Raw genomic sequence first — 288358 nt, 5'->3', positions numbered from 1 at the left:
TAGTTATTGGCACCTTATCTTGAGGTTTTGGAAACGGTTGCCCAAACCATTACATGGTAATAAAATGTTAAGTCCAAATGCCTTATTTTTATTCGTAGCTCCTTCCTATTTGTGGAGATGAATTCCTACTCCACACCTGTACATTTTGCTTCTGAAGAGAAAAAGTAATCCATTTTGCATTTGCATCTAGTAAGATTTTAATGAGAGATTCTTTTCTTTCTGAAGGTGAGAGTGTGAAAAACCAAACTAATAGATCCAGGGATCAGATTTTGGCTTTTTGGCAACCACAGAGAGAGGGAGAAAGTATTTTCTAAGATTTATGTATTTATTTATTTATTTTGGTACAACCAACACTTTAGCACACATAGTATGTTAGGCACTGGGTTTTGGATGGTAATGCAAAGACTCATGGGCCTGGTGTCTATGCCCAAATAGCTCGTGCTTTAATGCAAAGACACATGTACTTGGCAACTGAAAGGTAGTATGATAGAGAAGTAGAGAGTGTTTGGGATGAAAGCTTTCCAGACATTTATTTAACCCCTACTAAAAACAGAATTGATTTCTTCCCCTTTGTACCCCCATAGCCTATGGTACTTCCTCTCTCTGGAGTCTCATTTTTCTCCTCTGCATGGAAGGATCAGGAAGAATTAGGCAAGAGAAATTAGTAGAAGAAGCAATATATTTGAAGTAAGTATCCTGCCTTGAGAGGCAAACTTCAGAGCAAAGGTGATGGTTCCTTTCTTTTGTGTCTAATGTGGAGGCTGGTGCTGCTTACCATTTTGCCTAGGTATACAGGGGTATAAGTTGACTCTCTTTGGCTAAGAACTTCAGTAAGGGGTCTGCCAGATATAGTCATATATTTCCAGGATCTAGAAGCACATGTCTATCCACTAAGAATTCTAATTGGAATGTGTTTAATTTCATTCCAAAGAGCTCACCCCAAAAAAGTCCTAAATCAAAGGCATAAACTAAAATATTTTTAATGACTTTCTAACAACTTATAATTTTCACTAGATATGTGCCCAGTGTATACTTTTTCTTTTAATTGTAACTATGGACTTCAGAGGAATACTATAAGCTCTGTAAAAGACTTTTCTCCCTTCTACCCAGTACCACAAGGCAGTGCGTGGATTTATAATAGCAACTTTCTGAGGAAGAGTAGACAATTGAATGTAGGATTTATGGTTGTCTAAGCCCCAAGAAAGAAGGGGAGATCCTCCCCATAGTTTACCCATAAAGTAGAAGTCAATAATGATTTTCCTTTTACCTCATAGAGTTGTGCAAAAATGGCTGACCATCTACCAGCTCATTCTTTCTCTATTAATGTGAAATGTTTACGCGTATGCTATGGTGTTAATATTTGTCCCCTCCAAAAGTCATTTTGAAATTTAATTGCCATTGTAATGATATTTTTTTTTTTTTTTTTTTTTGAGACGGAGTCTCCCTCTGTCGCCCAGGCTGGAGTGCAGTGGCCGGATCTCAGCTCACTGCAAGCTCCGCCTCCTGGGTTCACGCCATTCTCCTGCCTCAGCCTCTCGAGTAGCTGGGACTCCAGGCGCCCGCCACCTCGCCCGGCTAGTTTTTTGTATTTTTTTTTAGTAGAGACGGGGTTTCACCGTGTTAGCCAGGATGGTCTCGATCTCCTGACCTCGTGATCCGCCCGTCTCGGCCTCCCAAAGTGCTGGGATTACAGGCTTGAGCCACCGCGCCCGGCCTGTAATGATATTAAGAGGTAAGACCTTTAAGAGGTGATTAGGCTGCAAGGCTTCATCTTCATGGGTGGGATTGGTGTTGCTATAAAAGGATGAGTTCAGCCCCCTCTTGCTCTATCTCTCCATCTCATTTTTCACTATGTGAGGACACAGCAAGAAGGTCCTTGTCAGATGCCAGCACCTTGATATTGGATTTCCTAACCTCCAGAACTCTGAGCTAATAAATTTCTGTTTATTATAAATTACTCAGTCTCAAGTATTCTTTTAGAGCAGCACAAAATGAACTAAGACAGCTTACATGGTCCATTTCTAGACTTCAAACTTCAAACTGACTTCAGTAGATATTTTTGCTTATTTTTATGCCTGCTAAAACTGTTTTTGTGGCTTTAGAGTAAGATTTGCTCTTTGGTAGGACAACCCACCTTTTCCTTTCAGTCTTCTTGATTACTATACATTTATTTTTTTAAGATCAACTATAAATGTATTTAATGTTGAAATATATACTCTAAATATACTTTTAAAAAATAGTATTGAGCATATCATCCAGGGATACAGTGTGTACTATTTGAGTCTCTTATTGGGCTAAAAAGGTCACAGAAGAACTCTCATTTTTCTTATTATTGCACTGACATTTTATTTTAAAACAAATACTTGCTATTTTCCTTATGCTAGTAAGTTAGCACTGTTGAGTATGAAAATTTCATATTTTACTTTCTGAAGGCAAGAACAAACTATTACACTGTGAAAGATTTTAATCTCCTCGGCTTCTTGGTGGAAGAATAATACTTCTGAAATGGGAAGAGGGAGCTTTTAAAAGTAAAATTAGAAATGCCTCAGAGGATCTTGCTCTTTCAAAGGAAACACCGACTCTTTTTATAAAATAAAAAGCAAAAGATTTTTATTCTTGCTTGGAATACAATGACGGCTTCCTTATGGTTTTCCCCCCAGATCTAACCCTCTTTCAGTCTTTTGTCTACATTGTTCCCAAAGTAATCTTCCTAAAATGCAAATATGGACATGCCTCTGTACTACCCGACATTCTCACATGGTTCCCCTATTCAGGACAATATTCAGTTTTCTTAGCTTGCTGTGTAAACGCCAGGGACAGAGTCTGGCTTTGTGGGGCTTGAAGCTTATACAGTTGGTGGGGGTGGGGGTGGGGGAGGCAATATTTTTAATAAGAAGAAATACAAAATTTTGAATTTGAAATCAGCTACTGTACTTTGGAAGGGAGCATGCAAGTAAAGCTCCCTGGAACATAAACTGCACTACTCTCTTGGTACATCTGCCTCTACTGGGGAATTGTTTACCATCTGAAATTAGGTGAGGTTACCAGATCAATAAATAATGACCAGGATAGGCTGGGCATGGTACCTCACACCTGTAATCCCAGCATTTTGGGAGGCTGAGGCAGGAGGATTTCTTGAGCTAAGGAGTTCAAGACCAGCCTGGGTAACAACCAGTTAAGACCAACCAACTCTGTCTTAAATAAATACATAATAACCAAGATAAAGTAACTATCCAACAAGCTGACATTGATTATAGCCCAGAGATCTCTAACTAGAATTCAAGAGTTAAGGTGGCTGCGTATAGCCAGGATGGTGCTTCCTATCAAGAAACAGACTTGCTGACCCTTTATTATAGTCACCATTAAAAGGAGAATATTATGCTCATAGTTTTAAGACTAAATTGTTTTCATATAGGTTCAAGTTTGGCCCTTAAATCACCTAATTAAATAAAATTAGTTAAATTACTTTCATGTGATTTGAGATTGCAACCCTCTACCCAGGCAGCAACTAACTTCCTGTATTAATCCTTTATTATCTGGTTGAAACATTTATTTAGCAATCTTCCTGTCTGGCTGAGTCACAATTCTTAACGATATTTTAATGGTGGCTGATTAGATTCTGTATCTTTTACACCTTTGTCTGGCTCTGCAGTCAATACCACTAAAATCATGCTAATGGCACTATGATTAACTCCTCATGCCAGACAAGGGGTCTTCCCCAGTTGAAACTGGAGAAGATTTAATGATAGGAATGCTACACATATTCTGTTGTCATTTTGGCCTACCCCATATAATCATCCTCTCTTCATATTGTAAATTTTAGTCCTCCCTTTTTTTTCTTCTATAGCCTCTTTTTGGGATTCCTTTTCTTTTATCTTTTGTGACCTTTCTCAAAGTATTTATGTTAGGTTGGGTCCTCCAAGAAGCAGAGGCCAAAATGGGATTAGAGATGTAAAAATTGTATTAGGCTGTTTGCCTGGAATAGAACATGGGAAGGGACCACAGTCAGATCTTGATATGAGACTGTTCACAAGTGAAGAGTAAAGGGAAGCAAGGTTGGGTGAAAGTGCTCGCTCTGTGCTGCCATGCAGTCTAAGGGCCGCCTATATATGGGCTAGATCAATATTCTTAGATTTGGAATCTGTTACCTCCAGAAACCAAAAAGGCTTTCAAAATGCTGTGCTTCCTTCCTTGTGCAGGAGATGCAAGATACAAGTTTGTCTTTTATTTTGGAGAGGTTGTCTCAGCAGGCCCCCAATCGCTGAATCCCCAAAACTTAACTGAAGTGACTGCACCTGACTCTTTGTTGGGTTAATTTCTCATCCTCTAGAGTGCATGCATCTTACCAAGACCTCCAGCATACTAATCACCTCTTGCTCCCACTCAATCAGCATCATGTCACAGATATAAGGGGCCAGTGTCATGTTCTATGGAATGTCCTGGAGGTCCAAATCTCTTTGAACTCTGTTATGACAGAGGACAGGACAGGTAACATAGCTCTGAGGAAAACTTCAAATAGATATTGTTGTCTATTCCTGTGAATGCAAACTGTTTCTGATCCTTTTTCCTGATTGGGCTTAAATAGAATGCATTCACTAGATCAGCGCCTGCATAATGTGTATCTGAGGACATATTTGTTCTATCAAGGATACCACGCTGGGCACAATAGCTACAAACTAGGATACTTCGTGGTTGACTCTGTGATAGTCTACAGTCATTCTCTGGGAGCCATCTGGTTTTTGAAGGAGCCAAAGTAGCAAATTGAATAGAGATATGATAGGAACCACAATTCCTGCATCCTTCAGATCTTTAATGCTGTCACACATATTTGCCTTGCGTCTCCAGGTGATACTATATTGTTATTCGTTTACTGCTTTGGGATGGCAGTTTCAGACGTTTCCATTTGGCTGTTCTCACTGTAATAGCTCTTACTCCACAGGCTAGAAACCTAGTGTGGGGATTACTTTACTTGCCAAATGTATTGGTTTTATTCATGCATTCAAGGACTCTGTTGTCATGAAACATAGTTGCTGTGATGAGGGAGTGTTCTCCTAAGGCCCCAACCCCTTCTTTAGCCTATAGGTTATAGATGTGAACGTTTGTTGTGATCTGGGAACTGACCAAGCAAGCAATTGTGACATTGTTGGGCAGCCACCCAGCATCCTGCTCCTCCATTCTTGTCTTTATTTCATTGTAGTGTTAAGCAGCACCCTTGTAAACTGCCCATCTGTTTTGCCCCTAGAACTACGATGCTCTATTAACCATCTCCACAATTCCTTGTGGGTCAAGCAGCCTTGGCTGCCCCCTGTTCTTGCCAGTCATTGTGGTAATTACAGCCTCCTGCCTTCTGATGATAAGTGCTGCCATCTGGCCTCTATTACGTCAAGGTCCCATCATCTTAATGATATTAATCAGACCAGCTATGTGACTGCCTCTAGTATCATCATCCCTTGCCTCCAGAGGGAAACATCACAGAGTTCCTTAGTGGTGTTGGTGTTCCTATCACCAATATATTCCCGATGGCCTTGGGGAATGGTGTGTTCTCTAGGCCCTTCTGAGGAACATAATCTTCTGGTGGGTTTTCTGGCCTTATGGCGTATATCCATTCCACATGTCTGCTTTCCTCAGCCTCAACTCCTTCATCTACCTACTTCTAGGGCACCTTGAACATTCCCACTTTATTGAGAATTGGCTAGGCTTCGAGGAGCCACACCAGCTGTGAGTTTACCCATCCCTTGAGGTCCTTGCTAGGGTGTTAAATCCTGGATCTTGAGAAAGTGCTCCCAAGTCAATGAATTCTTTTTATGCAGTTGTACTTTCTGGCCTCTTTGATCAAGCACTTCCAAAATCCACTTTCGAGAGGAATTCACTGATTCCTGCTCATATATGCCAGCTCATTCACACAATTCTTCAGGTATAAAGTCTCGTTCCTTCTTTATAAGGCACAGCACAGCCCCAGGTAGGTAACACTGGGATTTAACCCTAGTTATTGGCCTGGAGCTAAGGAGAGGTAGTAGAGGTAGCCTTCCAGGGCATCATCTGTTGCCTTGTATGGGCAAGACTCCAGCTGTGCTGGGAGATGCTCCAGAAGTACTAGTTCTTACTAAGGAAGGGTGGGCTACCTCTGCACGCCTACAGGATCTGGAAGGTTGCAGAGTCACCCTCTTCAGAACATTCAGTCTCTTTTCTCAGAGTTCCAGGTTTTCTCCATCAGGGAACTGATGCTTACAAAATTGACTTGCCTTAGCTGAGTATTAAAATATCTCTGCCTGCTTCAGGGTAGTGAGACTTCTTAGGGCTTCAGGTTTAAGCATTACAGTGAGAAAGGAACATCATTTATGATAGCTTCTACTGTGTTGTATTGCTCATAAGCCTACTCAGCCTCAGGAGGAGGGAACAAAAATACCTTTTTTAAAAAACGTGAAGGTTTGTTACATAGGTAAACACACGTCATGGGAGTTTGATGTACATTTTATTTCATCACCCAAGTATTATTGTGATAACGCAATAGTTATCATTTATGCTTCTCTCCCTCCTCCCACCATCCACCCTCAAGTAGACCCCAGTGCCTGTTGTTTCCTTCTTTGTGTTCATAAGTTCTTATAATTTAGCTCCCACTTATAAGTGAGAGCATGCAGTATTTGGTTTTCTGTTCCTGTGTTAGTTTGCTAAAGATGATGGCCTCCAGCTCCATCCATATTCCCGCAAAAGACATGATCTTGTTCTTTTTTATGGCTGCATAGTTTTTCATGGTGTATATGTACCACATTTTCTCATCTAATTTGTCCTTGAAGGAGGACATTTAGGTTGATCCCATGTCTTCGCTATTGCAAATAGTGCTGCAATGAATATTTGTGTGCATGTGTTTTTATGGTAGATGTGTTCCCTTTGCTCCACTAACTCACCAGCATCTGTTACTTTTTGAGTTTTTAATAATAGCCATTCTGACTGGTGTGAGATGGTATCTCATTGCGGTTTTGATTTGCATTTCTGCTTCAGCCCCCTGTCGCCTTAGACACTTCAAAGCCTGAAGGCTGGAATGGCTAAGTTGTCCAAACAGCAAAGACGGTGGCCTGCTCCTCCCTCTGGGAGCTCCATCCCAGGGAGGTTACAAATCTCTTTCAGCCGGAGAACACCAACAGGGGTGGCTAGAGGCCCTGGTTGGGAGGGCCCACACAGTGAGGAGGAATGGGATTAGGGACTCGCTTAAAGAAGCAGTCTGGCCATGCTGGGGGATCCCTTCGGCCCCTGGTCTGCTCAGACACTGCAATGCCCAAAAGCGGAAACAGCTAAGTCTCCCAAACAGCAAAGACAGCAGCCCACCCTTCCCTTTGGGAGCACTGTCCCAAGGAGAATTCAACATTCTGTTGGCTGGAGAACACCAGTGGGGGTGGCTGGAGGCCCCAGTTGGGAGGTCCCACCCTGTGAGGAGGAACAGGATCAGACACCCACTTAAAGCAGTCATCTGGTCACATTTTGGTGGAGCAGCTGTGCTTTGCTGGGGGGTCACTTCCACCCCCAGTCGATTCAGGCTCTTCAAAGCCTGAAGGCTGGAATGGCTAAGGCACCCAAACAGCAGTGATGGAGGCCCACTTCTTCCCGGAGGAGCTCCTTCTCAGGGAGGTGCAATACAGCTACTGGTGGGTGGCTGAAATTCCAAGACAGTGGGTCTGATTTTCTGAGGTGTGATGGAAGTACAGCCTGCAGGCTGTTACTGCTCAGCCCTCTGGATTCAGCCTTTCCCCCTGTATGTACAGGGGTCTACCCTCCCATTTTGCCAGAGCTGGAGCTACTTTTGCCAGAAAGTCTGAGTATTTAAGGCTCCAGGGTCTCCACACATGCCTGAGCGACTGCTCCAAGATTACACATAGCTTTGTGTGTCAGACTGAAGGCCCTGGTGAGGTGGGCTCACAAAGAGATCTCCTAATCCAAGGGTTGCAAGGATCCATGGGAGAAGTGTGGTTTCCCGGGGTTGCACATTTACTCAACACCTCCCTGGGCAGAGGCGGTTCCCCTGGCTCCATGTTGCTCCCAGGTCCTGTCTTGCTTTTCTCTATTTTCCATAGGTCAGATTGTTTTCTTGATTAGAAAGTACCTGAATGTTTCAGTTGAAGGTGTTGTATTTTCTTGCCCCTTCCATTTCTCTCCGTGAGAGGCACACACATTAGCTGCTTCTAGCTGACCATCTTGGCCACTCCCTACTCCCCTTTCGATGGAAGGAATACCAAATAATTTCGTGACCGTTTTTTTCCTAAGCTAGCACAACCAGCCAACAGGCTTCCTGTAAGGAAGGTTTAGAAAACCTGCAGCTTGATTGGTTGCTTCTCAGCTCTCGTTCCATTGCTAGCTTCCTGGATTTATACTCATCATAACCATCTTCAACTTGTATTGAAGATACAATATTATTGTATTGTATTGCCTATTTACTTCTGTTTCAGTCTTCCTTCTTTCCCTGCGCCTGGTACACAGGTGCTTAATAAGCACTCAATTGACTGTTCTTCTCTTAAATCTACTTTGGACACAAAATTAACATATATAATAGTGTATAAGGTAGAAAAATAAAATCTAAAGTTCATGTGGCCCAAATCATATCAACAGAGCTAGGTTTTCTTGGATCTCTCATCTATTATAAATTAAATCCAGGTTAATGAAATCCAGGAATTATCGAAATAACAAATTATAGGGAGCTGTTTCAGGATTCTTTCTTTTTCTGAAGTGGTTGATAAACATTTTAACAACAATCTGACATATAATTCCAAAATAACAAAACCTAAACTTGCCTCCAGAAATGGCCTTTCTGAACTGGGAATTAGGGAACTGAATTCTCACCTAAAAGCGATTAAATAGCCTTGAATAGGTAAGTTATGACTTCGTAAGGGTGTTCTCAGTGCAATCAAGAGCCATGTGTTTAGCATGGTAAGAGAACTGTAGGAGAGTTGGGCAGAATGACAACACTTTGTCCTGAAGGATGTTCAGAAAAATTATTTCGCCTTTTACTAGTCATATCTCTCTCTAAAAATCTTACCAAAATGTAAATGAATATTGAATTATAAAATAGATTATTTAATTTCTGTCTGCACAATGGTTAAAATGCAAAGTAACAAAAGAAGCAAAGGGAAATGAATGAAACTAAAGCAAAATACATCTTATGGCTGTGTATCAAATTACCCTTGAGTTTGTTTAATCTCCATATGATTTATACATGAAGAGCTAGCTAATTTGTGATATTGTTTGGAGAACTCAGAGGTATCAGAATGAAACCAGTTTTTCCAAACTAAAATGAGTTGGGAAGATAAGAAAATCCACCATTTAAAATAAATTGGCTCAGGGACTAGTTAAAACTCAGGACAAAGCTATATCACAATGAAATCCTTATTGGAGACTTAGCTTTGACCTATCAGTAAATACAAAATTCTCATTTTAGTCCTTTGCAGCAATAGATATCATTTATTTATCAAGTTGATTTTGCTGTGACAGTTTGCATAATTCAATAATTTCAGAAATTTACACAATTTTAAAGACAAAACAAGGATGTATTAAAATTAGAAAAACAGATTTTCTACCAATCCATGCTTTTCATAATTGATTTAATAAAGCAATAGGTTGGCCTTCAATTGCGCAGAATCTAATTATTGGATTTAGTCCTGTAATTCTTGAAGATTGGTGGGATTACACCTTTATCTTCCTTGTGTTCCCCTTGTTTTTGTAGTCAGACTAGAACAGAGCCAAGTGGCTTGCTATCTCTATTATCTTCCTATCTCACTTCTGGCAGGCCTAATCAAAGAGAGAATATATATGTGGAGATGGGAGATAATAGCTTTTTTACGTTGCTTTAGCATAAATTCTAGTGGGTTGAAAGCTTAAAATAATATTGAAAAGTATTATGACTCCAGAAAGCATCTGGTTGGGTAGCTATATACCAACTAGGGGTCAATTCTAAGAATTATGGAGAGAGGGGAAGCAGGGCAACTATGTCTGACATCAATTAAGGCTGCAAAAATAAAGAGTTTCTTTTTGTTGTTTGAGAAACTTACTGAATTTGCCCGTCTTAGAGAACACAATAATTCAATGTATATTCAGAAATACATGTATTTTGTGATACCTATTTATCCTTGGTAGTTTCTAGCTGTGAAGCCCATGCCATTAATTGAGAATTAACCCTTTTAGGGACCAAATTTAACATTTGATGGAAGTCTTCTCAAACACATTGTGTAAGTGATCCCGGTCCATTGAAAACCGGTTCATCATATAGCAGTTGTGCTGCTACACAGATGTCCATCCTCCACCAACAATGGCCTTCTGACTTAGGTGTTTGGATGGAGGCTGTACGTTTGTATGTTTTAAATTTCCGCCATTGACTCTGAAATGCAGCTAGGAGTTATCCTCTAAGGAAAGTCACTGCTTGTAGCTTGCATCTTGTTGCTATGGATAAGAATTCAGAGCCACCTTATTTCTATTTCACAAGCTACTGCTTGTCAGATTAACTACACTTCCCTGTGACATTTTGCAATGTGAATTTTGCTCCCATAGTTTTCACTTCATTCCATTCATCCTGGGCTTCGACTTCCTATTCATACCGTTCTACCTTACGGTAAAGATTTTTCTCGTTTATGAAGAGAAAATAAAATCAAAATTAAGCAGTTCTACCTTCTTTCACTTGATGACTTTTTAAAAATATTTTTCAAGTAGTAAAGTCTATTCTGTCTTTATTGCTGTCTTTTTCTGCAAAGCTAGTTTCAACTTCCTGAGGCAAATCTTTATTGTTTTTTGTTATATCCTGCTCCCTGAAACTATAATCTGAAGAGTTGAATTTGTTTACATGTTTCTCTTTTTTCTTTCCTCTGTTACCTGCTAAGTGATTCAGGTGCCAGAGTTTAGTTTGAGCCTCCCATCAGGACAGAACTATCTTTCACAATAATAGACTATCTGGCATTTCAGTGTTCTGAATGTTTTGAAATAAACCTTTCTTATACCTGGCACATTTTTCATAATGTGCTTGACATTCTTTTCTTTGGTTATAATAGATTGTGAGGTGTTTTCACTTTCTCCCAAAGTTTCTATTACTTCTACTTCAAAAAGCATTAATTTATGTTGGTCAGAGTGGAATTAATTCAAGGGGAACAAATGCTTTCTCCCAAAAAAGCAGCTTCTTAAAAATCTTGCTTCGTCCTTTTCTAAAGGATTTGCCAGGCAAATCAAGAATTTTAGAGTATATTCTCTTTTTTCAATAGACCCTCTATACAAACATTTCTATATCAATAGTCAACTCAGACAAGGTTTTATGTAAATAGAATTTTTAATTAGTTTTTATAATAGAAAAAATATTGGAATCATCTAATGTGTCCAGTGGTCCATAGTCAATATTTAACAGTATATATGGGTGCTAATTTAGGCAACATTGAAAAAGGTGTTTTGAGATATGACATGGAAAAATACTTATGTAACACAAAAGTAGATCTGAAAATTGTGTAAACAACATGTTCTAAAAATACATGCATACAAAAATCAAACTTTTAAAAAGTTATTTTATTATGATTATTGCATTATGTTTTTCTTCTTTAATTTTCTGAAGTTTCTATTGTCATATACTATTGTAAAAATAAGGAAAATTTATTAGATCATTTTTATCACATACACATTCTGTCAATGAATATCTACCTGTAGTTGCACCAGACCAATCTGCTTCAACTTTTATGTAACAAAGTTGTAAATTGTTTTTCGGTTGCCATGAACTCTTAGGTCACATAACCTTAGGTTGTATGCCCAGATGAACCAAGTGTGCAACCACAGGGGAAACCTAAGTGCCTAAAGAGTGGGAACTGAATTAAGAAGCTGACATTGCATAACAAGATCTAGGATCCAATCAGATAGAGCTCTGGCATCATTCCATGGCAGGATCCAGTCAGATCATGACTCTTGGCATCACCTCATTGCAAGACCCAATCAGGTCACAGCTCATTATCCTATGCTTATAAAACTAGACCCAGCCCCCAGCTTGGGGGAACATTGCTTTGAAAATTATCACCAGTGTTCTCCTTACTTATTACAAGTCATAAAATCCCCTTGCTAAATCTTCCATCATTGTGGTCATTGGGTTGATACCTGCTAAGTGTCCAAACCCACCCACTATGTAGTTAACAAAATTCTGGTGACCCAGATGGAACTGGGACTCAGGTCCTGACCCCAAATTCCTCAAAGGCTCCTTACGAATGAAACAGTAGGCAGAGGCAGCTTGCCTGGACTAACCGACTTACGCTGCCTGAGAGGGGTTGGGTGCCATTCTCATGGGCCTCCAGCTTGGTGTCCTGCCCACTGGATTGTCACTAGGACCTACCCTGATGGATCGCTGGGACATTTTGTTTGACATTCCTTTGGGGAAGAAAGTGAACTTTGCCCTGTGGGCTGACTAGAAGGGTAATTCTCTGCATGTAGCAGCGAGATCTCTGGACCAAGCACAGCACACCTCTGATTGTGTTTCTGTCCCTGGCTGCTTTGTAATCTGGGGGATTGAGAGACATCCCTGTCCTGATAAGGGCAATCTGGAGCTAGATAGCTGACTGTGGGACTAGTTTTAGGAATTAGTTTTGTTGAGAGACAGGTTTTCATAGGAGGTGGAAGGGCTTGGTCTCCCTGAGCCCCCTATTTGCCATAATCTGGATCATCTACCAGAAGCTGGAGCTTTGGCATTTGATGCAAAAAAGAAAAAGAAAAAAAAAGAAAGGCCAGGTGTGGTGGCTCATGCCTGTAATCCTAGCACTTTGGGAGGCTGAGTTGGATGGATCACCTGAGGTCAGAAGTTCAAGACCAGCCTGGCCAACATGGCGAAACCCCGTCTCTACTTAAAATACAAAAATTCGCTGGGCGTGGTAGTGGGTGCCTGTAATCTCAGCTACTAGGGAGGCTGAGGCAGGAGAATTGCTTAAACCCGGGAGGTGGAGGTTACAGTGAGCCAAGATGGTGCCATTGCACTCCAGCCTAGGTGACAGAGCAAGACTCTGTTTAAAAAAAAAAAAAAAAAGTTGAACCCAGAGTGGACCAAGAGTTGTGGGATCTGTGTCACCACCAATCCTGCCTCTAAGCCTCTGGTGGCTTGCACTAGACCCTGAATAGGGATCCTAGGAAATGGGGAACATTGTAGCAGGACTCTAGCAGCACAAGTCATACAAGTAAACTACAAAAAGTAGAAGGGTGATTGGGAATGCTGGTATCTCAATTGGTCAAGATTGCTTTTAAGGCATTTAACAGCTGTGACCAAGTCCAAGAAGGGCAAGAACAACTTGAGATGAGACAACAAGCTATGCTACTTACCTCAGTTCTTAATTGCATCCAGCCAACACACAAGACAAAGAGCCATGTGTAAGAACCCCTAAGGTCCTCACTGCCTAGCCAAAAGGGCTACCCACCCTTGAGGCCACAACAATGTGCATATTGTAAACTAGAGGGCAATTAGAAACAGGAGTGTTCTAACAGTCTCTGGGGGATAGAAGAAGGAGAAATAATGAGACCCTAAGGGTAGGGGGCTCCTCTACAATCTAGGAACCCTGGGTAACAATTGCTATGGGAAAGAGACTCATGGGCTTTCTGACACTAGAGCTAAACTTCTCCCATTAGCCTCCCCTTCCTGCTGCTCTGCCTCTTTGCTACCCCGTTCTCTCTAAAATTTGATGAAGGGCTTCAGCCATGTGGGATAGATGAATTTCAGCTAAAATTGCTAGTCTGACAGAGGCACAGTTTGAATCTAACTGTCCTTTTAAGTAGTGAGTTGTACCTAACCCATGGTTAAAGTTTTAAAAAATTAATGCTACAAGATCATTATTTACATCTGGTGGTACATACAGGTCTAACTATATTTGTCTATGGTACCAAATTGGCATATAAAAAAATAAGTACTTCTAAACTAAGCAAATAAAAGTCAATGCTTTTCAAGTTCACGTGCCTGAGTAATCATTTAGAGAATAAAACCAGTCTTAAGTCTTAATAAAACTGTTGGTTTGATGGGGATGTTTGTCTTTTGAAATTTAACTTTAAGGTTCTTACTTTCATGACACTTACCTGATATGCAGTTATATAAAGTAATTAACAGATAATTTGCAATGATGACTAGCTTTGTCTAATGTGTCAGTTCTCATAAGTAATCTAGGTAAACTGCTAAAAACAAGTTAGGTAAAGGTAAATGGGATAAATATCTATAAATAAATTTTTTATGTAATTTGAAATCCTAAATTAAATAATGGATACTCATTGAATCTGTGGCTCAGTTTCAAATTAGACAAAAACTGGAAAAAATTGCTGATTGGCTTCTTATATTTGATAGAAAGACTGATGTGATTTGACTGTGTCCCCACCCAAATCTTATCTTAAGTAGTTCCAATAATCCCCACATGTCATGGAAGGACCCAGTGTGAGGTGATTGAATCATGGGGGCAGTTACCCTCATATTGTTCTTGTGTTAGTGAGTGAGTTCTTATGAGATCTGATGGTTTTATAAGGGGCTTTCCCTGCTTTTGTTTGGCACTTCTCCTTGCTGCTGCCGTGTGAAGAAGGATGTGTTTTCTTCCCATTCTGCCATGATTGTAAGTTTCCTGAGGCCTCCCTAGCCATGCTGAACTGTAAGTCAATTAAATCTCTTTCCTTTATAAATTATCCAGTCTCAGGTATGTCTTTATTAGCAGCATGAAAATAGACTAATACAGTAAATTGGTACTGGTAGAGTAGGGTGCTGCTGTAAAGATACCCGAAAATGTGGAAGTGATTTTGGAACTGGATAATAGGCAGAGATTAAAACAGTTTGGAGGGCTCAGAAGAATATAGGAAAATGTGGGAAAGTTTGAAACTTCCTATAGACTTGAAGAGCTCAAAAGACAGGAAGATGTGTAGAAGCTTGGAACTTCCTAGAGACTTGTTGAATAGCTTTGACCAAACAATGAAATCCAGCCTGAGGTGGTCTTAGATGGAGATGAGGAACTTGTTGGGAACTGGAATAAAGGTGACTCTTGCTATGTTTTAGCAAAGAGACTGGCGGCATTTTACCCCTGCCCTAGAGATTTTTGGAACTTTGAACTTGAGAGAGATGATTTAGAGTACCTGGTGGAAGAAATTTCTAAGCAGCAAAGCATTCAAGAGGAAGCAGAGCATAGAAGTTTGGAAAATTTGCAGCCTGATGATGCAATAGAAAAGAAAACCCCATTTTCAGGGGAGAAATTCAAGCCTGCTGTGGAAATTTGCATAACTAACAAGGAGCTGAATGTTAATCACCAAGGCAATGGGGAAAATGTCTCTAGGACATGTCAGAGGCCTTTGATGCAGTCCCTCCCACCACAGGCCCAGAAACCTAGTGGGAAAAAATGGTTTCCTGGGCCAGACCCAGGGCCCCCTGCTGCATGCAGCCCAGAGACTTGGTGCCCTGCATCCCAGCTGCTCCACCCATGGCTATAAGGGGCCAAGGTAGAGTTCAGGCTGTAGCTTCAAAGGGTGCAAGCCCCAAGCCTTGGCAGCTTCCATGTGGTGTTGAGCCTGCAAGTGCACAGAAGTCAAAAATTGAAGTTTGGGAACCTCTGCCTAGATTTCAGAGGATGTATGGAAATGCCTGGATGTCCTGGCAGAAGTTTGCTGCAGGGGCGGGGCCCTCACACAGACCCTTTTCTAGGGCAGTGCAGAAGGGAAAAGTGGGGTTGGAGCCCCCATACAGAGTCCTCAATGGGGTACTGCCTAGTGGAGTTATGAGAAGAGGGTGACTGTCCTCCAGACCCCGGAATGGTAGATCCACCGACAGCTTGCACTGTATGCCTGGAAAAGCTGCAGACGCTCAACACCAGCCTGTGAAAGCAGCTGGGAGTGGGGGCTACCCCATGCAAAGCTACAGGGTGGAACTGCCCAAGGCTGTGGGAGCCCACCTCTTATATCAGTGTACCCTGGATGTAATGCTATCAAAGGAGATCATTTTGGAACTTTAAGGTTTAATGACTGCCCAGCTGGATTGTGGACTTGCCTAGAGCCTGTAGCCTCTTTGTTTCAGCCAATTTCTCCCATTGGAATGGGTGTATTTACCCAATGCCTGTACCCCCATTGTATCTAGGAGGTAACTAACTTGCTTTTGATTTTACAGGCTCATAGGCAGAAGGGACTTGTGTTGTCTCAGATGAGACTTTGGACTTAGACTCTTGGGTTAATGGTAAAATGAATTAAGACTTTGGGGTACTGTTGGAAGGGCATGATCATGAGATTTGGGAGGGGGCAGGGGCAGAATGATATGGTTTGGCTGTGTCCTCACCCAAATCTCATATTGAATTGTAGTTCCCATAATCCTCATGTGTTGTGGGAGGGACCTGGTGGGAGGCAATTGAACCATGGGGTTGGTTACCTTCATGCTATTCTCTTAATAGTGAGTGAGTTCTCATGAGATCTGATGGTTTTATAAGAGGCTTCCCCAACTTTTGTGCAGCATTTCTCCTGCTGCCACCATGTGAATAGGATGCATTTGCTTCCCCTTCTGCCATGCTTGTAAGTTTCCTCAGGCCTTTCCAGACATGCTGAACTTGAGTCAATTAAACCTCTTTCCTTTATAAATTACCCAGTCTCAAGTATGTCTTTCTTAGCAGAATGAGAACAAACTAATACAAAGACTAAATATGTTTGGGTCTATAAATATGCATAAAAATTACATTAAAGGAAAACATGTTTTTCTAAAAATCATAAAATGTTTTTTGTGTGTGAAATACTAATATCTTAGAGACAATTGAAGTTTTTGTGCTTACTGTGTTTTTAATAAAATTTAGGAGTACTGAGAGTTTAAAAAAATTCTAACTAATTTATGATTCTATATATGAGGTATGCCAAAAGTAAGATGTGTTATTAATAAGAAAAAATATGAGAAAGACATAAAATGTGTTCTTTATTGAGAAAAAGAGTAATTTTGTCTTATTTGGAAGTTATTTAAAGGAAGGTCTAAAATATGGATTTAGGAAGAAATTAGAAACAAGATAGAAGGGAGCCAGCATATAGGAGAGAGAGAGAGATGTGAAGAAAGTTATAAATGTGAAGATGTATGGTTTGTATGAGGAAGAATCATGTGTAGTAAATCTTTGTCCTAGTGTGAAATGACTCATTATTGAAGAAAGATAAAGTATAAGGCAAGGCAGAAAGTCCAAGCATGTTGTTGACCATGTGAGTAAGTAGTGATAAGGTTTATAAAAAGGAAGTTTCTGAAAGAAATTTGAGGTTTGATTAAATTGACTGTAAGTAAAACAATTATTTATAACATTCTTTCTAAAGAATGAACTTTGATGTTAAAACACACTGATACATAACTTAAAATTTTGGTCCCCCTATATTAAAACAGGAGTTTCTTAAAATATTAGTTTGGGAGAGGTTTTGATTTTTAGTTCTGAAATTTGTTTCTTTAACAGCCTTTCTCTGAATTATGAATTAGTTTCTATTTCTGTCACATTCCTTCCTAAGAACTGTCTAGTTTCCCTGGTTTCAGATTTATCTTGAAGGTTTTAGAAAAGCAATGTTTTACTCCAGTATAACTTGATTTTGTATTAGTGTTTTCTTAATGTGTCTGAATTGTTTCCTGTAACAAGAACTTCTATGCTGTTGCTAAATGTATTCCCCTGCTCAAGGTTACTGCCTAACAAGCAAAGATTGTTTAGGAAAACTGAGCTTTAAAAGGGTTAAGGTTTTTACATCCATGTAATTACCTGTATTGCTATAGAAGTCTTTTGATTGTCACTCTGGTTCAATGAGTAACTATTATTTAGGAGCAACCTATGATTCTGTTGAAGGAAGTACTTTGATTTTTTTTTTTTTTTACATCTTTGGCAGATTTTACAGGATCCAAATCTGAATTCAAGCCTCTTAGCCTAAAATTAACTTTGAGATATTTCCGGGTGGGCCCCCTGGAGAGCCTCAAAGAGTATATTTCTCACCTTGTGGAGGTTTTAAATGATTAGACTTATTTGGTAAATAATATGAGAAGTGTTGTCAAATAAGGAATGATGCTTAACTTCAAGTTATATTTATGTATGTGTGTTATTAAGAGGTGTGAAATTGTATGAGATTCCTAAAATAGTGATATGCCAAGATACATGTCATAATTATGATTATGGTTTTGAATGGTTGCATGCCAAAGAAATACATAAATTTCCTTGTCAATTTTAAATTCTCATCAGATCTCTGAATATGTCTGTTCTAGGTTTTTGTTATGAACAGTTTATTATTTTAAATTCTTTTCTGGAAGCATTTGCAATTGGCTGTAGTTCAAAATTGCCAAATAAGATTGAGCAAAACAAAATTAATGACATGAAATTAAGTAATTGATAAGGATAATGTTTTATGACTTAAATGTTTTATTTTCCAGATTCAAGGAAATTTTTTGTCATAAGCTTTCTATAGTTTGCAATAATCGGATAAAGTATCCTTTGTGAATAATGGTGGAAGCATTTTTTTTCTCTATTTGATTTCTTGACTCCTGCAAAATTCAGAAACTTTTTGTGAGTATTCTTACTTTTATTTAGTAAGTCTAGTAAAAAAAAAATTCTCTCTTTGTAAGTAGGATACAATTGGAAACATTGGTTATATTACTAAAGTTTGGACTGAAATGTCACATTTTAAAATGTACATGAAATGCCTGGTTTCAAGAGTTCCCAGCTTTACAGTGAGTGAATGAAAACTGTCACTTCCTAGCAAGCCCAAGAACCTTAAGACAGTAAGTAAAATCTAAAGCTTACCTTGGTTTGGATTTCTAGTTGCAAGAGGTCCTAAATCTGAGATTTCCTATATGATCAATGTGGAGAGAAACAGTTATGTTTCTAAGGAAAGCAAAAGTACATTTGTTACTAGATTGTAACCTTGTGCATTGTGTTCAAGTCCTTGTTATCTGCCTGTAGACTGGACTAGATCCTGAATTCTCCTCAGTTCCCCTAATATTTGGTTTTAACTAATTCCTGATGAACTCCCCCAGCCCTCTTCCCTCAGTCCAGGCTAGGAATGCTCTAAGGACATTCAGGGGATTTCTCCTTCTTAAACCTGACCAACTAGAAGAATTAGATTTCAGAATTGGCGACAAGCTAGACTCAGGATACTAGGGTCTCCTTGTCTCAAAGCAGTTGATGCTGTCCCTTCTTTTGTAAAAGCCACAGAGAAGATATTTATGGGGCCACCCCTGACTGTCTACATTCCATGCTCTGTCGAGGCACTCCTCAATTTACATCACAAGCTGTCAAGCAAACTATGTGGATCTCTTTCTATCCTCACTTCGCCTTACCAGCATCCAATGTAACTTGCTTAATCTTACCACTTTATTTAACTTTCCTCATGCCCACTCTGCCCAACAAGCAGAACTGCATGCTCTTACCAGGGCATGTCTTTTAGCCAAAAGTTAAAGGCCAATATCAACAGGCCACATCCATGGCAGTAGCTAAGACCCTATTGGAAAAATTATACCAACCTGGTATAATTCTTGAGAGCTTCCTAGTGACTAATACACTTATTTTACAGGAAAAATTATTCAAATGTTTCAAATTTTGGCCTATTTATCAACATCTCCATTGTGCTTACCACCCCCAGTCCTCTGGACTAGAGAAATAGACCAATGGACCAATGGAATAATAAAGCCCTATTGGTGAATATCTGTGCAGCATTCAGCATGCCATGGCTAAAAGAAGGAGACCCTTTCTTTAGTTTTCCTTAACCCATGCAAACATTCTTGGAAACCCGCTAGGCCCACATTTTCTTCTCCCAAAAAGGGAGAAATAATACTTAAGTTATCCTCACCAGGAGATTTGGCCATAGAAATAGCTCTTACCCAAGTTCCTATCTATTCAGTTGACCTCACCAATGCTACCCACCCTGCTCTCCAAGAGCTACGTGAGAGTTTGGGGGCAAAATCCAACACCAATGATAACCCTGCACATTATAATTGGGGCCACTTTCAAGGATGCGATTTACCCAGAGGGGTTAACTCTAGTGAAGGGCTAGAATAGGAAGGCTTCTGGGGTCCTGGTTTGTACTGGGTTGTGTTTGCAATGGATATATGGTCAGAAAGCTTTCCTGCACTGTTAATAAGGTTGCCCACTTCACCACCCAAGCCCTCAGGACACAGCAGAGTTCGCTAGACAACCACATTGCTATCGACTATCACCTCACTGCACAGGGTGGTGTTTGTGCTGCTGCTAACACTTGCTGCTGTACCTGGGTAAATATTTCCAGTCAGGTTTAATTGGGAACATCTAAGGCCTACAGCGAGCCAAATCTCTGAAAGGGACACCTTTCAGGGAGCCTCCTAGTTGAACCTGGTGGGTACAATTTCCAGTGTTGAGATGTTTTCAGAGGATTTCTCCCAGTATAGGATTTCTTCTGTGTTTCACCCTACATGTCTTAATGATTCCCCTTATATTTGAGCTAAGCACTTAGCTCCTCTTTAAAATTATTCTAGCCTATTTCAACAGATGTCTGTAAGAGACCCCCACCAGGATCTTGCTCATGCAATCTTTGAGACTTTAAATTCACTCCAGCTGGAAATCAGAACAACTCAAGAGACTTTGGTTCAAATTTAATAGGTACCTTAGTGCCTCTCATAAGTAAGTGGGTCTAGTTGCTCAGTTGGCCACTGCCCTGCCTCTAGGATCCCTGACAGGGACCAGATGGACCTGAAACAAGTAGCCAACTACTTCTGCACTGTCATAGAATGCAATGTGGTCCACCAACAGGTTTAAGCCAATTCTTCAAGATGGATCTTGAGTGGCTAACTGGGCCTCCATTTAAAATAGAGCAAAGCAGCCATTTGCTGAGTAGGGGTGACATACATGCTCTGAGTTCCTGGAAAGCCTGCAGCATTTAACTTTGAGGCTTTCAGGATTCACACAAACCAGTCAATTAAAGCTCACCGAGTTAGCTAATCAGGGCTCAGCTGTATTGACCAATCAGAACTAAGTTAGTTTCAAGTTTCAACCCTACATTTGCATAGACAGTCTTGATTTGGAACCTGGGTGGAAACTTTTGCTGTAAGACTTAGGGTTCTCTTTGTTCTCTGGAACTGGTAATGTTGTTAGCCCTTTATGCCTTTACCTACAACCAGATCAAAACAACATCTGAAATGTAACTCTGATACCAGGGCACTAAACAATTACGTTCCTCTGACCGAGGTCTATACCCCTCATCAGCAGGAAGTGGCTAAAGTAGTCATAGCTCATGTTCCCTCAAGATTGAGGAATGGCTATAAAAAGGGGGGGATGGGTAGCTGCACCAAACCAGTCTGGTTCAACTTTTATGTAACAATGTTGTAAGTTGTTTTTCAGTTGCCATGGACCCTTAGGTCAATCAACCCGAACTTGCCCAGATGAACCAAGTATGTAACCACAGGAGGAACCTCTAAGTACTTGGACCAAGGAGTAGGAACTAAATTAATAAGCAGATCCAGGATCCAAACAGATGAAGCTTTTGCATCACCCCATGGCAGGATGCAGTCAGATCATACCTCCAGGAGGATCCAGTCAGATCATACCTCCTGGCATCACCTCATTACAGGATCCAGTCAGGTCACAGCTCATTACCTATGCTTATAAAACCTGATCTAGCCCCCAGCTTGGAGAAACACTGCTTTGGGAACTAATGCCCAGTGTTCTCCTTACTTGTTACAAGCAATAAAATCCCCTGATGCCCGCTAAGCGACCGAAACTCCTCATTGTGTGGGTACTATGCCTAGTTGAGTTTCTCATTTTTACACCTTGTCCTAGAATCTGTTTAATAATCACTTCTCAGGTATAACATAGAGAACACAGGAAACAGTTGCGCGCTAAGTAATTGTTTTGATTCTCTCTCCTTCATGACAACTAGCATTTAAGAACTTACTATGTGTGAGGCATAGTGCCAAGGTTCAAAATACAGTGTTTTATATATCTAATTTAGATATTGCCTTGCTTACGCCTTAACAGAAATCTTGTGCTTTGTAGATGAGGACACTGAAGCTCAGATTGCCCAAGGTCACACAGCTGATATGTGGTGGGATGTATTTGACACAAAGTCTCTAATGACAAAGCCATAATCTTTCTACTACAAAGTGAACATTACCGTACTTCTTCCATACCACAGTACTTGGCTAATATAGCAACCCCTAACAGAATTATTTATGTAATAATTATACAAATTAGACAAATAATTATACAAATAAATCTCCATTCCCCAGCCTTTCAGTGAAATTCTTTTATTGAATTAAACTGAAATGTGAGGCAATTTTAGATTCACATGCAGTTGTAAGAACAATACAAAGAGATCAGATATACCCTTTACCCAGTATACCCCAATGGTAACATCTTGCAAAACTATTGTAGTACAATATTGTCACTATGTTATTGACATTGATACAGTCAAACTACAAACATTTCCATCACCACAAGGATCCCCCATGCTGACCTTTTGTAGCCACATCCACCTTCCTGCCCATACCACTTAACCTCTGGCAACTACCAAGCTGTTCTCTATTTGTATAATCTATCATTTAAAAAATGTTAAGTGAATAGACTCACACAGTACGCAACCTTTGGGGATTGACTTTTTAAACTTAACCTAATTCTCTGGAGATTCATCCAGGTTGCTGTAGATAGCAATAGTTGATTCCTTTTTATTGCTGCGTAGTATTTTATGGCGTGGAAGTGCCGCAGTTTATGTAGCCATTCACCCATTGCAGGATATCTGGGTTATTTCCAATTTTTGGCTATTATACATAACATTGCTAGGAACACTACTGTATACATTTCTGTGTGACTATAAGTTATTATTTATCTGTGATAAATGCTCGGGGGCACAATTGCTGAGCTATTTGGTAGCTGCATGTTGTGTTTTCAATGAAACTGCCAAACTGTTTTCGAGAGTTGCTATATCACTTTACATATTCGTCAGCAGCGTATGAATGATCCAGTTTCTCTACATCCTGGTCAGTGTTTGCTGTTGTCATCATTTTTTATTTTAGCCATTCTGAAAGATGTGTAGTGATATAGTGGTTTTGATTTGTGTTTCCTTGATGTCCAATAATGTTAAACATCTTTTCATGGTCTTATTTGATATCTGTATATCCTCTTAGATGCAACGTCTTTTTATGTATTTTGCTTATTATCTCATTGTAGTCTTTGCTTTTTCACTATTATTGCATTTATTCAAGATGCTAGTCCTTTACCAGAAATGTGCTTTATAAATATTTTCTCTCAGCCTGTAGATTGGTTTTTTGTTCTTTCTCTTTTTTTAAAGACAGGCTGTCACTCTGTTGCCTAAGCTGGAGTGCAGTGGCATGATCATGGCTCAATTCAGCCTTGACCTTCTGGGCTCAAGGGATCCTCCTACCTCAGCCTCCTGAGTAGCTGGGACTACAGACATGAGCCACCATGGCCAGCTATTAATAATTTTAAAATTTTTGTAGAGATGGGATCTCACTATGTTACCCAGGCTAGTCTCAAACTCCTGGCCTCATGCGATCCTCCTGCTTTGGCCTCCCAAAGTGTTGGGATTACAGGAGTGAACCACCGTGCCTGGTCTCTCTTAATGGAGTTTTTCACAGCATGAAAGTTTTACATTTTGATGAAACCCAATTAGAAACTTTTTAATGGAATCTTGTGTTTAGTGTCAAGTCCAAGAACTTTTTGCCTGGCTTTAGCTCCTGAAAATTTTATCATATTTTTTTTTCCTAAGAAGTTTTACAGTTTTAAGTTTTACATTTAAGGCCAGGCTTATCTTGGACACTTCCTATCCTAGTGCTAGAATCAGCAATTTCTCCAGGGAGCCCCTGTTTCTTTTATTGGAGGATGGTATTAGAAACCAAGATCTGGGTGCTAGGCATGCTCATTGTTATTGAGCTGTCATTGCTTTTAGGTTCTATCAGTCCACAAAGGAAGAAAATACACTAACCCACATACTAAAGTTTTCATATATGTTTCTATAAATATTTTATATGTAAACATCTATATTTATATTAAGCTAAACATGAGTTTATACTGATACTGATGTCTTCCACTCTACTCTGTTGCCACATGGATTGTTCTATCTTCCTTTCTTTGCTTACTTGTAAATTCCCAATACTGAGAAAATTGACTCCTGTTATCTACCATCTATTTACTTAATTATTCATTCTAGTATCCATGTGTAGTAGTATCAGAATTGTTAGGCTGTACCTCAGTGGGAAATAACTTTACTAACTAGAGTACAGTGCACATGTACAGTAACTTTTGCTTTAATGTTGGAGACTCCACTCATTTCCAAAGTTACTTAGGTCAACACCTATTTCCTCACCCTCTTCAGTGAGATTGTTCCATACATTTGTAATACAATTGGATTGTTTTTTCACCATCTGCATTCTGTCCTGGGATTTCCTGACCTTCTAAATGCTTTTTTAAAATTTGGATACATTAAGGTTTACTCTTTGTGCTATAAAGTTCTATGGGTTTTGATAAATGTGCAATATCAGGTATTCACAATTACATTATCATAAAGAACATATGCCCTAAAAAATCTCCTGCACTTCACCTATTCAGCCTTCTCCTTTCTGCCTGGCAACCACTGTTCTCTTTATGGTCTGTATAGTTTTATCTCTTCCAGAGTGTCATGTAATTGGAATAATATAGTATGTAGCCTTTTCAGACTGGCTTCTTTCATGGTGTAATGTGTGTTTAGGATCCATCCATGTCTTTGTGTGGTTTAAGATCTCATTTCTTTTTTTAAATCACTGATTAATATTTATAAAATTAATATTCATATTATCCAATATGGTGCATATGGATGCACCATAGTTTGTCCAACACCAATTGAGGGACATCTTGGTTGCCTTCAGTTTTTTTGTGTGATGATGCATAAAGCTACTATAGACATTCCTGTGCAGATTTTTGTGTGGACATAAATGTTCAAATCAGCTGGGTAAATATCTATAAGCATTATTGCTAGATGTATGGTAAGACTATTAACTTTGTAAGAAACTGCCAAGCTGTATTCCAAGATGACTGTACCTTTTTGCATTTCCACCAGCAATGAGTGAGGGTTCCTATTGCTCCAGATCCTCACCAGCAATTGGTTGTGCGTGTGTGTGTGTGCATATGTGTGTGTGCGTGTGTGTGTGTTTTAAATTTTAGACATTTTAATTGATGTGTAGTAGTCAGTTATATTTTTATTCTTAAAAACTACCAAAGGACAGCATTTTTTTTGTTTATTTTTTGGCGATGCAGGAGAATTTTAGGCAAAGATACTGTTCAAACACTGAGAATCACTGACTTGGCCTCCATCTTACAAAATGAGGATTGGCCTCACTGCTAAGGAATTTGCTTTAAAGCCTGGGAGAGCTTATGTTTGTAACATTCCCTTAAATCTAACCCTATCAGACTCAATGTTCCCTTACAACAAATGTTTGTAATGCCCTGTTTGCTATGCCAAAATGAAAGTTATCACTAATATAAGCTAACTATATAGTTTTTAAAAAATCAATGTAATAAAAAGAGAAATTTTTAAAAATTAAGAAATTCTATGTCCCAATATGTAAATGTTTGGTCTTAATCACATTAAAAGGCAATGAAGTAGTGAGACATCAGTGCCTTCTTGAATAGGTAGGTAAGAAGAGCAAAAGTTATTCTATATAAGACAGAAATTGAAGCAGTGATAGCTTAGTCCATTTGGGCTGCTATAACAAAAATATCATAGTGGGTGGCTTAAACAAACATTTCTTTCTCATAGTTCTGGAGGCTGGGAGTCCCAGATCAGGGTGCCAGTGTGGTTGGGTTCTGGTAAGGATGTTCTTCCCCATTGCAGATTGCTGACTTTCCATTGTATCTTCACATGACTGAAAGAGAGCTAGAGAGATCCCTGGGGTCTCTTGCATAAGGGTACTAATCCCATTCATGATGGAGACACAGACATTTAGTCTGTTGCAAGTGGTATGGGCGGACACTGGAATAAAATCTAGTATTATTCTTGTGTATGAGAAAAAGAGGGCTTATTTGTATATAATGAGAGGGTGTTCCCCAGTCAAAGTATAAATATATTATAGACTTGAAGTGGAAACAATGAGGATATATGGTTATTGCAAACAAGTTCAGAATTACAAGTATGGGGTTAAAATTTCCTATATTATGATATAGGATATAATAGTGATGAAGTATCACACCTCCGCCTATTTTGAAATCCCATTACATATTAGAACATATGTTCAGTCTCGGCTAAAAAGGCATGGGAGGCTATATTCTTCAGTAGGCAATAGGGATTATAGAGTGGATTAGAAAGAAATAGTAAAGTAAGAGGCTATACAGAAATTGTGTGGTGAACCATCAGGGATAGCTGTGGAGTAAGAACTGAAAACAGACAACCCCAAAGTAATCTTAATGCTATTTTCACAACGTAAGTTTTTATCCTTGTACTACAAAAATAATGTTAAATGTAATCATGTGAAATTAAAAAAAAAATTTATAGTGAAATGTAGTGAGATCCCCATGTGTTCTGATAATTTAATAATATTTGGCATCAAGTCACTTAAAAGAAGTCCCACATCTATTATGTATTTGCAATCTGCCTTGTCATTTTTGCAGTAATTTCACTTCTGCACTAAAACCCTTTTTAACTAATATGCAATTGGAAAGTTATACTACATTGAGTAGATGGAAAGCAAAGAGTAAGTAAATTATTCAACTGTTTCAAAATAATGTCTTTATCCCATTTAAGCTTTTCTCTCTGTAACATTCTTCACTTTAATTACATTGACTTATTGCATAAACATGTAAATTTTTTCAGTATTTCATCTAGTAAAAAGTATCATTGATTTATACTTGTAGTGGGTTTGGCATCATGGGACATTAAAACATTGTGCAAGACAGTATTTCCTGCATTGGATTGTCCTGTGTGTTTTAGAATATCTAGCATCCTTGTTCCTACATACTAAATGCCTGAGCTTCCATGTCTCTGTCCCCAGTCATCAGACAACCAAAAATGCTCCTATGTTTCCAAGATGGCCTGTAACCTACAGTACCTGACTTGTTAAGAATCACTCAGCCTAAATCTATGGATTCTATACTTGCATGATGAGTATAATAAGTTTCAGCTGTTTGATTTTATAAAAAGAAGTTTGGACAAATGGGTTTTGTAATGATTTCCTTGTGTCAGAAGAAGACATAATATATATGTTTGATGAAATGGGAGTGTTACAGCTGAGGTTAAATAAGTGTCATATTTTTTAAAGGGGGGTACAGAAAATGTTCTTAAGGAGTAAACCAGCTATTAGCAAAGAAGATACTGGGAAAACTTAGATTAGAAACTAATTTGCTCTTATTTTGTTCTTGTTCTTATTGTTTTAGTTTACAAAGGTAGGTTAGGATGAGGAAACTAAAAAGAAAAAGAAACTTATGTAAGCATATACCATGTCCCAAGGCTCTACTGACACCTCCAAATCTAATTTCATAAAAGCTCTTTCAGGAAATTGTACTGTCGTCACTTAATAGTGGAGAAAAATAGTTTTCTGAGAAATTATACCTCTGTTGTAAAACATAATCTGCTAAAAAGAGGAACAAGGAGAAAACTGAATGTTGGAGCATATTGGAAATTACCCATTCTGTTGAACAGGCAAGCAGGCTCATCGGGTGAGCCACATCAATATGTTCTGAGGGAAATGGAAAGCATTTGTAAACTGGTAGGTCCAGACACTCTGTACTTTTTAACTTGATCTATGATCTTTTGTCCAAGTTGTAACAATATGCAACTGTTGTACTTTGTTCCTTGTGGGTGGTAGCAAAATAGACCACCCAATGTTTAGACTTTTTGATTCAGGTCTAGCTAGACCCTTGTTAAGCAATGGGGTCTAAGTTTGTACAATAAACATTTCAATCTGAACAATGAACAAGGTTTCCCTTAGCTCAGTTTAAAGAGTCAATGCAGGTGAAATGAATTACTTTCTGAGAGATTATGGACAGAAAACCTCTAAGTGTTTTATGTGCCACCCTTGGCAAGCTCTGCATTTAGATTACTGGATCTTATGCTTTATTTCTGGAGTTTCAAAGGCAGTGTGCTGGAGCATGCTCCTACCAGCTTGTGAAGGTCAATTGTTAAATTCTTAAGAATTTTGCCATGTGTTAGTTAAACTCAGCCCATGATGGGAATATTTACATCACAGAAATCAGCAAGCCCTACAAATCAAGTCTCTACTCTTCCTACCCAGAGCCGGTTGTTAAACATTTGTCTGTATACCACTGTTATAAAATCATTCTCCTATGGTTACTGGCCTTTGCTTACACTCAAAGGATCTTGGATTTCTCAGGGTTTCTTTATAGGGCTTAATGTCTTTCATCATATGACAATTACTGAAAAAAATATTTGCTTTCTGGCCATAACCAGTTGGAATGAGGAAAATAACAAAGTTACTTATTTGGGGGTAGATCTCTAGTGCAGATGGTAGTGCTAATCAACAAGGCTCATTATCATTAAGGCTTTTATCATTTCCATTTATCTTCATTCTTTACTCCCATTGCCCTCTGGTGTCATTGGTGAACATTCTAATCAATTTAATGTCAATCCTCTTTTATATATGTTCTTGTAAAATGTGTACTGTTCTGCATAAATCTATGAACTTATAGAAATAGTTTGTCTCATTCTATTTTATTCTATTTAATACCTTTTACACCCAGAACTAGTTTTAAGTATTCTTCACTTGACTATGTTAGTGACCAATTGCCCTGTTAAAAGACTGCACTAGTCCACTTCCCATCAGCCATTCTTGAGGACTTCCATATCTCGACATTCTTGCCAACAGTTAACAATTATCTAGCTTACTATTTCCAGGCTAATAGGTATAAAGTGATATCTTTTACAAATTTACCTTTCTGATTACTTAAGAGTTTGAGCATCTTGTTATATTCTTGCTAGCCTTTTGGGTTTTCTTTTCCATAAATAGCTGATAGATATATACTTTGCAGTTTTTTTTTTTTTTGCCATGGAATTTCTGTCTCTTATTATACATTTCATTTTAAATATTAATCTCTCATCAATTTCATATCTTGCAAATATATTTGGAAGAACAAATTTAAGTACCATTAATATCTAGTCCTTAAAATTAGAAGCCCATAATTTTATACTTTTTAGGGATTGTGTAAAAAAAGAAAATGGTCCCTATTACCTTTTCCTTCATCTTCCCCATTGGTTCTTTTATCAGTCAGGATTGATTAGATTATGTTGCACTAGCAAACATCCCCCAGATCTTTGTGGCTTAAAACAGGCTGCAAGCCTGAGTGAGAAATGAACTGTCAAGTACAGATCAACAGAGAGTTTTTTCTTGTCATAGTTGCTCAGGGACTGATGTATCAGCTATCATGTTAAGCATTGCCGGCTGCTAAGACAAAGGGAAGACAGAATTCTGGAGGGTCTAGCACCAACCACTAAATAATTTGCCTGGATGTGACACATATTGCCCACAAGCCACTGGCCAGGAGTAGTCATGAGGCCTTATGCATTTCCAAAAGAACAAGGAAATAAAATCCTGCCATTTTCTAAGAAAGCAGAGTGATACAAATAGTCAACAAAATACACTAATTTGCTTTTCTGGCCACCAAATAGGCAGGTCACTTCTTTTTTTCCCCCACTGCAGACAAAACATCCTTTCTTGAGAGAGACCGCCCCAAAGCCACCTTCAGTCAGCACATACAACTCAAATCCCAACATCTCAACTCAATGAGAGATAAATATATGTCTTTATAAGATGACAAGTTATTAGTTTCTCACACATTCAATGTATTTTGCCAGAATAACAAATGGATAACAACAATAAACAGTCTTATTCAGGTGGGAAAAAAATGGGACACTTGGGATCAATGGAATATAGCAATTCTGAAATCACCCTGAACATATGTGGAGGCCCAGGGCCCTTTATGCTGAGGCTGGGAGGTTTCTAGTTAGGGCTCAATTCTACTTCCTGGGAGAAACTTCCTACTTCCTTGTTCCCCAGTGCCTATGGCTTCACCCTTGGGGAGTTTCTTGCTTCTTCATTATCTTCCTAGGCCCTCTTTGAGGAGAGCATGAGAGAATGTATCCTTCTTAGTGGTTGAGAAGCTTTCTCAGTCTATGCTTTAGGGCCCAAGTGTGATTTTAAGTTTCAAATAGTCATCAAATTGTGGTCTAGTTTTATGCTTCTTTAGACTCAACTGTAAATGTAATTGGGTTCTTATCTGTTGGATTCCAAGCAGCAGCATGTGCCAATAGACAAGTTCACAATTATTTTCAAGACTGTGCTACTTTTAATTAAGTGCCCAGCTTGAGCTTAGAAGGTTGTAGTGGGAAAATCATAGCCATTGTCTCTTTTCACTCAGCCTTATTGTCCTCTTGAAAGGATGCTATAACCTTAACGGGGCCTGTGCTCTATGATAATTGATCATTCAGAAGTTTTAAGCTTTGGCCATGCCTTTGATGTGGTTCTTGCTGTAAAACTAATTTCTAATAAATCTTTGCTACTCAGAAGCCTTCTCATTTTTCTCTTTTGCCAGCTGGAGATGAGAGGCAGTGCCTTTCCCAATAGAGCAAGTTTCAAACCTTCCAGACCTTCTCTGTTCCTTTTTCTTCTTGCTTGTAAACCAGCCAATTATTTCCTGAGTTAATTAATTTCTTGTTTGTTGACAAATACAGCCAATGGTAACTAAACTTCTCTTTTCCAACCTCTTGTCTCACAAATACAAGTTTAGCAAGCATATACGTGATCTGCCTACCACTGTGTCACAAGTGACATTTTTATCAAATGTTTTACCACTCTTTAATATGGATTGTTAACCTTCCAGCCTCTAACCTTCTTGCCACCTAACCCCTAGGTCAGTGCCAAACAATTTGGGATTTTAGTTATAGTAACGCCCCATTTCTATATAGTTATTTGTAGCGTGATCCAGGTGTTCTTCCCTCCAACATGGATGACTAATGTAGCAGGTAACTGTGAGGTCATGCTGTTTACTGGACTATCTTCCCCTGTGTCACTGAGAAGAAGAAGACAATTAATTGTTTTATTTTCTTGGTATGGTTTGGCTGTATCCCCACCCAAATCTCATCTTGAATTCCCACATATTGTGGGACCCAGTAGGAGGTAACTGAATCATGGGGGCAGGTCTTTCCCATGCTGTTCTTGTGATAGTGAATAAGTCTTATGAGATCTGGTGGTTTTAAAAAGGGGAGTTTTAAAAAGGAGAGGTTTTAAAACGCTCTCTCCTTGCCTGCTGCCATCCATGTAAGATATGACTTGCTCCTCCTTGTCTTCCACCATGATTGTGAGGCCTCCCCAGCCACGTGGAATTGTGAGTCCAGTTAAACCTCTTTCTTTTGTAAATTGCCCAGTCTCGGGTATGTCTTTATCAGCAGCATCAAAACGGACTAATACATTTATCTTAAGGCCTAATATTTCTAAACTAGTTGCCCAAATATAACATTGAAACAATACTGAATGAATATCAAAATCTAAATCATCGGTATCTACAATTAATAGAGCTAATATCTCTTTTCCCCCTTGCTACAAATGTAGTGATGTTGAGAAAATTCCTCATATGATTTGCCTTCTTACCACACATTTTAATATTGGTATAAAGAATAAATGGATAACTTAGTAATACCTGTCTTTTGTCAAAATTTGTTTGTGTAATCAGAAATTTTCAGGGAATTACATTGAGGTTACTCTGGGTCCAGCTTCATGGATTTGTCCTTTTAATGGACCCTTGAGTAACTTTAGACATTAATGTATTGTAGTACATATTTTGAGAAATAACAGAAATGAATGATGCTCCTCTACCCTGGGGGTTGGGGTGGACAACAGACTCTTTCATAAGGCTTGAGTGGGGCTGGAACCAGCTTCATGTTTAGAGTAGAAATAGGACCAGACCCACACGACAATGCTAGGACACCAGAGGTGGTTGGAGAAAGTAAAGAAGTCTGAATAGGCTAGAGAAGGCCAAAGCAACCCCTAATTAACCACAGCTATGAGCTTAACATGAAGAAGACTCAAGCTCCTCACGAACCCAGGTGGTTAACACTTGATCATTGAGTATAAGAGCACAAACACCACAGAACTGGCAAATGGAGAGAAGTGACAACATTGAAGAGAAATGTGGGCCAGTTCAAGGGATCCATATGTAGAGCAGAGGTTGGCAATTTTTTCCTCTAATGGGCCAGATTGTAATACTTAAGGCTTTGCAAGCCATATATGGGCTCTTTCTCTCCTCCTTCTTCTTTACAGTCCTTTAAAAATGTAAATACCTTCATAGTTCCTAGGTCATACAAAATCAGGCTGTAGGCCACATTTGACCATGGGCATAGCTTGCCAGTCCCTGGTATAGTCCCTGGTATAGGTTATATATAATCTTCAAAGGATCATGTATATTTGGAAGCCACCAAGGAAGCAAGGAGCATCTACAGGAAAAACTCATGCCATATGATGGAGTCCTTATTGGCCAATGTCTGTGCTCTAAGACCAAATCTCTAGGCACCAGCAGCTATGCAAAAGAACCTAGAAATATATGGCTATCCCCTTTCTTCCCACAGCTTAGTGGACATCACTTCTCAGAAACCCAGAGAGTGGATGAAGAGAAAGCTTCAAAATGCACCTTTAAACATGAATGCAATTAAATATTTTGAACTTGGCTGGAAAGAAGTATTGTTTTAGACCACTTTTTCTAGTGCTGAATGGGAGTGAGGCTCCAGAGCTAAGAAGAAATTGATTATAGAAGAAGAGTTTCTGTTACATGCTTTCCAATTTGACTTTCATATCTATACTGTTTTTACAAAGATTTTTGAATAACCGTCAGTGAATATTAGGGGCAACCAACATACATCTCTCTGCCATGGTCACTTTGAGTGCCAAGCTTGCACACTGCCCATTCAATACCACTTTTACTCTGTGGATACAGCTTTTGTACTCATTTTGCCTTATGTACATTTAAACCTCTGATAAGAGATAAATGTATCTCAGAATCCACAATTATTTTTAATCACTTTGTACAAGTGAGGTAAGATCTATTTCATAAATCCTTTATTTTATTTAGGTAACTTTTTCTAGACTGTGAAAATTGGGTACTTTCAAACCAATCCTAAAACAATACCAAACCCAAGGAAAGATACTCTCAAAACTTACCTGATTAGGAAAAACATTAACACTATCTAGGCTATAAGAAAATATCAGAAAAATTAATTCTGATTACTGGAAACATTCAAGTTTTTAAAACATCAGAAGCTCAATTATAAAAACAAACTTCAAAATAACTGCTATACTTGTAGTTTGCTATTCTCAATACAAAGATCTGTAGATCAAAGATGTCCTCAAATCTTGAGCTAATATCTACGAAGGGTTTTTTGACTCCTTTAATGCCTTGTGGGTTTTTTAGCTTAAGAAGTAAGAACAATCATGCTCACTTTTGGGGCAGTTAAACTCTTTTAATTACAACTTTTGAACAGTAATACTGGGAAAATGTCTTTCATGATTTTGAGGAATCCTAGTCCATGTGCCTTCAATTTTCATTCCTCTTGTTTTGAAAGTCTTACTGGGGTTTTTCCCTGGTTTTTACCTTTGCATTCTACCTGCAGACACATGTCAGGGAAGAGTTGCACAGGGTTTGAGTTAGGTTGGTACATATGGTATAAACCAGATTGGGCCTTGTGGAATCCCCAGGGCCAAGGCAAACAGGAATTCCAATGCTGGAGTATGGCTGTCAAAAGTGTATACACACCAGCTTCATGATGGTCTTTGCTGTCTTTAATTCAGAGGCAGCCCAAGTCCCCCTGCCAATTTCTATCCTGACTTTTCAGTACTGTAAAATTTGGATTTAAAGAGCACTTGCCACTTTGGAAGGCTGAAATAGGAGGATCATGTGAGGTCAGGAGTTTAAGACCAGTCTGAGCAAAATAGTAAAACCCCATCTTTAAAAAAAAAAAAAAAAAAAAAAAAAGCAGCCAGGTGCAGTGGCTCACACCTGTAGTGCCAGCACTTTGGGAGGCTGAGGTGGGCAGATCATGAGGTCAGGAGGTCGAGACAATCCTGGCTAACACAGTGAAACCCTGTCTCTCCTAAAAATACAAAAAATTATCCAGGCGTGGTGACAGGCACCTGTAGTCCTACCTATTCGGGAGACTGAGGCAGGAGAATGGCATGAACCTGGGACACAGAGCTTGCAGTGAGCCGAGACAGCACCACTGCACTCTAGCCTGGGCGACATAGTGAGACTCTGTCTCAAAAAAAAAAAAAAAAAAAAAAAAAAAGCTGGGCATGGTAGTGCATTTTTGTAGTCCTAGCTACTCAGGAAGCTGAGGTAGGGGGGTCGCTTGAACCCAAGAGTTTGAGGTTGCAGTGAACTATAATTCTATGACTGCCCTCTAGCCTGGGAGACAGGGTAAGACCCTATCTCTAAAATTAAAAAAAAATAATAAAAATAACACTTGCATTTTATCTCTTGATCTTATATACAGTAAGATTATATACTCGAGATGACAGGCATCTTCAGAAAAATTTGAGCCAGCCATTTTTCAGAGACGAGTTACTGTTTTAACACAATCTCTATGAGATAAGCAGAAATTCTTGGAAGGGCATGCAGTGTGTGCCTCTGGGAACAATTCTGTCCTGGTGGGTCCCTAGTCTATCCAGTTACTCCTTGTCTGACCAATCCTTGAGCAATAGAGAGTATAACAATGCATGGTTCTGGACATGTTTAAATTTTGGGCATGAGTGAACTTCACGCCTTTAGTGATCTGCTTGAAGTTAGCATTTGACTTGTAGGTCAATTGACCTCAGCAGGATCTTGAGTCAGCAGTTGACCTGCAAATTCTCTGAAGAATGCTTCCAATGGTTGAAAGTTATAACCATTAAAGTCTCTAATGGTTGTAACTTTCCAAGTCTGTTAAGAATCTTTCTACTTTCCCAAAGGATTTGGGGTTAATAAAGACAGTGAAGTTTCTGAATAAAAGACAAAGTCTTTTCATAAATCATGAATAATTGCCCCTGTAAAATGTCTTTCCCTAGCAATGAAGAGGATAAATGTGTTAGGATGGCCTAGATAGAAACCACGAAGACTAAAGTCTCTCTTTCTCTTTTTAAAAATTATGCCACTCTAATTGCTGTGGCTTCAACCTATCCAGAAAGTAAACATGCTATTACTACTACATTTTCACTCATAGTGGACAATTTTATAAAATTTATTTGAAGATGCTCAACCAATTCTGTCGTTCATGGTTTCGGTCTCTATCACTTTTACAGTTTTTTTCAACATTATGTTAGTTACAGATGAGACACGAAAGGACATATCTTCTCTAATTCTAGAGAAGTTTCCACATCAATGTTGAGTATCAGAGCCAATTTGTCTCAGTGGTAATAAATTGTACCATGGAAGATTTTAGCAAAGTCCATTTGAAGTTATCTGCTGACACCAAGCATCCTTCCTGGATTTGACAGACCTTCTCTTCATGAATTTTGAAACCTGATGATTCCATTTCTTTTCTATCACTGATGAGTACTAGTTGGCAGTCCAGATCTCTTTGGACTATGAGAAAGGACCAGAGAACCGATATCCCCAAGGCAAAACTATAAAGACATTTTCTTTGTTCTATGTGAGTGCAAGAATTTCTGTTTCTCATTCTTGATGAGGCTAGAAAACATTTATTAAATTCATGGTTGCATACCATATACCTGAGGCCTTATTAATCTTCTCTAGCAATGCTATCACAACCAGCATAGTGGCTATGATAGGGGCTACTCTTTGGTTGAGCTTGTGTAACGCCTAAGGTTCTTGCCTAGCCACGCTGAAGAATTGGTGTGGTGGCTGACCGCAGCACATGATAGAGACACGGACTGAGAGAGAGAAAAAGCTGTAGGCTTTATTGAGCAGAGTGAAAGTACAAAGCTTCCACAGCATGGAAGGGGTCCCGGACAGGTAGCCAGAGTTAGATTGTGTGATTGCCTTTTAAACACTAATGTGGGAAATAGGTGCGGTGAGAAAATGTTACCAGAGTGAGAATCAAAAGGCAATTAACCATTTGTGACATGTCTTAGATCTTGAGGAAAACCGGAATTGCAACTTAGGTTTTGTCTACTTTATGACCTTGCAGCAGCATGGCAAAAGAAACAGGATCTTACAGGACTTTACAAAGTATGTTCACAAGGAATTGGAATTGGGAGGATAGATAAAGTCCACTGGTCACAGAAAAACAGGCAGTTAACATTCCTTTTAGGGGAAGAGAGAGGGAGAGAAGGACACAAGGAAACTTACAGCAAAATTTTCGCTGTTTGTAGCTGTCTTGGGGAAGAAAACACATGCACAAATCCTAGTATTAGGAATATTTTAAGCATATATCTTCAATATTACCCATCCAGGACCGCAGGAAGTCCTGATGCAGGAAATGAGTGAGTTTCGACCCAGGAAGCCCAGCTGGCCCCTCCTCTCACTTGCAGTAGTCTGCAGTTATTCTCCAGGATTCACTCCATTTCTTTACAGTCAGAGTAATAAACTAAGTGGTGATGTGATAGGGACCACCATGCTTGTATCCTTTAGATCTTTAGGGATAGTACTCTTCTCTGCCACTTTTTCTGAAATGTGGGGGTTTTGTTGTTGTGGTTGTTGTTGTTGTTTTGAGACAGTGTCTCGCTCTGTTACCCAGGCTGGAGTGCAGTGGTGTGATCTCAGGTTCAAGCAATTCTCCTGCCTCAGCCTCCCGAGTAGCTGGGACTACAGGCACACGCCACCATGCCGGGCTAATTTTTTGTATTTTGGTGGAGACGAGGTTTCACCATTTTGCCCAGGCTGGTCGCAAACTCCTGAGCTCAAGCAATCCACCCGCCTCGGCGTCCCGAAGTGCTGGAATTATAGGTGTAAGCCACTGTCCCTGGCCTCATTTTTTATTGTCTATTGAGTGTGGGGTATTTCGGAGACTTCCTTACTATAATTGTCTTCCCTACTATAATGGTTCCTACCAATAGAACCAAGACCCAATTTGAGAGTTATGCCAACTTCCAAGTTTGTCAGCCCTAGTTATACACTTGAAGACTAGTGAAATAACTGCTAGTCTCATTAACTAGCAATAATGAGAGTGATAACTGCACCCTCATTAACTGCTAATTTATTTTGTTTCTAGAGACACTGCAACTCCCTGCAGGCTAAGCCCCCTAGGCTGTGTCTCTGTCCCTGCTGGTTGATACGTAATTTTGACCCCCTAGTTTCTGGCATGTAAGTACCACAACATTGTCCCTCACTAGCTCCAATGCTATTAATGAGCCAACTTAGACCAAGTAGATATACTGTAAGCCAGAATCTATTATCTGGTATTTGTATGCCAACTCTAACAGCAGAGACTTGATTTTGTTCCTTGGGTATCAGTGTCAACTAAGAACCTATAACTAAAAGTCCTTGAAATGTCTGAGTATTCCCCTTTTCCTTATGTTCAAGTAAATGGCTATAGATCTTGTTGGGAAATGACTGGTGGAATCATTACAATGTATCATTGTATTAGTTCATTTTCATGCTGCTGTTAATGACATACCTGAGACTGGGTAATTTATAAAGAAAAAGAGGTTTAATGGACTCACAGTTCCACATGGGTGGGGAGGCCTCACAATCATGGCAGAAGGCAAAAGGCATGTCTTACATGGCGGCAGGCAAGAGAGAATGAGAACCAAGTGAAAGGGGTTTCCCCTTATAAAGCCATCAGATCTTGTGAGACTTATTCACTACCATGAGAACAGTATGGGGGAAACTACCCCCATGATTTAATTATCTCCCACTGGGTCCCTCCCACAACATGTGGGAATTATGGGAGCTAAAATTCAAGATGAGATTTGGGTGGGGACACAGCCAAACTGTATCATTGTGACCCTGGTCCCTCCCAAATCTCATGTCCCCACATTTCAAAACCAATCAAGCCTTCCCAATAGTCCCCAAAGTCTTATTTCAGCATTAACTCAAAAGTCCACAGTCCAAAGTTTCATACAAGACAAGGCAAGTCTCTTCTGCCTATGAACCTGTAAAATCAAAAGCAAGTTAGTTACTTCCTGGATACAATGGGGATACTAAGGTATTAAGTAAATACACCAATTCCAAATGGTAGAAATGGGCCAAAATGAAGGAGCTGAATGCCCCATGAAAGTCTGAAATCCCATGGGGCAATCAAATCTTAAAACTCCAAAATGATATCCTTTGACTCCATGTCTCACATCTAAAGTGTGCCGATGCAAGAAGTGGGTTCCCATGGTCTTGGGCAGCTCCACCCTATGGCTTTGCAGAGCACAGCTTCCCTCCTGGCTGCTTTCATGGGCTGGTGTTGAGTGTCTACAGCTTTTCCAGGCTCATGGTGCAAAGTCACAGCACACCCACTTCTGGGGTCTGGAGGACAGTGGCCCTCTTCTCACAGCTCCACTAGGCAGTGCCCAAGTAGGGACTCTGTGTGAGGGCTTCAACTCCACATTTCCCTCCCACACTTCCCTAGAAGAGGTTCTTTATGAGGGCCCTGCCCCTGCAACAAACTTCAGCCTGGACATCCAGAGGTTTTCATACATCCTCTGAAATCTAGGTGGAGACTCCCAAACCTCAATTCTTGACTTCTGTGCACCTGAAGGCTCAACACCATGTGGAGGCTACCAAGGCTTGGGGCTTTCACACTCTGAAGCCAAGGCCAGAACTGTACTTTGGCCTCTTTTAGCCATGGCTAGAATGGCTGGAATGCAGGGCATCAAGTCCCTAGGCTGCACATAGCAGGTGGGCCCTGGGTCTGGCCCATGAAACCATTTTTATTTTCCTAGGCCTCTGGGCCTGTGATGGGAAGGACTGCCTCAAAGGTCTCTGACATGCCCTGGAAACATTTTCCCCATTGTTTTGGTGATTAACACCTGAATCCCTGTTATTTATGCAGATTTCTGCAACCAGCTTGAATTTCTCCTCAGAAAATGGGTTTTTCTTTTCTATCACATTTTCAGGCTTCTATTTTTTATTTTATTTTATTTTTCAAATTGTATGCTCTGGTTTTTCTTTTAAAACTGAATGCATTTAACAGCACCTAACTCACCTCTTGAATGCTTTGCTGCTTAGAAATTTCTTCTGCCAGATACTCTAAATCATCTCTCTCAAGTTCAAATTTCCACAAATCTCTAGGGCAGGGGCAAAATACTGCCAGTCTCTTTGCTAAAACATAGCAACAGTCACCTTTACTCCAGTTCCCAACAAGTTTCTCATCTCCATCTGAGACCACCTCAGCCTGGATTTTATTTTCTATATCATCAGCATTTTGGTCAAAGCTATTCAACAAGTCTCTAGGAAGTTCCAAACTTTCCCACATTTTCCTGTCTTCTTCTGAGCCCTTCAAACTGTTCCAACATCTGCCTGTTACCCACTTCCTAAGTCACTTCCACATTTTCAGGTATCTTTACAGTAACACCCCACTCCTGGTACCAATTTACTGTATTTGTCTGTTCTCACACTGCTAAGAAAAACATACCTGAGACTGGGTAATTTATTTAAAAAATGAAGTTTAATGGACTCACGGTTCCACGTGGCTGGGGAGGCCTCACAATCATGGCAGAAGGCGAAAGTCATGTCTTACATGGTGGCAGGCAAGAGAGAATGAGAACCAGACAAAAGGTGTTTCCCTTTATAAAACCATCAGATCTCATAAGACTTATTCACTACCATAAGAACAGCAGGGAGGAAACTCCCACATGATTCAATTATCTCCCACTAGTTCTCTCCCACGTCATGTGGGAATTATGGGAGCTACAATTCAAGATGAGATTTGGGTGAGGACACAGCCAAACCATATCACTAAATGAATTCTTGCAGTTCATTTGGGACTTAATTTCTCTCCTCCCTTAAGAAAACTGGCACACCCTCAGCTGGCTTGTGCTGTGACTTAACCCTAGTTATCAGCCTAAGATCTAGGAGACAAAATGGGGGCATTTCCTGAAATGGGTGCCTGATGCCTTATGAGGAAGAACCCTTTGAGGAATCTTCCTGCATGAGGTCAAAGTTGGCCTTTAATAGGTAGGGCTGAGCCACTTTTATAGGTTCTGGTTCAGGGCGTCCACAGAGCCACAGTTCACAAGGACACCTATCCAGACACTTTTTACCATGTTCCCCCAAACAAAGCCTTGTCTTTAGTATAACGAACGTTAGCTGAGCATTATCTTGAAAGCAAGATAATGATAATTCTTGCTTTCAATTGTCTTTGAACCTTCTCAGTTTTAATTATGAAATTTGGAGTTTGTTCATCAGTTGGGTCTGCTCTCCTGTTCTGAAAAACATAAGGGCTTCTTTGTAAGTGACTAAACAGGCCCTCTAGTTCTCATACTTAGTTTTCAACTTTTTTACTGCCTTTAGTGTCTCATAACCCCTCTGTAGTTAGTTAATGCAACTTATTAATAACCAGCTAATTCTACTTTCCTTGTATATCTTGTTACTCTTATTATATTTTAAATGCCTGAGTTGTCCCACTAGCAAAGGTATACCTCCATCAGGATATTTATCTTGTCCTAACCACCAGTGAAATTTTTATCAACTGGGCCTCTACCTGTGGCAGGGAGTAGCCTTTCCCCATATATCACTTAATATGAGGTACTTCTTACTACCCAGTTGGTGAGTGACAAGTCCCCAAACTGTATCTTACTACCTGCTTTCTTAGACCATCCAGGTATACCAATTGTGTGAGATTTGTCTTCCAGGAAGCAGTCACAAAGACAGAGATAAGAATGCTTGAGTTTTATTGTTGGCAATGCCTATGAAACATAAGGGGAAAGTAAACAAGAATAGGGAAAGCCTTCAGACTGAGATGCAGGTCTGACACCTATGAAAGAAGGCAGGGAAGGAAAGGGGATTGGATAGAAGCAGCATGAGACCGAAGTACAGCTTTGAGAGTCTTGGCCAACTTGATAGAGAGTTCCAGAGCAGACTGCCTATCACAGGAGATTTGCATTGGCCATAAATAGCTGCACTTTGGGATCCCTGATGTTCTAAGTCATTGGCTGGGAGCTGTCTAGGAAAAGTTGTCCTTGGCTCAAACACAGCAATAGATCCCAAAGGTGCTGCAGCTAGAGGCTATCAATAGACTACACTCCTCATTACAGGTTCTCTCTTAAAAGGAGATATGAGCAATGCACTTTTGAACTATTATGCTGCCAAATTAGGTATTAGCTACAGGCTAGGCATTACTTTTTTTACATTTCATCCCCTTCATGTAGAATTATTTCCCATCTGTTTGAATAACATTCATCTGAATTTACTAGAGAAGTTCTGGGTTGTAAAAAGTAAAGTTTTTAACGTCTTGTTTTCTTGAGAATGTCTCTAGGTATAGAGTCCAAGTTTTCTCTTTTCCCTACTTTAAATAAATCAACTGTCTTCTGCCTTCCATGCTACTCTGATGGTTCAGTCACGATTCTAATTACCTTTATTTTGTAGATTATCTTTCATTTCTTTCTGACTACTTTCACAATCTATCTTTCTGCAACATTTATGATGTGTTAATGTGATTTTATTTTTATTTTTACTGCCTTGGACTTCTAAATCTTGGCTTATTAGTAATTGTAAAAAGTTACCAGCACTATCTATCTCTCCCTTAGGCTTTCACATCCTTTTGGAGCTCCAGTTAGAACTGTGTTACTTTTCATTCTATTCTCCATATTTCTTGCTTTCTCTTTTATATTTATATATCAATCCTTCTGGGTGTGTTTTGGAAGTCTCTTCACGTTAGACTTCCAGTTTAGACACAGCAAAAATAAAATGTATAGCTTAATTCATGCTCTAAATTTCACATTTTATGTGCTGTAGTCTTCTTTTTCTACATATTCTATTTGATTGTATTTAAAATCTCTTAGTCCTTGTTCTTTAAAACTCTCTTGTTCCAAGTTCATTTTTAAGGATCTCATTTCTTTACACATATATGCTTTTTATTCTGATTGATAATTCTGATATCTGAAACCTTTGTGGTTTACTTCTGCTGGTTCTTACTCATAGTATGTTTTCATTATTATTTTGTGATCTGTATTTTGATATGTGTGTGTAGATAAGCTTAATTTTCTGGAGATTTAACTGTGGAATTCCACAGGACCTGTTAAATTACTCAGCGAGGATTGATATTTTCTTTTCTCAGTAGCTTGCTGGTATGACAAATCCAGGAATTCAAATTAAATTCTATGCTTGAGATTTCCTTGAACCATACAGGTTATTTGAATTTAGACAGCAAACCTGAGAACTAATATATGATTATGTGTTCTCAGGGAAGAATTTATTTTCTTTTCCCTTTACCTACAACAAAGTTTGAGAAGGAAAGTTTCCTTGATTTTATCTTTTTGGCAACTTTTTTTTCCTTATATCCTGAAAAAGTCAAAATTTCATGCAGGATCTCCCCCTATGTTCCCCAACTAGATACACCACAGGATTTAGTTCTTCATATTAGCTCACAAAGAAGCAGCTCAAAAATCTCCAGAGTTCAGCAGAAACTGACAGGTCAACAGGCTGATTTGGTGGTACCTGAGTATCACCCAGCACTCCTAGTTTTAAATAATTTGAGGAATTTTTCATATTCTTTAATTTTTTATCAGCCTGTTGACACTTTCTAAAAGATTTTTTTATATTTCTATTCATTCTCTTAGATTCATTGGGTGGGGTTTTTCTTAGGATATCTAATCTACTATACTCGTGGAAATATAAATACTGATAATTCTTTATCTGTTGTATTTTTGATGGAGTCCCAATTTTTCCCCAAATGTTTCTTACTGGGAAATAAGATTGCATATTCTGGCAACTGAGTACTTTAAATAAAACCAACTTTCAGTAAAAATCTAACTTATCCAAAAATATTTCTGTGAGAAAAGCCCCCTGTTAAGAAGAAAAGAAAAAGAAGTTCATATAGTCCAAGACAGATGAAGAACCTGTTTGTCACCAAAGGATTTTTTTTCCCAAAGTAAACTTGATGTTTTCTATATTATCTAATACTATCTTGATATCAACAAAATTTCCATCTCTTTCTGGTTTACTCGTACTCAATTTCTAGAACCTCCATGTTTCTTTCTTTTGATGGCTCATCTGTTCCTTTCCATCCCCACTGGAGTCCAAATTTTCAGGCTCTGTTTTGAATGTTCTCAAGTTAAAGCAGCATTAAATCCATTGGAAAGTAGACACATACATTTTCAGTGACCCTTGAAAGACCCTATTCCCAACTGTTCCCCTCTTCTTCTCACTAAACCCGGTTGCCACACCATTGTCTGCTAAACTGTGGCCTCAATCTTGAGTGTCTTATTCCCTGCAGAACACTCAACTTGAACACTCAATATGTTGCAACACTTTAGATAAATGTTTGAGTGAACTCCTTTTGATTGTGTGTTTTTTTAAAAAAATCTTTTCACATTAATTTCATTCAACTAATGCTTACTAGTTTCTAGGCAATGAGCTAGGTGCTGGGGTGACAAGGAGAATAAATATGACCCCTGTCTTCAAGGAGACCTTTTAAATAAGTTACATAAAAAAGTAAATAGTTTCCATGTGACTTGAGACATTCTTCACATCCCTTGGTAACCAGAGAAATGTAATCCAAAATCTGGACAAACTTGGCTTCTACAGAGAACTAGGAGAAAAGAACAGATGAATGTGTATTTGACTATCTGAAGATTACAAGCCTATATTTTTGAGCATAAGAGTTCCTTCTACAACATGCACAAACAAAATATATTTCCACAGAGGAAGACACCTGATAGTCACATAAGATAGACTGGTCTTAAGGAATCTTATCTTTCAATTCCCTTCCAAAGTAGGGAAGGAGATTCTGGAAAATTTGCTTCTTCCAGAAAAATAAAGAAAAATGGGTATGTGAAAGTTAGATGGAATAATTTATTGTGTTTATGGTAAATAAAAAATTTTAAATAGACTATTGGTATGGCAATCTGATTACTATATCTGAGGTTCCTCAAAACACCTGAGAGAATCTTCACCTTAAAATTACCTTGACTTGACAGAATGCAGAAGCTGAACCTATTAACCTTGAGATTATGATTTTCATACCTTGCAATTTTCTCTAGCACTAAACCTAAACTAGTTAAGAATCATTAGTAACTAATAACTATTCAATAACTTAAAGAACATATCATTGTATACTCCATTGTTATAGAGGTATAAAATTAATTAACGTTTAGTATTCTTCACCCAATAAATGATACATTTTTTAAATGTTCAGTTTAGACTTGCTATGCAGAGCTCTCATTCAATAATTTGACATAGGAGAAACAAGGCTCTATCTATACATTACACTAGCAATGTACCTATAGTGCTGTTTTATAGTAAAGGAAAGCCTGATCTGTGATTACTAGAATGAAGTCCTGAGTTTTCCCTTGTGGTGGCTGTAACTCCTTTACAAGGTAGTCCTTGACTACTGGCAACTGTGTCTACCTTTGTCCTACTGGCTTCACTATAATCCTGCTGTGAAACACTGGGAAACTGGGAATAAGGATAGGGCAAGACACGTGAAATAGCAGGATGTTATTGTAGCTATGTGCTTTTTTTTGGTAAAAGGTGAAGATATTATTCAGAAGAGAGTGTTTATATGTGTAGCCACTTTGTTCCTATGAAATAGATGTCAGATGTCATTCCCATTTTGTTACTGAGGAAATAGCCCTGTTGCTGAGGATTGGCCTAAAGACTCGTTGTAAAATCATAATAGTATAGGAGGAACTTGCAAATGATTAGGCATTTGAGTGTCTACTATGTGCTAGGGCTTTGCTAGGGAAATCACATTTTCCTATACATAGCAAGATCACCAATCCCAAGTGGGAAAGTCAGGGGTAGTTCCAATAGTGTTGAGAAGTTATGAGGGTCTGGCAGATATTAAGTCTCCTTGGAACTAGAAAATTCAGAAGTCTTTTGTGATACATATTTGAAAGATCAGAAGAACGGTAGCATAGTTTCATTTCAAAGAGGAGCAATTCAGTATTTCAGTATAAGTCAAATACTTTATATAGATTCTTCTGACCACCCTGTGAGGTAGATGTTTTCCCCCCTTGCAGACTAAAAACCTGTGATATAAAGAGATTAAGTAACTCACCACAATCAGTAAAATAACAATGAAAGACTTCCAGGAAGATTGAGTTGAAGTACTTGTCCATTCTCCTTCCACTTAGTACAATAAAAAACCTGGACATTATATTAAAACACACACACACACGACCCTAAAACATAGAGAAAAGGCCCACAAGCTAGGAACCCTAAGATACAAGATCAACAGATGGGGTATTCCCAAGGCTTTCTTTTAGCCTCATATATCTCAGAGTTGGAACTGAAATGGCTAGCAAACTGGAAATGCCAGTGGGCATAGACCAAAAATATCCAAACAAAATCTTTCTTTCTGTACTAAAACAATCAGGAAAGGGGGAAATCTAGCAAGGCAGAAAACTTTTAGGTAACAACTTCTTTACTTCAGCCAAATATCACAGAAAAACTGGTGGAGAACTTAGGGTTTCACTTTCTGGAGGCTATAAGGTGGTATAAGGAGTGTGAGTTAGGAATGTGGACTTTCATCCTCTTAGGCAGTATCAAGGACCCTGCCCTCCCCAGGGTGTCAGTGAAGACTGTGTGGAATACCTGGACTTCCACCTCCACTCTGGAGTAATGAAATGGCACTCCCCTTTTCCCCTGCTGAAGCTGTGTCAGAAAAAAAAACAGCTAAAACACCATGTAAAAATAAGATATAAAGTCTCATAAATGAAAACTTTCACACTGCAAAAGTGTCTGTTAAGAGGATGAAAAAATAAGCTACAAACTGAGATAAATTATTTGCAAACCATCTATTTGACAAAGGACTGGTATCTGGAATATATCAAATACTCTCAAAATTCAATAGTCAAAAGAGAATCCAATTTGAAAATGGGTGAAGGATATGAAGAGACATTTCACCCAAGAATATATACAATTGGTAAATGACAGTCGTTAGGAAGAGTGTATACAATGTTGAAAAGATGTTCAACATTAGTAGACATCAAAGTGCAATTTAAAATTACAATGAAATATTACTTTACACCTATGAGAATGACTAGAATAAAAAATACTGAGAACACCAAATGCTGATAAGGATTGAGAAAACTTGGACCACTTATATTGCTAGTGGAAATATAAATAACATAGACCTTCTGGGAAACAGTTCGGCAGTTTCTTAAAAAATCTAAACATTCCAGCAATTGCACTCCTGGGTATTTCTCCCATAGAAATGAAAACTCGTGTTTACTGAAAATTCTGCACATGGATATTTATGGCAGCTTTGTTTGTAATAGCCAAAAACTGAAGACAATTCTGATATTCTTCAATGGATGAATGGTTAAACTGTAGTACAACCATACCATGGAATACTACTCAGCAATAAAAAGGAATGAACTGCACAACCATCTGGATGAACCTCCAGAGAATTATGCTGAGTTTAAAAAGCCAGTCTCAAAAATTATATACTGTATAATACCATTTATGAGACATTTTTGAAATGATAAAATTATAAAAATGGAGAGTAGTTTAGTGATTGCTAGGGTTTAAGTGGGCTGTGGCAATGAAAGGTCAATATGAGAGATCTTTGTGGTGGTAGAAATAGTCTGTTTCCTGACTGCATCAATATCAACATCCTGGTTTTTATGGGCCAAATTGTGTCCCCTCAAAATCTGTCCATTGAAGCCCTAACTCTCAGCACCTCAGAAAGTGACTATATTTGGAGATAGGGTCTTTAAAGAGGCAATTAAGTTATCTTGAAGTCATTAGGATGGGCCCTAATCCAATATTTCTGGTTTCCTTGTCAGAAGGGGTGATGAGGACACAGACACATAGAAAAGGAAGACCTTGCGAAGACACACGGAGAAGACAGCCATTTACAAGCCAAGGAGAGATGCCTCAGAGGAAACAACCCTGCTGACATGTTGGTCTTGTACTTACATCCTCCAGAATTGTGAGGAAATCAGTTTCCATTGTGTAAGCCACCCGGCTTGTGGTACTTCGTCATGGCAGCGCTAGCAAACTAATACACTAGTTATAATATCGTACTATCATTTTGCAAGACGTTATCTTCCAGGGAAACTGAGTAAAGCACACACGGTATCTCTTTATATTAGTTCTTAAAACTGAACATAAATCTACAATTATTTCAAAATAAGAAGTATTTTTGTGAAGTTATTCTGAGGTTCAAATGCAGGCCTGTCTGTTGCTAAAGTTTATGATCAAACTGGCCCAAACTTTTGACTTGGTCCTGTGTCAGAGCATCTAATTGTGAGGCTATCAGTAATCCAAACTATGAATTCAGACTCAAGAGTTTGACATAGAGTCTTAGTAGTGATGGGTCAAAATGTAACATTCTATGGGGTTTTCTGATTTTCTTTCTTGTGGTTGATTACTTCTGGACTGCCTTCTTCCACAGAGAAATGACCCTGTCTCACAGACCCAGAGCTTTGCGTAAGAAGTGACCTCAGTGCTGTTGCTTTCATCTGTAAGTGAAAAGGCCTCAGCAATCTTAAAGGTAATTGATGCCACATGGTGTTCTGTGACTTTCCAAAAGTCATACTACATAATTTGGAGCGCAACCATTTTGTAGTCATTAGGAACACATTGCCTTTTTTAAGATGTCATTGGCACCAAATTTCCCCTAAATGTAAGCCACCTACATTGGGTCTGCAATTGAAAAAGTAGTAATCAGAACTAAAGAAATAGTAATTGTTTCTATGCTTTAAAAATAAAATAAAAATCTCCTGTCAGACTCAAGAAGCTTCTTTCTGTTCCTTATGTGGTAAGGGATTTTCATAAGGCATTTTCAGGGATAATTTTGACTTTGTGAATGTTTTGTTTCATATGCTGACTTTAGAAATTAACCTCCTCATAAAATTCAATCCCACTTTGCTATTTTGACATTTCCTTTGTTTGAAAGTATTCATTAACATTTCACATAATTGCCCTGTTTCCAGAGCAAGTATGTAATTTCCTACAAAATGAAGACCTCATAATGCATGTCCAATAAAGTCCACCCTGTCTGCCACTAGTTGATACCTGAGCCTTATCATGGGATTGAAAGAATGTTTCTGCTGTTGGTCCTGTTGGATCTTGTTGAATCCTGTTGGTTGTCTCCACCACTAAAATGTGACCACCAGCCACGGCCATTTATAGCACCTACTATTTTCAGTCATTGTTGTTCTCTTTGTTATGAACTCCTGACTCTTTTCTTTTTCTTTTCCTTTTTTATTTATTTATTTATTTATTTTTATTTTTTATTTTTTATTTTTATTTTTTTGAGATGGAGTCTCGCTCTGTCACCCAAGCTGGAGTGCAGTGGCACGATCTTGGCTCACTGCAACCTTCGCCTCCTAGGTTCAAGTGATTATCCTGCCTCAGCCTCCCAAGTAGCTGGGACTACAGGTGCACGCCACCATGCCCAGCTACTTTTTGTATTTTTAGTAGAAATGGCGTTTCACCATGCTGGCCAGGCAGATCTCAAACTCCTGACCTCATGCTCCACCCTCTTTGGCCTTCCAAAGTGCTGGGATTACAGGCGTGAGCCACCATGCCCAGCACTCTTGGCTCTTTTCTGAATATGTATACTGCTAGTGATTATTGCCAAGTCAGCATATAGAATGTCAAGCAAATTGATTAGAGCACTTTCATAACATTAACTTTACCGAGATGGCTATGTAAACATCTATCAAATTTTCATACAGTTGGATACTAGGAAAAGCCATGATAATATACCTATGAGAACTTACATTCTAGTAAAATGTGAAGTCAGGGGATGGGCTTATAGAAACCAAGGTTTTCACTTTCTGACCAGAGTAAATTGCACAGAGCTTCAAGAGGAATTTTTAAAAATGAAATGTGTGTGTGCGTGTGTGTGTATGATTAAATATATTTAGTCAAGGGATGGGATTATAGAAACAAACATAAATATATTTAAATATATTTTTAAAAATATTTTAAAAATGTATTTATACATAATTATATATATATTTATATATATGCTTATTTAAATAAAAACATATTTTCCTAAAGGATTAAAAGCAATTATGTAAACAGCTTTCACTTTATAATTTTTTCAACTGAAGTAATCTGTTCCAACAAACTATAATTAAAATGTTATTTAATAATTTTATCAAGTTATTAATCATGTGGATAATTCTGGTGTTCAGATTATAGAATAGTAACTGACATAGGTATTTCTACGCTTTCAGGGAAATGGATTACTTGACTAATTTATGTTAATGTGTTCTTCAGGCAAGTCATGGAATAAACTCAATCAGTTGCTCCACAGTGTTAAATATTTTAGTTACTAAATCTAAGATCCAGAAACTGGGTCTTAGTTTCCTTTCTTCATATTTATAACTTAACACATTGCCTTTCAATCTTTAGTGACAAGCAAGCACAGCAATGTTTACCCAGGCTGCTGATTCCTGGTATCTGTCAAATATTATAAAGTGATACTTGTTGGCTCTTGTATTAGAAGCAGTGTTGCCAACTGATCTGATAGTCTGCATACACTGAATAGAATTGCTCCCTTTGGACTACTATTTAGGTCTAGATCTGTCCTTTCCAAATCAAGAATTGTTTGATATTCAGCAGTTGATTTTTCTTGATCTCGTGCTCGTATGCTGGTAGCTCCTAGTACTTCATCTAAGAGTCTTCATTTATTTTTTACTCAATATCCTTATTGTACCAGAAATAAATATAAATGGCCATGTTTCATTCTTACAAAATTGTTGAAGGACAAACCTCCCTTAATACATATATGCATATATAATTACACCTGACAAACACTGGTATTATTGCTATTTTAGAACTCAAAGCTATAAAGACATCATTCTGTTTTTTCTTCCTCAGTGAGGCTGTTTGAAATAAGCCATCAATATATCTAAAATAAGCCATGAGAATAAAATCTTACATCTTATTAGAAAACATAGTATGAAAAGAAGCCAGGCAGAAAGCTTTATAGACCGACCCTAGAAATGTCATTGAGTTAAGATAGTTATTTCCAGCTCTCTCAAACCATCTGTTGAATAGCAACTTACGTGTTTTTCTTTATATGTACACATGCATCCTTCTGCTTAAACAATTGCTACCTTAAAGATCATCACAATTCTTGTTATTAAACACCTAATGTATGCAAGTGAAACAGAGCATAAAGAGATGATTATACTTGGTTTTCAAATATTAAATCTTATAGCCTTTGTCTGTGATTGGAAATGAAAAAAAAATGAGTATTGAATTTTAGGTCTGGTGATTAACAGAGTAATGAGAAGAAGGAACCAGAAAAATCAAAAGAATGTGTATGCAGCCTGTTTTAACTGAGTTTTCCCAAGCAGAGCCTGAAATAAGTCTTTCATGCAAGTACTTTTTTTTAATTCAGAGAAAATGTCCTTTAATATAACGCTTTCAAATTGTTTCCTTCATTTTTAACTTTTATTTTAGATTCAGGAGTACATGTGCAGGATTGTTTTATTGGTAAACTCGTGTCATGGGGGTTTGTTGTACAGATTATCTCATCACCCAGGTATTAAGCCTAGCACCCCATAGTTGTTTTTTCTGTTCCTCTCCCTCCTCCACCCTCCACTCTCAAGTAGACCCCAGTGTCTGTTGTTCCCTTCTTTGTGTTCATGAGTTCTCATCATTTAGCTCTCACTTGTAAGTGAGAACATGTGGTATTTGGTTTTCTGTTCCTAAGTTAATTTGCTAAGGATAATAGCCTCCAACTCCATCCATGTTCCTATAAAAGACATTATCTCGTTCCTTTTCAATAGCTGCATAGTATTCCATGATGTATATGTACCACGTTTTCTTTATCTAAGCTGTCATTGATAGGCATTTGGGTTGATTCCAAGTCTTTGCTATTATGAATAGTACTGCAATGTATATTTGTGTGCCTGTGTCTTTATGGTAGAATGAGTTATATTCCTCTGTATGTATCCAGTAATGGGATTGCTGGGTCAAATGGTAGTTCTGTTTGTGGCTCTTTGAGGACTCCTCCCCAACTCATTCTATGAGGCCAGCATTATCCTGATACTAAAACCAGGCAGAGACACAACAACAACAAAAAGGAAACTTCAGGCGAATATCCTTGATGAACATTGATGCAAAAATCCTCCACAAAGTACTTACAAACCAAATCCAGCAGCACATCAAAAAGTTAATCCACCATGATCAAGGAGGTTTCATCCCCAGGATGCAAGGTTGGCTCAACATACAAAAATCAGTTAATGTGACTTATCACATAAACAGAACTAAAGAAAAAAAAAACACATGATTATCTCAACAGATGTATAAAAGGCTTTCCGTAAAATTAAACATCCCACATCCCTTCATGTTAAAAACTCACAGTAAACTAGGTGTTGAAGGAAAATATCTCAAAATAATAAGAGCCATTTATGACAAACCCACAGCCACATTATACTGCATGGGCAAAGGCTGGAAGCATTCCTCTTAAAAACTGGCACCAGACAAGTATGCCCTCTCTCACCGCCCCTATTCAACATAGTATTGGAAGTCCTAGCCAGAGCAATTAGGCAAGAGAGAGAAACAAAGGGCATCCAAATAGGAGAAGAGGAAGTCAAACTATCTGTTTGCAGATGACATTATTCTATATCTAGAAAGCCCCATTGTCTCAGTCCAAAACCTCCTTCAGCTGATAAACAACTTCAGCAAAGTTTCAAGATACAAAATCAATGTACAAAAGTCATTAGCATTCCTATACACCAACAACAGCCAAGCTGAGAGCCAAATCAGGAAGGCAATCCCATTCGCAATTGCCACAAAAAGAATAAAATATCCCAGAATACAGCCAATCAGGGAAGTGAAAGATCTCTACGATGAGACTTACAAAACACTGCTCAAAGACATCAAAGACACAAACGGAAAAACATCTCATGCTCATGGATAGAAAGAATCAATATCATTAAAATGGTCATACTTCCCAAAACAATTTACAGATTCAGTGCTACTTCTATCAAACTACCAGTGACATTCTTCAGAGAACTAGAAAAAACTATTTTAAAATTCATATGGAACCACAAAAGAGCCTGTATACCCAAGGCAATCCTATGCGTAAAGAACAAAGCTGAAGGCATCACATTACTGACTTCAAACTATACTACAAGGCTACAGTAACCAAAACAACATGGTACTGGTACAAAAACATAGACAGGTGGAGCAGAATAGAAAGCCCAGAAATAAGGCCACACATCTATGATCTTCAAAAAGCTGACAAAAAGAAGCAATGGGGAAAACACTCCCCATTCAATAAATTGTGCTAGGATAACTGGCTAGTCATATGCAGAAGCTTGAAACTGGGCCCCTTCCTTACACTATATACAAAAATCAACTCAAGATGGATTAAAGACTTAAATGTAAAACCCAAAACTATAAAAACCTTGGAAGACAACCTAGGCAATGCCATCCTGCCATAGGAGTGGGCAAGGTTTCATGACAAACACACCAGAAACAATTGCAACAAAAGCAAAAATTGACAAGCAGGATCTAATTAAACTTAAGAGCTTCTGTACAGCAAAAGAGATTATCAACAGAGTAAACAACCTGCAGAATAGGAGAAAACATTTTCTAACTATGAATCTCACAAAGGTGTAATATCCACCATCTATAATGAACTTAAATTTGCAAGAGAAAAGCAGGTACTTTTTTTTGGGAAGTGAATCCAGGGAACAGGGGAGGGGCACTTGAGAAGAGTAAAACAGGAAGGAGGGAGAGCTAATACAAGAGTGTGCTGTTCAGTTAGCTATGCCTATGGGTAACTGGAGCTTAGTCTTGGTGGGGATGCTTTAAGGAACCACATAGAAGACCCTTCAGGATTGTCAGCCAGAGAAAAACAGGGGAGCAGCCTGACCTCCACAGGCTAAAATTAACACTGGAGGGTTTGTATTTTCTCTGTTTTAGGAGTCTCACTAGAAAGCAGAGAATCCCTGGGATAACAAGCAAGACAGATGCATAGTACAGCTGGGATGAAGTGCTGGTAAAGGCACCTGTGTAAAGCCTGTTGCCTCAACAATGTCCAGGACAAAAAGGTGAGCTGAGGGATGTGAGAGGGGTATGGCAGGTGTTTAATGTAATGCCCAACTTTGACACTTATTCATTAGGTGTATCATTTGTTCACTCTTAGCACCTGTTTCCTCATCCTAAATGAGGCAGGAGGATCACTTACCCTGGCTGTTTCCCAGAATGATCATTAAGAGAGTTGTAAAAGCACTTTGAAGCAATTTAAAAGCTAACTCACTGCAAAACTGAGAGTGGTTGATGCTATTGTAGACCTGGGACATGAAGCAATACCAGGAAAACAGAGAACTAAGAACAGGTCACAGAGAGCATCTAGAAGGCCTCAGGAAGCCCCTGCACTGATATGGCAATTCTGTAGTTATATTAACTAGGAAAAAAAATCAACACAGATGCCAAAGAAAGTAGAGTTTATTTGCGAAAAAAAGAATTGCAATTCAGGTACACTGAATTAGGGCAACACTAAATAGTGTCCTTTAAGGTAAGCTCAGGTTTTTAATAGGAGATTTCTTCAAAAAGTTGTTTTGGGGGGCAATTTATTGGCTGGACAGAAATCCTACATTGCAGAGCTGTTCTGAATTGGTAGTTAATTAGGGTACTCCCAGCTGAGGGATGTTGAAGGCTAGTGGATTCTGACTTAAGGTCAGTTGGTACCTTCTGTGGCTTAACATTTAGCAGGTATGAGTGCAGTCCTCTCTTGATCTTCCAATTCTACTTTAATGCCTAGGCCTAAATTACTTTATTTCCTTTCACAACAACAATGGACCAGGAAGGCATGACATGCACAAATGATGACAGGCACCACACTTAGAATCTTGGAAAATGAATATGTGAGTTTAACGCCTGAAGTTTTTTAACAGCTGAAATATTAGACTTTTTTGCTGGAAATAAATATTGATTGAACTGATTCAGTAAATGCCTAATACATGAGGACCGTAATTCCTAATCTCCCTGTCAGACTAACTTAAGATCTACATTTTAGCCACGTCTGTCCACCTCTCAGCTTTAAAGTTTAAATTCACTTTCTTCCGCAGTATTTAGACAGTTGAAAGACTCCAGTTGGATTACTAATTTCAGCCCTATTTGATCTGAGGATGCAACCGGTAGCTACTCTCACATCCTCAAGTTACAAGACAGTTATACTTTTTATTTCCTCAGAACATTTGCCAATTTAATAAATGTTCAATCCCAATATTAAATTCTCCCCTGAGCCTTAGTGCAGGTACATGTGCATAGATATAATCAGCGTTAACAATATTCCATATGCCATTTCTTCTCCCAGTCACTTGAAGACATCATGGAAGCACTTTGCAGAGGAGAACCAAAAGTGGTCTTGAAATGGTAACACATCTCAAAGCCTAACAGCTGAGCTGAGAGCCCTGGGGCTTTCAACCCAGTTTCCAGTGGGCAGCAGAAGGCTCACTATGGATGACTCTGAGTAGAGAAGAAGGAAGTCAAGGAAGAGATGGGGAAGAGGAGGGGAAGAGTTCCCCAAATGTACCTTGCCCTCTCCCCTGAGTGTCCATGTGTGGCAGGAGGTTAACGTTGATGTGGTGAGTAATGCAAGCAGTGGCCCTACAGGTTCCCCTAATATAGGGTCCTAATGGTGAATCCTACTTCCTTTCAGGTACTCCTTCCTGAAATGACGAATATGTTGCAAGGGAAAGGCTTTGTAACCTAAAACTGTTGATCTAGTCTTCAACGATGGCATACACGTTATAGTCACTTTCTCTGTGACATAAATTGCAGAGAAGTTGTTCTTTCCTTTCTCAGCCATTGATATTATTTAAAACCATGATTCTATTTTTGCCTTCAATTTGAACAATCTCTGCATAACAAGCATCTTTGCAGGCACACGGCATTTCTTCCTAAAACTTCAAAAATCTTCAAAAAATATGTAATTCTTCTATTTTCAAATTCCAGGAGAGTCTGCTCTCCCTATGTGTACGCTTTAGGAGCTCTGCTATTTCCCTAAACTAATATTACAGTGGTGTGATGTACCATTAACTACATGACCGTGGAGATTCAGAGGTGAAAGCAGGGATTGCCTGCATCTTTTAAGTCCCAGTTTGATTTTGATTTCATTTCATAAGAGATCTTATTAATGATAAAAGTTGGCATGGGTGACTTTGGGAATTCTAGGAAGAGCCCTGGGGCTTTCAATCCAGTTTCCAGTGGGCAGCTGAAGGCTCACTATGGATGACTCTGAGTGGAGAAGGAAGAAGTCAAGGAAGAGATGGGGAAGATGAAGGAAACAGGAGGGAAAGAGTTCCCCAAATGTACCTTGCCCTCTCCCCTGAGTGTCCATGTGTGGCAGGAGGTTAACGTTGATGTGGTGAGTAATGCCCAAAGGCTCTAAAGCTAGACAGGGCTCTATGATTATATGATCAGGGGATTTGTGTGCTATGCCAAGGCTTGGATGGCATCCTTTGTTCCAGACAGAAGGGTCCTGTTCATTGTGCTCCTAAGGTACTTTTTTGTTCACTTTGTAACTTTTGCTGCCATGCACTCAACAGATACTGACCAGCTACTATGTGCTAGTAAGTAAGTGGTAGTTGTTTGGGATACAACAGTGAGTAAAACATGACTCCTAGCATCTGTTGTATGTGCATGCATGCCATGTGACATGCATGTGACACTGAGGGAGAGCAAGATTAAGTGATATGACAGCATAGAGGCTGGGCACCACCTAAGCTTCCATGTGGAATTCAGAGAGGTCTTTATTTCTCTGAAGCTGAGTTTAAGCTTGGGTGTTCCAGCAACCAGAACTGTAATGGGAATTGTAGGTGCAGATGAACTTTGTGTAGGGTTGTGGTTCTTTCTCACAGAACTATCGGCACCCACTGCAACCAGTTACACAACTTTCTTTACAACTCTGCAGCAAGCTAGACAGGTCACAGGCAGTCCCAACTCAGGAGGTTGCCTGCATCATGTTGATGGTGAAGCTGACACCATAGCATGGAAACCGGAGTCCACTGCTCCTACAGCTCGATGCTTAGCTGTTTCAATATAGTATCTGAAACTGCATCTTTTAATTCCTGGACTTTTCACATCTGTACTGACTCAGATCTGGGTGGGGCTTAGTTTGAAGGAGGGAGTCCTTGGTGATGACGTGATTTCCTTGGTCTGTTATAGGTAACTAATCAAACGTACCTTAGACTTTACTCTCTGAGAAATTCATAGTTGAATTCAATGTTTGTTCTTATGGACTACTTAGCATTTGACTAGACGGTGTGAATTTCTAAGTAAGGTAAGGATTTCTTTCTAAGTTGTTTTTACCTAGAACTTAAAAGTGGGCATGAATAAATCAAATATGGGTGGTTTTTATTTTCCTGTTAGGAAAAAATTAGTGACTGATCTTTTAAATTGACTTAGTGCATATACTATGTATTGTGCATATGAACAAACAAATACTTAGTAAAAGGTTGTCTTGAAGGGACATATTGATATATTTCAAATAAAAGAACTTAACAAAAATGAGGAAAATGCCTAACATTCTGGTAAGACAGTGAAGGAGGCATGAGCAATGTTTGTTTAGAAAATTATCTGAGAACTTTAAACAAATCTCTGAGGGTATATTCTTACTTGTAATTGTTCATCTAATTACACTACAGAGGCTTATTAGCTGCTCCAAGATGCACTGCTTTCCATTCTGTGGTGGAAACAAAAGGACCGTAGTAGTGGTTATCTAGCAGAAGAATTGTGATCTTTGAATTCTAATACAAGAAACTTAGAAGTCTCTTAGTTATTTCCACTGTCTCAAGGGAGAATCATTAAGTTTATGTCATTTTCAATGCCTAAAACAAGAGTCAAAAAGTTAAGATTCAATTCTCACTGGGTTGCTATTGTTTGGGACTTTGGACAATAGAAAAAAGTATGAACAGGTAATTTAGGGTTTTTTGCGTTACTGGTACCTGACAAAACAAACTTGAACTTCCCTATTTCCTAGAAACTTGGAGGAAATAATTTCTGTCCAGAATGGTAAAGTGGTGTCGTATCCCATTTATAAGCATATTTTAATCAAAAGATGTAATAACGTGTAGTGGTCAAGATCATAGTCTCTAGAGTCAAGTAATCCTTGGTGCGTTTACCTGCTTCATCATTTTAACCAGTTGTATATTTTTCTCAGAGCCAGTTTCCTAATCTGTAAAATGGGGGTAGACTAGGATTGCTGTGAAGATTAAATGAAATTTATCAAAGTCTTTAGCAAAGTGCCTGGTATGTAGAAAGTGTTTAATAAATATTATTTCAGAATATAGATGTAAAAGTCAAATAATTTCCTATATAATCATATTGAGTAGCCTGAAAGTTTGGTGGCTCTTAAATAAATCTGTGAATGAAGGCTTTGCCTACTTTTGGTGTGTGGCCCACCAGCATGTTCTATCAGTTGGCCTGAGCTGAGAAAGAAATCAATTCCTGTGTTGAGTTTTCCTCCAGGTGCTTAAGATAGACCATACCTGAATATTTTGATCATTAACCAGTGATCCTGGGTGGCTCCTTCTTGCTCTGGTCAGTAACCGGTGTAGGTCACGTAGTAAGGCACTAAACAAGGTGTTTTTCCTCCTGAGGTTGTCATGTCAACTCTAAATTCCCAGAGGCTTGCCTAGGAGTAGAGAGTTTGTTCTGAGTTACATAACCAGCATCCTCTTTGAGGCTTTGAATGTCTAACTGACTTCTGACTGCAGGCACGCAAACTTTTCCCCTGCCTAGTAGGAATGAATACCCCTTTTCCAAGCGTCTACATAGCAGCCACCCAGGAACTCTCTGAGAGCCAGTTGCTTCCTGACTTAATTTCTGGGAAGAGCAATTGCCTACTCAAGACAAATTCCTTCCTCCTTATTCTTCTGTCAGATGAGACTAGCTACTAGGTATTCCCTCCCTAGGACTCTGACCTGACTCTCATAGAAAAGAAAATGAGGATCCAAGTTCATTCCATTTAATTGGGGCTATAAACATATGCCACCAGAAAAATCCTGCTATTCTGGCTTACTATAACTTTAGGTTCTCCTTTCTAACACAATACTATCTTTATAAAATGTACACACCTTTCCTTGATATTCAGTTGTGGTGTTTATGTGTTCAAGATCCTTCTAATTTATCCCCAACTAAAGTTCCCAGTATGTATTTGCAGGCCTCTTTTACTGCATCATCTTCAGTAAAATGCATATTTCTCTTTCTTCAGCATAGGCTTCACCCTTAGAAGCTCGCTTTTCTCTGGATATTCATTTCCAGCAGGTCTCGGAGATAATGTACTGTATTGCATCTTTTTCTGTTGGAGACTAAAATGCAGTTAGCAGGTGCAGCTTCTTATAACTGCAGATTCAGAATTTTTTTCTCTCTGTAAAAACTGTTAAATGTCCCCTTAGAGGCTCATTTTAAAATTGAGTAAGGAATGGGGGCTTGTTTTTCCTTAGTCCTTGATCTTGGAATATTACACTCTGACATTGCACATTGCTCCTTACCATTTAGAGTTCAAACCACTAATTCCCAAGTGATAAGAGATTAAGATACAAATCAGAGACAGGCAAATGTACATTTGTAGCTTCCTTGCTTTAATACTTCTGTTTCAGGTGGGATGTCTTCTCCAGGGCTATCCAGGTCTGTCCTAGACACCACCTTTGAAAAATGAGATCCTTTCTATCTAATTTAACCTAGATTAGAGGCATCACTGAGAACACCTTCTGAAGGTAAAAAGCTTTTGCCTTTTCTTTCTGTCCCATACTCTATATTCCTTAACTGCAATCACTAGAATGTCCTGTCAGTTACACAAAATTAATGTTACTATGACTGACTTTGATAATATATCTATTTACAAATTGATAAATTATATTCCTAATCTAATTACATTCATGCAAAGCTAGTAGCTCTGTAGTTATATCAACTTGGCAACAAGGAAAATAAACTTAATTTTTTTAAAAAGGCTCAAAAAGTTAAGTCACTTTTGTAAAAGACCCAGAAAAAAATATATATATATAAAAAATCATATAACTATTATAATGCATAAATATATAAATATGTTATATAAATATACTACATATTTACTATAGATAATAAGTGAAAAGGGTGAAATTGGTGGAGTCAGAGCTTAGAAATCTTGTTAGTGTGGTGGGAGGAGAGAAAGGAGAGGAGTAGTCAGATTATGAAGAATTCCATCGGGATAGTATGTTCTGAGTTTGCAAGTTCAGCGGTGGAACAGAAAGTTCTGGGTGATAAGTGCAGGAATCCATGGAAATGCTAGACTGAGTGGAGTAGAAGTAACTAGTTTTGGAGTTCTTGACTTTTTCTTCCTAGAGTTTTAGATTTGCTGGTAAGAATTTAGTAGATAAGAGAGGAGGAAGGGGCATAGAAAAGCTCAGATGACCCAAGTGATAAGCATTTCTTAAATATTTCAGACCCATAAAGGTACAAATAATATTCTAACCCAACCATATATGCCCCATCCAGCTTAAATACCGTTGACACTCCCTAGGTACCCTTTCGTGTAGGAGCAAGGGTCACTTTAGAATAAACTTCGATTCTCACAGTGAGATACAGAATCCCTAAAGATACAGAAGCAATGGCTTGGAAAGAGCACAGTTGGATGAAGAGATTGCCAGCTTTATTTTCAGATTCCAGTGTGGCGAGAAGATGGTAAAATGAGCAACTCTTCTTAAGAAAAAGGAGATGGGGAAATGGTTCTTTGGGGGAATTGAATTCCCACTGCGGCGGGAAAGCAGCAGGAATCTGAGCAGGCTGTGGGTAACGGGCAGTTTATTGGGTAATGACGTTTTCAGAGTCCACAGGGAAGAGGTTTGAAAGGACCAATAGAAGGGGAAGGCTGGGTGGGTCGAGGGGAAGCATCACAGAACCTGGGAGAGACAGTGTGTGAGAAGATGAGTAAGCAAGCGTGAGAAGATGTGTAAGCAAGCGTCCTGTTAACAGCATGAAGTACCAGCTTTTGCAGAGACAGGAGGCAGGGTGGGAAGAAACAGCCCAGGGAATTCAAGGACAACCTGCCACGGTGTTTCACTGCATACCTTTGTTTCATAGAAAGGATTTCACCACAAGGAGTTGATGCGTCAAAGACTCAGGTGTAAGTGATTTATTAAAATAGTGCTCTTAGAAGAAACCAATTAGTGGTAGGGAAAGCCAGAGTGATGGGTAGGTTAGGAATATAAACCAGGTGAGTCAATAATAGGAAAAACATGGTTTGCTGGGGCTTCCAGGAAATAAGCTTCTCTCCTTAACGAGAAGTGCTGGTGAAGCTCCAGTTCTTTTCATCTGAGTTTAGTGGTGTGTGATGTCAGGCCTGAAACATCTACAGCCACTTCGTTACCACGAGGGAAGCGAGGTTGTGTATAAGGTAAACCCGCAGGAGGCAAAGCAGAGACGTGAGGCCTGGTGATGTATGTCCTGGGTAGACCTGGCCAGAGGCTCCCAGAAGCCTCAGTTATATTTCTCAGAAGATTTCCTTTGTTCCAGGATATTGCTCTTATTGCTTGTAACAGAAATCTAAATTCCCAAACACTTTATTTTAATAATGCTGTCATATTTATCTAAATGTGCTTTAATCTTGGAATTGAGAGTAATCAAAAATGACTAATGACATCAAATATTTACGTTTAGCTTCTAACACAGCTGAAATATTTCATAGCAGTACAATGAAATGAGAGAATTTCCTTTCACACTGGAAAGGAAGGAATTATACATGCACAAATATCTCTTCTAATTTATGTCTTCTGATCTTGGAGTTAGTCTCCTTAAAATTTGAGTGTGAGGAGACCGAGGCCCTCCAAACCAATTTTCCCCATTGAATTTAGCTTTTTATTTTATATGCAAAACAACATTATATCCTAAGTGTGCTTTGTAGATTACATTTCTAATTCTTGTTCATTCTTGTGCTTTTAGTGTTGCATGCTCTGACGTAGTTCTGCAAGCTGTCTTTGAAAAGCTTTTTACCTCTTCTTTTTACTGTTCTTTTGTCTTCCCTGTGAATTCCAGAGACATGACTGCAGAAACAGATGACTGAATACTAAGTATGTATAGGTTCTATTTTCCCGCTTTTATTTACTTTTCTGAGGATTCCAAACACATTTGTTGTTTTTGAGGCATTTGCTTTCTTCTAGAATTACCTTCTTGCAGTCTTTTTTGTTAAGGTAACTCCTATTCAATTCTTACCCCTTATTTTTTTCACCACCACAATTTTCCTCCCCTGCCCCGAATTATTTCAATTGTCCTTGTCTCTTATATTCCTGTTTTCTTCCCTAGGCTAATTTGAGAGACTACCTTGTTTCTCTTTCCCTTTTGGAATTTGAGGGTGGCCCACGGTAGTTTCAATCTGTTTGGCATATTCTTGTAATCTTTTCTCATAAGGATTCTACTCCTTTCTCCCTCAACTCAAGCAGCCTCAAGGTTATCTTGCCTCCTCCTTTCTTCTCGGAACCAAGCAGCACATTTTAGTTTTCACTTCTTCCTGCTCGCTACCTTGACTCTTCTATTGTTTCTCTCCTGCTTCTAAGTTGGTTTCATCTGAGTGACTTGCATTTACCAACTATTGCCTATGAGCTCAGTGGTTTGTGTGCTGCCTGTACAATATAAAAGGTAATCCACATAACTGAGCTGAGGTATTGGGTTGGTATTCTCATTTTATAAGAAAGTTGAGATGTGCTATAGTTTAGGAAATAAGACAAGTAACAATCTAGATTTGATTTCTGTGTTGCTATTTATATTCACCATCTAATTCATACAAGAAGTTACACTTGTGAGTTACATAGATCTGATTTTTGTAGTAGGGAAATAAATATTAACATGAAGATTAAACAGTCTGACTTTAACATGGTATATAAATGAGTTTGAAAGAGAAAATATCTGATTTCATTTTCTGTTTTGTTGTAGTAGGAGGGTTAGTCATTCGATAACAGGTCTGAAATAGCATAATACCTGGAAACCATAATTACTGGAACCTGTGAATATTTTACCATCCAGGGTTCAACCTCCTACCCCTTATTCTCCTGACAATATGCTGAGACAGATATTTTATTGACTAACATCTCTCTCAACATTTTCCCTTGCTAATTGCACTTTGATTGGTTCAAATTCCATGTGGGGATTCCTTGATTCTGACAATCCAAGACATTCAGCTGTCTTCAAGTCAAGTAATTGACTTTTTTGAATTAGTTTTCAGTTTCATTTTGTTTTCCCCAATTCAAGTTGGAAACACTTCCTTAGTATTTCCTTGCTACATGGGCTTTAGCAAACGCTACTTTACTCTCCTTCCAGCTACTCAGGAGGCTGAGGCAGGGGAATTGCTTGAACCCGGGAGGTGGAGGTTGCAGTGAGCCTTTTCCTAGTTTTATTGTTGGAGGCCTAACTCACGGGAGAGATTATGCAATACAGTTCTGAAGTCAAGGGGGAAGAGGTAGGAAGGGAGAGGAGAAAAGAAGTCCCTTGAGGGCATTTACTAGAAAAGCCTCCTGGTGCTGCCTTTTCTGTTCTGGGCTGGCTCTCTCCTTGAAAACAGCACACACTAACAGCAAATAAAAAAAATCCTGGAATCAGTATGCTCTGCTGTCTTTTGTGGGGAAGTCAAAGCATCTTCTTTTTCTTCTCCACCCATGTCCCACCTCTTTGTTGCTTGTTTAGGCAAAAAAGTAAAATATTTCTTCCCCTTATTTGGCATTCAACTGCTTAATTCAGTTATGTCTTGGTTCTGAGTTTTCTGTATCAACTTTTCCTAGACTATGGAAACTTTAGATCAACAGATTCAATCCTGTCTTCATTTTAGAAAAGTTTTCTTATATTTTATTTGTGTATCAACTCCTTGATTTGATAAGTTCTTGACTTCAGGGACCAATATCAATTATCCTAATACTGTGTCATTGATGTGCTATAATGTAACCTCATCTAATTGCATTCAATTTATGTTCTATAGCTCAACTTCATCTAGTGCATTCATCTCTTTAAGCTGAATTCATCAAGATATCACAAATCTTCCTCTACTTTGGCTTTCAGTGATATCACTTCTGTACTTTGCTAGCTCTACGTTCTTATTAGTTATCTCTAGAAATTTTAGTCCGTATTTTGTTTCCTCATGTCTACAATCCTCTTCTCATCCTATTATTTTGTTTAGCTTGTTTTTGAGTACTTGTTTTGTTGTGTACATATCCTGGGCATTAATTTCTAATATAAAACATATAATTATTGTGTATATGTTTTCTAGAGGGTATAGACCTAATATAAGTGAAGGTTTTCTTTCTGCTCTTTGAACTGTTTTATTCCAGGTTGGGCTTTATTTTATTTTTTGGTCATTTGCATGCCATTCCTGTACCCCACCTCTTTTGGACTATAGTGTATATTATGTAGCACGTCGTTTTTTTATTTTGCTCAGTCAGTAGCTAGGTAATCAAACCAGTTCTGACACAGTAGGTGTGCGATGGGCTCTTGATTTTTTTTTCTCATTTTGTGTGAGACCTATAATCCATTATTGCAACCACCATTGCCACCACCTCACAGCAGGTGACTCTGATGGCTGGGTATGTTTTGTTCTCTCATTTGCTTAGGCTGAGTTATTGGCAGAGGTGGAAATAAACTTTTTGTTAGATAATCGAACTGACTTTCATTTTTGGACCTACTGAATATCACATTCCAGTGTTTGCAGCATTTAGTTGGGGGTGTGTATACACGTGTGTAGTGTTCTAAAGGGGAATGCACTGGGGTTTTGAGTGACTTCTCCCTGTTCAATGTATCATTGTATAAGCTATGCTCCCATTGTCATGATCAATGCCATTGTTGATGTTCCCATTTGTTTCCTACTACTCCCCAATCAAGAAAGAAAGAAGAAAGATTTCTCTCCAAATTTAGGCATTGTATTAGTTTCCTCAGGCTCCTTTAACAAACTACCACAAATATGGTGGCTTAAATTAAGAAAAACACATCCTCCCATAGTTCTGAAGGCTAGAAGTCCAAAATCAAGGTGTTGGCAGACCCACACTTCTGAAGATTCTAGGGGAGAATCCTTCCTTGCCTCTGCCAGCTTCTGGCGACTCCTGGTGTTCCTTGCCTTGTATCAATATAATTTCAGTCTCTGCCGCCATCTATGTGTCTTTTCCTACCTCTCATAAGACTTAGAACACAGCCTAACCCAGTATGATTTCATCTCAGTCTTTACCTTAATTACATCTACAAAGAGCCTATTTTCAAATAATCTCCCATTCTGAGGTTCTAGGTGGATATGAAATTTTGAAGAACAACTAGTCAATCTGTTACAAATATATTAGAGCTTTCAGGGCTTCAGCAACACACCACAGATTTACTGTGTCTGAGAGTGGGCCTCACCTCCCTACTAACGGCCTGTTCTGCAGATCCCTGATCTCTCTAGATTTGGTAAATTGTTCCTTCAGCCCAGGATGATAGGGTACTTGTCCATGTTGCTAGTCTTGAGGGTACAGCATCATTCTTGTTAGTTTCACTTAACCCTGCCTACAGCTGTATAAATAGTCACATTAGTAAACTATTCATGATTGCTACAATATGTTGTCATATTTGCTGCCTGAGTAGGATTACTGGTTGATTTTGCATCCTTGCCTTATAATTGATTTTAAAGGGACTATTTCTAATGTTTCCCCAGTGAAGATTCTGTTTTTATAGCGTTTTCAGACATATTCTTTGTCACATTAAAGCCTTTTACTCATCAATGATGATGAGTAAATTTCCAAAATGAGGAATTTACAATAACTTTGTACATTATCTATTTTTTTCTGCATGTATTCAGAAGATTGGTTTTTCAACTCTAATCTGCTTTATATGCTTTTAGCGTGGGTTTTCTAGAAAACAGAGCCTGAAGCAAGGATTAAAATGCTTATGCTTTATTTGAGAGGTAAAAACTCAGGGCTGTGAGAGAGAAGGAAAACAGAAGTAAGGCAAGGGAAGATGGGCAGCTTTGTAAAGGGACAGATTACCATGCTGGCTACTGCTTCACGAGTAGTCAGACAGACACCCAGCAATTCTCTTGGTCATAGCTAGCATTCATCAGTGTGAAGGACTTTTCTGAATGAGAATATAGAAAACTGTGCCTCAAAGTCCTCCACGGGAGGAAAGAAGATGGGGGATTCATCTGCCCAGATCTAGTCCCTCCTGCTGGTTAAAATTTACCTCACAGGAAATAAACAGCTCCATATATCCCAATGTCATCATCTAGTCCCTTTAATAGCAGCTCAGGGTGCCAAGTCCCATGCCCTGCTGTATAGAGTTCCATTCCATTCCAGAAGTATCAGGAGGGACCAGACACTCCAGGTATGTGCCTGGTTGGCTCAGCTCTGGGTGGTGGCCAAGGAAGAAGGCTTGGTACTCTCAGGGCAAATGACTCAACAGAGCCTCACAGTGACAGTTAAGGTCAGTGACACATTTGAGCCAAGGGAATCTGAGGCACACAAGACTTCGGTCTGATACATGTGATAAATCACATTTATAAATCTTCTAATGCTAAATATTCTTTGGATTCCTGGAGAAAATCCAACTTGGTCACTGTGGCAGCCCTGAAAATGTGGGCTCACATCTCCTGCTGCGGGCAGTGTGGGCCATTGCAGCTCTAGGTGCTGCTCTCTGGTCATCGCCACCTTTGTGTCATGGCCATGACTGTCTCAGCCGATGCTCCACCAATTATTCCCTCAGTGATTGAGCACAGTGGCAAGGCTAACAAGGGACTTCTCTAACGGATGGCTTTGGTGCCAGGGCTCGCCAGTCATCTGACAAAACCTTCTTAGAACTGCGGCAAGCCTGATGTTCCTTTCACTCCATTTCCGCCCTTCCTCTCTCCTTTAACATCTCAGTTGGAAAGTTCTGCTTTCCCCCTTTATCCTTCACAGGAATTTTCCTCACTACTATCCCTTGAACATCGTGTCCCATCTTGGTGTCTGCTTCTTGGAGGACATGATTAGCAGTCATAATACATTATCTGTTTTAATATGGTTAGATGTAGTTTACGACATTTTGTCCAGATTTTCATATCTCTTTTCCTGAGTGAAATAGATTATCTTCTGTCCTCATACAGTCTTTGTCTGGGTTTAAATAATACTGTCCTTGAAGTTTGGTAGAATGTGTCTGGAAAACCATCTGGACCTGCTCGAGCTCTCCTTCTCTCCCCCTGTGTGTGTGTGTGTGAGGGTTTTAAACCGCTGTCCAATTTCTTTAATAATTATAGGACTCTTTAAGATTTCTATTTTGTGTTTATCTCAGTTAAGGAAAGATTCTTAGAAAACTGTTTTTAAATCCACTGGCAGAATGTTGCTGATAATATTATCTTTTCACATTTCTGCTTTATCTGTAGTTATGCCAACTTTTTTATCATACTACATTTTCTCACTTAATTTTACCAGAAGTTTGTCTATTGTCAATTTGTAGTCTTGTTAATCAATTTTTGACTTTAACGTTTTCCATTGTATATACATATATTTTTTCTATTTTATTTCCACTATTATATTTTCCTGCTACTTTTTTGAATTTTTTCTTTTTTTTTTTTTTTGACAGAGTCTTCCTCTGTCACCCCGGCGAGAGTGCAATGGCATGATCTCGGCTCACTATAACCTCCACCTCCCAGGTTCAAGCAATTCTCCTGCCTCAGCCTCCCAAGTATCTGGGATTATAGGCACCTACCACCATGCCTTGCTAACTTTTGTGTTTTTAGTAAAGACAGGGTTTCACCACATTGGCCAGGCTGGTCTTGAACTCCTGACCTCAGGTGATCTGCCCGACCCTTTTTAAAAAAATTTTTCTAACTTAGATTTTATACTTATTTAATATATGCTTACCTTTATTCCTTTTTAATACAAATGCTTGACTAAATTCTCCTTAAGACTGCTTTTATTGTATTCTACCTCTTTGCATACATTGTGCTTTTTCATTTGGTTCTGAGTAATAAACCATTTTTATTTTAGAATAATTTTAGAGTTACAGAAAAGTTGTGAAGGTATTATAAGAGTTCTTGTTGGCTGCGCGTGGTGGCTCCCACCTGTAATCCTAGTACTTTGGGAGGCCGAGGCAGGTGGATCATGAGGTCAGGAGTTCAAGACCAGCCTGACCAACATGGTGAAACCCCATCTCTACTAAAAATACAAAAATTAGCCAGGCATGGTGGCAGGCACCTGTAATCCCAGCTACTCAGGAGGCTGAGGCAGGAGAATCACTTGAAACCAGAAGGTGGAGGTTGCAGTCAGCCAAGATCGTGGCACTGCACTTCAGCCTGGGCAATACGAGCAAAACTGTCTCAAAAACAAAAAAAGAGTTCTTGTTAACTTTTGCCCAGCTTCCCCTATGTTAACATCTTATATACATGGTTCATTTGTCAAAACTTAAGAAATTAGCATGGTACAATACTACTAGCTAAACTACAGATTCTATTTGAAGGTCACCAGTTTTTCCAGTAACTTCCTTTTTCTATTTCAGGATCCAATCCAGAATACCACAATGCATTTAGTAGTTAGGTCTTTTATTTTTTTATTTTCAATTTTAATTTTTGTGGGTGCATAACAGGTATATATATATATATGTATGAGATACATGAAATGTTTTAATACATGCATGCAGTGTAAAATAAGCACATCACGGAGAATGGGGTATCCATCCTATTAAGCATTTGTCCTTTGAATTACAAATAATTCAATTACACTCTCTAAATAATTTTAAAATTTACAATTAATGTTATTGACTATAGTCACTCTGTTGTGCTATCACATAATAGGTCTTATTTATTCTTTCTAACTATTTTTTGTACCCATTAACCATCCCCACCTTCCCCACAACCACCACTACCCTTCCCAGCCTCTGATAACAACCCTTCTACTCTCTAGACCCATGAGTTTAATGGTTTTGATTTTTAGATCCCACAAATGAGTGAGAACATATGATGTTTGTCTTTCTGTGCCTGCCTTATTTCACTTAACATAAGAATCTCCAGCTCCATCCGTGTCGTTGCAACTAATTGGATCTCATTCTTTTTTATGGCTGAATAGTACTCCACTGTGTATATGTACCACATTTTCTTTTATCCATTTATCTGTTGATGGACACTTATGTTGCTTCCAAATCTTAGCTATTATAAACAGTGCTGTAACAAACATAGGAGTGCAAATATCTCTTTGATATACTGATTTCCTTTCTCTTGGGTATATACCCAGCAGTGGGATTGCTGGATCATACAGTAGTTCAATTTTTATTTTTTTTAGGAACCTCCAAACTTTTCTTCATAGTGGTGTACTAATTTAGATTCCCACCAACAAGGTATGAGAGTTCCCTTTTCTTCACAACCTTGCCAGCATTTGTTATTGCCTGTCTTTTGGATAGAAGCCATTTTAACGGGGGTGAGATGATATCTCATTATAGTTTTGATTTGCATTTCTCTGATCAGTGATGTTGAGCACCTTTTCATATGCCTGTTTGCCATTTGTACATCTTCTGAGATAGGTCTATTCAAATCTTTTGCCCATTTTTAAAAATTGGATTATTAGATTTTTTTCCTATAGAGTTGTTTGAGCTCCTTATATAGTCTGGTGATGAATCCCTTGTCAGAGTGGTAGTTTGTAAATATTTTCTCCCATTCTGTGGGTTGTCTCTTCACTTTGTTGATTGTTTCCTTTGCTATGCAGAAGCTTTTTAACTTGATGTGATCCCATTTGTCCATTTTTGCTTTGGTTGCCTGTGCTTGTGGGGTATTACTCAAGAAATTTTTCCCCAGACCAATGTCCTGGAGATTTTCCCCAGTGTTTCTTGTAGTCATTTCATGGTTTGAGGTCTTAGATTTAAGTCTTTAATCCACTTTTATTTGATTATTGTATATGGCAAGAGATAGGGTTCTACTTTCAGTCTTCTGCATATGGATATCCAGTTTTGCAAGCCCCATATATTGAAGAGACTATCTTTTCCCCAGTGACTGTTCTTGGTACCTTTGTTGAAAATGAATTTATTGTACATGTGTAGATTTGTTTCTGGGTTTTCTATTGTGTTACACTGGTCTATGTGTCTGTTTTTATGCAAGTACCACACTGTTTTGACTATTATAGCTCTGTAGCATAATTTCAAATCAGGTAATGTGATTCCACCAGTTTTGTTCTTTTTCCTTAAGATAGCTTTGGTACCAGTTAGGTCTTCTTAGTCTTCTCCAAACTGCAAGTTTCTCCTTTTTCGTTTTTTTTTTTTGTGACTTTAACAGTTTTGAGGTATAATGGTCAGGTAATTTGCAGACTGTCTTCAATTTGGCTTTGTCTTATCTTTTTCTCATTATTAGACTGCGGTTGTGGGTTTTGTGGCAGAGTACTACACAGGTGTAGTGCCATTATCATGTGTAGGGATACATAATAACAACATGACTTACTGATAATGTTAATATCAATCACATGGTTAAAGTAATGTCTGTCAGGGTTTTCCATTATAAAATTACTATTTTTTCCCCCATTCTCTGGTTGTTAGAACTAAATGACTAAATCCAGCCCACACTCAAGGGGAGGGGAATTAAGCTGCCCCACCTCTTGGAGGCAGGTAGTATGTGTATATATATTATTTGAAATTATTTGGTATGGAAAAAAAGGTATGCATTCAACCATTTATGCACATTAGTGGATTATTTATATTACATGGATTTTTTTATTCTTTGGGTTATAATCCAATATTATAATTTATTTTGCTGCTTAAAATTTCTAGCTTTGGTCATTACGGGCTGTTTGAAGTTGATGCCTGTGTCCTTTTGACATAGCCCTACTTTTTAAAAATTAGCACTTTCTTTCTTTCTCCTCCTCATGACTCCTCAAATTTGTATTCTTATACCGTTTATATTTATCTAGATCAGAGAAAAAATATTTTTCCAGAGAGAAATTTTAGGCTAAATTAATAAAAGATGTTATGTTAGTCCCAGTTTTGATATTTATAGGAAAAATAAGTCTTACATGAATAAAAAGCAATTATACATTTTACATATTACCTTCAGGGGAAAAATACCCAAAGAATTCAAAATTCATCAAAAATATCTGTTAATATGTTTGTGTTATTTTCATCCATCATATTCTGTAGAGGTTAATGACATATTGTTCCCCTCTTATTGGAAAAAGTCAGCTGGTTTAATTGTTAATTTTTTTGAAATTTCTTGGCAAGTCAGAGTAATTCATTTGGATTATCAAGAGAAATGTTCATAGTATAATGATCTGAATTCTGATTCTCACAAGTCATTAATCACTGAAACTGAACTGCATCCCACATCCACATTGGCAGTGAGAATAAATTTGCTTGTTTGTTATGATTATGGATTTGATTTCTCATCTCAGCACTTATAGAACTGGATGCCCTTCTGGTGCATCTCAAGGCTGATTTGAAAGCTTGAGAGACCATTGAGAATTGGATTTGGGGAAGATGTGAGTACTTGCTATACTATATTTTACTCTATGTGTATAAATTCCTTGAACAGAAAATTTTTAATGCAACATTTAAAAGACATATTCAGTCATCATCTTTAGCACAAATGAAGTTTTGGCAAATGTATGCAGATATTCCTACACAAAAATACTATTTTTTGCATAAGCTTTTACCCTTCACCAAAATGCACTATAAATCTAGTAGAGGGTTATAACTTATAGACCCTCCATGTTGTTTTAAAGAAATACAGAATTAAGAACATTTACAGAAATCTGTTGTTTCTCACTTTACCAAGTGTAAATAGGGGTATGTGTCTGTATGTAGCATAGGTACTTAGGTATTAGAAATTGTTCTACTCATAACAAACTTATGGTCTTTTTTCAGCAGTGTGATTTGCAAGTTGTAGAGAACAACGCCTGGGAAGCTTGTCTTTCTGTGTTTTCTAATAAGCCTGTAATCATTTTGTTAAGCCCCTTGGGATGGCCTTTGTCTAACCTGCCTCTTGAGTAATCCCAAGTACTGGCACAACTTGACAAATAATAATTAAAGACACATGTAAATATGCCAACTAAATTTGGACCTATGTTTAATGCTTACTTATTTAGTGCACAGTGAAATATTTAAAGTGATGGCTAACATTTTGAAAACATCGTGTAATATCAAGCATTAGGTATTATTTACCCAGATATAAGAAGGAGAACATAGAGATTCAAGTGAGAAGAGCATCCTGGTAAATCAGCCTGTGCCAAAATTACGGATGAAATGAGCTGGATTCTTGATACTACCTTCAAAAATCCTCCAACTTTTCTAGAGCGAAGCTCTAGAAAAAGCTTATCCCTTTTCCTAGATTTAAGGTTGGGTATTGGGCACGAGAAAGAGTGTAGCTTTCAAGATTGGTCTTTTCCATAGTTGAGAACTAGAAACTGAGCTGGAGAAACCACACATGGTATATACACATTTGATTGCAGTAACTAGGGCCTGACATAGATTTGATTACTTCTATTTTAATCTAAAGAGATGTCTATGTCCCCAAACTAGTCTACTCTACATAATAGCAGAGAAAATGGACAAAACACAGATGTTTTGGTAAGCATATCACTCACTTGGTATGAACGGAAGTGTGCAGATGTACTGTAGCGGTGTGTCAGTGCCTGCTTAACAGTTCTTGTTCTCTTTTCTGCCACATTATAAGAAACCACATTTCCCAGACTGCCTTTCCCTCTGGCTTCTGTGTATGTTCGGCCAATGGCAGGCACAGGCAGAAAACGGGAGGGCTGGAGGAGAGGGGAGGGAAGACGCCACGTTCCCCCTACTCACCATTCTCACTTCCTGAGGTGTCCTGGCAGAGGCTGCCTCTCTTCTGCATCCTCTTAGTGGCTCTAAATCCCCCCAGACAATCCTGACTGCCAACAATACCTTCTTCTGTTGTCCCTCCAGCCTTGTGGGTTGTAGCAGCTTCTTTGTTACTGCTAATTTCTGGATTGCTTCACTCACCGCTATTGCTTCCCAGCTATCACCCACATGGCCAAGTTTCTGTAAGATAATAAATTTCTTCTTTATCAAAAACCTGTGGTGTTTCTACTCCCTGGCTGGACCTTGTAGACTACTAGCTATGTCAAGGGACGGGGATCAGTATGAACAGTAGGTCCTGTTGATGTCCTGCCCAGATCCCCTTTTCTAGGCAGGTGCACTCAAACTCCAGCTGCTGTGAGTGCTGGCTGCTAATGACTTTTGTATGCACTCTTTTCCAGAGACTTACCTTTGCCCAGAGATGCCTGGGAAGCTATGATGTTTCCCCGGGGGCAGCCCATGCCCAACGACAGACTGATTTGAGGACAAGCTGGCCCCTTGCGGCAAGGGTGAGCAAGTCTGTGGTGTCACTCAGGTTCCAGTGCTCCTCATGCTATGAGATAGAGACCAGATCTCAGCCAAACTCGTTTTTTGCTTGGCATCTTCCCTTTCTCTGTCCTACTTCCTTGATTCCTTACAGTTTTCTCCTGAAAGCTCACCCTCAGTAATTCCACTGCATGATATTCACCATTTCTGGCTCTGCCTCAAGGGAACCTGAACTAAGCGTATATTTTACAGAGGGAATGGAGAAAATCTGTTTAATCTGGTAAGATGGGGAAATGGAGGTTGTGAACACAGCTTCAATATAGTGATGACGAAACTAAAAAAACGTAACAGCTGAACATTCTTGAGGAACGAACAGTTGTGGGAGGACTCAACGTTTTGAAATTAAGGCGAAAAGTGGTGCCTTACCCAAATTAAGGTCTGGAGAGGCTAGTTTTCCTGGCAAAAGGACAATGCTGTACTTCTGACCAGTGTAATGTGGCATTCCAAGAGTTTTCAAGAGTATCGATACCTGTGGGGTAGTTAGAAATGCAAGTCTGTTCTAAGACTAGAAATATACATTCTGTGAGATAATTATATAAAGACAGTTTTTCTCAGGCTTGAGTCATGCACAATGCTTTATTTTGGAAAAAGGCTGGTGTGGGCAGTCTTGTGATACCCATGGGCAGGACTACTGTGATTCAGGGGGAGTGAAACCAGCAATGAGGGAAGGTCAACACAGATGTGTTATTGATTGGATCCCGACCATTGGGAACTATGCTCAATCCTGGGGGGTTTTCTGGAGAACGTTAGGAAATATGTTTCAGAACCATTCAACAAGGGCAAGGAGTGGAAGCATTTATTCACCCTCTCCAGGGCCCCCACGGATGTTACCTCCTCTGTTTCTGGGTTGTGTGTGCATGTGTTGTGGGGGTGCTGAGAGGATTCCTGTGGTGCTCTCAATCTCCGCTTCAGAGCTCTTTGGGCAGTGGTGCAGCATCAAGGCAAAGTGCCACTGACTGCCCCTGTAGCTGCCTGGTTAAAACCTTCACAGAACTGACTGCTACCATGTGGCTGGAGTAAGAGGTGGACCAAGTAGGTTGAAGTCCTACTTCACAACGGGTGTCCCGTATGGACCCTACCTGTAGTTATACCCATGGGGTAGTGAAAAGTCTGGATCTGGAGTAAGGTCTGACTCTTTGCCACATAGACATTAACCTCTGTGACCTTGGGCAAGTCAGTCCTAACTTACTAGTGTGGAAATCGAAGCCAAGAGTGTTCAGGAATTGAACTCTGAGCATATGTCTTTCAGGGTTATGATGACTTCATCAGAGCCCCTCCTTTTTATCTCCAGACCCCAACTAAATCCTTCTTCATTTAAAATGCACAATTTAATTATCTTTGGGGACTACAGTCAATTCAGAGAGGAGGTATGACTTTCTCTTCTGAGTTCCATCATTCCTAGCATTAACTCTAGTACACACCGTGATGCTGCATAATTGTATATAGCTTTACTTCTGCTATGTGGAGTTCAGATTGATTTTTTTTTATCTTTGTGCACACGAACACTAGCAAACTGGCAATCTGCCGTACTAAGAGTTGTGCCTATGAATACTTGATACAGAGAAAGAGGTCAAAGGAGAAAGAGATGGAGGAGATTGGGGGAACAACTGTAGCACTGCATTCCATATTCTTGTGAGCACCTACTCTTGTCAGGAGGAGCAAGGCAAATCCATGATCCTATACTCTCTCTTAAAAAAAAAAAAACTTTTCCCACTCCTACATCCTTAGGCTGACCTTTTTTTCCATTTTGTGGATTCCTTCCCCTTTTGAATCTGTTCTTGAAGTTATCGAAATTAATTGCTTCCCAATTTTTAAATAGGATAAGAATATTGTTGGGCAGTGAGGAAGGTTGGCAGGGATGGGGAGGGGTTTTCCTGACCCCAGATGCCTCAGGGATGGGCCTGGCCACACCACGGCTCTTCTCTCCATGTCACCTGCAACCTCCCCAGTCAAAAGGACAGCTGAAAAGACAGGGGAGGGTGAGGAGACGGTGGTAAGATGTGAACAAATATTTGTGTACCTATTATAGAGCCAGACATTTTACTTCATCGGTTGATATGAGGATGAAATACATTATTTTTATCCACTGCCACCTTGAACCTCCATTTCGCCAGGGAGGAAACAGTTGAAAGATGATCGTATTATGAGTCATCTCATTTGTAAATTTTGGAGCCGTAAGTCAAAGCCAAGCCTGGCTCCAGAGCCCACGCTCTCGCTGCTTCCTGCTAAAACACCCACTGAGTTGACCCCGAGGCTCAGGTGTCACCACTGTGGAAGAAGCCTGCCACTCTGAATTGGGATTTTTTCCGCTACTTATCTGACTAGAAAGTTTGCTGTGCCTACTAAGCAAGATATCAAGCTCTGGGCCAAAACTTCTTTTCAGCTCTTCGGAAGAACAAACACCCTTATTTTCCCAGATGGGTGGCAAATGGTGCTTTTGTACCCACGTTAAACATTTTATCAGAGGTTCTCACCCTGTGAAATTAAATTCAAGGGGGCTCAGCAAGTGTGTGCCGGGGGTGCATCCTCTTGCCTCTCTGCCCTTAGAAGAGCCTTGAGTTCAGAGCTGAGCCCTGGGTGCTCCATAAAAGTGCTGTACCTGCTGATTGAGCCCTGCAGCTTTGCAGACAAGAACTTCAGCTACTGGAGAATCCTCAGATATGACCAAGATGGTTCCCATTCCATAGAATGGGGAATACAGTCTCTTATAGCCTAATGTGTGTCCAGGGTCCATGTCAGTGTACTTTCTCAGAGCAATTACCCTATCACTGCAGGTGATATATGTCTTAAAGGAGTCATTAAGCCAATTAGGATATATTGCCTTCTGTATATTTTGTGCTAAGTCCTCTTTATTAGAAAATAATCAGAATTTGAAGCTTGATTCATGCTTGGCCCAGTTTTAAGTATTATTTACCAAACTAGAGATAGCTACTCTAATCCATTTAGGATGTTAAGAGCAGACCTATAGAAGCCTCATGGGAGAATAGAGTCATGATGCTTGTTCAAAATCTTTGGAAAGCACCCCAGCTGGCAGCTGGCTTTTCTTGGTATTTTAAAAGGGCATATAATAAGCATAAATAGAAGTATATGTGGTGGTTTTCTTATGGTTGTTTGTTTTTAAGCTAGAATGCTATGCCTTGCATTTTCTTTTATCTTGATTTTTCAAACGTCTACCTCCTTCACAAGCCTGATCTATTTGTGTAGTTTATATGTGTTGGATGTTTATTTGGGTAATCTAAGGTAGCAGAAGAGGAATATATTTAGTCATCTAACCTTTACAATAAGGAACATTTGAAATGTCAGCATTTTATTTCAGGAACAGGTGAGCTATTGCATTATAAGGCTTTTATTTATTTATTTACACCCTACATCTTTCTGAAATTTGAAACAGCTTATGACAAACAGTAAAAAAAAAAAAAAAAATGAAGAAAAAAAAAGATGAAAGAGGAAAGAGTAAATATTCCAGCCAGAAAAGTCAACATAGTTGCTGTGATGAAGTATAATCCTGTGTCTAAGATTCTTGGAAACAGGGCAAGGTGAGAAACAAATTATAAAATCTTTAATATTCAGAAAGAAGGGAAAAAGTTCCTCTGGTTAAAAACAAGTACTAAGGTGGCCAGATACTGGGTCAGGTGCCAGAGGCAAAACTACATAGGCATGAATGCTGTTCCCATGAAGCTCACAGTCTAGTAGGCAAGATAAATATTAAATCTATTGATATATAACTAATTATGCTTTGCTTTTGTATCATTTATGGAAAAGTAACAGTTCCTAAATTTGCTTAAATGTCTCTGACTTAGAATCATTCCTTGACTCCCCAGTCAGAGACCTGAAAGATTAAAAGGCATCACCCAGGTTCAGAGACTAAGAGAAGTGATGGCGTCGGCTGGAGAACCTGCAGACAACTGGTGTACCTAGGAAGAGTGTGGCCCAGAGGATGCTAGAAAGGCAGAAAGTGACAGCTAGGTCAACCACATCCCAATGCACTGATTAAGCTTTACTTTATGAAAGGAAAAATATGGATTTAGGTAAACAGCTTTTATTTCTCCAGAAATATTGGCTTTTATTTTGATATTACTATGCTTATTAAACTGCACACTTTAGGCCCTATTTTTTTTTTTTTTTTCCAAATAAAACTTGGCAACCCTATGTCAGTTCCCGAAAACCATTTTCTTTAGGAATTTAACTGGTCCATGAAATCCAAAAAGCTGTGAACATTGGTCCACTAAGACCCTCAACAAATATGGCTGGAGAGATAGGAGGACAGAAAAAGTTTAGAGGTGAAGCATGACTTAGTGACAGGATTTCTTCAGGGGACTAAGTTAATGTCTTCTGAGCACAAAAATCATGGCTGTCATGGACAGTTATCAAGATTGAACAGTGTACTAGGCTCATGGGGTAAATAGAAATTGCAATCCAGTCCTGGTTCTTCTCACCAAATCATGTACCATGGTAGGAGGCAGGGTCTACATGGAAGAAGGGGAGCCTTTTGTCTTTATAGGAAGACACTGTGGCCAGTGACAGCACATATTCTTCCTGTGATCCAGCTTAATCCAAGGATAGAGCTTAACGAGTCTGTGGAAGTGGATATACGGTGTGCAACTAGGATCTCTGTGACATTTCCAACCAGGATTTTTAAAAGTATACACATATTCTTCATCATCCTCTAGCAGTGCGGTCTAAAGTCCCAGCTGTTGCTGATTAATGATGGATATACAGGCTTTATAAATTAGGCAGGCAAGTGGAGGAGTGAACAGCAGTGAGGGAAGAAGGGAACATCTAGATGTCCCAGCCCTTGAGGTTGGTGCTTTATTATTTTACATAGGCAGGATGTAAGTTTACTAATAGAATCCTGATTAATCAAATCTGTAAGAGGGTGAGGTGGCCTAGGATAGTAGGGAGATTACTTCTTTTTTTTTTTTTTTTTCTTTTTGAGATGAAGTCTCACTATGTCACCCAGGTTGGAGTGCAGTGGTGCAGTCTCAGCTCACCGCAACCTCCGCCTCCTAGGTTCAAGTGATTCTCCTGCCTTAGTCCCCTGAGTAGCTGGGATTACAGGTGCACGCCACCATGGCTGGCTAATTTTTGTATTTTTAGTAGTGACAAGGTTTCACCGTGTTGGTCAGGCTGACCTCGAACTCCTGACCTTGTGATCTGCCCACCTCAGCCTCCCAAAGTGCTGGAATTACAGGCGTGAGCCACTGTGCCTGGCCCGGGAGATTACTTATTAAAGAAAATACTGTCGGGCGTGGTGGCTCACACCTGTAATCCCAACACCTTGGGAGACTGAGGCGGGTGGATCACCTGAGGTCGGGAATTCGAGACCAGCCTGACCAACATGGAGAAACCCCATCTGTACTAAAAATACACAGTTAGTCGGGTGTGGTGGCATATGCCTGTAATCCCAGCTACTCGGGAGGCTGAGGCAGAGAATCACTTGAACCAAGGAGGCCGAGGTTGCAGTGAGCTGAGATCATGCCACTGCACTCCAGCCTGGGTGACAGAGCGAGACTCTGTCTCAAAAAAAAAAAAAGAAAAGAAAAAAAAATTAGTATTAGCTTTGACTATAGCCGATTTTGAATTTGGTCCTTATGGAACAATATTTTTCTTCAGACCTCATTACAAAGCAGAGTAGAATGGTTCTAGACGATAGCTTTTCATGGAGGGTATAGCCAGTCATCATCAATGGCCATGGATAAAATCCTAACTAAAAATTCTACTTTGACAAACATGGTCTCCTAAATATGTCTACCAGGACGCGTTAGCTGCAAAGTGCATCCATCCATCCATGGGTTACAGGGTAAACTGACCTTCTCCATGGAGTCCTCTTATAATTCACCAATTATGTTGGAAACTGTGCTGAAAACAATGGCTGCACTTAGCTAATGCTCAGTCTAATTCCTGGAAATACGCAGTCACCCAAATTATTTTCCTTTTCCCCCAACATCTTTTTCTTCATATTATACTAATTCATGTTCATTGAGGAAAAATTAGAAAATAGAGAAGAAAAAAAATCATCCACAACTCTATCGTGTAAAGAAACAACACTAACATCTTATTCATGCTGTCAAATATTTTCCTACCCACATGTATTTTGTCTGTGTCTGTCTTTAACTAAGATATAAGTTGTGTTGATCTTGCTTCTTACAACCTACTTTAGATCAGCTTTACTTCCATCCTACACCATATGGAAGTGCATTCTCCAAGATTCCTGGAATTCCTCAGAGATATATATTTATCTTTGTCTCTTTGTCAGCATTGGTTATGACATCTCATTTCTTTCATTTTGTAGCTATTTCCTTATCTCCACTTTGCAAATAGCTCCATTCTCCCAAACACATACAACATCACTCACAAGGCAGCCCTAAGTTCTTTGACCACTGACTACCTGGTTCCTATGCTCTTTCTCTGTTCCTTCTCTCTTCTCTTCTTACCTTCCCACATCCGAAATTCCTGTTTATTTCTTATTTATGGTACCTCAGGAACATGCCTTGATGAGGTAGTTCAGAATATGAGGGCCTGGATGGGAAAGAGGCAAAGACCCTAAAAGAAATTGTAGTGATAGCTACAGAGGATAATAGTCATGCCATATTCACACTGAAACCCTCACCTACCTTAGCTATATTGTTGAAAATAGATTTAAGCTAATTTGGCCATTTTACAGTCATCAGGTTCTTTTTGTTAGTTATGTTGTTTCCATTGATTAGATTATCTGTAAGGGCACTCATAGTCTCTACTAAGTGCTTCGGTTCAGTCTGAGTTCTGCCAGTCACTATAGCAATTGTGAAAATACTCAGCCTCCTGCTCTGGGAGCATAACTGACGGGCAGTGCAAGCTGTTGAACCGCTGAATCTACTGCTTCATTTACACTCAGGTCATGCTTCCCATGGCTGCTCCCAGCCAATCACTGAGCACACTTGGGGTTATTAATGCAGGTCCCTTATGGTAAGTATTGACTCCTTTCTTTTATGACCTTGGCATACAACTTCTCCACTGGTCAGGCTGAAGCTTTCTTGGAACCCCACTCTAATCTGAGACTCTTCCCACTTGCTCTTCCTTCCTCGACTCTTTTACAAGTGTTAGAACTTTATTATGGTCTTAAGCTTCTTCTTGCCTTCTTCAGCTCCCTCTCCTTGTCCTTCTTGGATATTCTACCAATAAATTTTCTGCAATAATTCTGTCTTGGCATCTGCTTCTCTGAAGAACCCAAAATAATACACACACATTTAGCAAGTGACCATAAAGAGTCATAAAATCCGTTCTTGCAAAACTTGGTGATGTACCAAGCTCGTTTCTTTTAGGTACTTGAAGGTCCTTTCATGACAAGTTTACTAGAGGCAGACACTAAAATATTCTTGCTAACTGCTCTTGTGATTTCTATCATACTCCTATTAATGCAAGAGCAGATGTGTCTGTACATTTTACCAACAATAAAATATTTTGAGTATCTCTTTTGCTAGTTAGCAAACCTGATACTAATGGAAATAGTTCTCCTTGAAGTACTTGTAGTAGCTGCTTCTAAAGCACAGATTTGTGGAGTGCTTGCTCTGAACAAGATTCTTCAAATATCAACTAACCATCCCTGGGGAGCAGATTCAACCCGTGCATGCATGTACATATCACATGGCCTATGCATATTTGAAGTAAATTTCAGTATAATGTCGACTTTACCCATGTCAGTAAACAGCAGCATGTCATGACTGCATAATGGTCAATTGCATGAATATCCCACTTATTTTAATAAATTCTGCAAGATAGGGTATTTTGGGCTCCTAAGTTTTCACTGTTTCTGATTTAGCAAATCTGTATACTTTGCACAGTGTCCAACTTTTCACAGACTATTTCCTAGAAGAATTATTGGCTTAAAAAGCATGGCCAATTTTAAGGTTTTTGATATTTGTTGCCAAGAAGTCAGCCAGGAAGTTTGTTCCAATTTACACTTCAACAATTTCTATATGAGTAGGCTTATTTCTTTTCCTTTTATTTTCTGCATGTGAAATTATCTGTAAAATGTAGAGTCCAAAGAACAACAGAAAAAAAACCTAACCCTTGAATCCTCCACCAAGGTTATGAAATAGAATTTACTAAGTTGGTGCAAAAGCAATTGCAGTTTTTTTCATGACTTTTAGTGGCAAAGACCATGATTACTTTTGCACCAACCTAATAGAATCCTCCTGCGTTTGCTGATTCTTGTCATACTTCTTCGTGGCTCCCCTCTTCAAAGGTAAATCATCTAGAATTTAGGGTTATGCATTCCCTTGGTTTTCTTCAGAGTTTTGATAGTTTAATGATAGAGTGTGTGTGTATATATAACTATATGTAGCCCTAAATATTACATAGATTTTTAAAATGTGGGCGGCAAATACAAAGCTAGTTGTGTGAGGAGAGCGTGATCACCACTGTTAGGTAAAGGTGTCTAGGAAAAGATGAATCTGACAGTCTTCTGCATCCTGGGACTTTATAAGGGGGCTTTCTGGTGTATTCAGAAGGAGAGACCATGAGGCTCACCACAGTCCATACATTTGCAAGGACTGTAATGCAAAGCAGGTACTAACCACGTGATCAGTGGGAGTGGCATGAATTACCCTGGGTTTCTTGCTGCTAAGCTTGTTCTAGCTCACAGAAGTCAGTGAAAACAGAACACTTTGGTAAAATGAATAAATGTCCACAGCTGATTTAGGCAGCAGGACCTGGAAGAAAGAATAAGGAATTTATTAGCAAATTGTTAAGATCACTAGATTTGTATCTGGACCAGTCTCTCCAGAACATTTCTCCAGGTGTTTAAAAAAAAAAAAAAAAGACTGTGCCAAAGCAGTGGGGATCATGGTCCTAACAGGGAGAGGCATGTCCTTTTAGATTCACTCTTCTCCAGTCTGGTCCAGATTCCAGCTAGCATTTTGGAATGTCTGTTCACCATCCTCCTAGGAATCCCTTTACTCCTCTTCTCTTTTGAACTAATTTCCTGTGTCACGTCATCATCTTTCTTGATTTGTACTTTTATTTTGGTGGAGCACATTTTCCCATAGCTTCTTGAAAAGAGAGGATGGGTAATACATTTATTTTGTTTTTGAGATAGTGCATGTCTGAAAATGTCATTCTGTCCTCCCAAGTTTGGGAGTTTGACCATACTAGCAGGTTACAAGTAATTTTTCTTTAGAATTCTGGATGTGGTTGCATTTTCTTTTTGCTTGCAAGTCATGCTGTTGCAAAGTCTGAAGCCAGTATGATTCCTGGCCCTTTCTATTAGCTTTTGTCTCCTGGAAGTTAATGGACTCTTCTTTTTCCCTAGTTTTCTGAAATTTCAAAATGGAGTATCTTTGTGGGAATGCTTTCATCCACCACTTTTATTCAGTAAGCTTTTTTTCAGTAATAGCAATTCATTTATTGTTCTGGAAAATTTTCTTAAATACTTTTGTTTTCTACCCTGTTTCCTGTTTTCTCTTTTTTTATAGATTTTTTCGAGTTGTCATCTGATTTTAAAAATATTTTTTGTTTATTTTCTGCCTCTGTGTCTATTTACTGTCTAGAAGACATTCTCTACTTTATTTTCTAACCCTGTTAATGACTTCTGCTCTTATGTTCTCAATTCCAAGATGTCTTTTGTGTTAATTTCTTATGCCATTCTGTTGCCTTTTTATGAATGTAACATTTTCTTATCTCTCTGAAGATGTTAGTTATAGTTTTATTTCATTTGGTTTTGTTGATTTTCACCCTCGCTTGCTTACATATTTTTATTTACTCCAGGATATCTTTTTGTAAGGGAGGTTGGTTTTGTTTATTTCTGTCTTCTGTGCAGCTTTCCTCAGGGTATCTGGTAATCCCTCAATGTCTGCTTAACATTAAGAATGAAGGAAGCTTGTTGGAGGCTCTCAGAGCTTGGACTGTGGGCCGTGCCTCTCAGGTGGAAGTCACTGTAGGGTGATGTAGGCTGGGGGATGGGCTGGGTCTCTGGATTCAGCATTAGATATCTGTTTGATAAACTAGTCTTAACCTCTACCTTAACTCTAATCTGTGCCTGGACCATCAATTCACACATTATTATGCTTTGTTTCTCCATGGAACAAACCTCCAGATTTCTCCAAAGAAAGGGACAATGTTCAGTAAAGTGGAGTGCAGGACAGAATCTCGGGGGTTTAACTTCTTAAATAGTTTAATAGAGTCTGACTCCATTTTTTATCTTTGACTGCTGAGAGCTTTCATGCCCACCTCTTCCTTCCTCTTCTGCCCCATATTTCAGCAAGCTGGTAAGAAAGCTGGTGCTGCACCCTGGACACAGCAGAAAGTACAACCTATGTGGGAGAGTGGATTTTCCCTCATCCCACCCCCTACCTATGATAAAAACCAAGCTGCTTATTCTCATTTTCACTTTCAAGACATTCTCAAGCCCATTCCAGACGAGCCTGGGTGTTGTCCTACTATGTTTAGAAAGTTCCATGATGTAATACAATGTGTTCTCACCTCTTGGTGTGTGCATGGCGTCATCAGCCAGGACATCTCACCTATTAATTGGGAGGGGGCCATCCCACCTGTGTTAGATGGCTATAAGAAATAGCTTTCCTATGAGGTTTTCTTATCTTGGTCTTTTTTTCTTTTTCACTACCAGTTCCAAAGCAGTTCCTATGTCTTTTGAGTACTACCTGGTACGAGTTGGTGGACTTTCACATTTTCCCATGAACTAGAGACTCGTTTTCTTGGGTCTACTAAGTCAGTTACCACTTGCCCATTTTTCTCTAGTTTCGAAAGTTTTGCTGATTTTTTTTTTTTTTTTGGCCTCTCCTCTTTTTCTGCTTTATCCATTTCTTTAAAAAAAAAAAAAAAATCCTTCCCATAGTGGGGGGTCTGTGGTTGGGGGACAGTGAGGTGGGGATGGTTAATGGAATAGAAAGAATGAATAAGACCCACTATTTGATAACCCAACAGGGTGGCTATAGTCAATAACTTAATTGTACGATTTTAAGTAACTAAAAGAGTATAATTGGATTGTTTGTAACTCAAAGGATAAATGCTCGAGGGGATGGATATACCATTCTTCATGATGTGATTATTTCACATTGCAGCCCTGTATCCAAACATCTTATGTACCCCATAAATATATACACCTACTGTGTACCCACAAAATTTTTTAAAAATTGAAAACAAAAATCCCTTCCCTAAATTTTTATTGAGTTAAGGAGATAAGAAACAAAATTAGAGGCATGTATTTAAGCTGCTGTCTTAACCCAGAAATCCTGAGTGGGCTCATTTCTTCACACCTTGTCAACAATGGGTGCTTTCCCATTTATTTAGTAAATGGATTTCCCTGAAATCCGTACTATGTTCTAATCGCTTTGACAACTCAGATTATCCATATTATTCGATTCTGGTCTAAACTACTTGTTCATATGACTAAAAGTCTAAAGGACAATTTCATGATTTGTGGCAGATTCTTAAATTTAGCCATTTGGTTTGCCCTAAATTTGCTTCCATTTTTTAGTAGTGCTCTATTGTAATGCAGATGGAAAACATCACAGTGTTCTAAAAGGGAGCTGAAATGAAAATGAATTATCTATACCTATCTCCACTCCACTTATGTGAGGGAAATTGAAAGATAATCACTTCATGGGTATCCATTTAAAATAAAAGCCACTTTTCTTTTCTTATTGGTTGTGAAAATTCAACCCATCTTTGGAACAAATTTAGCAGTGATTTACAATTTTTGGTTAAAAATGCCAGACTTAAGATTTCAAAATGCAATCCTTTGTTAGAAAACAATGATTTCATCAAATGGTAACTCTGCTTTGTCTTACTAGTTAATTCACAGGTTGGTGAATCTTTATATTATTAAATGTAATTCAAAGGTTATTTTCACAGTAAAAGCATACAGAGAAAAATTAGCCCCTGCCTCTCATAAATACCAGAGTCCTAGTCTCCCCTCTCAGAGGCAGTGGGCTAGATTAAATTTATTATTACATATGTTTTGAGAAATGATTTATGTGAGTACAAGCATGTATATGAGTATGTGAGCTTTTTTCATATAACAAGAGCATACCATTTTTTCTGTTCCGTGCTTTGTTTTATTAACTATACATTTCTGAAGATTTTACTATATCAGCACATTTAGATCTTCCTTATACTTTTAATATTTTTGTGAAAATAGAATAAATACAGAGAAGTGCACAAAATATAGCTAAATGAATCAACACAAAACAAAAGCCCATGAGATAACCACCTGGTTTGCCAGGCAATCAAGCACACCTAGGCTTTCACGAGGCTCCCTCATGTCCCCTCCAAGCCACTACCTTCTCTCTCTCTGTCAAAGGAAAACACTTTCTAGCTTCTATGGTAATCCTGTCCTTGCTTTTCTTTAGTATTATACCTCAGTATGCATCCTTAAACAGTTCAGTTAAGTTCTGCCTGTTTTCAGAATGTCAAGTAATTCAAATCATACAGTATGAGTTATTTTGTGTCTGACTTACTCAGTGCTTTCTATTCATCTCATCTATTCTAGGGCTTTTATATGCTCCAAAATTTTCCTTCCTTCTGGGCCTTGCTGCAAATTTGTAATTCTGTTTTTCCCCCTACCTCTTTAGAAATTATACATTCTATAATTCTTTTACTTATGAACCATAAAATTATGATATACCTCATTGGTTCTTAAAATCTTACATTAATTGGTACTTTATACTTTTCATGGGCAATGAAAAGATTCTATATTCCTTTTAGACAGCTCACTTTTTTTTAGCCCCTTCTAAAGCCTTAAGCCATTATTGGGTACTTTAATTCTGTCTTTAAAATATGAATGTCAGTGTGTTTTATTTATGTTTAAAATTCTTATATTTAAAACCTTATTGTCATTAATCTCATTTATTTTTTTAGAAAGACATTTATTCAGTGTCATGCTCAGACTATTAGATTTAGAAATATACAGCATGGGTGCAAAAAACAAAAAACTACATAAACCCTATGTTGGAATGCTTTCAACTTTCCACAAACAGAAACTAAAATAACCTCTTATGCAATTAGTCACAAATACAGTTCTTCAGTGTTTTGCTGATACACGTGAGTATTGTCTTAAATGTGTCTTCTTTGCAGCAGCTAGGCCCTGTCACCACTGTGCTTGGCTGAATTCACAAATCTATGGTAACCTGTACCTCACCTGTCACTTCTCTGGCTCTCCTCTCCTGTTAAGCTTTGCTTCCTGGCAATAATTAAAACCTTCTGCTACAATTGCTACTGGGACCATCATAGCCATCTTGGTTTTGTAGTTTGGCAAAGTATTGGCCTCCCCCACCATAGGAACCAGAGTTTCTGCCTGGTTCCCTACCTTCATAGGCCCAAAATTTGAAGATTGATTATTACAATTGCCAAAAACCATTATAGCTTTCTCTACCTTCAAAACTGTTTCTATCTACCGAATCTACAATAGCCATGCCCACAGCCGCCATATCTACCACCACCGTGGCTGCCACCAAAACCACCACAACCACTGAAGTTTCTGCTACTACCAAAGTTGGCATTCCTACCAAAACTACCTCCACGACCACCACTTATATCTCTAGAACTACTTTGACCTCTTTGGCCGGATGAAGCACTAGCCATATCTTGCTTCAATAAGGCTTTCCTTGTTTCACAATTGTGGCCATTCACAGGATGGTATTTCTGAATGACAATATTATTCAGGGAGTCACAGTCATCAAAAGTTATGAAAGCAAAGCCTCTCACCGCTGCCTCAGTCAGTCATGAGTTCAATCACTTTAATTTCCCATAGTGCTCAAAATAATTTCTTAGGTGATGGTCTTCAGTGTCTTTTTTTAATGCCACTACAATCTCTTTCACAGTTAAGTGGTTACCGGGTCTCTGAAGATCTTCATTTGAGACAGCTCTGTTTGGTTCCACAACTCTTCCATCCACCTTGTATGGTGTATTCATCCATTTTCATGCTGCTGATAAAGACATACTCAAGACTGGGTAATTTATAAAGAAAAAGAGGTTTAATGAACTTACAGTTCGACATGGCTGGGGAGGCCTCACAATCATGGCAGAAGATGAAAGGCACATCTTACATGGCAGCAAGCAAAGAACAAACGAGAACCAAGCAAAAGGAGTTTCCCTTTACAAACCATGAGATCTCGTGAGACTTATGCACTACCACGAGAACAGTATGGGGAAAACTGCCCCCATGAATCAGTTATCTCCCACTGAGTCCCTTCCATAACATGTGGGAATTATGGGAGCTACAATTCAAGATAAGATTTGGGTGGGGGTACAGCCAAATCATGTAAGATGACTTTGCATTCATGGCTATATCCAACTCCATGGTGACATATGGGACAACCCAAAACCCCTGGAGTGCTTGGTGTTTGAGTCTCTCATTGCTACACAGTCCGTGAGAGTTCCCATTGCTCAGAATGGCTCTAGAAATGCTCATCAGTTATTTCAAAGATCAACCGTGTGAGGAAAAGTTTCTGCAGCTGTTCAGGCTTTTTAGGAGACTCTGACTTAGACATGGCTGCTATGGAAAGAGAGACTTCAATGATGCTTCTGCAGCAACATCCCTGGGGAGAAAGCTAGTCTACTTATTTAAATTTGCCCTATATTCATAGCTCTTTATCCCTTCCTGAATTTGAGCTTCCCCTGCCCTATATTCATAGCTCTTCATCCCTTCCTGAATTTGAGCTTCCCCCGGTATCATTTTCCTTCTACCTGAAAAACACGCCTGTAGCATTTCACTTAGTGCAGTTCTGCTGGTTTCAAATTATGTTTTGTGTGTCTAAGAATTATTTCACTTTATTCTTGAAATCTTTTTGCTACAATTTTGGGTTGGAAGTTATAATTTGGGGGTTGCAATTTTGGGTTGGAAGTCATTTTCTTTGATCACTTTGAAGAAATTTTTCTCTCATCTTTGGCTTCTATTCCGTCTGTTTAAAAGGCAAGTATTTGCCTAATTGTTGCTCTGTTGATGGCAACCTGCCTTTTTTGTTGTGCCTTCTGACTGCTTTAAAAGTTTCTTTCTCTTTGGTTTTTAACATTTTCAGTGAGGTACCTGGTTGTTTATCTTGTTTGAGGTTTATAGGGCTTCTTGAATCTGTGAATAAATGTCTTTCAGTTTTGGAAAATTGTCCTTCATTATTTCTTCAAATAATTCCTACACATTCTCTTTTCTTTTTCTTAGGATTTCACTTATGCCTTCTCACTGTGTCCTCTGTTTCTCATCTTTCTTTCTAATGTTTCCATCCTTTTGTTTCTCTTTGCTTCATTCTGAATACTTTCTTACAGATCAATATCCAGGGTACTTGTTCTCTTTAACTGTCTAGTAGGCTGTTAAATCAATCTTCTGTTGCTAATTTCAGTTATTTCCCAGTTCTTGTAGTTTCTGTTTGGTTCTTTATCATGGTTTTCAGCTCTCCGCCAAAATTGTCTATCTTGTCTTGTCTCTTTGAACAAAAAAAGTATGGTTAAAGTCTATATCTAAAAACTAACATCTGAAGTGCATGTGAGTTTTATTTTCAGTTATCTGATTGTTTTCTTGTCTCCAAGTGCCTGGCTATTTTTTACTGTGTGTCAGACATTGTATTTGCAAAAATGTTGTAGAGGCTGGCACGGTGGCTCATGCTGTAATCTCAGCACTTTGGGAGGCTGAGGTAGGTGGATCACCTGAAGTCAGGGGTTCGAGACCAGCCTGGCCAACATGGTGAAACCCTGTCTCTACTAAAAATACAAAAATTGCAGGGCATTGGTGGCAGGTGCCTGTAGTCCCAGCTGCCTGGGAGACTGAGGCGGGAGAATCACTTGAACCCGAGAGGCAGAGGCTGCAGTGAGCTGAGATCATGCCACTACACTCTAGCCTGGGCAACAGAATGAGACTCTGTCTCAAAGAAAAAAAAAAAAAAGTTGTAGAAGTAATTTTCAGCTTGGTATAATATTTTCTTCCAAAGGGAATTTGTTTTTATTTTGCTAGTCATCTGGAGCATTGATACTCTGGGATTACCTTAATCTAATTTTATCCACACAGCATGTAGGAGAATACTAACCCTGCACAGATTGTGATGGTGATGTAGAATATACTAAAGCCTAGAAAGCACCTCTTCTGGTAAGTAGGGAGATACACAATGAGGTTTCAGTATTTTCTGTGCAGCTATTTATTTGAAAATTACTATATGACCAGGAAACATTTCAATTGCTTTGCAAATATTATTAACGTCATTCTTATAACAGTGATTTGGAGGTGAATATTATTATCCCTGTTACTAGATGTGAAACTGAGGCAAAAAGGAGTTAGGTAACTTGGACAACAGTACACAGCTTTAAATAGACCTGGGCTTTGAATCCAAGTAGTAAGACATGATGCTGTTGAGGTGAATTTAGACTTTGCACACTATATTATTCTGAGAAATGGTAAATTTTGGAATTATGGGGGAGGGCAGTTAGGAGTGGCATTTTTTATTTTGATAATTATAAATTTCGAACTGCATTATCTATGTGCCACTTTGATAGTGGTACTGGGGTGTTTAGGAGAAAATTGCAATAGTAGTTGTTATATAGGGAAGGGGACACACCAGGAAAGATCTCAATTTGTGTTCAGTCATTGCTGCAGTTCAGAATTGGGAGGAGGCGGAATTGTGGATTAAGTGTGGGGTCTCTAAAGACTCTTTTGCACTGAGAGCAGCAGTATGAAGAAATTACATCTTAGAATCAGAGTTTGTGCTGGATTCATGCGTGGGATTTGTTGATTGTGTTTCTTTCTACAATGACTGCTCAGGCTGCTTCAGCATGAACAGTTGGCTCAGTACCCAGAGAGTGTTTGATTAGCTAAGTTAGGATGCAAAAAGTCACACACTATAGAGGAAATTTACCCTGGAATAAATGTAGATCATTTAGTCAAATTGCTATATTCTCAGCATGTTAAGACATCCCTGGGAGAAAATGCCACAGGAGCTTTCATAGAAGTACAAGTAAACAGAACTTACTTTCCAGGAAACCTGAAAAGCATGACCTAACGTGATTCAGGATCAGCCAACATGACCTTGGAGGAAAAGAGGTCCTAAAAAAGGAAACATCCTGAGTGAGTCCTGAAACTGATCCTATAGAGGGTTTTATGAGTCAAAACCCTTGGTTGCAAGTGAACAGAAATCAGATTCAAGCCTAATCAGAGGCATAAAGTGGGGGAGGGGTGGCCAGCACAAATTACTGTCTTTGGCTTGACTACGTTGCATGTCGGTATAAATTTGTGCTTGCTGGAGTTGGAAAGAGAGACCCAAAATGTTTTCAGCAGGTCTACATATACTTTAAAGATTCTGAACTTAAAGGGGAGTGGAGGAATGTATTGGCTCATGATACTGGGAACAACAGGCATGGCACTAATTCACAACTGACTGGGTCCGGTCCAGAGGCTGAAAAATTACCACTGCTGCTCTTGCCTCATCACCCACTTTTGGTGTCTGCCCCTCTCTTTGTGGGTGTGTTAACTTCCGCTGCACCTGTGCTTCTCCCATATTGCTATGGAAGAGGGACACAGGCATCTTTCACTCTTCCTAGATTAGTCAGCCTGGGTCAGGTGTTGATGAACAATCTACTACTGCGTAACATATTACTCTAAAAATTAGCAGCTTAAGACAAACATTTATCATCTCAGTTTCTGAGGGACAGGAATCTGGGAGCAGCTTAGCTGGGTCATTCTGGCTCAGGGTTTTTAATGGGGTTGCAGTTAAGCTATTGGCCAGGGCTTCCATCATCTGAAGGAGCTGGAGGAAATGCTTCCAAATTCATTCACGTGGCTGTTGGTGGAGAGGATTCAGTTCCTTGCCATTTGGGCTCTCTGTGGGGCTATTCATACAGCATAGCAGCTGACCTCTTCAACAGTGAGTGATCAGAGAGTGAAAGAAACCGAAATGGAAGACCAAAAAGTGTCTCTCATAACCTCGTATCGGAAGTGACATATCATAAGTTTTGCGGTATTCTATTAGTTATATGGACCAGCCCTGGTACAGGATGGGAAAGGACTGTACAAGAGTCTGGACCAGGAAGTGATCATCAGGGGCTGTGGTAGGACCACTGCAGGTGCTGTGAAGGCAGAACTCTAAGGTGGCCCCCAAGATTCTCGCCCTCAGTGTACACACTGCGTAATTCTCTCCCTTTTAATGTGGGCTGCACCTGTGAATATGATTGAATAGTTACTGCTTTGATACGGTTACCTTTCATAACAAAGGTAAAGGAATTTTGCAGATATAATTAGCAATAGCAATAGATTTTTGAGTTAACCACAAAAGAGATTATTTGGGTAGCCCTGACCAATTCCAATGAGTCCTTTAGCAGAGACTCAAAGACTTAAAGCAGTGGCCCCCTGATGGCCTTGAAGAAGAAAACTGCGATGCTGTGAAATGGTGGGTATCTCTAGGGTCTGAGGGCCTCCGTGCTACCTCTGCAAGGAACAGAATTCTGCCAACAGCAAGTGAGCTTGGAAGGGGATCCCAAGCCTCAGATGAGATTGGAATCCTGGCTGACAGTTCGACGGCAGCCTGGTAAAAACCCTGAGTGGAGGACCAAGCTGAGCTGTGCCAAGATGCCTGACCCACAGAGATGGTAAGATAATAAGTGTATGTTATTTACCTGCTAAACTTAGGGCATTTCGTTATTCAGCACAGAAACATGTACAATGCCTGCTTGTGAAAGATAAGGGTTTAAGTGAAGGTCTTCTCTGTCCATCTTTCCTCAAATTGTGAATTGAGGTGAGGTCCCCAAGGAAAGAAAGTGCTGTTAGAGGGACAAGGGGGATGCAAAGGCTGCTAGGCAAACAGTCTACAGCTGCCACAGTTTATTAGGGTGTTTCAAACCTGGGCACTTCAGCCGGTTCGAGAATATGTCGTCAAGCCAACAGTGCTCTCCACTGCTGTCTAGAATATTGTTCTCAAAATATGGTCTGTGTTCAACCGGTGATGGAACTCTCTGGAGTGTTTGTTAAAATGTAGGCTCCTAGGTCTCACTCCAGATGTATTGACTCAGTCTCTATGGGGATTTGTATTTTATTTATCCTTTCATAGTTTTTATATTTTGAAGATTTTTCAAAATCAAAAAAAGTTGAAGGAAACAGAAGTGTGAGCATTTGTTTGCCTTTCACTGAGGTTCATCCATTGTTAATATTTTATCCCATTTTCTCCTCATATACATATTTATGTATATAATTTTGTTGCAGAACCATTTGAAAGTAAGTTACAGTAATCATGACATTTCACCCCTAAACACTTTAGTAATATAGCCTACAAATAAAAACTACCTCATATAATCACATGCCCTTCTCACACTGTAGAAATGAAACATTGAGGTATTAGATAAAATACAGTGAAATTTTTCCCATACGCCTTAAAATGCCCTTTGGAGTATTGTTTCTCAAATTTTGATCCTTGGACTAGTAGCGTTGCACCATCATATTTTAATAAGAACCCAGTGAGTGACAAGCGCACCCATTTGAGAAGCCCCGTAGCAAGTTTTTGATTGAATATCTAATCAAGGACTGTATTACATCTGGCTATCAAAGTTTTCTTTACTCTTTAGCATCTCTGAGCTAGAATCGTCCATTTTTTCCCTATTCTTTCTTCCTCTGCTGCCTGCCTCCCCCTCCCCATTCTACCTTGATGAAAACAATTGTGAAATTTTAAAACACTCCCATGCTTTTGAAACTAACCACATAAAGTTGTGTAAGTGCTTAATGACTGGTACAAGCAAGATGGAGAGGAATCTTGTGGCAAGCGAGATCACTAAAAGTTGACTGAGGTTTCATAAAAGACGTGGCATTTCTGTAGATCTTAAAATTGTAGACCAAGTTAGTTTCTCTTGACTAACTAGGAAACAAAGGACATTCACTTTAAAAGGTAAGCTGGAGTCAACTGAGGAATTTGGTTCAAAAACAATCAAAATTTTAATTTTTAAAATAATTTCTGGACTCAGAAAAAATGTTAAAAATAATTTCTGGACTCAGAAAAATGGAGGCTACTTAACTGAGCACAGTTACCTCCAGGCGGTGGAACTTGTGATTTCCAATATTTTAGTGTATTTTATGTAACTCTTTTGTAAAAAGACATTTTTGTAAAATTCTGACTTGCATTATAAATTTCATGTGAGACTTTTCCATAACAGTAAAAATCCAGCATTAAAAATCATTTCATTAATGTACATTTGCATATCATAGTTTTCTTTCTCCCCTGTCATTGGACATGTGAGTTGCTTCCAAATCTTCACTGCAATAAGAAGCCTTGTTCATACAATTATTACATCTCTGATTATTATAACAGAGTCCTAACAGTAGAGTTGCTGAGACAAAGCTTACAATAGACTCAAATTGGGATGTGTGCCCAACTCATGCAGATTCACTTGCAGGCTCTGATAGTGCCATCATTCTCAGTCTTAACCCTAACCATTCTGAGCCAGTAATAGAACATCTGGATTCAAGTTGGGTGAAAAGAAACCTGGAAACCTGACATACAAACAGGGTACTCTCAGGTGAGGACCTGGTGCAAAGATGCCAGGCTTCTAAGCTGGGTTTTGATGTTGCTTCTGCTGTTCCTGTCCTTCCTGAAGCTGGTTTCTGCAGCCCTTCCTTAGGTTGTGTGAGCAACCTTAGACTCCTTCCCTTAAAATCCATGGTTTCCTTGTTATTCTGGGTTCCTTTCTGTTGCCAACAAAAAAGAAACCCCAAATAATATTGATGGCAGATTTTATATGATAGACACCTATAGAAAAGTAATATTTGGAGTTAGCCATTGGACTTTATTGGGGCAAAAGGCAGTAAGGCTCCATTCTGTGTTCTAGTGCAGAAATTTAAGAGCTCATGGTAAGTGGTGGCCAAATAGCTAGTCCATTTGTCACCCTGAGGCAACTGGGCATCTCTTTGGAAGTGAAACTTTGGGTGTCTGGATAGCTGATGCCAAAATGAAGAGAATGGAGGCTGATGAAGCACCCCAACTTCATAAATTATGTGGCTAATTCTGGTCCAGAGTCACATAGTCATTAAGTAGAGGTGACGTGATTCAAACCCACACAATCTCATGTCATAACCTTAGTTTTCAACCACTTATTTTTATTCTCTTGCAAAAAGCAGCAAAGTCTCCTTTATATGAAAAGAAGTGAATGCCAATGGCTCCTACCCATAGAATTGTCAGATTTAGCAATTAAAAATACAAGATTCCCAGTTAAATTTGAATTTCAGTATAAGTATGTCTGAGGTATTGCCTGGGACATACTTGTACTAAAAAAATTATTAGTTTATCTGAATTCAAATTCAACTGGACATTCTGGACTTTATCTTGCAATCCTATGTGGTAAAACCCTATATGTCTTTTCAGTGCTGCTCTCTCAGTAACCAAAAAAAAAAAAATTAATTTAAATTCAGCACATACATGCCTCAGAGGATAGAGAGGAAAAAAAAATTTTAAGAGGAAATTTCAGAAATTCAGATCTCGCCGAAATCATTGCTATAGTACTCACCAGGTAGTCTGTATTCAATGAGCTAGCCTAGGCAGCCAGCTTTAATTTCAAGTTTGATGGCCTGGTGAATGCAAACCATTGTTGAATGCTGTCCTACGCCAGATGACATTGAATTCCTTCCCCTTCATTATGCCAGAGTCTTTTTGACTCAAAAGACTGTAAGAGCTAGTATTGGTTTGGATACATGTATGTGTGTGTCTCTGACCCACCTATCTCTCATTCTGTTCTGCTTCAGGGCCCAGAAGAATCTTTTCTTCCCATGGGAAGTAAATTGTGAAGGCAGGCCACAGAATCCTTTAAAATGCACATTACTGTTCTTCATAGGCCAAGACTGCAGCTGGGAGGGTGCAATGAAAATGGGATTTCTAAACGAGCAGAGTTAGGAGGAGTCATGCTGAAAACAGGCAACTGAAGACTCCAAGGGGGTGTAGTCACAGATTCAAAGGCAATGCAATAATCAGGGCCCAGGAAATGGTCAGAGAAGCAGAAGTCTCTGGCTTAGATTAAACATGAAATCTTTGGGAACCAAACTGATGAGCCAGCCTTTAAGGTCTGTGTTTTATTTTTACTTTTTGATATAAAACAAAACCCAAAACTTTCATTCCCCAAGTGTCATCAGTGTTGTATCAATGCTGAGAAACTAGATGGGAATAAGGTACAAGTATCTGCATATATATCGTTCAGTCTTTTGAAAATAGCCTAGGATGTGGTGTTGCTTCTGATCAACTATTTTAAATGTATGAGGCAAACAAATTACAGCCACTTGGCTCTCCTACTGAAATAGCCTTTTTGAAAAAGGATGGGGAGCTAATTTGTAGATTCAGGAAGTTGCCAAGGATAGACATCCCTATTATGGACTCAGAGACAAACGTTTTAATTATATTCCACAGGGCCTATTATTTGTAACTTTAACTGACCCACAGGTAGAGTCTATCCAGGAAAATAGCATCCACCAAGTATTTACAACAGAGGGGATTTAATTCAGGGAACTGGGAAATGAAATCAAATATGGTGAGGAGTGCAGGTAACAGTAGGGTGTCACTTTCATGCTGGAAGGATGCTATGGGATCCCAGGGGTGAACTCACTTTATGGAAGCTGGAATGGCAGATCTGCCCATCAGGAGCTTCAGTCATGGAAAAGGTGGTGCTGGTGCCAGAAAAGCTGTCCAGCATGTTATTACTTAATCAGGTGGTGATTCTCACTGCAACTGCTGTTCCACATGTTGTCTCCTCATTGGAGCAAATTAATGCAGTGACTAAGGCAGATCTGAATACTGAATGATTCCTGTGGCAAATCCTAATATAATTGCAATAAAAGTTTCTAGATCTTGGAGAAAGGCTTTGTTCCCTTTAGCAAGTAATTATTCTTTTCAGAAAATGTATCGGAGTGAATCAGATAGTACACAGTACATGAAGATGTTTGAGTTTTAGATTCTATGATTGGGGATCCAGGATCCACAACAAAGCCAGGGACAAAGTTGAATGTGCCTGGCCATATTCCATCAAACCCCTAAAGAACAAATGAGTTGCATGAGCGGATTGTTTACATGCCCACTGAGCCCACCATACCACTGTTTCATCTGCAACCTGTGCTTGTGGTCTCATGGGGAGTCCCTTTAACAAGCTATTGAGTACAAAGGATGACTTTTCAGGATAACAACTACCACTGACTATAAGTAGATTTTGCAGCTTTAGAGCCTTTGACAGGGCTAATCCTAAAAGACAATGGAGAAGGGAAAGCCTCCCATTAGGTAGAATATTGGGTAATACATCTCATTGTAACTTTATCTGAATGAAGATGAGGCCTAAAGTCAGGCTCTGTAACAAGTTCTTGGGCATGTTGGTCAAGAACATAGAGGAAGACTGACTATAGGATTCAGAAAAAGGATGTGATCATGGAACATTCGAATGGATCCAGAACATGAGACAGTTAAGGAGTACATTGAGCAAGCATGAAAAGGAGGCTGAACTGACCTGATGGTATGAATGCCTATTCATGCCATTGAGAGCTGCTGCTTCGGTCTTTCTGATGAGCATCCAGATAGAACATGACTGAGGCAGCCACAAAAGTAGCGATAGGGCCTTTGTACAGACTCCACAACACAGCCTTTCCCTCATCAAAGCAGACCATGCTAATACGATAGCTGAGTGATCCATTGTCAACCTTAGAGACCAGCCCACATCTCTGATATGACATCATAACTAGTAAACACAGTGAACTCCTTGTTGTATTATATCTCATTGCTCTCATTATGGAAGGGAACAGCATTTCTTTTCCTACTTCCTCCCTGTTGTGCCCCTGCCAGTACTACCAATTGCAAACTTTCCAAATGCTTCATACACTATCTTGTTATCCCACCCAAATTGGCTATGAAAGGAGTTATTTGATCAAAAACAAAGAATGAAGGCAATGGACTAATTAAAATGTAATTCACTGTTTTATGTTCCCTATTTATGAAGTAGTTAGCCTTATGAGATGGTGCAATGGTCACTACAGACAGTGCTGCAATCTCACAGGGGATCTTCTTCCATCTGATGACATAGCTACTTTGCAGAACACTGGTTAGGCTCTGAACTAGTGTTTGAAATAAGAAACACTTTCCCCACAATTAAAAGACATGGATCTAGGAACCAAGGAGAGAGGAGGGACTGATGTATCTAACAATGATAACTAATTAATCTATTCCCAAAATTTTTACTTGCTGTCCCTCTTAGGGTGACCCATCTCTTGTTAGTACTTAAGGAATGCTTTCATCATGTAATATATACTGTGATTGCTCTAAATTGGAAGCTAAAACTGGTAATTTGGGCTCTTCCTGCTAGGGGACAACAAATGGCAGAAAGTGGGATACTGTGTTAGCTAAGGTGACTGACCTTGCCTAGTAAGGGAAGATGAAATACTGCTGTACAAATAGATCTAGGAGGAATGTGAAAGGAACTCTGTGGATCCTTACTTTTCCTCATGTGCTCAGTGGGAAAGATGAATCAAAGATGATTGCCCTTCTATGCACAAGACCACTAGGAACTGGAACAACTCAAGAACCAAGGTTCAGGTTATTCCATTAAAAAAAAAAAGCTGAGGGGCTGGCCAAAGGTAAGGAGATTACATTATGGATAATAGCAAAGAGAATACCTAATACTGGTTCTGGCTTGGGGGTAAATGGCAGAAAGAAAGATCTGTTTCCTTGCTTGATGTGTCATGACTTAGCGCAAAATGTTTTCTCTCCATATTTTACAGTGTGCTGGTGACGGTAAAGTATGCCTTTTGGACCAGAGGTTGAAGCAGATTTGAGGGGAAATGGCATTACCAAGAGTAGTACTATTCAAAGTGAGGGGTCTGCAGACTGATGCTGGTGTGTGAACTGTTTATTACTGGTTCATGATAAGAGAAGTGCAGAACTAGAGTATTTAAAATTATGCTGTCAAGGTGGCATTAAAATTTCTATGCCTATTGTATGTAAATTGAGGCTTGCATTTGAAGTTCTTTAATTTCATTTTTCTAGCAATTCATTTTTATTTCATTTTCCCAATGAATTTGTCCATGACAGATTAGAAACAAAAGTTTACTGCTGCTTTGCTACAGATAGTTTGAGAAACACTGATCTTAATGAGCAGTGGCCTTGTGAAATATATTGTAACTCCCAAGATATAAGCTGCTCAGTTAACTCATTGGTATATTTCTATTCATTCAACTTTGACTGTACAAACATGCAGATTCCACATAGACAAAGATACCTCCACCTAACACCACCTAAATACTCTATGAACAATGGCAAGCTCGCTCGTCTTCACAGTGGCAAGTGACCAAAGTTACCCACAGCTTTCTTGGAATTGTCTGGGCCTTTGCTCTTTTTGGTGCTTGATTGTTCTTCCTTGAGTTCTGGAGTTACCAGTATCCTTCTAATTTCCTTCTTGCTTATGTCCTAAACCTGTTTGTTGCTTGTCACTAAACTCACCTGAAATGATACAAAAGGTGTTGCAATTTTAAAGGCATTTGAAAAATATCACCAAGTTGCTTTCCAGGGACTTAATTATCAGTGTGTGGCCTCACCAATAATATAAGCCACTGTCTCCAGGTATGTTTCTCAGAACTGAATATAAAATGTATATAAGTGTATGTACAAACACACACATACACATATGTATATATGTAGAGATATCTGTCTATATATAGACATATATATCCCTATATCATAGATATCTAGATTTGATATCTATATATCAAATATATATACGTATATGACATTCTGCCAGTTTGGACATTGGGACTTTAAAATATTTCATATATTTGAACATTATTGAAGGTGAAATTTTAGGGATATGAGGTGTCAGTACACTTGTATGTGCAAGTTATAGAAACAAATTTCCAATGCGCTTAAGCAGAGGGATTTTATTAGCATTACATAGAAGGGGAGGTTACTGGGGTAGTTTATAGAATTGAAGTAAGAGGCATGGGAACCAAGTCATGAGGACATGCTTGTTGGGGGCACTCATGTGTGCTCCGGTGCACTTGACTGCTCACCTTCAAGCACTCACCCTCAGCCTTCCTGTTCACTTCTCATCGATTGGTTTCTTTCTGTTGAAGTTCTCTTTGTGTGGCAGGAATTACTGCTGCCAGTAGTTCCAAATATATGCTTTCTGTCTACAAGCTTAGCAGAAAGAGCCCTTGTTTAATTTGCAGTAGTACTCTGGCCCTTCTTGGATCACATTTCCCCCTCCCACCTTGGACAGGTTGCCATGATTATTCACACCTGGATTATTTAGCCTATCCTTAGATGGAGTGGTAGAGCAGACCATTGTGATCAATGTGGTTAATAGTCCCTCCAGAATGAGATAAAACAGGGAGGGAGAGTTGTCCTGGAGGCAGGATTTCTGGGCATGCCTAAATGTCCTCTACACACTTAGCAAGAGCTCTTGCCTTTTGGGCAGATGGATCACATATTCAAATCAATGTTTTCAGGAGACTAAGATGGCAATGGTACATAAGTAGCTTGATCATATAATTTATCATTCATACGGGGACACTTTTGAAAGTAAAAGAGGCTACTATTCATAATTAATGGAATGCCTGCTTGCCACAGGAAAGCTGAGCAACTGAAAGCAGACAGACGATTTTGGAGTTGTTGCACTAACTTCTGATGTGATACAGATCTAACAGTAGTTATGACTATAAAACCATACATAGTTTTACAATCACTGTCAACCACTGACTGGGAGAAAATAACTTTTTGGAACCAGGGATAAGACTCACAAAAAGGTCAAGATTCACAAAAAGATTAAATCTACACTGAAATAAACTATCAGCTTCTCCATAGTTGGTTCTCAGCGGAATTGCCTTGGGGTGGTGAATCACTGATGTGATCTGTGAGATTTCACAGTAGAGTGGTTAATAGAAGGCCTCAAAGTCATAAGCCCAACTTAATTTAGTCTTGACTTTGCCATTTGTCAATTGTAAGCTTGAGTAAGTTCTTAACCTCTCTGAACCTCAATGTCTTCATCTATAAAATGGAAATTATAATACTTTATGTGATTGTGCCTAGAATTATGGTGTATTGCTATCTGCTATATTAGTATATAGTACATAATATATATGTAATGCTTATATTAGTATATGTTTAGTAATACTGAAAGGTTAGCATTAATACTACCAAAAGGGTTAATAAGATGCAGGAGAAAATTATTGATTTTCTTTTAGCAGGTAAAATCTCCTATTAAACACTGTTCATTGATTCTTTCTTCCATCTTTTTTTACTTACGTGATCTGCTTCTCTGATCTGACACTTACCACAAGTACAAAAGAACACCCCATTTGTTGGCCAGGGAGGAGTGGCCAGACCTCTCTCATTTGGGTTAAGGATGTCTTTGGTTTGTCAGTGGTGTCACTTGGTGCCCTTCAAAAATAGCTTTAGAATTGGTAAGAAAGAAAAATCTGGTTCAAAGGACTTTAAATAGTGAGCATAGAGTGAGCCGTGGCAACAGATGTGGCCCCAAATAAAACTTGGAAGGTAAAGGTAGATGGGAATTAGGATCATAACTAGAGGGGACATCAGGGTCAAGGAGTGTTACTCAGTGTGTGGGAGCCTGAGGAAAGAGCCCCTCTGTGAAGGGCCAGGCAGATTAGGAGGAGGGCTAAGGTTTAGGGAAAGATAGGAAGAGAGAAAATTGAGGCAAGGAGGAATTACCAGAGATGGGTTAAATAGGGAGGAGAGTAGATGACAGAATTTCTGTTTCTCAAAGAAGGTGGTAGCTGATCTTTGGACAGTAAGAGATTGGAAGCCAAAGGAGATTCGTTCTATAGTGACTCATGCTGGGCCTGGATCTCACTGCCTGAGCAGATGGGGGCATGGGTAAAGATGCCCCACTTAAAGAAATCTTCTTACCCTATAAATCGCTCAGCATTGGTTACACATGCCCCTCTCTTGCCTAAATTTGCCAGTCTTTACTAAACTCAGAAAACTTCCTTGGAGAATTTCTAGTTATAGAAACAAATAGAACTGAACAAAGGGTGACCTACATGGTATATCTGGGCAGCTTGATTTATATGAACAGACCAACATACTCATCTGTTCAAATGCATCAAACTCAAGTTCTCTGTATTTGAAAGTCTATATACCAAATTAAAGCTTTTATATTGTCCCTTCTTTAGTCTTACCTTTAGTGTTGAATTTATAAAGTTAAGGCATTGAAATACATATAGTTATGTCATAAGATGTCAAATTCACTTTTCCTACAAATATTGAAGTCCCAGCTATCTACTCTCAAGTTATTTTATTCCCTTATAGCCTTATTTTTAAAGGTCTCTTGAAAACAAGGATTTATTCTTTTTTTTTTTTTTCTTTGAAGGAAATAAAGAAACAGGGGTCCTGGAAAGTAAAATAGCTAGCCAAACTCTTTTCCAAACTCTTTTCTTTTTCCTTTCTTTCTCTCTTTCCTTCCTTTCTTTTTCTTTTTTCTTCTTTTTTTTTTTTTTTTTTTAGATGGAATCTTGTTCTGTTGCCCAGGCTGGAGTGCAGTGGTGCAATCTTGGCTCACTGCAACCTCCGCCTCCCAGGTTTAAGCAATTCTCATGCCTCAGACTCCTGAGTAGCTGGGATCACAGGTGCTCGCCACCACGCCTGGCTAATTTTTGTATTTTCAGTAGAGAAGGGGTTTCACCACATTGGCTAGGCTGGTCTCCAACTGCTGACCTCAGGTGATCCACCCGCCTCAGCCTCCCAAACTGCTGGGATTACAGGGATGAGCCACCATGCCCAGCCTCCAACTCTTTTCTTGTATAAAAGAAAATTCCCACATTTGCAAGATAATGCTTCAGTTAATAGTCAGTGTTTTCTTTTTAATGTTGACACTAAAAATAAATAGGAATTTTTAAGTTAACATGGTTTTTCTGTCAGAAAACTCCTATAAAAACCATAAGGCACATTAAACTTACTACAAACTTCCAATGGCTCACAACTAACGTTTGTTTTAGCTTCAAGATTAAAAGTGTTTTTGCTACCATTACTAAGTAAATGTGTGTCTCTTACATTTTACATTACTCTGTTAAAATATAACACATCTTCTTTCAACGTTTTGTTGTGAAAGGAGACATTTGGTGTTCATTGATGTATTTATTTAAACAAACAAAAAAACAGAGCCCAGTTCTTGTGTCAGTAGCTCTTCATCCCTTAGTTTTCTTAATTAATTATCTTCATTTTGTGTTACTTTGGAATGTCTGGAGACATTTGAAAATCCAACTCACAGTAGTTTAAATGTATTACTTAATTAACAGGAAGACTAGAGGTAGAGGCTCAGCACAGACAGGAGCAGACTGAACAGTGTCATCACAGACCCAGCTTCTTTCCATCCATCTGCTCTGTCATCCTTGTCACTGTGACTTCTTAATCCTCCTACTTGTTTCCTCACAACTGTAAGATGGCAGCTCTAGCTCCAGACATCAAATCAATGCTCTGAAAGTAGAGGGAAGGGGTTTGCCATCATGTTCTGCTCTTGCATCCAATTTAGAGGCTCTCACTTCCATCCCAAGTCAGACATGCTCATCTCATTTACATTTCTGGACACTTTGTCAGTTCTTTTCAATATAGGCAGTCGCGTCCTGAAACACAGCTTGACAGAGGAGTCGTTAGCAAGGAAGCAGAGAAATGGTACTGGTGTCTGTCACAGTGTCCTTCCAAATGTAATCATCTCCTACTAAAGTCTTCTTTTAATGGTATTCTATTACATTTAGCTAGTTGATGCTTCTCGGCTGGCTCCCTTTTTTTTTTATTTCCATGAGATGGATCTTTACTCTTGTCACCCAGGCTGGAGTGCAATGGCATGCTCTCAGCTTACTGCAACCTCCAACTCCCAGGTTCAAGTGATTCTCCTGCCTCAGCCTCCTGAGTAGCTGGGATTACAGGCACCCACCACAATGTTTGGCTTATTTTTTTGTATTTTTAGTAGAGATGGGGTTTCACCATGTTTGCCAGGCTGGCCTCGAGCTCCTAACCTGAGATGATCCACCCACCTCTGCCTCCCAAAGTGCTGGGATTACAGGCGTGAGCCACTGCACCCAGCCTGGCTCCTTTTACTCAACCACTGTAATCCCACTGGTGTGATCTTTCTAAAACACAACCTGACTTCATCATTAGCTTTCTAGTGTGGCTTAAAATAATGGTCATGATCTACTCCTGGTACATCTTTCCAGCATTTTCTCTTCCATGTGGCCTGCTGGGCATTATTATCATCATATAGGATTTAGGTTCTCTCTTGCTGCTGCATCTTTGTTCTATTGTCCGTCCGGAATAACCTTCTAGTCTTCCTTATAGGCCAGTGTCTCTTTGTCCCTCAAACCTAATGCTTTGAGAGGTCTTCCTTAACATCCTGCCCCTTCCAAGCTCAAGCGTCTTTCCTGTGTCCTTCCACAGCACCTGGTGAGAGTCCTTCTTTCTGCCTGCATCTCTGTATTATGATTTATTTGTTTATGTAATTCACCTATCTTTTGGTGCCAGATGGAGCTTTCTGAGATAAGGGACTGACTCATCCCTGTATAGTTTGTGACCCATAGGTGATGCTGAAATCATATATTTTTAATGGCAGAAAGGATGTTAAAACTTTCCGGATGACAGTGTGAGGTACCATACAAAGAATGACCTAGCCCTGTTTCCTAGGAGGTCAAGATAAGTTGGAGGGCATTTTATTTTCTCTTGTTTCTCAGAACTTGAACCTTTCCTGGCTCTAACTTAGGTATGGATTGTGAGTAGAAGACAAGGCTGCTGAAGCAATGAAGCTTTGCAAACCAAAGTTATTTGGAAGAATTGACTCTGAGTACCAAAACTCACTGGTACAAAGCCAACATGATAACCACTGTACTTAGGAAATGACTCACTGAATTGCATACACAGAACTAGGCCAGGAGATTTTCTTTTCTTGTATACCAGCTAGTCAGGGTAGCAACCACTTTAAATTCTGCAGACTGATAGCCACTAATTCAGATGTACATAGGCACAAATACTTGATAGAAAGCAGTCTATTATAAAGTATCACTTAATAAAAGCTCTAAGTAGTCTATGCAGGTAGGAGTAAGTCTTATAAAAATTAGGTTTGCCTATTCTCCACACCAATTCCTTGATTCCGATATTCAGTTACAGGTCGCCCGCCCCAGCACCTTCCTATGTAGATACAAGTAGGTGTTCTTTACTTCTAGATTTGAAACGATGACAAAGGGATTGAGTGGGAATGATTAATCTCATACTGGGGAATGATGATTGCTGGATGTATCACTTACCACACAATAGATGTATTTAAATGTAACAGCTATAACCAGCATAGGATGGAATTCTGATATCAGGCATAGGTGATAAACTTAAATCAACATTGGAAAAGTAGTTTCCAGCTTCTAATTCAGTGTAGTCCAGATGTTTTGACCCCACATACTGTTGATCCTCCTCAATGTTACAGAAATTTGGTCTCACATTATCTGTGTTGAGAGTTCACCGTATCATTGTAGAACTTTCATTATTTCACTGGAAGTCCTTACATCTGACATAATCAGATGTGTCTAATTAAAAAACTAGTTAGTCTAGCTAAGAAAAAGTTATTCAGATTATACATTTTGAAATTTTTAAACCTAAACATAAAAGTCCACTCATTTTCTAGTCTTTTGGGGAAAACAGAGTCAAAGCCTTCTCCTGAGTATGGTGCCACTGTTTGATTATTTTTTTCTGTATCCATAGAACAAGCTAAATCAATAATGCATTCAGTATTTCCAGTTTTTGTTTCTTAAAAATGGCCAGAAACCTTTGCATTCAAATATGTACAAAAAAGTCCAGTTCCTTACTCTTACAATTGACTTTGAATCTTTTGCCATTGTCTCTCCCACACCTAATACAATTTAACTGATTTTTTTTTTCATCTTTTTTGTGATTTGCTTTTATTTAGCTTTTCCAAAGCATTCATCTTATTCAATTAGTCATTGAAGATATATCACGTTTGGTCTTGTCCTCCCATTTAATCAATGAACATAACATTTTGTTAAAGTATTTGATGATAACCTATGGAACTGCAGGGGGTGGAGGTGCACAGAAAGAGCACACTGGCTTTCCAGAAGCACTTGGTGTGCCATGGGCATCTAGCAATATGTTTTACAGAGAAAAAGGTGACTATGTTCAAGAAGTCCTTGGCCTTACATGTGCACATGTTCAGCACCAACTTTATTTAATGGAGTTCTGTTCAATTGCTCACTACCTTGGTGTACTCGACAAAATGCCTGCTGTCTGCCATGTTAACCCTGGCAATTTCTTTTGTCTGTTTTCTTGGCTTTGCAGCATTCTTGCTAAACAACAACAACAACAACAAAACCCCACTCTGTCAAGCTATATTCTGATATAGAGAGCTATTAAGGAGGATTATATTATCTACCCTTTTGACAAGAAGAAACAATTCATGATTGAAGGCTGAGCTGGAAAATGGTCCCTGGAAGCACGAGTAGTTCCCTGGACCCCCTTGTGTAATGTGGATTCCTGTACAAGTGCATCATCTTGGGCTCTCCTTCCAGGGAACCAACCCCTCCTGAGATGGGGATTTGAGGGCAAGTAAAGAGAGGGAGTGTTCTCATTAACTGTATGAAACCTGTAAGGAAGAGTGAGAAGCAGGATGACACAGAGAAAGACACTAAGAAAGAATGTGGCTTCAGGTGAAGGCTCAGCCTGAATCCAAGGGAGCTCTGGGCTATAGGATGTTTCTTGCCTTGAAGCCACCACTGGGGCAGGGAGTTGCAAAGCAACGTCACCTGAGAACTGCAGCTTCCATCGTCCAAGTACAATCCTCCAAAGAAGGTTGAAGTTATGTGAGCAGGTAGCAGCAGCTAAGCAACACGTGCATGAAAACTAAATTGATAAAAGCAGTAAAAGGGGATCTGTGTAGGTGATTAACTGCAAATTCACAGAATATCACATAGTAAATGTGTGGTAGTTTTTAAATAGCTACTTTTATTGGACCCAATTTATGAGCCTCCCTAAATTTTCTGGGTTTCTCCTGTCTCTTGGGCCCTCAACTGGTTAGACAGAAAGAGACCAGGCCCAGTTTCCAAATGTCACCAGCTGACCCGTCTCCTCTGGGAAAGCCAGTTTCAACATGTCTTCCATTATGCCTTCCACCATGGGAAATGCAGCAGCTGCAGAGTCCAGACATGACCCAAGGAAACACACAGACTGCGGTTTCACCTTTCCTCTGTTTCCAGACTCAAACACGAAGCGTCATACAGTTAAAATGCCATACAGTAAGGCATGGCATTTGGCTTTTGTAGTGGTTGTCCCAAGGGGCCATAGCCACAACCAGGAAGAGGATAGGAGTTAATGCCCATGGGGGAAACTTTAACCAATGGGGGCAACTTATAGATAAATTCCTTTTTGCTCTCTTCCTCTGATGGATTGTTTTGAGCTGCTGTGCTTCCGTAGAGCATGTCTAGAGATTGTCCCTCGTGACTGAGCAAGTGGCTCTATTTTCCATTTTGAATCTGTGGCTGGCAAAGCAAGCACCACCTAGTATGTGCTTTTCATTGTTCCTTGTTTCACTTCCCCTTTTCTCTCACTCTTCCTGCCCTGCAATTGCACCTTCTCACCTCCCCCAAAACGTGTTAGCACATAATCTTAGCCTGATTTCTAAAATCAACAACAACAACAACAAAAAAACCCACCAAAACAGAACCACAGGCAAAGACAGCACCCCTAGAGATCAAAGTTTCAGTACATGTATAAATCCCCTAAATGGTGGGATTTCACTGTAAAACATCAGGAGAGATATTTTGAGTAAAGAGAGGGTAATCCTGAAATTGTTCTTTTGTTCTTTTTCTGTCTAAACAGTCACTCCTATTAAAATCTAAGTGGATGCTAAGGAGCATCCCCAGGATGCTACAAAGGTTTTCCTTTGTTAAGATGTCTTTTACAAACTAGCTCGGTGTCATGAGCACTGTGGTGAAGCACGGAAAGTAAAAACAAGGCAGAGGAGAATGTAGCATCCTAGAAGCTGCTTTTCCTCGAAGGAATGAAGAACATTCATGAACTGGCGTAATGATGAGAGTGATGCAAAACATTCTTCTTTTTCAGAAAAGACAATTGACTTGTTCTATGGCTCTGGTCAGATTGAGACCAGCAATTATGAGGCCAGGACTAGTCTTTTAAAACAATATTGGCAGATAACATTATATATTTTTATCGTGTACAACATGATGTTGTGAAGTACATATACATTGTGAAATGGTTTTGAGCGTTACTAATGTGCAGGCTAGAGAATCTGTCCCAACCGCAAGTGATGTTTGCATCATCATTGTCACAATTAGTACTGATGGCTGTGGTCAATTTAGTCTGGAGCTATTAAGATGGGTATGGGGGAGTTGTTCTGTTTTCGCTATTTTATGCTTGTAGAAATGGCCTCAATTTTCTCTTCTGTCTGATTAGTCTTAGCATATGGATTTCTTTTTTGCCATATTCTATTGCAGAGGCTGCCTCTCTCTGCTTTTCTCCCTCACATCTGGAATCCAGCCAAAAGCACCAGAACAAGATGCTTCTCACATTTGAGCCCTTTTGTAAGGGTGCTGATTGCAACTTGGGTAACTTCAGTATAATCTAAGGTGGAAGCTTTCTGCTGCTTTTGGGGAAAAAATAAATGTCTAAAAATAAAACCTAGGCATAAAAATAGGGCCAAATACTCATTAACTGCCTCACTTAGCTGAACGCTGAAATTATTTCAACAGCACTAAATCAAGCCTTTGTGTAGAAGAGGTTGGGTATTTTTTTTATCCATAGTACTTTATCTTAGATGTTAAATGGGTTACTGTAATTTCTAACTTTATTCAAAACATGAGTTAAATAGTCCTCAGAGACTCAATTTTTGGCTTATGCTCATGCTGACCCTTGACTTGGAGCACTTGTGTTCACAGGCCTCCAGGAATGTATTTTGTGGGCTGCTGTGGGAAAGGATGGGGGGACAGACAGGACCAGGAGCAGAGTATTCAAGGCTTGGGATGCTAGGGTTAAGAATTTGGATCTTACTCTCGGTGTGGTGGGAAGCCACTAGAGGGATTTAATTAGAAGAATATTACAGAATGACTTCTTTGTTAAAAATATGACTCCTGACTGCTGTATTGACAGTGGATTGGAAGGAGACAATAGTAGGAAAAGGGTAACCAGCCAAATGCCTATTTGTAGATATCCAGGTATGAAGGGATAGTGGCTTTCGAGCAGGATTGAAATATAGTTGGAGAGAAGTAGACAAATAATGGAGTTTATCTAATTCATTAACAACAAAAAGACTGGTTAATAGACTAGATATGGGGCATGAGAGAACGGAAGAGTCAAGACTGATTTCTAAGTTTCTGGCCCAAACAACTGGAAGAATTTGGTACTAGTTGAGATGAAGACTGGAGAAAGAACAGGATAGTTTTTGATGTTTTGTTGTGTTTGGGGTGGGTCATAGAGCAATGGAAAAGGGAATGAGGTTGAAATGGTTCATGTTAACTTTGGGAATCTAAATGAATAGTTCAGAAGAATAGTTGAACGTATGACCTTGACCCAGTAGATAAGTTTGAGAATCCTTGATGTACAGATTATATTCAGAGTCATGAGACCAACTCACCTAAGGAGAGAGTAGACAGAAAGGAGAAAACCTGGTAATATTCCATATTTCCACATAAATAGGGCAAGTAGAAGAGAACCAGTAAAGGACTAAGAAGGGACAGCAGTGAGGAAGGAAAAATAGGAGAGTATGATGTTCCAGAAACCAAGAGAAGACTCTTAACAAAGGAAGGTAACAGTCAATTACATTAAATGCTGCTGTGAGGTTGAGTTAGATGAGGACAAATAACATTACTGTTTTTGGTGTTCTTGGTAATATTGACAAGGGCAGTTTATGACATGTCATGCAGAAAAGAGCCGAGAGTTGATAGGAGATTGTAAAGTGGGAAATGAAGACAGCTACTTAGACAATTACTTCAAGAAATTAATGGAGCTGAGAAATAGATAATCAAGAGTAAGGGGAGAATTTTTGTTTTTTTCCTCATGTTTCTAAGATGGGTGATTGGAGCATTTATGCCTATAGAATTGATTCAGGAGAGAGAGAGATCGATCCTGATGATGTGGTAGAAAGGAAATATGATTGCAGGGACAAATTTTGTTTTTGTTTTGTTTTTTTAAATTATACTTTAAGTTCCGGGTTACATGTGCAGAACACACAGTTTTGTTCCATAGGTATAAAGGTGCCCTGGTGGTTTGCTGCACCCATCAACCCGTCACCTACATTAGGTATTTATCCTAATGTTATCCCTCCCCTAGCCCCCTACCCCCTGACAGGCCGCAGTGTATGATGTTCCCTTCCCTGTGTCCATGTATTCTCATTGTTCCACTCCCACTTATGAGTGAGAACATGCAGTGTTTGGCTTTCTGATCTTGTGATAGTTCGCTGAGAATGATGGTTTCCAGCTTCATCTGTGTCCCTGCAAAGGACATGAACTCATCCTTTTTTATGGCTGCATAGTATTCCATGTGTATATGTGCCACATTTTCTTTATCCAGTCTATGGTGGATAAATGATGGACATTTGGGTTGGTTCCAAGTCAAAATTAAAAAGAACTAGAGAAGCAACAGCAAACAAATTCAAAAGCTAGCAGAAGACATGAAATAACCAAGATCAGAGAAGAACTGAAGCAGATAGAGGAACGAAAAACCCTTCAAAAAATCAATGAATCCAGGAGCTGTTTTGTTTTTTTTTTAATCAACAAAATAGACCACTAGGCAGACTAATAAAGAAGAAAAGAGAGAAGAATCAAATAGATGCAATAAAAAATGATGTAGGGGATATCACCACTGATCCCACAGAAATAAAAACTACCATCAGAGAATACTATACACACCTCTACACAAATAAACTAGAAAATCTAGAAGAAATGGATAGATTCCTGGACACATATACCCTTCCAGGTCTAAGCCAGGAAGAAGTCAAATCCCTGAATAGACCAATAATAAGTTCTGAAATTGAGGCAGTAATTAATAGCCTACCAACCAAAAAAAGTCCAGGACCAGACAGATTCACAGCCAAATTCTACCAGAGGTGGAAAGAGGAGCTGGTACCATTCCTTCTGAAACTATTCCAAACAATAGAAAAAGAGGGAATCCTCCCTAACTCATTTTATGGGACAAATTTCTTGAATGCAGAAAGGCATGAGATGCAGAGTACAGGGAAAGGTTTGGCTTTGGATAAGAGCAGAAGGAGAGACAAAAAGAGTGCACCTAGATGTTAATGGGTTGGTTGAGTTACTGATAGGAGGATGAGGGAGTAGCCATAATCAGTCACAGCAATTAATGAAGTAAGAGCATCAGCTGGAAAGGAGGTGAGAAAAGGGAATGTCAGTTTCAAGAGAAGGTAGCAAATATTGGAGTCATTCTAGGCAGTGGGAAGATGAACCTCTAGTAGGACAATGGACATGGAACGTTTCAGGGTTACATTAAACAAGGTGAATTTGAGTTAATTTTTGCTTGGAAAGAGACTGTAATTAAATTTTAAGGGTTTTTTTTAATGGCATATAGAGGCAAAAGGTATTATTACATGTTTACATATTTTCATAGTAGAAAAATGAGTTTAACGATTACTTGTAATCTTACTATTCAGAGATAATCATTGTGATATCCTTTTATATATTATACATACAAATACTTTCATAGGAAGAAATATAAAGGTCTTAATCTTGATACCAATACTATTTTAGAACAGTTTTGACTTTACCAACTATCTTAGTTATTGCTCTAAGAGAAATAAAAACAAATGGAGTGATAAATTTGTCATATTGCAAAAGTATTTCTATATTTTGTTGCTTTTTCCATTTTTATAGAGATATATCTGTAGTAGAAAATGTACAGTTAATGTTACAAGGTCTTCTTCCTAAGGTTGTGTTTTCAATAACTTTCTTATGGTCTTTAAAATGTAAAAATGAAACTCTAAATTATTAACCTACCAGGTTTTATTTTGATAAGATGTGATTAAGGAATCTAATTTTACTTTTTTTTAAGAAAAAATTGTTATTTTAAATTCAGGAGATACATGTGCAGGCTTATTACATGGATATATTGCATGGTTAATTTCACTTCTTAAAATAGTTTTAAGTCATTCTTAAATCACATTATCTCACAACAAATATAGAACATATTCTTGTAATAGTAGAGCTCCTAAATGATATCTTTTTATTTATTTTATTATTATTTTTTTGAGACAGAGTCTCACTGTCTTGCCCAGGCTGGAGTGCGGTGGTGTAGTCTCGGCTCACTGCAACCTGCGCCTCCGTGGTTCAAGCAATTTGCCTGTGTCAGCCTCTTGAGTAGCTGGGACTACAGGCACATGCCACCACACCCGGCTAATTTTTGTATTTTTAGTAGAGACAAGGTTTTGCCATGTTGGCCAGGCTGGTCTTGAACTCCTGACCTCGAGCGATCCTCTTGCCTTGGCCTCCCAAAGTGCTGGGATTACAGGTGTGAACCACCATGCCTAGCCACCAAATGATACCTTTAAAATTTTCTTTTAGAGATTTTTAAAACCAACTGTATGCTATTCTTTAAACAAGCTATGTAAAGTGTAAAAATTATCTTTAATCCTATCCTCTGGGAAAATCAGTTATATTGTACTTGCTTGAAACTGTAATGTGTGTACATGTTTTGCCATCTGTATTTTCTCACTTTTTTGAGTTTTTGAAACATTCTTTGTAAACCATGAATTTAATGACTTGCACTAGTATCGGATATGTAAAAATATATTTTCAGGTTTTAGTTGTTCTTTATTTGTGATTATAAAAAACATCATAGTTAATACCACTGGCACTTAATATTGTATTTAAATTGATTTTAGCATTTTCTATCATAAAAGCAATATGTCCATGTAGAAAGACTTAAAAATAGCAAACTATTATCCAGAGAACCACTGCTGCATATATACCAAATCTTTATCCATTCAAGAGCCATGTTTCAACACCTGTTAATAGCAGTCACTGCTTCACATATGAAACCTGCTCTTCATAGTTAATATCCTCATATATTTAGTCATATATCTTGTCAGTATCCTATGAGCAGAAATGTGTATGCTTTTATAAAAGGAACCATGCTATTTAGAAATTGTATTGTAATCTAATTTTTCTCCGATAACCCATTAAGAAATTCCTTCCATGCCATTGAACCATCCTTTATAATATCATGTTTAATGGCTACAAAAGAATTATTCGTGTGAATATACCACTCTTTTCCAATTCCCTTTTGCATTTTAAATCCATAACATGTGCACTTTACTTCTCTTTGATAGCATGACTAATATGTCCTGCACGAGACATGAAGGCACAGACGTCTTTCTTCCTCATTCTCATATCATCTCTGAGTGGATCTCAAGGTAATTTCCTTTGTAATACAAGTGTTAGTTATTTGCATTATCAGATAGAAACATGAGCACACAATGCAAGGTGGCTATTTCTTCCATAGCCATAGCATTGTGAACTTTCCTAAATCATCAGTTAATCAGAAGCAAGGAACAGGCTAGAAGTCTGCATGAAGACTAAAAATTATATATATATTTTGTGTCCACTCTGATTAAGACTCTTTCTAATCTGTTATCTGCTACCAGAAATAAGTTCACTGGAAAAACAAGTTTGATTGATTGATTTTTTTTTTTTAAGTGTAAGCTTGGTACTTACCACTTGACAGAAGGCATTATCAGCTTTGCTAGGTCCTATGACAGGCATTCTTAATTATCCAGTGAAACATTAGAGGGGTTTAGCAGAGCAATTAGGGAGATCGACAATCACTCTTTTCCTTGCCCATCTTTCCGTGTCTTTCGGCATAATGCCACATCCCCCTAGCTCTCTGAAGAAAAACTAAGTCTCTCTGAGGAAGAGAGGCAGGACATGGTAGGGTAGAAAGAGCCCCAGAGGGAAAGGCGGAGGATAAAGACTGTGACAGAGCCACTTGGGCACCCAGTTCTTCCATCTTGGGTGGCCTGGGCCATGAGCCAAAGGAGTTACTCCATTGTCCAAAAAGTAAGGACCTTTCCAGTGCTAATATCTTAGAATCCACAGACAGGGCACAAGATCTACTTAAAATATTTTGTAAATCAAAGCAGTTAGATTACTGCCTTCAATGATAGGAAGTGTCTGCGTATATTTTCTTTGCAAAAATCTCTTATTCTGCTGATTTCATTTGCTTTTTGAAATCAACTTGTGAAGTTGACAATGAAAAGAAAACAAAACAAAATAAGTAAATCAAGATAATTGGGGATTAGGCTTCCACATTTATCTCCAGATATTCCTTACCTACATTTTGACCAACTCAGGATATCCTGAGAGCAGTCTTAAAGTCAAAGCAAATGAATGACTCCATTTTCCTTTTGGACTTCTCCTGCTCATGTCCTGCCCTATTTAGATCTAGTCTACAGATATTCCTATCAGATTCCTGAACCCAGCATTGTCTTCTACGTGCTCCAAATATTTTCTTACCCAATCAAGCTGAGTTTATTCCATTCTTTTACGGCCCGCTGGCTGTTGCTAGCTGGATAAACTAATTTATTATTGCTATAGTAGGAGTTAAATGTGAATATGTTCTGGGAATGAAATCAAAAGGAGTCTTTCAACATACATGATTTCCAGGCCAGGATTGGGAGATGAGATTATTGATCAAGTGGGCAGCAAACCAGTGTTTCTACGCCTTGGGCTGTTACCAGTTCTCCCAGTTACATTGAATAAAACGGATATTCAATTAAAATTAAAACTCAGACACAGAGCTTCATGGTTTGTTTCTAATAATCAGACAACAAGTGTTTTTGATGATGTGGTCTATTAATAATCAGGCTGCTAACCTAGGAAGGTTCTTCTGGGTAGTTCTGGTATAATCCTGACTAAGCACACATCATTAATTCTCTTTATAACTTCTCTGCTCTTGACTGTAGGCATATTCCTTTCAGCTTTCTTCACTTATGTTCCTATGAATGAACAAATCATCATTGGAAGACTTGGTGAAGATATAATTCTCCCTTCTTCATTTGAGAGGGGATCCGAAGTTGTAATACACTGGAAGTATCAAGATAGCTACAATAGCTACAATGTTCACAGTTACTACAAAGGCAGTGGCCGTTTGGAAAGCCAAGATACCAGATATGCAAACAGGACATCCCTTTTCTATAATGAGATTCAAAATGGGAATGCGTCTCTATTTTTCAGAAGATTAAGCCTTCTGGATGAAGGAATTTATACCTGCTATGTAGGAACAGCAATTCAAGCGATTACAAACAAAGTGGTGCTAAAGGTGGGAGGTAAGTGTGCATGTAAATTTTCATGAAACATAGCAATGACATCATTCTGTGTTATTAGTAAGCATATTTGTCCTAATATGCCATGAGCTTCCTTCCAAGTCAATACATGGAAATCTCCTTATTTTTAATGCACAGTATCTTGTAGTATACTAATGTTATAAATGGTACAACTGTTCCCCTGTTGGTGGGTATTCAGGCATTTCCAGTGGTCTACATTACCTGGTTGTGATGAACACCCTTATAGCTGTACTTAATACCAGGAAATAATCTGAAAGCAAAGTACCAGAAGTAAGATTTAAAAAGGTTACTGACACTAACAGCATAAGACTATCCACTTTCTCCTTAGTCTTATCAGTACCAAATAACTGCCAATATCATGACTGAAAAAATATTGAATTGTTGATTTAAATTGCATTTTTCTATATTATAAATGAGGTTAATTTTTATATTATATCCTTTCCTTCTCTGTATTAGCTATATATAACACTATACCTATATAACTATAAGTCATTAATATAGTTAATATATGCAGTTATGTACAGTTAATATCACTCAAACACAGCTTCATGGTTGTTATATATAACTATATATTAACTGTATTACTATATTAACTGTTGCTAATTCTCATAGTTATATTGAACCAAACAGGTATTAGATTAGATTAGAAGCTCTTTGAAGAAACTCAAAGAGCTTCATGGCTCCTTATTACTAGATTACCAAGAGTTCCTGATGATGTGCTCTGTTAATGATCAGGCTGCTGATCATTTATATGTAATATAGTTAGTATGTAGTATAATATATAGTACAATTTTACATATAGATATATACACATATATATGCAGTATTTTCTTATGGATTGTTTTTCCCAGCACTTGTTTCTTTTTCTTCTGTCCCTTTTAGCTGCTTCAGACCTTGATTCAGAAATCACAAAATTATGTGTAAACAGAGTCAAATAGGTGCTCTGAGTCAGTATTTGAGAAGTGTAGAGTGCCACATGAACTCTATTTTATAGACTTAGACACCCTCATTTTGGTTTCTCAATGAGGCCATTAGATTTCTTTTCCAGCTATGTTTCTAGAGAATTGAGATTGCTAGTTGCCACATACCCATGCCTGCTCTTTTTTTATTTCTTCTAGATAACTACACTATATCTTAAGGTTCTACAGAGGTGGTTTTTTTCCCCCCTTTCAGTAACTGCCAGATTTTTTTCATAAAACTTAGCTTTTCATTTCATGGGTATTAAACAGTATTCTGCACAGATGGCCTATAAAAAAAGCCAATGATGGCAGTTTTTCATGTGCCCTTTTTTCTCCTATGTAGTTTTTCTCACACCCATGATGAAGTATGAAAAGAGGAACACAAACAGCTTCTTAATATGCAACGTGTTAAGTGTTTATCCTCGTCCAATTATCACGTGGAAAATGGACAACACACCTATCTCTGAAAACAATATGCAAGAAACAGGGTCTTTGGGTCCTTTTTCGATTAACAGCACGCTGAATATTACAGGATCAAATTCATCTTATGAATGTACAATTGAAAATTCACTGCTGAAGCAAACATGGACAGGGCGCTGGACAATGAAAGGTAGGCTCCACAGGACTTTCTGTGTATGCTATTTCGAGGTTAGGGGGTAATGGGGACTGATTTTCAAGGAAAGAAAGGAAGATGAAAGAAAAGAAAGCAAATCCATCCGCAGCAGTTAGAAGACCAAGACCGGAGCCCTAGGGCTGGTTCTTCTGACTGTATTACATTAAGCAATCATTCTTACTTTTGAGCATTAGTACCATACCTCTTTGATAAAATAGAAGTAATTCTTACCTTGCTAGGTATTTATGAGTTGATTGAAAACATTTATGAAGTGGAAAGAAGCAAATCTATTCTTGAATATTAGTGTATTTCTCAGTGGCTCATCCTTCAAACAGGATTTTCTATCAGCATTGCTCTTTAAAAAATCAAAAGAGAAAGAATACGTGTCTTTCAGCAGATCACAACTTCGTCTTTCAATTAAACAAAATATTAATTAGTATAATTGCTTCTTTTTAGTTTCTTTACATAGTATTAGCCCATCGATCTTTATCCACTACCTCTATCACAACATGGTCAGTTTTTAGTACTCTTTCTTCTCATTTATTTCAACAGATCCAAACTCTGATCAATCTCTATATCCAAAACCTGTTTAATAAAAATTAATTTGCTATCTCCATATTCAATTCCAAGCAAATTTGTTTTCCTTTTGAGATGGAGTCTCGCTTTGTTGCCCAGGCTGGAGCGCAGTAGCGTGATCTCGGTTCACTGCCACCTCCGCCTCCCAGGTTCAAGTGATTCTCCTGCCTCAGCCTCCTGAGTAGCTGGGATTACAGGCATGTGCCACCACGTGTGGCTAATTTCTGTGTTTTTTAAGTAGAGATGGTGTTTCACCATGTTGGTCAGGCGAGTCTCGAACTCCTGACATTATGATTTGCCCACATCAGCCTCCCGAAGTGCTGGGATTACAGGCATGAGCCACTGTGCCCAGCCTGTTTTTCATTTTATTCTTAATAAAGCAAAAATTTTCTGTCAATCTCCCTTATATGGGGAAAATGGAGGGTAGCTGTTTTTTTCAGCCTTCTCTTTCCTAGCATCTCATATTCTCAAAATGCTCACCAAAAATATACTGAAATTGTGGGTGATTCACCACATTTACATGAGTCCAGTGTTAAAGGAATGAGTACCCAATGTTCATTCTCCATCAGTCAGGCAGCAATGGAAACATGGGAAAGGGTTGCAAATGTTAATATTATAAACATCGTCTTTGGAAAATCCTAATTTCTCATGTTCATTTAGAATTGAGTGTCTTGAAGCATGAACAGTTCTTTAGGCTCAGTACTGTTTGGTCTCATTGAAAAGCTATTACGTGCCAAGTTTTGTTGCTCACAGACTGTGAACTTAAGAACATGGTCTCTACTGATTTCTGGATCCACAGCATCTAGTACAGATGTAAAAATTAAACTAGGAACATAGCTTACAAAGGGAGTGATTAATTCTACTCTCTGTGGTGGGGCACAAATGGGGTTGTTACAGAATATGTGCTTAAGAAAGTTGCATAAGGGCAGAATTTTAGAAGAGTAGTAGGACATTCCAGGAGAACAAGAATATTCCAGAAAAAAGCACAGAAAAGTAAAATTGCCTGGATTTGTGGAATCTACAGATCAAGAGATGAACCTGGAGAGGGAGGCAAAAAAAAAAAAAAAAAAAAACCAGATGAAAGACCTTTTACACATTGCTAAGGAGCTTGTTGAGTGTTGGAGATAGGATGGATCAGAAGAGGGATTTGAAACATCAGAGAGCCCCTGGATTTGCCTTTTGGAAGGCTTGCTTTGGCATCACTCTCCTGCAGGTAGACTGGAAGCCAGCTGAGTCTAGAATCAGGGAGAACAGTCCATGGCAGTCCATAGAGGTCAGCCTACGGCACTACAGAACAGGAAGGACAAGACAGAGCTGGGTCTGGAGGGGCAAGGCAAGAAAATTCAGCAGAGTCTCTCCTAAAAGGGCTTAGTCCAGTGGGGGTTGCCTGCACTACAGCTGGAAATATTCTTACATGCAGAAAATGAGATTTTTGTCTAGATAAAGGGATTAAGAAGTAGTGAGGCCATAAAAGTTAGAGACCACTAGGGAGTAGGTAGGGTAACAAAAGGGGTGTTCTGGGGAACACCAGCATTAGAGAGGCCAAACATTGAGTTTAATAGGCTAGCAACTGGTAGCAACATTCCTGAGTGCTTACTGTCAGGTTCTAAGAGTTAAAACAAGTACATCACCCCTCTAGCTGGCCCTGGCTTTGCCCTCCTTGAAGGTTTAAACTAACCTTGGTGGGAAACTTTAAAATAGTGGTAGTAAAACTTGTCTTGTAAGAAACCACAGCACAAATATAATTACTTTCCAAAAAGTTATTTCTAAATATATCAATATTAGTGCCTTTGTTCTCTGCTTTCTAAGTGTAACTTAGAGAATTCTTTTGAAATGTTTATCTTCATTGATGTTTTCTTTTCTATTGTGTTGTTAGATGGCCTTCATAAAATGCAAAGTGAACATGTTTCACTCTCATGTGAACTTGTAAATGATTATTTTTCACCAAACCAAGACTTCAAAGTTACTTGGTCCAGAATGGAAAGTGGGATTTCCTCTATCCTGGCTTACTATCTGAGCTCCTCACAAAATACAACTTTCTATGAATCCCGATTCTCATGGAACAAAGAGCTGAAAAACCAGAGTGACTTCTCTATGAATTTGACGGATCTTAGTCTTTCAGACAGTGGGGAATATTTGTGCAATATTTCTTCGGATGAATATACTTTACTCACCATACACACGGTGCACGTAGGTAAGCTGCAAGTAGGTTTGGATAATGGGTTTTGGCTATAGCATTAGAGATTTGTGAATATCAGACAGAAAATTAGGTTGACTTTTCAAGAATACATTGATACCCTCTCAAAATATAATCTACAGGGGTATTTCTGGTCAGGATGTCGATTATCTTCCCTCCTTCAACCACATAAAAGTCCTGTTTTGAAAAAAAAAATTACTCCCACAGATTTCCTTTCAGGATTTTGGGGCTTCAGAAATGAGGAGTAAACATACATTTTGATGACTCCATGGGCTGAGCATCTTCCATTTCTGCTCACTGCTATGCCTAATATATACCTTAGCCCTAATGTTTGGGGAGTCAAGGCTAGGGACACATTAGGAAGTTACAATTGGGGTCCTGAAGAATGCTGGGAAAACATGGCAGTGTCTATGAACTTGGAAATAATCACCGCACAATATTTGAAGCACCAAGTATATATTCCTGGTTCAGTTCATTTTTACCTCTGTTGATAGTTCACTGCCAAAAACCATTATCTAAAATATTTCTAGTCAACTAACCATCGAGTCATGGAATATATACTCATGAAGCTGACCTTCTAGGTGAGCTAGATGGTCCCACCCTTAAACTATCAACTTCACATCATGGCAGACCATGGTAGCTCTTTCTGTCCTTCAATAAAGATATTTGAACCAGTGGAACTTATGTTTTAGAAGTGTTTCTATCATTTCAATTGTGAAAACTAGGAGGTATAACATTTGAAGTTTTGGTGATTCTGTGTGGTGAGATTTGGAGACAAGAGCAGAGGGTTGTCCTTTAGGTTATGTGATCTTCAAATACTTGGAAGCTTCTGGACATTGAGTAATAACACTCCCTTTGTAGAGCTGCCACTTTGAGAGTAGAGAATGAAAAACTGGGGCTACATTTGAAGCTCCTATTTTTCTCCAAAAATAAAAGTGTCAGTTTTATGTAAAATACAGTTAAGCCTGCAATCTATTTTTAAAAATGTTGCCTCATGTTGGATTCATTTTGGAGTGTAAAAAAAAATAGTCAAGAAGAAATGTCCTAAAGACCACATATGGCCCGTCTTCCCACCCAGAGATCTAATTTTCAGTTCACACAAAGTGAAACATCAGGACCATTCCATCTCTGACAAAAGAGTATTTTCGGAACCTCTCATTCTCAAATAAATGTTGGCAGGTGGGGCTGGGGGAGGGTGTGCTCACCCTTCCCCACCAGGAAGAGGACTTGGCAGGAGCCACCCTAGCAGGGCAGGAAACAGGGCAAACAGTCTTGGTACCTTAAATATCATCCTTTCAAGGAACTTGTTTCCTATTCTGAATTGTGACTTTTCCATTTGTTGTCTTTCCCAGGAGGTGCTACAACAAGATAGGGGTCTTATGATTCCTCGAATCTAGATCTGGTCAATTAAGGTTGCACCAAGCTGAATGGAATTAAATAACCCTTGCTAAGTTTTGCTGCTGAATCAATACGTGACCTTGGGCAAATATCTTTAGAGATGGGGGAACCTGAGGGTCACGAGTACAGTGAGAAGTAGACTTGTAGATTTCCTTGTAGGATTTCCTTTAGGAGGAAGAAAAATGCAAATGCAAATGCAAATGAAAACACTGTAGAAAGTCAACCTAATGTTCCTACTTAATATCTCCTTTATGTAGGTACATTAGTCCCCCCTTTCCATGGGGGATATGTTCCAAGACCCCCAGTGGATGCCTGAAACCATGGACAGTACCAAACCCTATATATGCATTCCCACATGGTACCAGGATTAATCTGTCCTTCCATGTTTATGCCCTGGTGCCTCATTCACACTTCTTATGATTACAGGTTCTACTGGGCATCTTCTTCCAGCAGAGCTTGTTTTCTTTGCAATTAAAGACTTGCTTTGGATGGAAATGTGGCTGTAGCTTCATCATCAGCAGACACAGCCTCTCCAGTAATCTTTATATTTTTCAATCCAAGCTGATTTCTAAATCTGTGTAGCCATCCTCTACTTGCAGTAAATGGCCTGTTTCAAGGGATCTCTTGCTGAAGTCTTCATAAAAGCCCAAAGCCTTCCAGTGTAACATATCATCAAGCAGAACACATTTCTGTTCATGTCTTCCACCCTCACATTTAACGCCATTTCCATCTTAGCATATACAACACAGTGTGGCCATAACTGTTGTAGGTTGAGACAACACAAATTTTCTTCTTTCTTTCTTCACAATTTTACAGATAGAAGATTCATTTTCACCATAGCTCTCAGCAACCTCAATATATGATTTTTCATATGTCAAGAGCTTTAATTGTTTTAGTTCAAGGAAGCACTTTATGGCTTCTTTTTGGTACATCCAAATTGCCAGCATCACTACTCTTGTGCTTTGGGGCCATTCTTAAAGAAAATAAGGGTTACTTGAACACAAGCATTGTTATACCATGACAGTCAATCTGATAACTGAGACGGCTAGTAAATGATTCATGGTGGTAGTGTGTACAACATGAATATGCTGGACAAAGGGTGCAGTCACATCCCAGGTGGGGTGTGACATCCTCAGAATGGCATGCAATTTAAAACTTAAGAATTGTTTATTCTTGGAATTTTCCATTTGGTTATGTTTGGACTACAGTTGACCATGGGTAACTAAAACCTCAGAAAGTTAAACCATGGATAAAGGGAACTCCTGTATGGAATTTCAGAATGACACAAATAGGTGAAGAGATTAATATTTTATTAGTTGTAAAACACTATCGTATGTTCATAGAAAATTACATTTGTTATGTAAACAGAGGTATTCATTCTAAAGGATAACCACAAATATTTTCCTCCTGAATTGACCTTTGTGCTCTATCGCTTGCTGCCCATATTTTACCAGAACATAGACCATAAGGTTAGCAGGGTTCTGACTTTGGTAACCCAGGGTCTCTGGAGTCCCCACTTCCATTAATACTACTTTCAACAATTCTAGTCCTGACCAAGATGTTGGAGAATGGAGAAAGTTTAGGCTCCTCCAGTTATTTCTGAGGAGCTCTAAACACTATCAGCAGGTCCTCCTTTTCTGCAGTTTGTTACCCAAAGTCAACCGCAGTCTGAAATTTTTAAAAGGAAAATTCCAGAAATAATGTTTTAAATTGTGTGCCATTCTGAGCAGCATGATGAAATTGCATGTCATCCCGCTCCATCCTGCCTTGAAGGTGAATCCTCCCTTTGTCTAGCATGTCACACTGTGGATGCTGCCCGCCTGTTAGTCATTTAGCCCTCCGGATAATCAGATCTACTGTCATGCTATTGCAGTGCTTGTGATCAAGTAAGCCTTATTTTATTTAAGAAAGGCCTCAAAGCACAAGAATAGTGATGCTGGCAATTCGGATACACCGAAGAGAAGTCATGAAGTGCTTCCTTTAAGGGAAAGCTCTCAACTGAAGGGAGAAAAAAGCATATGTTGAGATTGCTAAGATCTACAGTAAGAATGAATCTTCTATCTATAAAACTGTGAAGATGGAAAAAGAAATTAGTGCATACTATGCATAAGGTTTGGTACTAAGGTTTCAGGCATCCACTCAGGGGTCTTGGAATGTATCCCCCAGGGATAAGGGGGGACTACTGTGCCTATTATCTCTGTGGTCACCTGCCACCTCTAACTCAAGACCATGGCTTCTACTTAGCTCCTTTTATCACCTCTGAACTTACCACTGTTCCCTTAGGACCCTGTCTTCTCTAGGCCAATGGCAGACTGCACTCTTACTTCATCCTCCAAGGTGAACACTGGGCTGAGGCTAATTTATGGACATAATTATTCCTTTATAAAAATGTGTTATTTCTTATTACAGTATAAAGCAATAGAAACTGAAAAGGCATAATAGACATATTGCCTCTCCGGTTTTCAGACTTTTCTCCCAGCTCTCCCAACCCCCACCAATCTCTAATAATATTATGGTATCTGTAGGTTTCCCACAATAGATACACTGAGACTAGGAGATATTCATGCTCAAGACAAACTCTCCTGTCCAGTCTGGGTTCTTGGCTTTATCCTAAAGGACCTTTTTATTATGCAAAGTGTTTTCATATTAATTCAGCCTCCTACCTGTAATGCAGAAATAACTAGTTTTAAAAATAGTAAACATACTCCACCCTCACCCACCCACAAATTTCTTATTTGGTACCTTTTCTTCCAGTTCACAGACTTTGTTTCTCTGTTTTATTTAGAACCAAGCCAAGAAACAGCTTCCGATAACAAAGGCTTATGGATTTTGGTGGCCAGTCTGATTTTGGTGCTCTGTCTGATTTGGCTGATTTGGAAAGTAAAATGTTGCACAGGTAATATCTCAGGAAGAATTTGGGCTCTGCCCCACATGTTCCACATCATGTATATTAAAGATAACATGGAAATACATGCCCAAACAGCTACTGGGCATGTAAATTGATCTGAATTTTCTGGAATGTCATTCACAAAATTCACCCAAAATCTTTTAAAATGCTCCTACATTTCCACCTAACCGTTCCACTTCTAGGAATTTATCTCACATTAAATGAGCAGAGGTACACCAAACTATATACAAGCATATTCACTGCAGCACACTGCTATTGCTTTAGATTTCCTACTATTGTCAATAAATAATTGAGAAATTAATTAAATTAGATGATCATACTTTTTAAAATTTTAATCTAGTATTGAAATGATAACCAGGATGACTTAATCATCCTGCATTAAAAGGTAACTGGAAAGAAAAAAGCCAAAGCTTTAAGAAGTTGCCTTTGGAGTGATGGGACCATGAGTTCTTTCTTACCCTCACACCTCAGAAGGAAGCCAGATACCCCCTTAAGTCCCTGGGCTCTGCTTGTTCTCCCTTGCTCTGAGCTGAGTCAAGGTTGGTGCTCTGATTGAAACTGCATTGTTCTTTTCTTATGGGTCATTTCATTTTAATTGTTGTTCAATTAATTTTTTTCTAAATTTTAGGCAAAAAACCTTACTAGTAATTTAAACTATCTTAAGATGCCATGATCATGGGAAGTACTTTTAGGGAGTACTTTCTTAGAGTACTTTGCTTTTAGTAACAGAATTTTGAGCTAGAGAGCATCTGGGCAAAACTTAGATCTGGTTGATCTCCACATTTTACAGATCAGGAAACAGGAATCCGGGCAGTTAGCTCAAGTGCTAAGTAGGCATGTGAAACAGATTTACGTGGATCATTTAATAGCACCAAGCCAGCTAGTGGCAGAGGCAGGTTCAGGCCCCCAGAAGCCCTCCCTTTCTCCACTATCCCCCTGAGGAGGCTTTGGGTGTCCTGGGAACTTGAGCTAGATCCTGTGTCTTTTATCCGTCTTTCTGGTTGATATTTGGCTATTGCCCCGCTGAAGTTAGGAGATTTGGGTTATAGCAGAAACTATTATTGAAGATATAGTTTTAGGGGCAATGGAGAGCAAGCATCTCACCAATTCTAGCCCTGTGATCAGTCGTACTAATAGGTAGGCTAGTTCCTGTCCCTTGGCTGGCCAGAAGTAGTAAGAGACCACAGGCAGTCTAGCTTGTCTACCAAGATCAACCATTGACCTAATATACTGATATCTGTGATTGGATTAGGTTCAAATTATGGGAGAGGTGGTGCTACATCCTACTCAAGAATGATAGTTTAGTTTCTTTAGTGGAAGTCTGCATAAGTCAGTTCTCAACTGTAAACACATGGCACACTCAAAACTGGATAAAGAACTTACGAGACAGTATATTCACAGCTGGGAGCACCCAATTCACTAGCAAACTTAAACTTTAAGGGACAAGGACAGAGAGCAGTTCCCAAAACTTGAAAGGAGAGAGTCACATAAGATTAGTTGCCTTGTAAGGACAGTGACTTACTTCTTTTTTTCTTTCTTTCTTTTTATTTAAGTTCTGGGATATATGTGCTGAACATGCAGGTTTGTTACATAGGTATACATGTGCCATGGTGGTTTGCTGCACCTATCAACCTATCATCTAGGTTTTAAGCACCGCATGCATTAGCTATGTGTCCTAATGCCTCCCTCTCCTTTACCCTCATCCTCTGACAGTCCCTGGTGTGTGATGTTCCCCACCCTGTGTCCAAGTGTTCTCATTGTTCAATTCCCACCTATGAGTGAGAACATGCGGTGTTTGCTTTTCTGTCCTTGTGATAGTTTGCTGAGAATGATGGTTTCCAGCTTCATCCATGTCCCTGCAAAGCACATGAACTCATTCTTTTTTATGACTGCATAGTATTCCATGGTGTATCTGTGCCACATTTTCTTTATCCAGTCTATCATGGATGGACATTTGGGTTGATTCCAGGTCTTTGCTATTGTGCATAGTGCTGCAGTAAACATATATGTGCATGTGTCTTTATAGTAGAATGATTTATAATCCTTTGGGTATATACCCAGTAATGGGATTGCTGGGTCAAATGGCATTTCTGGTTCCAGATCCTTGAGGAATCGCCACACTGTCTTCCACAATGGTTGAACTAATTTACTCTCCCACCAAAAGTGTAAAAGTGTTCCTATTTCTCCACAGCCTCTCCGGCATCTGTTGTTTCCTGACGTTTTAATGATTGCCATTCTTACTGGTGTGAGATGGTATCTCATTGTGGTTTTGATTTGCATTTCTCTAATGACCAGTGATGAGGTGCTCTTTTTCATGTTTGTTGGCTGCATAAATGTCTTCTTTTGAGAAGTGTCTGTTCATACCCTTCACCCACTGTTGATGGGGCTGTTTGGTTTTTTCTTGTAAATTTGTTTAAGTTCCTTGTAGATTCTGGATATTAGACTTTTGTCAGATGGATAGACTGCAAAAATTCTCTCCCATTCTGTAGGTTGCCTGCTCACTCTGATGATCATTTCTTTGGCTGAGCAGAAGCTCTTTAGTTTAATTAGATCCCAGTTTGTAAGGTGTAAGGAAGGGGCCTAGCTTCTATTTTGTGCATATGGCTAGCCAGTTTGCCCAGTACCATTTATTAAACAGGGAATCCTTTCCTCATTGCTTGTTTTTGTCAGGTTTGTCAAAGATCAAATGGTTGTAGATGTGTGGTGCTATTTCTGAGGCCCCTGTTCTATTCCATGTATCTGTTTTGGTACCAGTGCCATGCTGTTTGGTTATTGTAACCTTGTAGTATAATCTGAAGTCAGGCAGCTTGATGCCTCCAGCTATGTTCTTTTGCTTAGGATTGTCTTGGCTATATGGGCTGTTTTTTGGTTACATATGAAATTTAAAGTAGTTTTTTCTAGTTCTGTGAAGAAAGTCAATGGTAGCTTGATGAGAAGAGCATTGAATCTATAAATTACTTTGGGCAGTATGGCCATTTTCACACTATTGATTCTTCCTATTCATAAGTATGAATTTTTTTTCCATTTGGTTGTGTCCTCTCTCATTTCCTTGAGCAGTGGTTTATAGTTCTCCTTGAAGATGTCCTTTACATCCCTTGTAAGTTGTATTCCTAGATATTTTATTTTCTTTGTAGCAATTGTGAATGGGAGTTCATTCATGATTTGGCTCTCTATTTGTCTGTTATTGGTGTATAGGAACGCTTGTGATTTTCGCACATTGATTTTATATCCTGAGACTTTGCTGAAGTTGCTTATCAGCTTAAGGAGATTTTGGGCTGAGACAATGGGGTTTTCTAAATATACAATCATGTCATCTGCAAACAGAGACAATTTGACTTCTTCTGTTCCTATTTGAATATTTTCATTTATTTCTCTTGCCTGATTGCCCTAGTCAAAACGTCCAATATGATGTTGAACTATGGTGATAAAGGTCATCCTTGTCTTGTGCTGGTTTTCAAGGGGAATGCTTCCAGCTTTTGCCCATTCAGTACGACATTGGCTAAAGGTTTGCCATAAATCGCTCTTATTATTTTGAGATATGTTCCATCAATGCCCAGTTTGTTGAGAGTTTTTAGCATGAAAGGGTGTTGAAGTTTATCGAAGGCCTTTTCTGCATCTATTGAAATAATTACGTGGTTTTTGTCATTGGTTCTGTTTACATGATAGATTACATTTATTGATTTGCATATGTTGAACCAGTCTTGCATCCCAAGGATGAAGCCAACGTGATCATGGTGCATAAGCTTTTTGATGGGCTGTGGAGTCGGTTTGCCAGTATTTTATTGAGGATTTTTGCATTGATGTTCATCAGGGATATTGGCCTGAAATTTTCATTTTTTGTTGTGTCTCTGCCAGGTTTTGGAATCAGGATGATGCTGGTCTTATAAATTGGTTAGGGAGGAGTCCCTCTTTATCTATTGTTTGGAATAGTATCAGAAGGAATGGTACCAGCTCCTCTTTGTACCTCTGGTAGAATTCGGCTGTGAATCTGTCTGGTCCTGGGCTTTTTTTGGCCGGTGGGCTATTAATTACTGCTTCAATTTCAGAACTTGTTATTGGTTTATTCAGGGATTCGACTTCTTCCTGGTTTAGTCTTAGGAGGGTGTCCAGGAATTTATCTATTTCTTCTAGATTTTCTAGTTTATTTGCTTAGAGGTATTTATAGTATTCTCTAATGGTAGCTTGTATTTCTGTGGGATCAGTGGTGATATCCCCTTTATCATTTTTTATTGTATCTATTTAATTCTTCTTTCTTTTCTTCTTTATTAGTCTCGCTAGCAGCCTATCTATGTTGTTAATCTTTTCAAAATACCAGCTCCAGGGTTGACAGACACCTCATACAGGAGATCTCCAGCTGGCATCAGGCTGTTGCCCCTCTGGGACAAAGCTTCCAGAGGAAGGAGCAGTCAGCAATCTTTGCTGTTCTGCAGCCTCTGCTGGTGATACCCAGGCAAATAGGATCTGGAGTGAACCTCCAGAAAACTGCAACAGACCTGCAGAAGGAGGGGCCTGACTGTTAGAAGAAAAACTACCAAACAGAAAGCAGTAACATCAACATCAACACAAAGGACCCCCATACAAAACCACATTCAAACATCATCAGACTCAAAGATCAAAGGTAGATAAATACATGAAGATGAGGAAAAACCAGCACAAAAATGCTGAAAATTTAAAAGACCAGAATGCTGCTTCTCCTCCAAATGATTGCAGCTCTTCTCCAGCAAGAGCACAAAACTGGACGGAGAAAGAGTTTGACAAATTAACAGAAGTAGGCTTCAGAAGGTGGGTAATAACAAACTCGTCTGAGCTAACAGAGCATATTCTAACCCAATGTAAGGAAAGTAAGAACCTTGATAAAAGGTTACAGGAACTACTAACTAGAATAATCAGTTCAGAGAGAATATAAATGATCTGATGGAGCTGAAAAACACAGCACGAGAACTTCATGAAGCATACACAAGTATCAATAGCTGAATCAATCAAGCAGAAGAAAGGATAGCAGAGACTGAAGATCAACTTACTGAAATAAGGCGTGAAGACAAGATTAGAGAAAAAAGAGTGAAAAGGAATGAACAAAGCATCCAAGAAATATGGGACTATGTGAAAAGACTAAATCCGTGATTGGTTGGGGTCCCTGAAAGTAATGGGGAGAATGGAACCAAGTTGGAAAACACACTTCAGGATATTATCCAGGAGAACTTCTCCAACCTAGCAAGACAAGCCAATATTCAAATTCAGGACATACAGAGAACACCACTAAGATACTCCTTACGAAGAGCAACTCCAAAACACATAATCATCAGATTCTCCAAGGTTGAAACAAAGGAAAAAAATGTTAAGGGCAGCCAGAGATAAAGGTCAGGTTACCTACAAAGGGAAGTCCATCAGACTAACAATGGATATCTCTGCAGAAGCCCTACAAGCCAGAAGAGGGTGGGGGCCAATATTTAACATTCTTAAAGAAAATAATTTTCAACCCAGAATTTCATAACCAGCCAAATTAAGCTTCATAAGTGAAGAAGAAATGAAATCCTTTACAGACAAGCAAATGCTGAGGGATTCTGTCACCACTAGACCTGCCTTACAAGAGATCCTGCAGGAAGCACTAAATACAGAAAGGAAAAATCGGTACCAGCCACTGCAAAAAAACACCATAATATGAAGACCAACGACACTATGAAGAAACTGCATCAACTAATGTGCAAAATAACCAGCCAGCATCATGATGACAGGATCAAATTCACATATAACAATATTAACCTTAAACGTAAATGGGCTAAATGCCCCAGTTACAAGATACAGACTGGCAAATTGGATAAAGAGTCAAGACCCATCAGTGTGTTGTATTCAGGAGACCCATCTCATGTGCAAAGACACACATAGGCTCAAAATAAAGGTATGGAGGAATATTTACCAAGCAAACGGAAAGCATAAAAAAAGCAGGGGTTGCAATTCTAGTCTCTGATAAAACAGACTAAACCAACGAAGATCAAAAAAGACAAAGAAGGGCATTACATAATGGTAAAGGGATCAATGCAAAGAGAGCTAACTATCCTAAATATATATGCACCCAATACAAGAGCACCCAGATTCATAAAGCAAGTTCTTAGAGACCTACAAAGAGACTTAGACTCCCACACAATAATAGTGGGAGACTTTAACACCCCACCGTCAATATTAGACAGATCAATGAGACAGAAAATTAACAAGGATATTCAAAACTTGAACTCGGCTCTGGACCAAGCAGACCTAATAGACATCTACAGAACTCTCCACCCCAAATCAACAGAATATACATTCTTCTCAGCACCACATAGCACTTATTCTAAAATCGACCACATAATTGGAAGTAAGACACTCCTTAGCAAATGCAAAAGAATGGAAATCATAACAGTCTCTCAGGCCATAGTGCAATCAAATTAGAACTCAGGATTAAGAAACTCACTCAGAACCACACAGCTACAAGGAAACTGAACAACCTGCTCCTGAATGACTACCAGCTAAATAACGAAATTAAGGAAGAAATAAATAAGTTATTTGAAAGCAATGAGAACGAAGACACAACATACCAGAATCTCTGGGACACAGCTAAAGCAGTGTTAAGAGGGAAATTTATAGCACCAAATGCCCACATCAGAAAGCAGGAAAGACCTAAAATCGACACCCTAACATCACAATTAAAAGAACTAGAGAAGCAAGAGTGAACAAATTCAAAAGCTAGCAGAAGACAAAAAATAACTAACAGCAGAACTGAAGGAGATAGAGACACGAAAAACCCTTCAAAAAATCAGAGAGTGACTTTCAGTTGAAAGACAGAGCCAGACCAAGGTGACCGTACAGGGAAAAAGCTGGGAGAGTGAATACCTAATTTCACTCTTCCCTGTCTCTGATCTCCAGCCCAAATAGAAGCCAGGAGGAGCAGATACCCTGCTGATGGAGCCCAACGAGGTCAGCCTCCCATGGCTGAGAGAAGAATGGATTCTGGTTCTGGAGGAGTAGTCAAAAGATATGGGCAAAAACTTTGTCACAGTATTGGCCACTTTAAAAAATAGATATATTCCATACTTCTGCAGTGAGATGGGCTGAAAATATATTTGAAGCTGTTATATGAAAAGCCACAAAACCTTTCCTAGCTCCAGCTCCCTGGTTGCAGTTTCATGACTGTGGTTCATATGTTTTATTTTTAAATTCCCTTTTCTATTACTGTTTTAAAATGTACTTTGTCTAAGATATGTATTAAAGGGCCATATTTTATGAAAGTCCATAAGGAGGCCTTCTTTGAGAAATGACATATCCCTTTTTCTTTAACCATCACTCTCATCCCCTCTTTGGCTATGACATTTCCATTGTTAGCAGTTGGTAGGAACCAGGCCAAGGATCACAAGAAGCCAGGAATTGCTGAGCTGACTGAACTGCCTTTACTCCCCTGCTTTGGAGCACCTGGATCAACCATACACATTTACTGCTGCTTCTGATGATGTGTTTTTACATTGAATGCATTTTTCATGTTGTTTGTTAAAGATATGAAGGGAGAGTAACTCAGATGATTCTATTAACATAATTATATTGAGATAGGACTAAGGGAGAATTTTGGTGTTTGCAAAGAAATTATTTTTAAGTTCTCTTTTTTTCCTGTAGAAAGACGTCGTGTCTCTACTGAGAGCACTCACGATGATAATGCCTCTGATAATGCCGAAGAAAACATGGTAAGGCATTATTTCCTTTATCAAACAATATACAGTATAAAAATGCTTCTTTAAAAGGGTAATCGAAGTTCTGACTGATTCACATATCATCACGCAAGACTTTTATATAGAAAAAAAAACAGCAAGGAGGGGTTGCAGGATAATATAGCACGAAAAATATAATTAGACTTTTCCCAATGTCTATAATTAAACAGGCTCTACTTGCTTAAATACATGGTTGTTCTTCTTGTCTCCTATTGTTGTTTGTAGAGAAGATCTCCAATGGCATTGTGCATATGAGGGTGAGCCAATGTACTTATGATAGAAGCATGAAACATGGGATTGTATACAAGTGGAAAGAAACACAACTATAATTCACTTGCAAATTATAGTTTGATTGTATACTTCCTTTTTACTGCATTCCTTTTATTATTTACGTGTTCCATTAATCAGAATATAAATAAGGGCTAGGAGTGTGATAAACTTGTTTTTCCCACTGTTAAAAACCCTGAAATAGCTAGTAGGGAGATTAAAATTAACTGATAAGACTCAGACTTATTTTGTAATGGTCTCATGGATTTTTAATTACAGATGCCAGCAATAGACTAAAGCTTCTTACCGCCCACCCCAAAACACTACTATCATTAAATATTTAAGATATAAATGGTTATTCTGACTTGAACAACAGACATTTAGAGTCTATTTTTCTCGGTTCTAGCGTCTTTCAGGAAGAGTACAGGAAATGAGAGAAGACCTTGACAACTCATGACAAGCATCCTTAATATCCAGTGACTTCATATCCCCTTTCTGCACTGCAATTCTAGGCAATGGCCTGTCAGACCAGACAGTTCTACCACTGCAAAGACTTGTAACCATTTTCTAATATCACATTTTACTTTTCAAGACATAAGGATCATTCACTGACCCACTACCTGCATTGAGTATAAATGCCCGGATGTTAAGGATTTCAATTTAACTTTGAAAAGAACTGTCTCATTCATTTACATTCCTGTTCCAGTCAGCCCAGGAGGTTACAGTGAGCTCTCTGCTAAGAATCTGGAAGAAATGCATCACTAGGAGTTGGTTCCCAATCTGATCAACTGATAATGGGTGAGAGAGCAGATAAGAGCAGAAGTCACCTTAGTGGAAAGGTTAAAAACCAGAGCCTGGAAACCAAGATGATTGATTTGACAAGGTATTTTTGTCTAGTTTTATATGAATGGTTATATCAGGTAACCAACTCAATTTGGGATGAATCTTAGGGAGACCAAAGAATAAGACTGTCAGTATCTTTAAGATTGCTAGGAAAAAGGGCCCTATCAACATAAGAATCTCTGAAGTTAGGTTACACCTGACCACACGAGGCTTGCATAGTTGATTGACTAGCCATGAAGATAATTTGAACTCTTCTGGCTCAACTGGCATATTACTAATCAGTCTTCTAATAAATTTAGATTTTCATATAAATTTTTAAGCAAGAAGAGAAGCGAGAGCTCAGCTAATCTAATCTGTTTCCCTTAATTTTAATCATCAACTTACATAAAAGAAACAGTCTACTCTTAATGCTTGTGAACTTGTCACTATAACCAGGCTTTTGTGTGACTTAGTCGATCAAGGTTTTGACTCTATAAGAGAAAGCAAATTCTGAATTGTGGTGTAACTTCCACCTGGTCCAATTTTATCATATGACCTCAGTTTCACAATCCTATACCTTGTATGTAGTTAACTCTGTTTTTGCTACAATGTTGTGATGGGTTATCACAAATAGCAAAGTATTAAGAATTCCAGTCAGAATGATGATTATTAAAAAGTCAAGAAACAACAGATGCTGGCAAGGCTGTGGAGAAATAGGAATGCCTTTACACTGTTGGTGGTAGTATAAATTAGTTCAACCATTGTGGAAGACTGTGTGGGCAATTCCTCAAGGATCTAGAACCAGAAACACCATTTGACCCAGCAATCCCATTATTGGGTATATACCCAAAGGATTATAAATCATTCTACTATAAAGACACATGCACACATATGTTTATTGCAGCACTATGCACAATAGCAAAGATCTGGAACCAACCCAAATGCCCATCAGTGATAGACTGGATAAAGAAAATATGGTATAAACACCATGGAATATTATGTAGCCATAAAAAGGAATGAGATCGTGTCCTTTGCAAGGACATGGATGAAGCTGGAAGCCATCATCAACAAATTAACAGAGGAACAGAAAACCAAACCATGTGTTCTCATAAGTGGGAGCTGAACAATGAGAACACATGGACACAGAGAAGGGAACATCACACACCAGGGCCTGTTGGGGTCTGGGGGGTGAGGGGAGGGAACCTAGAGGACGGGTCAATAGGTGCAGCAAACCACCATGGCACATGTATACTTATATAATAAACCTGCACATTCTGCACATGTATCCCAAAACTTAAATTGTTTTTTTAAAAAAGTAACTTACATATCTTTAAAAAATTCCATTGTGAAGAAAAATTCAATTGAGATAATATTTAAGTGTCTGCCATCTCTGCTTCCCCCTAACCTTGGTTCCTTTTAAAAATTATGTCCTAGTGAAAGAATATGATACTTAAAACTGGATGTATCCCCAAGCTGAAGTTTGACTTTACTGAGTATGTGCCTGGGATGTGCAGAAACAATAGCATCCTGACTTCAGGATTGGTAATATGATAACAGCAAATTTCTAAGAAAAGGTTTGGGATATAGAGATGTTTCCTGAATATAAACACTGGCTTATTAAAGGATAATTCCAAACTTATTTTTTACTGAAGTTTTTAAAAATTACCATTTCAGGAAAACAAAACCTAGAAAAGTTCCAAGTTAAATGTTTTGTGTTTTCTCACTGGGTTGAGACCGATGATAAGAAGGAGCGACTGCTTTGGATACAGCCTGACACACATCCCTGCTAGTCCACTCTGTGGCTGTGCATCCCCCTCCACCAACCACAAAACTCAAATTTGGTTTGCCTTGCTCAAAATGGTACCCTAATGTTTCAAGGATTCACTTTGATCTGTCTGAGCCAACCCTGGCAATTGCAGTCCTCTTGCCACTAGACTGGTTCAGCATAAGAAGGTAAAGAAATCTGTTCCGTAGGATATGAGGAAAAGTATTCCAGAGGTCTGTTTCTGGGAAGGTGTTTCTCCATTTTAAAAAGAGGTTATTGTATGGGGAGGAAATGCTCAGGACTGCTGAAGTCCTCTTACAATGACAAGAGATTCAGACAAGAATGAACCTGGATCCTCTGATACCACTGAGTCTCTGAATTAATCTTCAAGCTACCCATATGAGTCAGGGTTGGATCAGGGAGGCAGAACCGGAGAATGACAGAATAAAGATTTATTATAGAGCTTCAACCTTACACAATTGTGGGTGCTGGTGGAGAAGTCTATGCCAGGCTGCTCCCTCTGCATCTGGTCCTGGGCCTGAAGTCACGGTAGGTCGGCTGTGCATGCAGCGAGGATGAAGGGAAGTCCATAAGAACAAACAGAACCCATGTCTGCCTCACGGCCTCCACTGCAATGCTGTGGATGATCTCAGGAAAAGCTGGTGCTGGTTGCCATGGAGCTGCACACACACCTGGCCAGGACTCTGCAAAGCTGGAGGAGGTGGCTGGCAGGAGCTGGAAGAGCTCTGGGTCCAGGGAGCTGTCTCTGGTCCTTTCTAGTGCCCCTTTTTGGCCAGGAGTCATATTTTCAAGCTGTCACAATGCTTGGGTCTGTACACTGACCTTATGAGCGTAAAATAGCTGATTTTTGCTTATCAGATTAATGCAAAATTCTTTATGACCTACTCCAATCCAGAACCACGAGAGAGAGGAATTCCGGGACACGTTCCTCCGGCTGAGCTAAATTGGCACTGCAGAAATCCAGCACATCACCTGTCACTGAATGTCTTGTGTGGGGTTACCTCCATGTTTAAAGTGTGTACCAGCATATAGCCTACATGTGTGTTGATTAGGAGAGTTTTGCCTACATGTTCAAATTGCCTAACTATGGCTATATTTATATCACAATGCTGAGGAGATTTTATGACTTTCATTCCACCACTGCCAGCTCACAATATACATTCATAGACGTAGGGGTGAATCAAGCCAAAGTTGCCTAACTTCAGTAAAAACCATTCACCAACATGCCCTAGTCCCCATGGAGCGTGATTGGTCTAAGGACATCTATGAGTCCTACCCATTAAGAGGAAATATGGACAAAGGATTAAGTATTTATTCATTTTTTAAACATCAGAATCGAAAAAGTTCTTCCATTTATTTAATTTGTCATGTGAAACATTACAAGGTAGTTTACTTGCATTTGAGGATCAAAAAATCCCCATTAACTGTGGAAGCAATGATATTCCCTTTAATTATTTTTCTAATTGCCTTGTTTATATGGTGTGAAAAGCAATTTAAACATGTTTTTAAAAAATGTTTCCAACGCAAGCTAAATTTTTGGCCATGAAACAGCACCTTCCTTGTACTTCTCCAGCTGTTGTCCTTTCAAAGCAGGGGATACTATTCTTTTTGAACCTGAAAAACAGAATGTCAGTGTGTTCTGTGAATTTCCTGTGATTTTCACCAGTGGAACACATGCCCAGAACCAAGCTGAGTCCTTTCCAGAGGTAAGCAGGCCTTAGCCAACTCTTCATTAACTTCAAAGGGAGGCAGGGAATTGAGACAATTATCTGCATTATAGAAAGCAGACCCCGGTAATTCACCCCAAGGGCATGCTCGGTCACTCTCAATTTTCTGCCTGCCTTGTCTTGCCAGTGAAGGCAGCGCCCTCTTTAGCCAACCCCATGAGGAGAAAGATTCTGCAGCCACACCACCAATTTGCTCCCCAGCCCTGACACAGAATTCTTTCAGCAAACCTTTTCCTTGTGTGTATGACAGTTGAGGGATTTTTTTGGCTTTTCTTCTGTGAAGGGGAAACAATTGGTCATTGCACTGCCAAGGAAGGTTTTCCTATTCCTCTCTAGCCTCTCAAAAGCAATTTCTGCTTTACTCACTGTGTTCTTTGTTGAAAAGAACTGTGACAAAGTCGAACGCATGGCATCTGTTTTGGAGGCCCTTCGACCTCCTGCAGCTGAATGCAATTGCAGCACATGGGAAGCACCTCCCTAAACAAGTCATTACATGGGGTTGCTGGCGGGCTCTGCAGAGAAGACCCTAAATCCAGTGCCACAACACTTCTCAAATTGGGGCCAGAGTTCAAACCTCTTAATTGGCCCTCTCACATAGGACTTATCCTTGAGGCAGCTATTCAGACATCAGTAAAAAATTTCTGGAGTCTCTCAATGAGTCATATGTCTTATATTTATATCTAAGTATCTTCAATATAACCAACTCTTAGGCTCTCCTCCAAAAGAGATGATTTTGACCTCCCTTAAGGTTGTATTTATGCATATTATTGGCAACCCTATCAACTTACCTTGCAGGGTTACTAGTAATTCAGCTTGGGCCTGGAAAAATTTGTATAAAATAATCAGGAGTCCATGGAATAAGATGATTTTAAAAAGCACAGATGGATCAGCTCAAAATTTGGAGTGCACTCTTTCCATAGTAGACACATACATGACTTTGTACCATGTCAATATGGAGTTGAAGAGGGAAGATGTTTAAGATTGAGGTAGTGAAGGAAAACAAATGAAAGAGTCTTGCTTTGTATTTCTCTGCTTTATATTCCTGATTCTGCCCAAAAACACAGAGAAATTGGGCTAGTGATGCACCACGTTTAAAAAGAAAATGAAATGATGGTGCCTATGTATGCCAGAAGCTATGCTCAGTGATTTCAGGCAATCTATTAGCTAATATCGCATGATCCAATCTCCTCTGATTCCTTTCTCCTAAAGCCAGACCTCATTTAAAAACTGTGTGTTCCTGGAAAAATTTTAATAAGGAAGCCGAGACTACCTGACCCTACCAAACATTCAGTACATTGTTCTTTGTCACTCTACCAGTAAAATCAGGGCAATGGCCTCTACCATTAGATCAGAAGAATCATTTCATGGACCAAAGAGATATAAAAAGATCCTTTCTCTGTGTTTTCAGGCAGAATCAGGAATATAAAGCAGAGAACTACAAAGCAAGACTCTTGCATTTGTTTTCCTTCACTGCCTCAATCTTAAACATCTTCCCTCTTCGACTCCATGTTGACATTGTACAAAGTCACGTATGTGTCTACTACGGAAAGAGTTCACTCCGAATTTTGAGCCGATCCATCTGTGCTTTTTAAAATCCTCTTCTTTCCATGGACTCCTGACTACTTTACACAAATGAATCCAGGCCCTCAATCTCAGATCCTGCAAGTTAACATGGAAGCATTTGAAAAGTATAAATACAATGTGCATGCCACTCAAATGCTTAGCATTTCATCTACCTGGACAAGTATAATTTAGTAAACATGGGAAGACTTTATTGGAACCCTTTGTTCTTATCTTTTAAAAGCTTTTAAAGAGAAAAACAAATTTCTTGTTATACTGGTCCATGCAATGACATCAGCCCTAAACAAACATGATTGAAGAGTTAGAACAGAGTTGAATACCTGCCGTACCTTTTTCCCAAACTCTCTTGCTTTAATCTTGAGTTTATTGACTTGAGATTCTGCCACCTCTGCCCTTTCCTTCACTTCATTCAACTCATGTTGCTGCTTCTTATACTTGGAAAGGTATTGATTGGCTTGTGCTTCCTATAAAAATAATAAAAAAAGAAATCTCCATGCCTATATAGTCAGGTTTTTTTTTTTTTCTGCTCTGACATGAAAAAGTTGAATAATGTGAAAAGAATCTAAACTTCTGAGTATTGAATGGGATATCGTATTTTGGTATATATTAGGATTCAGACTTTCTAGCAGGTATAAGATCCATTTTTTTATAACTTTTGTTCCCTGGAAATTCAGAACCTAGTTGGCACTTTTCATCAACTGGATGCAGTAGAGCTCTCGCAGACTGAAAATGTGCTGGAATAACCACAGTTGTCTGTTTTGTCCTGAGTTTAACATCCTATTCTACCCCTGAGTAGAGGGGGCTTGTCTTTAAAATTATATGGGTCAACAGGTAATTATTAGACCTTGAGCTAGAACAGGTAGTATTTTAGGCCAAATCATTGAAATGATCAAAACCCCTCAAGAGTTAATATTAGGGATAAATCAATATATATGGCACTTACCAATTACATTCCCTGTAGTTATACATACTGACCCAGGGATGGCAAGTACATTTCAATTTATGGTGGTTTTGTCCACAACCATATCCAGGATCATCAAGAACAAATACTGTGAACCATGTTTATGTTTACCCTAGGTTTGGGGATGAGGGAGGCCCCAGGGTGACTACCTTGCCCAAAACCGGCCTTCCCTACATGACACTCTGCTTTTACCTAGCTCATTTCTTGTTGTGCACCTGTTTGGGTGAAACCACAAAGGTAAAGGAGAGAGCTCTGGCTTCCTGGAGGGAAAAGCCACACACATTTTTGCCATGGGTGAGAATTCTAACTTGAGAAAAAAACTGAGAATGAGCAGACTCTAAGCTGAGCTGGCCCTCTCTGACAAGCTGCTGGCTGAGCTCAGGGCCACAGATCTCCCTTAATCAAAACAACACTGGGAAATCCAGGAGGCTGCAACTTCCCAAGGCACTCACCGCCACCTCGACTTGCTGCTTGTAATTGTGCACTTTTAGCTGAAGTTTATCCATCTGAGTTTGCATCCTGCTCAGATTCTTCTTGTCTTCCTCTGCCTGCAATACATAGGCACGTATGGGGAAGGTGATTCAGAGGATCCAGCAGTCTACAATGGGGTAGTCTCATGTGGGGAAATAAGGGTTAGGGAACTTTATTAAACATCATCTCACAGTTGTGATTTTTAACAATGGGTTTAACTCACCCAAGTTCCAAGAAATTGATAAACAGAACTGTCAGCACTAATGGTCATTTGTCCTGATCCACCAACCTTTGCTGAAATGGGAGTTAAACCCATTAGGTTCAGTTTGGGTCTGAATGTCTTTCCAGCTCAACCAAGCTATATCTGCCTGAAGCTATATCTGTATACTTAAAATTAGTAGTGAATTATCTACTGTTATATTTTACTTTAAGGTGGTGGTGGTGGGGGTGCATTCCAGATGACGAGCTAAATAAAAAGCTATATCTTTAGCAGGAATGAAGTGCATTATTATAAAAGCCACATATGCAAAAATGAAAACCAATTGCTCCCCAATCAAAACAACTATTCCTTTGAACTTTCTAATTGACTCTTGGTTTTGAGTAATAGAACTATAGAAAAGATAAATTTTCTGGAATTCTGATGCAGACATCAGCAGAGATAGCAACGAAGATTCTACAAGCTGTGGGAACCATGGTGTGCCTATTCTCATTGCCTCAATTACAATCCAGCCTCGGGCTGGAGAAAGGAAATCTGGTGGGATAATGTTTCTCAACTGTGCTCCACAGAGCCTTTGGTATTCCAGGGAGAGAGGAGGCTAGAGGCAGGCAGGTAGATAAGGCTCTGCCTGCCCCCTCTTTCCTCATGTCCCTTTAACTGGAGTATTTCCACACTGGAGCTATTGAACTTTTCAAAGGCAGAAAATACCTCAATTTGCTCAGGGTGGAGAAGCTGATTTAATCAAGAAAGATCTACTGCTGCTTAAAATTTTTTTCTGGCTCCATTTGACCTATTCCATCAAGTATGAACTTTTTTGGCAGCTTTAACGTTCACCCTACTTACCTTCCATTCCCCCCACCACCACGAACCCACTCCAACCAGGTCACATTCTCCTGTTTCTGCAGAGCTCCCCTGCTTACTTTGTCCTCCTTAGGTTTAGCCAAGCTGTTCTCATCATCTGGAATGCACCCCCACACACACACACCACCACCTTAAAGTACCATATAAAAGTGGATATTAATTACTAATTTTAAGCATCAGGAGACAGGGATGAATATATATATGAAAGAACCTAGTTGGGGAACTGAGACAAGTCTGGTTCAAATAAAATCCCTTCTTTGTTTTTATCTGCCTATCCCTCGACTTCTCAGGTTTATAAAATTCAAAAAATTTGTAGCATTATGTGCTTACAGTAAATTATAAAATCAACACAAGTTTAATTGCTAACAATCAGTTTACTGAGAGGAGAGTAAATTGTTGGTAAAGGAGGCCACACAGAAGAAAACTGAAAAAAGCTAGAAGTGGTTGCTGATGTTCCTGATGTCCCTCCCATATGGGAAGGCAAAGCCACTGATGTTAGGCCTAGGTTCCCATCTTAAGCTGTGGGGCATTTAGTAACTGGTGGCCATGGCTATGCACGTCCTAGATTGCCCAACAAGAAAAGAACTTGCCATTCAGCTGTGAGAAGTGCCGTTACCTGATAATCTCCAACTGTAGTGCCTTTGGGACCTGCCACAGCATTAGCATTGAGGCCACACACTTCCTAGGCAGCCCGCAGGCAATGGCTGGGCACAGTGAAGTCACCAGAGTCTGGCCATTTCTGCCCAACATGGGAGTCCTTTCTGGGCTATCTTCGTGCTGGATGCTTGCCCAGAGCTGCACTACCATCTGACACTCTTCCCATCCCCTCTTCCTCCCTCAGCCTCTCCTTTCACGTCTCTGCCCCATCCTGCTTGCTTGCATCTTCATCTTTCATAGATGTCACTTCTAATAGATCCCTTGTACATCTAACTCTATCCTGGCATTTGGTTCCTAAAGAACCCTCTCAACACAGCAACTTAACCAGATTGTATTTCCTTATCCCTAAAAATGATACTACATTCTTGACTAGATGTGTAAAGATTAAATAATATCTACACAGATTCTTGGATGTAGGAGGCAGTTGATGGTAGAACTGAGTAGGTGGGTGGAGAGTGAGGGGCAGAGGAACTATCTTGACCTTCTATAGCAACTACAAGTACCTAATCTTATGTTCTGCTTTATAGCACATTTTTCTAGGTGCTGGAGAGAGAAAATAGGACAAGTTTCCAAATGCTAGGGGGATATAAAGGAGAGGATAAATGCGGCATGGGGACCAGTCATAGAACTGCCATGGAGCGGGACCACACTTGACTCCTTTCCAGTAGCAGAATCTTCCCAGAGGACTTCTCCTAAGAAAATGATATTTGTGCCCCTTTCAAAATGACACTTTTAATTGCACCTAGGAATGGGCTATCACCAAACACCCTGCCTCCTTGTCCTGGTGGTTATTTTGATGATCGAAATGACTCAGCATTAACCTTGAACATTTCAAAACCAAGTACCAGGAAATGTGGAGTGTCCTCTAATATCTTTTTAAACTTACAGGGTCTAGCCTAATAGATATTAGCCGATCTGATGGCAGAAAATAGGCCTATCTAAGCATTCTGCAGACACTTGGAAGAAATTAATAAATGCACCTCATTCTAGCACATGAGAAACACTAGGATTATTACAATGAAGAAACAAGGGTAAGGCACAACAGAACAAGAATGCATTCCTTGGGACAATGAAAACCAAAAAAAAAATATGTAACTTTGGTTTTTTGTTTTATAATGAAGTTGTTTACAGAATAAAACAATAAGAATAATCAATAGGAAAATGAAAAGAAAAATCCAGACATTAAAGCAGCATTTCACACCATCAACACGGGTGGCTTCTCCACCCTCCTCAAAAGAAGAGTAGAATAGCAAACTTTTAAGTTCCCAAGGTGTTTACCTACTTAGCCATACACACCATGGGCCCACTTCTCAGTGGCTTTGATATACCTAGCGTGGTCTAAAGAAGTGTCAGACTAACTCATCTTACAAAAGGAACCACTTAATAATAAAAGAGCTGTGCAAGTAGCTCATTTCATCTTAATTAGCCCAAGATGATGCTTCTGAAGTGCTGTGCTTTCTTATCTATCCTTCCTGCTGCAAGAGAAGAAGACTTTGACATCTTTAACAACTCAGCCTCAGGAACCAGAATCAGTACTGAGCAGATCTTGCATTGGCTTTGTCAAAGAAGCTGTAAAAATGGGTGCCTAAAATGAATTTGTCTTTGTATTGGAATAAGCTATCATGTGCAGTGTGAGAGAGCTGGGATAAGCTATCATGTGCAGTGTGAGAGGGCTGGAAAGTGACTTATAGCATCTGTGTTCAACAATGGAAATCACACATCTACTGTGTGACAGGGGGATGCCAGACCCTAGAGGGGAGAACAATATAGTGCCTCTGCCATCAGAGAATCTATGTTGACTGCATTAGAAAGAAAAAGGAAGCAATGATTGAAAGTGAAAATGTAAATGATGATATTTTTACTTTAGAAATGCATTAGTTACTTGTAAGAAGTCTGCCCACCTCTTTTCAATTATTGCTTGAGACCAATGTTAGTCAACAGGTGAGATTCAGAAAGCTTCAGAGGTCTCTCTTTAGTGTTTTGTTTCCACCTGGCACTAGCAACAGTGTCCTCAGTGGCCTTGAGTGTTTGTGCAACCAGAAAATAGGAGTGGAAATGCACCCCGCTCCAATTGAGTCAGCATCCCATGTAACCTGCCAGCTGGGTAGCCACCCGAGCCTCTGCCATTAACTTCATTTACACATTGTTCTCACTCAGCCACTCACAGGAAGGCATCTTTATGAAAGCACTGCAAACACTATGTGTGAAAAAATCCAGATGGTATAAATAGCTTTTCACTTCTAATTGCAACTTGCCGCTCACATTTTGTTTCCTGAGAGCTCTGAAAAGACTGATCCAAACCACTAATAGCACAGGAGCTCTGGGAGGGTGAGTCAGTGTCTACTGCTGAAGGAGAACAAAGATGAAGAGAGAACTGCAGGAGTCCCAGAAGGCCATTTCAGGCTTGAAGGAGCACTTTTCTGCAGGGTAGCGCCCAACCAGCCAAACAGGGAATGGTTTCCCGGAGTACCTGATAGGTCAGCTCTTTGATGCATCGCTCAAGTCTGCGGGCTCCCCTCTGGGCCTCTGCACTGCGACGGATTTCACCCTCCAGTTCACCTTCCAGTTCACGAACCTGCAACCAAAACGTGACCTCAGACCACATGCTGCCAGCAAGGCTGGCCTTCTATTTGCCAATTGGCACAATCATTGGAAAGACAGCAAAGTGTCAAGGGAACATGCACACACCATTTCTGGTAGTACTTAGACAGGACAGTGTCTCGGGAAAACTCTCTCACCAAAAGTAAGATCTTTTATGGATTCATAAAAGAACTGTTTAGACTGAAATATGTGAAAGGCTAATTCACACAGATATGAGAAGCTTTTTTCTTGAATTACAAAATCACACCCAAAGTGTATGCATGAATGTATATGTAAGTATAGAGAGTAAGCAATGTGTAGCCCACTTGAGGATTTTGTCAACATACTACCTAATCTTCAGCTGCTTTCTCTACATCCAGCTCTGACTCTCTAAAGATATCGGACACTGAGTTTATGTCACATGTATGTCACCCACAACCCTACAGTCCCGCTTTGTGGGAGAGCTATCACACAGACAACTGCCTGCAGCCTTATAGAATTACACAAACGAGCTTAACATTCATTCAACGCAGGTGCCTACTACATACCACACCCCAGTGCTAGGATACAGCAGTGAACAAAACAGACAAAAATCTCTCCCCGGAATTAGCATACATTCTAATGAGGGGAAGCAGACAGACAAAACAAAGTAAAATGTAGGCTATGTTTGATGGGGACAAGTGCCACAGAGAGAAATAAGGCAGGAGAGGGAGTAGGGAGTTGATGTTCGCTGCTCCCCCTGGCTGGGGGGCTCTTGCCCAGGTATCCTCTTTTCCTGCTTTCTCCTTGACGCCAATGCCACCTTCTCCAAGAAGCCTTCCTGAGGACGGGAAGGCCAGTGCCCTGTGCCTAGCGCATCTGACCCCACCTCTTACTCCCCACTGGAGCCATTCTTCCCTCCTGTACCTCCTCAGAGAGGTGCAATGTGAAGGGAGGGGAGCAAGTGTGCAACTTCCTTGTGGATGAAGCCCATTTAAAGCAATCTTCTGACACCTGTCATATAGGAACCTGACACACAGTTCTGTCTGTCAGGATGTGAGCTCTCACAGGCCCTTCTACTTTTTTTTAAGCACTTGTTAAAAATTTTGGGGGGAATTAAAGTGATTAAAACACCTTGGGGAAAAACTGCTCTACTAAAGCAAATCCTAGACATCATGTAATTCCACCAGTAAATACTATTGGATATCATTCTAACAGGTAATGATGGCACCATGGTTGTGTCTTTAAGAATATTAACCATCATTCCTTAGTATTATCTGATATTAAGGAGTTCATTGCTGGTCATTACTACTGAGTTATCACTGGTTCTAGGCCATAATAGTGAACAAACAGCAATTGAAAATAAAATCTGGAAATCTTAGAATTGAGTTGGAAAAAACAGTTTCGTGTATTTTTTAGGGGGAAAACGCATACTTTTAAATGTTATACCTATATGCCATTTCTCTTATACCAAAAATCTTGGTTCTTATATATGTCATTGGATAAACAACAGTCTTACTGCTAATAGCAATTAAATGTTGGTATTTTGAAGTTATAAATGCATGGTTTTAGCCATTCTCTTGTTATTTTGTCCTTATATTGAGGGATGGACAAAACACTATGTTTAAAGGTCACTGAGAATAATTCCTACTTGTGTATGTTTAATGCCCCCAATTTAATATGTCATTAACTTCATTTGCTTCCACTGGTGTTAAAATTTTAGGGACTGCTGAGTTTTTTTCTTTGACTTAAACTTGTTTTTTTAATTATAAAGTATGCAAATGATTTATATGATTTTTCCAATCAAAACAGTTAAACAAGATACATTATGAAGGACCGACTGTCATCTCTGTGTTATCCTCTTATAGATAGCCATTTTTATTTTTCTGATTTATCCTGTTACCATTTCATTTTGAAAATACAAGCAAATGTGTACACCCTCATCTTCCCCCACTTTCTTGAACAAAAGGATATATGCTTTCCACATTGCCCTCACTGTATGACTGTATGGAGGTCCCCGAAATGTACATTGGTATTCCATGGTATGGATATACCATAGATGTGCAAAGGTGATACCCTATTTTTCAGAGGCCCTTTTGAACAATCGAATCCTAGTTGAATATTCTTTCCATTCTTGTAGCATTTATCATATGCCTTGTCTGTAGTCATTAAAATGGATTCCATAATTTTACAAATCTTATTTTCAAGATGAGTTACTACTTGTTTTTAAGCTCCCTGAAGGCAGATACTACATCATTTCTGTCAGTCCTTACTGTATCTTCTCTGAGTCTTTCTTGATCATTGATTTAGTTGTTTTCCCTCTCCTTTCTCTGGCTGTCAGAAAATGGGCATTCTCTGCAGAGGAAATAACAGGAGCAAAGGCACAGAAGCAAGACTGCCAGGGTGTGTTTGGAAACACCAGGTAGCCCTGGAGTGAGAGCCTGGAGCTGGTGAGGTGAGCAGGAAGGGCTGTGTTGTTAGTTAGCAGGAGGGAAGTCAGATTTCATCCAGGCCAAGGAAAGTCCTATGTGCTCACCCAAAGTCAAGCAAAGAATGAATGCATATATTGAGATCTGACACTCTTAAAGATCTGAAAGTGCTAAAATCAAAAGTGATAAAGGGTGTGTGTGTTGAGGGGCAGATCTGGTGTCACATTCCAGGACAAAGAGGTCTTGAATTGGGGACTGTCAAGCCCTCATGATTACCCAGACTCCTACCCTGGATTCTAGTTTCTGGATTTGTTTTCTACTCCCCATCAGGGCCGTCTGTTCAGCTTCAGCCAGCCTTTTCTGTAAGTCTGTAATTGTCTGCTCCATATTTTCTCTCGTCTTTTCCAAGTGGGCAATGGTATCTTGCTTCTTCTTCAGTTCTTCTGACAAGTTTGCTGCCTGGGGTGGGGGAGAGAGTGAAAAAGGGACTGAGCTAGTGCAGCGGTAAATTGATCTTAACTTTTTTACCCATGATCTTCAGTTCCTGGTCTGACTGGCTGCCGCACCTTGCCTCTGTATATGTGATCTCTTCCCATGATAATCTCCCTAACCACTACCACCCTCGAGTTTGTTAACAGTAATGCAATAGAGACAGCAGTAGCTACAGGAAAGAACAGGGTAAGGAGTGGTGGAAACAGACCAAAGATGAAGAACCATATGAACACTATTATACAACACCTGTATTAAAAGAAAGATGACCAACTGAAGCAATGGCTTCTAATTGAATAAAGTACTGGGATGATTGATTATTGAATAAAGTAACTTGTGTCACATTAATGAACCAGGAAAGATATGGAGAAGTGCCTACAAAAATCTATTCACATCTCACTTCTATAATTCTGTGACTCACTACACAAACAAGTTTGGCTCCAGGAATTTGGCAGTAACAGATGCTCTCACTGCCAATAATCTGGCATGAAAAAGGTTAATTGTGAAGCCTGCTCTTGGCTTTGGCTATGTGTACGAGGGCTTGGTGTCTCGATGCAATCATTAAGAACTGTTTTGAGAATCTCTAGGTGCATTTAATGTAAGAACATGGCCCTCACAGCCAAAGCTTTTCTATCAGGTTACCAACCATCTGCAGAATTTAAGTGTGAGACTTTCATGCAGATGGTGAGGGCAAAGAATGAATTACGTTCCGTGATGTGGGGTTGGGACTCAGAGTTAAACTGTAGGAGGTTTGGAGGGTGGGGTCAGAGATGAGTTCACTTTTCAACACAGTGTCAAGAAAATCTTATCAAGGCAAGATTAAGCAGACAGCATCTTCATAATGTACGATTGCATAAATTTATCAAACAGGAGCACCATTTTTATTCCTTTCTACCTATGTGGATTTTCATAAATGTTACACATATTTGTTCCCTTGGCCATCAAACATCTTCAAGGTTTCACATACCTCGTTTTCATCAGAGATCAGAATACCTGCCTTGACACAAAACGGAGGAGTGATAGGCATGGTTGCCCATTCTTAGAGGGGGCTGGGTTCTACAATGATTAGGTGGTTGGGATTTGGTACAATGGTTTTGTTTAGTTCCGCAAGTGTTAAATAACTTGAGCAAATACAGACACAAGCTCTTTACCTCCTTTGAATTTTAAAATGACTAACATAAAATATAATCAAATGTCCTGTCTCCTAGTTTAGCAGGGGGGATCTGCTTCCCTTCATGTGGGAGGATCAGGGCTGTTGCATGTGGTTGTGCATTTGATGGGCTGCACAAAAGCTCTTGATGGAGAAGGGGTGAGCAGAGACAGAAACCAAGCCGGAGCCCCACTCTGCAATGGGACCTTCAAAGCTGAATCTGCCACACACAAACCTCCCCCTCCACTAATATATTTCTCCCAGTGGTACATTCCGCTAACCATGCCCTCTGAGAGAAGTGCTGCATCTGCCTACAGGAGGTACCCAGAGGGTGGCCTTTTTTCAGTCCCTACAAAGGTTCACCAAGGTTGGCAGCCAACTCTGAGTTCAGCATCATTTAGGAAAATCACTGCCATCAACAACTGGAAAATAAAGAAAGTATAGCAGCCCTGAAACCCTTTTTTACCAACCTGATTTTGCTCTTCAAGCAGTAGTACAGGTTGTTAAAAAAAAAAAAAAAAAAGTGAATTAAGCATTCTTTCCAAATCATCATCATAAAACTGTTATAGACCCTAGGAAAAATAGCTTTTTGTAAGGAAACACAGAAAGAATTGTTTCTAGACACTAGATATATTGATTCACAAATGAAAAGTGGCTTAACCGAAACAAAAGAAGACTCCTGCTTCTTTTGTTTATATATAAGGTTTTGCTTATAGCAATTCAACTGCTCCTTTTCATCACCAGGGTATGTTAGTGGGAGGAGCTAATTGGCCTAATTTTTCAAGATGAGAACAAGGAGGCAGAGAGGTCAGACTAACCTCCTCTTGGCTGTATGGGAAATCAATGGAATACTTTTTGGCTGCAGATGTGCCCCTGCCCCTTGGCCACTGCGCCACTGAACTCTGGGAGACAGGATTGAGTAGGTGGTCAATGGACCCACCTCAGTGGCTGCCTTCTTGGCCTTCTCTTCTGCATTTTGACACTCCTGCACCACCTCTTCAGCTTCTTTCTGCATCTGGGCAACATCAGCCTCCAGTTTCTTCTTCTGGCTGAGGAGGCTTGTGTTCTAAAGAAAAGCAGCATTCCTATTAGGCAAGTAAAAGCCAGCAATGTAAATGCAAGCTGGTCTGTTCAGGACATGCAATGGGAGTCAGCTCTGGCCAGAAGCAAATTTTATTATAGTGAGCCATATTCCCTTAAGCTATGCTCCCAACCCCAAAAGGCTTTTGCCATCAAACTTGAATGGAAGGGATTTCACCCATTAAAAGTTCAGGACTAAAGAGATTGCAGCCTGAATCAGAAGGGAGGAATGGTATCTAGATAACCTACAAGCCTCAAACATGCGTTTGGTTTTCAATGGGTTGAGGAAATGTTTCTCTGCCATTTGCTTTTGGATGTGGTAGAAACAAGTGTTCTAGAGCAGAAGTTGGGGTCAACTGCAGACATCTGAGGGGCAGAGGTTGGGGAATAAAAATTGTAACTCCCAGTATGCTGCTCCAGAAACAAAAAAAATCATTCCTCTTCTTTTTCTACTTCCCTTCCTATCTTACTTTACAGTGAGGAGGTGGGGAAAGTAGTTCAGAATAAGCCTCCTCCTCCAGCCCTTAGGTACCCTCATTACCACGGAGGATTCTTTGTGTTCTATGGTTGGTGCTGCCCTAATTCTTTCCTTCCTGAGTTGTGACACTAGAGGTCAAATATCCTTTTGCTGCTATTTGGTCTGTGTTTGAAGCCCAGCTTTTCTGAGGGTGTGAAAACTCAGTGTATATAAAAGGCATAGGCTTTCTATTTTTTTATTTCTCCTTTCACTTTATCCGTTTCACATTCACTTGCCTCTGGCTAGTGCCTTTCTCAGTAGCACGATGAAGACTTGGAAATAGAAAGATATGCCAGGCCAGGTGCGGTGGCTCAGACCTGTAATCCCAGCACTTTGGGAGGCTGAGGGGGGTGAATCTTCTGAGCTCAGGAGTTTGAGACCAGCCTGGGCAACATGGCGAAATCCCATCTCTACCAAAACTTTTACCAACAATAGCTGGGTGTGGTGGCATACACCCATGGTCCCAGTTACTCGGGAGGCTGACGTGAGAGGATTGCTTGAGCCTGGGAAGCGGAGGTTGCAGTGAGCTGAGATTACACCATTGCACTCCAACCTGAGTGACAGAGTGAGACTCCGTCTCAAAAAAGAAAAAAAAAAAAATAGAATGATATTCCAGCATCACTGGTTCTATCTACCCCACTTTCTCTATGACATGAAGCATCTTTATCGAGACTGCCATCTTTTGTCCTTGTGGAGAGCCAGGCCCTGGATACCTCCAAGATTTCCACTGCCATGGCCTGAGAGATGGGGTGGAAATAAGTTGTATTTTCCTGAAGTGTTTTTTGGATGCTCACAGCACAGACCCTATAGAAACTATTTCTTTGTAGAGGAAGGTACAAGTATAAATACTAATTTGTTTGTACATAGAATCATTTAAAATTTGCTAGGGAGACAAGGGCTTAAATCTTTGCAAACTTAATTACTCTCTAATTTGTTATTTTTATTTTTTTTAGGAGAAAGGGAGTTAGGGGGTATTTTGCAGAAAGGTAATCTAGATTGTCACAGCTCAGGTTTGAAAAAGGCACTTGTAATCAGTCAAAGATAAGTTTAGCCTCATATGTTAGTCCTAGGCTAGAGATCTGGAAATGCAGCAGGTAGCTAAGAAGGCTCCCTAAAAGGTTCAATATGTTTTGCTCGGTAATGTTCTAGTAACTGCAAGGTGCCCCAGCATGGTTTAGGTTGAGGAGAGGTCCTTGTGAATGATATAATATCACCTAGACCAGTGCTGGTCAAAAGGTACTCTTTCTATGAGCAGTAGCACCTGAGAACGTGTTCACTTTCTAGGTCCCAACGCAGAGCTTCTGATTTAGTGGATCTGGGGTGAGATCTGAGAATTTACATTTTTTTGTGTTAGGGATTCTTATATGTACACATCAAGTTTCAGAAACTCTGCCCTAGAGATCAGGTCTCCCCTGCCTAATTTTCTTCTTCCCCAAATCCTCTCCTCTCTATGCATGCTTTTTCTCTAACTGATCCTCATCTCTCTCTAGGCTAGTGATTTTGCATCATATTGGATCCCACTGGTGCATTATTATGTATGATATGCATGGCAAATGATTTGTTACCAATAGCAATTAAGTACTATAGACCAGTGGTCCCCAACCCTTTTGGTTTCATGGCAGAAAATTTTTCCACAGATCAGGTAGGGGGGTTGGGTTGGGGGATGGTTTGGGGATAAAACTGTTCCACCTCAGATTATAAGGCATTAGATTCTCATAAGGAGCATGCAGCCTACATCTCTCACATGAGCAGTTCACACGAGCGTTTGCGCTCCTATGAGAATCTAGCGCTGCTGCTGACCTGACAGGAGGCAAAGCTCACTCCCCTGCAGCTCACCTCCTGCCATTGCAGCCCAGTTCTTAACAGGCCCCAGACCTGTACTGGTCTGTGGCCCAGGGGCTGGGAAGCCTTGCTCTAGACAGTGGATGAGTTACTTTTTTAAAAGTCTACAGTCCATTTTATAAGAATCCAACTCATTGTATTTAAACTTTCTTGAAGAAGAAAAAAAAATGTTTGAGTTAGTTTGTTGGGAATTATCTATAACCTACAGACTATTTGTTCTATACCACGTGGTACCCAGATGGGATTGTGTCATAGACAGGGAAAAAAAGGTCAAACTGTAGGCACAAACTAATTGCAAAATCTTTCAACAGGCGCATTACTGGTTTATACTTTCTTTTATCCAGTATTTTTCAGTAGGGGACAACTGGCATTCTGGAAGGCGCAGTTCCTTGGGCTATCACCTTGAAGGAGTTTTGATGTCTCTGACCCTACTCACTAAATGCCAGTGGTATTGCCCAGTCACTGTGGCAACCAAAATGATCCCACAGATAGTTCTGAATGCCCCAGAGTGTAGCAGTTCTGCCCTTAGGTGCTTTAAACTGTCCTTCACAATAATCACCAGAGTAAAACTTCCAAAATGCAAATCTGATAAGTTCACTCTTAGCTACTCAAAATTCTTCAGTGGATCTCCATGAGCTGCAAGACAAAATTCAAATTCCATCAGTCTCAGGCTCAGGGTCCCTGGTGACCTGGCCCTGCCTATCTCAGCATGATTTCTGCTCCTTCTGGCTATCCACCCAATACTCTAGCATGTGAATTTCCCTTAGACTCATAAACTCCTTCCCCCCACACCCCATGCCTCTGCCCTTAACTTTTCTCTCTACCTGGCTGGCTTCTTAAATGTCCTTCATGACTCAGACGAAGCATACTGTGCATCTACCTAACTCTCGGATTGTCAAGGAAGGCCTTCTGTAGGGGTGTGCTTGCTCTATCATTATACTCTTAGCAGTGTACTACAATTGCTTAGTTCAATCTTCATTTTTTTAGGACAGTGGAGACATTCTGTGTCTACATCACCCATACCAGTCCAGGTTATGGGGGGGGGGGTGCCCTATAAACACTTATCACACAACCCATTTACTGTAGATGCTTGTCCTGGAAACTATGGCTTCTTCTGATTCTAGGAGAAGGAGAAGGATTTAAGAATTCTTGCTTCATGTCACTTACATAACCTTCCATTAGAAGCCAGAGTCTGGACAGCGTATCATATCTGTCAGCAGCCACTCAGAACTGTCACGGCTTTCCTGGCTCCAAGGCGGAGCACTGTTTTTATTCTGGGATGCTGGGGAAGCACATGGCTTAGAGAGAGCAGGAGAACCAGGAGCAGGAGTGGTTCTGGAACATTAGGGGATGCTCATCCCTCCCTCCCCAGCATCCTGGCTGTGGATGCCCTGACAATCCATTCTTCTGGCATAAGGCTTATTGTTATGGGTTGAATTTTGTCTCACACACACACACACACACACACACACACACACACACACACACACACACACACACAAAGATATGTTGAAGTCCTAACCCCCAATTTATCAGAACGTGACCTTATTTGGAAATACGGTCTTATTTTGTTTAAAAGGAAACTAGAAAAAAGGGAAGCAGCGGGGTAAACAAGTTAAAATGAGGTCATTAGGGTAGAACTTAATCAAATATGACTGGTACCCCTATAAAAAGTAGCAATTTGGACAGCAACAGACCCTCACAGGGGGAAGATGCTGTGAAGACACAGGGAGAACACTATGTGAAGGCAGAAGGTTGGAGTGATGCATCCATAAGCCAAGGAATGGCAAAGATTGCCAGTAAGCCACCAGAAGCTAGGAAGGGGCAAGGAAGCATTTCCCTACAGGTTTCAGAGGGAGCATGGCCCAGCTGACACTTTGATTGCAGGTTTTCAACCTCCAGGAATGCGAGAAAATAAACTTCCATTGCTTTACGCCACCCTGTTTGTGGTACTTTGTTATGGCAGCCTGAAGGAAATAACATACTTGGGAATAAATGAAGAGTATGACTGTGGCTCTGCTGCACAGCCTGTCCCTGTGCTTCACAGGCATATCCAAGACTTAACAGGGCGATTGTGCATGGTCCAAGGCTGCAACTGCATGGTCCAAGTGTGGGAACCACTGCCTTCAACCAACTGGCCCAGCTAATACGGAGAGTATATGGGCCCCACCTGGGTATAGAAAAGATTGATTCTTTCTGTTGCTTCCAGGAGCTCTTCTTCTGACAGCCTGCGGCCACGCTCTGTCTGCTCTTGCAAGGACCTTAGATCCTCTAGTTCAGACTGAAGAAGAGAGTTGCGCCGCTCAGCCACAGCCACCTGCTCCTTCAGATCACTGTTCAGTTGTGTGCTGTCATCCAGCTGCATCTGAAGGTCCTGTGAGAGAAAAGATGGGCCTGGAGTACAGATCCCTCTGAGTTCAACATAGACTATGCACCTATGTATGCATGCTCTGACCATAGTTCTACGTATTTAGACATAAGCATGCTCCTTCACTCTGGAAAGATTGTATTTGTTGTCCTCATCTTTATTGCTGAACACAACAATCTGTTGCTTAGTTTACTTCCATAAGCAGAAACATTTTCCACCCCTCCCTACCCCATCTTACAGTTTTAAAATACCTTGATTTGAATCTGAAGCTGGCCCAGGGATTTGGTTGCCTCTGACACCTGCCGGTTGGCACAGCTAAGCTGGAGTTCCATCTCATTGAGGTCCTCTTCCATCTTCTTCTTCAGCCGGGTAGCCTCAATTCTGCTCTTAGCTTCAGAATCCAGACTAGACTGCATGGAGTCAATGGTACACTGCTGTTTCCTCCTAATTTGAAATAAAAGTTGGAGTGGGGGAAATGATACATCCAAATTAATCAAATTCACCTGCTATGTTTAAAACAGTACAAGAAATAGAAAAAATAAACTAAAATCCAAGAAAAATATTAAGTAACTAACAAAATGAGTCTAAGGGCTTTTATTTTAAAAACAGAGAGAATGAGAAGTTAGGTTAGTGAGTATATATCCACCATAATGGACTAAGTAAGGTTTCCAGACCAACTTCCCTGAAGAATCCAAGAAAATACAAGAAGCTTTTCAAGGTTCCTGTGAGGCAGCTTTAGTCTCATCTGATATCCCATAAAGGATGATCTAGGGCAAGCACCTGGGTTTCCTGTGGTGGCTAAGGATGAAGGAAGGATGCTCTTTCAGACAGCCATAATATTTCAACTACTTTCAATGGTGAAAAATATCTGAACAAGGCAGGAAAAAGCCACTCAGGTTGGAACAATTCCTGAGATGCAGCAATACTGCTACAGTAGCCTGGAGACACAACTCTCCTAGAATAAAATGGTTATCTTTCTCTAGGAGTTTGAGAATACACCCAAGGATTGGCTGACAAAACCAATTGTGTGATACTGAATTACTTTAACACTTTAAATTCCCTCCTAAGAACAAAAACTAGAACTAAAAACGTATTTGCAAAGTGACAGAAAACAATAGCTATGTGTTTAGGAAGGCCATAAAAAAATAAAAAATTGAGAGAATCCATGGGAATTTTTATTTCCCAAACTGTTTGTAGTTAGTTTGGGACCATGTGACTAGATTCTGGTAAATGCACTGTGGGCAGTAATGAAGTTTACCATTCCAGGGCTGGCCCATAGAAATGTTCACTTGTGAGTTCCTGCACTCTCCCTTCCCCCTTTCTGCCAAACTTGATGGCCACATACAGAAGATCATGGAATCACAAGATGGAAAGAACTTGGGTCTTTCAATGACTTTGAATGTTATTGACCCACTCTTCATCCTACCTCACAATGGCCTCAAACATAGGCAAAAATAAACTTCTATTTGTTTTAAGTCACCAAGATTTGGTGATTGTTAGGACAGTTTAACTACTATAATAGACATATGCCCTGTTAAGCTCAATTCAGAAAACAGGGACCTGGTGCTGGACAGATAATAGAGAACAGAGAAGGCAAAAGCCTTTCTATTCTTCTTTCTCATAGAACCTATCTACACAAATTAGATTAGATCAGAATTCGATTCCATGTTGAATTGTCATCAAGTCAGTGTCCTAACCTCTGTGAGGTCGATCAAGAAAGCATACAGGCCGGGCGCAGTGGCTCATACCTGTAATCCCAGCACTTTGCGAGGCTGAGGTGGGCAGATCACCTGAGGTCAGGAATTCGAGACCAGCCTGGCCAACATGGTGAAATCCCATCTCTACTAAAAATACAAACATTAGCTGGGCGTGGCAGAATGCATCTGTAGTCCCAGATGAGGCAGGAGAATCACTTGAACCCAGAAGACAGAGGTTGCAGTGAGTCAAGTTCACACCGCTGCACTCCAGCCTGGGCAACAAAGCAAGACTCTTGTCTCAAAAAAAGAAAAAACGGCATACGACCTACAGGGGGAAGAGACGGGTCAGAGCTTGAAATTGGTTGACAGGTGGAGGTGCTGCTTTTCATGACCTCCATTCTGCCCATTGGTGAGGGAGGCCTTAGAAGCAATTATGGAAATGTATAGAAAATAACTCTGTCTGACTCCAGAGTCCAATGTGAGCACCTGTCCTCTGCCTGTCCTTAGGCTCTGGGCTTTTGTTCAGCTTCCAGATCAGAATCCTATAGGGATCTCAGTAGGTAAAGTTAATATGGACTTTTAGGGACTGCATTATGTCCCCCACAAAATTCATATGTTCTTGCTTTACCCCCAAGACTTCAGAATATGACTATATTTGGAGATAGGGCCTTTAAAGATGTAATTAAGATTAAATGAGGCTGTTAGGATGGGACTAGTTAGTGTCCTTATAAGAAGAAGAAGAGACACAGGGATGCATGTGCACAGAGGAAAGAACAGATGAGGATGCAGTGAAAATGTGACCATCTGCAAGCCAAGGAGGGGCATTGGGAGAAACCAAACCTGCCAACACTTTGATCTTGAACCTTTAGTCTCCAGAGCGGTAAGGAAATACATTTCTGCTGCTGAAGCCACCCATCTGTGCATTTTGTGTTGACACCTGTAGTAAACCAGGACAGGGATGCTCACACTCCACATCACCAAAAGCTGTCAAACACTTATCTGTCCTACACTGGGAAACTCTCATTTTTGCCACAGTTGACACTCCTTACACAGGAACACTGAAGCATCCCTAGCCTGGTGTCAAAATCCTCTGTACAGAAATACATTCTACTTAAGCATGCAAACTGCATGTTTTAAACTACACTTTTCCCACAGTTGTTTATGAAACTTCATGAGTGCCTGCAGACAAGTAAAAAGTGAGATGCTTTAAGAGACATGGGTATAATACAGTCCTGGAGAATGGCTGCTAAACAATCAACACATTTCATACAGAGTCAAGAAATCTTTAAAATGAAAACTCCCTCAAGTACATTCTTTAAGAAAAACGATGCATCCAAGACCAAGGGCAATATAGGAAGAAGTACCTTCTTTTTCCTAAAATGTGAAACACAATTTAAAAAACCAAATGCAAAGAAAAATCAAGATGATAGAACTTTGAAGAGCTAATGATTTTAAATCATTAGTTCAGCATTTAAATCATTGACAATGCAATAGGTCATTTATTTCCCTTAAGATATTTCTAATCTATGTCAGAGAAATAAGGGATTTTTTTCTTAATCCAAATACATATGAGCCAGCTTTAAAATAATTAACAAGTTATTTTGCTACCATGTCTGAGTTTGAGATTCTAATTTTCAAAGACATTCGAAAATATTTTACTTAGAAGTGGGAAAAGATTTGAGCATATTCTGGCAGAGATTCACTCAGACAATAAAAGAAACCAAGTCAGATGTATATATAAATTAAGACCACGTGGCAAAGTTTGACATGACTGAGATCAGAGGAGTGGACTTTACAGAAGGAACATTACTATGTACCTGGGGCTCTAGACTAGGGGTGGGAAAACTATGGGCTGTGGGCCAAAATCCCACCATGCCCATTTATTTCCTATTGTCTATGGCTGTTTTCAACCTACAACTACAGTGTTAAGTAACTGCCACATCTCTGTGGCAAACGAAACATGTAGCTAGCAAAGCAGAAAATATTTAACATCTGACCCTTTAGAGAAAAAGCTTGCTTAGCCTTTCAATCAGTGATTAACCAAAACAAACAAATGCAGTATGATAGAATAAGGATTTCAGTGCCTCATTCCCAAAAACACCTCTCTGGGTGTGTCTGGGAGAACAGAATACAGCTCAGAAAGACCATGGCTGTGGACCAGTATGATGACTCTCATGTTTCAACATTTCCTCCAATCAGAGAATTACCTGAAGATGCAGGATGCACCTGACCAACCTGTTGTCAGCTCAGTCTTGGGCCATGCAGTAGGCCTTCAAGCTGGCCTCGTTTCCTCTGTCTAATAAGATGGGAAGATCAAAGCCAGCTACCAGCTCTTCTTCTCCTTCCATCAGTGACTGCACCATCACCTCCCTACCTCAGCCTATGCCAACTATAACATTATTTATTTATTATAGAAATAAATAGAATACCCTATCATCCAAAAGTGTCTATGAAGGCCTGACTAGAATATGAGGCAGTGTCTGGTGAACATTAAGCACTCCAATATCTGTTGAACAAGTGAAACATATCACACACATACCAGCTGTTTGTACTTTTCACCATCAACAGGCATCCAGGCTGGGCTCATTCAGAATCAGGCCTCACCAGAGTGGAAGACATGGCTTGGCAGCAGAGCATGAGTTGAATGAGTTACCCAGTTTGCTGCACTATGAAGGTTTTTCTTTGCCTGTGGGTCACTTTCTCTTGCTTTTTGGTCCCTTTAACTTACTCACCAGGTCCTGTCTTCCTGGGAACCTTCTGTTTCTGTGGAGTTAATGATGGGTTATATGGGCATATGACCTGGAACCTGATCTTGCCCTCAGGCAATATTTTCCTTGTTCTATAACTTCCCTGGCTTATCCTTGATTGCTTGGAATCTTGTACTTGGCTTATTTTGTTTTTCCTGGCATTCTATTCAGTTTCCTTAAGATGCCCTGCTAGCCCCAAAGTCAAACTATCGGATTAAACCAAGGCATTTTGGTACAATCTATGCTCCAAGTAGAAAGGGTCTGGGCTGGTATTTGTGATATTTTGTAAAATAAGCTCATCTTTTCTTTCTGGATATTCCTATTATAGTTATTATGAATCATTAACTAAAATTTATGAATAGCTCGTCCCCCTGCTTCCAGCCCACCCCTTCTTTTCTCAGCTCCTCATGGCTTATGCCTATTCTTCAGTTCTTTCTTCTTCCAGCCCTAGCTCTTTGGATCTCTGGCTTTTTTTCACACTAAGATTCTTACAATTGGTGAACTGCTCTACAACATTCAGATGTACCTGACGAGACACAGGCTCTCTGAGGATTCATTTCTCCTCAGCTGGGTTTATTTATAGGCACAGGTCTGATATTACTTGAAATCAGTGTTATTTGTTGCTTAAATCAGTGTTATTCGTTGCTTTTTTAAAATCTGCACAAGGAGACATTCATTTTTATTCCTGGTGGAAAGAAGTAGGGCAAATATCAAGGCCCAAGGTTTTTGCCCTTCATCAAAAAAATTCTTTTAGACACTGACTCAGAACCTCTTAAGTAGATCAGAATTCCGCGCCACAGTCAGTCCTATAGAAGAAAGTGCCAGTGAGTGAGAGCAAAGATAACTCAAAGCACATAGAGGGCCAAATTTGGCTTGACATCCTCATTAAAAAATTGACCCCCTTGAGAGTTTTGTCTAAAAATGGGCTACAGGAAAGAGGTCAGTTCAATTGAACATGTTAACAGGGGTTTTTTTTTTCTTTTTCTTAAAAAAAAATGGTTTAACAAATACATTGAAAGTAAGTTGCCAATTGAATCTCAGGCTCAAATGATTTTTCTTGCTAACATATGGCATTGACTTAAGGGAACAGATTAGATAATATAATCATCGTTAATTCCATGTGTTTATAATTGTGCCTTTGATCTACAGCGTGTGAAGTGCTTTGCCAACATCAGACTACTGATCTTCCTCACCACCTTCTGTGACATGTAGGGGCTGCTTTTATCCCCTCACTTCACTGAGAAGCTAAGAAGTGGAATGTCTAAAGTCATCAGCTTGTTATGACAAAGCTAAGAAAAAATTCTGCAACCCATGAGTCCTGTCTAATTCAGTTTCCTGACTATTAAGACTTAGCTGCTTTAACAAAGATTCAATAAGCAGCTTAGCTCTTGGCTTCTGCTCCTCTTCAAACAAATGGCTACAGGTACAAGCAGGGGGTATGGGAAAACTTCACTCTGGTCTGAAAGTACAGCATTGAATTTTTAATTTTTTTCTCCATGGCTCAGCATTTTCAGTCAATTTCTCAATGCCCAAGAAAGTGGCATTATAGGGACATGCAGACAGTATGCAGAGTCCTTATACATATAATCATTTATTTGGTGTTATCTTGAGTCTCATATGACAGCAGAAGCTCCTCAAATATAAGAAAATTATAAAATCCAGCAATAATTATATATAGATATTCCTTTATATCAATAGCGGTGAGCTCTCACCACTATTGATATAAAGGAATATCTATATACAATTGTGTATAAAGGGATATCTAATTGTGTATAAAGGAATATCTATACATGATTATAAATATTGTATATAAAAGATACTAATATACAGTTACACTAAGTTTCTTTGGTAATACTCCAACAGGGGCCATAAAAGCAACTGGACATAATGAGCTCTGTTTAGTCAAGGATTCAGAAATACATAATTGTTACATATCAAAATCATCTTAAATACCTAAAATTTTCTAATTCTTCATCTTTCTCTGAAAGCTTTCTTTCAAGTTCTGCTTTAGCTTTCAAGAGTTCAAGCTGGAAACGAAGAATCTTGCTTTCATTACGTTCCAAGGCTCCCTGGAATACATAGATAAAAAGCATTAAATGAAGTCCACTTTTAGACAAAAATTTTATTTTTTTCCCAAAACATATGTCGCTAATGTAGCTCTCTTAGAGTTATTGGGAAAGATATAGGTTCAAGTCAGGTCCCTAGAGACTGCAACACAGTGAGACAAGCAACTGCTTTCATTTGTCATTTCACTTATAGATTTGACATTCTTAGGTCTTTCAGCTGTAGCTCCAGAACTAGAATTTTAAAGCCTATTTTAAAATAGAAAATTTGAGTCTTGTCTGTGGCTATATTTAAGCTTTTTAATGTATTACTCTTGACTTTTTCTAACATATTCCAACTATGGGATAAATTTTAAAAAGTATCAGAGCTAGAACAAGGAAGGTGATAACTCCTACCTGGAATCTTCTATTAAATTCTGGACATCACGAGGGAATAGAGGAAAAGTTGGATGCATTCAGAGAACAAACAACATGGTAGTGTCCAAATATTGTCATGTGAAGAGCAAATAAAGGAATTTAGGATGTATCTGACACGTAACACTCAGCGTGAGCCATTAACACCATAATTGGTACCACTACTGCAAATGAATTGCTTTGATAGGCAGGAAGATTCCCTGCCCCTTTGTGTATTCAAATATAGTTAAGGCAATTATTTGCAGGGATGTTATAAAGGCAATTCAATTCTAAAAGCATAGGTTTGGCTAAATCTTTAAAGCCTGTCCTGAAGCTAAAAATGTATATAAAAGAAGAAACCCAAAAAGCACTTGCAGAATACCAATGATATAAGGGCATAAGGGGTGATGCAATTTTGTGGTCAGTTAGCTACAGGCAATCCTAAAGGCAGAAGTAATTTTTTTATAGCCTCTTTTGAGGAGTGCTTAGCAGATACGACCAAAAGTAAAAAAGTAAAACTGAGTTGCAATTTTAAAATAAAAATAAAAAGATGATGGGAATTTTAATAAGACCTCCCTTGATGTTCTCTTGATACTACCTTCAATATAAAAGAAAATAAAATTGCTAACGCACACTCAAAAACAAATGCTTGGATAATAGTTTCCTCAGAGGGAATAGTGTAGTTCCTTCAAGAGGAGACTGTCACCTCTAACCCTCTAAAATGCACTGAGAAAGTGAATCTTTAGGGAAGACGACCTGGGATAATTTGAGTTTCATGGCTTTAAAACAATCTGATACAGTTTCTCATAAAGGCTCACCCAGGAAAATAAATAATGCAATGCTACAAATACATGTCCAAGTTGATGAAGTATTTATGGAGGTGGCTGATGACAGTTGAGAAAATGCAAATAGAACGCATTGCCATCTAGTGGTACTAAATGGTTTGAGCACTCTGGCCTTCCTGTCATTCTCACCCTTGACCCATGTGCTGATCAACTGAATATACAAAGATGCCTCTATGTTATACAGGACAAAAATTGCCAGTGCCAGTTGTATTTTTCATTGACTTGTCATAGTGCTTGAAATTTCTATCATAAAATTTACTTCTTTTAGTTAAGGTGGTGGCTTCAAAAAGTCCCTTGCCAGGATGGCCAGAGAACCAAAGGGAACAAGTAAACAAAACAAAGTTCACCAGCTGTATAAGGACCAGCTGTGCTAGAGGGCACCACACTGCCAACCAAAAGGAGTCTGTATAAAGTTAGATAGCCTCAGGAAACGTGTATGCATAACAGGGCAAGAGCTGCTGCCTGACAACTCTATACGGAGGGTAATATGGAAACATTTGCTTGGCAAGTTTCTTCTGGAATCATAATGGTGAGGTAAATGTAACAGACAATGCTTGGCACAGAGCGGTCCTTTGGGGTCTTGTTTTCCATCACCATACCTTCCAAAAGGCCCCTACCTAACACTGACTGCCACATCTTTCAAAAATCTTTTTTCATTTTCTACTGGTGGGAGGGTAGGGCTGTATTTTAATGTGTCTGAGTACTTGCTCAAAGGTTGAGTCAGGAAGACGAAGTTCAGCTCTGAGAAGAGGCTACACAGGGCTTCTTAACCACCTAATAATCATGATAGGGTGACTTCCTCCTCGTTAGTTTACCTTCTTTGGCAAAACATCTTCTTAGAGGTCCTTTCAATTGCTAATGCACACTCAGAGATAAAGTCAGAGACTTTTCCTGAACTGTGAACCCATAACACTGAAAACCTTCCTGTCAATCTGCACAAAGATGAGCTTTCAGAAACCACTGTTTGACAGCATTGCTTTGAATCTTATTTCCAAAACTACCAAAAGTTTTTGGGGAAAAAAAATTGAAAAGTTTTTGTGACTGACTCTTTAAAGAGGGGACAGCTATGAGAATATTTATTCATTCAACATTTGACAAATATTTACTGAGCCTCTACTACACGCCAGGCAATGTTCTAGGCCAGTGCTTCTCAAATATTAATGTGCATATGAACCACCAAGGGATCTTGTTAAAATGCAGAATCCTGATTCAACAGAGATGGGCAGAGGGCTGAGATTCTGAATTTTTAACAGCCTTCCAAGTGATGTCCATGGGCCACATGTTGAGTAGTGAGGGTCTGGGCACTGGGGATAACTGGCGAACGAGATAGACATAGTTCCTGTTTTTACTACAATCAGGAGATTTGCATTCACTGTTTGTATCCTGCTCTCTGAGTCTCAATTTCCTCTTTTATAAAATGGGGACAGTAGTTTGCTACAGTGATTATATTAAAATTATGCATTTGGCAGAGTGCCTAGCATATAGTAAATAAACATTTGAATACATGTCCTTTTGTTGGTGCTGTTGTTATTGCTAGAATGCAAATCTTCTGCCTTGTCACAGTGAAAACTTTCTTTTCTCCCTGGTGATAATACCTCTGTTTCTTCCAGAGTCACCTGGACTTCTGTCTTCTCCTGTTCAATTAGTTTCTTGACCTTTTCCATTTCAGTTAAGTTCTTGGTCCCTTCTCTAACCTGGTTTGTCAGATTAGAAATCTCTTCTGGAGAGAGAGGTAAGAAAAACAAAGTTAGTGAAAGGGCTCAGTCTCAAACCAATGATACCAGGCACAACAGACTGTTCCAGCCCACTGGAACAGTGGCCTCATGCCACCCTTGGTAACTTGATGACCTAGCCCATATGGGACCTAGAAATTTTAAAGGCATTCATTTTTTCATATAGTCTTTTGCCATCTGAAAATTGTCTACAACAAATGGTGAGGATGGTGCTTCAGAATATTGTACACTAGACAACCTTTGCAACTTTGCATGGCAGTCCTGCTCATTAGAGCCATTCCAGGTTCTACCTGGAGGAACACAGACCTGGAGTCCCTACCCTTCCAGTGTAAGTGCTTAGCTATCAACACTAGTGGCTGCCATTGTTTCGGTCACCACTCAACACTGAGACAGGAACTTAAAGTAGAAGCTGGATCACTATCTGCCAGCATCCAAGGCGTGGCTCCAGATAGGCCAGAGAATCAGAAGGGGCCCAAGTGGCTTTAGCTCAAGCACTTGAGTGTTGTTTCCTAGCCTTTCATGAACATTAGCCTTTGACAAACAGAATAGGACATCCAGAAGTCAAAAACCTCTTCCACCTGATATTGTTATGGTCAGTTCTGCCTCTAGTACCTAAGAGGTGTGGTATAGGGCCAAGTAGCTCAGAGAATTACCCAGTTCAGAGGTGGTGGAAGGAGCTCAATAAGTCACCTGCTCCTCTGGTTCTGAGATCTGGGCTGTGATGTGATATGATGAGAATTTTTAGAAGTTACAAAGACAAATATGTTAGACGGAAATTTTCATTGCATAATAAATTCTTCTCTGATAAGCTCTCTCTTAAAGATGGGTTATCAAGAAGAAAATCAGGGAAGAGGTTCCCAACTCTGACTGCACCTTAGAATCACCTGGAGAGCTTTGGAAAAAGCTCACTCAATATTCAAACCCCACCCCCCCAGTCCAAAGGTGGTGCCCAGATCAGCAGCACTGGCCTCACCTGGAAAACTGTCAGAAATACAAATCCTTCAGACCTACTGAGTCAGAAACTCTGGGGGTGGGCCCCAGCCATCTGTGCTTTAACAAACCCTCCAGCTGGTTTGGATGTAGCTAAAGTTTTCTAACCACTGTTTTAGCACCCCTCATGTCCCCAGCTAGTGCCTTGATCATAGACTATGTAGGTCAACAGAAAGTAAGCTTCATTTACGCCTCCAACAGTAATGAACTTGCTTCCAGGGCATCTCAGGGTTTTCATGCACATTGCTGTTGGTGCTGGGATAAGTTGGCAGCCTCTTTGAAGGGCTGTTTGGCAGTAAATCAAAATTTAAAAATTCATTTCATTAACCCAGCAATTTCTTTTCCAGGGATCCATTCTACTGAAATATTTTTACATGTGCATAAATACATGTATAGGGATGTATAATGTAGGATTATTCATATTTGTGAATAATTGGATCTAAAATGAATAAAGTATAGTTAAATGATAGCCATCTTTATTACAAAACACTATGTAGCTATTAACAGGCTTGTGGTAGGTCTCCATGTACAGGCATGCAAAGAGCCACAAGGTACGTGGGAAGGTTGCACAGCTCAGTAGTTAAGTGCGTATATGCTGGAGCCATGGCTGGGCTCAAATCCCAGATCTGTGACTTATCAAATGTGAATTTGGACAAGTTACTCAACTTATGACCTATATAACCTTCATTTTACGTATGAGAAAACTTAACATTAGACTATTCTGAAAATTTAACAATAAATAGTTAAACAGTGCCTGGTACGTAGTATGGGCTATAGAAATATTCATTAAATCGGGAAATGTATTCATATATGAAAAAATAAAACGTGTAGAACAAAATGTAGTTCGGGTAAAAAATACACCCTTGAGTATAGCACACATGGAAAATCTTGGTAAGGTTGTGGATATCAAGAAATTCTCATCAGTGGCTTCCTTTACAGAGGAGAACTGAAGTTAAAGGCAGGAAACTAGTCTTACTTTTAGAATTAATTTCATACAAATAGCATCTAAAATTTAAAAAAAAAAAAACGGTCAAACAGAAGTATAAAAATTGAAAAGTTAAAACATGATGGGAACGTGAAAATGCTGAAGACAGCTTTGCCTGTAGCCAGGGCTCTCCCTGAGCTACCCACTCCGGCTTTGGCTCCGAGCCCAGCTTGGTGTACCTTGGAGGTTCTTGTTCTCCCTCCTGAGTGTCTCCTGGCCCACGATGCTCTCCTTGTAGGCGTGCTTGAGCTTGAGGAGCTCTGTACTGAGAGCCTGGATTTCCTTCCGAGAGGCATCCAGCAACGTCTGCGACTCCTCATGCTTCTGCTTCCAGTCCGCAAGGGCCTTGCCAGACTGCAGCTGCTTCTGGTCCAGCCTGGCTGCTGCAGAGCGGACCTTCCCGAGGTCAGACAGGGCGTCCCCGAGCTCCAGCTGCAGCCGGTGTCTGGCTCTCTCCAAGGAGGCATTTCTGGCATTGGCCACCCCCATGGCTTCCGCTGCCTCCTGCAACCTAATTGCCAGTTCCTTCCTGAGAAAGGAGGATACCCAAAGAGTGAGTGAGGCAACAACTCTCAGAGAGCTCATCAAGTCTGCCCTGGATTAAAGATAGAGCTTGGGTGCAAAGTAAGATGGCACCTCTGCAGTGGACTTAGTGGTACAAAGCAACAGCAGCTCCTATCTGAAAGTGACCTCACTGTCTGTGACCACCATCTTCTGCCTCCTGTGTGCATGGGGTCTTTATTTTCCCCCTTTGCAAGCTGCACTTGGAACTCTGGATCTCTTTGAATTCCTACAAGTATTTGCTTATCCTAAATCTCTAATAAGCAATACTGACTTGATTATTTCCTAAGAAGAGGGGAAAAAGGAAGATTGTACTGAACACCCTACCAACAGTAAGCACCTTTCAAATCTGTAGCCATGTGTAGTCACTAAAGAGCTTCTTGGCTGTGTTGCTTCTAAAGAACACTCTCTTGCTTTTTCCTGCTTATTCTCTCACATCATGTGGCTCCTAAACATGACACAATTATTTCTTCTCTCCGAGTGTGTTCTCCACCTCAGCTCCTCTCTCCAGATTTATATTCCCAAACCCATCTCATTATGCTCACTCAACAGGTCCTGCTGTTCTTATGGGGTACTTTAGCCCCCATCTGCTGTTCCTTGGGCATCTCTGAGATGGAGTGGTTTATTACAATGCTTCTTTCTCCACCACCCCCATAATATGCTACTATTAGGAATTCTAACGGATGAAATGTGTTCTGTTGCTTACATCTCCTGCAGGGTTGTTGGCAGTCCCATTCTTACTCACTTATTATACTTCTTAGATGAAAAGTACTATATGTACCAAAGCTCATCTACTGCTATTAAACAGAAAAAATGTTCTCCGGAATTAACAGGACTGCATAACTAGGCCAACAGAGCAATGTGGTAATAAAGCCCCCTTTGGGTGGAATCCTGCAAAAACCCCTATGTGCTTGAGATCCAGGAAGCATCTAGGCTCTAACAACATCCTGCCCCCGGCTTTCTAACCATAGTCACTTCACTTCTTTGCTTCACGTTTCTTAAGTGTGAAGAGGAGATTCTGATGCTTTACCTGACTTAAGGCAGTAGCAATGAAATAATTACAGGCAGTCGAGTGAAATAATTACATATATTTTAACTACTTTAGAAATGCTTGTTGATCAAAGAAAATAGGAGTTTCACTTTGGGTGACGAATCATACTGGATTGCCTGGGACTGAGGGGTTTCACCAGGTGATATGGTTTGGCTGTGTCCCCATCAAAATCTCATCTTGTAGTTCCCCTAATCCCCACATGTTGTGGGAGGGACTGGTGGGAGGTAATTTAACCATCAAGGTGGTAACCCTCATGCTGTTCTCATGACAGTAAGTTCTCATGAGATCTGATGGTTTTATAAGGGGCTTTCCCCTTCTTACTCACTCACTTCTCTTCCTGCCACCATGTGAAGAAGTACGTGTTTGCTTCCCCTTCCACCAGGATTGTAAGTTTCCTGAGGTCACCCCAGCCATGCTGAATGGTGAGTCAATTAAATCTCTTTCCATTATAAATTACCCAGTCTTGGGTATGCCTTTATTAGCAGTGTGAGAACGGACTAATACACCAGGACATGAGATTTTCAAAGCTAAAACAGGAAACCTCCAGGGTAAACTGGACAAACTGGTTAACCTCGTTTTACCAATAACTTGGTTCTATGTTTAATATCAACTACTATTTTGCTCTTTAACTTGCCAACCATAAGCACCTACTTAGTTATCTCGAATATGTAAGGAGGATCTCGAATATGTAAGGGGATATTGGAAATTAAGAAACTAAATCCTGCCGGGCGCGGTGGCTCAAGCCTGTAATCCCAGCACTTTGGGAAGCTGAGACGGACGGATCACAAGGTCGGGAGATCGAGACCATCCTGGCTAACCCGGTGAAACCCCGTCTCTACTAAAAAATACAAAAAACTAGCCGGGCGAGGTGGTGGGCGCCTGTAGTCTCAGCTACTCGGGAGGCTGAGGCAGGAGAATGGCGTAAACCCGGGAGGCGGAGCTTGCAGTGAGCTGAGATCCGGCCACTGCACTCCAGCCTGGGCGACAGAGCGAGACTCCGTCTCAAAAAAAAAAAAAAAAAAAAAAAAGAAACTAAATCCTTGTCCTTGGGAACTTAGAATTCAGAAGCAGTACACTGAGTCTTAGGTGAGCTTGAGTCTGCTAAACTAACTCATCATTTGAACCCCAGCATGGAAATCAAAGCAGGCAAATCTTTAACTTCAATAATAAAAAAGAAACCAGGACCCTAGATTGTTTTGTAGCTGCCTACCTCCCTGAGGTGATTTAGAGGAAAAGATAATAATACAGACAAAGTTTTATTTATTCAATGTCCCACCAATTTGAAAGTAAAAAAGTGTCTTCAGAGAGTACCATGTTTGCCCATTATTTTCTTTAGTTATTACATACTACAGAACTAGTTCCAACAAACCCATGTGGTCATAAAGTAGTCTATATTCTTTTGCTCTTTCCTATCCAACCCCCAAAGAAACCATCAAACAGAATGATAGATAGGCAATTTCACCTGAATTCTTCAATCATTAGAAGGGGGGGAAATCTTACTTCAGAAGTAAATACCATATTTGGATATAAGAGGGCATCTCAGTTCAATGCCAAAACTTTCTGTGGTCCAGAGTTTTGATAAAACACCTACTGCATGTATTTTTAGTATCTGTCATTCTAAAGCCCTTTTTAAGTTACTGTGGGTACAGAGATGGATCACTTGCCCCTTCTGGGACAAAACACAGCAGCTGTTCAGCAATTGCACAGCAATGCCTCTCAAAGATTTAGGTGAAGAACTGGAAAACATTATTTCTGGTTGAAGCTAAAGAGAAATGTATTGATCTTCCCTGGATTTTTGCCAAGCTACCAAGCCAGGGACACATTCTTCTGAGTAAACCTTTAATGATTATAAGCTGGGGTTTGACAATTTCTCTTAAAAATAGAGTTTCTTGGTCTCTAAGCAAAATGCTTCAGTTCTATACCCTGATACTGAGTCACAATTCAGCTGTGCCCCAAACTTCTGTAACTACTAAGAACTTTTAAAACCTTTACATAGAAATGGCTATAAAATTGATATTCTAACCTTAGGGATGGCCTGGGGATGGTTTCTTTTCAAAGCAACCTTTGTCCTAGAAGATATGACGACAGATCCTAACATTTTTTCCAGCTTCCCTGTCCATCTTCACAGACTACTTTGTAGTCTACAAGTTGTAGACCAGGGACACGACGACTTTGATGGGGACACGTACACACGTGGACTCAATTATTTTGGCATTACGAATGAAATATAGGGTTTTAAGCGATAGCCTATTTTCACACCGTGGCTCAAAGTCACATCTTTTATGAAAACTTCCCTTGTGTCCCTAGAAAGAGCCTCCTTTCTCTCCCCAGGACCTCTTTATAGTCTCTGTCACTTTGTATTACACTTTTTATATTTTTAGTCCCTCTACAGAGTGTGCTTCTTACCAGCAGTGAATGTTTCAGCTTTGGTTTGGGGCTTGTTCCTGCATGTGGCAAGGATTTGTTAAATGCATACCACGAGGCCTTGGAGACGGAGTCATTATGAGTGACTCCTCCATGTGACTAACTCCAGATTAAGCATAGCCTTGCCCTACTCACTTGGCATCCTCCAAGTCTTCTGTTTTCTGGATGACATTGTTTTCATACTTCATTCTCCATTGCACCATTTCAGCATTGACTTTGGATAAGGTCCGGTGCAGCTCAGCCTTGACCTCTTGTTCTTCCTCATACTGCTCTCGTAGAAGGTCACAGTCACGCTGGGCCTTCTGCAGGGCATGGGCCAGGGCACTCTGGGACTGTAGGGAACACACATTAACAAAAAAGGCATGACCACCACAAACAACACAAGTCTTGAAAGTAAGATAATATTTTTTTAGGTAAGATTAACCTGCCACAAATTCAAGCTGAACCTGAACCTAGTAAGATAATACTAGGGAGAGAATTTGAGACAAGAGAAAGGATAGATAGAGTATCTAATTGCTGCCATTAAAACAGGGAAGGGAATTCTATTTAGAGAAATGCCAGCTTGACTCTGTGGACTTAGGCCTGGAATTCTAGAAATAGTGGAGAATGCAAGGATAGCAAAGACAACATTCACCATCATTTAGGCAATAAGATTTATATTTAGCAATATATTAGACTCAGAGCTTGTTCAAACCAGAAAGAACCACTGAAATTTAGCCTTTTCATTCCACTGATGAAGAAAATAAAATCTTTTATTTCACACTGAAATCTCTAAAAACCTCAGCTCCTAATACTTCAAAATAGTACTACAGCCCAATAGAACTTCTGTAATGATGAAAATGTTCTCTATGTACACTGTCCAATATGGTAAACACCTAGCCACATGTGGCTACTGAACATTCAAAATATGCCTAGTACAATGTGTGATTAAAACTGAATTCATAATTTTATTTAACTTTAATATAAATTTAAATAGCTACCTGTAGTGTAGTAGAGGCTTCTATATGTATTGGACAGCCCTGCTGGGTTTAATAAACATTTTTGTCATTTAAATGGTGATCTGGCTAACCTAGCAGCATCATTCCCCCGAGACAATCTAGTGTGGAAAGAACCAGGGTCCTGACGGGTCCTCATGGGTCCTTTATGCAAATTAGAAAAAAAAAGCACATTTTCAGGAAGATACAGCTCTGAGGGCACAAGGTTTAGTTAATGGCAGCCTCAGCCAGACCCCTCTGGGTGGTAAATGAGGAGCCACAATACACAATGACACTGAAAAGGATGCAGGCCTTGGAATCAGATGAACCTGAGTTCAAACTGTGACCTCTCCTCTTGTTTAATTTTATTTTCCTTTAAAGGAAAAACTTTTAAAACCTTTATGTGGCATTTACATGGCATATATTTAATTATGGAAGTAAACGAGACAGACAAAATCCCTGCCCTAAAGAGCCCAAAAGAAATAAGGGGATACACAAAATACACATGCAAATAAACTAATAAATAAAATTTCTAATAGCAGTAAAACAAATACAGCAGATAAGCATGATCTAGAATGTTTGGCTCCTTCTCATCATCCCCCTAAGACCTTGGGGAAGGGCCTTTAAGCAACAGGAAGGACAGTTATAAAAGTCCTAAGGCAGGAATGATGGTGCCTGGTTTAAGAGGCAGAAGGGAAGCCAGGGCAGCTGGGGGGAGTAAATGAGGGAAGCAGATGTAGGAAGTAGGTCACAGAAGGATGCTGGAGCCAGATCAGGGGGGCTTGTAGGCCAACTGGAAGTCACTGGGAAGGCAGCCAGAGAGATCTTCTAAAATATAACTCATTTCACTAGTGCTTAAGTTCCTTCACAGTATATCACTAGGTGTATGACCTTGGACATGTTATTTTTCTTCTCAGAGCCTTGGTTTTTTCATATATAAGGATGCAATTCTATCTGCTTCATTTGACTGATATGAAGATTGAGATAACATGACAGAAGTGTCTAGTAGAATGTCTGATGCACAAACAATGATAAATTTTTAAATTTGTGTATAATATAGAAAATATGGAGAGTCAAGGGAATAAAATGGTACAATATTTTAAAACAGACTCAACTACCTGCGTTTTCAGAGTATATGCCTTCATAGTATGGTCATGTACAAGTAAGATACTTTGGGGTCTTAGTAATAAGATGCCTTGAATATGAACTAAGAATTCATTTAAATATCAGGGCTCAAAGAATTCATATCTCATGTTGGTCACTATGCTTTCATCTTCCAGAATCACTTTCACTGGAGTCACCTTCTAGCAACATTATATACTCATAGGAAGAAATGACTAATTTCTATAATTTATTGACAATTTAAAAGTAATATTGAGCTATCCCAGTCCCACTTATTTTATTCTAGGCTTTTATTTAATTTCACTTTTTCATGAGCAGTTTCAGAATCAAAATCCAGAAAGCGCCTTGCTGCCCTTCTGTTCAAGTACTCACACAAGATGGAAACACACTTTGCTTGCTCTAAATCTGCAAAGAAGCGATTTGAATCACCAAGGAAGATCCTTCAGTCATCAGGTTCTTCCTGGCATGGTTTTTCCCCCATAACTTGTAGGGCATTTTCCCTTCTTTTACAAAACATCTGCAGGCTGATTCATCAAGCACTATTTTTTTAAAAAAACACACAGTCAAGTAACAAGTGAGAAATAATAGATACATTACTTTGGTCTCCTTCTCCAACTGCCCTCTCAGTTCTTCAATTTGCCGAGTGAAGTTGCTCTTTTCACTGGAAAGTTGGTTTATCAGAGCTTCCTTCTCTTCAAGCCTCCGTAGGAACTCGCCTACAGAAAGATTTCACAAAAGTACATAATTACAGTCTTCCTATCTATTGCCTCCTCCACTTGACTTACTGACTTTAAGGGCAGCCAGAATGACTCCTACCCACATATTTTTGATATTTAGGAAGGGTCTGAGAGTCCTATTATTCAGCAAAACCATGACAATTATCCTTTTCAGGACTCAGAAGAGAGTTCTAAAAATGAACTGATTTTTACTAATAAGTATGAATCAATAACAGATGATATTAGTTACTATTTATTGAGAAACTTCTATGCTCTACTTAACGTATGTTATCTAGTTTAATTTTCATAACTCCTTGATAATGTAGGTATTATACTAACCATTTTGCAGAGGAGGAAACAGAGCAACTTAAATATGACTGAAACAGAAACATACACAGTTCGTAATTAGTGAAGGTAGATTCAAATGAAATTCTTGAAGACCACATTCTTCTATACCATACTCCCTTGTTTATTATATGTGACTTTGTACACTTCTGTCTATATAATTTTTAGATAATTATAACTTTTATTACCTCATTTGTAAAATGAAGATAACAATAAAAGGTTCTTAATGAAAACTAAATTAGTGTGAACTAAATTAGTTCAGTTTTATAGACTGAACTGCTAAATAAATATTAGCAGTAGTCACTAAATGGTAGGAAATGTGACCACGAGAGGGAGAAATTGTATCATACTCTAGTCTATCGTTCCTGCTTAACTTATCCTATTAATTATAGTCGGGCCTTCCATATCTGTAAGTTCTATTTGTGGATTCAACCTACAAAGGTCCTCTACAATTTAACTCAATTCTGACACTATCTTCCTAGAGACAGTGTCAGATACACACACACACGTACAAGTATATATGTGTATATATATATACACATACATATAAATATGCACATACACACACATATATACACACCTATATGTACATGTATATATCTTATTATAAATCACAATATCACATACAATATTTTTAAAATCATATTTGTTAACATCACTGCTGAGCTCATCAGAAAAGTCCAAGAATTGACAGCCATCAGCCTAATGATGGCATATACGTTTTCTAAAATATAATTTTTACCTAAAAGCTTCTATTTTGTTATTGGCAAGAAACGTTGTCAGTTGCTTTCCCTGCAGTGACAGGTTTCCTTTGTTCATTTTTGAGAAATCATGTGCTAAACATGTGAGTCTAAATAAGCCTAGTTTGCTTGTCAGTCATTCTTTCAAGTAAAAGTGATACTCCCTGAAAAAACTGCTAGCTCAGCTCAAAGCTTAATCACACATCTTACTCCAGTATGAAACAGGAGTTCTTCATGCATACTTCTTGTTTTGTCACACAGAATAGTAAAAAGATATATACTCAAGAGTTGAGATGTAAAAAATTCATTTCTTCTCCTTCTTTAAGGACGTCCTTAAGTGAAACTGACTTTTAAAAAACCTGTGAGTACATATTAGGGAATACAATTTTTACTAGTATGTTTTAGTGCTACTACCTTAACTTGTGATCAGGCTCCAGCAATTTTAATCATTGTTGCTTTTGCACCATCAGTACAAATGGCAAAAGAATTTAAGTCGCAAATAGTATCTTAGTATTATACTAAAATAGCTTCAACCTCATAGACCCCCTACAGGCTCTTGAGAATCACTTGGGAGTGAAACAAACTTTAAGAGTATTTGGATGAAAATGTCTGTGGCTTTTTTTTTTTTTTTTTTTTTTTGACAGAGTTTTACTCTTGTTGCCCAGGCTGGAGTGTACTCGTGCAATCTCGGCTCACCTCAACCTCCACTTCCCAGGTTCAAGTGATTCTCCTGCCTCAGCCTCCCGTGTTGTTGTTGTTGTTGCTGTTGGTGTTTTGTTTTTTGAGACAGAGTCTCACTCTGTTGCCCAGGCTGGAGTACAATGGTTACCTACAGCCTCTGCCTCCCGGGTTCAAGTGATTCTCCTGCCTCAGCCTCCCAAATAGCTGGGACTACAGGTGCCCACCACCACGCCTAGCTAATTTTTGTATTTTTTTGGTAGAGACAGAGTTTTGCCATGTTGGCCAAGCTGGTCTCAAACTCTGTGCCTCAAGTGATCCGCCTACCTAGGCCTCCCAAAATTCTGGGATTCTAGGCATGAGCCACTATGCTGGTCCAAAAACATCTTATTTAAAAAGATTCTGAAGAAATATAAATGCACTAGCTGGTTGAGACTAATATATCATGTATATTACAGAGCCAGTAGCCAGTTACTGTGGCTTAATTGATCACATTTACTATTGGTTTCCTCTGAAAGCAGAGAAAGCTGACAGGACAGGGCATGAGAAAGAAACTTTGGAGGTAACCACCAACAAAAACAACAAAAGAACAAAAAACAAAAACAAACAATCTGGAGCATGGACCCAGTGAGGGGAGGATAAGCTTGGATAAATTTGTACTTTGAATTTAACTTACACAAAAGCCAACCAAAAAGTAAAGTTAAAAAAAGGAAGAAAAAACTCCTGCAGCCTAAGCAGAATTATCATCTCAGACCCACTTTCATTTTACTCACTACCCACTCATTTCCTCGTCAAAAAAGTGAGTAGAAAATTAATGCCAATAACTAGGGGGAGACAGCCAATGTCTATCAAAACAGATTTTACACAGCACTTCCTTTAGGGCCAGACAACCAGGTATTCTCCAGTTTTGTGTCTGGACTGTGGAGTCTGCATACCAACTAAATCCTACATAGCACAGATCAAACTGGGGGCTTGGTAGCAAGGCCAGGTTTCACATACCCTGTGGTCAGTATAAGAAGAGTCCTATTCAGTGTCCTTAATAGAACCAAAAATACTTTCTTCTTCTAGATTTCCAGGTTTTTAGTTTTATCAACTAATTTTAATTTAGCCCTGACCCTAGATTTGGCATCTGGAAATAGAGGTGTCTACTGGAGGAACTGTGTTATATATAGCCCAAATGTGTTCATTCTCTTTTTAAAAGTGTATGCCGCTTGAGCATCAAGAATACATTGTTTATTTTCATTGACCTAGGAATTCCATCTCTCAGAATATATTACTAAAACTGATTTTAGTTATAGATAAACATCTAGCCACATGCTGTTCATAGCAGAGAGGCAAGTCAAGTTGCAGGCAAGGTTAGGTATAGTCAATCTCAATGAACTAGAAGCAGCTTTTGTATTTTGAGTATGCAAAATACAAAAGCTTATGATAAATTGAAAAAGAAAAACCCCCAATAGATTGTTACAATGTAATAGACTGGAAAAACAGAAAAAAAATATCCATAGTGGTTGATAGTAATGAATAAAGTATGGGACTTTTTTTTTACTTTTATTTATTAAATGTTTATGGAGGATCAATAAGTGCCAGGCAGTGTTCTAGATGATTGACATACATCAATGAACAAAGACCCTTGACCTCATGGAGCTTATATTCTGACAGATGGAGACAAAGATATTTATTGTGTCAAATATGTAGTTTGTTTGAACTTAATAAATACTACGAAAAGAGAAGCACTTGAGGAAATGAGTCGACAGTATTCAAATGTCACCTTCTCAACAGAGCCTGTATCCTGACTTGCTCCAGATCTCTACTTGATTAACCCTTATCCCCGAGTCTTTCCAGAATTAATAAGGTGTTCCAGGCAGAGGAAACAGCTAGGGCAAGACTCCAAGGTGGAGTATGCCTGGGGTGTACAAAGCACAGTATAGAGATGGATGTGGCCAATGCAGAATGAGAGAAGGGGCAAGTAGGAAAAGAGGTCAGAGAGAACGAGGTCCAATCATGCAGGCCCAGATGTGTCTTTACACTCAGTAAAAACAGTTATCCAAACATTTAAAATTCATTATCCAAACATTTAAAATTTCATTATCCAAACATTAAAATTTTTTTTTAATTTAAATATTCAATGAGTTAGAAATTGTAAAAATGTCATGACTAGTAGACTGTGGTTTGCCCCTCCCATCCTTTGATCTGGAGAGTTGCTTCTGCTGATGGCATATTATTATGACTTTCTACTTCTTGGAAGGGAACTAGGCAGGGGTTCCCAAGTGGCACAGAGGTAACACTTCCTAGACAAGAGGCATGTGTGTGGCAAAGCTGTCTCAGAGGCTGCATTCCTCCCCTAGGATCTTCAGATGCCCACCCAACCTCAGTGGGTAGTTCATTATCTCAGTTGCACCTCCATGAGTCTGCTGGGATTGAGAATTGCCTGTGAGTCAAGCAACATACTTACTTACCACTCTCACTCCACAGCTCTGTCTTTTGTGCTGCCAGGTCATTTGCCAACTGAGTCACCTTATCTAGCTTTGCATTTGCTTCATTCAAGCGCTCTTCATATAGAGTACAGAGTTTCTCAGCATTTGCCTGTGAGTTGAGAAAGAAGGGCTGGTCAGGGCTCACAGAGGATACTCTGAATCAGCTGCACAGAGGAGGAGGGGAAGAGTGGCTCCGGGGATCCGCACACTCTCTTCTGTAGTAAAAAGCTCAGCCAGCATTGGGAGATCACGTCTTCTGATTTCGGCAAGTACAACCAACTCTAGGGTCTGGACCCCAAGAAGCCTAAACTTTGCAGAGTACAGGTGTCACGGGAGACACCCAACTTCCTGGGTATTAGGATTCTTTCTAGAATTATTTACTTTTCTGGAGAAGGAAACATGTCAAACACTAATGAGGTACATGATCCTTTTCTGACAGTATATATTTAAGTGTCTTTTCCACTAGAATATAACTTTCATGAGGGTAGAGATCCAGTTTAAAGATATACACCCTGTTGTCTAGAATAGTGCCTGGCACATATGAGAGCAATATGCAAGGGCGGAGGGGCAGAGGAAGGGGAAGGAAGAGAGATAAGAGAGGGAAGGAGGAGGAAGAAAATCTAGAAGGCTGCCCAAGCAGGATAGAAGAAAGTGGAGGATCTGAGCCACAACAGCCTAATAACCAAATGTGAGCTGCCAAAGCAACTGTACCCTCCTGATCACTATGGCTACAATCTCAAGATGACCCTAACAGGGTCATCTTCAATCCCCAAACCCTAACAGGGTTAACACTTCAATCCCCAAACCCAACTTCTCAGAATTGGCTTTTCGTGCCTGGAGAAAAAGATATGACATTGGCCTTTGCACTTTCACCCGATTTAAGTAACCAATCTAATCGCCAGACTCTTGCCACACTCTGAGAACTCATGCTAGCGGTTTTGAGACCCAAGATCCTCAAACAGGACTAAGAGCTGCCAAATGCAAGATGAGGTATCCCCTTTACATACAAATTAACTGTAGTTTGCATTCTTATTATTTATATGGTCAGAAACAGTAAAATTACATTGGTGGTGGACTTCCATGGTTCTACAGATTTTACATAGCTGTTTTAATGAAACTCATGTATAAGTTATCTTTTTATAATTTTTTTTTTTTTGAGACAGAGTCTCACTCTGTCACCCACGCTGGAGTGCAATGGCACAATCTCAGCTCACTGTAACCTCCACCTCCTGGGTTCAAGTGATTCTCCTGCCTCAGCCCCCTGAGTAGGTGGGATTACAGGCGCATGCCACCGTGCCTGGCTAATTTTTGTATTTTTAGTAGAGATGGGGTTTCACCATTTTGGCCAGGCTGGTCTGGAACTCCTGACCTTGTTATCCGCCCACCTCAGCTTCCCAAAGTGCTGGGATTATAGGCAATCTTCAAATGCCTTCCATCTGCCCCATTGTTGGCGATGATGATGACACTATTAATGACAATAGCAGGAGCAGTTAACATTTATTGGGTGCTTGTTACATACCCAGCTCTCTTCTGAGCTCTATGTTTTAAATCTCAATTAATACAGCAGCCCATGAGGCCTTTGTATGCTATGGAAATGGAAGAATTGGGAGACAAAGAAGAGATTATAACAATGAAATTTTGAGAAAACAGTGAGGTCTGGTGAGATGGTGAAAGCTGATGGTGAGCCTAATAGTTTCAATGTTAAACTAATTGTTATGATAGAGCAATGGGCAAAGGACCAGGAATGTTTCAAAGGTGATGCCTGGTTTAGTCCTCAGGAAAACTTCTGTACCAGCCAAAACCTTGGTCATCTCTAGCTGGAGCCTATGCTCCATTGAAGATTGTTTCCTTCATGCTATGTTGCAGGACTTTTCCTTAGTTCAGCTAAAGACGGGGTTCTTTGTCCCCGGCCACAAAAATTCAGATTCATAGACAATTTGAATGGTGAGTAAGACAGGGTTTTTTGGGGTGAAAAGGAAGAAAAGGGGGAAGTAGGGACTTTCCCGAGGCCAGAGTCCCTGCTTGAGCGCTTGCCACTCACAGCTTGAATCCCAGGTTCCACACAGGAAGAGGAGGGGCCAGGCTCCAACCCACAGCAAATGGCGTGAACTTTCCGAGGCTCCACTCCAGTGGGCAGGCTAGTTGGAGTTTCTCCAGGGACCCCCTCCCACCTGGCTGTCTCAATTACTAATGGCTATTCTCTGAAAGACTACTGAATTATGTCTTCTTATATCTCCAATGCGGTGTTATGTAGTTCCAGTTCACAGATGTCCTACAGCACACCCAGGCTTGGTGTAAACAGACTTAACAGAGATTCAATGGCCAGTTTCTCGAACGATGCCATCAGCCTCACATAGGTTAGAGCATTAATGTTAAATGCCAGGCAAGCTCAATTGTCCCCACTCTCCACTCCTAACTAGAAGAAAGCTATAGTAGTGATCAATGTGACAGTTTTTAGGTTGTCTGCATAGTTTCTAATTATATGTTGAATTTGTTTGCTCTCACTTCTGAAAATGACTTTGACAGTCAAAGTTGACATGCTCATTTTTTTCCTCATGATATCTCTCAAAAGTTCACATTGCCTCTTTTTATAAATGAGAAAACTGAGCACCAGAGAGGCTAAATAACTAGCCCAAATTCACACAGCTATTAAATGTCAGAATTGGAATTCGAACTGAAACTGCCTGTGCAGATGCACACACACACACAGAAAATGTCAAATATTAGATTTCTAAGCATCTGTTGTATGAAGTAGTGATAAAGGAAATATTAAGGATTAATTGATGTCCTAGGTGGCCCAATTTGTCATGAATCCTGGGTTCCAGAGGAAAATGGATAAAAATGGGATGATTACGAAAACCATTTTTATCTTATGATGTCTCCAATAGTAAATGACCTGTTAACTGAGCCAGGAGGAACATATCCAGGTGTGAGAAATGGCATCTGTTTATGGCCCTGTATATGCTGTGCTATGCACCTGTTTGCTTGGGGTGAAAACGCACAGATGTCTGCAAGACAACTTAGTCAGTGGTGTGTGGAAATGGTAAGAAAAGGAGCCAAAGACTTCCCAGTTTTTCAAGAGAGGTCTCCATGTGGTGAAGGCCAGCTGGGCTGTGTGTATCTGTAGAGTGGGCAGCCCACTTGGACAGATAGAAAAGGCACTTGCCCTTAGGCATAGCTTCACATGGTAGGTATCCACATAGGCACTGCTAACCAATGGTATAGTGTTTCCATGTATAAAATATTTTCATAAACAGGATCTGCAAAAAGACAATTAGATTGTTTATCTAAAAGTGGCCTATACGGGGATACAGCATGCAAAAGAGTTGTACCCTCAAAAGAATTTTTAATTTAAGCATAAGGATAAGCGGTATGTTTTGATACCAGGGATGAGAAGGTTAATAGAATAAGGCACATTTATCTTATAGCTGATTCTTAAAATGATGCATAAAAATGCTGCCTCCCAGAAATGCAGGGACCAATGGGAATTCAAAATAATCAAGATAATTGTGAGATTTCCTATAACTTCTAAATCGCCCTGAGCCTCTCTGTCAGCATAATATGCTTTTGAAAATGCTTCAGTCCCCACTGTACCACTGAGCATTGACATTCTCGCCATTATAATTCAGAAAATGATAAAGTAAACAATTCAAGGAACAGTTTAGCCTAATGTATATGCCTATGAGTGTTAACAGAAACAATTTCTCATGCCAACAAATATTTAAAGCAGCAATAGGACATGCTCACCAACAGACATACACAGGATTTGGAATTGAAATTCATCTCTTCCATAGAATTGTGTGACCTTGGACAAGTCACTGAATCTATGAGCTCCAAGAGGCACATGTAAAAGTCGATGCTAGTAATTGAGTGCACAGACTCTACAAAGCACTGTAGTAAACATGGAAGTGAGACCTACTTTCTGCTTTCAGTGTCAGCAAAGTTAAAAGACTAGATAATGCATGAGTATAAAGAGGGACCCCAAAAGTGCTATAGGAACTCAAAAACAGGTAAGTCTGTAATGCAGGAGGTTGAACTTGAGCATTCCAAAGAGAATAATTAGTTTGGAAAAGGCACATCAGTGTAAAGATAAATATTTGGTGAAAGGCAAGCTGAAATGGAAGGTCCATGAAACAAAGCAATGGGATCTATAACTTGCAAGACAAGTTGACTCTGATCACAAGTTACAGTGTACCTTGAAAGCAGAAGTTGGGAGTTCATTTTTAAGCAGGGACATAATTCAATAAATCCATGCTTTATAAATATTCTGAGTACTTTATAAATATTAAATTAGGCATATAAATATAGGATGATTTGAAAAAAGAAAGACTAGAAGCAAAAATGATAATTTAGGAAACCACTGCAGTAATATACTTAAAAGGTAGAGAGACCTATATGAGAATGGGAATGGAAAACTATGAGGTGGTAAAGACTGACCTGCTGCAATAATTGACTGAAAAGCAAATAGGGAGGAAAGAAGTGGTTGAGGCTTAGAACCTGAGTTATAAAAAGAAACCAGGTGCCAGTGACAGAGATGTTCAGAGGAAGTGCCAGCTTCAGGAGAAATAAAGACAGATGGCAGGGATTAAAGGAGTAAGGAGGTAGTGAGATACACACCTACTGCTAGAAAAAGCCTATATTCCCATGCATGGAACATTAAGAATCCTTCTGATGAGGGGTCACAAGAAGAGGAGAGCTGTAGAGAGAGAATTAATCTTCTTAGAGATTAGTTGGACGGCTGTGATTACAATGCTGATAGTAATACGGCCAGTAAAGGCAATTCTGCTGAGGTCTTAAATGGAAATGGGGAATATCCTATTGGAAACTGGAAGACAGACCATCCTTATTACAAAGTTCCAAAGAACTTGGCTGAACTATGCCCTAGTCCCCTGTGGAAGGCAGAATTTAAGAGTGATAAACTAGGATATTTGGTGGAAGAAATCCTTAAAGAAAGTGTTCAGGGCTTCCTGGCTTCTCTTGATTGCTTAAAACAAAATATGAAGAGAGAGAAATAAAGATGAAATGTATAATCAAAGAGAAGCAGAATTTAAAGATTTAGAAAATTCTCAGCCTGGTCAGATTGTGAAAAATAAAAAAGTATTTTCAGAAAAAAAACAAAACGAAACACTAAGGATGTAGACAACCAAACATTTGATATGGAAATTAGTGGGGGTTGAAAGAAGATGGGTGCTATTCATCAGGACGATGGAAGAATGATCCTGAAGGCATTTCTGAGACCTTTGTGGCTGTCCCACCCACATAGGCCCAGAAGGCCAGGGCCTTGATGGAAACATGATTTCAAGAGAGGATTCCCGTGAGACCTCAGAGCTTGCTGCCCTGGGCTGCCTCAAGTCTTTGCTCCCCACATGCCAGTGCAGTGCGCCTCTGCCACTCAGGCAGGCCCAGGTTCAGCTCAGGTTACCACTCTGGAAGGCACATGCTGTAAACCATAGCAGCATCCATACAGTGCTAACTCTGCAGGAGATATGGAAGCATAGCTCCTCCACTTAGATTTCAAAGGATATTTTGGAGAGGCTTGGGGTTCAGACAGAGAATTGCCATGGAAGCAGGGCCACCACAGAGAGCTCCCACTATGGCAGTAGTAGAACTGTGAGGGCAGAGCTGCCCCAAACACCCCAGACTTATAGAGCCACCAGCATGCAACACTAACCTAGGAGTAGTCACAAGCACCCAACTTCAATTCCTGACAGCTCCTGTCAGGGGGGCACTGCTATGTGGGTCCCTGGGGACCCAAACTCCACCCCAGTATGTCCAGAAGGTCAGACATGGAGTCAAAAAAGATTATTCCCAACTTTCAAGATTTAATGTTGTTTGCTTTGTTTTATGTTGGGCTTTTCCCTTTGTTACCTCTTTTTTCTTTCTGATTTCTCTTTTTTAGGAATGGGAATGTCTATGCTATGCCTGTTCCACTATTTTATTGTGGAAACACATAACTTGTTTGATTTCACAAGCTCACAGCTGGAGGAGGAATTTGCCTCAAGATGAATCATGCCTTGAGTTTCACTCCTATATGATTTAGATGAGACTTTAGACTTTTGAGTTGACGCTGAAATGACTTAACTCTTTGGAACCTACTGAGGTAGAATCAATGTATTTTGCTTATGTGAAGGACATAAATTTGGGGGGCCAGAGGTAGAATGCTATGTACTGAATACGTCCCCTAAAATTCACATGTTGAAACAATCGCCAGTGTGATAGTGTTAGGTGGGGCCTGTAGGAGGTGATGAAGTTATGAGGATGGGAGCCTTCATCAATGGGACTGGTACAAGGGAGCATCTGTCCCTTTCCCCTTTTTGCTCTTCTGCAATGTGAGGATGTAGCAAGAGGCACCATCTTAGAAGCAGAGCGACCTCACCAGACAATAAACCTGCTGCTACCTTGATCCTGGACTTTCCAGCCTCCAGAACTGTGAAAAATAAATTTCTATTATTTATAAATTGCCCAGTCTGTGGTATTTTGTTATAGCAGCAGGAATGGACTAAGACACACACACACATACACACACACAGAGAGAGAGAGAGGGAGAGAGGAAGAGAGAGAGAGAGAGAGAGAGAGAGAGAGAGAGAGACTGTTTCTTTCTACTCAGTATGGTATTTAAAAGGAATTAATATTAAACATTTCAGAAACCACTCCATATCATTGAAGATATTCTACATTTTTCTGGCCATAGTCCATGGAGATCAAGCTTTATTGTCAGGCCATGTCTTTCCCAGACTTTATAAAATCTGTTTACAAGGAGAGAAGGTTGCAGCAACTAGTCATTTGCTCTGCTTAATCTAAGGTAAAGCTCCTCTCAACTACCAGAAGACAGGGTCGCTGATAGCCATGATCTCATAGTAACATTTGACATGACAGCTTGCAGCATATAGGCTAATGGGCTCAGTAAAGAAAGAACATGTGATGAACCTTTCTTATAGTACTGGCTGATTAAAAAGATGCCAGAGGACATGAGGGAGAAAAAGATCCCTCCTCTCAGCAAAGCTGTTTGTGTACACCATTCATTCAGATAGGCTCTAGGAGTATCCAGGCCATCACTGAGGAGCACTCATAACAAAAGCCATTTTTCAAGAGAGACATAGATAATGGCCTCAGATTTCCAGCTCACTTACTTGTGCCATCACTAAAAAAGTCCATAAGGAACATGGATTGGAATTCTGGTAAAACCAGAAGCCACTGTCAGGTCACATTCAGGTGATGGCTGTGTGACCTTAACAATGACCACTAAGGTCAGGCCTGATCTATTCCAACTGAAGAACTATATTCTTCATTAGAAAATACACTGAGCCACTAAGCTGGCTTATTTTTCTTTTCCCTCCCCTCCCATTTCTTCCTCTCCCTACTTCCATGTTCAAAAGCCCACGAGAATGGATGGGAGTATTTACCTTAGCCCTTGTCATCTGCTCAATACGGGTCAGGAGGTCATCTACTTCTAGCTGCAAGTCACTCTTGTCTTTTTCCAGTTTCTGCTTGACCTGCTGTAGATTTTCTACCTGGCCCTCGAGCTCAGCCAGGCTGTCTGCATGTCTCTTCTTCAAAGATGCAGAAGTTGCCTCAAAGTGCAGCGTGGCCTCTTCCATGTCTCGGCGCAGCTTCTGGAATTTGGTTTCCTGTTTCTTAGTTATTTCCAGCTGAGCCAAACTGGCTCCTCCTACCTCCTCCAGTCTCTCATTCAAGTCAGCCAGGTCTTGGGTGAGGTCAGCTCTCTCCTTTTCCATCTTGGCTCGAGTGGTCCTTTCAGCTTCTAGTTTCTCTTTCAAATCCTTTATTTGAGTCTGTAGCAAGAAATAATTTTGATTTTTACTAAGCACTTGTAGCAAGAGCTTTACTCTATTTTTTTTTTTATCACAAAGCTAACATGAACCTTTTGGTTCCTAATTTATAACTAAAGAAAACAGAATACACAGAAGTTAAGTGATTTGCCCCAATTCAATACCAAGACCAGAATTAGAATTTGCAGTTCTGCCAAATTGCTCAGCCCCTGATGATGGGCAAGCTCATTAAATTATATACATGAAGGGGAAAGCTTAGTAAAGAGCACTTCCCAAAGAAACAGGAAAATATCTTTCATGTGACAAAAAAGTGTTTAAGAGCATTCATAAAAATTGGAATGGTAAATTTTATACACAAAAATCTTCCTCATCTGAAATTCGTTTATCTGATCTCACCTATCTAGGACTTGGGCAAAAATCTGATCAATAAAATGAACATCTTCAAGTTCAAGCAATTTACTTGTAAGAAACAGCCTCAATTTAATTTTTACACACAATTCTAAAAAACTTGGTTACTTGGTTTTCTAGTCTACAGGAGATTTCAAGGAAGAGATTTGAAATAACAAAGGAGAGTTGGTGAAGGAATGTGGACTACTAAAGTGAGTAGAGACACGGTATCATCAGAAGCAGGATTATTGGAAAAAGAAGTGATAACAACTCTCAGAGCCCCAAGCCCTTTTAGTAGAGGTCAAATAGGTCTACAAATAATGATAACATCACTGTATTACAGTACAATGAAGCCATTGATGTTACTATCATCACCTTAAGTAATCAGGCATAGATTAGGATGGGGAGAAAACAAGATAGAAACTGTTTTAGAATATGTTTTCCTTTCCATTAAATAAGACTACTGTAGCTTAGAAAAAACTAATTTCTAGATTGTATCAAATAAGTAGTCTATCAGCTCTATAGATGAGGTATGACAGAAAAGGTGCTTAAAAAAAAAGTATGATTTCCACATTCAAGTAACCATGATCCTCTTCCAACTGGTTATCATGGGATCCAAGAAAATATTTATCCCAAATAATACCACCATTGAACCAAATATTTCTGAAATGTTTTGTCAGAAATAATATTTAGAGAACTTTTTGAGTCATCAAGGTAAGGAAATTTGTCTTTTGGATATATTGAAAAGTTTGTGGGTTTTTTAAATGTTTATTTTTATTTTGGATAAAGTCAAGAGTCATTTGAAGACAAGCCTGATGAATATGATAACCACTTGGAGATTAATAGCATGTCTGAAACTAAAATATGTTTACAAAACATTGAGATTGGTTTTCTTATTTGGCTCAAAATATCTCAGAAGATAAATATCAGAAAGAGGTTCCAAAATTATTTGAGTCATGGTTATATTACTAAGATATTTATTTAGCTCCAAAGGGAAATTATCCATCTAAATGTGTGTGTGTGCATCTGTGTGTAAAATTACTTTATAACATGGTCATATGCTATAAAACTCACATGGTCTAAAACTTATAAATAGCTATCCATTATCAAATAATGTTTTGAGGCCACAAGTACCTATATAACTTATTGATTTTCAATCACCTTCTAATCACAAAGAATAATCATCATAAAAATTAAATTGCTAACAGTGAATGCATACCATGGGTCAGGCACTGTGCTTACTACTTAAATATATTGTTGCATTTAATAATATGAGCTCAATGGTTGCCAGAAGGATTCATGAGTGAAAAAAAAACAAGTTTTGGATTTTAGCACAATGCCTGGTTCACAGCAAGGATTCAACAAATTAGCTATTCATTTTTATTATTCTTACAAGGAAATTTAAGCTTAAATCCATCTGTGGAATGCCACAATTTCCCTTCTTAACCACTGTTCTTTTCTGCCTCTGCCTGTGATTGGCTAAGGATATGAATACCTTGGCAGAGAATTTGTCATTGACCCATGAGTCATCACCCATGGATCTAAATGTAAGTACACAGGCATATTTGATAATTGATTACCTGAAGCTCTTTAACCATCTTCTGAAGCTGAGCTACCAGGCCTTTCTCATTCTCCACTTTTGAATTCATCTGACTGTTTTCTAATTCTTTTCTGTTTAGAAGAAGATATCAAATACAATTGTTCAGATTAATAACATTTTGTTTAAAGTAGTTAGAATTGTAATATTCCTAACACAAAGAAAAGATAGATGTTTGAGGTGATAGATATCCCAATTACCCTGATTTACTCATTGTACATTGTATACAGGTATCAAAATAGCACATGCACTCCAAAAACATGTACAATTATTATAAATCAATAAAAAACACAGCCAGGCTTTAACCAAAAGTAAAAATACCATTTTGTTTAAATATTTTTTAAATTATAGATATAATACAATAATTCATTCTCATTTTAAAACTTCAATGATTATGCCTACATCTGAAGTTTTCTTGGCTATGATACCTGATATGGTTTGTCTATGTCCACACCTGAATCTCATCTTGAATTTCCACATATTGTAGGGGGGATCCAGTGGGAGGTAACTGAATCATGGGGGCAAATCATTCCCGTGCTGTTCTTGTGGTAGTGAATAAGTCTCACAAGATCTAATGGTGTTATAAAGAGGAGTTCTCCTGTACAAGTTCTCTCTTTTTGCCTGCACCATCCATTTTAGATGTGCCTTGCTCCTCCTTGCCTTCCACCATGATTGTGAGACCTCCCCAGCCATGTGGAACTGTAAGTCTGTTAAACCCTTTTTCCTGTATAAATCACCCAGTCTCAGGTAACTCTGTATCAGCAGTGTGAAAATGGACTAATATAGTAAATTGGTACCAGTAGGTGGGGCACTGATGAAAAGATACCCGAAAATGTGGAAGCGACTTTGGAACTGGGTAACAGGCAGAGGTTGGAACAGTTTGGAGGGCTCAGAAGAAGAAAGAAAAATGGGGGAAAGTTTGGAACTCCCTAGAGATTTGTTGAATAGCTTCAACCAAAATGCTGATAATGAAATGGACAATGAAATCGTAGCTGAGGCAGTCTCAGATGGAGATGAGGAACTTGCTGAGAACCAGAGCAAAAGTGGTTCTTGTTATGTTTTAGCAAAGAGACTGGTGGCATTTTGCCTCTGCCCTAGAGATTTGTGTAACTTTAAATTTGAGAGAGATGATTTAGGGTATCTGACAGAAGGAATTTCTAAGCAGCAAAGCATTCAAGAGGTGACTTGGGTGCTGTTAAATGCATTCAGTTTTGGTTTTTTTGGTGTTTTGTTTGTTTGTTTGTTTTTGAGACTGAGTCTCGTTCTGTCACCCAGGCTGGATTGCAGTGGCACAATCTTGGCTCACTGCAACCTCCACCTCCCAGGTTTAAGCAATTCTCCTGCCTCAGCCTCCCGAGTAGCTGGGACTACAGGCTCATGCCACCATGCCCAGCTAATTTTTTGTCTTTTAGTAGATGAAGGGTTTCACTGTGTTGCCCAGGCTGTTCTCTAACTCCTGAGCTCAGAATCTGCCCGCCTCAGCCTCCCAGAGTGCTAGGATTATAGGCGTGAGCCACCGCACCCCGCCTGCATTCAGTTTTATAAGGAAAGCAGAACATAAAAGTTTGGAAAATGTGAAGCCTGACAATGTGATAGAAAAAAAAAAATCCCATTTTCTGAGAAAAAATTCAAGCCAGCTGCAGAAATTTGCATAAGTAACAAGGAACCAAATGTTAATCCCCAAGACAACTGGGAAAATGTCTCCAGGCCATGTCAGTGGTCTTCGCTACAGACCCTCCCATCACAGGCCTAGAGGCCTAGGAGGAAAAGTTGGTTTCATGGGCTGGGCCCAGGATCCCCATGCTGTGTGCAGCCTAGGGAGTTGGTGCCCTGCGTCCCAGCTGCTCCAGTCATGGCTGAAAGGGGCCAACATAGAGCTTGAGTCATGGCTTCAGAGGGTGCAAGCCCCAAGCCTTGGCAACTTCCACCTGGTGTGGAGCCTACAAGCACACAGAAGTTATATTGTTATATTTAATATTTTAAATATATTATTGAATTGAGAATGTTATTATTTTTTTTGAGTTTCACTCTTGTTGCCCAGGCTGGAGTGCAATGGTACAATCTTGGCTCAATGCAACCTCTGCCTCTTAGGTTCAAGCAATTCTCCTGCCTCAGCCTTCAAGCAGCTGGGATTACAGGCACGTGCCACCATGTCTGACTAATTTTGTATTTTTAATAGAGATAGGGTTTCTCCATGTTGGCCAGGCTGGTCTTGAACTCCTGACCTCAGGTGATCTGCCCGCCTCCGCCTCCCAATGTGCTGAGATTACAAGCATGAGCCACCACACCCAGCCTGAGAATTTATTTTTATCAATATATTAAGCTTAAAAATCTTAAGCTATTATATTTTAAGATAATTATTATTATTAATTCAATAATATATTTTTCTACACAAGCCTACACAGAGTACTCCATTTAAAAATTAACTATGACATAGTATTTCACAATTTAGACATTCCTTAGTTTGTGAATTTCACAATAAGCACTTAGGTTTTCCTTAATATTTTGCTTTTACAAATCACACTATTAATAACCATGCCCCTTGTATACATGAGAGTGTTTCTCTAGAGTGGATACTGAGCAGGAAATTGCTGGGTAATGTATAGGTAAGTGCTGAAAAATCAGATAGCCCTGTCCCTTGCTCTCCACTAACAGTGTGAGATCATTGCTTCTCTACATTTATTCTTAATATCATACTTCTGAAATTTTCTTAGAAAATAGATTACTATTTCCTTGTTTTATCTGCAATGCCCTCATTTACTAGTAATGACTGCATCTTGTCAACTATTAGTATATTTAAATGGTCAATAAACCAAATGGACCGCCTGTTTGTGTTATTTGCCCATTTTTCTATTAGGTGTGTTCATCTAATTATTTAGTTATAGATTTTCCTTGGATTCTTGACATTTTTTATATGTGTTACAAATTTTTCTCTCACTGTATAACCTGTCTCCATTTTATTTGTATTGGCATTTGCCACATGTTTAAAATTTTGATGTCAAATATATCAATATCTCCCTTTTGTCTTTGGCTTTTTGTGACTTGCTCAAGAAGACGTAGCCTGTCAATTTCCTAAGACTTATTGACTATCTTTTATTCGAATTTTTAAAAAATTGTGGTAAGAACACTTAACATGAGCTCTACTCTTAAATTTTTAAGTACAAAATGTAGTATTGTTAACTACAGGCAAAATGTTGTAAAGCAGATCTCTAGAACTTAATCATCTTATATAACCAACTTTATACTCATTGAACAGCAGCTCTCCATGATTTCTCCCTCCTCCCAGCCCTTGGCAAGCACTTTTCTATGAATTTGTTTCTATGAATTTGATTATTTTAGATACCTCTATCGGTGGAATCATGCAGTCTTTTTCCTTTTTGTGACTGGCTTATTTCCCTTAGTATAATGTCCTCCAAATTCATCCATGTTGTTGCACATGGCAGGGGTTTCAAGGCTCAATAATAGTCCATTGTGTATGTATATTTTATATGTGTATATATATGTATACAGATGTATGTATGAATATGTGTGTGTGTGTGTTTGGGGGTTTTTTCATTTTTAAAATTTTATTTTTTATTTCAATAGGTTTTTGTGTATATGTATGTATGTATGTATATATATACACATACACACACACACACACACACACACACCCCACATTTTCTTTATACATTCATACATCGGTGAATATTTAGGCTGTTTCTACATATTGGCTATTGTGAATAATCTGTCATCTTCTAATGGTTTTATGGCTTTGTTTTGATATTGAGTTCATTAGTGCAACTGAAGTTTGTGTGTATAAATTGTATGAGGTAGCAATTTCTCTCACCTCAGGAAATTAATAGCCAATAATTCCAATACCATTTACTATATCTCTTGTCATTGTTAATTTGAAATGCCACCTTTATCACTTATTGTTTCAAATATACATAGGTCTATTTAGGGGAAAAGTTTTTTAATAAAGTTACAACTTTTTAAAAATATGGATTTATAAAATGCTAAAACTCTTGACCTGTGGCCTACATGACATAGAGTATCATTTACACTTTGCTGGTTATCATTTGTACTGAAACACAATCTTCACAACTGAATGCTAAGGGAACTCTATCATCATTTTGTTTTAATTATTCCATTCCATTCATAAGGTCGCTTGTTTCATCATTCTAGACACCTATTAAGCCCAGTAACTTATTAGCAGAATATGAGTCAAGTCTCACCAAGAGCATGTATAATAGCATATATGTATATACCAACAAGAAAGCCAGACGCTCACAGCTGGTCAATGGACTCTCTTTCCTCTTTCACTGTGGGCCTCAACCATTGATCTACTACCATCTTTAATGTGGCCTTTTTTGAGACAGAGTCTTGCTCTGTCGCCAGGTTGGAGTGCAGTGCCACGATCTCGGCTCACTGCAACCTCTGCCTCCTGGGTTCAAGCGATTCTCCTGCCTCAGCCTCCCAAGTAGCTGGGACTACAGGCGCATGCCACCACGCCCAGCTAATTTTTGTATTTTTAGTAGAGATGGTGTTTCACCATGTTGCCCAGGATGGTCTCAATCTCTTGACCTCATGATCTACCCACCTCAGCAACCTGACCTATCTTACTCTTCATCCTCACTGTTTTCCTCTCTTATTTGGTATAATCTAAATAAATTTAACCCTAATGGTTAAAAGAAAAAAAAAGTCTAGTTAAACAGAGGAAGATGACAAAAGGGAGAAGGTGAGAAAACCCATGTCACTGACTAGTAGAACTAAACTGAGAAAGCCGTCTTGCTCTGAGTTCCTTGGGGTGTAAGGAATCCAAATAAGTTGAAAGTTTCCCTAATTTTGATCATTGTCATGGCTTGTTTTAGATTTTAAGGTTTAATATTTATATAGTAAATTATTTCACCAAAATTCCTATATAAATATTAAGTTATGTCTGACAAACATATTATTTAAGTAATCAGAGAGTATGTAAGTCTTCACAAGAGGATTTTTTTTTTTTTTTTTTTTTTTTTACATTTTATGCCATTGGTCTCATGAGTAAAAAAGAATCATTTTTATTTTTTTGACTTACAGCTGCAAGTTCCCAATAGTTTACATCTCATATATCTTACACCATTCTTTCTCATTTGCTAGTCAGATACTTTCTTCTTTACGTCCTTCCAGATTATGCATTTAGTCTCTTTACAACTATAAAATAAAGTCCAGAAAAGAAAAAAAAAAATCATTTCCTAGGTTTGTTATCCTTGCCTTGGGTCTTGAGCTATCTGGCCCTGGAGTCCTAAGGATAAATGAAACAAGAAAGCTGTTCCTTCTAACATAAGGTCTCCAAGAATCTCATGTCAACAGAAAGGTGGCTTACTTCCTCAGCTCTTCTGCCAGGTGTCGCTGGCTGCTTTCCAGGTTCTCCATACTTTCCTGATTCAGCTTTAAATCGCCCTCCAGTTTGTGCAGTTCCCTTTCACAGTTAATTCTCGCTTTTCTCTCCTGCTCAAGGGCACCCTCAAGCTGACAAAAGGAGACATTATTTAGTCAAATAAATAGGTAGAGTTTATACTTCACTAGATGTGTTCATTAACCACTTACCTTCTGGAAAAAGAAAGACACAAGCACAAATTCTATAAATGATGCCCAGTAACACAGATATTTCCAAATAAATATTGCATATGTCAATAGGTTAACAAAAGAATCCAGAAATCACAGGGATGGAAGAAAACTTTAGAAATTACAGAATAGGAGTTCTGTCTTAGGGAAGGAACCAACAAGAAATGGCCAGTGAGCCCTTGATTGATCTCTTTCCAATGATAGGAAGCTCACTTCTTCACATGGCAGCTCATTTCACGGGTGGATAAGTCCATTTACTTGGGAGTGCTTCTTCATAAGAAGCCAAAATATTTCCTGTAAATTCTCTCCACAAGCACCAGCTCTGCTCCCTGGAGCAACACCAAGCAAATCAGTTTCCGCATGATCATCCTTAATAATTTGGAATAACCCTAGGCGTCACTGGCCCATTCAAACACATTCTCACATGGCATGATTTTTAAGCCCTGTCACCACCTTGCTACCCTCTTCTAGTTCATAACATCATGTCATATTCTGGTTCCTCACTAAATGTCCTCCATCAGAACATTCCAGTTTTGTATGGATTAGTATTGCCAGGAATTATATAGAGGTTAATTTTCCAGGAAGCTAGATAACAGTCACAATATGGCTTTTTATTTATTGATACGTTTACTTTAAAACAATGGAAGATATGCTCTGTAACCAGCCAAAGAGATGAAATTCAAATTGGGAGGGAGGGAGAAATTCTGGAAAGGATATATGTGAAAATCAGAAAGTAGATGAACACTGAGTTCTGTGGACTGAAAGTCTATGTCCCCGCCAAATTCATACGTTGAAATCCTAATCCCCAGTGCAATGGTGTTGGGAGGTGGGCCCTTTAGGAAGTGATGAGGGCATGAAGGTGGAGCCTCCAAGAATGGAATTAGTCCTTATAAAAGAGAACCTGGAGAGCTTCCTTGTTCCTTCTGCCATGTGAGGACACAAGGAGAAGTCACCCTCCATAAACTAGGAAATGTGTTCTCACTAGACACCAAGTCTGCTGGTACTTTGATTGCAGACTTCCCAGTCTCCAGAACTGTAGGAAATAAACTGCTATTTATTTGCCACCCAGTTTATGGTATTTTATTATAGCAGCCTGAATGGACTAAGACACCAGGAGAGAATAAATGTGTGGGTGTGTGGGTGTGGGCAGGTGTGTGTGATGTGCATATACATGCACATATATAAACACCCAAAAATCCTTATGCTGAGGCTTTGTGAGATATGTAATTAGTGGAAATAGGAAGAAATGTAACACAACGAATAAGTAATAGAAGAAACTTATATAGAGGCAGGAAGAAAGAGCAGCAGACAAGGAAAAAAAAAAACCTAACCACCCTTGTCAACAATTTTATAAAGGCTACACTTTATAAAAGTGGGGACTACTGTGAGCATAAATGCATAGCATACACTATGTCAGCTGGGGTGGGAAAAAGGAAGAATTATGAACCCACACATTGAAACCGGTGTGCGGTGTGAAACAGTTTTATTTCACAGGGCATTTAGAAGCAAAACAAGGGCATCATCTCTAGAATCTTAAAAGTAATTTCCAATAGTGTAGGTAGAACACAGCTTGTGCCTCACGTATCTTTCAACCATAAATAAATCTCAGCACACCACTGGAAACACACACGGCCTTTAAAACGAATCCTTCAACACCAGTGTCAAATAAAGTACCAGCATATCTGTAGCACAAAACACCAGGTTCCGTGGGAGATATGGGGAAAGCCAGTCACCTAGAGTGATAACCCTTTACCATGCATCTTAATGCTCTTTTACTATCGTCCAGGGTTGAATGAAATTTGCATTTAAAAACTGATAGATTATATGCAGAGACCTCTCTTATACTGTCGTGGTTTTGTGTATAAAAAAATAACCCTTTTATTCTGAATAATCAGGAAAACTATGCTACTAGGTTTTCTTGAAACTGTCAAGATAAATTAATGAATTAAAAACTGGAGATATGTATATATGTAGACAGATAGCTAACTAACCAGATACACTGTTACTGACCCCAACAACTTGCTGTTCCAGCTTCAGATTTGCTTTGCTCAGGCTGCTGAGCTTCTCCTCCTCCATGTGCAGGTCATCTAGGGTCTGCTGATGGGCCTCCTGCACAACTTTGGCTGCTCTGTTAAGTTTGCTGATATCCTCATTTAGAAACTCTACTTCCTCAGTCAGGTTCTTGACCTGTGGGAAGAAGATGACAGCTTCATTAAAGCCACTGCTGGAAAGTTGGGCATAACACTGAGGGTCATCTCCTTTTGTCGTCCAGAACAACGCATGAGGTATCCAGTGTCATAAAGAGCTGTATTTAGCCAAGTTCCTGATACACTTTCTAAAGCTAAATTTAGTTTTTCTGCCACAAAAATGATCTGTTATCTGTCATGGTCAGGAAATGGAGTATTCTGTTTAAACATTAATATGAGTAAATAATTAACATTATTCATAATTATTTAACATTATTAATATGAACTAAATTGGATGGCCAATTTAATTCACATTATTATATAACAGTAACAACACTAAAAGCAATTGCGATTTCTTTTGAGGAGTCATGGCATGTACCGATCGTGTTGTGCCTCAGTATCCCAAGAAAGTGGCAGTTAAAGAAGGGTTCCAGCTGATAAAACATGCAAACGTGGAAGTTGACTGTATCAGGCCCATGTGCTTTTTACGAAAGGGAATCAATAAAAATAAGAGTGCTATTTAATAGCCTGACAAAATTACGGTGTCACTTTGGAGACTGTATCAGAGGCTTGATGCAGACTCCTCACTGTCCTCAATCTACACACAGATGCGCAAGTTAAAACCCTCAAACAAACTCTCAGCCAAAACAAACAAAACACGAAAGTCCTTAACTAGAATTAAAGTGACATCTTCAAGGTCAAAGTCCAAATCAATGACACAGCTGGGGACTCAGGCACATCCCAAATTATCTTTTAGCAAACCATATCATGCTCATTCTCCTTCCAAAAAAAAAAAAAAAGGGTTCTTACAGGCCCCATGAAACCATTTTACTCTATTATAGAGTTCAGATGCAATAGGATTGGAACAAATGAAAATGTTTCATTTGGGAAGTTAAATAAGGTTCCATAAGTTCAAACTGGAAATCTGAATTGGGAGAGCATAGTTTATCAGACCCTATATTTTGTGCCAGTTCTGACTCTCAATGCTGCAAAGTTGCAGGCCACTGTGTTAATTAACTTAAATAGAGCAAGTCAGATACCAAAACCTGATTTGAGAGTGGAATTCTGGCTGCTAGGCCTTCTAAACTAACATTATGGAAAAAGTACCTTGTGCTCTGTAGTACGTTTCTCCTTCTCTGACTTCACCAACATTGTTTCCAAGTCATCGATTTCTTTCTTCAACTCCGAACATTCATCTTCGAGTTTCCGCCCCCTGGCAGTCAGCTCAGAATTTATCTCCTCTTCTTCCTCCACCCTCTCCGACAGCTCTTTTACTCTGGCCTCCAGCTGGATCTTGGATTTAATCAGCCACTCGCACTGCTCTTCAACATTTGCCAGTGTCTCTTGCTCCTGCCATGATGAGGAGAAAATTGTTGCCAACAGCTGGAAGTAATTTATCAGCTAGGCGAAAATGCTGCTTAACACATAGCAAAGAGATAATTGCCTGCCCTCTGCCCAGCACTTTCACCTACCTTTCCTAAACAGCTGCAATAATATTCCCAGGTCCCTGATCAGATCACTGAGAAGTGGAGAAGTTGCTTGTGTTTGGAGGTGCTTTCGATCTCTCAGGCCAATTCAGTAGATTAGATTACCTCTTCTAAAGCACTTAATAGAATCCTGGTGGCCTAAAGGAGCTAGCGTGCCTCCAAAAATCAGTGGTGTGCTGCTTAAACCACAGCTTCTGGAAACATCCATGCGGGCACAGAGTTTGAGGTAGATAACTGCTCAAAAAATCATCTTTTAAGAAAGCAGAGTTCCCTCAGAATATTGCACTATAACTATTACAAGTGCACGGATGTACGTGTTTAATATACATCTCTTCTAATAAATTGAGCTGAGTTATATGTTTTTTAAATTCATAGGCTAAATTTAGAATTCATAAGTTGCAAGTCACTAACTAGATTTCACTGTTATTTCGAACTAAAATTTTTGCCTCAATGATTCTGATAGTACAAAGTTACACAAAGAGCATATAGTACTCTTTCCTTTATCCTTGCACAGGCACTGCCTCCAGCTCTTACTGGGTGACCCATTGTTCCTGTGTTATGGGTCAAGTAAAAAGTGTGTTATGGGTCAAGTAAAAAGTAAAGGGGGTTTTTACTACAGAGCACCTTTCATAACTTTAAACCCCTCTAACTTGTCTTCTTTAGAGGCTGAATAAAACCTCTTCTTCATAAGCAAGCTCTTTATTGTTGTTGGTCTTGCTGTAATATAACTTTACATACATTTTCATCTTCCATCTCTAGACCTCATCCATCCTTCACAACATGCCAGTTTGGGCAATGTATTAATGATCCATTTGCCTCACTTAGCTTGTGTCTGCTAATCAGATCAAGAGTGGGAGACTGGGGGGAGATAAAAATCCAGGCTATTGGCCTCTGAGTAGCTCCTGGCTGGAGAATGGCTGCCTACCCAGCAAACGGGGCTCAAAGAGGCACAGATGGAGAGAGGTATGGAATAATAAATGTACAACTTCACTGAAAATCCCAAAACAGGGGCTAAATTAAAAAGGAGTATCAGGACATTTAGGAATGGTGAATGCAAATCGGAGAAGCTTCCAACGTATGGGAAATAATGGGGACACTTTATCTTAGTTCACCCCAGATTGACAAGCAGAACAGTTTTTGCTGCATTCCATTCAGCCTGTATACAAGACCTGTCACCACCACTGAACAAAGAGGACAGTCCAATCGACCATCATTGATCTCTTCATTAAACATGACAGCAGGATTTGGGGGCTGACTGAGCAATGGTGTGGCAGTTTAGCAGTAGGAAGATTCCTTCCCCAGTGGCAGCTTTCTGACGTACTCACAATGTTAATTGGAACGAGGTCACTCAGTTCTAGTGGAATTTTGACTAAGCAAAGAAGGATTTCAAAATACTTCTTTTTTTTTTTTTTGGATTATTTTGTGTTTAGCTTTCTCCCTTAAAACAAATAATCTTAAAATAGATATTATATATAATAATATATAATGATAGCTCTGTCAACTTCTTTATCACAGTTACAATCTGAACTCATCTCAGCCTTCTTGGGTTTGCTCTGGAGTTTGCTTCCATGTGTTTCCCATGCTCCCCATGATGATCTTTGACATGCACCTTTGTCATGGTAGCTACTTTGCTACTTTGACATGGTAGCTTTTGTCTACCATGCCCTACACAAGCTGGGTCCATTTCTATCTCCTGCATCAACCCAGGTAGCACTGGCTACTTTCCATCAGTAGGAAGAATGATAGAAACTGGGAGGCCCGGTATCAACCAAAGTTACCTCTTCCCTAAGCCAAAATATTTTACAAATTCTGATTCTTACAGTTCTTACAGTAGCTTTGAAATGGGGCCCAGGAATTTGTATTTTTAACAAGCACACCAGGTAAGACTGGTATACACTGAAGTTGTAGAATCACTGCTATGTTAAATATGTATCAGAAATGCGGGTTTGGGTGTAAAGTCTTACATAAAATACAGCCTCTTGGCATGCTGGTAGATAATACAGCTTCAAAATATTAAAGAGTAATAACAATAAAAGAATAACTTGTGTCAGTCTGAAAGTACTAAATTTTCTCTGTTTTTGGTAAAGTTTAAAAATAAGAAAAACTGTTGTTTCTTATTTAAAAAGCAAGAAAAATTATATTTGAACACAGAATTTTTCAACTTAACGCTGTGCTAAGTAGAGAGGAAAGTATTATAAAGGTGGTTAAAATTTCATCCTGGCCCTTTGGGCTGTTTTGGGATCACAGTAGTCCAGGTGGCTAGGGAGGAGTAACATGAAAGACAGTGAGTAATGACACATTAGCATCATACTGTAGACAGAGGCTTGAATACCAAAACCAGGGGTTTGGAGTCTAAAAATGTACATATTATATGATCTGAGGGTTGCTCACCCGGGAAGCGACATGATGCTTTTTTAAAGACAATGGTTCTTAATCTGGACTGGATATCAGTGTCACCCATAGAGATTATTTGGACCTACACAGAGTCTGCTTAATCAAAATATCTGAGAGTGGAGTCTAGGCATCTTTATTTTATTTTTTTAATGTTTCACAAATGACTTTGATACAAAGTCAAGGTTAAGAACTGTTTTAAAAACTCAACTCATTAGTAATGTTGATTTGGACCCAGGAAGGGGAAGTAGGGAGACCAAAATCAGGATATCTGACTAGAAGCACACTGCAACATTCCTGAAGATCTCAGTCAAGCTTTTCTTGGGACCTACTAAAATCCTGTCTGCTGATTTGCTAATGGGTCATGGGCTACATACAAACTTTAAATTAAGATCCAGAGCTTCCTGGCCTCCATGATGTGCTATTATACAGTAAAAATCCATCTGATAATTTGTCCCTTTTTAAAAGACATCTTGCCAATGAAATCACTTCACTATGAAACAGGGTATCTCCTTGTTTTCATTGTCTTTGGTTTTATAAAATCCTTTGGTATCTGAAAAGCACATGCATCTATTTTTTTTTCTTCCGTGTCAACACTGCCTGATTAACAAGGAAGTCTAATTAAAAACTTGATTTAAAGAACAAATGGTGTGGCTACTCACAGCCTGAAGCTGAAGAATCAGGTCATTTTTTTCCTGAGTGAGGGATACTTGCTTTGCTTTCAGTTCCTCCCTCTGAAACTCTGATTTCTCCAAGGCTTTCTGTAATTGTGCACACTCTTCCTTCAGTCCAGCTATTTCTTCTCCTCTTTCTGAAGATTTAACAAGAGGCTTGATCTTGAAGAAGAGCCTCATCCAGGCCCAGTTCTTCACAGCCATGAAAGCTCTTATGTTCCATTGTATCAAAATGAGTGCATCCCTAAATCAAGAGAGAAAAAAGAAAAGCAAGTTAGCCCCGACTAAAGGAAAATTAGTTCCCAAATTAAAATCCTCAATAAACACATCTTTTTAGGAGTCATAAAAAATTCTTATTAGTCTTCAAAGCACTTTTATATCTGGACTTTCACTTGATTCTGGCAAAAACTCTCCAAGGGGTATCTGGGGTTAGCAGTATTATGGACTAGATATCCTAAAAATGTTCCCATCACAAACATCCTTTGAATGAGAGCTGAACCTAAAGAGAGTAAGACATATAGAAGGCACCAAAAACTTGAGCAATAAGTGAATGCATGCATAGCTTGGCCATCTTTACGGAAGGAGGAAACAAGTCTTGGTATTGTAAGAGTCTGTATTTTCATATTCACATGGATAAAAAGGCAAGGCACAAACCTCCAAAGAATCTTACCCTTAATAAAAAGGAGGACTGAAAAATTCACCTACCAGCAAAGAGAGATATCAAATTAAAGTACATCTGATTTGGTGTGAGTGAAGACAAATTCTACTTCAGATTTTTTTTAATGATCCAGTACCACTGAATTATTTAAGGTTTAAATTATACTACCTGAATGGTACAGAAATATCCAAGAAATTAGCACAATGATTTTTTTACTCTGATAATAAATACCTTTTCAACCCTTGGAGTAGGAAAATGCAAAATTACATTGAAAAAAAAAACACCTTAAACCCAAACACCAGAAGTTCTCCTACATAAGGCACCCTGAAGGGGTTAAAATCCAAAGTTACAAAACACATATAGGAAAATTAAGTTGAGCACATATAATAAAAAGTTTGATGAAACCCCCAAGATTTTCAGATAATTGTACTATCTGATGGAGACTATCAAATAATTATGTTAAAAATTATTGACCAGGCTCAGTGGCTCACACTTGTAATCGCAGCACTTTGGGAGGCCGAGGCGGGTGGATCACAAGGTCAGGAGAATGAGACCACGGTGAAACCCCATCTCTACTAAAATTATAAAAAATTAGCCAGGCGTGGTGACAGGCACCTGTAGTCCCAGCTACTCAGAGAGGCTGAGGCAGGAGAATGGTATGAACCTGGGAGGCAGAGCTTGCAGCGAGCCGAGATCATAGCACTATACTCCAGCCTGTGCGTCAGAGCAAGACTCCGTCTCAAAAAAAAAAAAAAAATTATTGTCAAAGGTAAAAAGGAAAGAACTTTAGAAACAATGAACCACTCTGATAAAAGGACATACAGATTTGAAATAAGACCAAATAAAATGTCTAAAACTAAAAAATATAGCAGTTGAAATCAAATACTCAGTGGAAAAATTAAGCAGGTTATTAGAAACACTGGGGGAAAAAAACTAGTGAATTGAGAAAAGAACAAACCCCCACAGCTCCAGACTCCAGGATGGCCCTATAACCTCAGGTTCCAGGCTTGCCCCAGTGCCAGTCCAGACATGTAGCCCCAGACTGCAAGCCTACCCCCAATGACCCAGACTCCAGGACCATCCCGATAATCAGTCTAGTCCCCACAGACCCAGGCCCCAGAACTATCCCCATGGACCCAGTCAATAAGGGTGTTCCAGTAGATCCTAACCACAGACTGTCTTTCATGGCCCCAGGATCCAGACATACCCTCACTAAGTCCACTACCATGGACTTAGACACCAAGGCTTGCCCATGTGGATCCAAGATCTAGTGTATACAGCCTCCAAGCTAATCTTCATGGACCCAGGAATTGGGCCTGAATGTGCACTGAAACTGCCACCAAGCCATCATGCCCCAAGACTCCAGCAGCAATCCTGCCAGTGGACACTGCCAGCTGGGCTGCCCAGAATCTCTGACCAAGCTTACTGCTGAAGAGGTTTTCCTGTTGAAACCAGCCTATAAAGACTAAAAGATGTACTACTTCAAATGCACAAACACTAATGTAAGGCCACAAGGATCATGAATAATCAAAAAAATATGACACCACCAAAGGAACAAAACAAAACACCAATAACCACCCCTAAAGAAATGGAGATCTACAAAGTAACAAAATCAGACACTGGAGAAAGCAAGAAATTACAGGTTTCTGAAACAAATACACAAACAAACTGAACAGCTGGAGCAGTGAGGGACAAAGGCCTAAAATCTCTAGCCAAGATGTCTGGTGAAGATCTTGCCCAGTCAAAGCCAGTACATAAATATGGAGGAGGGGGACTACTGTTTCTTCAAATGTACAGACATTTATGCAAAGCTATAATAATCATGAAGAATCAGGAACACACAACAGAATAAAAAGAATGAAACAAACCACCTAGAAACCCACCCTAAATGGAGATCTATGAATTGCTGACAAAGAATTCAAAACAATGATCTTAAAAAAAAGTTTAGTGAGCTACAAGAGAACAACTAAACAAAGTGAGAAAAATAATACATGAACAAAAGGAGAATTTCAACAAGGAAATAAAAACCATAAAAAAGAACCACATAGAAATTCTGGAATTGAAAAACACAATGACTGGACTGAAAAATTCCATGGAAAGTATAAATGCAATCAAGGGGAAGAATCAGTAAGCTCAAAGACAGGTCGTTTGAAATTACTCATTTAGAGGAACAAAAAGGAAAAACAAATGAAAAGAATGGAGAATGACTACAGCACTTATAGGATATCATCTAGCTTACCAATATATACATTATGGGAGTCACAGAAGGAGCACAGAAAGAGAAAGAAACAGAAAGCTTATTTAAAGAAACAATGACAGAAAGCTTTTAAATCTGGAGAGGAAAACGAACAACTAGATTCATTAAGCCCAAAGAACCTCAAGTAGATCAAATACAAAGAGATCTTCACCGATGCACATTATAATGAAATTCTCAAAAGTCAAAGAGTTTCGAATGCAGCAAAACAAAAGTAACTTGTCACATATAATGAAACACTCCTGAGACTATGAGCAGATTTCTCAGCAAAACCTTGCAGACCAGAAGACAGTGGTATGATAGAATCAAAGTGCTGAAAGAAAACAAAAACTAAAAACCACCAACCAGAAATACTGTATCCAGCAAGGCTGCCTTTCAGAAATGGAGAGATAAAGACTGCCACACAAATAAAAACTGTGGGAGTTTATCATCACTACTTGCCTTACAAGAAATGCTAAAGGGTGTTCTTCAAGTTGAAACAAAAGGATGCTAACTAACCACACAAATATATATAAAAGTGTGAAACTCACTGAAAAGACAAGAACATAGTCACATTCAGAATAATACTGTAATAATGGTGCATAAATCACCTTTTACTCTAATATTAGTTAATGTACAAAATTATTTAAAATAACTGTAGCTACAATAATGGATTAATAGATATACAATATTAAAAAATATTAAATTGTGACATAAGTAACATAAAATGTGGGGACAAGATAAGTTAAAATGAAGAGTTTTTATATGTAGTTGAAGTTAAACTATTGCCAGCTTAAAAATAAGAGGTTTGTCAGCTTAAGATAAACATGTAACTACAAGATGTTTTATGTAAGCCCCATGGTAACCACAAAGAAAAAACTTCTAGTAAACATACAGAAGATAAAGAGAAAGGAATAAATACCTAGCATTACAAAATATTATCACATCACAAAGGAAGACAGAAAGAAACAAACAATTTTTAAAAAAGTCATAAAACAATTAAGAAAATGGCAGTAGTAAGTCTGTATCTATTAACAATTACTTTAAATATAAATGAAATAAGTTCGCCAATCAAAAGACAGAGTGGCCAAATGAATAGAAAAACCAAACCCAACTATATGCTGCCAACAAGAGACACACTTTAGCTTTGAGAACATACACAGGTTGAAAGTGAGAAATGGAAAAAGATATTCCACGCAAATGGAAATTGAAAAAGAGCAGGAGCAGCTATAGTTACATCAGATAAAATATATATAAGTCAAAAACTGTAACAAGAGATAAAGAAAGTTATTACATAATGATAAATGGGTCAATTCATCAAGATGATATAAATATCTTTATATTTGACAAGATTTAACATCCATTCATTCATCCATCATAAAAATTCTCAACAATGTAGCTATAGAAGGAAGGTACCTCAACATAATAAAGGCCATATATGACAAGCCCACAGCTAACATCATACTTAATGGTGAAAAACTGAAAACTGAAAGCTTTTCCTCTAAGGTCAGGAACAGGACAAGAATGCTCACTCTCAATAGTTTTTTTCGATATAGTACTGAAAGTCCTAACCAGAGTAATCAGCAAAAAGAGGAAACAAAAGCCATTCAAATTAGAAACAAAGAAATTAAACTATCTCATATAGAAAACACTAAAAACCACCAAAAAATAGAATTAATACATTTGTAAATTTGCAGGATTAAAAAAACACAAAAAATTAGTAACATTTCTATATACTAACAATGGACTATCCAAAAAAGAAGTCAATTCATAATAGCATCAAAAAATAAAATAAAATAAAATAAAATAGATAGGAATAAAACTTACCAAGGAGGTAAAAGATCTGCACGTTGAAAACTATAAAACATTGAAAAAAGAAATTGAAGACACAAACAAATGCAAAAATATCTTGTGTTTATGAATTGGAAGAACACAGGATATTTTTGGTTAAAAGTCCATAGTCCCCAAAGTTATCTACAGATTCAATGTAAACCCTTTCAAAATTCCAATGGTGTTTTTTACAGAACTAGGAAAAAATTCCTAAAATTTATATGGAACCACAAAAGACCTCAAATAGCCAAAACAATAGAAACAAAGCTGGAAGAATCACATTACCTAATTTCAAAATACGCTACAAACTATAGCAAAGAAAACAGCAAAGTATTGGCATAAAAACAAACATATAGTCCAATGGAACAGATCGGAGAACCCATAAATCAATCTATGCATTTATGGTTAATTGTTCTTCAATAAAGTTGCCAAAAACACACAGTATGGAAAGGACAGTCTTTTCAATAAATGGTGTTAGTAAATTAGATATCCACATGCAGAAGAATAAGTGGATCCTCATTTCACACCATATACAAATATGAACTCAAAAGGAACTAAAGACTTAAATTTAAGATCTGAAACTGTAAAATTACCAGAAGAACACTTGGAGAAAAAGTTTATTGACATTGGTCAATAAATTGCCAACGATTCTTTTTAATGTGACCCCAAAATCAAAGGCAACACAAGCAAAAATAAATGGGATTACATCAAACTAAAAAGCTTTTGCACAGCAAAAGAAACTATCAAAAAGGAGAAGACAACCTATGGAATGGGGGAAAATATCTGCAAACTATACATGCAATAAAGGGGTAATATTCAAAATATATGAGGAATTCAACTGTATAGCATGAAAACAACCCCATTAAAAATCAGCAATGACCTGATAGACATTTCTCAAAAGACTACAAATGGCCAACAGTATATGCAAAAATATTCAACATCACTAATTATCAGGGAAATACAAATCAAAACCACAATGAGATCTCACCTCACACCTGTTAGAATGGCTATTAATAAAGACAAAAGATAAGGGTTGGCAAGTATGTGGGGAAAGGGAACCCTTGTACACTGTTGATGGGAATGTAAATTGGTACAGCCATTAAGAAAAACAGTACGAAGGCTCCTCAAAAAATTAAAAATGGAACTACCATAGGATCTATCAATCTTAAAATACTAATGAAATTTGAATTTTGAAGACATATCTGCACTATCATGTTCATTGTACTATTATTCACAATAGCCAAGATATGGAATCAACCTAAGTGTTCATTGACAAATAAAGTGTGGCATAAATATATAATGAAATATTATTCAACCTTAAAAAGGAAAACATTGTCATTTTTGACAACATGGGTTAATCTAGAGGACATTAGATGGCTAAGTATAATAAGCCAGGCACACAAAGACAAATATGGTATGATCTCACTTATATGTGGGATATTAAAAAAGTCAAACTCACGGAAGTAGAGGGTGGAATGGTGGTTACCAGCAGCCAGGCCATAGGGAAAATGAGGAGATGTTGCTCAAAGGACACAACGTTTCAGTTACGCAGGATGAGTAAGTTCTGAAGATCTAATATACAGTATGGTAACCATAGTTACTAATTCTGTGTTGTATACTGGAAATTTGCTAAGAGAGTAGACCTTAAATGCTCTCACCACACACAAAAGATAACTTCATAAGGTGAGGATTAATCAGTTTGATTGTGGTAATCATTTCATAATACCTACATATATCAAAACATCAGATTATATACCATATATCCAATTTTTGTCAATGGTAACTGAATAAAGTTGGAAAAAGGAAAAAGAATAAACACAAAGTAGAAGAAAAAAAAGAATAAAGGTAAGATCAGAAATTAATGATCTAGAAAAAAAGTTTAAGTGGTTTATTAAATAGACTAAATAAAGATGTGGCATGAATGGTCAAGAAAAAGGAAAGAAGGCACAAGAAAACAATACTAGGAATGATAATACTCTAGAAATATAAATAATTTAGGATTATGCTCTAGGAATATAATATAGATACAGTAGAGATTTAAAAATAATAAGGCCAGGTACAGTGGCTCATGCCTGTAATCCCAACACTTTGGGTGGCCAAGGCAGGCAGTTAACTTGAAGCCAAGAGTTTGAGACCAGCCTGGTCAAAATGGTGAAACCTTATCTCTACTAAAAATACAACATTTAGCCAGGTGTGAAGACACAGCCTTTAATCCCAGCTACTCAAGAGGCTGAGGCACAAGAATCACTTGAACCAGGGAGGCGGAGGTTGCAGTGACCTAATATCATGCCACTGCCCTCCAGCCTGGGTGATAGAGAGAGAGTCTGTCTCAAAAAATAAAATAAATAAAATAAAAAATAAAATAAAATAAAATAAATCGATCAAATTGAAAAATTCAAAAGAAATGTAAAATTTCTTTTTCAATAAAAGAAAGCTTCCCTGCACTAATTCAAGAAGAAAATATCTCATTAGACATGTAACCAATAAATAAATTGAATCAAAATTATAAGACCTATCACAAAAGAACCACCAGATCCAGATTATTTTATTGGCAATGCCTACCAAAGAGTCAAAGACCAGTTATAAACTGGTTCATGTTTTGAAGAGAGAAAACATTCTTCAACTGTTTATGAGGTTAGGATAACCTTGATTCAAATTCAGATAACACAGCAGATGAAAATTATAGGCCAATCTTATTCATGCATATTGATGAAAAATCTCATGATGATATTACAATCAAACCCATCAATGTATGAAAATATTTCTTAACCAAAGTAAGTTTAACTTTTTAAAAAATCTGTTAATATATTTCCACACATTTATAGATTAATTCAGAAAAACCATGTGATTGTTTCAATAGATGCAGATAAATGATTAAATAATTTCCTGATAAAAATGCTTAACAAAATAAAATAGAAGGAATGTCCTTCGTACAATAAGTCATTTCTACAAAAACAAAACAAAACAAAAAAAACTACACTGAACATCATTCTTTAAAGGGAAATGATAGCTTTCCCCAAAGTCAGAAATATGAAGACATTTGGCAAAAGTTTCTAAAGGCTGATATACCACAAGTGAGTGAGAACATGGGACAACGGGACTCTCATACATTGCTGGTGGAGAATATGGCATATTAGAAAGCAATTTGGCAACATCTTGCAAAGTTGAAGTTGTGTGTGACCTAAAACCTATTATTAATTCATGCCCTAGAGAAGCGACACTCAAAGTGTGTGCCTCAGACCAGCTGCTATCCACAAACTGTTATCAGAAAATGGAGTATTTTGAGTAATGATGCCCTCAAGAAACTCTTATATATACGAATGGGGAGACATTTACAAAAATGTCACTGCAGAAGTTACTGGCCAAAAAAAAAAAAAGGAAATAACAAATTTATATTAGCTGGAAAATGGATAAATAAATTATGATATATTCATATAATGGAATACTATACAGCAGTTAAAATCAATAAGCTAGCCCTAGATTCATTAACATCGATATATTTCAAAGAATAATACTGAATATAAAAGACAAACTTCAGGACAATATATACAAAATATTATTTACATGAAGACTAAGCACATGTAAAATCATGTCACATTTTAAGGATATCTGCATATCGAATAAGCAAAGGTATGAAAACATACTTTTATATGACATATATAAAACATGGAATGAGAGACACAAACTCAGGGTCTGAAAAGGAAAAGGTAAGACTTGGATTACAGCAGAACTATATGGGGGCTTCAACTATGTATGTTAATTTTTTAAAATGTTGTTAGCAATTACAGAAAAAAAATGTTAAGAGTTGGCTGGGTGCCATGGCCCATGCCTGTAATCTCAGCACTTTGGGAGGCTGAGGCAAGAGGATTGTTGAACCCAGGAGTTCGAGACCAGCCTGGGCAACATAGGGAGACCCTGTTTCTACAAAAATAAAAAATTAATAATGTTAAGAATTGAAATGCCTTCATGATGACTCCATGAGTATGTATTACAGTATTTTTTATTTGCTTGAGATCTTTCAAAGTAATTTTTAAGTCACAATTTAGAGAGAATGGATCATAGAGGTTTCACTTCAGACATTAAGAAAGTAAACTATAGAGAAATTAAGAATCTTACCCAAGTTTACACAACTGGTCCTAGAAGCCATGTTTCCTGACCCCCAAACTCCCATACCACACTGACCACTATATGAGAGTCACAGAAGACCCTTAAGAGTCATCTCTCTATTATCTTTGACATCACCATGTAATAACCATTTTCTCTTGGGAAAAAATAGAATTAACAAATTGTCAATTAAACAAGTTACACCAAGATCTGTAGACCTCTCTTCAGAAGACAATATATGCTAAGGGAAAAATAAATACAACTTCAGCATCCCTTGCTCACAGTCCCTTTGTTTGGAGATTTTGCTAGCTTGCTTTCCGTGATTCTATTAAACAACAGACAAAACCAATGCCTAAGAATGTACAAGCATGGTGATAAATGTCCCTAGTGAACCTGTCTGAAATAAAGTAAGAAAGTTATGATTACATGTCAACAAGAGCCACAGTTTCTGACCCACGGGACGTAACAAAGGGGTCAGAACACCTCGGCCTTTGAAGCATACTTCCCCACAGAGGTGGCTGTGGGATATATGCAAACCTTTCCAGGTCTGCTTCTGATATAAATTGTGAGTCGCACCACTCTCGGAGATCCAGACTTCTCAGAATATAAAAATCTCTCTCAAAGGGAAGCCTGAAAGCATGGCAAGAAATATCTGAATTATGCCTATACTTGGTTGAATAGAGCAATAAAAGCCCTTTGCATTCTGTCTTTTTGTTATATTATGATTTAAAAATGTTTAAGACACAGCCTAACCAGAGAAGGCAGCTCTTGACCTACTATAAGACAATGAGATTAGTTGCACTGGTTAAGGCACACTGTTACCCTAGCAGTGGGGGTGCAGGGTGGGCATACAATACCTTTCTTCCAGAATCTTCTGGAATTTGATTCGCATCAGTTTGCCCTGTGCTCTGGCTTGGAACAATGTGAAGACTTTAGATAGTCTCTCATCTCTCATTGCTTCCAGTTGACCCAGAAACCCAGCTTTAAAAAACACCTAAAAGAAAAGTCAGATGTTAGCTCCACTCATAATGGGTATTCAGCAAATGTTTATTGAATGATCCTGTGAGCAACTGTTGTGTTCCTAGGGATAAATATATCAATTCCATTTCTTGTAAGTTTTATTTAATGTGTAAAATCTACACCCTAGAAAGTTTGATTTTATAAATCTAAAATGTGAAAAAAAAAAACATGTTATTAAATCATGTGGTTCTATTGTTTGCTTAAGAATGTAAACTATTCTTCCCCTTATCTATTAATAATGTGTCAATTGTTCAGGGAAGCTGGTTTAAGTTTGAAGATGGGTTCAGGCATGCAGTGCTCCAAAGTACCAGGTAGCGTTCTGCAAACATTTTCTGTAAAGAATCAGATAGTAAATATTTTTAGGCTTTATGGACTACATACAATCTCTTTAGGATATTCTTGTTTTTTAAACAATTCATGGACCATCTAAAACCATTTTTAGCTAGTGGACAATATATTAAAAATAGGACCAGGCTCTTGGGCCGTAGTTTGCTGACGTCTGTTCTAGAGTAAGGCACTTTTGTCTAAGGCATCAAATAATCCACAAAAATATTTTTTCAAGAATAATTACTAACAAACAAGGTGAAATAGTGAGGTGCCTAAGGCACACATTTTATGGAGGCACTAAGTGTGAGAGTGCCCTGAGAGTGTGTGCCTCTCAACCTCACTTGCTCAACCCTGAGAATGAAAGCCTCTTTGAAATTTGTGCCTTAGGAGCTTCACTTGCCTCATGTCAGTCTTGGCCCAGAGGAGTAATATACAGCAAAAATAACTAAACGCACAAGGAAGGAAGGCATCATCAGTGAAAATCAGCAGAAACAATAAACAGCAGAAACTGATTCCTAAGTACTCAAAATGTGGGAGCCAACGTTTTATAACCATATACTACAGAATTCTAATTCTATGAGGTCTTTATCCTGAATTTTCCAACTCTCCTTCAAATAATTTGTTCCTTATATGGATGTCATTACGAACAAACTGATGTTGACTGCCAGATAAGACCAAATCTATTGATTAGTTATAAGTTTCCCAAAATATGTGAATCCCAAGTTCATCTAAGATGAAGTAGAATTTAGGGAATCACATTTAAGGAAATTGGTTTTGGATTAATTTTTTTAATAGTGGGTTACCTTTGAAGTTTTAAATTACTCAGAGAAATTAGTCCCTAAAAGAATATTGCGGATGAATCAGTTCACACATAGATAAGCCATTGCTCTAGGAAGTCGATTCACCTTTTTCCAGCTCTGATATATACACATTTTCTCACAACACCAGGTTGATTCAGTATTTTATATCTTGGCACAAATTTGCTTAGATGACTAATTATAAAAATGTAAATGTAGTCAAAACTGAGGTTTAAAAAACATTGAATATTTTTCTCAAACAGCACTGAAGTTTTCACCTTCAACTAAGATCTATTTGTGTTATTTATGGTCATGACAGCTGAAGAATGCCTTATAATTGAGCATTCACAGGTATTTTAAGATACACACTCTTCCCCCAATTCGTCTCCAAATGCATTCTTTGCAGTTTTCTGGTTACCTTAGTGATTCCAAATCGGTACTGGGTATGGTCTATCTTCAAGGAGCCAAGTAATTCTTCAGCTGCTTTTCTGCTGCTCACAAACTTGCTCTTTGGAAAGGTCCTTGGATTCAGAATGCAGTACCTAATTTAAAATAAAGAAAAAATCCTGGGGTTGGGAAATCATATTATTCAAATAAAGACTAATCTAGACAAATGAGGTGAAAGGAGATATAGATTTTTATCTCTGTTATTAATACGTTCAATTTTCACAAAATTCTTAGTAACAATAATGAGGGTACAAGCAATAATCCCTTGCCTTGGTATAATAGTTTGTACTTTTCATATTGCTTTAGAAGCAACCTCATTTGATTGATTGCTCAATTAGGCAGGGGTGGGATTGGAAGAGGAAAGAGAGGGAGGGAGGAAAGCATAAGTATCTCTACTGTATGGATAAGGAAACTGAAAAGCAGAGACATTAAATGTCTTTTCCAGGATTCCTTCACCCTGTTGGTGAGTTGGTGGAAAACAAGAAATATGCCTCTTAATTCTAAAGCAAGAAATATGCCCCTTTTTACTCTACCAGACTTTGCTCAAATTGACTTGATGACCTATAATTTAAACTTCTAGAATCCAGGAAATAGAAAAGATGCCACTCCTGCCTCCTGCCATATACCCTGCTGGCTTCCTTCCTTTCAGGGGCTTGCTAGTAAAGCCACAGCGTGCTTGGATGGCAGCTACGATTAAGTATACACAACATTTCAGAGACTCAATTCAGCCTCCATATGTTTCTTCTGTATTTATTTCTTCTATATGTGGGTCTATTATCTGTTAATAGAGATTTAAGGATATTACAGTTACATGGATGTTGGATTTAAGGGGAAATAATAATGGAACTCTGTCATCATATATCTTCCCACCACCAAAACACATCGATCTGTAGTCTGGAGGATATTAACCAAACAAACAATGCATGCCTAAACACTCGGAAAGGGAGGAAAACAGAATGAACTGCCTCAGGCTTCTTGGATCCTGGAAGGTATGTTTACCTTTGTTTAAAATCAGCATACTGCAGTCGGTTTGGAAAACCTTCACGGCATATCCTAATCCCTTCCAAGACACCATTACAGCGTAACTGCTGTAGAACCAAGTAAGGGTCCAATATACCTGGAAAAAAAAAAGAGTCACGGTGGATCTGTGCCTGAAAAAAAATTATTGGCCCAGATTTTGTACCAATTGCTGCATCTTGGGTTAAAAGAAAGTCTGAATTGGATAGTTTCCACATGATAGGTCATAGGAGTTCACTCACTTATGGCCTGATAGTACTCACAGTAATCATCCTATTATGTAGGCATCTCCAAATATGATTTCCCTGAAATTCCTTTAAAATGGAACATGCCCCTTAATTCACAGTTAGATGAGATGTTTCTAAGCAAATATTCTTGGAAGGCAAAAAGATTACAATTTTTGCTAGAATGTAAATGGCTGGTCTCACGTTCATTTGCCAACCAAAAACCAGCCAGAAAGGGTGATAAGAACACAAAAGAGAACTGCCTTCTCTGCGCAGGATGGGGAAGGGATAAGGAGGAGGAATAAAAGGAAAGGGGAAGACGGACACAAGCACAACATTCTGTTTACAGTTGTGCTTAGGAAGGACTTGTCCACATGCCAGACTTCATTCTCCCCTTATTTTCATGAGAGTGCCTAAGTCCTATTCTGTAGTATAAGCATCCTTCTGTCACCTTCTCATTCATCAAAAGAAGCTCTACTGTAGCTGTCAGCTGCAATCTCCAATAGAAGCCTTTGAAAAACCATCCAAGAAGCCACTGTCCCTGCCCTCAGAGAGTCTTCTGAAACAAGCCAAGGACCACATCTCCTATCACAAATTTCTACTATGGTATTACATGAAAAATGAAAACAAAAAAGGACTCCGTGCCCAAGGTCACAGAAATAAACTTAAATCATATACCCATATTTCTACACTCCAATCCCTTTCACAGACAGAAACAGATAATCTATAAGAAGGCAAAAGTAGGCCAGCACAGCGGCTCATGCCTGTAATCACAGCACTTTCGGAGGCTGAGGCGGGCAGGTCACTTAGGGCCAGGAGATCAAGACTAGCCTGACCAACTTGGCGAAACCCCGTCTCTACTAAAAATGCAAAAATTAGCCAGGCATGGTAGTACACGCCTGTAGTCCCAGCTACACAGGAGGCTGAGGCACAAGAATTGCTTGAACCCAGGAGGCAGAGGTTGTGGTAAGCCGAGATCGTACAGCTACACTCTAGTCACTACACTCTAGCCTCAGGGACAGAGCAAGATTCTGTCTCAAATTGTTACTTTTTTTAAAAAAGGGGAGATACAGGGAGTAGAATCCTATGACACCTTAACCTCAGACTCACTCATTCTCTTTAAGTACATATAAATAACTGTTTTGATTAGATCATGAAGCTTTTCTTACGACTTTGTCTTATGACTTTAAGAAAAAAACCAAACCTGCTGAAATCCAAGTTGACTCCATGGGAAGCAACTCTAATAGGTAACAGAATTGCTCCAGAATAGAACACAGCTAATTAGATTCCTTGCTAGATGGAAGCAGTGTCCCTAGACACATCCAGAAATCCAGCTGATAGGAAACAATGAGGCAAAAACATACAGCCGTGAATGAACATGAAGTGTTTGTATTGCAGAAACTCTAACGGCAACATCATTGTTTTGTATCACACTTTCCCAAAATAGGCCATAGTGTGTCAGGATTGGGGTCTTAATTACAGAAGGTTAGTAAAAATGCAAGATACTAAGGAACCTCAGAAATCAGAACCAGCAACATCTGGCTACATATTATAAGGGTGGTTAGTGCTCTAAAGACTTAGGGCTTGTCATATACACTCCTTGGAGGCCGACAGCCTCCAAACCAAGCTCCAGAGGGGCCTGTAACTCCAAAGAGATGGCTGGGAATCGTCAAGTTCATGAAGTAAGGAAAGCAATCCATGTAGTTATTTTTGGTAAAACCCTTGTTTGGGGAATTGAAAACATAAAAAAAAAAAAAAATCACCAACATCCACCTATCACATCATCCCCCTACAACTATTCTCTGACAAAAATATATCCACTGCCCAGAATTACATAACTATAAAAAAAAAATGCTATTAGAAAGGGGAAGAAGATGTTGGCATTGGCAAGGAGGACTAGAGGGTGTTGTCAACAATTAGAAATGGATTTAGGAACTGTCTTTATGGTCAATTTAGATAACTCAGACCAAATAACTTCCTTTATGCTGAAATATCTACCTTAATCCCCTAATTGATTATTCAATTCCCTTTTTATTATAGTTTGCCCTTGTAGACAATGGCATGGGAGCTCATCCATGTTCAGCATAAAATTCAAGGAGGAATTTAAATAGTAATATCAAACATTCTAATGTTGCCCAATTGAGACTGCTCTGTGAAATCCTTCTGTATGTCCATTTCAATGGCAATATTGAGGAGGTTCCAAAGACCTCATTTTTAACATATTTTCATTTTTCTATACAAAATTCTATCCTTATATAAAAGGCACCAATAAATATTTCTTTAAAAGATATTCAATATAGCTAATATCAAATCTATTTCCTAGAGTGAATTACAAAGAAATCTAGTTCTTACCCGGCATTTTATTCACATTGGGATTTATGCATCTCACAAAATGAGGTGCTGTTGATTTCAGATTAGTCATCAATTTATTCAGGTTTTCCTAAAATGGAGACCATAATAAACATAAAATCACTTTGCAAATCACTAAAAACACCAATCCACCTCACAAATGTCTCCAAATCTATCAACTCACTCTCACAGCCAAGATGTATTCTAACAGTAAAATAATGAATTCAACATTCTTTCCTGCTTACCCAATGCACGTTATTTCTTTCCTATGGCAAGTCAATATTTATTTGACAGACATAGTTCAATTGTGAATCATCTCTACCTATTTTGAATTTGATAGCAGTATCAAAGTTATGGCTGGGCAATAAAATGGCTTGAAAAAAGAAATTGTTTCTCAAGTTCTCTCTCTGTGGAAAACCTCTATCTTAGGTTAGATTCTCTAGAAGCCAAACCTGAGATGGGAATTCTGGTTTGAGAGATTTTTAGGGAGTGAAGAAAGCTGGGAACAGTAGGGGAAGAGAAAAGCAATGACTCAAGACTCAGCTTTAGTCTGATCCTTGCAAGCAAGAGCTGTAAACACAAATGCACCAGTTGCACCATAGGTGGTCCCCCTTGAGGCAAGGGAGAGGCTAAAGTCTGGAGAGGAGGGCAGAGAGGCAGCTTAGTTTCCCCTTTCACTAAGTGCAATTCTGACAACTCAGAGTTGTTATGAGCCAATATGCACATCAGCTGGAAGATGGGTGCAGGGATGATAAAGGAGTTGTAGGTGGGAACCAACAAAAAATAAAGCCCTTAATTATAATAGCATAAACTTCAACTTTTCCAACTTGCTAATTCCTGATACTTTATCCTTATTTGAGGATGTGAAATGTCAAATAAATAATAACACATGCAGATTGTGAGGCAATTAATATATGAATAGATGCAATTAAAAATTACTTTATGCAGAGATGCAGCTGTTTGGAATGAAGTTCCTTTCTTTCGTTTCTTTTCCCCAAATGGTATAGCTAGCAAAAAAAAAAAAAAGATGAAAACATGTAAAAAGCTCATTTTTGTCACATTATCCTACCTCGCTGATGGAAGCATAAATTCATCAGAGTTCTAGAACAATATGGCAATATCTACCAAAAGCTTCAAAATATGTATGTCTTTTATCACAAAATGTATATTTTTAGTGCTTTTCCTTAAGGGTATAATCAGGCAACTGTGCAACAATACTCACTGAAGCATTATTTAGTCACTGCAAAAAAATTAAGCAAAAACAAAGTTAATCCACAAATGCACACCATAGGAGATTAATTTATGAGAGAATATGCATACAGTGAAACACTGTAAGCTTTTAAAATGATGACGTGGATCCATATAACTTATATGGAAAGATTTCTAGGATATTTTTAGAGAAAAAGTTTGTTTGCAAAGCCTAAATTTTATATATGATGACCTTGAGTATGTACACATGTTTTTAAGTGCAGCTGTGTTATGGGTGACTATAAACATGAAAAATGTTGAGGGGTGTAAATACCAAAATGTAAATAGTTGGTTAATCTATATGAGGTTACAGGTAATTTTTATGTTCTTTTTTCAGTTTTTCTATATTGTCTGTGTTTTTAGCTACATTCATGTATTTATATTCATGATTTATAAAAAATAATAAGTCTATTTCCATTTTCTTGAAGCAAAAGAACCTGTGCTAGGCCAACCAGCTTTATAAACATTTGAATAATGCTAAGTCACTAAGATGTGCAACCCAGCAACAACAAAATCCATAGGCAAGTTGGACAGAATAGGGTAGCTGTCAATATGGAAAACTAATAAAATATTCTCTGTGCCTGAGTAGCAACTGTGCCGTGGCAGATGTCATGAAGCTTAATCACTAATGTTCTTTTGAAACACCCCAGGTCTCTCAGTGAAACTCTTGACTTCTTTGTACTTCAGTTTTTCCATCCATGAAAAGGGAATATTTCATTAATTTTTAAAAAAGAATTATAACCCTGGTTTAAATTATTTGGATTCCCCGGGAGAAAGTATGGTTATTACTAGCAATTTAAAGTTTGAATCCATCAGAAACTTGGAGGCAAGCATTTTCAGAGGGTGTTTTAGAATTTAAAAAAAAAAAAAAAAAAGGCCATTCTGAACAATTCTTGTCTTTTAGTTCCTAAGAACACAGTACACACCCTGAAGAGTTAGAAGATGATTTCTCCTCTAATTCTCTGCCCAAACCATTCTCTGATCTCTTATGATCAGAGAATTACTCAACTGGGAGTCATAAGCGTATGTGGCTACTATCAAACAGACTTCTCAGAGGTACTTTAGCAGCTATTAGAATCAGGCAAATGTACTGCCTGAACATTAGCCGGGTCCGGACACAATAGCTTTCTTGAGGCAGGCCCAGAGGATTTCAGGCATGTTCCAGAATTATGTCATCATGTGCTGATAAAGCCAGAAAGTGCTAAATTTTCTCTCCATTCCCTATGTCAGTCAGGAGAACCAATCAGCCTGATAGGGGCTGGGAGTTAACATGCAGCTGGGTGTAAGATAACAGCAGGGTATGTTTGAAAGTGAGAGTACGCACCCCATTTAAAGAACAGTTGGTGTACTGTTGCCATGGGGAAATCAGAACCCAGGCTGGCTAGATTATCTATTTCCCCAGAATTTCCATTTTTCAAAAGAAAACGGAAACTCAAATGTGTATGTGAAATCTGATTTTTTAAATTTGTGTGGACCAAACAAAACGTGTTTGAAGGCCAGTTTCTGCTCAGAGGCTGTCGATCTGTGACTTTTGCTGTAAATCGTGGAGAGCTTCCCTCTGTGAGTAGGTTAGCATTTACTTCAGTGAGGCTGGTGTTAGCAACTTTGGCTCATTTTCTTCAAATCCATCATATGATGGTGCAGAAGTTTTCACTGCATCCTAAATGCAGTGATATGCATTAACTTCTCTTAAGTAGCATCCCTGATTTTACAAATCTACTATATGGCAAAGCTTAGGTAGAAAGATAGGAACATTGTACATATCTTAAAGTGTCATGGTAAGAAATAAGTAAGATAATGTATCTAACAGTACTTTGTAAATTACAAACTACTAAACAAGATTAGTTGTCAGAATAGAATGCCTGCTAAACAGGTATTTGCTGCATGCTAGAGGCTACAGTTGAGCAAGTCAGACATAACACCTGCCTTCACAAAGCTTTTAATAACCCTAAGTGCACAGAGTGCTGTGAAAGAGAATATTTCAAGATATTTGGGGCAATAACTATATATATATGTATATATATGTAACTATATATATGTGTATATATGTATGTATATAGTTATATAGTTATTTAGATATTTGGGGCAATAAGTTATTGCCCCAAAATCATTCATCAAAACATGTTTTTTGTTTTCCCTTTGTAGCTAGGTGAAGTGGAAGACAAAAGCAGGCCAGGAACAGACTTCTTGAGTCTATCTTAGAGCACTAGTAACATCTCCCTGAAGAATCCCCAGCCTGAAGACAGAAAGACTAATAAGAGAGGACGACTCAGACCACAGGGAGCAGAAATATATCACAGGAAAGAAGCAAGAATTTTTGTAAAAGCTGAGGCAGCCATGGGTTCCATTCTGAGGCTGAAAAATCAAGGAAGATTGTATGACTCACCACTGTCAGTACTCATGTAATTTTCAAAAAGGCTCGCCAGGAGTCTGTTGGAAGACTTCTGAAATACAGCTACCACTGTTTCATTAAGGAGGTCTTTGTTCTTTTCCAGCCAACCACTGATATTATAAGGTACCTTTGGAAAGGCATGCATTTCAGGTAATAAAAAGAAAAAAGATTGCATAAGTTAACATAGAAGGCTGTGCATTACCTTTTTTTTCTTCTTCTTTTTTGAGACAGGGTCTCATTCTGTTATCCAGGCTGGAATGCAGTGGTATAGTCACAGTTTGCTGTAGCCTCGACCTCCTGGTCTTAATCAATCCTTCCCCCTCAGCCTCCAGAGTAGCTGGGACTATAGGCACATGCTGCCATGGTTGGCTATTTTTTTTTTTGCATTTTTATTTATTGTGCGTGTGTGGAGATAGAGTTTCCACATGTTGCTCAGTTTGGTCTCAGACTCCTACGGCTCAAGCAATCCACCCATCTCAGCTTCCCAAAGTGCTGGGATTACAGGGAGCCACCATGCCCAGCCTGTGCATTACTTTTAATAAATCACAAATTATGTGGGTCCTTTACCTTTAAATCAGTTTAAGGTAATAGTACTGAATAACACTCCAAAAGTCCACTGGGCATCCCAAAAAGATTCTCAAGATTCTTATCATTAACATTGTCAAAAGAAAGGAACAGACAGGATGGGAAGAAGTGAGAGAGATAGGGGAAGAAGTAGAAGAGAGGAGAGATAAGAATGGGGAGAGAGAGCAACAGAGAGGAAGGAAGGATTGAATGGTATTTCACCCCATCAGTCCTTTAAAGGCAAGAATGATAAAATAATCCAACTGTCTCTGACACACAGTGAACACTCAAAAAAACCTAGCAATTACAATGGTATTTTACTGTATATATCATTATAATTAATATGCCAGGATATCAAAGAAGAGAACTATAAACATATCTGTGTACAGCTGGCAGGCCATTTTCAGGTCAAAGTATTATTTTATCCTTTATCAGTTCTCTTTTTGTTCCACCCAGAATCACCATCCAGAAGTAGAAGTGCAGAAAAAGGGGCATATACGCCGGTGAGGAAATGAGGAGAGGTAGCAAGAGTCATCAGAAACCTTTTTTGGCCATAGTTTGGAGACCATTACTTCACGTTGACTATTTCTTTATGGGAGAATAAAAAAATCTTCAATAAAAAGATCAATTGAAATCACTCATTCACACAACGTTAAGTTAAAAGGAAGGACAAATGGGGAGAAACTATGACTTTGATGGTCTCCATGCCTTTCTGAAGCTGCCTTGCTTTGAGTTGAGGTTGACAGAGTCCATTTGGAGATTTTTGACCTCTGTGCACATGGAATGCTATTGTAGTATGGCCATTTCATTTCCTGAGTGCTAAATGGTTACACTACCTTTTTTGTGGAACTGAGATATATTTTGTTCTTCTCTTCATTTAATCTAAACATTACTTAAATATCATCTAAGGGCTTTGGCTGAGCATATTTGAAACAAAATCAGGAAAATTCAAGACCGGGGGTCCAGAGGTAACTCACCACTCCTGCATAATGGACAAGTTCGAAATGAGCTTCAAATTTCTTCTTATCAGGCTTGGGCTTCTGGAGATGAACCGACTTTCCAAAATGGTTGTCAAAGAGTTTGGTCTTGAAAGTCAGGTCTGTAGCCTTAGGAAACATACACTCTTCTTCAAGGATGGAAAAGATGCCCATTGGCTGTTGAAGAGACATAAGAGCAGCAGATTTTTTTTAAAACCACCTGCACTTTCAGTAGGGGGTCAGTATAAATTATTTCCCAGGAACCCAATCAATTGACAAAGGGAAGAATATTCACTGCATAAAACTAGCAATCATCTGTTGGGAACAGGTCCTCCAAAATCTGGCCATAAACTGGCCCCAAAACTGGCCATAAACAAAATCTCTGCAACATTGTGACATGTTCATGATGGCCATAACACCCATGCTGGGAGGTTGTGGGTTTACAAGAATGAGGGCAAGGAACACCTGGGCCACCCAGGGTGGAAAACCGCTTAAAGGCGTTCTTAAACCACAAACAATAGCACAGCGATCTGTGCCTTAAGGACATGCTCCTACCGCAGATAACTAGCTAGACCCACCCCTTTGTTTTGGCCCATACCTTCGTTTCCCATAAAGGATACTTTTAGATAATCTAATATCTACAAAAACAATGCTAATGACTGGCTTGCTGTTAATAAATATGTGGGTAAATCTCTGCTTGGGGCTCTCAGCTCTGAAGGCTGTGAGACCCCTGATTTCCCACTTCAAACTTCTATATTTCTGTGTGTGTGTCTTTAATTCCTCTAGCGCCGCTAGGTTAGGGTCTCCCTGACCAAGCTGGTCTCAGCAATCATCCATTCAACATATATTAATTAAATATCTGCTACTTAATACCCTTACCAGTAACTGCCGGTGATTGATGCAGCTGTGAGCCACATACACAAAGTGCCTGTCCTCAGGGTGCATATGTTCTAGTGGAGTGGCAGACAATAGGCAAGTAAACAAAGAAATAACTCCAAAAAACAAATGACTTAGTTTCATATAAATGCTCTGAAGAAAACATTCAAAGTAATGAAATAGAGAATGACAGGGGGTAAAGAGGTTTTAGATAGAGTCATTGGGTAAGACACTTCTCCTAAATGAAAACAACAAGCTGAGAAGATCTGTGCACAAGTATTCCAGGCAGAAAAATGAAGAATGCAAAGGCCCCGAGGCCAGAGCCCACTTGGCAAGTCTGAGGTCCTGCCAGACGCCAGTGTGGGCAGAGAAAAGCTAGCTTAACGGAGTACATGTTAAGAGAGAATGTCAAAGAGGTAAGTAAGTAGTAGCTGGATCTCAAAGGCCTTATAGGCCGTAGTAAGACATGTGGCTTTCATTTTAAATGTAATAGGAAGCCTTTGGAGACTTTTTAAATGAAGTACTGTGATTTCATTTATGCTTAAAGAGGATCATTGATTTAGAAAGTAGGGCTCGTGGGCTCAGTCCTGCCTGCACTCTGTACTGGAAAGCCGGTGAGCTAAGAATGGCTTTTACATTTTTAAAGCGTTTTAAAAAAACAAACAGGTTGAGTGAGGTGGCTCACACCTGTAATCCCAGCACTTTGGGAGGCTGAGGCGGGCAGATCACCTGAGGTCAGGAGTTCGAGACCAGCCTGGCCAATATGGTAAAATCCTGTCTCTACTAAAAATACAAAAATTAGCCCGGAATGGTGGTGTGTGCCTGTAATCCCAGCTACCCGGGAGGCTGAGACAGGAAAATCACTTGAACCCGGGAGGCAGAGGTTGCAGAGCCAGATTGGGCCACTGCACTCCAGCCTGGGCAACAGAGAAAGACTCTTGTCTCAAAAAACCAAACAAACAAACAAACAAAAAATGTTACTGCAAATCTCATGAACTCCATTAGCACACTTTTTCTCTAGAGGACCATAGAGTCTCTCTCAGACCTTTGCTATCCACTTAGTCATTGAAGCACTGAAAGCAGCATGCAACAACCTGTAAACAAAATGAGTGTGGCCATGCTCCCATCAAACTTGATTTACCTAAACAGGCTGCAGGCTAGACTGGGTCCACAAAGTCAGTTTGCTGATCCCTGATCTAGAGTAGTGGTAGTGTTGGAGCTTATGAGAAGTCATTAAAAATAAGATATGCATTGAATTTAGAGCTGAGTGCCAACTTGCTGATGGAGAGAATGTGGTGTGTAGGAAAATTTTATTGCATCATATAGCACATAATTTTTTAAATGCATTTTTTACATTTATTAGACTTACAAATCCTTTACTTGACTGCAAATTTCCTGAAGGCAAAGCTATTTATAAAAAATGCTTATATTTCTCTACAGCATTTTATACAGAGTCTTATATACAGTAGTGTGGTAAAAGGCCTAAAATTGAGGCCCAACATTATGTGTGCCTTGGCATCTGGGAAAAACCAGGAGGGGCTCAAAAGTTCCCTTTCTGTTGTGCTCCCATGTGTTATGTCCCTTAGCCAAACACTCTCCTTATGGCAGGGACCATGCATAGTGCCTGCTTATCCCTGAGTAATGGGTTTCATTTCTCTATCAGCCCATGAAATTATTCAAACAAGCCTATCACACCCTCTTGTAGAATTCTACTGTCACGTCACCTATAATTACTACAAAGTCTGCCTCCCACAGCCCCTGCTTTTTCACTCTTTTCTCAGCACAGCCCTCCTGTGGCCCTGCATGGTTCAAGGTGTACCCCGTGTAGGCTGTGAGCATATGTGGCTACTAAAATGCTGGTCTCATCTGTCTAGTGTTGAATGTCACATGTTCAGCCTTTCCCATAAACCTAGGGCAGGATTCCCTCCTTCAGCAAAGGGGTGAAGAGGAAGCAATCAAAACAAATAGTTGCAAAGTAGACTTACTTGTTGGTTTTAAAAAAAAGTAAAAGCCTTTGTTTTAAGGCTTATTTCCAATAATACTAGAAGTTCCTGGAATGCCAGGATGATGCCTTCTGGGGTTTGCACATCATAACCCTTATCATAGTAGGTTCCAAGGTAACTAAAGTGTAGGCCCTCAGCACATTTCTGCTAAGTAATTAATTGACAGGTGAACCCTGAGACATACAGGTCTAAGTTCTGGGAACTTGACTGCTTTGCTGTGATCAATTATCAAACAAAATGTAAGAGTTGCCAATCAAAAAAAGCATGGAGGTATGTGTTTAAAGAAAATACTCATGTGCATACAAGAAACAATTAGATATTAATATGATTTCATTTTATATTAAAAACACCAAGAATGAACACATCTGAAAAGTTTCCCTTGGGAGGTGATAACATATAATGCCAAGATGCTGCCAGTAGTTAAAATATTTTAGAACTTTCTTTGGGATAGCTGATACTATTAACTACTGACATCAAAAATTCCTATTGTCTGATGGAATATCATTATATATTATTCAGGTCAAGTCAGGCCAATAAAGTAAATAATGTAATCAAACTAGGCAGTGTAGTTTGGACTCAAAAACCAGTGAATGAAAAGTATTGAAGCAAATTTTCTCTTGAGGCTGGTAAAATTCTAAAATCTATCCTAATCCCGATATCGTGAGAAATTTTCCAAAGAGCTAAATTATTGGAAGAAGTATGTTGCCTTCTAGGGTGTTTACACCAAATAGTAAGTTTTTAAATGTATAATTTGGAGAGTATTTATTAAGAAATAATAGGGAAGATCTCTTTACCAATGCCTTATGTATAACCATAAATATGTCATTATATATTAATACTTTAGTATGTAAATTATTAATGCACAAGTTCTAAACAAACTAGAATATTTCAAGTAATAAAACATGAGCAAATCCTATAATAGATTTGTTCACAGCATAAATGTGAAAGGAGGTCACTATAAACTTGAAGACCAAATTAACAATTAAAGTTTGTGTTAGAATACATTTTTTATTTTAGTTTGATATAACCTTTTTTTTTTTTTTTGAGACAGAATCTCACTCTGTTGCCCAGGCTGGAGTGCAGCAGTGTGATCTCGGTTCACTACAACCTCCACCTCCCAGGTTCTAGCTATTCTCCTGCCTTAGCTTCCCTAGTAGCTGGGACTACTACAAGCACTTTTTTGTACAAATATGAAACTTTCATGTAATGAAAATCCTTTTTCCTTATATGTATACAGAGATGCATGCTATACGACATTTTATACACATTGATATGTTTTAGTTCTTTCGAATTTTAAAAACATCCCATGATGCATTTTATTTCAAGGACTGAGTTTGATCATTAATATCTGCTACAAATCTTCTTCAGATAGCCCCAACCAACATAATGGGTCTTTTCAAAATTTAGAATCTTTTCAAGGAAGTCTTTGGTATTTTCATTTGCCTGACCTGGATCCTGTTGAAATTGTTTGTCGAAAACCAAAGACTTATCTTTTCCTTTCATCATCTGGTCAGTAATTTTTTCTCATTTTATTATATCAGTAGAAAATACAACAGGAAATTACATCCATGACGCTAGTGTGTTAATTGGAATAACCAAGACTGGCACAAATGAGGCAACAGACTTCAGATCAACTAAAAATCAGTAACATTCACAGAACTTGTCAGGATCTGAACGTCTATGTCAACGTTCCTGCCTGGAAACAGTATCTTGTGATAATCAAAGTGTGTATATATGATAGGTGACAATTGCCAGGAGCTAAATCTGTCCCTCTGAGGACCTCCAGTTCTTTTGTTTCATTTCTAATCAGACAACTACAGCTTTTATAAGGCCAGAATACATTTACCAGATCATGGTTGGTTCATGCTTATTACTATTTTTAATCAGCTCATGGTTGATTCATTATTATTATTTTTTTATCAGCCTGTCTTTCCCCCAGAAAGTTAACTTGTTATAAAATAAATAAAATCAATGGGATATCTACTCCCGTTGGAAATAATAGTTATTTTCGAAAAGATCTAAAGCCTAATAAATGAAATTGATAGGACACAGATTGATAAAACCTGAGGCTTGCAAAGGACAGGGAAAGGTCAGTTGATCTAGCTCCTTCCTAGCAGGATTGTTGAGAATCAACTGTGACAGCATAGCTAGAGTTTTCAGGAAATTAAAGGCTTCAGACTGCCCAGATCCATCTTCAAGATTCACCGCAATCCACGATTATGGCGAAGCCCAAGAGGCATGTAACTGCTAACATGCCGCCATGCTTGCTCCCTTGGAGAAAGCCACAGAAAGGACATACATAATTCCCCAGCAAACCCCGCTCATCTTTCCCAGAACATGCAGAAAGATTTCAGAGTATTGGGATATCACCAAATTCAGAAACTGTACACTGCAGCTAATTTACTAATAAACCATGACGTACTGTCATAAATTACTTTAACTGGTACTTGTCCAATTAAATGAACAAACTACATCCTGCAAGGTAGTGGCCTTGAGGATTGATGGCAGTTGTTTGTTTGCATGCTAATTTGCCAAATTTCGTTAAGCTGCTCTGGGTCTACTCATTCACCTTATGTTAATCAGTCAGGCCCTACAGTGCTCATATTTTCAGCTCTGTGTTTTTCCAGTCAAGAGCACAACAATTTTTTAATCTCGACAAGTTTCCTCTCACATTAACAGTGGAGGCCATGCATTAGCAGCAAATGTGCAGTGAAAGCCTGCGTTAGAGATGATGGAGGGGGCAACTGACAAGAGAGTTTCGTTCGGATGCCATGGGTGATGCACACAAACACCATTAAGACAAAATGTGCAGGACTTTCCGCCCCCATTTCCCATCCTCTGATAGAGCCTAAGTCCTGACATGGATCAACGTAACAGGCAGGGACAATTCTCCCGAAATGAAAATGGACAAGGAGAAAAATATATATTACCTTCTCAATGAGATCTATGCAAGCTTGCAAATCCAGACCAAAGCCAATAGACACCCATTCAATGCTTTCTTTCTTATATTCCTCTTGCTCCAGAACAAACATGTGCCGATTGAAGAACTGTTGTAACTTTTCATTGGTAAAATTAATGCAAAGTTGCTCAAGGCTATTATACTTCAAGGATATGAATAGGTAAGAAGAAGAGATAAAAATAAAATTGAGGTCCACTTTCAAGAACGTCAGGTAAAGAAAAAACCATAACCATTATTATATGATCGGAAATAGACCCAACAAGAAACAAATGCTCAATTAACTCAATTAATTGTAATTTTGAATTGTAATATCATTAAGTGCAATTTTCTAAAGATTATTACAATAACACAGAACTTAATGGTATTAAAATTTAAAATCACAATTAATTCCTTTACCTCTATTTACCTTTATGTAAGACAGAATTAAGAAATCAATAAATACTTAATACCATTAAGTACAACAATAATTACTATTAATTATAGCTCTTCTCCAATCAAGGTAGCCCTTAAGGTATGCACAGAATGATCCTCATGCTTTGACCATATTTTCCCATCTTCAAGTAACATTTTCTAATCTTCTTATAAATGTGCATTGACTTCCTTCTTACCAGATACACTTACCTCAAGGATTTCAAAACCAGTGATGTCAAGAATGCCAGTGAAGAACTGCCTTGACAGCTTGGCATCCAGGGCCCTGTTGATCCGTGCCACCAGCCACTTAAACATCCTTTCATACATTGACTTGGACAGGGCGCCAACAGCACAGGTTACCTAGAAATTACATTGAAAACACTCCTTCATCTGACTGAAGTGTTCGTTTTAATCCTGGGCATTCTCTATCAGCAACCACCTTCTAGTCAAATCAGGATGTGTTTATTGACCTTCTGTGGTTCCAACATTCTGATGAATACAGTGAGAAAAGGAAGAAAAGAAAGAGAGAGACAGAGAGAGAGAGAGAGACAGACAGGAAGAAAGAAAGAAAGAGAGAGAGAGAAAGAAAGAAAGAGAGAGAGAGAAAGAAAGAGAGAGAAAGAAAGAAAAGAAAGAAAGAAAGAAAGAAAGAAAGAAAGAAAGAAAGAAAGAAAGAAAGAAAGAAAGAAAGAAAGAAAGAAAGAAAGAAAGAAAAGGAAGGAGAGAGGGAGGGAGGAAGGGAAGGAAGGAAGGAAGGGAAGGAAGGAAGGAAGGAAGGAAGGAAGGAAGGAAGGAAGGAAGGAAGGAAGGAAGGAAGGAAGGAAGGAAGGAAAAGAGAGAGAAAGAGAGAAAGGGAGAAAGAGGGGAAGGGAGGGAGGAAGAAAGGGAGGGATGGAGGGAGGGAGGGAGGAAGGAAGGGAAGGAAGGAAGAAAAGGAGGGAGGGAGAAGGAAAAGGAGAGAGAGAGGAAGGGAGGAAAAAGGAGGAAAGGAGATGGGTAGGAGAAAGGAGTAAGCTAGCCTGGTGCCTCCTTATGGAAACACAGATGAGAGGAATCACGTTCCTATTATTAAAGGACTAACTATCCCGGGTTATGGTGTGGTAATGTGTCCCAAAGCCTTGCTATTCAAAGTGTGATCCTAAGACAAGCAGCAGCAACACCACCTAAGAGTGTGTTAAAAATGCAAACTCTCAGGCCCAGTCCCAGACCTACTGAATCAGAATCTGTAAGCTAACACAATCCCCAGCTGATTACTATTGACAAAGACTCTCTCCTTGACCAAACTTTAATGAGGATCCTCTGACCCCTCACCTCCACCTTACCTGTCCTGTCTTCAGCCTGTCTAGCCCAGCTACAGGAAGAAGTCTGCTAAGTCACTCACCCTTGATCTCTGATTAAGTTCCCCTATCCCCCACCTTTGATGTACATGTTATTGGCCTGCCTTTAGCAAGAATCCTGTTAGGTCAGTTTAAAAAAAATCCTCCTACCCACTGTTAGTAATTTTCCACCCACTGATCCCCTCCCTCTGGTCTTGGGCTATAAATCCCCACTTAACCTTGTTGTACTTGCAGTTGAGCCCAGTATCTCTACCCTGTTGCAATATATCTATTGCAGTCCTTAATGAAGTCTTCCTTACCATTTTAATAAGATTCAGAATATTTGTAATACCATGAGTAATAGTTTGAACATAGTGATATAGTACATTAGAAATTTATAATCCCTAATCCTTGTTCTGCCACTGCTGTAGATGCCAATGAATTGTGTAACCTTTGGCAAGTGATCTAACCTTTCTGGAAAGCAGCATCTTCATCTGAAAAACACTCTTAAAGGATCTTCCTAGCCTTAGCTTCCAACTCTTTATTATATTAGTTCCCAGTGTTGCTCTCAACAACCTGGACAGAGAATAGCCATTTGGTGCATCATTCTGACTCAGATTCTCCTGCTGTAAAACTGAGGCTGCCTTTTCCTTCCCTGGAGGGGTGTGGCAAAGGTTCTAAAGTAACCCACTGGGGACAGCGCCAACCTTTGTGCCTGGATGATGCTCTACACATGCATATCCTGCTTCCATAACTCAATAGCACTGCTGTAGTAGCAAGTTTCTGACATACTCCAAGGAGGAGAGAATTTTAGTTGGCCATTCTCCAAGCCTGGCAACAGAACGTGCTCCAACCACTTAACATTTAAAATAGGCCTATCACATCCATCCTTCTGCCCAGGAGACAGCACGCAGCAGGAGCCAGTTGGTTTCTGGTGGTGATTTAGTTATGAGTCACCCACTCCCTGATCAGTTATCTTGAGTCATTTCCACAGTAATCCATCAGCCGGATGGCATCACAGTTTTTTATTATCAGCATCAAGAGCACACACGTACAAATAAAGCATCAAGAATGATTTTCATCCTCTGTAACACCGAAGAAATCACTCTGTCTATAGCAGTCACTTTGAAACTTTTAAAAGAACATGACTAACTTGCTTACCCCCCTTTAATTCCCTAAATACTTGAGAAGTGGGAGTGGGAGAGACACTGTTAGGTCAGGTGGGACAAGTGGTAGAGAAACATAGGAAAAAAGCCTGGAGATGTAGGCAGTAGGAGAAATGGATGGTAAACATCTGCTGATGAATTCATGAAACAGATCAATATGTTGCTCACTAATTAATCATTTTCATCATTTTTTGTCCAATGAAGAGGAAATGAGGTGGCTAAATCTATACTTCCACTTTTCAGGGGTTAAGTGCACCCATTTCTTAGCTCTTTTTAAAACAACCTCACAGAAGACTTTGGTTACTGGGGGCAATAGTGCATGATAGAAAACAATAGAAAAAAAATAATGAAGTCAAATAGTTAATTTTTTTTTTTTTTTTTTTTTTTTTTTTTTGAGATACAGTGTTGCTCTGTTGCCCAGGCTGGAGTGCAATGGCACGATCTTGGCTCACTGCAACCTCCACCTCCAAGGTTCAAACGATTCTCTTGCCTCAGCCTCCCAAGTGGCTGGGATTACAGGCACACACCACCACACCTGGCTAATTTTTTTGTATTTTTAGTAGAGACGAGTTTTCACCATGTTGGACAGGCTGATCTCGAACTCCTGACCTCAGGTGATCCTCCCCTCTTGGCCTCCCAAAGTGCTGGGATTACAGGAGTGAGCCACCGTGCCCAGCCAAAATTTTTAACTATGTTGATCCCTGCCTTTCTCATCTGTAAAATAATAATAATGAAATATGCGTAGCTCAGGGTTGTTGTGAGATATCCAATGAGACAGGGGATGCAAACTGACAGCACATTTGACACTTAGTATCCAATAAATGTTAATCCTCCCTTTTCCACCCCTTTTCTGCTTTTATCACTTCCTCATCCTCACCCCAGTATTTACTTACTAGTTGTGTCGCCTTGAGTGGTTAATCTTTCTAAGGGTCACTGTCTGCAGCTGTAAAATGGCAATAACAATATCTACTTTGTAGGCTTTTTATTAGATTAAATGAGATAATCCATGCAAAGCACTTAGCACATCACCTATAGTTAGTACTCAGTGGACATTATTATTATTTTATTATTAATCATAAAGGAACTTATTTCTAGGTGACATAGTTAGAAATATCATGGAATCATGAAATACTAGACCTGAAGATCCTTAGTTCTCGATAGGCATATATAGTGGTTTTCACCTTGGGATGGTATCTCCTCAAAGGAGGAATGCATTTGGAAATGCAAGTGGCATTTTCTGGTTGTCACAGTGACTAAGAATGCTACTGGCATTTAGTTACCTGGGGGCCAGGAATCCCAAACATCTACAATGTGCAGGACACTCTCATCCATAAAGAACTGTCCCATCTTAAATGCCAATTACATTGGGAAATACAAAGTTGTTCAGCCACTTCACTGCGGTGCTCAGAGAGATGAAGACAATTAACCAAGGTATCAGAGTTAGTTAGCATTATAGCTAGAACTAAATTTTGTATAGAATGTTAACGCTGCAAAATTTTTTCCCATCTTTTGCAATTGTCATCAACAGAGCATACATGTCTCTATTTTTAGCAGTGACAATTGTCTCTATAAAATCAGTAAAATTCCTAAGGGGAAAAAAAAGGCTTAGAGTGTGCTTTCTTACTATGTCTCCAGGAGAGAGAGAGTGAGAGACAGAGAAAGGAGGAGGTTTTTTTATTTTAATGTTGAATAATAATATATTAGCTTGTTTCACTGGTCCTGTTATAGTAAAGGCTGGAGTCCCTACTATAATATTATGTTTTTAGTTCCTCAGAACACAATATGAGAGAACTGAAGGCTTGATCTCAGGCCTCCTATAGGCTCATTAGTTTTATTTTTATTTTTTTGCTTTTATTATCATTTTAATTTAAAAATAATTGTATATATTTATGAGGTACAGTATGATATTTTCATACATGTATACAATGTGGTAATGATCAAATCAGGGTTATCAGCACATCTATACCTCAAACATCGATCATTTCTTTATGTTAGAAACATTCAAAATCTGCTCTTCTTGCTATTTGGGCTCATTAGTTTTATACAGAGAAAACCCCTGTTCTATAATCATAGCATGTCATGCATGTTGTGGTGAATGTCTAAGAAGGCACGCAACTGCTGAACAACTCTAACCCCACTGCCAAGAAATAGCTCAATTATGTGTCCTGTTGATCGTGATTCAAGTTTAGCTCAATGTAGTCTATTTTAACATGTGTGGAGCACTTACGGCTTACAGGGAATTGTTTCAGATGCTTGGGGCACTAAGATGAATTAGACATAGTCCATGCCTCAAAGAGGTTAGAAGACAAAAATGTAAGCAAATTATTTCAATATAGTAAAGTTAGTATTATAGTAGAGGTAGAATTATCCATTTATAGAGTAAGCTAAATTAATAAATTGATTTTGATTAGTCATTTAAATGTTTTAAATAACACAGACACATCAGTTACCTTAATACACCAAGGGAAACACATCTATTCTAGTCATCATATAGAAGATGACTGTCTTATATTACAAATTTGTACGTTTGTCTATTTTTCTTTCAGAGTTAGGGTGTATACTGAGTAAGACTGGGTAAGAATGTTACTTAACGTTCCCTTTGACTCAGTTTGCTCAACTAGAAAAATCATAAATTATGCATTTCTGTCCTACTTAGCTCTGAGTATTATTGTAAGAATAGAAGGCAATAATACCTGTGAATGCTTTATCCATACTATGTGTGACACTACTTCCTCTTTCCAGAAAGGCTACATTTCTCAGCCCCTTTCTGTAGCTAAAGGTATTATTTTACTAATTCTTATCAATGAACTGTTAGTGAAAGTGATATTACTTCTAGCCCAAGCAGTTAAAGGTGGTTGTACTTTCTCTACAAATGATCTTTTCTCCTTGTGCAGTCACTTTGGAGGCCATGTGTCCCAGATGACACAGAACTACAAAGAACAACATAGAACTACAAAACAGAGAAGGCTATATACTCTGTATTGGACTTCATGTAAGAAATATTTTGTTGTCACTGAGATTTTAGTGTGTATGCATTACTGCAGCCCAGCTTATCTCATATTTTCCCTTACACATTACAGCTATAAATTATTATTTTTGAAACTTACTAGCATGTTTAGATGGTCTCATTACCCAGTGGCCCTGGGAATATTTACTGCATTAAGGCAAAACCTCAGAGAATTTGTTATTCTCCACTACAACATTCTTATGGATGCTAAACAAAGTCTACACGACATTCCATCTCTCATTTCTGTTCTCAATAGCCACCTCCTTTCAAATATTGGTTTTTAGCATATGTCCTAAAACTGTTTCTCAACTAACATGTCACCATGTGTCTTTTATGTCAAAGGAGCCAATATGCCAAATATGTGAGGCATGCCAATTTGCCAATTTTATCCATGTTAGGAACGAACAACTTTGAAAGCTTCCTTGCTGGATGACAAAGATGTTGATCACAACAAGTGGAGGGTTTGTCTGCATCTGCAAAGATACTTGCTACCTAAGGGAAAACTTTCAAAATGTATGTTTCAGACAAGAGCATTTACTGTGGTGTGCATCACAAGTAAAAACATTTGGAATAGTCATCCCAAGAGCTCTTTTTTGCTCATTTATAGAAGCTTTTATTATTGCAAACATCCTTAGTAGTTGAAAAATATACAAGTACAATATATAAATAATTATTGGAAGATCATAGAATAATAATGCTCTTGAAATATCACCTTACCTGTTCTATAGTTTGACCTCTGGTAACATACTCATTACCAACTTTGATTCTAGGATGGATCAAGTCCTTTACCAACTCAGAGGAGTTAATGCCCATGAGGAAAGCAGCTTTGTCAGCATCTGGTCATCAGAGATAGAAGAGAAGGAAGGAGAGAGGAAAACACTGTTAAAATTCATTCCATTATAGCCAAACTAACTATCCAAAGGACAGAAATATAGTGTGTTTAGATCAATGTAGCAAGGTAGATTGTAGTTTTCAAATAAATGCCTGAATCCTAAAAGTTTAAAGGAATCTATTTCTTGGAAATGCAAGTCAAAGCCACATTGAAATCTCACTTCATCAGTTCGTTGGCATTAATGAAAAAGAAAATATAATGCCACTCACACCCACTAGAATGACTGTAATCAAAAAGGCAGACAATAACAAGTGTTGGCAAGGATGTAGAAAAAATGGAACCCTCATACATTGTGAGCGGGAATGCAAAATGGTGTGCATTTTCTGTAAGAAACAGTTTGACAGTTACTCTGAAGTTAAGCATAGAGTTACTATAGAACCCAGCAATTTCACTTTCAGGTACACACCCAAGAGAAATGAAAACATATGTTCACACAAAAAATTGTACACAAATGTTTCTAGCAGCATTATTCACAATAGTCAAAAGGTAGGGAAAAGTGAAATATCCATCACTGAGGAATGGATAAAAATATGTGGTATACTCATATAATAGGATATTGCTAGTCATTTTACAAAAATGAAGCATTGATGTGTGCTATGACATGGCTGAAACTTGAAAACATTATGCTAAGTGAAAGGAAGTCAGACACAAAAGGCCACATATTGCAGGATTTCATTTCTATGAACTGTTCAGAACAGGCAAATCCATGAGGACAGAAAGTCGATGTTGGTTGCCACAGGCTGAGGAGAAGCAAAAATCAAAGTAACTACTAATAGTTGCTACTAGGAGTTTATTTTTGTGATAATAAAATATTCTGGAATTAGATAGTGGTGGTTGCACAGCCTTGAGAATATACTAAAACCCAATAACCATACAGTTTAAAAGGGTGAATATTATGGCATATGAATCTTCTAAAAGAGGACTAGTATCAAGAAATAGACTCTTAAAAATTGAGATATAATTTGTCTGAAGGACATGGAAAATGCCATCTTTATTATTTGTTTTCTCTTTCTATGCATGTACTTGTGGACTCTTTCAACAAAACACGGACTTGGGCCATGTAATCTGATAATTATAGACAAGCACCAATCAACAGAAGCCAGGACACTTGCCAGTTATCTGTAAAACGCCCATCCTTTCCCTGCAAAGTCTCTGTTTACTCCGTAGTGCCCTCTGCTGTCCAACAATAATACTTACACCCCACAAAATTGTTTTATGAAAGAAAACTTCCATTTCCTAAAGTAGTGGAGAATAAGTATTATCAGAAGGAAAAGTAAATAGGCATGCATCACTTTAGGTATGAAAAAAATGACATAAAATAACGACACAGGCAAAAAGTTATAAACATATTTCAAATTGTGGATTATTTCAGTTACCAAACAAAATAAATATTCCGCTCATCCAAAACCTCTCTCTGCTTTCTATTTTAAATGAATTTGGAGATATGCTAGTATGTCTGGCATAGTCATTCTGTTGAATAATGTCTCATAATAGAAGGTAGTGCAGCGTTTCTTTAATTCACTAAAGAAAAAAAAACCTGCAAATTTTCCTGAGCAATAATCACAAACAGAAAATAAAGTAAAAACAAAACGCAATTAGAGAGGTCTATCTCATCTGTATTAGCAATATCAATTTCCTTTTCACAGCCTTTTAAGTGTCTACAAGGCTTAAAATGTTTGAAATGTTTGATTGGCTTATAAACTAAAATCAATATATATTATACATACATTGCTACAAGCTACATACCTACTTTATGTTAGTTTATTTGCAGTGATAATAGCCTGGGTACTTGGTTGCTACGAAACCTTTCAAAACACAAAGCTTATCTGGAAAAATAAATGAAAATCAAAAGTAGAGCAGATATGCCCACCCTGTGCTGAGATGAGTCTGCTAACAGTGCCAGGTTTGGAGGCAAAAGCTTGACAATTTCAAGTTAAGAATCCGGTATGTCAGATCATAGACTTTTTGAACTGGGAGAGACTTTACAGAGTATCTAATCCAGTGTGAAAATATGTAAAAGATGGGAAGAAATAAAATGTGTCTGGTCAATCTGAGTGGAGATGAACAGTAACCAACAATGTGAAAAACAATTTTCTGGTATCTGTCTGGGTTTAAAAAAAAAGAGGAAACACTTGTTTTTTCTAAGCTTTGGAAGCATGCAGAGGCATGATACAGGTAATAATAGTCTCAAGGAATAGTTTCCCACGCCGAGAGTCTTCATATATCCTTTTTCCAGTGTTAAGCACAGTCCTGTGAGTCTATTTTTATCCATGAACAAAAGAAACTCAAATTCTCTCAGGAGTACCCCACCTTAAGCTTAACAGAAATAGCATGTAACATTACAGGATTATTTCTCACTTACTCCAGAGACAGTTGAGTATCTACAGACAGGACTAGTGTGCCCTGGATTTACTCCAGAGATTTACATTATGCATCACATATGTTCTCTGTTTTGGGGGGCGGAGGAAGCAATAGAAGTCATCATCTTCCAAAAAGTAAATTACTTAATTTGCACTAAATGTTTACAGTTTACAACCAAGATGAAAATAGCGTAAATCTATGAATAAATGCCCATCTGACATTCAGGAACTACTATTGTAAAGATAGCAATGTGTGTAAACATATTTTAATCGTATTCCCAAATAGGCTTTATGAAATTCCCACCCATAAGCATCAGTGCCTTCAGGACCTTGTGAATGAACCTATGGACTTTAATTAGGCTGCATGATCTTACCTGGGGGAGGTCACATTTAGCTACAGTGGTGGTTCTCAAGCATCAGTGTGCATTGGCATAGCTGGAGAGCTAATCAAATATTAAACAACAGGCTCCCTGAAGCAGGTTAGGGGCTGGGCTGCTCTAGTTTTATCACGTTACCCAGGTGATTCTGATACACATACAAGTTTAAGAACAAAGTTGTTATTGCGGTAGTCCTCAACTTTGACGGCACATTGGGGTCCCTGGCAAGTTGTAAAAACAAATACTGATGCCTGAAATTCACCCACAGAAATCTGGTTTGTCTGGCTTGGGTAATGCCTGAGCTTCAGGATTTTAAAAGTTCCCCAGTGATTCTGGTGAGCAGCCAAGTTTGCAAACTACTGTCTAGCGAAGAGTAACCAGGTTTGGTAAGCTTATTTTGAAATCAGGAAGATGGAAAGAACAAAGTATGACTTCATCTGAAAACAGGTAAAAAGGTAGAGAAATTCAAAAGCAATCTTTTCCAAATTTACAATTCTATCCCAGTTCAGTCCCATCTGCAAATAACCAGATATAAAAGAATGAAACAAAATCCAGTTTTGTCAGTCTACAGGGGTTATGATAACGATATTAATCTCTTTTATGGAAGGTTATAATACAATTTTTGAGTTGTTCATATTTCATTAATTTATTAAACAAAGTTTACTGAGCATTTGCTATATGTAAGCCCTGATGCTAGATAACGTAATAAGAAAATAAATAAAAAAGGCAAAAATCCCTGGCATCAATAAATTATAATCTATGAGAGTAAGTAAAACACGGAGAAAAAAATAATATGTCAGTAAAACAACTGCATAAGAGACACAGATATCGAGTATCACGAAAGTGTGAAGCAGAGCAAGAGCCCTTCTGGGCTGCATGACTGGGGAAGGATTAAAAAAGAAACAACATTCCATCTGAGCCTTGAAGGATGACAAGAGTTTTTGGAGGCAAATATGGGAGAACAAGAGTTTCTGTAAAAATGAACAGCACTACTTGAAGCCACAGGCATTGAAGAGTACAATGTATGGTCCAAGAAGAGGTTATAACCCAGATGGATTGGACTACAGTGCCAGGGAGAGTGAGAAACTGAGAAAAGTGGGTGATTTCTGGTTGCAGAAGACATCTAATGCTGCTATAACGTATTAATTAAAGAATGGGGAAATGTTAAAGGAGCTATAAGCAGAGAAATGACATAATTAGAGTCAGGCTTTAGAATGCTTAATTTTGGAAATGTGCAAGACAGACCAGAGTAGGAAGAGTTTTAAACTACAGAGTGAACCCATTGCAGAATGCCCAAGTGTCAGATGCTGAAGCTCCAAATTAGTAATGAGAAAGGAAGAGAGAGACTGAGAAATATGACTAGGAGGTTTCCAGTCTGAGAAGTAGAGAGAAGACCAGTACCGTAAATATGAATAGAAATGCCAGTAGGAAGACATCACTTAGGGGAGAAGATGATGGACTTTTAGCCATGCAGAGTTTAGGATACTAGAAAATATGCAGCTGAGAGTTGGAAATATGGAGTTGGAACTCAAGAAAGAGGCAAAGGCTAGGATGCCCCTTTGGATTTGGGTGCCCTTCCCCTTTCCCTCTTCATCTGTCAAGCTCCTTCAATTCCTTCCCAAATAATTAACTGGGAAAAATTTACCAAAGCTTAATACATTAAGAACCCTTAGAATTAAAGAAAAATTCAACACCTCTGTTTTTAAAATGAGCTAAAGGTAGAAGCATACTGAAAAAAACTCAGTATCCAGTAAGATGCTTAAGTTAATTATGGCACATTCACACAATGGAATATTTTGTAGCCATCTAAAAAGATATTGCCGAAAAGACAAAAGATATTCAAATATAATTTAGTAAAAAAAAATACTAGCATGCATATGATCACAAATTTTTATTTTAAAAAGTTGTATGTGCATATTCAACTAGAAAGCTACATTAAAAAATATGTCCTTTGGCATTCACAGTGATTGTCCCTGAGTAGGTAGGATTCACATAACAAATAATTATCCATTACTATGTGCCAGGCACATTTTAAAACCTGGAAATATAGCAGTGAACACACCAAATGAGGTCCCTGCTCTTACAAAGCTTACATCTGGTAAAGACTGAGGGGTGAAGGCTAGGACAGTCAGTAAAAACTAGCTGTATGAATGACATGAAGGAAAATATTTAGATTAGGGGGATAGTGGTGGAGGTAGCTAGAGAAGGCTTTTCTAATAAGGTAAGATTCAAGAAGTTACTTTAATAAGTGAGGGAGTAAGATATGAGGACAGGAGAAAAGTTCCAGGCAGAAAGAGGAGTTAGTGAAAATAGTCCTTCAATAGGAGTGCTTACAGGCTCCAAAAACAACCAAGAGGCCAGAACATCTGAGTGGAGGGGAACGAGAGAAGAGAAAATGGTAGATTTTGCTACTAACGGTAGGGATTAGAGAGAGAAGAGAAGTATTGGTTGGCGCAAACATAATTGCGGTTTTTGCTATTAAAAGTAATGATAAAAACCACAACTACATTTGCACCAACCTAATATAGAGGTTAAGGAAGCTGTGACAGGGATGTGGGGTTTCATTTGGAGTAAGGTGGGAGCCATTGTTGAGTTTAGAGCAGAAGCAGGACATGGTGGAACAAGGGCTGACTGACACTATGAAAGGACTGACAGTAGCTTCTGGGTGCAGAGCTGTCCACCTATCCATCATAGGCAAGGGTTCAGGCAGGGAGACAAGGAAGGAGGCTGTGGCAATAATCTGGTAAGAAATGGTGGCTTGGGCTAGGTGGTGGCAGTAGACATGGCCATGGTGATAAGTTGTGAGCTTTTGGATTTCAAAGGTAGAGACAAAGAAAAAGAGAGGAGTCTGGATGATTCTGAGATTTGAGTCAGGGTGACTGGGAGAACCTAGCTGGCATTTTTGAAGAAGACTAGAAATGAAGAGTTGGTAGTAAAGGCAGGGTGGGATGAAGAGTTCAGTTCTATTCATGTTCAGTTTGAGATGGGCACCAAAGAAATGAGTATAGAGAGGGAAGAGGAAAGATTCAAGGGTTGAGCCCTGAGCAGGCCTAGAGCAATTAGCAGTAGGGAAGACAAGGAAGCTCCAGCAAAGAACCTGAGAAGAAGCCAAAAGGGAGAGCGGATGAGATTACACATTTCATTTGCTCATCTGTGTTTTCTGATTTATTAATAAGTATGCCTTGTTTTTTGTAATAAAAACCATTCTTCAAGAAAAACCTTTGTTTTAAAGCATGGAAAAAGCAAACGGGATGGCAAAAATAAAATAAGATGCCATAAAAGCATATGTGAATATGTTAATGTGTAAGATGTTTACAAAATCTTCATATTACATTGCCTCACTTCATTCACATCTGTGCTGAGTCCTCTTCTCTGAGGGACTTCCTGACCACCCTATCTACAACAACCCCTGTATCCTATCATTCTTTATTTTTTAAACTCTGCTTTACTTCCTTTTTGTATGGAACTTGTTACATATTTATGTATTTATTTTCTAACTCCCACACTAGACAGGACAGGGACAATATTTTGTTCACAGATCTATCCCTAGCATCAAGAATAGACCCTGGCACAGCCTGGCCTCTAAAATTATCTGCTGCACAACAGGCCAGGTGTGGTGTTTCAGGCCTGTAATCCCAGCACTTTAGGAGGCCAAGGTGGGTGAATCACTTAAGGACAGGAGACCAGCCTGGCCAACACGGGGAAACCCCACCTATACTAAAAATATAAAAATTAGCCCAGCATAGTGGTGCACTTGTAATCCCAGCTACTCGGAAGGCTGAGGCACAAGAATTGCTTGAACCTGGGAAGCAGAAGGTGCAGGGAGCCAAGATTGCCCCCCTGTACTCCAGCCTGAGCCACAGAGCAAGACTCTGTCTCAAAAAAAAAAAAAAAAAAAAAAAACCAGAAAACTTATTTGTCAAACAACAAAAAAACAAATAACCTAATTTTAAAAATAGGCAAAGGACTTAAATAGACATTTCTCAAAAGATATACGAATGGCCAATAAGCACATAAAAAGATGTTCAACATCACCAACCAGGAAGGAAATGCAAATCAAAACCACAATAAGATACTACTTTATACCCATAAAGATGGCTACTATAAAAAACAAAACCAAAAAACAGAAAACAACAAATGTTGGCATGGATGTGAAGAAACTGGAACCTTCGTGCATTCCTGGTGAAAATGTAAAGAGGTATGGCCACTGTGGAAAACAATATGATGGTTCCTAAAAAAATAACAGATTTACCATTTATTCTAGCAATTCCACTTGTAGGTATATACACAAATGAATTGAAGGCAGAGACTCAAACAGATATTTATATACCAACATTCATAGCAGCATTACTCATAATAGCCAAAAAGTGGAAGCAACCAAGTGTCCATAGACTGATGAAAAGATAAATGTGTTATATGCACACACTGGAATATTATTTAGCCTTAGAAAGGAATGAAATTTTGATACATGCTACGACATGGATGAACCTTGAAGACATTATGCTAAGTGAAATAAGCCAGTTACAAAAGGTCAAATATCATATGATTACGCTTACATAAGGTGCCTAGAGTCAGAAAGTAAAACAGTGGTTACCAGGAGTACCGGAAGGGGATAATAGGGAGTTTGGGTTTAATAAGTACATAGTTTATTGAGGTTGAAATGATGAAAAACTTCTAGCAGTGGATTACATTGCTAATTATATAACAATGTGAGTGTTCTTCATGCCACTGAACTGTACACTTAAACGTGGCTAAAATTGTAAATTGTATGTTATGTATATTTCATGCATTAAAAATATAAAATTTAAAAAATTAGTTGTTGAAAGAGTTGAATGAATGGGTTTTCTCTTTTCATTTCAGTTGTAAGGAATTTTAATATTAAATGGAATAACTATGCTTTCTTCTTTTCATAATTGTGGGGATTTATTTTAATGATCATTCTAGACAGATCATTCATTGTAAGGTGCCATAAATCTTTCTGGTAAGCAGAAAAGAGTATAGCTTTTTTTAAATGTGAAAAAAAAACAAGGGGAAATAAAGCCTCCTGGTCTCACCCCTATGAGTTAGTTACATCCCGCGGGAATTCCAAGGGCCTTAGTTCACATCTCCATTATGTCATTTAATACATTTTATCATAATTTGCTCCTTATTATTTTTATTTTATTTTATTTATTTATTTTTTTGAGACTGAGTCTTGCTCTGTCGCCCATGGTGCCATCTTAGCTCACTGCAACCTCTGCCTCCTGGGTTCCAGCAATTCTCATGCCTCAGCCTCCCATGTAGCTGGGATTATAGGTGTGCGCCACCACTCTCGGCCAATTTTTTGTATTTTCAGTAGAGACATGGTTTCTCTATATTGGCCAGGCTGGTCTTGAACTCCTGGCCTCAAGTGATCCACCTGCCTCAGCCTCCCAAAGTGCTGGGATCACAAGTGTGAGCCATCGTGTCCGGCCATGATTCGTTCCTTTCTCTCATTGTTCTCAATAATCTATGTGCTAAAGGCATTCTCTTTCACCCAAGTTTAGCAAATTGACTGGATCATCAATAATTATTGAGGAGTGCTTCTTATTCTGTGATAGGAGGATTCTACATTAGAATGGTAGTTGACAGAACCATTTTTGAAGAACAGCAACCAAGGGAGACACTATTGATTAATTTTAAGTAAGAGGTGAGGTTAACTGCAAGGAAAAGGGGGCAGGCTTGGGCCCAGGGATTTGAAGTATATACCGTATCCTTCAAAGTAATTCTTACTTTCTGTGCCATCTGCTTCCAGTTGCTCTTCTCTAGGTTTCTGTTTAAATTTCATGTTTCCAAAGTGCATGATGGCTCCAGTGAGTTTATAGCATCCATACTTCTCATCAGGAAGAAAGCCCAAGATGTCCATGGCTTGCTGTAAAAACAGAAACAGATGGCCCTGTCTTCATTTGCCTAATGGCTGCAGTGAGCACCTCACCCCCGCTGTTACACCTCGGGGCTGTGGGCTGAAGGGAATGAGATAGACAGCTCTGTTCAAAGCAATGCAAATCAGCCCTGTTGGCACTTGGTCACCCGCAGTCTGCTCATCCCTTTAAAAGAGAATTAGGAAGGCACAAGACTAGGCTTGTTTATTCCCCAGTAGTTTTAGAACTTTCCTTCAATGCCCTGCCTCTCTCTGGTTCCTTCCAGCAACAGATCACTAACTGGCTGTATCAGGTCAATTATTTTGCCTTTCATGGTTATGGCAGAAAGCACCATATCTGCTGAGTTGCTTGTTTCTGTGATCCCATGTGTTCTCCTGACTTTATTCTAGAGCAGACACATTTCAAAGACTGGTGAAAAGAAATGTTTAAGAAAAGCCACCTCACCATAAAATTGCATCCTAAGTATCCACTGCACAAGATGTGCATTCTCATACACCCCAAGAGGGAAAAAATTGGTCCAATCTTTCTAGTGGTTAATTTAGAATATGTACCAAGAGACTATAAAAAATTCATAATCCTTCGTATTTTCACTTCTAGGAACCTAGCATAAGGTGAATCTGATATACAGAAAAAGTGTTAAGCTACAGAGATATTCACCTCAGTGGGAGTGAAAAAAAATCTTGAGTCTAACACTAGGAGAATAGCTCAATAAACAACAGCACAAATGCCTGATAAAATCTTAAGTACCCACTTAAATGTTTATGAAGAGTTCCTAAAGATACTTGAAATGCTTAAACGATTAAACTGAGAAAGCAAATTCTATATGCCAAATGTATATGCAGCATAATTACAGTCTTTTGGTAAAAAACAAAAAACACTAACATGACCATACAAAAGCAGCTGCAAATAGATAAAAACAGAATAAAGACTGTAAAGATATACACCAAATAAAAGAGATGTTTGCCACTGAGTTGAAATATCTTTCTACTTTTTCATAGCTTCCAAAGTTACTATATTGACAATGTGCAGTTTTCTCGTAAGTCAGTAAACTTTGGACAGAAGCAGCCCTACACCCCTATGGAAGCAAGACCACTTCTCTGGGTCCCTGAAGAACAGAACTCTAAGATGCTGTCTTTCATTTCTCATTGCCATTACCAGATTTCGCTTTGACAACTAACAAGCCTTACTTCTGTGGCCAGCAATTCTTCAGCATCATCCAAGCTCTCCACAGTAACTGCTCCACAGGAGCAAAAGTGGAAGTCTGAGGGATTTGCAGACACCAGGAGCATGTCTAGAGTGGGAAAACCATTCGTTAAACAGCTTAAAGAAATCCGCAAGGCCTTAGAAAATAATGGGTCAATATTCACAGTTTACGGTTTAAATCATACTTGTAAACAAGTTAAAATAAAATCCATATTTTAGACCCAAGCTTCTACAATCAATGTTTGCCCTCTATTAACTTGTCAGTAATGTGTTAATGCCTCCCAAGAGAAGACAGGCTGGCAAATTCCAAAAGCAGATTCAATTGCAGCAGTTTCAATTGGTGCAAAAAAACAAAAACAAACGAATAACAACAACAACAAAACACAGACAATGTGTGCTGGTAAAACTTTGAAAACAGGAATTTGGCCTAGATTTATGACTGAGGGCTGGAGGACAACGGTATTTTGTAAAATTATAAGTAGAACAGATCTGAGTTTCAAAAGCTAGGAAGCAGTCAGACCCTGGGGTCAGCGCCCAGGGAACATTAGCAGGGCAACCCTGTCACATCACATCCTCCCTATTAGGGAGCTGAGTCTGTCTTTCAAGGGATCCATAAGTCAGCTGCTGTGTTCAATGCTGCACCCTGATATGTCTAAGAGTCCTGACATGATTCACTTAGTCAGGAAACATAATCCAGGCCGAAGCAGAGGCAGGCTGTCAGCCACGCATCAACTGACTTGGCAGAATCACGTTAACCTCTCACTGCCCAACACTTGATCCCAATGAAGTTTTCTTGAGCTGATCTTATTTTTCTATTTATTACTCAATGAAGTGAAAGTCGGTTATCTTGAACCCCAAATCTCAGAAACAAAGAAATTGGGCTACATAAACGTTCACAGCAGCTTTGTTAGAAAACAAGTCAAATGACCATCTGCAGTTGAATGGGCTAACAAACTGTTGTACATCCATACAGTGGATTATTATTCAGCAAACAAAGGAATGAACTATAAATACGTGCTAGAACATGGAAGAATTTCAAAATAATTATGCTGGGTGAAATAAGCCTGACAAGAAGAATATACACTCTATTTTTTTTGTTTTGTCTTTAAACATTCTAGAAAATACAAACTAATCTATGGTGACAGAAAGCATATTAGTGGTTGCTTAGGGACTGGGGCTGGAAGAGGAGGGCTCCAATGAGTGAGAAGGGACAGGAGGGAGGTCCAAGGACCTTCTGAAGATCCAAGCACACTTTTGAAAGTATACATGCATTATGTTGATTGTGGTGACAGTTTCATACACACACATATATATGTTAACACTTACCTGTTATATACTTAAAACACATGCCGTGTACTTTAGTTGAAAAGTACTTCAATAAATTTGTTTTATAAAACTTTAAAAATAAAACAAAATTGGCCTAGCTTAAATCAAGCAGAAGGTTAATATATGTATTTTAATAAAAATGACCTGTAAAATTTTTTACAGTACTTGTTTTTTAAATGATTTTTATTTTTTAAATTGACAATTTAAAATTGTATATATTTATGGTGTACAACATGATGTTTTGATACATGTATACATTGCGGAATGGCTTATTCCAGCTAAGTAATGTATCATCATTTCACATACTTATTTTTTTGTGTGGTGAGAATATTTAAAATCTACTCTGTTAACCATTTCAAGCATATAATACATGGTTATTAACTATAATCACTGCGTTGTACAATAGATCTTCTGAACTTATTCAACTTTTTTAGATTCCACATGGGTGAGATAATGTGGTATTTGTCTTTCTGTCCCTGCCTTATTTCACTTAGCATAATATCCTTCAGGTTCATCCACGTTGCCATACTTGACAAAAATAACAAGATGTTCTTTTCTTTTCTTTTCTTTTCTTGAGACAGGGTCTCACTCTGTCACCCAGGCTAAGGTGCGGTGGCACGATCACAGCTCACTGAAGCCTCAATCTCCCAGGCTCAAGTGATCCTCCCACTTCAGCCTCCCTAGTAGCTGAGACCACAGGTGCATGCCACCATGATCAACTAATTTTTTAATTTTTTATAGAAACAGGGTCTTGCTATGTTACTCAGGCTGACCTTGAACTCCTGGGCTCAAGCAATCCTCCCTCCTGGGCCTCCCAAAGTGTTGGGATTACAGTCATGAGCTACCATACCCAGCCAAGATTTCCTTCTTTTTCTTTAAGGCATAATAGTATCCTATTGTGTATATAGACCACATTTTCTTATCCATTCATCCTTCATGGACACTTAGGTTGTTTCTCTATCTCGGCAATTGTGAACAATGCTGCAGTGAACATGGAGGTACAGGTATTTCTTCAGGATACTGAGTTCATTTCCCTTGGATGTATTCCCAGTAGTGAGATAACTGGATCATAAGGTAGTTCTATTTGTAATTTTTTGATTAACTTTCATACCATTTTTCATAATAACTGTGCTAATTTATAGTTGACTCAACAGTGAACAAGAGTTCCCTTTTCTTCACATCCTTGCCGACATTTATTATCTCTTGTCTTCTGATAGCAAGACAATATCTCATTGTGGTTTTTGCTTTGCATTTCTGTGATGATTATTGATGTTGAGTCTTTTCTCACAGACCTGTTGGTCATTTGCATGTCTTCTTTGGAGAAACGTCTGTCAGGTCCTTTATCCATTTTTTAATCTGGTTGTTTTCTTGCTATTGAGTTGAGTTCTTTATATACTTTAGATATTAACCCCTTATTGATATACAGTTTGCAAGTATTTTTTCCCATTCATTCAGTAGATTCTCTCATGATGATGCATGATTGTTGTATAGTTTATGAAGCGAACACTCAGGGTATGAGGCCAAATGTCAAGGATTCCAATATGGAAGGACCTCTTGGTCACTTATCATCACTCCTGGAATCTATACACTAGTTGAATAGCAAGAATAGGTACAATAAATAAATAGAAACAAAAAAAGTCAAAAGAAAAAGAAAAGAAAAGGGAAAATATACGTAGGACCAAGCTATGCAGATGGCAGTGAGAACTAAGGATTTTGAATGAGCCCTGTCCAAAAGAACTGAAGAAATGAGTCTTAGCTATGCCTGGAACAAGGGTCAGATATAATTGAGAGCAAAGGGGTGAAGGGGTACTCATGGCCATGTAGAGGTCAAATAGGGACTGGCTCTGAGGTAACATGTCACCTCATTTCCTTGACTCCTTCAGTGGTTGGCCAGCCTCTCTGCTGTGATTTCCATACCCAATTCTTTTGTAGTGTGGACAAATCCTCATATTTCAGGATATGTGGACATCATCCTCATATTGTTAAGATATGCCCTCTTGTATTAAGCCTCAGGATACTCTGAAGCTCTTCTTTGGCAAACATGGATGGTAAGAGTTCCAGATCATCTTTTAAAATGTCCCCCAAAAGGACAATGGGTGCTAAAACAGGTAGACTGACAATACCCAGTTTGGACCACCAGATGTCAGGCTTTGCACAGTAATCAATCTCAGCAACCCCCAAAGACTGAAGGAGATAAATGAATTCAAGATAAGCATGAATTTTCCATAGCAGCCCAAAGGCATCAGATGCTTCTATTAGTAAACAGAGATGCTCTGAAAGTAATCTTGCAGTCTCTGCTGGTACCTTCATCAGATCTTATGTGTCAGTCGCCCTATACCATCCAGAAACACATGTCAAGAGTGTTAGATTTGATAGGGTTAATCAATGGAAGACCAAAAAAACATCCTGTTCCAGGTTGAGGTGAAGAGAAGGTGGGGAAGAGAATGTACTGCTTACATAACACCAATTACATCTATGGCAAAAATAATTGTCTCGTTCGCAGAGCTTTCCCCATTTGGTAAGGGTACTTTAAAGACCAAGTAGTCAAAACACTGCTAGATTTATACCATACTTAATCTAAGCATAATGGACTGGGAAAATTGTTCCCATCAGTTCACTAGCCTGGATCTGTAATCTTATCCTACGTCCACTTCTGTGGGAGCATTGTTGTCCTCAAAAGCTTACCTCAAATACAATACCTTGGAAATCAAATCAGCATGTCATTCTCTCCTTCCAGTGAATCCCTATGCCACTTTAAACTCTCTACCATGGTCTACAATGTGCTGCATGGTCTAACCCCTGCCTACTTTACCCTATGTTACCCTCTCTACCACCCACAGTGGCCATTTTGCTATTCCAATAGTAAATCAAATGCATTCCTTCCTCAGGACCTTTGCACTCACTGTTCCCTCCTCCTGGAATGTTATTCCTGGAAATCTTTGCCTACTTGCTCCCTTACTTATTGAGGTGTCTGTAAAAATATTGTCTTTTCAGAGAAATTCCCTGACAACTTCATCTAAAATAGAACTATCCACAACCCTACCAAACCCCATTTCTTTCTGTCCCCTCACTGCACTTTATTTTTCTTTATTCACCTGCCATATAAGCTACAAAGAAATTAGAGCATTTGTTTTTTTCTTTTTTGAGACAGAGTCTCACTCTGTCTCCCAGGCTAGAGTGCAGTGGCACATTCTTGGCTCACTGCAACCTCTGCCTCCCAGGTTCAAGTGATTCTCCTGCCTCAGCCTCCCAAGTAGCCACAATTACTAGCACCTGCCACCATGCCTGGCTAAGTTTCATATTTTTACTAGACACTGGGTTTTATCATGTTAGCCAGGCTGGTCTCAAACTCCTGACCTCAAGCAATCCACCTGCCTCAGTCTCCCAAAGTGTTGGGATTACAGGCATGAGTCACTATGCCCAGCCTAGATCATATATTCTGTACTTGTTTGTTGCCTGTCTTCCACACTAGACTATAAGCTCAGAAGGGCAGAGGCCTGTCTATCTTGTATCACCACTGTACCCCCCATGATTAAAAAGCAGTGCCTGATGTACACATGGAAGCTCCAGAATAAATATTTGTTGAATAAATACATGAAATTCATTCCCTTATTCCACAGGGATTTTTTCTTATTTTATGTTTATGGCACTATCATTCTCCTAATCAAATCACAAAACTTGGGGATATTTTTGACTCATCACTCTTCCTCACTCCTACATTCAGTCACTACCAAGACCTGTTTATTCTTCCATGCATCTATCCCTTTTCCCCCACCCTTCCATTCCCAGACACTCTTTTAGATCACTGTCTTGTCATCTCATACTGGGACATTTGCAATCCCTTCCATCCAAATCTCTGCCTCCACACCATCCTGCCCATTACCAGCTTAATCGTCCCAAATACTGCCCTCAATAAATCATGACCTCCTATTGCCTCACTCCCCACAACACACTCACACACTTGCTCTGCTAACTCCCTGAGTTCAGAAACCATCAGAATAAAATCTCCACTATTCCTCTATGCAAATCTTTTCCTTTAGTCAAACTGGTCTCTCTGTTCCCTGCTCCTGCTTTGCCCTTTCCCAACATTGTGTACACTCTTCCTCCTACCAGAAGTAGCCTCCACTCTTCACTTTGTCGACTGAATCCCCTTCCCATTCTTCGTTTCCCAACCTAAATTCCCCTTCTTTATAAAACTCCTGAGCCAGACACGGTGGTTCACACCTGTAATCCCAGCACTTTGGGAGGCCAAGGTGGGAGGATTTCTTGAGGCCAGGAGTTTGAGACCAGCCTGGCCAACATGGTGAAACCCCATCTCTACTAAAAAAGAAAAAAGAGAGGAAACTCCCATTGACCACCACACACTATGATGCTATCTCCCTCCCCGGGTCTCTTATCTTTACCACTCATGTAGTTCTAATTAAGGCCTTAAATTAATGCTTTTATACACACACACACACACACACACACACACACACTCACCCACTCACCTCTGCTGGGTATCCTACCCACTTTCAAACACTCTTCTTCCTTTTGCTACCAAATTGAAAAAGAAGTGTTGCCATTTACTGTCTGTCCATATAAAATTATACAACACTAGTTCTATAATTGGTTCAACTCCCTAAGTTTTAAGGATGAATATACTGAAGTCTAAATAGGCTAAGAAACTTACTGAATAACACTTTTTCATCCCCCAAATATGGCTTATTTTTCTTGTTTTGGAATAACCCTAAGCTCCAGAATCCTACACTTACCATGAAGCTCTTTTTGTCCAGATAGAATTTGATAGAATATGTGGTAGTTCCTCTCTCCAGGCTGCTGGAAAATCACCCTGGACTTTTCAAGAAAATCTGGATGATGAGAAATGAATAAAGATTCATACTTAGGCATTCTTGCAAAATGTAGAACAAAAGTAATCAGGCTGAGTGCAGTGGCTCACAACTGTAATCCCAGCATTTTGGGAGGCCGAGGTGGGAGGAGCACTTGAGGCCAGGAGTTTGAAACCAGCCTGTGCAACATAGTGAGACCCCGTTTCCACAAAGAAAAATTTTAAAAATTAGCTGGGCATGGTGGCACATGCCTGTAGCTGCAGCTACTTGAGAGGCTGAGGTAGAGGATTGCTTGATCCCAGGAGTTTGAGGCTGCAGTGAGCCATGATCGTGCCATGGCACTCCAGCCTGAACAACAGAGTGAGACCCTGTCAAGAAAGAAAAGAAAAGAAAGAAAGAAGGAAGGGAGAAAGAGAAAGAGAGAGAGAGAAAAGGAAAGGAAAGGAAAGAAAAGAAAGAAAAGAAAAGAAAAGAAAAGAAGGAAGAAGGAAAAAAAGTAATCAGATAGTGCAATGACTACTTACAGATATCAATGTCCACAGATGACAGCATGCCTCTGGCACCAAAGTGCATCCTGATGAATTTGCCCTAGTGTGGACACAGAACACACTCAGACACAGAACACAGTTTCCTATTCAAATTTTCCAAGCACTTGCAATGGCTTCACTATATGTAACTCTCAAAACGACTACTTCCTCAAAAGTAAGAAACAAACAAACCAGAAAAAAAAAAAAAAAAAAAAAAAAAGAACAGAAAAATGCAATGTGGGTTTGAGATGAGATAGCACCAGCTAATATCTGGAGGAAGCCAGAATGATTGTCAGGACTAGCAGTGGTTCTGGCTTGTAGCCCCAAATCTGCTGATTGCTACCTGTGTATTCTTGCGGGCACTGTGAAATCTCTCTGGGCCTCACTGTTCTTATCTAAAGATAATAAAAATATTTCCTCATCATATTTGTTTGTTCATTCACCAACATTCATTGAGCATCTACTAAGATCCAGGTAACCTTCTAGGCACTAGAGATACCACATAAGAAAAATAGACATGGTCCCTACCCTCACAAACCTTATAGGCTAGTGGGTAAGCAGTTACTGCAACAGCTCTGACATAAAATCACAAGAAAAGCCAGTATCCTAGAACTTAGAAAGTCAGAGAAAGAGGGGGCATAAAATGGAGTTGAAGAGGTAGACAAACTCCATATCATGTAAGCCATGTAGAACATGGGAAAGGGTAGGGTTTTATTTTTTGTGTGCTTGGGAGACATTGTAAGGTTTTAAGCAGAGGAGTGATGTGATCTAATTTGTTTCAAAGCACACCTTGGCCTAAAGAATAGACAGATACTCTTTCTTCCTTATCAGTGAAAAGCCATAAGGCAGGATCTAGAGGGGCAGAAATGCTGTCCAGAGGTGCCAGCACCCATGTCAGAATGCCAGATGCAGCTAAGGAGGTGGCACCATCTGGTTGCAGCTAGAGCCTGTGGGATGAGGATGCTGGAACAGGGAGGAAGTCAGCCTGGTGGAGGTTGGCCCATGCCAGGAAGGCACCAGGGCAGGACAGCAGCCTGGCAAGAAGAGGTGAGTAGCTCTGTACAGGGGGATCGAACAGGTATATTAAAATATGTAGGACAGTGGGAGTCACACACACAAACACACATGTATATATACCCATACATACAAACGCGCAGGTACATATATATGTGTGCACATACACATATACAGAGGTATATGTATACATATCTATTTAGTATTAATTGAAAATTTTAACCCAGATTTCTTGATTATTTTGAACTCCTTTTTTTTTTCTTCTCTCTTCTTTCTTTCCTTCCATTGATCCATCTTCATGCTTATTTTTCTCCTCTACTTCTTTCCTTCTGTCTTTCCAACTTTTCTCTCCTTTCTGTTCTCTTCTTCATCGTTTTTTAAGGCAAGTTCCTGCTCTGTCACCCAGCCGGAGTGTAGTGGTATCATCATAGCTCATTGCAGCCTCAAACACCTGGGTTCAAGTCATCCTCCTGCCTCAGCCACTTGAGTAACTGGGACTACAGGTGCACACGACCACTCCAGGCTAATATTTGTGTTTTTAGCAGAGACAAAGTCTCACTGTGTTACCCAGGCTGATCTCGAACTCCTGGGCTCAAGTGATCTGCCCACTTCAGCCTCCCAAAATGTTAGGGTTACAGGCATGAGCCACCACACTTGGCTATCTTTCTTTTTACCTGATGTTTTTCCCTTTCTTCCTTTTATTTTTTTCCTTATCTTTCCTCTTTCCTTTTTAAAAATGTTCTTTTTCCATCCCTCTATTCCTTCCTTTTTCTTCCCTTGCTTTTTTTCCCCAGCTTTCTATCTTTCATGTTTCAGCAGAAAGTCCTTTAGCATTCTAACAAATCCCAAATCTACCAGTTGTTTTATGAACCAGTATTAGTGCCTGCTATGACCAGCCAGACACTGTAAGCACATCTAAATGTGAACAGAGCAGCTCTAAGGCTTTGGATGGAAACTAGCCAAATCAGCATGTGGTTATTATTTAATTATGCCGGGAGACTCAAACAGGAAGCCTTCTGCAAATTTTCTTGTGAATTATACAGTGGCTCCCTGCCACTCATTCTTGGCATAATATGAATTTGTTAAACTAGGTTTAGAAATCCAAATTCTTCCTCTTCCGTGGGAGTTCTAGTTATCAAAAGCTACTTAAAAATACTTTCTCATCAGACCCCCAAAAAAGTCTTCAGTGAAAAATATTCAGGGGTAAGGAGGCCATAGGCAAGAGTACAAACAGTAATTGTAGTAAGTGAATTAGGAAGTGCCTACTGGTTTAGGAAATTACGAAGGAGAAAATATTTCAAATATGTACAACGTAATAAAATATAAGGCATGATTATAATTTTTTGGGTGAGCTTCTCTACTGGGAGTGGAATTTGAAACTATTAAGATAAATGCTTTTTTCTTGAAATTGACCAAATAGAAACTCTTCAGATGTATATTTATTTATAAAAATTTAATTGTCTTAATGATATAGATGGTAAATGTTTGTGAGAAATCTAACATTACAAACTTTAATCAAAGAGCTTCTTTGGTGTTCTAGGATTTTTTTCATACCTATGTGCTTACATATGAGTTTTACCATTGCATACAAATTATACTTTGATATTATGCTAAATCATGTTACTTACAAAACGAGAGGAGTTGTCATTTCTCAGGGTTTTAGCATTTCCAAATGCTTCCAAGATAATATTCGCTTGCATGATTTGCTCTTCTAACGCCCCCTGAGACACATGAAAGAGAAGTACAGTTGATTAAGCTATTAGTAGAATTCTGTAATGTGGCAAGCCCTCCATCTCCAGGTCAAACCCCATTCTTGCTTTGATAACCAATGGCCAAAACCTGCTTCCAAATTTGGTTATATTATCTTGGAATGAGAAATCAGAAAAACAGTTGGATGACAGAGGCTAAAAATATACAATACCCCTATGAATACGTGGGAGCTCATTTATTTGCAATGCTTCTTTTTTGGTTGGCATTGGCCTGAGTGGGAAAAAAAAAATCGTCACCAAATAAAAAAGAAAAACATACCAGCTTATTTACAGACAAATATCATATCATGTATTTCCCCCATCATTAATCTTCCTCTCTTCCCATCTGATCTTTGTACCTGGAAATTTATCCTAGCATAATACAACAGACTCTTGGTGTTATTAAACTACACTTTTGCTTGCTTCTTTTCCTAAGTAATCTAGAGGTTCCCACCGAGTAGTGACTTTTAATAGTATTGATCTTGAATTTGAATCACGTGTGCTCAGGCTGATGGGCCAAAACATATCATCGACCTATCTACCATATCTACATGGCTTTGTTGTTTTCCAGTCAGCCTCAAAGACCCATTTTATGGGGGTAACTATATAGTATATGGTATTTAATAATTTATGGATTTATAAATATTATATCCCTTCTTATATCCCTTCTACTATATAATACTCCCCATTTTATGGGGGAACGTATATAGTACATCGTACTCAATAATTTATGGATTTATAAGTATTATATCCCTTCTCAGTAATATGGGTTTACTGTCCTTCAAATAAGTTAGAGAACATTATATATATATGAGCAAAGATTTCCATAGAAGTGTTATATATTATGTATTGTATTATATCATAAAACTCAATGGCTAAACCAAACCATTTAATGCACACCAAAAAAAAAAAAATCTAAAATGCTTGTAAAAACAAAGTTATAGATATAACTATCTATAAATAAAAGAGTTCAATGATATCCAAAGAAATCAGTAATCAAACTCAGGAATGTGGTCGTTAGAAAAGAAACTTCTATAGTTTAAAAATTGAGCCAGATGACTATTTTAATATATTTCTTACTTTGCAAAAACAGCAAACATCCAGTATCTAATTGAAAAAGCAAAATAATCATGCCAGACATAGAAAAATGAGAGGTCTAACAGCTCAATAACTCATTGATTTTGAGTTCCATTCAGCATTACCTAATTTTATTTTGCATACCAACGTGTATGGTCTTAGTTATCCTCTAGTTATTATGATGTCCATTAACATGTTAATGGAGCTAAACTAAAATGAACAAGTTTTTTTTTTGTTTTTTTTGTTTTTTTTAAATAGGGAAGGCAAAGGTTTTTCTGAACATGGTATGTGATTAACATTGAGGGATATGTCCATTAGGCATTTAGAACTTGATCCAGGAGTTAGGTATGAATGAAGAAAACTTTTATTGGTGCATATTTATGGGAATTTGATATCTCACAGTAGCTAAAGGGATTCAGAAATATCCAAGCCACCGATGACCCTAGACTTTAGGTAAGATGGTTTGAATCTTGAGGACTTAACTTACAGATCCAACAAACAAAGACCAGGCCAGAAAATGCCCCTTTAAGCAGATGTGAAATTGATTATGTAATTAATGTTTTCATGTTATTGTTTGGAGCACTTGATGATCCTCTCAAGGAGCAAAGGAAAGATTTAAAAAAAAAAAATACTTTTCTATGATTTGCAAATTGTCCTGTGGCACTTGTTGCCTCCTTACTTCCCAAAAGTGGTCAGGACAGAGCCTCCATGATCCAGTGGATAGGGCCACCTCATCTTTTCTGCCAAGCTATATAAACACTTACCGGCTTTTTCCTGGGTTCACTCATGGCTGCTATGGTGGCAAAATACTGGATAATATGTTTGCTGTTCACAGTCTTTCCAGCACCAGATTCTCCTCTGTGATTTGAAATTCAGTGACACAGTTAACTAGTTCTGATTATCAATGCAATGAAAGAAAGGTAATTTTGATTATATAGGCTATGGCAAGCAGGGAAGCTTTTACATAAAAGTAGAGCTTCTGATGGAACTTGAGGACATATTGACATTTAATTGGTTGGGAGAAAGGCAAGGACATTTCAGGCTGGAAAAACAGCATGGGCAAAAATCTGGAGTTAGAAAGATCACAAATTTTGTAAATATTAGGAAGCCTGTTCCTTATGGTCCTAATAACAAAGAGTAGGAAAGCGCCTCTTCTAACTAGACAAGGCTCCTCATGACCAGCTGTTCAAGAGATTTTCACATATGAAGGCTACCATACAGCCAAGTCCAACCCTCTTCTCAGAAAAAGGCTACCAATTACTTCACCGGGCAGTTGGGCTTTAGGCTTTCCCTTACCTTTGACAACCAGCTAACTTTGTAATGTGGGAAGAGCACAGTGGTAAATCTGTAGCCTCTTCAACATAAGCATCATTGAATCAAGGCCTTCCTGCCTTTATCTATACAAAACTCCAGAAAATAGTTTATCATCTCTATGAAAGTCTGAACTCCAACTGTTCATCTAGCTCTAAAATTCTGAGACCTTATGATTTCTCCTGGGATAACTGAAGCCAATGGAGAGCCCAATGTACAAGATGGTATCATCATCATTGCATGGGAAGGTAAAGGACTTTAGCACTTCACAGCCCCTTGAGTCTCAGTCACCATGCTGACACTTTACCTGGCCGGCCAGTACTCTTTTCATCAAAACTCACATACAATAAGATACCACTGTGACCCTTCCTTCTATCCTTTTCACTCCCTTTCTTATTTCTCTAAATGTCACCATCTTTTAGTTTTCACTGCTTCATGTACTTTGGCCTGCCCCAATCTGGCTTCCCACAACTGCTTCTTAAATGTTCCATGGGCATACCTACTGGACATTCAGCCCCTCTGCTTAGCCAGTCCAGAGGCTTTTGAAGGTGACCATTTGGGACAGTGTAGCTCTCTTAATCATCAAGAAAGTAATTAAGATCAGCTCATGCACTATTTCTAAAGGATCTCTGAAAATGAGGGAGGCAGACTAGCTGACACCATATTTGGAGTCATCACTGACTAAAGCACAATGACAATTTCCTGAGTATCTTTTTCTTACCTCAAAGGTATTGCACCTAAAGGGCAATTAATTCAAAGATGGTGAATCAAAGTTTTATTCCCAGTGAAATGGAGGTATCTATTTCCACTGAAACTTACTTCAGGCCAAAAAAGAAAAACAAGGCAAACACTTACGTAAAGAGTATAGACTGATTTTCTCGATCTACAAAAGAAAGAAAAATGCCAGAATATTCGAGGATTATGTATTAGTATGAACTTATTCAAAATTTCCCTAGCTACAATTTGAAATCAGACACAAGGGAAAGGATTAGCATCATTTATAGTTAGAAAAACATAGCACTCAAATGGTACAGAGTAAAATCGATTTTTTCTTGCCCCTGTGTATGCCAGTCATAAGAACATATAAATTAAAGGCCTATTTCTTTGCTCTACATACAAATGGTAACCAACTAATGATTGAGATTCTTGACACTTTAAGCCTTTTAAGAATCATTGTGTAATAATATCTATAGAATAACTTCTTTGTGCCAGACACTAGAGCAGATGCTTTATATAATAAAGGCTAACATCTACAGGGGGCTTACTCTGGGCCAGCCACTGGGCCAAGCACTTTAAATGCATTATCTCACTTTGATGTACAAACTAATCGGCCCAATAACCCTAGGAGGTAGGTACTATTTCGCCCACATTTTATCTAGAAGGAAACAGAGGCTTCAAGTGATTAGCTAACTGTAAAGGCCATGCTCCACTCACAATGCCTAAGTGCCTCTTAGGCACGTAGAAAAAAAGTAGATCAGATATTTTTACTTTTCATTTTGTAGGGCAGCTACTCACTGTGAAGCATGTCCTGAAAGGCATTATTGGCAACAGCAAAGATGTGAGGGGGAGCCTCTGATCGCCTCTTCCCTTTGTAGGCCGCCACGACTTCTTTCTTATACACGGGAAGCCATTTGTAAGGGTTTATGGTCACACAGAAGAGACCTGAATATGTCTGAGGGAAGATCAGAAAAGATTTCAGAAACTAGATTAGAAATACTTCCAGGTTTGTCAGCTCTTCCACTGTCAAGTAACATTTGCTCAAATGTTACTTATAAAGGAACTCAGAGGAGAGTTTTTGGAATCATGTAGAGAAGGGACTTCTAACAAGAAGAGACAGAACCAGGTTAGAGTAACATCAGGACCTGGGATTACCTCTCTCCTGAGAGACCTGCTAATTACTAACAAGTCTGACACATGGAGCTTCTGAAGACAGAGAGGACCCTAATGGTAGGACTGCAGAGATTTCAGTAACCAGCCATCAGGCATTTGAGGCCAGAGGGGATTCTCTGCCTCAGCAAGATTAGGGGTTTGATTTTTAGGGCACTGAGAAGGAATAGCTCATGTGGGTCACTCAGTCACTGAAGGGGTTGAATTATGGCCCCTAAATAGATATGTTTATGTCCTATTCTCCAGAGCCTGTGAATGTGATCTTATTTGGAAAAAATAGAGCCTTTACAAATGTAATTAAGGGTTAAGGGTCTCAAGATGATGACATCCAGGTGGGTCTTAAATACAATAACTTGTGTTTTTATAAAAGACACACACAGGAGAAGGTGATGTGACAATGGAGGCAGAGATGGAGTGATACAACCAAAAGGAATGCTAGAGCCGCTAGAAGCTGGAAGAGACAAGGAAAGATTCTCCCCCAAAGGCCTCCAGAGGGAGTGCAGCCCTGCTGATTGGATTTGATTTTGGACTTCTGGCCTCCAGCACTGTAAGAGAATAATTTCTGTTGTTTTAAGCCACCCAGCTTGTGGTAATTTTGTTATAGCACCCCAGGGAAACTAACACAGTTACGTGGTAAATCAGAGAGCTGAGGAGCAAGCTGGTTGCATGCCATGGTTCCTATGGCCACGGGTCCCAGATGCTACATCTTAGCTTAATCTACTCAGCACTGCTTCTGCTGCATAGGTTTTGAGCAAGTCAAAGAACCTGAGCAACCAACCATCATCAATTTAATGATGATGAAGAAATCATCTCACTCATTAATCACTAACTAGGTGACATGCATTGAACTAGGTGCTTTACCTACCTTCTTTTATTTAATACCCCAGGCTCCCATGGAGAGGCAGACATTGTTATCCCACTTTATAGATAAGGCAACTTCAAGAAGTTAGGAAACTTAACAAGCAAGTGACAGTGCTGATGGCTAGTCTGTCAGGCTCCAAGCCTCATGCTTTTAACTAAGGGTGATCTGTGGGAAGGCACATGAATGTTGACAAAATGAAATTGGGGAAATGCTAAGATAAGGTCCCTTCCCAGTAGACATTCCTCAGGGACTATCCCCGTGTGAGCATGCTTAGACTCAATGTGAGAGAGCACCCAGGAGAGACTGGGACGTGCAATCTGAGTGCCAGCATGACAGTTCAGCAGGAAAGCATATTACACACATAGATCATCCACTGGCCATAGCGCCGCTTCAGGGCATGCAGCACGGATGCCTCATTGAGGTGAGTCAGCATTGCCATATCTTCAATCATTTCAAACTCTGGAGGATTCATCTGCTGGATTTTGTCCTCTTTTATGCTCAGACTCTGCAGAGAGAAGAAAAATACATGATATATTCCCCTGTCTCCTATGCTTATTCATTTTCCCATGCATCAGAAAGAATATTCAGACTCAAAAAGAAAAAAATGATGCCTCATTAGGGGATGGGGCCAGAAGAAATTAAGCCAAACTTCATGGAAAAAAACAGGTGCTCCCTGAAAAAGTCCTCTCCTTCCCTAAAGATGAAGTAAACATAGTATTTTTGTTATATCAAGATTTTCTGTCATGCACTACCCTAATCTTGTGGCTTCTGGCTAGCCCTGATTGACTCTAAGAGTACATAGATCACATTATGCATGATCTAACCCCCAACTTCCAGCCCTTGATGTCCCAACATACCTTGGAAATTTAGAAGCAGCAGCTTGGAGTGGAGGATTAAGGAGGCAGACCTTTTCCTTCCAGACCTAGTTCAAAACCTGTCTCCTCCCTCAAACCTTCCCAACTACTCCAGCTTATTAGTTTGTCCTCTTTTGTTAAGTCTTACCACTTGTACTATCTTTACATTAATACTCTTGTGTATGTTTTAATAATTGACTATGTTAGACTATTTTCTGGCTAGACTATAAATACCTTAAGAAGGATTTTTGATGTTGTCTTCTTTAATGACATTCAAAAACTTGGACATGCATGTTCATTTTTGATGTTGTTGTCTTAATAACTATAATTATTAAATGCTTAGTAACTATAATCACAATGCTTGGGATATGGTAAATAATAAATATTAATATCTTGATGAATATGGATGCATTTCTAGTATCAAATACTTTCTTGAGATTCTTCTCACAGGTTTCCTAACACCCTTTCTATACCCCTTTTCCATGATTAATACATATTTGTGTCAATTGATTGCCCCATTTAATCCTAGTTGGTGATGGCTTCTTCCCAAGGCTCTCACACTCTTTACATTCTTGATTCAATTTCTATCCATCTGTCTTCTTCGACATTGTTCTAACAGTAATCCCTCTTCTTTTGAGTCCCTTCACTTTCTGTATTTCAAGGACTCCTCATCTCCCCTCAAACCCATGCAGAACGTAATCCTATCTCATACATCTTCAAAAACCTCCCCTTTTCCCTAATTCTATTATTGTATTTTTTTCATTACCAACTTTCATCGATAAGTAGTACTTTACACCCACTGGATTTATTGCCTTTGTTAATGTTACAAAGACCAAAGGTGATTGGAAGTGTAGTCACTTCTAACATGAGGAAGAGGAATCCTGGAGCCAGGGAGACAAAGAGTAAAGCTAGGGGAATGGGACCTTCATAACATGAAGGAAGGACAAGCAGGACAAAATAAACCACCTTCAGACTCTTCTTTCTACCTGCATTAATGGCTTTCATGCTCTTCTTTGTATGGTTGTAACCACATCATAGTCATAAATCACCTTAAGTGCTGTTGAAGGCAAAGTAGTTTGTTTTAGAGAATGTGCTCAGAAGAGCAAGCCTCACATCTGGAGGCCTAATAAAATTGAGTTGGTCATCATTAAGAAAATGAGAAGACAATACATAGACTGAGAGAAAATATGTACAAATAATACATGTGATAAGGGATTTGCATCCAGAAAGTAAAAAGAACTCTTACAACTGAATAATGGAGAGGCAATAGCCCAATTAAAAAAATGGGCAAAGAGTTTGAATAGACATTTCCCTGAAGGAGATAAACAAATGGCCAATATGTACATGAAAAGATGCTCAACGTCATTAGTCACTAGGGAAATGCAAATAAAAATCACATTCAAATACCACTTTATGCCCAACAGAATGACTGTAATCAAAAAGAAAATAAAATGTGCTTGTAAGAATATGGAGAAAGTTTCATTCTTATATGTTGCTGATGGAAATGTAAAATGGTAGCCACTTTGGAAAGCAGTTTGGAAATTTCTCAAAATGCTTAATACAGAGTTACCATATGATCCAGCAAATGCACTCCCAAGAGAAATGAAAACATGTGTCCCCACAAAAACTTGCACATGCATGTTCATAGAAACATTATTCATAATAGACAGAACATACAAACAACCCAGTAATAATCAACTGATGAATGGATGAACAACATGGTATATCCGTAAAATGGAATACTATTTATCCATAAAAGGGAATGAAATAAATATTTATTCATGTGACAATGTGAATGAACCTCAAAAACATTATGCTAAGTGAAAGAAGCCAGAAACAAAAGGCCACTGATTCTATGCTCGTGTTTATCTGAACTTGCTAGAATAGGCAAATCTATAGAGATAGAAAGTAGATCAGTGATTGCCTGGAGCTGGTGCAGGAGGAAAGAAGGGGGAATGACTGCTAATAGGCACAAGATTTCTTTGGGGGATCTTTTCTAATAAAATACTGTCCCAAGGCTAAATGACCCTGACTGAGTCTCTATTTCTTCGTTTACTGATTTAGGACTAAGGAAAATTTCTTGCTGAATTTTCCCTTGTCCACCTATTTATGTTCCAGTTGAAAAGGACCAAGTTCTTTTCTTAATTTCATGAAGAGTCAAATAACATCTACCTAATTTGAGATTTTTTTACATAACAAATATTGACTGTCAGGAAGACATATGAAAGCATTCTGTGTGGTAGTTTATGAGTGGCTTCCAGAATTTTAAAAATCAGATGGCAACACGTTAGATGGTAAATTGCCTAAAAACAAATAGAGCATTAAAAAGACAAACTTTCTTGATATCAACAATATCTGCTTGTTATAGGATGTGGCTTGTTATGGATTTGGGAAGAGACAGAATTTAAAGGAGTTTAGAGAAGTGAATATTGGCAGGGAATCATCTGTAAAATCTATAAGGAAGCGTTCATTGAAGTAGGATAAAAATGGGGCCCAGCTTATACCATGGGGTGGCAGGTAATGTGAAGTCAGCAATATAGGCAAAGGTTCTGAGAGTGAGCTGTCTTCTCAATGTTACCCTGCCTCTCTGAATGCCTTGGTGGCAGGGAGAAGGGGCTGGGGGTATTATGGCTTCACTACACATTTCCTCTGTGAAACAGTCCAGCTTGTACCCCAACACTTGGCATAACCTTTTCTTTCAAAGGTCATAGGTGACCTCCTAATTCTGAAATCCAAGACTTTCTCCAACTCTTAATCTCCTTCTGTAGCATTTGTCATTACTGACCATTCACGCATCACTTGGTCTCTGTGACACTATGCCATTTTTACTCAAATTATACATCTCATTCTTGATCCTACAAACACAACTTTCTTCATGATTCCTTAAGTCATTATTCATCCCACAGGATACCTTTTTAAAAAAATACTAACTTGAAACATTGATGAAAAAGTGGAAATGGCTGTGAGTTCTGGTCAATAATCTTTGCCACTGGCAATTGTGTTACTCTGATTTATTCACTGTTCTTCATTAAATCTTTGATGGTAAGAGGAGTATTTTTCTGTTTGTTTATTTGTTTTTGGTGACAGGATCTCACTCTGGTTGCTCAGGCTGGGGTGCAACCAGAGTGGGATCCCTGCTCACTGCAACCTCGACCTCCCCAGATTCAGGTGATCCTCCCACCTCAGCCTCCCAAGTAGCTGGGACTACAAGCACATACCACCACACCTGGCTTATTTTTGTATTTTTTGTAGAGACAGGATTTTGCCATGTCACCCAGGCTGGTCTCAAACTCCTGGGCTCAAGCAATCTGTCCGCCTCGGCCTCCCAAAGTGCTGAGATTACAGGCATGAGCCATTGTGCCCATTGACTTAAGGAGGAGCTTCTTAAAATGAATGACTTCACAGTGAGTCAGTGGTATCTCCTACTCCAGGTCTTTAATTAAAATATTATAGAAATAATATATTTAGTTATTTGATAGAGAACATAGTCATCAACACAATGAAATAAAAATTTCTTTACCTTTCCATCTGTTGTCTCAACAATTACTGTTCCATCATCTTCACTCCCTTTTACCTCAGCCTCGATATAAGCGTTCTCACCATCAGGAATCCAGCATTTCTTCTTCCCTGTAGAGAAAAAAAAATGGATTATAGCTATAGTACTTACAGAAATATACACTGGACACTTTCATACTGATAGATCTAATCTCATTTCTGCTAAATCGGCTTGTTGACTACAGGAACTTGCAAAGTTAGATAAAATCATGAAAGCTCATCCTGAAGACACACTCACTCACATAATGGCTCTACAGGAACAAGAAACATCTCAGCAAGCGGCAGCTTGGGGGCGCCATAGATCATTTTGCTACAAGACAGTTACCTCCCAACACCCCTTCCAACCCCAACACTTTCCTCCACTCACACCCCAGGATTTAGGTAACCACCTAACCGCCCTGGTGCTTGCACCCCTTCCAGATACCCTCCCCAAAAAAACTCATTCAGAAAGGTCTGGGAACAACTAAGTGAAAATTTAGATTAATGGTTACGTTCTTCAGTGTTTCTTTAGACCTCATGTCTAATCTTGGAGTGAAAGTCAGCTAAGTGAAATTACATGGTTGAATTGGCAGGGGGGCAGGTTGAGAAGAGAGAATATGGGTTGTTTATGTCACACAACATAACCAGCTCATATTATTTGCCCCCCATATGTTCTTTTTCTCTCTTCACCTTTCTCACTCCCATACCCTATCCCTAAGCAAAGTAGCCCTCCATAAACTGATTAACCAACAAGAGGTCTGGGGTGAAATGAGCCAGAACTCTTATGAACACCTGAGGCAGCTTCTCTTTCTCTCCCACTTGAAGCAGATAGTGATGATGAATAAAAACTATGATTTTAAGGGCCTGGGTGCAGTGGCTCACATTCATAATTCTAGCACTTCGGGAGGTCAAGGTGAGAGGATATCCTGACCCCAGGAGTTCAAGAGTAGCCTGGGCAATATAGCAAGACCCTTTACTCCCCCAGTCCTGTCTCTACAAAAAAACAAATAAGGCCAGATGCGGTGGCTCACGCCTGTAATCCCAGCACTTTGGGAGGCTGTGGCGGGCGGATCATGAGGTCAGGAGATCGAGACCATCCTGGCCAACATGGTGAAATCCCATTTCTACTAAAAATACAAAAATTAGCTGGGCATGGTGACATGTGCCTGTAATCCCAGCTACTCAGGAGGCTGAGGCAAGAGAATCACTTGAACCAGGGAGTCGGAGGTTGCAGTGAGCAGAGATCCCACTACTGCACTCCAGCCTGGGTGACAGAGTGAGACTCTGTCTCAAAAATAAAAAATAAAAAAATAAAAATTAGGCAGGTGTGACGATGCATGACTGTAGTCTTAGCTACTCAGGAGACTGAATGAGGAAGTTCACTTGAACCCAGGAGTTGGCTCATTTTCCTTTTAAAGTATATATATGTGTGTATATATATGTATATGTAATATATCACACTTTCCTTTTGAAGGAAAGTGAATATTTTATATATATATATATATATATATGAAAATGAGCCTTAATAGAAGCTCACAGAAGTCCCCAGGTCACAGCTACTCAGGTAGATGGGGAAAGCCTTTGGCTGAAAAGGGGAAAATGCTAGCCAATGAATGGCTAGGGAAGACACAGGTAAAAACCCCACTATAACCACAGCACTAACAGGTAATGTGAACTCAGTCACAACCATCACCTCTAATATACGAGTCACAAAAGCTAGAGAGGGCTCACTGCAGCAGGACAGATGGTCCTTATTTCCCAGAGGAAGGCAGTAAGACTGGGGAAGGAGTGTGTACAAAAGAGCTGAAGTTGGGCACCATTCGCCCCTTCTTCCACCATGCTTGTTTCTGCAAAGAATTTGGTTGCTCATGACTTTCTTGCTATCAGCGCTGCCTTCTTCGTTTCCCTGATTACAAACAATTCACCACTAAAACTGCTTGGCAAGAGGAGTTTATGTTCCCATCTAGCTGATTGTGCATTTGCTTTCTACTTATCGTTTGTGTTTTAAATACTGGCTTTGCATTGTATTCATTATTTTGGTCCCTTTTTGCAAAAACTGATTTTGCTTTGTGTTATGTCTATGAAAATATGCTTGTTTTTGAAAAGCACCCAGTTAGCATACATTTTTTGTGTATGTTTAAGGTAAAATGCTGTGCATTTTAAACCAAATGTTATCACTTGGAAGAAACTTGAAGGTCACCTGGCACAGACTCTCTCCCTCTGTATCTCTCTCTCTTTTTAGAAAAAGAACCTTGGGAGAGAGATGAAGAGAGTTGCCCATAGTCACATAGCTAATTAGTGGCAGTCACTGTAATAATGTCTCTAGAAATGAGATCATCCACCTCCTGAATCAGTGCTTCTCCATTACAGCCTGCCTCCTCTAACACATGCTTAGCTTTTTCTCCTCCAATTCTTCTCTTCAGGAGTAGGCTCATCGCCTGCCTCATGATGAAGTCTCTCTTTTACCACCCCTGGAAAAACTTAGTAGGGGATAAAAATTATCAGAAATCCTTTCTCATCTGAGGCCCAAACCCTGACAGGGGCATTTTAAAAAATGAAGTAAATGAACTCCGTCAATTTTAATTCCTGGTGTTCATGAATAATGCAGAGCTGGAAATGCAGATAGCAATGGATTTGAGTGAGACAGCCAGAATTTTAACACTGGCTTTGCTTGTAACAAGATATAAAGCCACATGTCTTCATCTCTTTTGGCCGTTCATATTCTCATCTGTAAAGTAGGCCTTTTCCTATATGATTTCATAGCTTTAGACAATTAAATATCTTTTCCAATATAAAGCTAATATGTGCTTATTGAAGAAAACTTGAAGAGTAATGTATGAAGAAAAGAATGTTTTTAATCACCCATAATCAAACAACTCAGAGATAGCCACTGTTACGTATTTGAAGTATTTCTTTTGACTTGTTTTTCTAGGATATCGATTAAATCGGGGGTAATACTATATTCAGTTTTAGAGTTATTTTAAATAGATTGCTTACATGTTCTAATATAAGAATTATTTACATTTGGCTTTGGACTGGTGTTCTGTCTTAGCTCTAAAACCACTTGGGCTTCTTCACTGACACCCAGGAATTCTAGTTTTCCTTCTCAGGTATCATAATAATACATTATACTTATTTTTGTCACATTTATAGTCTCATTTGGTCCTCACAGCAATGGAGGAAGGTAGACAGGACAAGTATTATCTCCTTTGACAAATGAGGAAACCAGAGCTCAATAAAGTGAGGTGATTTGCTCTAATTACCCAGCCAGAGATGGTCAAGGACAGGGAATTTGAACCCAAGACTACCTGCTAAATACTTGTCATCACACTGCTTCCATTTGACCCGAGTTCAAAAGAGCAAACTCCATTGTCTACCAGCCTGGGAAGACGAACAACTTTTGCTAACACTTGTCTCTTTGCTGCCAGTGCATTTCTATGAGGAAGGATTGTTTGGTCCAAAAAATTAATAGAAAATTATTTACATTGCTATGTTTTAAGTAATTATTTACGGTGCTGACTTTAATAAATGCATCATCCAATTATCTCTAATGCTTAGGCCCAATTTTTTTTTTTCTTCCTGGCACCACTATTATCTTGTCCTCCATTATCTAACTACCTGCGATAAGCCTCTGCATGACCAGTTCTGACCTCAGGGATAGTTCGGTTATTGTTTTTGATTTGATGGATTATAATTAGCCTAAAATCTAATCACAGTCATGAATCCAATGACTGGAAACTGGGAACTGATCCAGGACTGGTCTGTGATGGAAATATAATATCCTCCATAACTGGCTTGAATTATAATTGGTCATATTGAAGTCTAATGTTGACTAATTCTGAATACTAGAACAACATTCAGCAAGTCCTTCTGTTGCACCTACTGAATAATTTTGGATTAAGACATGTAGGTAGCTTGATGCTATATCACACTGTGAATCTGATTTCTACATCTCCAATTAGCTGAAATTCAACACAGACATGTAAAGGTAGCAGGAAAAAGAATAACATTTTAGAGATTTCAATGTAGAACTTAGCCTTTTTTTTTTTTTAAAGGCTAAATCCTCATTAACCTTTGTCCTTGCCTGTAACTACCAAGGAATTATGAATCAGGGTGAGCAAGTCTCCTAATTATCTTTTGCTTAGTGTTGGCTGAGTGACCCTGCTGACCTAGAAGACCGCCAGAGGCAAAGCTCCAACATCAGAAAATTCTGGAGAGCCAGAGACAACTTCAAAGTCTGCAGCCTTACCAGAGTCTTTCCCTTTCTTCTTCCCCACAATGTACAAACATCACCTACCAGTCTAAGTCACAGGCCCCTCGCTCTACTGTGGCATTCACTGATAACTAAGAGGTTTCTAGGAAAGGCTTTGTCTGTGGCCATTCCTGCAGGTGTCTGTGTTACAACAGGGGCTCCTTGAAGAGAAAACCTGTCTTAGGACCAAGTGTGTAGGGCCCGGGCCTAGGCTGCCTCCCAGCCACCATTCCTACCCTGAATACTCAGAGGCCTTCAATTGCTCAGTTTCCTAGAGGCTGCTCACACCCCAAGCAAATAAGTTAGGCTCTAGAACTGATGGCTCCTCTCTATCAATCAAATATCTTAGTCACCACCTTGAAGGAGCAAAATAAAGTGAAGCCAGCAGCCACCACATGTCTCACCGTCCAAGGCTGTGGCCTGTAGTAGAAGCAGCTCAGCTTCGCTTCTTCTGAGGAAGGCTGCGGCTTCTCCAAGCTCTGACAGATCCATCCTTATTAAAGCAATCCACCAAAACAAGGCTAGGCCTAAACGTGAGTAGAAAAGATTCACTCTGGGAAAAAAAAAAAAAAAAATTGGTACAGAGAAGAAAAAAGTGGAAATCAAGCTCTAAATGAGCAATCATTCATATACATAGACCAAAGAGTGTTAAGTTTTCCTATTACTACCTGTGCCTCTTCTTTCTCTTTGCTGTGTCTCAAATTTATACAAAATTGGACTCAAGAATATCTGACTCTAGCAGGGCTGACTTACCCACTAGACATAGAAGGTACAGTGCCTGAGGCCCATGGTGCTCTTAGGGGCCCATGAAAATGTTTAATTTATTTTTATTTTTTATTTTTTATTATTTTTTTAAAATTTATTTATTATTATTATACTTTAAGTTGTAGGGTACATGTGCATAACGTGCAGGTTTGTTACATATGTATACTTGTGCCTTGTTGGTGTGCTGCACCCATCAACTCGTCATTGACATCAGGTATAACTCCCAATGCAATCCCTCCCCCCTCCCCCCTCCCCCCTCCCCATGATAGGCCCTGGCGTGTGATGTTCCCCTTCCTGAGTCCAAGTGATCTCATTGTTCAGTTCCCACCTATGAGTGAGAACATGCGGTGTTTGGTTTTCTGTTCTTGTGATAGTTTGCTAAGAATGATGGTTTCCAGCTGCATCCATGTCCCTACAAAGGACACAAACTCATCCTTTTTTATGGCTGCATAGTATTCCATGGTGTATATGTGCCACATTTTCTTAATCCAATCTGTCACTGATGGACATTTGGGTTGATTCCAAGTCTTTGCTATTGTGAATAGTGCCACAATAAACATACGTGTGCATGTGTCTTTATAGCAGCATAATTTATAATCCTTTGGGTATATACCCAGTAATGGGATGGCTGGGTCATATGGTACATCTAGTTCTAGATCCTTGAGGAATCGCCATACTGTTTTCCATAATGGTTGAACTAGTTTACAATCCCACCAACAGTGTAAAAGTGTTCCTATTTCTCCACGTCCTCTCCAGCACCTGTTGTTTCCTGACTTTTTAATGATCGCCATTCTAACTGGTGTGAGATGGTATCTCATTGTGGTTTTGATTTGCATTTCTCTGATGGCCAGTGATGATGAGCATTTTTTCATGTGTCTGTTGGCTGTATGAATGTCTTCTTTTGAGAAATGTCTGTTCATATCCTTTGCCCACTTTTTGATGGGGTTGTTTGTTTTTTTTCTTGTAAATTTGTTTGAGTTCCTTGTAGGTTCTGGATATTAGCCCTTTGTCAGATGAGTAGATTGCAAAAATTTTCTCCCATTCTGTAGGTTGCCTGTTCACTCTGATGGTAGTTTCTTTTGCTGTGCAGAAGCTCTTTAGTTTAATTAGATCCCATTTGTCAATTTTGGCTTTTGCTGCTGTTGCTTTTGGTGTTTTAGACATGAAGTCTTTGCCCATGCCTATGTCCTGAATGGTACTACCTAGGTTTTCCTCTAGGATTTTTATGGTATTAGGTCTAACATTTAAGTCTCTAATCCATCTTGAATTAATTTTCGTATAAGGAGTAAGGAAAGGATCCAGTTTCCGCTTTCTACTTACGGCTAGCCAATTTTCCCAGCACCATTTATTAAATAGGGAATCCTTTCCCCATTTCTTGTTTCTCTCAGGTTTATCAAAGATCAGATGGCTGTAGATGTGTGGTATTATTTCTGAGGACTCTGTTCTGTTCCATTGGTCTATATCTCTGTTTTGGTACCAGTACCATGCTGTTTTGGTTACTGTAGCCTTGTAATATAGTTTGAAGTCAGGTAGCGTGATGCCTCCAGCTTTGTTCTTTTGACTTAGGATTGTCTTGGAGATGCGGGCTCTTTTTTGGTTCCATATGAACTTTAAAGCAGTTTTTTCCAATTCTGTGAAGAAACTCATTGGTAGCTTGATGGGGATGGCATTGAATCTATAAATTACCTTGGGCAGTATGGCCATTTTCACAATATTGATTCTTCCTATCCATGAGCATGGTATGTTCTTCCATTTGTTTGTGCCCTCTTTTATTTCACTGAGCAGTGGTTTGTAGTTCTCCTTGAAGGGGTCCTTTACATCCCTTGTCAGTTGGATTCCTAGGTATTTTATTCTCTTTGAAGCAATTGTGAATGGAAGTTCATTCCTGATTTGGCTCTCTGTTTGTCTGTTACTGGTGTATAAGAATGCTTGTGATTTTTGCACATTAATTTTGTATCCTGAGACTTTGCTGAAGTTGCTTATCAGCTTAAGGAGATTTTGGGCTGAGACAATGGGGTTTTCTAAATATACAATCATGTCATCTGCAAACAGGGACAATTTGACTTCTTCTTTTCCTAACTGAATACCCTTGATTTCTTTCTCTTGCCTAATTGCCCTAGCCAGAACTTCCAACACTATGTTGAATAGGAGTGGTGAGAGAGGGCATCCCTGTCTTGTGCCAGTTTTCAAAGGGAATTTTTCCAGTTTTTGCCCATTCAGTATGATATTGGCTGTGGGTTTGTCATAGATAGCTCTTATTATTTTGAGGTACGTTCCATCAATACCGAATTTATTGAGCGTTTTTAGCATGAAGGGCTGTTGAATTTTGTCAAAAGCCTTTTCTGCATCTATTGAGATAATCATGTGGTTTTTGTCTTTGGTTCTGTTTATATGCTGGATTGTGTTTATTGATTTGCGTATGTTGAACCAGCCTTGCATCCCAGGGATGAAGCCCACTTGATCATGGTGGATAAGCTTTTTGATGTGTTGCTGAATCCGGTTTGCCAGTACTTTATTGAGGATTTTTGCATCGATGTTCATCAGGGATATTGGTCTAAAATTCTCTTTTTTTGTTGTGTCTCTGGCAGGCTTTGGTATCAGGATGATGTTGGCCTCATAAAATGAGTCAGGTAGGATTCCCTCTTTTTCTATTGATTGGAATAGTTTCAGAAGGAATGGTACCAACTCCTCCTTGTACCTCTGGTAGAATTCAGCTGTGAATCCGTCTGGTCCTGGACTTTTTTTGGTTGGTAGGCTATTAATTATTGCCTCAATTTCAGAGCCTGCTATTGGTCTATTCAGGGATTCAACTTCTTCCTGGTTTAGTCTTGGAAGAGTGTAAGTGTCTAGGAAATTATCCATTTCTTCTAGATTTTCCAGTTTATTTGCGTAGAGGTGTTTATAGTATTCTCTGATGGTAGTTTGTATTTCTGTGGGGTCGGTGGTGATATCCCCTTTATCATTTTTAATTGCGTCTATTTGATTCTTCTCTCTTTTCTTCTTTATTAGTCTTGCTAGTGGTCTGTCAATTTTGTTGATCTTTTCAAAAAACCAACTCCTGGATTCATTGATTTTTTGGAGGGTTTTTTTTGTGTTTCTATCTCCTTCAGTTCTGCTCTGATCTTAGTTATTTCTTGCCTTCTGCTAGCTTTCGAATGTGTTTGCTCTTGCTTCTCTAGTTCTTTTAATTGCGATGTTAGAGTGTCAATTTTAGATCTTTCCTGCTTTCTCTTGTGGGCATTTAGTGATATAAATTTCCCTCTACACACTGCTTTAAATGTGTCCCAGAGATTCTGGTATGTTGTATCTTTGTTCTCATTGGTTTCAAAGAACATCTTTATTTCTGCCTTCATTTCGTTATGTACCCAGTAGTCATTCAGGAGCAGGTTGTTCAGTTTCCATGTAGTTGAGCAGTTTTGATTGAGTTTCTTAGTCCTGAGTTCTAGTTTGATTGCACTGTGGTCTGAGAGACAGTTTGTTATAATTTCTGTTCTTGTACATTTGCTGAGGAGTGCTTTACTTCCAATTACGTGGTCGATTTTGGAGTAAGTACGATGTGGTGCTGAGAAGAATGTATATTCTGTTGATTTGGGGTGGAGAGTTCTATAGATGTCTATTAGGTCTGCTTGCTGCAGAGATGAGTTCAATTCCTGGATATCCTTGTTAACTTTCTGTCTCGTTGATCTGTCTAATGTTGACAGTGGAGTGTTGAAGTCTCCCATTATTATTGTATGGGAGTCTAAGTCTCTTTGTAAGTCTCTAAGGACTTGCTTGATGAATCTGGGTGCTCCTGTATTGGGTGCATATATATTTAGGATAGTTAGCTCTTCCTGTTGAATTGATCCCTTTACCATTATGTAATGGCCTTCTTTGTCTCTTTTGATCTTTGATGGTTTAAAGTCTGTTTTATCAGAGACTAGTATTGCAACCCCCACTTTTTTTTGTTCTCCATTTGCTTGGTAAATCTTCCTCCATCCCTTTATTTTGAGCCTATGTATGTCTCTGCGTGTGAGATGGGTCTCCTGAATACAGCAGACTGATGGGTCTTGACTCTTTATCCAGTTTGCCAGTCTGTGTCTTTTAATTGGAGCATTTAGTCCATTTACATTTAAGGTTAAGATTGTTATGTGTGAACTTGATCCTGCCATTATGATATTAACTGGTTATTTTGCTCGTTAGTTGATGCAGTTTCTTCCTTGCCTCGATGGTCTTTACATTTTGGCATGTTTTTGCAATGGCTGGTACCGGTTGTTCCTTTCCATGTTTAGTGCTTCCTTCAGGGTCTCTTGTAAGGCAGGCCTAGTGGTGACAAAATCTCTAAGCATTTGCTTATCTGTAAAGGATTTTATTTCTCCTTCACTTATGAAACTTAGTTTGGCTGGATATGAAATTCTGGGTTGAAAATTCTTTTCTTTAAGAATGTTGAATATTGGCCCCCACTTTCTTCTGGCTTGTAGAGTTTCTGCCGAGAGATCTGCTGTTAGTCTGATGGGCTTCCCTTTGTGGGTAACCCGACCTTTCTCTCTGGCTGCCCTTAAGATTTTTTCCTTCATTTCAACTTTGGTGAATCTGGCAATTATGTGTCTTGGAGTTGCTCTTCTCGAGGAGTATCTTTGTGGCGTTCTCTGTATTTCCTGGATTTGAATGTTGGCCTGCCCTACTAGGTTGGGGAAGTTCTCCTGGATGATATCCTGAAGAGTGTTTTCCAACTTGGTTCCATTTTCCCCCTCACTTTCAGGCACCCCAATCAGACGTAGATTTGGTCTTTTTACATAATCCCATACTTCTTGCAGGCTTTGTTCATTTCTTTTTCTTCCTTGTTCTTTTGGTTTCTCTTCTCGCTTCATTTCATTCATTTGATCCTCAATCGCTGATACTCTTTCTTCCAGTTGATCGAGTCGGTTACTGAAGCTTGTGCATTTGTCACGTATTTCTCGTGTCATGGTTTTCATCTCTTTCATTTCGTTTATGACCTTCTCTGCATTAATTACTCTAGCCATCAATTCTTCCACTTTTTGTTCAAGATTTTTAGTTTCTTTGCGCTGGGTACGTAATTCCTCCTTTAGCTCTGAGAAATTTGATGGACTGAAGCCTTCTTCTCTCATCTCCTCAAAGTCATTCTCCGTCCAGCTTTGATCCGTTGCTGGCGATGAGCTGCGCTCCTTTGCCAGGGGAGATGCGCTCTTATTTTTTGAATTTCCAGCTTTTCTGCCCTGCTTTTTCCCCATCTTTGTGGTTTTATCTGCCTCTGGTCTTTGATGATGGTGATGTACTGATGGGGTTTTGGTGTAGGTGTCCTTCCTGTTTGATAGTTTTCCTTCTAACAGTCAGGGCCCTCAGCTGTAGGTCTGTTGGAGATTTCTTGAGGTCCACTCCAGACCCTGTTTGCCTGGGTATCAGCAGCAGAGGCTGCAGAAGATAGAATATTTCTGAACAGCGAGTGTACCTGTCTGATTCTTGCTTTGGAAGCTTCCTCTCAGGGGTGTATTCCACCCTGTGAGGTGTGGGGTGTCAGACTGCCCCTAGTGGAGGATGTCTCCCAGTTAGGCTGCTCAGGGGTCAGGGACCCACTTGAGCAGGGAGTCTGTCCCTTCTCAGATCTCAGCCTCCGTGTTGGGAGATCCACTGCTCTCTTCAAAGCTGTCAGACAGAGTCGTTTGCGTCTGCAGAGTTTTCTGCTGTGTTTGTTATTGTTTACTGTGCCCTGTCCCCAGAGGTGGAGTCTACAGAGACAGGCAGGTTTCCTTGAGCTGCTGTGAGCTCCACCCAGTTCGAGCTTCCCTGCGGCTTTGTTTACCTACTTAAGCCTCAGCAATGGCGGGCGCCCCTCCCCCAGCCTCGCTGCTGCCTTGCCGGTAGATCACAGACTGCTGTGCTAGCAATGAGGGAGGTTCCGTGGGTGTGGGACCCTCCCGGCCAGGTGTGGGATATGATCTCCTGGTGTGCCTGTTTGCTTAAAGCGCAGTATTGGGGTGGGAGTTACCCGATTTTCCAGGTGTTGTGTGTCTCAGTTCCCCTGGCTAGGAAAAGGGATTCCCTTCCCCCTTGCGCTTCCCAGGTGAGGCAATGCCTCGCCCTGCTTCAGCTCTCGCTGGTCGGGCTGCAGCAGCTGACCAGCACCGATCGTCCGGCACTCCCCAGTGAGATGAACCCAGTACCTCAGTTGAAAATGCAGAAATCACCGGTCTTCTGTGTCACTCGCGCTGGGAGTTGGAGACTGGAGCTGTTCCTATTCGGCCATCTTGCTCCGCCCCCTAATTTATTTTTAAATCAGAAGAAAAATATAAGTGTAATATGAATGATACATATTAATGAACAGAGCCTGGATTATATTCATCTTTAGGCCAACACAGTTATGAAATCTGATTTTTAATATTTTTTGTGGAGAAATGGTCCTTAAAGACAGAAGTGCCTATAGTCAGTGAAAGTCATAATGCCACCCTGGGCCATGGAGTTCTGACAGGTGGTAGGATGGTCCAGATAGAGAAACATCAAGTTGCAGACACTAGGCCCTTTCATAGCAGTGGAGAGGTGTTTCGAGGTATCTAATTACCCCCAAGTAGACAGACCGTCATAGACAGAGTATGGTTACAAAGAGAAGTGGTTCAGATAAATGTTCAGTAGTAGACAGTAAAGGGATAAAAAGATAAGTATCTTGGCAGAGATAAGTGTCTGGGAGCAGATGATTTACAAAAATACAAGCACAGATGGGCATTTGGGAGACCTGGCCAAGAGCAGTAATGAAGAAGCCCAGGCTGAAGGTGACAAGCAGGTTACAGGGTGATGTGAGTGAGGCTGGAGTAAATAAAGAAGTTCATTGGCTCAAGTCAGGCAAGTATCAGTCTTAGAGGGACTGAGTTGCTGGGCAAATTATCAAAGCTGAAGTCATTGAGCACCCACTGTATACCAAACACTGGACATAGTTTATCTTTAATTTTCTCACTTTACATTTGATAATAGGGAGGAGAAGAAATGGAAACTGGGCCTTCATGATCTTAAATGATAAGCTATTATTCTCTCTCTTTGGACAAAAAAAGTCTTCCTCTTCACTCAAGCGTGCAAGGCAAGTGTTACTCGTCCCATTTATAGGTGAGAAGGTAGAGAAGGATTTGCCAAGTTTGCTTAGCTCAGGTGCTGCCTTTGAGGACAGATCAGCACCCACTTCAGAATGAACTGCAATCACTTACTCTCTTGCAATGAACAAATCCAATAAACTAATGTATTTTACTGCCCTTAATCTGCTTTTCTTCTTTGTGGTGGCTTGGATAGGTGTAGTGAGGCCACTTTTAGGATCTAGTTTAAAGGAGTATGGTTTAAAGCAAAGACTAGTGGTCTAGGCTAAGACTTAGTTTTATTTCTGCCAGAAAAGAGGCATGTGACTTGTGGGAAATCACTTAGCCACAGTAGGTGCAGTTTCCTCGCCTGTGTAATGCAAGGACTAGCCTTAATGTACAGGAACATTTCCTGAAGTGGAGAGAAGAAAAGATACTAAAGAGAAACAACATACATCATGGCCCTCCAGAGTTAGGACTGAAGGTGGCATTTCTCAGGGAAAAAGACAAAACTGATTTTTCTTCGGATAAGCATTCAGATTCAGGTTTTGTAATCATTATAACAGTAATAACATTGTTAGACATTTGAATATAGAAGAACTCAAGATAAAGGAAAGCTCTGAAAGTAAGGCAGAGAAATTTAGAAATAGATGATAGGAAACATCATCAACTCTGTGGGCAGGAGCATGAGGAAAGCAGTATTTTGGGAAAATGGCTCTGGCAGCATATTCTGGGTAGATGGGGATGAGGAAAAGCCGTAGTCAGGGAGACAAGTTGTGAGTCTGGATTTGTGAAAGAATGCACTATATCCTCCTCCTCTCTGTATGTGTGACTTCCTAGTGGCTTGCACTCAGTAGACAGTAGAGCTCAGGAAGTATATTGGGAATATAAAAGATATCCATTAATACACGTGTGTACAAACTTCCTGAAAAGATACCTAAGAAATGGATATCTGAGTAGTGAGAGCAGGAGATGGGTGGGAGAAGGAGAGAACTACCTTTCATTTCATTCCATTCTGGTCAGTCAATGTGTGCCATGTGCTTATATTTCATAATTAACAGATTTTTTACAAGTAGTTCCTATTATAACATCAGAGATGAAAAGATTACAGCAAGACATAGAGCACACAGCTGTGTAACTCTCCCTCTAAGTCTGGAGCATTTAACATATTTAAAAGAATACAAGGAACAGAATATGCAGGTGCAGGCACTAGAAAGTAGGAAACAGTAGGTGCCAGGAGTGGAGCAGGCCTGGCCATCATTTGGAGATAGGTAACTGAAGCCAAGAGAATGATTCACCTGAGCAAAAAAGGGATCGAAATCCTTCTTTCTCCTTGGCCCCCTCCAGCATCCATTAACCCCTTAATGTCCTACTGACCTCTGGGTCCCTTTAGGTTCCAGTTGCACATATGGCTTTACAATTTTATACAATAACACACTTGTCACAGCCCAGTCCTAGCAACATCTTAAAATAGAAAATGAAAGAGCCCAAATGCCCAAAAGAAGTAAACAAATTAACCTTCCCAGCAAAAGAATCAGGAAGCTCTATTTTGTGAATGACAGAGAAACATAGATGAGTATAGAACTCAAGGTAATTCTCTTAGAAGGAAAAATTCATCTACATGTTGAAAGGAAATTATATTTGAGACTGGTATGCTCGTGCATGTTTATCGGAGGATTCTGACGCCTGTCATAAACACTTGTATCTGATACTGCATATATTTACAAGATAGAAGAGAGCAGGGGGTAGCACTGGAATCCTGGGAGGAGAATAGGAAAGGATAGAGCAGACGGGCTGCATGCACATTGCTGGGAGTACCTCACTCCTAGGACCTAGCTCTGCCTTTGAACGTTCAGGAGCTTGATTTATCGATACATACTGGAGCGATTAGGTTCTGGGAATCACATAACTATGCTCAGAAGTGTGCATATAATTCATCACCCAAACCTGGACCTATTTTTTTTACCGGGATTTTTAAGAGGGGATGCCATTAATATTTAAATCAGGACAACAAACTTAATCTAAGACTGACCCAAGCGAATGGGGACATATTGACACTCCACTAATAAGAGAATTGATGACTTGAAATGGTAATTTCTAAACTGACAATGAGTGTACACCTTTTGCATAACTGCTAAGTCCAGGTTACTTGTCTGCATGATCCACAGGGCACATAGACAATATCATCACTATCAGAAGGTTGGATTCAGAGAAAGACATTAGATCATCATGTCCATGACATAATTCAGTTTGTAACACAGCAAAATAATGCATCTTGTTCTGTTCTAGAGTTCACCTTTACAGGGACTGAGCACCATATAAGCCATCAGTATCCTGTTTACAATGATAGAGCACAATTTCCAGGTGTATATTAGTTACCAGTTAACAAAGTAAACACAAAGAATGGGAAGCCCTTACAGGGAAGGGAGAGCTGAGATGTAAGCTTTTCCTCTTGGCCAAGAAAGAATCATGTTGGTCTCACCTAGCTGCCTTTCACAGTAGCTGAGATAAGATACGAGCCTGGATGACCAACCATTCCTGTCTTCCCGGAACTGAGGTATTTCCCAGGGCTTGAGACTTTCAGTGTGAAAACCAGAAAAGTCCCAGGAAAACTAGAACAAGTTGGTCAACCTACTTTTAAGTGTAGTGCCTGTAGTTCTTTTAGAAATTCAATCACTATTTTGGAAGTCAGCTATTTTTATACTGGTTGTATTTCTGCAGCTGTCCCCCTCTCCCTGCTCAGGTATTTTGCAAACCTCTTTTTGAAAATGTCCTTTTCAAATATAAATTTGAATATATTCATGCAATATAAATGTACTGCCCATCTATAATTGCCCATGTTAGGCCCAGGGGTACAATAATGCACAGAATAAATACTGTGCCCTCTTACAGTAATAGATTTCAGTAGGGGTAGAAGTTTCTTCTGTCTTGAATTATTATGCATTAGACAAATCTGTAGAGAGAAATTTTCACACTTTGGGGTGGGGGGTGGAGCTGGTTATATGGCAAAGGTCAGAAAAGAAGCCCAGAGGGGGACTGTAGAAGCGAAGGGAAGAGGTGAGCTTGTACAGCTACAACTCCCAACTCACTAGTCTGAGTGGAAACCATAGGCAGAGTTATGTTTTCTTAAGATGAGAAAACATATTCCTCACATTATTGTTTCACAGGCTCTTCCACTGTCTCATTCTCTGCCCACCATTCCAATGGAAGTGACTCATCCTGGATCCTCCCAATCCCCTATGATAGAACCCTTGGAGTCATCTCAAATTGCTCCTTCTATCTCATGCCACATTCAATTCATTATCAACTTTTATTGATTTTATAATTACCAGTTCTTACCCACTTCTAGTTGACACAGTTTGGAGTGCCTGTTGAGCCCACACTCCTATTAGAAGTGCCTGCTCTCATCCACAGGAATAAGCCAAAAGTAGCCATGTCTGTAAAGTGACACTGGTATCCTGGCCCAACTTATAAACCAGGCTTCAGTATCTGATCCTGGGACAATCAGAGACAATCAGGGTATCCTGCTGGACTACAGATTTGGGATTTAGATGCCACTCTCCATCTGGGCTCTTTGCTTGAATGGAGTGATGCAAACTTGAGGGCTGAGGTTGGCATTGTGGTGTGGTCATGTGGTGCCACATGCACACTAGTCAGCAAAAGCATCAGCAGAGAGGGAGTCACAAGGATGAGGAGAAGCAGCAATAAGGGACCAAAGGAAGAGAGAGATCACTTTCTTATATCCCAAAGACCTTTCCTGGTAACAGTACCTCCTGAGACCGACATTTAATTTCTGCCTTTGATTTCCATAAGCTCTCTAAATGACCTTCCAGTACATTCTAATTTCTTTCCCAACTTTAAATAATGTCAAGTGAATTTGTTATATGCCATCAAAATATCCTTAACTAATGCATTATGTCTCAGTCTTTGCCCTAACACAGTTTCCTCGTTTCTCTCCTAAGATGATGTGAAGATTGTGTATAAAACTCAGCACATTGTCTGGTGCATAGTAAAACCTTAATCAATGTTAACTGTTCTTTTTACTATTCAACAAGCATTTATGCAGTCTTTGAACACTGTGCTAAATATGTAAGAGAGTAACTTTGCTTTCCAAATTGCTTAGTGAATTTGGGATGTGCAAAACCATAATGAAGGATGGTACCATAGGGAAGTAAAGAGGTAATTCACATAGTGGCAGCTACTAGCTGAGTAGATGGAGGTGAGATAAGGGAATTGTTTATTTGGATGGTGATCACTCCTGAAAGGTCACACTTTCTAGTCCTCTTACTGCTGCCCACAGTAAATCTATCACTCAGCACTCATCTCGTTCAAACAGAGCTAGACAATAAATGTGGGGATGAGGGGGTGCAGAAATCCATATCACCTTGGCATTTCAGTGCCTTAACTATAAGCAGAAACTCAAATGATGTCTATGAAGTAAATTGTTAAAAGAGTTAAACTCTTTTCATGTTAGCAGTCCTGACACATTTTTAAGTTGGTTTCATCATAATTGATTAGATTTGCTTGAGTTCTTTATCAAGGGTTATCATGTTTACTTTCAAAGCCTTCTACTGCTGGGAAGCCATGATGCAAGTAATAAGAACAAATATTAATATTCCTTTGGGTAAACAAATACTAAGCATCTTTTGACATAGCCTCTTCCATTATTAAAATTGGAGACAATGCCTGAAAATGAGAATGGATTTATCCAGATGTCAACAGCTGAAGGGAAGAATTATCAAGCACGTAAATGATCCCAAACAAGCTGAAACATATGTCTTAAGGCAATAAATGAGACACATTTGAGTTACAAGGCCCAGTGAATGCCACAAATCTGGGGAAATGCTGCAAGATGCTCCTAATTAGGGACACTACTGGGTAGAAAAATGATGCTGATGCTTCCTAGTATTCATGCTGCTGGAATAATCATGTTATGTGCCTTAACTCAGCAAGGTTTCCTCCATAGAAAATCTTACGTGGTTAGTCTTTAGGCACAAATCTACCACCCCTTAACCAGCTATACTACCTGCAATTTATTTATTTATATGCAGCTTATTTCTCTAAAAAAGCAGGGGCTTTAGGCAGGTTTATCTTCTTCAAAGAGGAATGTTAAAAGGTTGAATTACAAACCAAGAGTATTGCACAAATTATCGATTATTTAAAGCATTTACTTCAAAGGGTAATTATTATTACAGCTACAGGTCTCCAGGCAATGCAGTTTACACTCCTAGATTGTGTTCCCCACTCCCCTCCCACTGGGAAGTGGCTTTTCTTCCCATACCTCCACAGAAACTGTTCCTTCTAATGATCTCCTAAAGACAAATCTTAATTGGGTGCTTTTCAGTCTCTAATCCTACTCACCCTCTCTGCAGCATTTGACATTCCCTGGTTTCTGGGGTCCCTTCTTCTTTTTATTCTCTTTCCCAGTTGTTCATTTACTAATCAAAGGTCCATCCACAATAAAAATTGTGAATATCAATGACATTTCTCTTTTGCTCCCTCGTTTCACTAGTTCCCCTCTCCCAGCTTTTGCTGGCTCTTTAATCCTTTCCAGAACTGCCTTCTCCTACACTTTCCTACCTCCCAATCTCTGATCAAAATGCTGGGTCTTTGCACTGATCTATTCGCTATTGATCCAGAGAAGAACTTCTGATTAAATTCTTTTTTTTTTTTTTTGAGATGGAATTTTGCTCTTGTTGACCCAGCTGGAGTACAATGGTGCAATCTCAGCTCACTGCAACCTCTGCCTCCCGGGTTCAAGTGATTCTCCTGCCTCAGCCTCTCGAGTAGCTGGGATTACAGATGCCCACCACCATGCATGGCTAATTTTTGTATTTTTAGTAGAAATGAGGTTTCACAATGTTGGCCAGGCTGGTCTCGAACTGACCTCAAGTGATCCACCCACCTCGACCTCCCAAAGTGCTGGGATTACAGGTGTGAGCCACTACGCCCAGCCACCTTCTGATTAAATTCTGTCATGCATTCATTTTAAAGTATGTCCTCTTAGGATCTATGGATTAAAAGAGTAATAAGACCTCAAGAAGTTTCCACTCTAATGGACATGGACAACAGAGATATAAATCAGTGACTATAATTCAATATGATAAATGCTAGGTGCTAGGCTAGAGCAATGTGCAGGGTCATACAGGTCAAGGAGGCATAATGCTGTATGTGTATTTTTAAGAATAACATTTTACAACCTAAAGGAAGGAATCTCAAACATCCCTGAAATAATACCTTTGGAGACAGTGCCAATATACTATTTAATAAAAGCAAATCTGAGTTCTGAGTGTGTATCACACACTAGGAACTAGGTTAAGTGTTTTATACATAATAACTCTTTTAACTTTACAGTAGCTCTATGAAGGATGTATGTAATAACCTTTATTATATGAAAACACTGAGTCTTAGAGAACCAGCAAGTGTTATTTCTAGTTTTAAATCCAGATACATGAAAGTCATTCCTGTTTCCTAGTTTGTTCACCTTTACACCCAATCAATTGCCAAGCTCTGCTGACTCTTTCTAAATATCACTCAAAACCATCTACATCTTTCCATCACCCCTGCCAACATCTGGATCAAGGCCATCATCATTTTTCTGGGGGTTTATTGCTGTATTCTCTTACTTAGTCTCTTGACAGAAGCCAATCCAGAACGAGGCCCCCAAGTAGAGAAATGCAGTTACCGTACTATCTTATTTAAAATCATACTGCATCCTATGATAAAAGTCCAACATGTTAACAGATCCTATAGGGCTCTCTATCCTCTTGCTTGGCTGACACCCCCACCTCATCTCTCTTGCTGTCTCATCCTCAGGCCTGACCTGGCTGGGGCACTACTAGTAGATGCCAACAGCACTCTCTGACCTCTGGATGTTCACACGTTATGTGACCCCTGCTGGGAACATTCAGCCCTGTTCCTCCTCCTCTGGCTAATTCTTAATCATCCTTTGAGTCTTCAGTAAGCAACATTTCTACAAGAAGGTATTCTCTTGGTTCGTTCTGTCAGCTAGATGTGTTCTTAGATTTCTTTGCTACTTGCATTATGATAATGTTCATACTATTTTATTATTATTTGTTTAATTGCCCATCTTCTTAATGAAACATAAGTAATCTGAGGGCAGGACTAGGTCTGAAGCACTCAGAGAAGACTCTAGTTCTTTGGGTAGAGCCTTAATAAACACTTAGGGAGTGAACCAACAAATAGAGCAGACCCATCAGTCTGACTCCTGAGTCCTTGCTCTTAAGCATGATGCTATACTTCCTCCTGGCTGAGCTCCAGCCAGCCAGGAGGCTGATGTTCTTGATTAGAAAAGCATCTAACCAAAATGCAACACGTCCATACAGGCAACATGTCCTTGGTTTAAAAAGCATCACCACTTCATTTCTAAGTTGGATGAGAAAAATTTAGATTTATGGTTCAAAAGAAGTATGCTAAGGATAAAAATCAACTGGTATACCATATCAAGAAAACCGGAGTGGTAAGGAAAGATTTAAATAAGTAGTTTATTTTTTAAATAAAGTATTTAAGTCAATACATCTGAATTGTATTGCCCCAAGATTTTTGAAACCATGGGGTCTTAGAACTAAAAGTTCTTTAATATCAGCTGGCTCACTGCTTCATATTTTACAGGTGAGTATGCAGGGACCAGCAAAATACATGATTGGCTCACATTCACCAACCAATAACAACGGAGCAGACTGAAAGTATGGATAGTTTTGAGCAGAGTTGAGAGAAAAATACTGACAATAGATCTATGAAGACGAACTGAAGGAAACTAATATCGAGGGCTATATTTTTGTGCTTCAGAATTGAAGGCAAATATACCCTCCCATAAAATACTAGTTAATACCACAGTCACGGAATAAAGATTAGCTCAAATGGAACACTGTCCTGATAATATTCCTTAGGGTCAGTGACCCATGAACTGCATAATAGAGTAACATTTACTTTAGAATTGCAGGTGCTGTTATTCAGCACAAAAGACATGCATTAAATATATTTAGTGATTCTAAAAGATGATATATACATTCAAGGTATTAATTGCATTATTTTCATTGATTTATGGGTTTCATATTTTCTGAATGTTCTTAACTCAGAATAATTATGAGTTTTAACCTAGTACAATTGTAGTCAACATCTTCGCATAATAGTCAGATACACTTGTCTAAAATAAAACGAGAATATTATGTATTCCAGTTCAATTAAATATAACAATTTTTTGAACATTCAGTAAACGCCAGGAATTGTCAAAATTCTTGGGATACTAGAATAATTAAGATGCGACTTCTGTTTCAAGATTCAAGTATAGCAGGGACCAAGATTTGTCAATACACTTTTCAGTATGGTAAGTAAAATAATAGACATACATTCTCCAAAAGATTTTACCAAAAGTAAAACAAATTGCTGTTAAAATTCTCACCTCAGAGCAACTATTCTATTCTATGAACACATCATCTTTTTCTTAAAATATTTTGTTTCATATAACAACCCCCATGCGAAAACTATCAGTAAAAATAGCAAATTGTTTTTAATACCCACCATTCAATATATTGGTGGAAAAGCAAGAGATAGAAACCTACCTTGGAAAGATCAAAAGAAATGGGCAGACCAGTGCTGAGTCAAGACTTTATACGCTCTTGTCAAGGTCAAGGGTGACAACTTCAGTCAATTTTGCATTGTTTCTAAATTTATCTACTGGTTTTTAAGAAGCTGAACCCTTGGATCTGGATTTGGCACCCCAAATGTCTCTGAGGCAAGGGTATGAGATGCCAGAAAACGATTCCATTTCTATAACCAAAATCTGCAGACTAATTTAACTCATTCCCCAAATGCTTGCTACATAATAGGATTAGACAATATTAATAAGAGAAGCAGCAACACTCTCTCTGGTGGCATCAGTTTTGGAGCCTTGGGCTCAGTGCTCTCTCTCCAGGGATTTGGAGCAATTAAGTGAAGGGTCTCAACATGCTCCATATTGCCAAGAAAATGTTAACCATAGATATCTACTATTTATTTAGGCTATTCTAAGAACACTAGGAAAGAGTATTTATTAAGGGTGTATTATGTTCCAAGGGATTGTTCCAATCAATTTGCATATATGAATTCATATAAGCCTCCTAACAACCTTATAAGATAGGTTTTATTATTCCCATTTTACAGATGTGGAAACAAAGGGAGAGGTCATAGCTAGTCATTTTGGGAGACAAGATTTGAGCCTAGATGTTGAGCTTCAAAATCTATTCTTGTAATAATTATAATATACAATTTTTATCTCATGCATCTCATATGGTTCTTTAATTTCTTCCCCTCCCCACCGCCACAAAAGTGTAATTTTTAAAAGTGTCTTGTCTATCCAAGGAAATGTGTTTCTATTTGCCTCTTTCAACATTGAGAAAATTTTCTTTTACTGAGTGTCTAGGTGAAGCAAACAGCTAACTGATTGCTACAAAACGGGAGATTAGCCAGTCAGCTCTTGACTTTGCATTACTTTCTTAGGACTTATAAGCTTTTTACAAAACCTGAAAATGTCTCTCTGGAGCAAAGAGTTTCTGAACTATTTTTAAAATGACTTTTGGGAAATTATGTAAAAAAAAAAAAAAAAAAAGGAAACTCTTTGAGTTATAGGAAACAGTTCATGCAATCAGTTCTCACCACTCATGGGTCAGTTCTGCATAACTCTTTCCCAGAACCAATTTATTAACCATTTCCCACTAAGGAATAAAAGATAATAGAGAGACACCTCTGCTGAAGCCTATTACAACAGCATTGAGGGCAGAGGTAAACTAATAATAAATGCTGAAGCAAGTACTGTATAATTATACCCAATCAATTTTATCAAAATGAATCAATATGGCAGCCTAATTGAGATGATCTTTGTTGCTTCTTACAGGAATGCGATTTAATTAGAATCTCCAGTGATTGTAAATGGGTAAACTGAAGTCACCAGTAACCTCACAGAAATCCCAGGCAATATGAGATGAAGCAATAGATATAGCACCCTGGTTGGCTTTTTGTTCGCAGGAAACGAACATTAAAGCACCCTACTTGGACTTGGGGAGACTGCAAGCCATTTTCAGGTGTGCTTGGGGCCTGAGTAAAAGGGTGTGGTGGTGCGTTCAGACATTTGTACAAGATTCAGTTCAGATAAAGCAGACAAAACAGTTTAACTTGCATTTCAAGGAGCTCTGAGGATTCAAGATGTTCAGTTGTGGAAGAAACTAACAAGACTGGTTTTAAGAGGGGTTTAGTTTGAAATAAATGAGAGACAACTGTTAAAAGTAATAAGCCTGTTTCCATTTTTGAAAGGCTGGGAGAGACATGCACCTGTAGACTCTGAGGGCAGGTGGTGGGGAGCAAGAGGAGATGTATGTAGTGAAGATGGTAGAAAGACGGAAGGAAATTGTGGTTCTGTCTACAAAAAAAAAAAAAAAAAAAAAAAAAAAAAAAATCCAAGAAAGGGCATGAGGCATGATCAGGGAGATTCTGATGTGGCTTAGTGGCTATTTGATAGTTGACAAATCTAAAGGGTAGATAGGTGTGGTGACCCTGGAGATTCAAATTTTGCCTAGGGCATCATAAATATAACCCCAGGAATGTGAAACAGTGTTACTTCTTCTCTGGGTTGAACAGAGAATAGGGATCAAAACAAGGGTCTTAATGTAAAGTAAGTGGTGTATTTTAAAACAATCAAGTGAGAATAAGCTCTGTCAATAGTTGCTATATTCAAACGATTGAATCCCATAGAATCTATGGATAATTGACTTGACTACAAAATTAAAGTAACTATTCCCAGCACAGAAGCCCCTTTGAAGATTTCTTGCATATTGACGACCACAACTTGTTCTGCTTCACATGTAGTTGATCTAGTACTGTAATTCAAAGAACCAAAAGTCAAATCTGAAATCTTACTAATTGATTAATAATTGCTAAAGAGGAAATGTTTCGTAGCATTTACTACACAGATGTTACAGAACTATTTGAGAGCCAAATAATTCATATGATGGTGTTTTGAGACACAATTTAAAACATCCGTTATTCCTTCCTGTTCCTAATCTAAATAGAAGGGTTGATATCATAAAAGATGTTAGAATGTATTAGGTGATGGACAGAGGAAAAGAGGGCATCTTCCACGCATATTTGCTACAGATTTACAAAGGAAGGAAAAAATCCCCTCACTTCCAACGCGCCCATCTTCTTCCTTTCCCCATTTTGTTGGTGTGATTTGAGAATGAGAACATTTCCAAAAGGACTTGATGTGTGGATATAAAGTGATAGTTTCATATTTGTTAGAATGTAAGATCATATGCTTCTGAGAAGGAGAATTCATTATTAAAGATGTTTGTGATATTTAAATGAGAATGAATTATAAAACAGTATTTACAGTATATTTAAGATTTATGCATAATAAAAGTTCCAAATTGGCTCTCTATGGATGGTGGGATTATGGATTCTTTTAAAAATTATTTTGCAACTCTGTATTTTCTACTCCTCTCTTTCTATAATGGAAATATCATTTTGTGCAATAAATATTATCTTAAAATAAAATAAAGTGATGGTCAGTATTTCTGCGTATAAATTAAGGTCAGAATTAGGTGTATATCATACTGAAACATTACAGTATGCCCTGTAAATGTATACAATTATTATTTGTCAAATAAAAAAATCAAACTTCCAAAAACATCAAATAATTATGTATATGTTTTTGTATACAAACATATATAATAAACTCCTGCACATATATAAATAACATATAATTTTAGATATCAAGAAGTTAAACATGTCATAAAGCTTGGGGTTTTTTTGCTTGCCTTTTGTCCTCTTGCTACAGCCCATATTAGATCTTGCATTCTCTTACCCTTCCACTCACATTATCCTTCTTGCTTTTACTCACCCCACACGTAATCCAGATTAACAATTTAGGATGTGCTCTTTAATATTTTTCTCCATGCTTATGTGCTCAGGTAAACAAACATACAGACACATGGCATAGTGTTGTGGGTCATTTAACAAAATAAGATCAATTATATATAGGCCTCCATGTCCTAATTCTTCTCACTCAATAATACCTCATTGAAAATCTGCCAAATCAACTGCTACAACTCAAATGCATTGTTTTAATGATTCTATGATATTTCATATCATGCCAAATGTATCATGATTTATTCAGCAATTCCCCTATTGACATTTCCAGAGGTTTTTTTTGCCATTATAAAAAATGTAATCAGCATCCTTGTACGTGTGTCATTACTCATGATTTTATTTATTTGAGAAAATGTCCTAGGAGTGGGAATGTTAAGTCAAAGAAAATACACATTTAAAATTCTAATAGATATTGCCAGATTGTTTTCCAAAAAGGCAGTAACAATTAACAGTTTCACCAGTCATATATGAAAGCACTTTTTCCTGCATTACTGAGAGTAATAGGCCTTTTCATTCTTTATAACTTTTTGACAATCCAATAGGTATAATGTAATATTTCATTGTTAGTTTAATTTCATTTCTCTGTTAAAGAATTTGAACATCTTTTCAAATACTCATTTGGATTAGTTCTTGTCTGAGTTGTTTGTTCTGTCTACTTTTTATTTTGTTTATTTTGTCTGCTTTTCTATGGGAGTATTTGCTTTTTCTTTTCAATTTGCAATTGTTCTTTGTACATTTTGTGTGCTAATCCTATGTCTTTTATTATTAATTTAATTTACCAAATTTATCATTTTTCTTTTGAATTCACTTATGGTAACTTTTGTCTTATATTTTTATACAATTAAATATGCCTATCCTTTCTTTTTATAACAACATTTTTTTGGTCCAGCTTTGGAGGATTATAAACAGTTATATTTAGTCAGTATTTCTTGGTAGTCCTGGTATTAGTTGCCAAGGGTAACAAAAACAATAACAAAATTGCCCTTTGCAAGTAGAGTGGTTAGAAACAGAAAAACCTCAAAATAACAATGACTTAAATACAGCAGAAGTTTATTTCTCTCATGAAGTCTGGAAGGAGTTAATCCAGGGCTCCTATGTATATCCCAGTGTAAGGGATCAGGTTTCTTCTGTCTTGATGATCTACTGTTCATGGCTTTCATTCCCCAGGTCAAGGCATGATTCAATATTCTGCTAGAGACTCAGCCATATTGTTCATTTACACTTGGGAAGAAAGAAGAAGAAGAAAAAAAGAGCCATGTCCTTTAAGGATTCTTCCCAGAAATTGTCTGCCCTTCCATTCATATCACACTATCAAGAACTGAATTACATAGTTACACACAGTTGCAAAGGATGCTTATGTTTCCCTGGCCACTACTGTAGAAAGTCTATTAAACTGTGCTAATTTCAGCTAAAGATTGGGGGTTCCAATCTTTAGAAGATGGGGAAAATGGATATTGGTCACTGCAATTACTTCAAAATAGTAATTAGCTGACACATTTTAAAACTAGCTATTTGGGGTAAAATGATTTTGTGAAGATGTTATACTACTCTAAATAAAACAGATAGATAAATAGTGATGAATAAATGAATGAACTCACTTTCAATATTTTTCTAGAGCTCATTTATTTACCTTAACTTCTCTTTTCCAACACAATCACTCTCCAGTAATAATCTTCTGTAGCTACATGGGTACAGATGTTTTAGCAGATAATGCCTACTTATTTGGAAAATTTCTGTCAGCCAGAATGACCCAGCACACTGCATTGCTCAGTTTCATTAATTGCTTATCTGACACGTGTGATGGTCTTAGCAATCTAGGAACTTCTCTCGTGAACCTGGTAAAATGATAAATGAAAGAATCAACTGGGCCAAAAACACTTTCCAGCTAGAAGGATTAATGCTACTGGGTGTTTTTTAATGAGTGGCTGTATTCAAAGGAGTAACTTCTGTTTAGATGCTCTCATGCCTCGCCTATTTTTAATAAGATTACACATTGAAAAAAATGTAATACATTTTATCTTTAACAGGTAATGGTGGAGACAAAGCAGATACCATGACTTATAACATGGGTTGTTATCTATCTGCTGTTTGGACCCGAGCAATAAATTTCAAAATATATTTCACTGATGTGTGCTATATTTTAAAAATAATGCAGACTTTTTGAGCAAATCAGATCTCTAATTTTGAAATACATTATCTGTATTATTAAATAAATGGTCTGGAATTAGAATTAAGGGCATACAGTAGGCAAACAAACATCTTTGATTTTATGTTTTGGTCATATCTAGTAGTGATATGGAAAAAAAAGAAAAAGGAAGAAATATCCTGTTCTGAGCTTCTCATTTACAATCCCAATATCTGTGAAAACTCCCGGGTCTGTCATTCAGAAGGATGACTTCTTCCCTCATGATTGAAACTGAACTCAAATGTGCCAAATGGGCCAATAAAGCTAGACTCTTATACAGTGATGCTTCGATAAACAAACTCACCATGCAGCACTTTATTAATCAATTCATGCCACCAACAAGTACATTAAAATGACAACTTATGCAAATTAGAGCTACCTAATTTTCCAGCTGTGAGGCATATACTTCCACATAGAGTTTCTATTAGTCTTCACTAAACTGAAGAAGATAAAGTTGTCAACTCTGAAATTTATTTTCCCTGTTCCCAGTTTTCCTGTTTGCTTCCTTTTTCTATTTCTGTTCTCTCACTTGTGAGGGTAATGCTCTCTGATCTATTCATAGGTTTCCAGTCTGTTCAGCTCATGATCTGTTTATTAAGCCTGTCACAGAGTGAGCACTCGTGAATAAGGAAGGTCCCTGCCCTCAGGGAGCTTGTGCTCTAGAGCAGAAGTCAGACCTGTGTTAAGATGCCTGACAGTTACTTGAAACAGGCCAATAATAAATGCATTCTGATGTTTTCCAGTGATTTTCATTTTAAAAAGTATAAACTAGAATAGATTTTAAAATATCCATCCATTAACACTTACTACTTGCCATCATTCACATATTTTCTCCAGTGGAAGGGTCTGGCTGACACTTGGTCATAAACTGCAGGCCATCTGATCGATGTTGCAAGCCTTGTTAAGCCTTGACTTTAATGAACATGAGTCCTGTACGTGGCTGAGGAAAAGGGTGAGGACTGAGGTTTGGGTTGACTTATTTCCATCAAAAAGATTGGAAAACAGATCGAACACAGTGAGTTAAAATTAATTTACATTTATCTGTATCTAATCCACTTTGAAGAGCTCTCAACTACGTTCTTACATTTTAATATTCTTATTTCTACTTGTAGAGCTCAAAAAGTTTTCTGCTTCCAGTTGTTCTTAAAATGTAGTATGCATCAGAATTATTTAGAGGGTTTGTTAAAAAGCAGATTGCCACGGGCCACTCTCAGAGTTTCTGATTCAGTAGATCTGGGATGGAGCCTGAGAAGTTGTGTGTGAACAAGTTCCCTGTTGATGCTACTTGTCTGGGGGATCTCATTTTGAGAACTACTGTGCTAGACTGGAGGAATTTTCCACCACAGTAAGCAAGCAGGAGGATTCTGTTTAGCCACCAGGGATTACTGAATTCTCATGAGATGCCTACCCAGCCAGCCCTACAGAGCAGCCTCAATTAACCTTTCTCTGGTGACCCAGACACTGGCCTTCCCCAGCCCTTCTCCACAGTCCAGGAGAGGCAAATCTTGCTCCTCCCATGCACTTTTCAGGTCTGCCTGAAAACATCCTTCACCACCTCTCATTGTAAAGGACTCTCAGCTGTAGACAGTTATATGTTTTATGAGATAATTTATGTTATTCTAATAGAGTTTAATTATTTTTTAAAAAAATCATCTCCTATCTCACCCCTAAGAAGTTATTTGCAATGCATTTCCATGACTCCTATTTTGTGTTGACCATGTCTCTGAATTTCTCAGTATCTACACTAGTCAGATCAATTTTAGGTTTGAAAAATATGTCACCAGAGACAAAATCTTATGGCTTATCAAGGAGCTTAGAGGTTAAGAGTGGGCTCTGAAGTAAGGCTGCCTGAGTGTGAATCATAACTCTGTTCTTGTCTAACTAGGTGATGCTGAGCAATTCTTTATTCTCTCTGGGCTATAGTTTTCTCATCCATACTATGCCTTCATCTTAGTCTGTTTTGTGCTGCTATATCAAAACACCACAGACTGAATAATTTACAAAAAACAGAAATTTATTCCTTACAGTTTTGGAAACTGGGAAGTTCAAGGTTGAGGAGTCTGTATCTGGTGAGGGCCTTCTTGCATAATTATCCATTGTTGGGGGACTGAGAAAAAGGTGGAGGGGGAACTCAACTTTTTATAAGAACCCACTTCCTTATAACAGTATTAATCCATTAATGAGGGTGAAGCCCTCATGACCTAATTACCTCTTAATACTGTAACAATGGCAATTAAATTTCAACATGAGTTTTGAAGGGGACACATATTCAAACCATAGCAGTCTACCTCATAAGGTTTTCATTTTAAATACAATAATATCTGTAAGAAGAGTACCCAGAACAGATAAGCAACCTCTTTGAGTTAAGGAGATGAAGCTAGCAGTGTGTAGTGGCCAAGATGGCTAGAGTACCCAGAACAGATAAAAAAAATTATTGCAAAATAATAATTGTAATTGTAATTATAATTATATTGGAGGTATATATAAGTATATATAAGTAGAATTTGATTCAGTTTCTAATAATAATAAAGAATGGCCATATCATGGGAAACTAATAGGTAGGCATAAGGTATGATGAGTTTCTTTGGATCTTAAACTTCTTGGAATATTCTTCTTGGTAAAATAGTTGAGATTACAGACACACTAAAATCTGGATGATGGTTGGGTTTTTTTGCACTCTGCCATGGGTTTTAAATAGTTTGATAAGGAATTTTGTCTTTAAAAGCAATGACCTCATCTAGGTGTATGAGCATGTATCTCAATTCAATCCAAAAGCAGTAAACTCCCACTGAGTGTGCAGAAAGATGATCTAAGTTCTTGTGTTTACACAGGACTCTATGTGCTGGGTACTATTATTGTCTTCTGTTTGTAGATGAGGAATCAAGGCTTGGAAAAGAGAGATGACTGCACAAGGTCACAGTGCTAATTAATACTCAGCAGAACCAGTACTCAGACTTATACAGTCTGACACTATAGACTGTGCTCTTAACTATTCTGAGTTTTTGCCTCGGAGTTGGTCCCAGAGAAAACTACTCTCAGTAAATAATTAGAATTCAGGCAACTTTGGTATCAGCAAAAATTGAGAAGGTGACATGTCATACTCCATCCCACTAAGTACAGAGAGGAAATTTGGTGGAAAATTTCAGCACCATGACCCTTGGTGTCTGAGAAAAGGGAAGTGAGAAGTTGTATGTTGTGAACTGGACACAAGAGCACACAGAATGAAATCACATGAAGTGTTTTACCATCTGGATTTTTAAAAAGCAGGCTGGCTACATTTATGTCATTATAATGATCACTCAGAAATTACATCATAGCCTATTTTTATACTATCATATAGTAATTGGTGTGCTGCTGATTAAGACCAGCAAGAATAAAATTCTAGGCTCCTACTGTCAGGCTATTCAGCATTCTGTTAGACAAATTACAAACATATGTTGGGAGTCCACTCACTGCCCAGTATTTGTGCTAAGCCTTTCAGGAAAAAAATAAAGGTATTAGACATAGTTCTTATCCTAAAAGAGCATATGATCTTTTTGGTAAGATGAGGTAAATACAATTAAAATGATCATATGAAGTAAGAATGACCTAAACCGAGGATCAGATGAGAGAACAACAGCCAGGAAGGCAACATTATGTTGACAGCATGGGAAATCTGTGAATTAAGAAGTGGAAACATGCAAGATACATTTAGTCACTGTGCTTGGAACAGGAAAATAATTTCAAAATTCAGACTGAGAGCAGTGGAAGGCTTTGGCTGTCTCACTAAGGAGTTTAGATTTTATTCTATATTTCAAAACATTCTTTTAAGGCAAAACACATTTTTCAAACAAACTCCAATATAGGTCTCTTGACGGAGACATTTGCTTCCAACAAGGTGGGAAAACGGAGTAGATTTATCCTCCTACCTAAAACAACTTAAAAAAAAAAAAAGCACAGAACATATGATACAATGGGTTTCAGTAATTGATTAACAAACAAAAAGGACAATGATGCCTGAAAGAGGGGAGCAAACAAGGCGAGCCGGATGACTGCCTCAGCTTGGAGAGTTTCCAGGACATAACACAGGGAGTTTTCAGACCATGACCAGCAACCTCTTTGAGTTAAGGAGATGAAGCTAGCAGTCTGTAGTGGCCAAGATGGCTAGAGTTTATAGAGCAGAGTACTGGAAAGGAGAGAGCTGCTCAGAGAGAGCTCTGGGGAACTGCAGAGGATCCT

General features: G+C 39.0%; 2 protein-coding genes across 3 annotated transcripts; one reads left to right on the top strand and one right to left on the bottom strand.

Moving 5' to 3' along the window:
* Positions 1-113157: 113157 nt before the first annotated feature.
* On the top strand, positions 113158-132166 carry HHLA2 (HERV-H LTR-associating 2). Of its 2 annotated transcripts, XM_050781999.1 has the most exons (7): positions 113158-113516; positions 114837-115103; positions 117559-117876; positions 122063-122173; positions 129083-129133; positions 129824-129891; positions 130589-132166. In XM_050781999.1, exons 1-7 carry the CDS (start codon positions 113189-113191, stop codon positions 130637-130639), a joined length of 1194 nt encoding a protein of 397 aa, XP_050637956.1. In that variant the 5' UTR covers positions 113158-113188; the 3' UTR covers positions 130640-132166. The 2 variants fall into 2 exon arrangements, with proteins under 2 accessions (XP_050637956.1, XP_050637957.1); XM_050782000.1 differs by lacking the exon at positions 129083-129133.
* Positions 132167-133742: 1576 nt separating this feature from the next.
* MYH15 (myosin heavy chain 15) lies at positions 133743-262708 on the bottom strand. Its single transcript, XM_050781421.1, has 41 exons — positions 262621-262708; positions 257951-258057; positions 253938-254081; positions 252343-252499; positions 251683-251710; positions 250281-250374; positions 248320-248412; positions 245675-245738; positions 245076-245171; positions 238980-239083; positions 237644-237782; positions 228981-229099; positions 222985-223134; positions 222335-222505; positions 216526-216702; positions 214979-215111; positions 212284-212351; positions 211348-211435; positions 208754-208871; positions 207726-207849; positions 206021-206157; positions 196327-196582; positions 192894-193136; positions 191611-191787; positions 189359-189504; positions 183995-184085; positions 181641-182030; positions 174220-174346; positions 169882-170000; positions 167324-167520; positions 163332-163681; positions 161040-161164; positions 158097-158212; positions 151951-152143; positions 151502-151705; positions 146833-146958; positions 144542-144712; positions 141736-141840; positions 137512-137607; positions 136428-136562; positions 133743-134404 (listed from the first exon to the last, which is right to left on the bottom strand). The coding sequence occupies exons 1-41, from the start codon at positions 262706-262708 to the stop codon at positions 134390-134392; spliced, it is 5781 nt and encodes a 1926-aa protein (XP_050637378.1). The 3' UTR covers positions 133743-134389.
* Between the last annotated feature and the right edge of the window lie 25650 nt (positions 262709-288358).

This window comes from Macaca thibetana, chromosome 2, assembly GCF_024542745.1.
Source record: "Macaca thibetana thibetana isolate TM-01 chromosome 2, ASM2454274v1, whole genome shotgun sequence".
Lineage (NCBI taxonomy): Eukaryota > Metazoa > Chordata > Mammalia > Primates > Cercopithecidae > Macaca > Macaca thibetana.
Note: the sequence above shows the minus strand (reverse complement) of the source record. Positions and strands in the feature narration are given on the sequence as shown.

Bases quoted from the DNA above. Each gene is read 5' to 3' on its own strand.
- HHLA2 (XM_050781999.1), top strand. From the start codon at position 113,189: ATGAATGAACAAATCATCATTGGAAGACTTGGTGAAGATATAATTCTC. The intron at 115,104-117,558 runs GTAGGCTCCACA...TTGTGTTGTTAG, and splicing joins AGGGCGCTGGACAATGAAAG to ATGGCCTTCATAAAATGCAA. The intron at 122,174-129,082 runs GTAATATCTCAG...TCTGATCTCCAG, and splicing joins GAAAGTAAAATGTTGCACAG to CCCAAATAGAAGCCAGGAGG.
- MYH15 (XM_050781421.1), bottom strand. From the start codon at position 262,708: ATGGATCTGTCAGAGCTTGGAGAAGCCGCAGCCTTCCTCAGAAGAAGC. The intron at 245,739-248,319 runs GTAAGTAACATG...TGTCCACACTAG, and splicing joins ATGACAACTCCTCTCGTTTT to GGCAAATTCATCAGGATGCA. The intron at 216,703-222,334 runs GTAATATATATT...TCTCTTCAACAG, and splicing joins GCATAGATCTCATTGAGAAG to CCAATGGGCATCTTTTCCAT.